General features: G+C 37.7%; 9 protein-coding genes and 2 long non-coding RNA genes across 19 annotated transcripts in view; 8 read left to right on the top strand and 3 right to left on the bottom strand.

Moving 5' to 3' along the window:
* The window catches only part of LOC130413703 (uncharacterized), a 24375-nt gene extending 19579 nt beyond the window's left edge, over positions 1–4796 (bottom strand). The window contains exon 1 of the long non-coding RNA XR_008905525.1: positions 4599–4796. This is a non-coding gene — a long non-coding RNA (uncharacterized LOC130413703). The remainder of the gene's footprint in view (positions 1–4598) is intronic.
* Positions 4797–56272: 51476 nt separating this feature from the next.
* Positions 56273–71058, top strand: snx7 (sorting nexin 7). 2 transcript variants are annotated; one of them, XM_056738543.1, is made up of 10 exons: positions 56273–56481; positions 58657–58842; positions 58934–59044; positions 59325–59489; positions 60411–60609; positions 60733–60932; positions 61233–61319; positions 62666–62767; positions 65913–66065; positions 70260–71058. In XM_056738543.1, exons 1-10 carry the CDS (start codon positions 56371–56373, stop codon positions 70335–70337), a joined length of 1392 nt encoding a protein of 463 aa, XP_056594521.1. In that variant the 5' UTR covers positions 56273–56370; the 3' UTR covers positions 70338–71058. The 2 variants fall into 2 exon arrangements, with proteins under 2 accessions (XP_056594521.1, XP_056594522.1); XM_056738544.1 differs by lacking the exon at positions 62666–62767.
* A 2037-nt stretch (positions 71059–73095) lies between these two features.
* On the top strand, positions 73096–80434 carry LOC130413249 (uncharacterized). Its single transcript, XM_056738321.1, has 4 exons — positions 73096–73143; positions 74923–74984; positions 76833–77689; positions 80294–80434. Exons 1-4 carry the CDS (start codon positions 73112–73114, stop codon positions 80432–80434), a joined length of 1092 nt encoding a protein of 363 aa, XP_056594299.1. The 5' UTR covers positions 73096–73111.
* A 2317-nt stretch (positions 80435–82751) lies between these two features.
* plppr5b (phospholipid phosphatase related 5b) lies at positions 82752–119403 on the bottom strand. 4 transcript variants are annotated; one of them, XM_056738323.1, is made up of 9 exons: positions 119263–119403; positions 118209–118276; positions 109808–109996; positions 100666–100798; positions 92540–92790; positions 88847–89023; positions 87357–87488; positions 87079–87209; positions 82752–83265 (listed from the first exon to the last, which is right to left on the bottom strand). In XM_056738323.1, exons 2-8 carry the CDS (start codon positions 118257–118259, stop codon positions 87081–87083), a joined length of 1062 nt encoding a protein of 353 aa, XP_056594301.1. In that variant the 5' UTR covers positions 118260–118276; positions 119263–119403; the 3' UTR covers positions 82752–83265; positions 87079–87080. The 4 variants fall into 4 exon arrangements, with proteins under 4 accessions (XP_056594301.1, XP_056594300.1, XP_056594302.1 ...); XM_056738322.1 differs by lacking the exon at positions 119263–119403 and having other exon boundaries at positions 118209–118303; XM_056738324.1 differs by lacking the exons at positions 118209–118276; positions 119263–119403 and adding an exon at positions 117598–117699.
* Positions 119404–120137: 734 nt separating this feature from the next.
* Positions 120138–135275, top strand: LOC130413248 (phospholipid phosphatase-related protein type 4). Its single transcript, XM_056738320.1, has 7 exons — positions 120138–120472; positions 123599–123784; positions 126544–126673; positions 127345–127540; positions 129999–130056; positions 130388–130561; positions 131334–135275. Exons 1-7 carry the CDS (start codon positions 120395–120397, stop codon positions 132690–132692), a joined length of 2181 nt encoding a protein of 726 aa, XP_056594298.1. The 5' UTR covers positions 120138–120394; the 3' UTR covers positions 132693–135275.
* A 12133-nt stretch (positions 135276–147408) lies between these two features.
* Positions 147409–170592, top strand: palmdb (palmdelphin b). 4 transcript variants are annotated; one of them, XM_056738346.1, is made up of 8 exons: positions 147409–147718; positions 154796–154847; positions 155414–155494; positions 155991–156121; positions 157329–157443; positions 166883–168932; positions 169262–169350; positions 169737–170592. In XM_056738346.1, the coding sequence occupies exons 2-8, from the start codon at positions 154803–154805 to the stop codon at positions 169818–169820; spliced, it is 2595 nt and encodes an 864-aa protein (XP_056594324.1). In that variant the 5' UTR covers positions 147409–147718; positions 154796–154802; the 3' UTR covers positions 169821–170592. The 4 variants fall into 4 exon arrangements, with proteins under 4 accessions (XP_056594324.1, XP_056594327.1, XP_056594326.1 ...); XM_056738349.1 differs by lacking the exons at positions 147409–147718; positions 154796–154847; positions 155414–155494; positions 155991–156121; positions 157329–157443 and adding exons at positions 159259–159598; positions 159873–159891; positions 160656–162163; XM_056738348.1 differs by lacking the exons at positions 147409–147718; positions 154796–154847; positions 155414–155494; positions 155991–156121; positions 157329–157443 and adding exons at positions 159259–159598; positions 160656–162163.
* Positions 170593–170722: 130 nt separating this feature from the next.
* Positions 170723–178890, bottom strand: frrs1b (ferric-chelate reductase 1b). Its single transcript, XM_056738345.1, has 16 exons — positions 178794–178890; positions 177319–177514; positions 177076–177227; positions 176878–176972; positions 176642–176795; positions 176364–176546; positions 176106–176204; positions 175864–176011; positions 175641–175754; positions 174432–174547; positions 174275–174361; positions 172758–172855; positions 172474–172532; positions 172064–172207; positions 171467–171567; positions 170723–171384 (listed from the first exon to the last, which is right to left on the bottom strand). Exons 1-16 carry the CDS (start codon positions 178797–178799, stop codon positions 171292–171294), a joined length of 1845 nt encoding a protein of 614 aa, XP_056594323.1. The 5' UTR covers positions 178800–178890; the 3' UTR covers positions 170723–171291.
* A 73-nt stretch (positions 178891–178963) lies between these two features.
* Positions 178964–199151, top strand: LOC130413673 (glycogen debranching enzyme-like). Of its 2 annotated transcripts, XM_056739056.1 has the most exons (34): positions 178964–178991; positions 180022–180200; positions 181008–181218; positions 181296–181465; positions 181640–181843; positions 182298–182479; positions 182563–182674; positions 183172–183298; positions 183599–183701; positions 184085–184182; positions 184288–184427; positions 184586–184773; positions 185852–185975; positions 186181–186344; positions 186746–186847; positions 187527–187682; positions 188351–188501; positions 188576–188700; positions 188869–188981; positions 189226–189360; positions 190504–190634; positions 190715–190851; positions 191059–191192; positions 191267–191442; positions 193250–193352; positions 193426–193651; positions 195826–195943; positions 196032–196167; positions 196348–196460; positions 197763–197974; positions 198073–198170; positions 198264–198351; positions 198435–198568; positions 198678–199151. In XM_056739056.1, exons 1-34 carry the CDS (start codon positions 178975–178977, stop codon positions 198793–198795), a joined length of 4725 nt encoding a protein of 1574 aa, XP_056595034.1. In that variant the 5' UTR covers positions 178964–178974; the 3' UTR covers positions 198796–199151. The 2 variants fall into 2 exon arrangements, with proteins under 2 accessions (XP_056595034.1, XP_056595035.1); XM_056739057.1 differs by lacking the exons at positions 178964–178991; positions 180022–180200 and having other exon boundaries at positions 181118–181214.
* A 947-nt stretch (positions 199152–200098) lies between these two features.
* Positions 200099–207242, top strand: zgc:163022 (putative ferric-chelate reductase 1). The gene is made up of 15 exons (XM_056738455.1): positions 200099–200445; positions 201512–201642; positions 201731–201828; positions 201933–202011; positions 202117–202311; positions 202546–202647; positions 202724–202868; positions 202945–203055; positions 203131–203246; positions 205057–205143; positions 205459–205550; positions 205624–205682; positions 205762–205902; positions 206043–206068; positions 206224–207242. Exons 1-15 carry the CDS (start codon positions 200262–200264, stop codon positions 206311–206313), a joined length of 1656 nt encoding a protein of 551 aa, XP_056594433.1. The 5' UTR covers positions 200099–200261; the 3' UTR covers positions 206314–207242.
* A 9123-nt stretch (positions 207243–216365) lies between these two features.
* LOC130413089 (guanine nucleotide exchange factor VAV3) lies at positions 216366–277727 on the top strand. Its single transcript, XM_056738043.1, has 27 exons — positions 216366–216777; positions 225687–225803; positions 244177–244235; positions 244354–244419; positions 245691–245799; positions 245901–245993; positions 246209–246277; positions 246370–246473; positions 246574–246673; positions 246917–247012; positions 250797–250865; positions 252105–252191; positions 252501–252586; positions 252688–252820; positions 253570–253679; positions 255169–255270; positions 255600–255694; positions 257703–257725; positions 258377–258410; positions 261472–261602; positions 264097–264162; positions 264597–264631; positions 265222–265338; positions 266421–266508; positions 266992–267094; positions 272464–272615; positions 274845–277727. The coding sequence occupies exons 1-27, from the start codon at positions 216574–216576 to the stop codon at positions 274887–274889; spliced, it is 2493 nt and encodes an 830-aa protein (XP_056594021.1). The 5' UTR covers positions 216366–216573; the 3' UTR covers positions 274890–277727.
* LOC130413090 (uncharacterized) lies at positions 221096–223721 on the top strand. Its single transcript, XR_008905444.1, has 3 exons — positions 221096–221496; positions 221928–222055; positions 222595–223721. It is a non-coding gene; the product is annotated as an uncharacterized LOC130413090 (long non-coding RNA).
* Positions 277728–288358: the final 10631 nt, after the last annotated feature.

Genomic DNA, 288358 nt, shown 5'->3' with positions numbered 1-288358 from the left:
GTTCTAACAACTGATTTTATCCTGGAACTTCCATTTCTTATGCCAGTACATCATATTAATCATTACTATAAATATTAATATCTGCGGTTTATTTTCCTAGTTGGTCCGGCTCCTGAAAATATGACACTGTTGCCTGTGAGATGTACAATCTCTGGCAATGTCTGCTGCAAATATTTATTGTTTATTTATGCCCTAGACTAGTGAAATGATTTCTGTTCATCATCAGATCTAAAATAAAAACAGCACAAACACCAGTCGCACACATCCAAGCTGACAAAATAATCAGGAAACTGATTTTAGGACTGATGTCTGCCCGCAGGCAACCTCACCTTTCCCAGCAGGGGCTCGGATGAAACCGCTTGCATGGCAAACGGCACAAATTGTGCTCAAAACATCCAACATTCATCCCAAAGCGAAATTTCCATCTACACCGTGCAGGGGGTAAACAGAGGGAAGATAAATATGAAACACTCTTCTGTTACAGTTTTAAGGGTTAAGAAGCCGAGGGCATGCGACCTATGAACGCGCGAGCTTTTGGACTTTTCCGACTATTTCCATAAAGTGCCATTTGCATTTTATTTTGGAGCTGTCCCCTGTGAGCATTCCAGACATCCGACGAGAGAGCGGGCTTGCCGAGAGTCGCACCTCTTTGTTTAAATGCTGCATTGCTGTGTGTGTGTTTTTATTTTATTTTAGCAGCAGTCCAGGAGGATGTTAATTAATCTACATGTCTGCACAAAAGGGCCCCACTTTTAGCGCTTTCAGAAGTGCGGATGGATATTTAAAAAAGACATTTGACAGAACTGCAGAAAAATGGAGGATTTAATTGCTCCAGAGATGGCAATTATTATGAGATTTAGAAAGCCATTTTAAAAGGCAGACAGGAGTCATTTAGTCCCAGTCTTAAGTGCAGCGAAGAGCCGAAGGTCACGTCAGTGTTGTCATTACGGCCTGAATAAAGATGCTAATGAAGGGCTTGACTTACTCTCCTCTGCTCTCCATAAAGGTTGCATTAGTGTCGCCCGGCATGGAGATCCGGCCATCTTTACTCATATTAACATGCGACGAGTCTCGCAATGAGAGCAAGTGCTAAACGTTTTCCACCTTGCGCGCTGAAACCAACACTATTACATTCACAACCAACCTGACTGTAGGTGTGAGGTACAACAGTTAAACGCTATGAGATTCAGAGATCGGGTCTGTAGTAAAGTATTTGCTCAGCCCCAGTTTTATCTCAAAATTGAAATGTAAACAATATTGATAACAAAATGATGGCAAACGAAATGTACAAAATCATTTCAACAACTTCAGTGGCACATCGAGTGGCTATTTTCTGATTAGTACTCATTAAACTGTGATTTGAAAAAGCAATCATACTTGTCATCTAATTCAAGTGCTCGAATGAACAATTCTGTGCAGCCGCATGACAAAACTCAAGGAAACCAAAGTTGACAAGTCGTCCACTGAATACTGAGATTTTGTTTTATTTATTTAATTTGTTTAAGTTACTGTAGACTACAAAGGCCTTATATTGAAAGAAACAAGGATTGTAGGATCCAGCTTTTCATCCATGCATATATCTACAGACCTACAAAATGGCAATAAAATGTGTCACATTAAAAAAAACGTTTAGCACTTGCTCACATCTTGTCGTATGTTAATATGAGTAAAGATGGCCGGATCTCCATGACACTAATGCAACCTTTAAGCACTCGGCCAGAGAAAATATGATTTCTCCAGCAAATCTTTGTAACATGGGAATAAGAATTTGATTCATGTCTGAAAGCACTCAATTACAAACTTTGAATTGAATTTAATGGAATTTAATAATATTAATCATTAAAATAATGATCTAATGATCTAATGATCTAATCATATTACTAAATCATTAATATCAAAGCAAGTCTGTATTATGAAGTAAATTATTTAAAAAACTGTCAATTTTGATTCAACAGTGCTACATCGAATGCGAGTGATACGACACAAAAAACGACTTTTTCTTAAAGTCGGCATGAAATAGTAACAATCATATTCTTTTCCATATGGTGACATAATCCGATTGAAATGGCTTCTGAAATGAGAGAAAATGTAGGGCGGGACTTGACTTCCGGAATCGAGAACTGTTTGTATTGTTCGATGATGGGCGTTGCTAACAAAATAAATACAGATTTGAATTCGAGTTTGCAGTCAATCTTAGCGGATTATTCCCCACAGGACTCAGCAAGCTCCGCCCTCACACCATCCCCATGACAGGAAGTGAGGAGAAGTCGTTTCGAGGGATGAAGGAAGTCAAGGTTTTTGATTAAAGATTATAAGGCCACATGAATAAAAAAGGTATGACTTATAAAACACAATTTCTAAGAAAAATATTGATTTCATCCCGTCTTTAATGTGCTCTATGTATTTTGTCACCTCGCTTACAGTGAGAGAGTCAACATCTTATGCCAAACATTTAAAGTATATCGTCTATAATTGTATGTCTGTAGCTCTGGTGGTCAGTAGACTCAATGCAACACATCGTCCTAGTTTTTCCGAAACCTCTGATCTCCAAATTCACATTTTTTCAGAAAATGTAAAACACGGTACTTTTTGAATGATTAAATACTGTGTTGTCAAAGTTAACAATATTATTTCAAACATAAAGGGTGACTAATAATAAAGATTGTATGGCAAAAAATTTAAGTCACGAAAATATGCTGATACAATGTTACAAAGGACAGCAACAATATGTATTGCATATCTACAGTACTTTGTATATCACTAAACAGTATACATTGAAGACACATAAGTCATTCAAGAATTACTGTAAGCCATTACAAAATATGACATGCAAATACTGATCAGAGTTTGTTATTATGTCTCAACACCTTAAGAGTTCGTCTCCAATGCTTGTGAATGAATCAAAAACAGACATATTTTCAGTTTCTAGTACATTTAAGTTTACACTCTCCTAGGTTTATTTAATGCAAATTTCATCCAATCAGGTTTAGGATTTGGGACTAGTCATTGAACTACTATTACCTGACACTTTAACCTTGACAACATCTCAAAATAACCTCATAACATTGACTCACAACCACATTATAAATCTGCTGATGTTTAAAATCAGAGGCTTGTTTACTCTAAAAGGAAATGCAACATTTCACTATTTATCATCACACATGCGCATGCTCCTGTTAAAACTGAGCAGGTACCTGTGCATTTCACCCCTGTGGATAAAAAAAAGGTAAACGGACATGTGATTCACACATGCTTACGAAACCGTTTTAACCACGTGGTCGTGAAATGCACCGCAGCATTGTAGTCTGAAACCCAGATCTAACTAACCGTATAATAACTGGAAAATTGGATTATCTGGACATGCTATTATGCTATTATTTCCTGTGTATTCACTGCTGGTTTGGATCACAACACTCTTCACAGGAGTGAGAGCTGAATGCCAAATCAGTGGAATTCTTATCCAGCAGTTACACAATCTACCGCACAACCCTTAAGGCGCAAATATATCACCGCAATACATGACAAAAGCTGTAAAAGGAAGTCGCTATGTACCAGCGCAACGATTGCAAACAATTTCATTTTGCTTCAACACTTTCCTTCTCCACACATCATTTATATTCAGCTAGTGGAACATGATGTATTTGCTGTGGCAGCGTTCCAAAAACATCTTCCTGATCTTAACAACCCCATGCAGTAGCATACTTGTACTACCATTTTCTCCGTCAGCAGTATTGTATGTTTTAATGCACATGCAGTATGATAATTTGCAGCGTGAAACACCCAAATGTGTAAAGGTCGTGCAACGTACAAGTGTTCCTGTGGCTCAATAGTAGAGCATTACATTAGTTCACGGGTTCGATCCCCAGAGAACACACGCACTGATAAAATGTAAGTGTATTGATTAGAAGCAATCAGTTTGCATAAAACACCTGCAAAATGCATAAATGTGCAACAGGGGACAGTGTGTCCCACAATGCAATGCACTTTATCCGGTGTGATAAACTGGAAGTGTCGATTTAAGACTACTTGATAAGCCAACCAAACGTGATGCAATGAGATGGCAGTGTAATGACGTCATACTACGACAGCAACCTAAAGTAGCCTACTTACGTTTACAGCCACGTAACTTTTAAAAAACTATTTAATAGCATGCAGTATGCAGTGAGCACTGTGCGTATTAGTGCAATGTAAACACAGCCACTCACACACACACACACACACACACACACACACACACACAATTAAGTCAACACCAAGACTGCTGATTGGATAACAACGTGTCAGGACAGACTGAGGCAAACATGCACCAACATTTGTTACCGGAATCAACTTTGACGCGACATTGTAACTGCTGACAGTTTTGTAAACTTTTAAACAATTCCCTCGCAATACGGACTCATTTCCTTTTAATGAACTAAACCCAACTTCCCTTACATTAAGATCAATTAAAAGTTGAGCATTATCAGATTTCTAACGTCTTCTCAACCCGAATACTGCGTCGATATTTATCACAGACTCACCTTTACGCACCATTGCATGGGAACGTAACAAACAAACAAACTCTTTCATGCACGTTAATAGAAACGACATGTTTATACCTCGACGTCTGGCAGCTCCGTTCTCACCGTACGAGCGAGGAATGTCTACTTTCTGGAGAAACAAAACGAAGGTAAAACAACTGAAACGCTTGCAGTCCGTCTGCTTTGATATCCCGCTGGTTTGCTGAATGCACATCATCCGCACTTCGGTAGAGAAATCCTCAACGGCGTTTATAGTCAGCTTGGAGGAAAATTGCCCATTGCGACACTGAAAACAGTTAAAGCAGCAGCACGAAATTTCTGGAGATCCGTGAGGGGCTGCTGAGCACCTGTAGAGCAGCTATCAACAGTCACACAAAGTTTGTTTGACGCTAACTTTTGCCAAAGGCTGTTGTATTGCACACGTGAGACAGGGCTTTATAGAAGAGTGATCTGTAAGCAAACACTGGGGAACTTTTATTCAGATTCTTGAATAATGCTGTTTAATGATTTTCATTAGCTTACAAATGAAGAGTTTGGTTCCAAAAGGAGATCACTCATTTACTCATTTAACAAAATTTGTAATGGTTTAAATAGTAAACATGGCTCATAATTGTATTTGAAGAGTTTGGTTCCAAAATGAGATACAAAAAATGAGTTTACAAAAATCATGTTTTATTATGTTTTCATTGTGTTAGTTTGCTGTATTTTTTTAGTTATTATGGCTTAGATCAAAACCATCCAACTGCAGTTTGGAACGCACAATATAAAAACATCATTTTTGCTTTTTTTAAACTCATTTTTTATCTCATTTTGGGACCAAGTTCAATTACGAGCCATGTTAACCATTTAAACCATTACACATTTTGTTTAGTGAGAGATTGCCTTTTCCCAGTGGGATTTAATGGTGTTCTATTATTTCCCATCTGCCAGATATACTGTAACACCCCACGAGTAGAACCCAACTAGTTTCCAGTAGAGACCCACATAGACCATTACTGTACTATAGTATAGCAAAAACAATTCCAAACATAACTATTAAATCCATTAGAAATTCTATGACAGTTTCTATTGTTTTTCAGCAGGGTCAATACATTTTACAAGTACAATACAAGTAAATATATTTTACATGATTGCATACAAGTTGAACTAGTTTGTACCTTTGCCATTATAAAAGCATTAGCCCTAATGAGTGATGCTCTTACATGTTTTAAACAAGATGTTTATGTTATCTTTATGGTAAATGTGTGTGGAATTTGTTGGGGAGTTTTGGGTGATTCTCAGGTTTTTGCCAAACAGTTGCAAAAGTGTGGTTGCTTGTATTGGTGGATTCAATTCCTTCAGGAAAGTTTGTATTAACAACTAAGGAATCAGGTGTGTCGTAGTCAGTTTGGCCATACGTTTCAATCTTCTGTATTTTATTATATGAAAAAATATTACCAGTGCCAATGCTGTAACTGTAACAAACCAAAATGTTGCTTTTAAATATGTTTTAAGTGTTCGCCAAACACAAAATGACTGAAATGAACTTCTTATATGAGTATACATTACAAGTTTAAGTTTTTAAATAATTATCCGTCAATTACAAATGTTGCATTCACCAACTTGTATTCACTGACACACCGCCAACTCAAAATCATTTTTGAGTTTCTCACTCGTATTTATAACTTTGTGTTCCCTTTCTGTCGGTCTCTCGACGTTGTGTCGAGAACGACAGATGGGGTTCGCCCTTGAGAACCAATCAACTCTGACTACTATAGAAAAGGCCAATGAAATTTGCCGAATGAAATTTGCATGCCGGTCTCCGCCCCGGATGTCCGGTATAAAAAGAAGTTTTACGAAGTTTTCGTGGTACTTGAATGTCGTTTCTTACCTTAAACCAACATAAAAAAGCTCACGGAAGCTCTGCATTCAGTAAAAATGAGCTAACGAAATATTTAAAATTCTCATTTTATGTAAAGTTTTTTTCTCATGTGGTAAGTAGCCGTGTAATAAGGGGGATAATGTACAAGCATCCGGCTGTCCGATGAGACCCTCTGATCACACTGTCGGGGTGCGATAACTTATTTGTGCGATAACAACCGGCTGCCTGTACATTATCCCTTCCATAAGAATCCCCCTCTCACAAACATAAAGAAAACACGAAGAACCCATAATCTCTCTTGCAAAATGTATGCAGGATTAGGTTATGGATATACTGTATGTCATACTGTAATGAAATTACAACCATAACCCTGTAGCGTTGTTTTATATAAATCTGTTTTACCTAAGAGCTCTTTTTTCATTATTTTAGAAAATTACAAACATGCGTATTGTCACAAATTCACACTTACTGTGTGTCATTGTGTTTGCTGTACGCAAATTACCATTACCTCCATTTTTCTAAGAAACCTGTAAAATAGAGATGACTCCTAGCTGCAGTGTTTGTTAGACCTAGCACAACACACACATCTTGTATTGATCACCTTGTGACAGAAGCGTCTACATGTTCGATAGCATTTCACTGGTGATGCAGCTCTTTTTAATGCGATCGCCGAAGGACGTTATCCTCCATTGCTACAGAGTCTCCATGTTTACAGAGAGAGGACTCGTTGAATATTGTATTCTTTGATACGTCTGCCCATTAAAGCATTTGCACTTGATTCTCTTGATCTGTCTTCTCATTAAAGTGACCTTTCTAGAGGTTGTGTTGACCAAAAAAGAAACACAAACTACACCGTGTCCTTTGGTAGATATCCGCTCTGCTTTCAGTGACAGCATCATCTGTTAGATTCTGCTAAACATGAATATCTTTACAAAGGTTATTTATATTAAACATCCCAAAAAAAATTGTTGTTGTCTGGGTATTTATTGTAACAATATGTCCACTTATAGCCAAATTGAATTTAGGACAGGCGGTTTTGAAAAGAGGCATATTTATTTCAATCAATACTCCTGCAGTGAGGTGGTTAACAGCCGGTCCAGTCCAGTGACTTGGCATTTTAAACAGGAAAGCCATGTTTGTCGTTTTGGCATTTTAAGTCAAGATTTCAGATGAAGAATTAATTCATGCAGCACTAAAATGTTTCTCTTTTATAGCTCAGGAGATTCAATTGAGTTTTCAGTTGTGTTTCTTTTACACATCTTTTTAATTTGTTTAGAAGAAATAGAAAACAAATGAGATTTGGGAAGTCATAATTATGACATCATTACGTTCAAGTCAATATATCGTAACTTATGTGAAAAATACCTATGAACAACGTTAATGCAGTGAAAAATCAAACCATTTGATTTACTGTATATACAGAAGCTGTTTAAACATCTACAAAACATTAAGAGATCGCTGAAGAAAGCTTCTTAAATGAGTTATTATTCATAATTTACATTTTCCATCAACTACAGACATTGCATTCACAGCATCTGACACGTTTATTCATTGACGCCCCCCAATTTATACACTATTGTACTTGGAAGACATTTTATAAAAATACACGAAGGTGTGAAATCAATGTAGATTATATAGGTAAAATAATCTGAGCTTTGTCCATATTGAAATATTTAATAATATTGGTTTTAAATTGCAGACTTGCAAATCTGAGTTTGGTTTTTGGAGACATTTGTGAGATTTCTGTCCAGTTTTATATCCATTTGCGCTTCATTTAAATCTCAAAGATGTCTAGGAGATACTGTATAATGTAGATATAAAAGAGATCACAACTGTGAGTTTTCTTATTGGCACCCACCAATAGACAGGGGTGTAAATACTCTAGTATTTTGTACTTATTTACCCTTTGAGGATTATTATACTTAAACTAGAATTCTGTATTACTTAAAGAATGATCATTCAGGCATCTTTTACATATCATCTTATCTCTGTTTATTTTTGCTTATTACTCATTTAACTTAAAGGGAAAGTTCACCCAAAAATGAAAATTCTGTCATCATCTTTTATTTACCCTCGAGTTTGATATAAATGTCTTTGTTCTGATGAACACAGCGTTTATTTTGGGGTGAACTGTTCCTTTAAGATACTTGACCCAATAAAGTCTTGACACCGTATACTACACTTTTACAGTATTATTATTCTTATAATGTCTGTCACTCTGAAGGTCAGATGAGGGGATGCGCTGGTGTACAGACTTCAGTGTTAAACTGATGATTATTCATAGCTCAGGGCTGTCTCTGGTCATGAGGTGAAAGACTGCTTCATCTGATAATATTATGATAATCTAGATGGCTCATAATGGGCCTCAGCAACATTTATTCTGAGTGTGCATAAAGATATTCCTCACTCCTCACACAGACGCAGAGACACAACTGCGGTGCTGTATAAAAGCTATCCATTATTCTGGAAATGAAAGAGCAGTCGCAATCAACTGAGTAATGCACAATCCTTTATTGTCTCGGCATAACATTATTCTGAATACAGTGCGTGAATACATTGTCATGTTCTGGCACGGAGCTGCGTTTAAAACGATTATCTTCAAATAGGATTCGCTCCATATATGACCATGTCAAATCCAATTCTCCAGTGACCCTTTCACATGTCAAGAACAATCCTCGGTTTAATGTGCTTGTTCTCGCTTTTGAATTCTCAGTTCTTGGAGATATTGGCATTCCCTGGACTTTTTTTTTTACTCTTTATTACTGTGAGCACTTTCTAATCAGGTTGTGAAAATGTAATGGTGTTCCACATTTATCAGCTTTTTTCTATAATTATGATGTTGGTGATTGTTGTAATTATCAAAATTGGGGTTTATTAGGATATTAAACCTTTGTTTTTCTATTTAGGTTAGAAAACCAAAGGAACTTTTGAATGTCAGGGGTTGCACAGGAGATTTTGTCAAATAAAATTAAAAGACACACAGTAGAAATCTAAAATGTTGATAGGATTGATCAGATTCCTTGGTTGTGAAAGTATTTGGTAAGAAATAAAAGTTAAATATGATTGCAGACTTTCATATCTTGAGATTTCATCATCTGAACACATGAGAATACTGGGAATACAATCGGAGCACACTTCAGCAAATGGATCCATCTTGTACCGTACCTTTCTGAAAGAAGTGTATTTGTGTGCAAAACCCCGAACACCAAAAAAACAATCAGGTACAGGTTAAACATAGCATTCAACGTCACACGTTTAATTTTCTCAGCATACTGTCAGCTTTAAAACTAACAAGACTGCAAAAAATGTATCCCATCAATAATGGATGATATTTACTGGCTGGTGTTGGGCTGAGAGGAGCCAGGAGACACGCTTTTCCCTTGACTTCATTTGGCTGTGTGACAGGATCCATAACCCACCCTGAGTCCTATCAAATGATGAGGTATGAAGTGTCATCTTCTCTCTGAGCGCTTCTTAGGAGTTTCATCTCTGCAGGGAACTGTCATCAAGTTCTCCTTCTTTTCTCTCTCCGCTTCGCATCATTTGGATGGGCTATCGGATACTGCGAATCAGAGAGCAGTTGTGATGGCCTGACTGAGGGTGATCAGAGGGTTATTTCGCCCCCCACCAGGGTCTTCTGTGCCACGAAACAATACACTTACACTTCATTGTATAGTAACCGAATATAGACTTCATAACTATATGGTTATTAACCACATATGTGTATCTATTATATAATTGTATTATATCAATTTGTATTCAGAATAACACTTACAGTAGAAGGCACGTGTAATTAACGGAATTCACAGGGATTGATGAAAAATCATAAAAAGATCAAATCAGGCTAAAAGACTTAATATTATGAAATGACAAACGACAGAAATATATTATAAAACCCATCAATGTACATAACTAACAACAAAAAATAAGAAAAAAATAACAAGAATCAAAAGGCTTTTGAAATACTGTACGATTTATAAAATGTAAATTTACAGTAACGCGTGTATTATCTTGTTAAACGTGTTTAACAAGTTTTCCAATCAACACAATCTGTGAGATCAACAAAATGACGTGTCTTTCTGCTTTTCAGAAACGGTTTTGTGTTATCCCAACAGAAAGGAAAGTCAAATTGTCCTCCAACATCGTTTTTAAGAAATCATAACATGTCTGTTGGGATATATATGTATGTTTTTTACAGTTCATTTTTTACATTTTTTTAAGGAATCTCTGTCAAATGGTTTACGATCATCACATCAAACTAACACATGCAAATATATGAAAAATTAGACATGAAAAAATTTGAAGACTGAAAGCGAGTAGGAACTTATTTTCTCTGCAGTATTTGAGGTCTGAAAAATACAGAGCATCATTTTCAGTTATTTTGACACGTTTTCCAGTTTACATTTTCTGCAAAAAAATGCTAATAGAAAAAATACTTTTATTTTAAATTTGGAGGAAATATTGTTAGCCCTTCACAAAATGAAACAAATACCATCATTTGACCTAAACACATACCTATTCAGGAAAACTGAAATAATTTTGAAATGATCCGTCCATATTTTCTGTGGCTTTATATTATGTTACATACATATATGCTGTATTTTAGTTCGATGTTTTGCATCATTTTGTCGTGCCCTCAAGGAAAATACATCCCATCACGCTTACAAATCCACATGCTCTGATGCTGTCATCCAGAGTCATAAATCTCTCCACACATAGCAACAATCTTGCAAAATCATTAATGTTTTCGTTCACTCTTATCAATTCCATTTTCTGGAGTAATTGTGCAGCGATGTAACTGGTCCGGTGACCCCTTGCACAATTAAACGTTATCACAGCGATCTGTCTGCAACTGGCAGAGAAGAGGTTTCTCTTCAGCGGAGTAATCCGTCATCGACCCCTGGCCTGAGCCAATCACAATTACCTTGATTTGTGAGGCACGGAGTGCAAGACCCCTTGTCCTAAGTCACTCAAAAACCACCGAATGGATCAATAACCTCCTATGTAGCCCCGCCCATCCCCTTTTGACCCATCAGCACCTTTGATGACGTTTTTTTTAAAACATCTTCAGTCTTGAGATGAATCAAGAGTTGTGTACCTGCTACAAAGCCCGACAAAAGTTGCGATCACTCACCGCATGAAAGGCGAATGGTCAAATCATTTCTGTGTGTCTATAAAATCCTGATGTGATGCAGTAAATTCAGAGGCTTTCTGTTCTGTACACTTTCAACAGCTGCATTCGCCGTTCAAAAAAATCAATGAAAGACCTTGAAAAAATGATGCTAGCTGATATGATGTAATCTTTCATTGTTGGCTGGATAATGCCCGGCCGTACGTGACTGAATCACTCGTTCCTCTTTTATTCTCCCTCCTTCTAGCTCTCTTTATCTCACTCCATGCCTGTGTATGGACTTCCTGGTACGCCTCAAACAACCGGGAGACACCCTCTGCCTCTTCTTTCTCCTCGGTTTCATCAGCAGTGCCCGGATAAAAGGCCTTAGACGCAGAATAATTAGATCAAACAATAGATTTAGTACTGGCTACATAATAAGAACATCCTCTGTGTTGAGGAAGAGTTTTAGCCTCGATCAGCAGCTACTTTGAGCTTCTTTCCTCCAAAAATACCCATTATGAGTTGGGCCAGAACGACCCGTTCCACGATTTTAGAGAAACTGAGGACAGCTGGAAGCCTTAAAGTCTTTAGAAAGCAGGCCTGAGATCTCCCTGAGCTGTTTGAGAGTCCAAGAAGAGCAAAATATTGCTTTGAAAGTAACATGTGAGCAATCCTGAAAGACAAGGCAGAGTTAGTGTCAAACAGAGGATTTAAAACATTTACGGTGGAATATGAATGCAAAACTAAATGTTAGCATGTGAAAACTGCAAATATTTCATTATGATGATTTAGCCAAAAAAATGTAATTCTTTACTATTTTTTATTCTTTTATTTAAAAAGTGTGCATCGGGATTTATTTTACATGTTCAAATTTAATGTAGAAATTTTGTAGTTTTTCTTATATCTGCTTTTACGAGAAAGCTCACACACTGATGAATCAAACAAGTGATAGTTCACACCAAAAATGTTAATTCTTTCAAGATTTACTGAAGCAGAATATCTACAGGGACGCTGGCGTGTGCTGTAAACAAACGTCTCATCAAATTAACAATGAACGCAGTGTTCTCTCTCCCTCACTATTTGATGTTTCACACATTCACGTTGTTATTGCACACCTAACTGCGAAAATATTTTACATTAACGCTGTATTTATGAACCTCTGTACTTCACACATCAGACTGAAACACAGACACGGTATGCAAACAACTGAACTCAAAACTAGATTGTACGTTTGCTTTTCTGTGTACACAAGGAGATATTTTGAGAAATGTCTTAGTGGTTTGTGTCCACACAATGGAGGTCAAGGGTGTGTGGTCAAAGTTGTTTGGTTCCAAACATTCTTCAAAATATCTTCTTTTGTGTTCCGCAGAAGAAACAAGGTCATACAGGTTTGAACTTGAGATTGAGTAAACGATGATCATTTGCGTGAACTATCCTTTTAAAATCAATGGATCCAAACGCTTATAATGCAGTATTAGTCATATACATCAACACAAACACAAATTATTATGTAATTACAATCTTCAAACCACCACAATAATTCAAACACAACTCTAGAGAATCAAGGCAGATTTCATAGAGTTCATTGTCCCGACACCATGATGAAACCTCATGGAAATAACCTGCAACATCTGCACCGCGGCCACTGCTGCACACAAAATGCATCTTCTCACTTATCTGCTCTCCCCCAGTGCATTCTGGGTGGTAAAAAGATTTGACGTTCTTACATCAACTGTGTCCCAAAACGCAGCGACCTGCCTACCTAGACAGCAAAACAGCAGATTACAAGTGTTATGATGTTGACAAAGAAGTCTTCTGGGAACCATACTGAGGAAAAAACAATGTACGATTTGCTTAACAGCTTTTCTCATCATCCACATTAACATTTAAAAACAAATGTTTATCATTAATTCTCCATATATTCACATCACACACCTGCGCCTTAGCATCACGTGAGCTGTGCTATTTGTGCAGCATGCCGAGTCGTTGTCTGTAAAGAGCATTTCTCACCGGTTACTTACAGGATTCACTTGGGATTCCTGTAGACAGCAGACAGCAAGGCAGCTTACTAGGTTTTGGAACAGAGCTATTGTGTTACATGTCTCAGATATGAAAATATGTCTGGGAGCTTCACAGGTACCTCGGGTTTCCACTTTAGGCCCACAATACCTCAGAGACCAAAGAAACTTTAATTACGAATCAAGCGGCCCGGGCTGCTGCCAATGAAATGGGCCGCGCACACACACACACACACACACACACAGGCTGAAGAAGTGTTATTGTTAATTGCAGGTCGGTGTAAAACTGATGCGTCAGCTGTAGTGACTGCTAATTAATTCTGCTCACAAACCAAGCCGGTGATAGTCTCCATCTGCTGCTGTTTAACCTGCGAGAGAGTGGCATGTCGGATTGTCACGCTCTCATTACGATCCAGTCCTTGTCTCAGAAAATGACTTTTAATGCAACATGCAAGACTGACTCATCATGTTTGCATTCGTTACATTGTTTACAAACACACACGCATACAAGTACACGTGTTTGTTTTAATACATCATGGGGACTTTCCGTGAACATTATGACTTTTTTACTGTACAAAATATAGCAGTAAAGACGGTTTCATTGGATGCATGCGCCTAGCGCGAAGTTAACTTCTGGTCTGCGCTTGGTTATCGGTCTGGCTAGTGGCTTATAATATAAGCATTTATATTTTGTTTCATTTATATTATTATTAATTTATAGGACTATTTTATTGTATAATAATTGTATTAAATAAAAAATGTGTTGGGTTGTGTAATTTTTATCACAACATTCTTCTACTTGTAACCCAAATAATAATACTAATCTTGCTAGCTAATGTAATTGACTTGTTATTTATTTTGCTTATTATCAATTTACAGGTACTCAGTTCTTTGCAGGTGTGTACTGGAGGTTAAAGGAACAATGTGGAAATTTTAGCGGCATCTAGCGGTGAGGTTTCGAATTGCAACCAATGGGTCACTCCACCTCTCCCCTCGAAACACTACGGCAACTGACAAAGGACAAACATGTCATGACGTTTTCACTTCTTTGCCAAAGGAGATAACTTATATTCTGTGGTTCTGCAACTACAAGCACTTTTGACTGTCCAAAAAAAAAATCAACCCCGGTGAATGCTGGGAATTTTAATCTTAATCATCTTTATTTTATGTTTGTGATTGAATATACAGGAAACCTTGTTCTGACCTGTTGCAGAAATGACATTTTTGCTAATATTGAAGGTAATTGGCAGCTAGTAAGGTCTACTACATTAGCTTTGACTATTAGCATCTTAAAATACATGCATTAAACAGCAATACACATTTAGTTTAAAATGTAGTTCAAAGTACAGAATAACTAAGCTGTATGGTAAGGACACACAATAAATACTGACACAGAAAAGATCATATATACCTTATATTTTTGGGATCTTGTGAGTGAGGTAGTAAAGCGTCCAAATCTGTCAGCAATGTGCCCATGGGGTCATTTCCGTTTCCATAGCAACTAAACTTGTTTGTCTTTGATAAAAAAGCCTTTTTCCATTGTTGCGGTTAGGACTCAAAAGTGTGGCACAGGCACATTTACTTCATAAAATTATAAAAATGATCAGAAAAATATACAAAAACATTTACGATGCTGTAAATTAATATGTATATTGAACAATTCCATTTGAAATAATGTCAAATTTTAATTCAATTATCTTATTTACCATATCTTAATATAGTGACCAGAGTTGTGGGACATGAACAAAAACAGTGTTTGGACCTATATATGCTACATCATTTTTTATTAAATCACATTAATCATTAATTATATATTTTTTCAAGGTGTGTGATGACACTGTAAATATATTTATAAAGCGCCATATGACAAATTTTGACAAAAATCAAAAATTTCACTACTGGGACAGTGCCCGCAGTGGCAGAAACCCCCATTTATGTAATCCGCTCTGTTGAGCAGTTTGGTTACATGGTTGCTACCTTCTTGGCCACTTCACTCTTTTAAAAAATATTTCTTAGATCTCAATGAGTTTTTAACCTAGTTAAATTAAGGAATTGAAAAAAGAAAGATTTCCTTTTGGATTTTTTAAATAAACACACAGTCTTTCAGAAGAGTGAAATCAGCCCCCATAATGCATCAGTGGGAGAAAACAGGCATCATCAATAATGAATTACTAAACAAGGCCGTCATTAAGTGCTTCCCACTGTTTTTGTCCAGCTCACTGATGGGGTGGGCAGACAGCATGACTCATGCACCAGCTTGAAGAGATGAGGCAGAGAAATCGAGGGAAATAGAGATAGATTTAGAGATAGAGAGAGGTCAGAGTGGAAGCAGAGAGAGGGAGAGTGGGATGTCATTAGAGTTCATTTGGAAGTTAAAAGTAACAATGACAGCATGTGCCCGGTCAAGTCCAACACATGACACTACACAATCATCTGTGCGACTGTGTGTGTGTGTGTCTAAATGATCACGATGGCTTGAAGTGACGTGACTTTAAGTGATGTTAAATGCATTCATTTAACATAAGTGCCGTGACTTAACCCAGGGCTTCAACCATTGGTTAGAAAAAAACACTCATTTATCTAGTGTGTTTTACATTAGCTCGGCATTTTTCATCATTTTCAACCTGATCTCTCGGGAATTCGTAACTATTTTACGAGGTGGCTTATTTGACGATAAAAAATAAAAGCAATACTGAACCCTGACCTTAAACCTAACGTCACTGGCACAAATCGTCCTGAAATGTACCAATGAGATCATATGAATTCATTCGAAGTAGTCAAAATTAGCCTCCTCATAAAACAGGTTTTGCTGCGAGATTAAGTTTTCATTTTATATTAATTTGAATTAAGGTCTGTTCACACCAAGGACCATAATGTTGAGCTAACGTTATTATTATGTTCCCGGAACTAATGACTAAACCGGAAGGTTTCAGCCATTGACTAGCTTTGATTCTTAAACCTCAACATGTTCTCTAATTATTTGAGTACCTTAAAAGACACTAGAGAACATACAGATTAAAGCTCTGATAAAAGGGACGAGAGATATCTCCCAGGGTCAGCCGGAGGACAGGCGTTCAGAATAACACCTCACGGCCAGGTGAAGATCATTCCTGCAGACAGCCGGATATCACAGTCAGTTTCTTATCGCAAGACCATGAAAATACTAAAGAAAAAAACCCAAACTCGTTCTCTTTCGCCTTCAAAGCAGGTCTAATGCGGCCTTGAAGAATACTTGCTATGTGCAGAGTCTAGACGCTTGTATTATTTACACATTCAGCCATCGTGTAGGAAAGGTTGTGTCTTGGGACTTAATAGATTAGTAAGTCTGGGGACAAGTGTCTGCTTTGCATGTGAATGACACAACAGCGTTTGTTGTTGGCTTTGGTTGTAGGAGGCGAGTGTGGAGGGAGAGAGTGGGACTGTGTAGAGATCATTCAAGAGCAATTGTATTTGCATTAAAAATGTATCAATGGAAAAATCAGGTTACAAGAAATTTGAAAGTTTCGAAGGATGACGTTACTAATTTCTTGAAAAATGTGTGTGAACAGAGAGCTTTGTGAGATCATGTAAATTTAAAATGATTTTTTTAATTTAAAGTATGCCTTAAACCTATCCATACATCTATCTATCTTGTTATTGAACTATAGTCCGTCTGTCTATCTGTCTATCTATCTGTCTAAGAAAAATTATGGATCTATCCATCCATCTATCACTCTATCACTCTATCTGTCTGCCTGTCTGTCTGCCTGTCTGTCTGTCTGTCTGTCTGTCTGTCTGTCTATCTATCTATCTATCTATCTATCTATCTATCTATCTATCTATCTATCTATCTGTCTATCTCTCTATCTGTCTATCTATCTGTCTAAGACAAATTATGGATCTATCCATCCATCTATCAGTCTATCTGTCTGTCTGTCTGCATGTCTGTCTGTCTGTCTGTCTGTCTGTCTGTCTGTCTGTCTGTCTGTCTGTCTGTCTGTCTGTCTGTCTGTCTGTCTATCTATCTATCTATCTATCTATCTATCTATCTATCTATCTATCTCTCTATCTGTCTATCTATCTGTTTTACTGTCTTTCTCTCTGTTTTGTCTCTGTCTGCCTGTGTGTCTAGGACTAGTTATAGAACTATAGTTATAGAACTATAGTTATAGATCTATCTGTCTATCTATCTATCTGTCTGTCTGTCTGTCTGTCTGTCTGTCTGTGTTTCTGTCTCTCTCTCTGTCTTTTTGTCTCTATCTCTCAGTCTGTCTGTCTGTGTGTCTAGGACTAGTTATAGAACTATAGTTATAGATCTATCTATCAATCTGTCTGTCTGTCTGTGTTTCTGTCTCTCTCTCTGTCTTTTTGTCTCTATCTCTCAGTCTGTCTGTCTGTGCGTCTAGGACTAGTTATAGAACTATAGTTATAGATCTATCAATCTATCTGTCTGTCTGTCTGTCTGTCTGTCTGTCTGTCTGTCTGTTTTTCTGTCTTTCTCTCTGTCTTTTTGTCTCTATCTGTCAGTCTGTCTAGGAATAGTTATAGAACTATAGTTATAGAACTATAGTTATAGATCTATCTGTCTATCTATCTATCTGTCTGTCTGTCTGTCTGTCTGTCTGTCTGTCTGTGTTTCTGTCTCTCTCTCTGTCTTTTTGTCTCTATCTCTCAGTTTGTCTGTCTGTGTGTCTAGGACTAGTTATAGAACTATAGTTATAGATCTATCTATCTATCTGTCTGTCTGTCTGTGTTTCTGTCTCTCTCTCTGTCTTTTTGTCTCTATCTCTCAGTCTGTCTGTCTGTGCGTCTAGGACTAGTTATAGAACTATAGTTATAGATCTATCTATCAATCTATCTGTCTGTCTGTCTGTCTGTCTGTCTGTCTGTTTTTCTGTCTTTCTCTCTGTCTTTTTGTCTCTATCTGTCAGTCTGTCTAGGAATAGTTATAGAACTATAGTTATAGATCTATCTGTATGTCTGCCTGTCTATACATATATATACATATATTTATAGAACTATAGTTATAGAGCTATCTGTTTGTCTGTCTATCTATCTACAGCATCTATCCATTATTTAGTTATAGAACCACAGTTATCTGTCTGTCTGTATGTCTATCTACTTTTATTACAGATCTGTCTGTCTGTCTGTATATCCATTATGGAACTATATTTATCGATCGACTGATCTGTCTGTCTGTATATCCATCTAATTATTGAACAATAGTTATAGGTCTGTCTGTCTATGTCTATTTATGCGTCTGTCTCTCTGTGAGTCTAAAAGCATACAAGAGTATAACCCATCTTTTCGTTTTTGCTTTAGGCAATTCCCAGAACAGCGTCTACCAAAACAAAATTAATTTAGCTTACCACGCAAATGTAGGAATGAGATTTTCTCATATGGTCATTTCAAATGCCACAAATAAGAATGACGACGTTTCCCTTTGTAAAATAAAAACAACCCACTTCTCTGCATTACAAAAGCAACCGAGGACAGATCTTGCAGACTGTTTTTAAAGACATCCGTTTAACATCGGACAAACATGAAAGGAAATATCCCCTTCTCAACCATACATGAGACAAAGCCCTTCTAACCCTAAAAACCATCGAGCGCAGGAAGCTGAGTGCACCTGGTATTTATACAGCGGCAAGCAGACGGTAGATGTTCTGCAGCAGTCTGCTTGGACCCGAAATGAAAGTGTGATTTTTCTCCCCCACCTCAGCTTTCCGTAAGATTGAACTCTCTGCGTTTATGGGAGGTGAGGGCCTAAGAGCTTCTCGCTGAAGGAGCCTCTCGGGGGGGGGGTGCCAGCATTTAGGGGATCTGATTAATCACGGTATCTCTCTCTGAGGTGATAGCTCAGAGGTAACAGAAGGTCTGGCTCTAGTTAAGAGGCCGAGCAACACCTCTTACAGACCGGGAGAGATGAATGGACGATGGGGCAAAATAATCAGTCACCGCTCGCTCTACGTCAGCAAAAGGCCGGATACAATCATAGCCCACAGACTTCCATTTAACTCAACAAACAGGCACCTGTAACTGTGAAGATTTTTTATTTAAACATGCTTCTCTATCTTATGTGTTTCTGCATGGCGCTTGCAACGGCAAGGTCGTGGTTTCCACTCCCAGTTAAAAAAAAAGTTTTTCTTAAAATAAAAGCTATTGCAAAAAGTGTAAATACAAACTTTGGAATTTGCAATCTTCGAACATTTAATTTCCTGCTGTTATTGAAAGCCCACAATCGTGTTTTCTAAGAAAGTCTAAAGACATTTTTCAGGCCAAAGAGGTATTCACAGAGCGCTCTTGGAGGAATATAAGTCGCAAGAGTTTGTGAAGAGAGGAGTGATAAAAAGGAAAAGATGAGCGAGAGAGAGAGCGATCGCGCCAGAAAAGGATGAGCGGTGTCCACTGAGAATTTGGAAGTGGAGGATCTCTCCCGCGTTCAATCTGCGCCAGCTCCAATGCTGTGGAAATAAATTGCTTTTTAAATAGATTGCTAAGCCTCTATCAGCGAGCTACTGATGTGGGTACATTTCATAGGCTGCTATTTAAACCAACTTAAAACCCCATCCACAGTATAACCTTATTGAAGATATCTGGGAGTTTGACTTCACTACCTCAGCGTGCCTCACCTACCGCCTGAAAATTAATCTCTGGAATGATACACGTGATAAACTGCCTCGCGCTGCATGGAGGAAAACAGAGCATTGTTGCAATTAATGAAAAACGGCTTAACTCTGAGTGAGTAGTAAAAGGAAGAAATGGGCATGTTGCGATTTAGATTGTGATAAAGACTTGGGAGTAGATTTTGGTTCTGAGGCAAAACATAAAAGTGCTTCATCGTGCCATAGAAGAACCATTTTTGCCTTAAAAGGTTCCACAATGAACCTCGGAAGAACCTTTCTGTTTCTAAAAAGAAATGCAATGAAAAAAGATTCCTTAGATGATAAAAGTGTTTTTCGGAGTATTGCAGATTGTAAAACTGTGAGTTGCCTCTGTTTTCCATATTTTAAAATAAAACAAAACCTTTAAAACACAACCGAATATTAGCTTCTGACTAAAACTGTCCTGTGCAACCTAACTACAGCTTTCCTGTAGCTCAGTGGTAAGAGCATTGCGTTAACAATGCAAGGTTGTGGGTTCGATCCCAGGGGATTGCAAATACCTATGTAAAATGTATAGGATAAAGCAATGTAAGTCGCTTTGGATAAAAGCGTCTGCCAAATGCCTAAATGTAAATGTAAATGTAACCATCTCAACTACCTCAGTTGCATTCTGGGATACTTTAAAAGAATCTTTGTTCTTTTAAAAGAAATATTCATCTTAAAAGAATATTTCCCATATATGCATTGCTCTTGTGGCTGCTATTCCTTCGCCATCCAGTCCAACTAATCCATTTATAAAACAACAAAACATTTTTTTTACATTTTAGTAAAGAAAGTCACACATAGGCACAATGTCTATAGAGCTCATTTGATGCATTTAAGCATTAGCCTTTAGATCAAAAGGTTTTTAAGGGCAATATCAATTCAGTCAAGTGTATCCAAACTTCTGACTGGAAGTGCAGCTTCCATTTCCTGCACTTCATGGCCCAGGGAAACGTATGCTAATGCAGCACATTTTCAATTGATTAATGCCACTAATCTTATTTGTGGAAAACCACATTACAGTCCTGGAGGAAGCCAACGGATGATAGAACATCATTACATCATACACAAGAAAATGGGGAAAATCCTGTAAAAGAGCTCACGTGAGGATGCCGATGTCATTAAAAATGTTGGGTCAAATACCAATTTACACAAGTGTGAAACTTTAACTACTGAAAACTCATTATTCAAAAAAAAAAACTATGAAAGCAGAGAACGAGTGTCTTCAACATGTGTTCACTTTAAAATGTCTGTTAGTCATACAATGTTCTAAAAATCTATTAAGCGTTTTAATGCACAGCTTCTTCAATTAGGTATTATATTCCTCTAACGCAGAGATCAACAAATTTATAATACATTTAAACAATGCAGTGAGTGAAGTATACAGTAGGCTGTACAAAGGCGGCACATGAAAATGGACAAATATGCCTAAATTTTAGTGCATATCTCACATTACTCAAAATTAATTCATGCTCCATTTGCTTTGGGAACAAAATATCACCCCGTGAAAATTTGGGGCCGTTATTTAAGACCTGTTGTGGATGAGTGAATCTGTCTGAGGCAGAGTAGCACAGAAAGAGCAATAAAGAGGAAGGTTAATTGTACAGCAGAATAATCTGAGAGAGAGAGAGAGAAAGAGAGAGAGAGATGAATGTCATGAATTATTATTTCTCAATATAATAATGACCAACGATATCTCATAGATACTTTTTTTTACAAAATAACTGAACTGGTAACTAAATGCAAAACGTTCAAAAGATTTTTTCAAAAGAATTGTCACAACAATTTTAGCCTTTACTGCTTTATTAAATGCGTAATAAACATATTATTTTTCAAGATCAATAAAAGCATCAGTATGTTACATATTTTAGCGTATATTGAAGGAATAATTAAATAAACTATTAAGTAAATTCTTTTTTATATATCCACATATTTAGAATTTGTATTTGTTTGCATATTTATTTTATTTTTCCAGTATAGCCTATATGTAAAAGTGTTTCTTCAACTGTAAAGGACAAAATATACAAATGCATCATAACTGAACTTGTGTCAAGCTTTATTAATGATATGAGAAGGAGTAACATTAGAAAACGTGCTGATAAAGATCATTTCAATAAAGAGCAAATAAAGATGAGCTGCAAAGGCCTGAATAATTTCATCACGTCATAAACTGATGGCAGATGGAAGTTAATCAGTGTGAAATCAGCCAAAGATATTTACTCAACACCATCAATACAAATTATATCAGAGAATAACTCTATCAATAGGTTTCTAAACATGAGAGCTATCAGAGTTTAGTGCTATCTAAAAAAATTCATTACAAAAATAAAGAATTATAATATAAAATAGTCTTAAATATTAATCTTAAAAATAATCTATTTAGTCTTTAAATATATGTATTTTTAATATACATTGAGAATAAATAAAATGGCACATAATCTAAGGGTACTCAAACCCTGAGAGCACAAAACCTGTAAATACAGTATATAAAAATATAACAATTCATTAACTAAACAGATATTTTAGTTTGGTTTATCAAAAACAATCTAAGAAGTTACGAAGACTGCACCAATCTGTTCTCAGTTGTCCCCTAGTGGTAAAAAATTACATTCATTCTCCTCTGCTCTCTATCTACACCTCCTTTCTCTCTATTCATTTAAACACATAGCCGAAAGAGCGATAATTACAGTGTGATCAGGGATAGCGCCTCCTGATTGTTGCTTTTAGTCTATCTGAAATGCTAATACATCACTTAAACGTGCAACATGATAATGGAGAACGAATTAAAATGTTTGCAGATGTACAAATGTTCCACGTCAATACATCAACATTCAGACCAAACGTAACTGATTTATCTATCACGTCACTTCTGAAAAAAATAAAGCAAACATTTTTGAAGATAAATAAAATGAATGTAAAAAAAATCTCATGTATATTTATGAGATGCGATATGTCTGATTGTACGCCTTCATAAGTCAAGTAGATCCTATTAGGTTCCATAAATGGAATTTCATGGACGTTAGAAAGGCGCATGATACGCACGGCGGATACATATTCATGATATGTGCGAGTCTACACAGCGAGCCACGCCGCAGTCAATCTAAGCCCGTGGTAACTGTTTATCTGCAGTGTGTTCCTTTACAATCCGTCTCCACACCAGCGCATAAATTAAGCTGTCACTGGCGTTGTGGACATTTCATTCAATTTTTTTCTCCAGGCCTCCCGGAGCTATGAACTTCCATATGGAAACCCTACGCGATAAATGTCATTTCAAAATCAATTTGCATTAAAAAGGTAGAGCGTGCGGTCCTGAGAAAAGAATATATGGCACAAACCAAACACATTTGCATCCGCAACCCCGCCCGGCCTGTTATGTATAGCACTTCCCTATGAGTGGGGAAAGCAAAGCGAATTGATGCACATTTTAAAATCAAAACTCAAAATCACAAACTTTGATCTACACACTACATGAATACAAATCCATTCGTCTGTCGTTCGGCTGGCGGCATACAGAGAAAACATGTTTTGTGGGAGAACAGCCGGAGCATCGACACCGCGCACGCAGACAGGAAGTGCAGCTCTGCTGACTCAAAGTGGATGTGGGCGTGACCCTCAGCGTTCACAAACGTGCGTGAGCTCAGGGCAGGTGGGCCTTCTACTCCAGTGCAGGCGCCGTTGGCATGACTCTCCTCGACTACGCGTATTCTTAAGCAATAACAACGAGAGCCGTATTATCCACCCAAGAATACCCGTCACCGAAGAGAGTCTTTAACAGAGAGAAACAACAGAACCGCCGGCATCGTCCGCGGCCGCTCGGAAAACGGCATGGCCTTTCAAAACAACCGATTGAAGATGCTTTGTAGCGCAAAGCAATGGCCCCTCAACGTCTCGTCTGCAAACAGAAATTAACATAGTGCATTTTTCTCAGTACACGCCTCAGAGGAAATATGTGGTAAGGTTTTTTTGGGGGGGGGTTATTGCCTCCCAGATATCTGAGCTCTCACGGGGCGACTCTGGAAAGGTGCATTTAATGAAGGGCCTCTTGGATCGAGGTGGCGGAAGGGCTTTATGGCTAATCCCACCCCCCCAACAGCTTACACTCACCTGGGATGCAAGGACCTCGGGGGTCCTTCCCTTGTGGAGGTCCTACGGTGAGCGTCCATGTTCTGACTCCCATTTCCACTGCGATCCTAGAGATGATAGTCCACTGTATCGGATTCACCTGTAAACACAGAGACCGACTGGATTAGAGAGAGTTTTAAGATTGAAATCTTTACTGAATGAGACGCATTTGTCTAAATGATATAGAAAGGGGAAAAATAGGCAAACAGTCCATTAGCACCATGAAGAGAATTCTATAAGGAGCGATGGACTCTAATGAAGCATGGCGGCCCCCCTCCAAACCCCACAGGGGGAGAGAAAAAAAGAGAGAACATAAAGATGGAAAGGGGTGGGGGCTTAATTGTGTGATTAGTCTTTAGAAGCCGCATTTTTCTTTAAAGAAAATGCAACTTATATTAATTGCATCCTGTTACAGAGAAACTAATCCGTGGCTTTGTAGAACATTTATGTATTGAATGTTTCAAATGCATAAACAGAGAAAATAAAGGCAGTTCTTCATATTTTAGAAAAATTGTTGCTTAGTTTTACGTTGATTACAAATATATATTTTTTTAAGAGGTAACATGAGAACAAATTGTACATTGCAGCTGAATTTCTTTAAAATCAATTTTCAGGCAAAAACCTGATTTTCGTACACAGGTCTTGGCTATCAAATTTTTATGCATAAATTGTAATGTTAAATTATTTCCTATATTTGATCTATTTTGTAGAGTTAATCAGATCACCTTTCATTAAAAAAAGCATAATTTTAATTGAAATTATATCCAAATTGCTCACAATTTAAAAAACAAATAATATTTATATTTAAAACGAACATTTACAATTTCGTCAGTTTTTGCTTTTTACAAATGTGAACTCAAAATCATGTATTTAATATATTTTTATATTCAAAAATTTAGCTTTAAAATTAAATATTATATGGAAAAAAATATTACCTATTCTGCACAGGCTTTTTACACCAATTAATTCTTCAACCGAAAAAACAAGGAATTATGGTGAAATCCACACATAAAACCAGAAGGGACTAAGCCAATAAGGATACAGACAGAATAAAGAAAAGGAAATTGGAGAAGACCCTAAGCGAGGCAGATGGAGGAATCGAGAGGGACAGAATGAGAGATGGAGAATCTGGACTCGAGCAGAACGCAACAAAAGCCACCATACAGCACACCGGCAGTGTGGCAGCCTGCTGCTTCCTCTACAGACCCCCAGCCTGCTAAACGATGAAACACACCTCACACACACACACACACAGCCACCCTGACGCAGGGCACACTCCCACAGCGCTATAGCCTCAGGGCTCGTGCTCTCTCTGTCCATTTCTGAGGCTACACACACACACACACATACAGTCAAACTCAGCACTGCAGCCAGAGACCAGACCCTCATCCAAACCCCCCTTCCAAAACTCCAGGAGTTAATCAATGGCCTTCATGCATGGATTCTGCTTTTTTGGTCTGTTGGTCTTTGGCAAAGTTCCTCTGGGTCCATCTCCCCCTCTCTGATGTTTTTTTGTCCACCAGTATTTTGTATTCTTCTCTACCAGTGGACCTTCTCGCTAGCTCTATTGATTGAGAGGGAAAAAAACACACGTTGTCGACTGTCTTTCATTTTTTACCGTACGGCGTACGCGATACGTGAACATATCTGTATTCTCTGCCTCTCTCCACGCCTCCATTTCTTCACGGAAAATTTGCGCTAGCCTATTCCACCCCACGCTGAAAACACACACACACACTTCAAGCAGGACCCTTTACTGATTGCTATTTAATTTAATGTAGTCTATGAATATGGTAATTTCATATAACACACTTGACACAAGCATCAAGAGGTGTAGCCTGGACTACACCAGAAAGGGAAAAAAATCAAAATCAAAAATAACCCAACGTCTGCAATCACACTGACTAAAATCAATATGTTTATTAATGAATCGCAGGGGTGTAGACGTTAAATACAACAATTACCCCAAAGTCCCTTTCTGCATTTTCTGCATTTTTTTTCTTTCAAAAAGAATACCAATAAAAACAGAATTAAAAAGTGTACACATGTGCAAAAGACTTACCCTGTCAAACCTGCAGCACCTCGTTCCGCCCAGCTCAAACGCCAGCAAGGTGGGATGCCTGATCGTGATAAACCCAGTTTGGAACGGCGACGGAGCTCCAGCTTCGCAGTGGCTTCCGAGGGGTTAGTTTGCCGGCGAGAGAGAGCGTGCCGAGCATCCAGTCCCGTGCTGTGCAGGTGGATGCAGTACGCCCTCGTCAGAGGGAACGGCTGACAAAAGGATCAAAACCCGCTGCCCACTTCCGAACCAGTTGTTGCTTGACACAGCAAATGAACTTACGGCTCGAGAGCGACTGAATCAGAGAGAGAGAGAGAGAGACAGACAGAGAGAGAGAGCAGAGGAGGAGAGAGAGTGTGTTTGCTGTGCGTGTGAGAGAGAGATGGAGAATGAGTGAGAGAGAGAAATAGGTGGGGGAAGAAGGGGCTTCTGAGCGAGCGGGCGAGCGAGAGAGAGAGAGAAATCACAGCATAACAAAACCTATAGCTGCGTGGCCGTGGGTGACCACTCTCTCTCTCTTTAGCTCTCTATATCTCTTCCCCCTCTATGGCTCAAAGGAAGGAAGAGAATAATTAGATTTGAGCCACACATGCCTTCCAAACCCACTGGCTCGTGGATCCCAGGCACCTAATGTTGGATTAATTGAGGGAGATCTGATGTGCTACATGCACTGTGAGCTCTAAGCTCTCACTCCCCAAAGGAGTGTGGACCCTGCCCCCCATTACCACCCCAAAAAACCTACCATCATCATATGACTTCTGTATGTGCTCCTCTTTCATGACATATGCTCACCGACATACAACTGTAGGAAAGGAAACACGCATTTTATTTTTATATGATTATGTACACCTACAAGCATAAATTAGACTTGTGGTCTTGTCTAGAAGTGACTTCTAATCACAAAGAAGTGTTGAAAATTTTTGTTTAAAAAAGAATGTTCCTAAAAATAAATCCATAAAAACAATAAATGCCTTCGATTTAAGGCATGTATAGGAATAATATGTGAACTGACATTTCTGATGGTAAAGGCTTGAAATTATTCATAAAATATTGTTTCTATGTTATTTGTTAGTCTTTCCTTCATCATATATGAGATGTTTGCCATCGGACTAGAGAGATGGATGCATAAACACAAATATTTTAACACAATTACTGACTGTGAGCTAAAATATTCCCTCCAACAAACCAAAAAATGGGTTTGGTCACTATTGTTGTCTGAACTGCAATAAGCCTGGGTGAGAAAAAAATATAGTTGATATTCACGAGTGTTTTATTGTATTGAAAGTCAAGCTAATAAAACATCTGATATAAATGGTTTTCATTTGCATTCAACACCGAGCACTGAAGTGTCCAGTACATGCTTTTTGATAAAACAAGCGCTACGACATTTCTGCTACTGCTCAGACACTCGAACTAACTCCCTTTGATAAAGATCACATCAATAATATTAATATGACACTCAATATTCAAGGTAAATGGAAAAAGAAAACAGCTCTATTTGACTACAGGCTTTTAACAGAAAGCAGACAAAGGAATCAGACATGCTGAATTTCACGCCAAAGAAAGCGATCTACTGCCCCCTGTTGACCGTTACGGAGGGAACAGGAAGGCCCTGGCCGCTCCAGACAGCTGGGCCATATTGCAACGGCACAAGCTGCAATTATTGCAGGAATAACAAATAATTCTTTATCACGCTGTAGTCGTTCAATGTGACAACCAACAACACATTAAACACCAAACAAAGCGAATCAAGGTTCCGCTCCCAAAACAGGTGGAATGCAGGAATGAGACGGGGGAGGAAGATAAAAAATGAAAAAGGCACTCTCTCCCTTTTTCAATATCTCTCATTCCTCTTTTCTCTCTCTCAAGGCGAGGTGAGAATTTCTTACAAAAGCCTGGCTGATACCGTTTGCACCCTTCAAGGCCAGCTGAGCTCGGCACAAAGCCGTGCACGTACAAAAAATCCATCCACCTTCCTCTTTTATTTAGTTTTCATCTTTATTTTTTTCTAAACAAAAAGTAGCAAATTAAGGTGAGAGTGTTTTGGCTGCATTATGCCCACGCTGAAGTAAATGTATATGGCGATACATTAATTGCCCCTAAAAGCCATTGAACGTCCACAAAGAAGTGCCAACATTCTCAGTACAATATTTTCAAAAGCTTAACTCCATTTCATGTCACAAACGAATAAACAAACTTTAAGGAAGCACAATATCATTTTGTGCAAGAAAGTTCTTCGTCGGTTCTTTAAGGACATGAAATGACCAGTTATTACCATCCCTGCATCGGCCAGCATGGACACATAACTAGCAGCTGTTTTACGGCTGTAAATATCTTTGGCTGTACGGATGAAAAAGTGATTTATTTAAATTTGATGCACAGAGTTTTTTTGCCTGGTGGCTCGTGCTAGCTGAAGAGATATTCACCTATCCTTGCAATAAACAACTCTCGCCTCTTATAAACACACGCACACACACTTTGGCGCACACGTGCACGCGGGCGTCCGGCAAATAGAATTCCTTCAAACGTACGTGGGTTGAAACGCACTCAAGGGACAGAGAGAGGCGAGATGCAGGGTGCAAAGGGCAGGCTTCCAGCTCCCTGTATCCAAATGGCATTACTCACTCTGAGATGTATTATTAAAGAAAGAGGTACCTCGGGCCATAGCTGACGGACCATGCAACAGTAAACAAGAACAAACATCAGAGTTTGACAGCTAAAACACAATGTTTTCATTTCACAGCGTTACGAACAACAGAGATGGGCTTACATGAGATGACATGCATACCTACTATCAGTTCGGCGCACTGTCATATGTAACATGTCAACTGTTACATAATATTAAGTAAACATTCAACTATTTAGGTTTAACTTGCTATAGCAAATCAGAGGCAGGTTGTATTAGTGAAAGTTATCACCATTGAAGAAAGCATTTTATAAGATCTGAATTGACTCCATATACTATAATATTATTTGGACAGCATAGTTTTCACGATTTTGTCTTGGAAGACCCTTTTTGGTCATTTTTTTCATAAGCAAGAAACTGTTCAGCTTGGCGTTTTAACATGTTCCACTAAACTTTGACAAATTCACTTAAATGCACGTTCAAAACGTGTTTATCTTTGTGTAAAATTGATCAAAATAATTGCATGCACTTTTTAGACAGAGGTATGTATATAATATTAAGACAATATATTTTGGGAAAGGTGAATTGACAGAGCACTAAACCCTAGATTGGCTACACCAATAGTGCAATCTCCTAAAAGCCCTTAAAACTACACCCAGCATTAAGATTGCCAATCTGAAAAGAGAAAAATAAGGGAAACCATTAGGGATGTACCAATATAAAAATCTCACCATACAATAATACCTCGGTATAAAGTCAACCGTACGGTATGTATTGAGTTATTTAACATGACAATTGATAACGTGACATAAACATTCTCTTTTCTTTACCCTCGAATCATAACTGTTGCTTGAGGCATGAGTTATAGTATGAGATGGGTCAAATGACCTAAAAATCCCATTTATAAAAGAAAATAATTGCACTAGATGAACCTTGCCAAAGGTAACATCTAATATTTTTCCTAACTTTCTATATGTTAGACAGGAAGACCTATCGTTTAATACAGTCATGTTACGAGGATAATATTTAGACAATTTGGCTCTTGCGATAATATGATCCATCCATCTTCTTCCGCTTATCCGGGGCCGGGTCGCGGGGGCAGCAGTCTAAGCAGGGATGCCCAGACTTCCCTCTCCCTAGACACTTACTCCACCTCTTCCGGAGAGACACAGAGGCGTTCCCAGGCCAGCAGGGAGACATAGTCCCTCCAGTGTGTCCTAGGTCTTCCCGGGGTTCTCCTCCCAGTGAGCATGCCTGGAACATCTTCCCGGGAAGGCGTCCAGGGGGCATCCGGAAAAGATGCCCGAGCCACCTCAGCTGGCCCCTTTCGATGTGGAGGAGCAGCGGATCTACTCTGAGCCCCTCCTGAGTGACCGAGCTTCTCACCCTATCTCTTAATAATCGCCCAGCCACCCTGTGGAGAAAAAGCTCATTTCGGCCGCCTGTATCCGGGATCTTGTCCTTTCGGTCATGACCCACAGCTCATGACCATAGGTGAGAGTAGGAACGTAGATTAACCGGTAAATCGAGAGCTGAGTCGCTTACCACGACAGACCGGTACAGCGACCGTATTACTGCAGAAGCTGCACCTATCCGTCTATCAATCTCCCGTTCCATCCTTCCATCACTTGTGAACAAGACCACCAGATACTTGAACTCCTCCACTTGAGGCAGGAACTCTCCACCAACCTGAAGTGGGCAGGCCACCCTTTTCCAACTGTTAAAACAGCAGAATAAACTATACAGTATATTAATTTTTCTGGTTGTCCAGATGCAGTGCTATGCGCAGGCGTCACAACATTTATCAATGACACTTATATCGTAACCTCTCGCTCCCGCAGCCCAGATGAAGCTACCCAGAGCGTGTGGACTTTAGAAGAGCGAGCGTCATGCTCTAAGTGAAAGTAATGAAAAGCAATTAGCAATAGCAATTAGCAGGACGCTAGTTATTTCTCTTTCATGAGGTGTTGCGCAGGTTGCGCAGACTGGTCTGCGTATGACATCAAAGTGACATGAGAGCAGAACTCCTTGTGATTTTGAAACTCTTCTGGTGGTACTCTGATGTCAGAGATTTGCTGATCGGTCTGCAGCATTTAAAAAAAATTGAACGTACCTATTGCAAAGTCATAAGAGGATTGGTACTAGAGAAACATACACTTTTTTAATTGTTATATGTTGGATATAACGAAGTTTTATTGAATGGAGGCCTTATGTAAACCTGTAAGTTGCTTATAAGTAATGGAAATCATTTTTTTTGAGCCCCAGATGTATGCACTGCTTCCTTTGTTGCAATAGCTCTATCGCAGATATTAATTAACCAAAACTGTAAAAATGGCTCTTCGGTTAAAAAAGGTTCCTGGCCCCTGGTATAGCCCAAGCTTAACTTTCAGTAGACCTCTGCAAAAACTTAAAAGTTTTAATTTAATATAATTAATAGACAATAAAATATTAATATTAATTAAATATAAAGCTGGAGCCAGCGCGTGCGAACGATGAAACCGTCTAAAGTTCTACATGTACATGCCTGCTTAACAGAATTAAGTGCTGAAATGCATTTGAGATAAAAAACTTAGATTTTTCTTTACTTACTTCATTGCATCTGTTAAAGCAAATGAATTTTAAAGTCACACTGAGTGTCACAAACCATTAGACACATATCAATAAGTGTATTCATAAGCAAATTAAACACTAGCTGTGACGGACTACATAAATATTTCAAGATAAACAGACTTCAACTTTTAAACGCTTGGTATTCCAGAAACATCAGAAATCAGCCACAAATTATATAGAAAAATATGCATTCATTAAATTCATTAGAAACCTAAATAAAGTCAAATAATACAGCTCTCACACAACTCCCAAGACGAGGCTATTTTTTTCCATTCTAACCTGTAATTTCATACGTTTACATTCGATTTAAAGTGATTCGACATTATATGGATTTAATGTTTGCTCCCGTAGATATAGGACGTGTCTAAATTATCACGGATAGCAACCCTACCTGAAATATTTGCCCGAGTGGAAAAAGCAAGGGTGTACATGGGTTAGCAACATCTAAACTCACGTATTATGCCACTGCAGGTCATGTGACTCAATTCACATGCCAAATACAATTATACAGAGGAAAAAAGACAAAATGTGAAGGAAAGAGAGAGAAGTAAAGCACGAGAGAACATCTACAGGCTACGGCTCTTGTAATACTATTATTTGCTATTCCAATAAAACTCAGTGAAACTTGAGAGAGAAGCAGATAGAAAGTGAGAACAAGTGAGAGAGAGAGAGAGAGAGAGAGAATTAAGTCTACAATCTATACTCCTCAAACTAAATCTGTTTTTAAATAACTCTCTCTCTCTCAAAAACACACACACACATTTACAGACACACATAAACACACTAAAGCAACTAGGTATGCAAATTGGATGCTCTCTCATGCAAATTATTTTCTGGTTATTAAAAACCAGCGAAGGTTGTTTGGAAAATCTGCCACTCCAGTGGGTTTCACTGTTTCGGTGAATGTACGCGAATATTTAAAGCTCTAGATGCGAACAGCACAAAATCTGATTGAAAAACAGGGTTTGTATTCACAATTACACAAAGCGTGACATACGGCGGAGACTAAAATAAATAATAAAACCTCGCTCTCTGCTGCTGTCACATATCAATTGTGAATGGTTCTCTGTCAAAGGACTCCACCAATCTCATCATGGTGTCAGTCCATCAGTGCTGACAAAGCAAAATTATTGCTTGTCACTGGATATTTATGTCCAGAAGGCTTTAACCAGACAGAGCACTTACTTATTATTTGTATCTTTTGTCCATAGATTGAGCTTTACCCTCTGCGTCACTATAAAAGAAAACGTTCTGATGGCATGACAGCTTTGGATGGGTAATATCCATAAATCAAGCGTCCGGTCAAAACGTCTTAACTAGAGATATGCAGTCATTTTATGGCAAGCTCACACTACTTGATTTTTGGCTGGATTAAGCAGTCGCCACAAGCCTCCGGATCGCTCCCATGGTTGGAAAAATTACTTTATCATTTCTTTTTGTTCTGTTGAAAACAAAAGAATACATTTTCAAGAACTTCTGGGGCACTTTTGACTACCACTGTTTTTTTTCAACTATGGTAGTAAATGGGTGTTGAGATCTGTTTGGCTATGAGCATTCTTCCAAATATCTTTCTCTGTGGTCATCAGAAAAAAAAACATTTATACACATTTGGAACAACTCGTAGGTGAGTAAATGATGACACAATTTTCATTTTTAGGTGAATTATCCATTTAATATTTGCAGTTTTACCATGTTTATGGTATCCTTGTCCTTCGCAAGAATAACGAAGTCAGTGTTACTTACATTGGGAAATGCGGTTACACAGACAATTCGGTACAGGTAATTGTGCGTTTCATACACAAAAAAATGCATCTTCCCACTAGTTGCCCGATCCAAAATGGCGTAGGCCTCTTTGCCTCAGTGGTCAATGCAGCCAGCGACTACGTACGTCTATGGTGACAGCCACCCAACTATAACAGAACTGACACTCTTATTCTCAACTAATAGTTTTTTGTCACGTCAACAAAGCAACAGCCACCGTGCGAGGAAAATTGACTTGTCTTGTGTCAATTATGCGTCTTAACTCACAGAAACGGATGTTGCATGAGCTCATCTTCCACGGGAGCAGTTTCGTAAGATGTCGCGCTGCACTCTTACACTCAGCTATAAAGACAACATACACATTATTCGTGAAATGATACTTTCTAATGTACTTGTGTTCTTTAGTTTGAGGCATGTAAAGTGTCTCACTCTCTTGAATAGGCGTTTTGGTTACTAGTTATGCTCCTCGTCGCCTTAAGCGGCGCTAGAGTACAGCGCGACTGTTGTGACATCAGATACCGCAAGAACTATCCGAGAGTACACGACTCTGTATACTGATATCACTCTCGTGGTACGTTGCTGTCATACGTTGAGCGGTCTGCGCATCGCGCATGTTCTAATTTTTTTTAGCTATAGGTAGGTGTTATTTACCTTATGTCTGGCTTTTCGCAGGGTATTTGTTAGAGTAAAACGTTTGCTGTTAACTGCGGGTCAATGCAAGAGTCACATGCGGTTGTCAATCCAAACAATGACTGCGTGAACTAAGACAATGAATGAATAAATACATTACATGTTTTGCTGCATGCATGGCCTTGCCCTGCCCTGTACTAGAAGCTGAGGCGGACAGAATGTGAATCTAAATTTAAAAGACCACTCTTTAGGACATGACAGATTATATATTTAGCCTAATATTTTAAAGTAAATTTCTGTGGGTCAGGATCATTAGACAGTTGTTTTGCATAAGTGCAGTTTTGTATGTCTGTGGTTATGCCAGGCCGACTATAGATAAAATTTGAAACAAAATCTCTGAAATGTCTTCAAAGCTGGACTGCCTTTGAAACTACATTAAAAGAACATCATGCATTATGGCAGATGTGTCAAATTTTCACATTTTTCTTTTTTCCATATGAAAAGGCCTGCATATGAGCAGCACATTTCTATGCAGCGTGCACTCCATTACAGGATCATATCATTGGACATGACGCCCATCTGAGTGTGTGAAACCGCCACAGTGCTGTGACATTTTTACTACATGAACAGAAATGAAGCCCTAAGCCTCTCTTCTGCGGTTCGGACTGACTGAAAGACTTCTTCCACATTACCATTTCAGCACGTGTTTACTTCAGGAAGCTGTCCGCGAGAACCAAACTCCAAACGTACTGGCTTTGATTCATCCCAAAAGAAGTTAATTAACTGTCAACATACACGTACTCTGTATTCTTCTTTTATCTTTTAATTTGTCTCATTCTTTCTGCTTGGTTTGCTGGCGTGTTATTATATTTGGCAAACGTTTAATGTTTACGCCCGAGTGATCCGATATTTACGCGATTGTGGAGAGTGAACTGAAGCTGCAGCGTTGCCAAATCGATGACACGTTTTCAGAATGTTCTGGCGGTTTCTGCAGCTCATGAAGCCGTAGGAGTGGAATCGCACACGCACGGCTCTCTTTTGAATACAGCCATCTGCTTGCAGCAGTACAGTGTCACCAAACTCATACATACTGTTCAGTGTTGCAATGTTTGGATGATGAAAACATCAACAATGCACCACATACTCCATCTTTTCATAAACAGGGATGTATTGATTGGTAATGTCGCTCGATATACCTTTGCCCTGGTTGTCCAGTTGTGTAACGCGCTTTTTTATATTATTAAAAATAATCTTATGCATCAACCAAGATTTTACTTTAAAAAGTCACGTTCTTAACCCATGTTTCGTTCTTGCTTCACTGTAAACTATCTAAACATCATTAAAGGGGTCATATGACACGGCTAAAACAAATATTATCATTTGTTTTAGATGAAATGCAATTTATTTACACAATTTAAGGTAAAAAATGCTGTATTTTACTCACACCATGCATGTTTGTATCTCCTCTTTGCTAGGTTTGGCCAGATAACCAGTGCGTAGTGATTGGTCGAATATTGCAAACGTGTGGCAGAAATGTAACGCCTCTTACCATATTTGGAACATCAGGTTCCAAAGCAATTGTGCTGACAGATACGCCCACCTTACTTGCATGTATATGTGGGGCGGTCTTAGTCAAATCATATCACAAGCTAGATTTGTGTGGGTGTGATTACACGAGGCGTTTCAGGCAGGTCTGGGTGAGCATTCGCTTTTAGATAGAATGCGTCCTTTGTTTCGACACTTTCATCTTTGCAAGTTTACGTGTCGCACACATGCATGGGCAACTTATAACACACCAAATACACAGAAAAACACGTATTCGCTCCATATGGCCAATTTAAAGCAAAATAAGCTAAATGGCTAAAGATATGATGCAGAATTTTTTCTGAAGAATTTGTTTTGAATTAAATGGACAGTTCACCCAAAAATAATCATTTCTGTTATCATTTCTTTACTCTCATGCCATTTAAAACCTGTTTATGACTCTTTCGTCTGTGGAACACAAGAGAAGATATTTTGAGGAATGTCTCAGTGGTTCAATGTCCATACTATAGAAGTCAATGGAAGCGATGTTGTTTGGTCGATGGCACATCGTTTTTTTATTTAAGCTAAATTTAGCAAGGTTTACGCGTAACATATAAGGAGGAAATCCATTTTTTGATAACGGATTTTTTTAAATAACATTGTTTATGTTAGACATTAATACTGGAAAGCAAGACCGAAATACTGCTTTAAAAATGTTGGCCGTGTTTGTTTCTGATTGGCCTTGACACACTAGGGAAAACTGAGAATTCCCATAGCCCCGACAGACGTCTTGGTTCTATCGCCTTCAGTAAGCATAAGACACCGCTGTGAAATATCGTAGCCTTTTTAAATGCACTTACTTGCATTTTCTTTTCACTCAGGCAGATTTTATGGCCATAATATTGGATTTTGAGGTGAAATTGAGGTGGTTTTGGGGTGAAATGTGAGGGAGTTCTTAATGGAAGCTGTGAGGAAGTACCGTAAGGGCTCTGTGACGGTCCTTACCAGAACTCAGTCGTGACTCACTCAGACAAGGGGTGACAGAAACATGGCACCCGGGAGACTAACACACACATCACCCTCCCTAACTGGAGCCCTGCTGACGTACCACAGTCGCCGCCTGCCCAGACCTGCTCTTTCTCTTTTCAATTTCATCTACTCCATATGTGTGTAGCTTTACAATTCAGCACCATTCCCTTAAAGATGTTATATCCAGGATCTGGGTAGCGATCACTAAAGCCGTCTATAGCCATAAAACTGGCTCATTTTAGTTTTTCAGGCTTTGCAGGGCATGCCAGTTGTTCTGAAGTCAAATAAAGAATATTTTTATAGGTTAGACATTGGTCTTTCACAGGATCAGTAGACGTTTTTTCTAGAAACAAATATTTAACAATTGTTGATATACAGTACATTAAGAGTATAGAACTATAAAATGAATGTGGATGGCACATCACACAATATACAAGCAGATCAATTGGTTCTGTAAGAAATTGAAGAGAAATATGCGTATTTAATTTTAAATTCAATAGATTGTAATAGGATGTGGTCTCTCCTTAAGACGTGATATTACCGGGGTCTTTTTCTTCAGGAGAAAAACCTCAGAAGCACTAGATCTCTATTTGCCCTCTATTTAATTTCTTTGCCGTCCAGAAGCAACAACTGAGAAATTAGAGAGATCCCATTTGCGATTTTCTTTTCTTATCAGTTGGCCATCCAGCCGTGCCGAAGACGAAGAAAAATATGTAAGTTAATCTCAAGCTCCATTGTTTACAGTAGTTTTTCAGTAAATATCTACAGCTGCGCTTTGATGCCTTATCTTCAGTTTCATTCCTCTGGACTCATTTTCGCCCGATGGCTTGCGGTACACAGCAGATGCCTCGTAGGGTTCTCATTGCTGTCAGTGATTGATCCCCTTGTTTTTATCTACCGTAATTAAACATTTAGAGCCGTGCGCTCCCTGTTGCTCAATGTAATTTCCTCTGAATTCAGAAGTCTCGCAGCCCGAGAAATCTTTATTATTGGCAATGAACCCAGCGCGATAATGAGCCCATAGGATGAAACACCCAGTTTAGCACACTCCGGTTACCTTAGCGTTTCTGGGGAGAGGAGGGGCCGCTCGATTTGTTCATGCCGCTATGGGGTCGCTTCTGAAAGAAACAGACATGTTTACATTAACGCTAACACTGCATGGGGGAAAAGTTATTTTGTTTGTTTGTTTGTTGCCTAAATCTCAGTTTGTTTGTCCCAAGTTAAATGATAAGTGACAACCGGGTATTTCTGAACAAATGAAACTGCGCTTCACATTGTGTTTGTTTACTATGAATTTAAAGAGGATTGCAGATATAGTTAAAATCCCAAATTTCCCACTTTCCCTTGATGTGCCTTTTGAGAAAGCGTGTCACGATGTTTAGACCTTTTCAGAATGCACTTAAGACATTAAGCTAAAGTTTAATTCCAGTTTTGCCAGGTTTTACTTTTGAAATGAATGAACCGTCCGTCACCCATCACTGTCACAGCTGATCTTTTCACAAAACTGGTAAAAGATAACATATAAATAAAAAAAATATTTTTGTTACACTGTCCGACTTGCACTAGTGAATGCCGACCCACGGCATAAACCTTATAATAAACACAGTAGTGTTTTAATGGCATATTTGTAAAGTTAACTGGAGTACTAAAGTATAGTTCACCATCAAAATGAAATTTCTGTCATCGATTACACGCCCTCTTATCATTTCAAACCTATATGAGACTTTTTTCTCCTCCAGAACACAAAGAAATTATTGTGAAAATGTTGTAAAAAGAAAACAGTTGGTCCCTATTGAATTGCAATTGTGTGTCCGTACAATAGAAGTCAATGGGGACCAACATTTTTCGGTACCGACATTTTTCAAAATATATTATTTTTGGTTCTGCAGTACAAAGAAAATCGCAAACTGGGTAAATGATGACAAAATTTTCATTTTGAAGGCGAACTATTTCTTTGATGCCACAAGAACGCAAACGACATCAAATGAAACTGTTTGCAATGCTTTGGCCAAGTATGGAAAGTTTACCCCCAATTTTTTTTTTTCATTTACTGAGTCTCATGTTATTTCAAACCTGTATGATATTCTTCAGCAGGACAAAAAAGAATATTTTATTTTAGAATGTTGGTAACCAAACCACATTGTCTCACGTTGACTTCCATTGTAAGGACACAAAATCACTTCTTGAGACATTTTTCAAAATATCTTCTTTTGTTTTCCAGTCATACACAGGTTTTGAACGACACAAGGGTAAACAAACGATGACATACTTTTTATTTTTGGGTGAACTATACCCCTTACTTCTTAATTTGTGTATTTGCAATGCATATGAAGACACAAATGTGTAGGCAGAGGTCTAGTTGGAAAAAAAAGGCCCTTAGATATCAACATGACGACGCTGAAATACAGTAAGTGTGGATATAATTCTCTCATATATTATTTAATCAATGAAGATGTCAGTTTTTCATTGTGCCAGTGTTGAGTGGGTCATTAGTTCCACTCTACAGCTGATAAAATCTTTGATGGTTTATAAAAATATGTCCGCTGTAATTCTGCATGTCCACATGTCCGCGTCCCACCCAAAAATGCCCGCCTCCGTTGCTTATGCATTAACAATATTAGGGCAAATCTGATGCCTGGGGTTCAGTGGAAGCATTACTCATTTAAGGAGTGCATGGCACTATCGGTCTCTATCTTTCTCAGTGTGAGGCCTAATGGCTCTGATTGAACTCCAAATTCAATTTAGGCAGGATGTTACTGTTACATGAGCTCTCCTCAACAATGCCATTTCCCTTGCTTACACAGTACATTACCCAGAGAAGCTTGAATGATCCTGCTAAAACAAAAGCAGAGAATGAGAGAAGGAAAAGAAAATGCATTGCTCTCTAATCCTCTTGCAACGCCGATGATGGGTGATTTCAAACTGTGTTTAATGGTTACGTAGTTTTGCTGGATCGTGTTGAAACTGTTTACATTGCCCTGCTTAGTGTAGCGTCGCCATCCATCTCTTCATTAAAAGAACACCTACCAAAACAGTGATTCGTCTGGTTCCACATGTTTTTCATTTTGACAGTTTAGGAATATTCTGCCACAAGAACGTCTAGATGACTTAAGAGGGTCAGAAAATAAGATGATAAAAGTTTGCTGATTTGTGGGTAGATCACAACACGTTTTCTTTATCAATTGGTGAATCTACCACGTCATTTGAGGGTCAGACTTTTTCGTACGATTAAATTAAAACCATGCAATGCTTAAGTTTTAATATTGATAATAAAATACAAACTATTTCTAGATTTTTAATACATGGGAAATTACAGTTTTTACCTGATTTTCTACAGAGGTTCAAATGCATGATGCTTTTGGCCTCAAAGGGACAGTGCACCAAAATTGAAAATTCTCTCATCATTTATTAACCCTCGTGTCTTTCCAAACCTGTTTAATTTTGTTGGATCTGTGGAACACAAAAGAAGATATTTTGAGACATTTCCTAGTGGTTTTGTGTCCATACAATGGAAGTCAATGGGGTCCATTGTTTTTAAAATATCTTCTGCACATCCAACAAAATCATATAATTTGGAATAACGTAAGGGTGTTTAAATGATGAAAGCTTGTCCTTATTTGTGTAAACTATTTAGTTATCATACTTGTAAGATTGCGAGACAAGCCAAATGGGATGTGCTTAAGGAAACATGCCAAATAAAAAACACTTAAAATCAATGCAAAGTGTACAATGTATCTCTCAATTATCTCTCTATTGCCAGCACAATTTAATTTGGCGTGTGTATTATTTCTCAGACCTGATCAAGCAGTTAAGTGCATCAGCACATGCTGGAATTTTGAAAATACTGCACCATCCATTAAAGGTTGTTTTTCAATATACAACCTTTAAAACTGAAAGTGACCTTTTAGTCAGATATGGTGACCCATACCCGAAATGTGACCTCTGCATTTAACCAATCCAGAGACTAGTGAACACACGTACACCCGGAGCACTGGGGCAGCTATCACTGTAGCACCCAGCACCTCAGACGCAACCAGCTGGCCATGAGAATTGAACCGGCAACCTTCTGGTCACGAGTCCGACTCTCTAGCCCAGCCACGACTGCCCATATATAACAGTAAGGTATAGTTAAAAAATCTCATTCCGTAGTGTACTAAATCTATTTGCATTACTCTCCTTTAAGGAAAGAGGTGAAAACGTATCATTAAATGAGGACACGAATTCCAGAATCCCTGATCATCACCTTCACACAGAGAGGAGCACAGCCACCTCTGATGACATCGTCACATTCTCCCCTGACAACTTGATATGAATCCACAGGTAAAGTAAAAAACGTGATGTGAAGTGACGCCAAGTTTGGTGTTTCATACTCGGAATTTGTGCTCTGCATTTAACCCATCCAAGTGCACACACACAGCAGTGAGTAACTCGCACAACGTGAACACAAACGTGACGGGGATGACGGTAATTGAGGAGAGGTGATATTTTTAAGCACGTGGGATCCCTGCCGTGTCTCATCAATGAGGCTCCGCCGGATCGTCGCGGCCCATTGTGTCGGCTGGACCCAGCGAGTTGCGGAGGCCGGCATGCCGCTGATTATTTTAACAAATAGCGTTCCTATTCAAGTCAACAGAAAGGTTTCCAATGACAGCTTGCATGACAAAAGGTCAGGGGCAGGCTGCTACCGTTAATTAAGTAAAATTGGTGAATGTCAGAACTACAAAGGTCAACGATAATCCGAGGTATTGTCTCGTAGCCTCAGGTTTCATCCGATGGGTGGGGGTATGCTTTGAGGGATATATAAAACAACTGAAGTTCATTCAGGACTACTTAAAGACGAATGCAGCTATGCTGGTCCAACCACGCAGTCAGCACAAGCTTATTGAAACATTCACATCAGAGACCGGCCACTGGCAGCGGGAGATGTTCAGGGGAAGACTGCCAAACTGACCTTTTCATTAGTCCTTCATTGTTCGTATTGATAATTTAAGCACTAGGTGTTTAGTACAGAAATACACCAGTATGGAATATATAGTAAATATTAAAGGGGTCAAATGGCTCGAATACGTGTTTTTCTGTGTCTCTTGTGTATTGTAAGTTGTCCATGCGTGTATTACACACGTAATATTGCAAAATTGAAAGTGTTGGAACAAAGATTCATTTTATCTAGAAGTGAATGCTCACCGTGTTAAATTGTCTTTAAACATCGCATTATATCTTAAACAAACGATAATATTAGTTTAAGCCGCCGTGACCCCTTTATTATTGGGGAACACTAAGATAATTACAAGCTTACAAAATATACTGTTTGTATTTGACTGTAGGTACATTTTTACCAGTGAGTAGTTTCAAATGATTGCCTTACCTTACAATTTTTCTAAACCCTCATGTTTCGTGTCGAACCCTGATCATGCACCCTTCAGTGCACAGCACTTTCATAGCACAGCACTAGTGAGAAGACAGAATAACCCGAAGAAACACACCAGGCTCTGGAGGTATAGCACCCCAATTTGAGGTGTACAGGCAGACTTGTGGTTGCTGTGAGGATGACCATCTGCTGTTTGATTGATTATTCTCTGGAGAGGCAGTGATTCTCTGCAGGCCTGTTAAGTTTATAATGAGCTATATTTCACTTCTATTTGTCCTTTATTGATCATTAGGCCCGTGTCCTGATTCTAATCGCTCTGTAAAATCCAACAGACTGAACTACATGTGTTAACCCAGATTGTTTATTTACAGGTATACATTGTTTGTGACATCTGGAAGTGTCCAGAGTTTAACTAGTTAAGATGACAGCATCCCATGGTAGAATATACAGCTGAAGATACAAAACAGATTTGCTTATGACCAGCAGTCAGGTTCTTTGAGTAGGGCTAAATAATTTTTTTATAGATTTTGTTTAGTTTTAGTTCATTTTAAGTTCTTAAATAGTTTTTATTTGGTTCATTTCAGTGTTTGACACATGGTGTCATCTGACTTTTTTCAGCAAATTTAACATGCAAACTGAGGCGGGCTAGCTTGGTTTTGCAAGAATTCGTCACTATTTTGCTAATTTATGGGATTTTGCACAATGTTATACAAAAAAGATTTTAGGAAGCCCCACCCCTAAAAATAAATGTCAAAGCAACGAGAACAGATCATACCAGCGTTGACAATAATTGTGATCATAAAAAACATGATTATCTGTATATATGCTAATATTGTAAATTACTTGATAATGGTTTCAAAGTTTCTCTCTGCCTCCCTGTATTCAATTTTTGTGTGTTACTTATTGGTCAGAAAAAGAGCAAACACAAAATAAAGAAAGTTAAATCTGAACTTGACGGAATTTATTCATTAGATAATGTGATAATACCGCTAATAATTTTGGCTACAAAAATCATGTCATAAAAATCTATATTGTGACAGCACTGATAGAAATAAGATCGTAGAAATCTAAAAATGTCATACCTGGTACCATAGTAATATATTGCCATTGCATTGTTTTTGGTTGGATGCTTTGAAAGTTATTCAAACAGCTGCTTCTTATATAAACAATCACGTCTCCGACTACAAACTGCAACGTGTTTGTTCGACACTCTGGACTGTTCCAGATCTCCTGTTGTGATGTTAGAGAACACTGATGTAATGAACAATACCTGCGGTTTCAACAGCTGTACGTGGGACTATAGGGTGTGTTATCAAATAGGATAGCGAACGAGAGAATAAAGTGTGGGTTTATTGCAGGTCGTGTCAAAAGCAGTGGTTACTGATATTGTGTATAACTGCGCGGTTCTAAACACGCCGTCATGCAGCTACAGCTGAAAGCAGCTGCTGTCTTTGAGTAGGCCGCGCATTAACTTGTCAGGAGATCTGACAATTGTACAATGGCATCGTACCAGCTGCCAGCAAGCACTCCGCTGGTCCTCGCGTGCGCAAATCTAATTTCCATTACAATTAAAGCCTCTTCGATGGATTGAAGATGATGTTTGCACTGCGGGGGTCTAATACGGCCTCTCTCGCAGTTTGATAATGTGACGATCCAGGTGGCTACATACACCCCCCGCCGCTGCGCGAGCACGCACACTCGAAACGCAAGCACACCGTGGGGCTTAGGTGGTTCTGGCCAAATGGTTTAACTTCCCCAGAAGGTGTGCCCGTGTTTGTGTTCTCCCATAGGTTGTGTGTTCGAGGCATTCATTAGAAATAGAGCTTGAAGGGTCGACGCGGTTTTAATGTTACGTTGAAAGTTGCTTCATACTGGGCATCACATGCCTGGATTAAAGGGATAGTTGTTTCAAAAGTAAAAATTGTATTTAGTCTCCCTCACATACAATAGAAGTCAATAGGAGCCAGTGTTGTTTGTCAGTTTATCTTCTTTTGTGTTCTGCAGGGAAAAAAGACATTCAGGTTTGCACACTTTTTGCACATCTGTTTAAATAGACAGTGTATGTATTGTTTCAGTTGCATAATTGCGTGTTTTTAGTTTGTTTAAACTGTTTTGGTTTGATGAGACATGTTGCGCTCAGCCCCCGATTTCAGGACCCCGATCCTATACGCCCTCTCTGATCCCTCATGTAGGTTCGCCCCAAGGCGATTTATGCTCCCGGAGATGAACCGACTCTTAGGAGACCTGCAAACAAGCTTCCGTATGACACCATCGATGACGGAGGTCGTCTCGGTAACACGCAAAAGCATTTCTGTGCTCGCGCTGGCGTAGCCAACATTAGGCATTAATTATTTATGCAGGTGCCTCAATGTATTTTTAATCATTAGACAAATTGAACACAGAACAGTGTTGCTTTCATTAATATCTGTCTTCTATGCGAGTGTTTCCTGTGCGCATTTTTACCCAAACTGTAATTGCTCATTTTCAGGAAATGATTGGAGTAAAAGGGGGCTGCATTATAGCAGCAATGTGAAAAGAAAATAATTAGCGGCGCAGCACAAATCTCATTTGGAGGCATACAGGAGCCTTTTAGTAGGAGGTCACGGCATGCATTACATTGTTGATTAGGCCTGATGCTCTGCCCGGGTGAAGCCGGCCTTCCCCTGCCAGTGATGATCAGGAGGACGGTGGAGTGAATGCAGGATGGTTTTCCCCCGATGGCCGCACCAGGATGAAATGAGCACGAGCCTGGATGTTCGGAATCGCCGCGGCCCCCTGAATGCTCCAGCGCACGGTCCGGCTCATCGAACACACTGGCCCAGAACAGAGAAGCTGGAAGGGAGCTGATAAAACTAGCAGAGCAGCAGAGAAAGAGGGAGAGAGACACCATATCAAAAAGTCCAACTTCCTGGGTCAGCTTCAATTTGTATTCATGCATTTAATTTTTTTGCCTCAGGCTGAGGAATCGGACTTGGTGGTAGTGGACCAAGTCCAGTATCCACTGATAGAGGATTAGAGAGAGAGAGAGCTGGATCACTGGGGTGGAATGAAATGAGTGATAGGACCTGTGATGCGGAGGAAAATATATACAGCTAATAAGACAGACTGTAAGTGCGAGAGACGGAGTTGAAGTCGAGAGTCTGGGGTCTCAGACACGGATATATTTAGCAGCGACTTGGGCATCAAGACTTTCAGTGATGCAGTCGATGCATTAATTATGATTTACAGATTATATGTCTCCATCTGACTTTGTGATGCTTATGTAATGTTGGTCTGTCTTGCTCTATCACCGTGAAAAGCAACTAGCGAGATTTACTTATTTTTTTTAAATTTTACTTTAAAAATCTGCCCGCAAAATTTGCACAAATTAACACACACACAAAAAAGTAAATACTGTAATTGTATTTTACAGTGTGGCATTAGAATATATGATGGCACTCAAATTTTGTTAGATCCATCGGAAGGAAATCACAAAATCTCAATTATCTCAATTAAAATTCAATTGTATTGAAGATTTTAAATTGAACTCAAACTTTTCTCATCACATTAGCCCAAATCCAGATTGTTTAATCTATATAATCTACATTCATTTTACACCTCCATACTCTAACAATTTTTTCATTTGTTTTTATTTTTGTTCCTCCTAAGCAATTTTAGACACTTCTGAGGCCGAGATGACTTAAATGAAACAGAACTGAGAACTCCATCAAATCTCATGAGCCATGAAAGACAAACCTTTAAAGGTGCGATGTGTTCTTTTGTGAAGGATATAGAAATGCAATATAATATACATAACTTTATCTCTTTTTGGCAAAGAAGCAAAAACATGACAACATCGTAGTTCTGTGTCAGCCACCGTAGTGCTTCGAAAGGGAGGGGTGAAGTGAGCCATTGGTTGAAATAGATCACCGCTAGATGCCGCTAATTTTTATACACTGGACCCTTTATACCATTTAATTTCTCTGCAGAATGGAACTTCACAGTATCTCAGTTTCTGCTGGAAAGTGATCAGAATTAATTCTTTAATTCTTTCTAAGACCAAATGATCTCAACGGTGATATTCACATTCATAATGTTAAAGCTCAGTCCTCTTAATGATTATAATTTGTCTGATTTGCGTCTTTTTTATTTTTCTAGGAAATTTCAATTTGAGAAGAGGCAACCTCTGACCAATCAGTTTTCCTCTTGGGCATTTTTTAAAACATTAAAAAGAGGGAAGCACAAAAGTAGTGTCGGAGATAGTGAAGTATATCATCTTACACCTAAATCAAAGAAAGACTTTATAGGTTTGTATGGGGAATAAGCTAGATTAAATGTGGTTCATTGCTAGTTAATTGTCTTTGTTATATTGGTTGCGCATTAATAAATCACATTTAATCAAGTAAACTTCACTGATCCCTGTGGGATAGGAAAGGTGGACTTCATTTATTAAAAACCTTCTGGACAAATCTGAATTTAGAAAAAATGCAATGAAAGCATTCTTCAGCCTGTTCAGTGTCTACCAACATCCACATTTGTCAATTTTACAGCTTCTGTCAGCTAAAGGGAATGACATCACAAATAGGACTCATCATGTGGAGAATCCCGATGTCCCACCGACCTGGGGATAATTCACCACGTAGAGAAGAACATTGAGTATTACTTCACACTAAATGCAATGCAATCCAGTAGACCTGTGCGCACCATCTGAGTCTCAAGGGAGCAGTTAAAGTGAATGGAGACATGGGATAGACATAACCTGAATCAGTGACAGACGTGATTGCATGATCTCATGTTCCATTGTACACGCAGTTAAAGGCCATTGTCTGGGTCGATTGCAGGCACAGTGCTGAGGTCTGTTGTCAGGCCGATGGTATTGCTTTTGCTGTCATTGCACACAGGAACATCTAAAGATCTGTGGGCTCTGAAGAGAAGAGAGATCATTCTGAATGGGGTTATAGCTGATGTCCTTAAAGGTACAGTATACCTAAAAATTCTAATTCAGTTGTTTGTTTCATTCCAAATCTTGTGAATCCTTTTTTCGGACTCTTCACACGTTTCCATGCAGATATGAGTTATCTGTAACAAAAACTAGATCCTGTAATTATGTGCTATACGTTAAGGGTATTTGAAACCATATGATAGCTGTATGTGACAAACTGCTAAAGGAACAGTTTACGCAAAAAAATTGTAATGGAAGTCATTGGGGCCCAGGTTGTTTGGTTACCAACATTTTTCGAAATATCTTCTTCTGTGTTCTGCTGAATACACGTCAACATAATACATGTTGACGTTAAGTTGAGTATTTTTGGGGGAACTGTCCCTTTAAATTCTTCTGAAAGCTGATCATTTATTTGTTTCAAACACGGCAGCATCTTTAGTAAAATATTTGAATGAAGAGCAAAGTTGGAGATTGCTTTGAATTGAATACCGTCACCCACGAAACGAGGGTGAGTAATGACATTTCATCAAAAAGAATCTGTTCCTTAAAAGCAGGCGATCAGCTCCGCCCGTCTAATACATTTTCATCTGCGACAGCTCGGGTGTTATCGAGTGCAGTGTTATCAAGTTAATGACTTAACTAATTGCAATAAAAAGCAGTGGAGTTAAGCGAGCAAAAGTAGAACGGCTCTAATTAGAGACCAGTGGTGACAAAGTTCAGGGAAAAAGGGACCTCTGATCATAGGTACATTGATCTAGTGCACTCTCCTAGCAGCAGATATATGGAGATCAGTCTGTTCCTGTCACCATACCACACACACATCAGTACAAGTGCATAAGCACACACACTCACTCTTCAGTGCCTTGATCCAGCTCACGTCCACACAGACACAGTAACTGAGACAGGACACGCAGGAGAGATTCACACACACACACCCTTGTGCACAAACAAATGCTCAGTAATGATGTTGAGTTCACTCTCATTGCTTTTTGATGAGAGTGGATTGAAAGAGCAGGCCGCTATGATGTGGTCTAACAATCCCGTTTCTTATTTGCATTAAGAGCAAGCAGGTAGCCCCAGTAATGGCTTTGTGGCGCTGCAGAAGATTCTTTGAAGCCGGAGAATCAATGCGCCTCTTCAAAACTTCATATCCTTTCCGCATGCGACTTCTCGAATCCACTCAGACGCTGCCACGAGACCAAAGCAAAACACTCTAGAAAAGACGAGCCAAAGGAAGGGCTGTGGCACTTTTTTGGAGGAGGAAACATGGCCATTGGGGCTTTCTGTTGGCTGCAGTGCATATTACAGTGCATGTATATCCAGATAGATGGAAATAAAGAGGGAATCGTGATGCTGATTCGCATTGTTCGACTGTAATCCAGCGTAAAGCTTGTGATACCCGAGATGATGAAAAAGCAGCACAAATCAATTTTAAACATCCAGAACGACACTCATTACTACAACATCCAAGATATCAGGGTTTTCCACAGTCCGCTAAGGCTGAAATGCCATTTGATGGGACAGCCTGAACCTTCTCCCATTGAATGTGACTGCACTGATAATTTGAAGGTGATGGTTGGTCATTACGGTCGTCAGCGAAGGTTCCAGAAAATGACTCCTGGCAGACCCGGCTCCTTCCCAGATGCAGCCTGTCAGACGGCAGCAAAGCGGAGGCTGAGCTGATTAAACAGGACCTTTTCCAGGGTGTTTGTTTAGGGGTTGTAAAAAACAACTCTGGACGTGATGGGACGGGGCGTGCCGGCTGACGCGTGGCTGGCTTAATTGGGATCCGGTCAAGCATCTTTTGCATCAAAGACCGTCCCAGCAGAAGCGTTAGGGTCACGCGAACGGGCCGGATTAACATAACAGAAACTACATGCCAACTCCGGGTCGTTCCAAAGGATGCTAATTACAGCGCCAGAGTTTAAATCAATACCTCCGAGAGAAAATGGCAACATGCACGTAAAAACACACACGCGCACACATCCAAATTACGCTTGGCCTTTTTTCCTCCCGCAAAGGCCTCATTAGGGAGCAGCCGCAGCATTATAGCCGGTTTTCCGCTGCTAGACTCCGTCTCTGTGTCTAATGCCACCCAATTCCCTCTGTTTATCAAAAAGCCTGTGCTGTTGCCTCATTCCTAATGTGCTGCTTGAAATTTTAATGCTCCGAGGTACGCGCCGCCAAAGCCTTCTGGGGCCCCATTGAGACGAGAGCAAAAAGCCAGATGCCCATCTCACCCCCAGAAGGATGTGGAAGTATAACATTAGACAGTAAATCCACACCAGCCTTGTTAATTATTTAGAAAAACAAAGTGCTGCATTCATACACGCTCTACTGTACAGCTGAGCAATGTTTAATCTGCATAATGTATCTGGAGGTAGAAGAAGCCCAGCGAGAGGGGGATGAAGAGAGACCTGAGGGTGAGGTGGGGAGGGTGTGATGCTACAGTAATAGAAAGAAACAGAATAGAAGATGAGAAACGCTAATGAGACAGTGTGGACAGGGCTGTGAAACCACAGCCGTCTCCATGCGCGGGAAGGTACGTGAAAGGAAGAGGAGAAGAAGAAAGTGACCAGAAGCTTTGATATAGAGGAGATCAGGGATCGTTTTGTTGGGGGAGTTATCAAAAGGGCCGTAGATCAGTAACTATTGGGTTTTTGGTCCAAATCCAATTACACAAATGATTGTTGTTTCTGTTTTTGGTCTTAGTTTGTCATTGTTGTACATTGAGATTTGTTGTTGTTGAATAACTATGAACTAAAAACACAGTGTTGAAAAAATTTAGATAAAGGCAAATCTGCAAATCTTATTTATTAATGTCTGTTGGAGCAGTTTTTTTTACAATTGTTTATATTTAATTAATAATTTTGTGTGTTTAATCGTTTCATTTATATTTTTGTTTGCATGTTCAATTTGTATATTATAGGCTTTAGACGCCAACACGGGTCAAAGGATGGTGCAAGATTTCCTGTTTCAGTTTTTTAACACTACACAGATGTTTAAACAAAATATCACCAATATAAAATTTAGAAACAAGATAACAAATATCTTTAAGATTTATTTATATGTGTGAGATTAAAAAAAACGAAAAAGTGAAATTGGAAGTGCTTCACAGTGTTTACATTCTGAGCAAACTGGGGCTTGTTGTATAATTTTTTGGCAAAAACGTGTGACACTTAGCGTCAGTCCCCCCCCCCCAATTTAATAAACAAATAATCTGAAGCTTTGACACAAAAAGTTCCGAAACCTGAACTTGAGAGAACAAAGTTGAGACAACTCAATTTTGTGATTCCTCAAATCCTCCACATTCTTAATCCCATTATTGTTTGAAACCCCCGACTCCTCGCTCCACTGAACAAAGACGTATAATTTACAAAGTACTAAGCGTAAATGTTTTTACGATTGCAACAAAAGAACATAATAGCAAAGCCATAATTCCCACGCATTTTTAAACTTCGTAGGCACGGTCACGAAGAAAAAAAGTCGTAAAAGTAACGCTTCCTGTTTAATTTTGTTGTTGTAATGTGATCAATTATGTATTCAGCGGAAGTGGAGAGGAACAGATTGGGTGTGTTTATCATTTATTATCATATACAGGAGCTGTGATGTTACCACTGGCAATGCATTTAAGGAGATCTCATCGAGGATGATCACCATGGGATTCAACATTATGGCAGAGGCAATGAAATAATGTGGCTGTTATTGATGAAACATATTGAGCTGGGGTCGGACTGGAATGAGAAGAACAGAATGTGGAGGTGTTGGCAGAGGGATGATGATGTTGCAGCTATAACCCTAATCATTAAAATCAGCTGAGTGCTGTGTGTCTGGTTATATATATATGCAGACCATCCCCCATCTGCTCGCTTCTGCTTTTCGCTCATCTCCAGAGCCCAGATTTCTGTTAGACGCTTAAACAAGAGCGAAAACTATTTCACTGTTTAAGTGAGAAATGCGTATTTCTGAAAGATATTATGTCCACAAATTAGCATTTTAATGATGTTATTTTAAGATCCAATGAAATCAAAATGAATCGTACCTATTTCCTAAAAGTTGACTAAATCAATTTAAACCAAAATTTTAAAACCTAATTTTGATGTGTGTACTATAAATGCATCTTTCTTTTTTTGCAGGAAAATTAGCCTGAAATATTATTTAATTCATACATTTTGTCCCTCTCAAAAACTTTATTTCTTTATTTTATGTAATCGTATAGGAGAAACATCTGAGACTAAAGTGAAACTTCAACGATAAACAACCGAGCACTTCAAATCTCCTGAGCTATGAAAGAGCAAACTCAAAATGTTCCTCTTATAATTACATTTCACAACAAAATACAAACAACATGTGATTAAAGTTGATTAAACAAAGCTAGATAATTCTTAATTGAATGAGGCTCTCGAACCAATTAAAGTATTTTAACTCTTAACAACTTTTGCATGCCCTCATATTGGAGGTCTCTTAAAACATTGCATTTTGCATTATAAAAAAATCAACATGAACAATGCATTCATTGAAAAGCATGCACACCTTTAGCTTGGCACTCGCTTACCGCTGCGATTTGGAATTGTACGGAATGCTTGTTTTTATGTCTCCTTATCTTCTGCTCTCAGCCCTGTATCTCTCGTACCCTCCTCTAATTTATCTGCTTTCTGGTTGATTGATTAGAAATGCCTTTTTTTGTTTGTTTGTGAAGGAGACTTAATTAGATTTCACAGGTTAGAGGTCCACATACCGAAAGTTCAAGATTATTATTATTATTATTTTAATTAGATTGTGCCATTAAAGTGGGACGTTTTGGAGAAGGGAAGGGCGGCATTGAGGCTCCAGCGACAGTCATTAAATCCATGATGGAGTTGTGCACGTGTTTAAGAGCTCTGCATGTGTGTGGCCAAACAAAGTCGGGAATGAGAAGTGAGCTGAAAGGAGAGAGTACATTTCTGTTTATTAAAATGCATTTTTATAGTGTCCACCTGTTGACTCAAAGAGAATTCTGGTCAATAAAAAAATAAAAATAAATCTCAGAAGGCGCATACGGTGAAAACATATCCGTAGTCTTAGCACTGAGATATCAAAGTAAAGGTCTTTGCACAAACAAACCGAAATTTTCGTATGAGTTTTTTTCATATTTGGCTCTCGTTTGTCTCTGAATTGTTAAAAAGGCCACTCAATATGTCGACGGATGCAAAAAACGCAGAAAATCGAACCCGGTCCGAATTTTTTGAAGTCGGACAAAATATCGGATGCAGTGTGTAAATTTGATTAGAACAACGAGAGGTTGTATTTATTTTTTAACGTGCAGAAATTTCGGAGCCAATTTCGGACTCAATGTGCAATGGGCTTAAGCCTTGTGTGTTTTTGTTGTGAAATGGTCTCCCATCTAATGCCATCTCCTAATATCTGGAGAAAGAGACACATAGACAAGCGCGCGCACACACACAGACACGCACACACAGTGAAAGCATTTAAGATAAAGGAGAAAGAATCACAGGTCAAATATTAAACAGACTATAAATTCCTTTATGCAATATTAATTTTGTAAGACTTTAAAATTTGAATTCTAAAGCAGCCCCCAGGCCAGGCAAATAGTGCAAAACAGAATGCAAATGGTGCTGAGGTACCCAAAACTCCAATTGAGAAAAAAGGCCCAACACAGGGATTCCAGTTCCCCTCTGGCAAAAGCTGCTGCCTTTGCACAAGCTTGACAGTGCTTGCACAACAAGGCTAAATAAAAATAAATAAACATACTAATAAGGTAAATGAAAGATTTAAGATTATCATTAATAAACTAATTATTTAATCTTATCATCAATTTTGTATTGAAGTCGTGTCAAGTTGCCGGGTCCTCCTTTATCCAGCTCTATCATCTCAGCTCTTGTCAGGTCGCCGCTTCCCATTCTCCGCTCTACCATCGGGTCTGGGCATGAACTGCATCCTGCTCGCTTTGATAACGTATCTCACATTATAAAAAAATAACTATAGCTCTATATAATGTATTTTTTATATTGTGCCACAATATATCGTTTTTTGCATATACATGAATGCTGAAGTGTATGTTGGTTTCGGTAAACGCATCTGCCAAATGAATAAATGTAAATTAGCAGCATCTAGTGGTAAGATTGCGAATTGCCACCAACGGCTCTCTCCACCCCTTTCACCTCCCTTTCGAAGCACTACAATGGCTGACACAGAACTAAGATGTTGTCACGTATACACTTATGTATGACATATTTATGAAACGGCTCTGTGGAGCAGTTTGTCAGTTTTGGGCTACTGTAGAAACAACATGGTGATTTATATAAGGGGACCCTCGGTGTAAGTACATAGAATAGCTTATTCTAAAGTCGATTTCTTGTAGCTCAGTGGTAAGAGCATTGCATTAACAACATCCAAAGTTGTGAAATGGCAAAACACCTACTACAATACGATGACATATTTGCTTTAGACTATTATTGCACCAGAAGCCACAGCTATTTATCAATGCTCATCAATAGCAATGCTTATTTGGGCCATGCTAACAAGTCACACCTTGACCACCTATCTGCTTGAAATCCTGCACATGAATCAAAAATTCTGGTCTCTTCTCTACCTGTTCACTGAACTGATGACCAGCAGATGGGTTCACTTATTTAAGGGGTCATATGACATGGCTGAAACAAATGTAATCGTTTGTTTTAGATGCAATGCAATGTGTCTACACAATGTAAGGCTCAAAAACGCTGTATGTTTGTATTTCCTCTTTGCCCCGCCTGTCTGAAACGCACAGATTTTTTATCAAAGCGCAACGCTCTGAAAAGCGATGTGTGCTTTGATTGGCCAGTTAACAATTGTGTTGTGATTGGTCAAATACTGCAAGCGTGTGACGGAAATGTAACGCCTCCTACCATATTTGGAACACCAGGATCCAAAAAAATTGTGCTGACAGATATACCCACCTTACTTGCGTAAACATTTGTGTGCGGTCTTAGTCAACTAAAAACAACGAACTGACATAGATTTGTGGGGGTGTGGTTACACGAGGCGTTTCAGGCAGGTCTGGGTGAGCATTCGCTTTTAGATAGAATGTATCTTTTTTTCCACCACTTTAATATTTGCAATTGTATGTGTCTTATACATGCATGGGCAACTTATAACACTCCAAAGACACAGAAAAAAACATATTCGGGCATATGAACCCTTTAAGAAACCTAGTTTACAGCAGCATGTAAGAGAGCTCCTGGATCTTCTGAGGGATTTTAGAACGACGCACCAAACGCCTTCAAATATAAAGTAGTAACCATCTGCTCGGTCCCCAAAAGAAGTATCTTAAAATGAATGACCTTTATAACGACATCTACTAGTTGCTAATGAGAGTGATCAACGGCGCAGTTGCTGGATTGGACACCTGGTAGGTATTGAACAGCAGTCACATTTAAAATGCATTTAGGAGTCTGATTATAACCATATGAAATAAGATATAATGGTCCTCGTCAGAATTCGCAATGTCTCAGACTGCGTGTAGAAAAAAGAGGGAATCTCGTAAAAACGATAATAACTATTGTGCCCGACTAGGGGGTAATAAATAAATAAATGTGTGCTTTGCGACTGTGCAACAGCCAGCGACGAGGGAGAGAGAGAGGATGTGTGCGGATTTAATTAGAAAGCAAAGCTTTTTTGACAGTAAATTGATTTTTAATTGTCTTCTTCTGCATTAGCTCCAGGTGGCTGAAGTCTTCTCTATTTGATGTTTTGTGTGCTTTATGTGAGGGTTTCTCCTCCTGCCAAAACACGGCACGCTGGAGATTAGCATGCATTCCTCAAATCAAGCCTATTCTACGGTTCAGGGACATCCAATGGTGCTTTTACGGAACCGGCTGAATCCTCTGCGGCACGGTCCAGCAAATGCACTCAGAAACAGCAGCAATAGGGATTTTTTTTAAAAGATGGTCTGGTCGACATTGCTAATGGGCCCAACAGGAAGGAAATGTAATTTGAAAGGAGCTGATCTATGTACGCCGTTGTTGTGGGGTAATGCTGATGTAATTATTATCTGCCAATGATGGAGGTTGGTACAGGATGGATGTGGGTGAGTGCCACCAATCGGTGCGGGATGCCAGGATGTCATTCATTCATAAGCTGTCACGCAGAATGCTACAGTAGCAGCATGTTTTAAAATAAAGCAGCTATGACAAGCAAAAGTCCAGAGGGGTGTGGTCAGTTCTGATCTATTGTGGCATGACTTATATTATGTAATTTGATCACAGGCGTACACGTGGGTATGCCCAAGATCTTTACGCCATCAAACTTTCCCAATGTTCTGACTTATAAATGACTTTGCAACAGGCTATTTATCACTTGTATTAAAAATAGCTACTGTACATTTTAATTAACAGTCTGCATTGAACATTCTTGCCGCGGTGGCAAAATAAATATTGTATTTCTCTGAACTCATACATCATACAGTACGATACTGTGACACGGTTATGAAACCCTTTGATCATTGCACATCAAAATAAGAAAAATTGATCTAGCATCAGATTTAAATTAGATTCAATTGAAGCCAAATGAAAGTGAGGTCATGTGATTTGGGTGGGGCGACCCGTTTCGCATTTCATTTGCCAAATCACTAAAATACAGGAATGTCATTTGTAATACAATATCCGCCATTTCCACTTACAAATTCAATTCAAATTTATGATAATAAAATTGATATGGAAAGAAATGTGATCAAATCCATGAATTATTACATCCAATCGGATGTTCCTTATTTGATTGAATAAATTAAGTAACAGACTAATGCGGAATTCTGCAGAATATATTTTATATTAACGATTAAAGTGTTCGCCTGATAAGTAGGCTACTGCCTACTAATATAGTCTGACTGGCACATTCCTAATTAAACAGTTTCTAATAACAACAACGTCTCATATTATAGATGCCTGATTTTGTCCCATAATAGGTTTTCACATAGATAGCAAAATACTTAACTGTATGCACGGATATATAGATTTGTAATTGCCATTGTCATGTGAAGTCTTAATTACGAGCTCTGCATTCATGTAATGGCCTATACAGCTTTAAATTGAGCAGCAGTGGCATCTGCCGGTTAGAAAGGGTATGACAGGAAGGCAGGTCCACGTTTACAACAGAAGTAAAGATTACAAAATCTCAAACAAATACAAAAAATTTAAGATTTACTTTGCATTTAATAGCGCTAAAATTGTGTACTTTCTTTTGAGAGAAACAAGGCAAAAATATGAGGAGCTCCTGGGTCATTTGGTCAGTCACGTCCAACAAAAACGATCTCAAACCCATAGTTATGCATATATCTTGACGAAAACCATGGCACATATACCTTTCTCATGCATATAATCTGTTTTCTCTTTTATAATCAAATGCATAACAGAAAGTAAAATACATGTATAAACCCTGCTGTAGCCTACTGTGTGTAGGCAGAGACCTGCACAACTCTTTCTTCGTTTGCGATTGTGCGCACGCGCAGTGGAAGCACATCCGCCTCAGTTACGCGTCTGTGAGAGAGTTGTGCGGAAAAACCGATGAAGTCCAGAAATTTGTTACAAAGTAGCGATTAGCACCACGATGAGCGGAACGGTCGTCGACAACAATGCGTCTTCTTTATCAATCCCGACAGACATCGCCGGACACATGTTAGATCTAGACGAAGACGATGACTTGGAAGTTTTCAGTAAGGTAATTCATAAACTTAGGAAGAGCTGATGTCAGCTGCAAACTGAGAGTTGTGCAGATGACGGGGAATTTAAAATCAAGCGTCAAGTTTTTACGCAAACTTTGTAACAGTGTGAACATTGAGACAAAACATTAACCATGTCCTCTCATTTGCTTAAATGTCTGTAACGATGTGACGTCACCCACGTTTGAGTGTCAGTAAAACAGACGCAATATTATAGCTGTGACGGAATCTTTTCATTATGAATCAAGTGAAAATCTCCGCGGCTCACTCGAGGTCTTTTGCTATGATCCGAAGTTTCAAAGGTCAGCGATCAGGCGCCTCACTTCTCAGAGATCTGTTTTCCTACCAAAGTAAACTCTCTTACGTCTGTTTGAAAGGGGATGACGAAATCAAGATGCCAAACAAGTGTATAAACAGACCATTAAAGAAATGTTGCCTTTCCTATCTTCCGTTTTGTAAAGTGTGTGTACTTCCCTTAACTTTTGGGCGGTGTTGCAGTTTGTGACAGTGAATGGAGATGAATGGGAGTGACGTGTTTTGCCTTTTATCTAGGTCGTAGTGTAAAGCAGGGCTGACGTTTTTGCTGACTGTGGGTCAGTTTGTTAAACAGGAAACAGACGCAGCTCAGATGATTTGGATGAGTCAGTGTTTGGACCAGCAATTTTAACAACAGTAGGGAAATCAGATGTTTTGCCTCTCACTGTGATCAAAACACAACACTTACAAAACAGGTTTTGGAAAGGATCATGTCCAGCGTTGACAGGTTCAGGCGCTACTTGTTTAAATCAGATTTGAAGCATTGTATTGTTTTAACCATGAATAACATAAGGTTGAAAGATACAATGATACATTGCGGTGAATGATAATTATATTCATATGGAAGCTGTAATGTTGTAGTCAAAGGTGCTTGAAAGAAAACAACAATGGTACTACGATTATTTGTAGACAACAAGTTATAATGTTACTTTTTGCAAAATAGTCAATGGTGAAAGCTCTGAATGATCAATGGCACTGAAAACTGATATTGTTTGTCTTAAAGGTGCTGTGTGTAATTTCTCTGCCACTTATTTACAGATTTGCAAGATACTGACATTTTCAAACTGTTGTCCCAAGCACTTCCCCATTCCATTGGCAGATAAAACAACAGACGACTGGCTTGTTTCTGCAATTGAAAGCTGCAAGCAATACACAACTTTCATTGATTTTAGATAAACAAAAATCAGTTGGGAGCAAGTGTTTCCTTCCTAACATTTGATCTGTTGGGTTTCCTTTTGTGGGAAATGTCAGTTCGGCATCATTTCACTTAAATCCAAGATTAAGTACATAAAGTAACCTGCGATTTTATGTTTCAAACAGAGAGGACGATAAAGAGGAAGTGATGGACAATGCATTGTAACACTACAGTTCCAACGTGTAATTTTTTTGAGGATCTACTGACAATATTGAACTATGTGTGCAGTAGTGTATAAAGACCTTACATGATTAAGCGTTATGTTTATACCTAAAGCCCATTGTACATCGAGTTCAAAATTTGCGTCCGAAATTTCTGCACGTTAAAAAAATAAATACAACCTCACGTTGTGTCAATCACATTTACACACTGCCTCCGATATTTTGAACGTCATAAAAAAAAAAATCAGACCGGTTTCGATTTTCTGCGTTTTTGCATCCATCAAGCGTTTTGAGTGGCCTTTTATAACAGTACAAACGAGAGCCAAAGATTTCAGACTGTATGTGGAAAGACCTTTAGAATTAACTACTTCTATCTACATACATCGCGGGTCCCCTTGCATGTAATTCACCATGTTGTTTCTACAGTGCCTTAAACGGACAAACAGCTGCGGAGTGCGTTTTGTAAATACGTTATCTCATTCAGCAAAGGAGCGAAAACATGGCGAGATTTTAGTCCTGCATCAGCCACGGTAGTATTTCGAAAGGGAAAGGTGGAGTTAGCCAATGGTTGCAATTCGCAACCTCACTGCTAGATGCCGCTAAATTTCATTTAGTTGACCTATAAAACATGATACGCATCACCCCCACATCCAGAAGTGCTGTTAAAGTTTTCAGCTTATTTGCAAAACATTTTTGCTTATGTGTCTCTCTAATGTAACCAGAACCACATATTTTTTTTAAATATTTTTTTTTAAATATTTTTTTATATTTGTATTTTGCAGAATACGACACAAGGGAGCTCTTTTAACCCCTCCATGCAGACATCCCCTGGTTCAATGATCAACCAATACAAGTTTGAGGAAGAAGAGGAAGAAATTGACACCAAAGACATTTTTGTCACGGTTGATGACCCTGAGAGTTATGTGACCGCTATAGAGACGTACATAACTTACAGGGTTGTGACCAAGGTACAACTGATCTAAGTACAAGTTCACTAGATTTGTGCTATTGAAAGAGAAATCATTCTCACTTTTTTTCCACTGTTCTCTCTCACATCAGACCACTCGGAGCGAGTTCGACTCGAGTGAGTTTGAGGTGCGAAGGCGATACCAGGACTTCCTGTGGTTAAAGGCACGTCTGGAAGAGGCTCATCCCACACTTATTGTTCATGTAGGTGAATTGTTCGTCTTTTTGTTCAACATGCTGTTGAAACGAACAGAAGTCTATGGGACAGTTTATTTCAGATGGTTTTAAAAGCCGAAATGGAAAGATTGTATTTTTATTACAGCACTTGTGTTAACTACCAATGCAAATGTATTATGTGACCTGAAAGTTAACAGAATTTAAAAATATTAGATATATGTTAACACGGACAGTGTTAGTAAGTGATTTTATCTACATAGGTTTAACTAATAGTTTACGTTGCTGTACTTTGTATCTGTTCCCTCAGCCACTACCTGAGAAGTTTGTGATGAAAGGAATGGTGGAGAGGTTTAATGAAAATTTCATTGAAACGAGGAGAAAAGCGCTGAACAGGTTTCTGAACAGAATAGCGGATCATCCGATTTTCTCCAGCACTGAGGATTTTAGGATCTTTCTCACAGCAGACATCGGGGTAAGTTACAAACACACATGACCAATATGTCTATGTGGACTACTCACAGTTAGTTCTTACAATGTAAAAGTTTTGTTAGAATCACTATATTATAGAGAATTTCTGGGGCACCAATGACTACCATTAGATAAATAATTATATAATAATTATGAATAATGTTTTTTGTTCTGTTGAACATAAAATTAAATATTGTGAAGAAATAAACTCTTCTGGGGCACAACCATTTTAACCAGTTGCTAACATTCTTCCAAATATCTTTCTTTCTGTTCAACCAATCAAAGAAATGTATACAGGTTTGGAACAACTTGACTAATTCATGAAATAATTTTTGTTTTGGGGTAAACTATCCCTTTAACCCATACATACCTATATATTGCTTAAGTTATGTAATAATTATTAAATAAAAGTTAAATTTTTTATTGTTGAAAAATGATGTAAGGCCATGCCACAACAAAAAAGTGGTGCAATTCTACAAGGTATTTTACAGTTTTTTTCCTCCTTGGGATATTTCTGAGAATTGGAAGAATGATATCAAAATCCAAACACACACACAGCTCTCCCTTACATACAACCAGTTGCGTTTTCTTTATATGTGATCTCAGTTTTGTCCCTTTAAGAGGATTATGTTGAATACAGATAATGGGACTGTATCTGTGTTTATACTCGGCTGAGTGACCTCTCAAGATAAGTACTTTATAAAGACGCCTTCTGCCAGTCATTATAGTGTTGTTATGGATATCTAAAGCTTTGTATGTTGCTATGATACGTTTACAATTTATCACCTTTTTACTCTGTTGGTGCCATTACTGGCTGACCACGAAATGTAACCACTCAGAGTATTTTGCTAACTAAAACACAGTAGAAACACGTTCTTTTTCACCATAAAGCTAAATCAAAGACTCGCTCTGATCCTCCGTACAGGCCTTGACGTCTCATAAGAAACAGGGTCCTGGGTTTCTCAGCAGAATGGGGGAATCTGTGAGAGGCCTCGCTGCCACGGTCCGAGGGGTCAGAAATCGGCCAGAAGAATTCACAGCCATGCAGGAGTACGTAGAAGCATTCGGACAGAATATCAGCTCGCTCGATAAAGTCACGCAAAGAATCGTCAGAGAGCAGAAAGGTCAGACTTATTTCACACCTTGTTTACTAGTCTGATTTAGGGGTCTGATAGTGAAAGGAAAGTGTTTGTATGAGTGTGGAATTATGGGAACTCATGGGCATAAATCTGCCGTCGCTGTCACAGAATACCTGGAGGATCTAAAGGAATGTGCGCCAACTTACACCCTGTGGTCAAACTCAGAGGAGGAGCTGGCAGAGCCCCTGAGGGGCATGGCAAGCTGTCTGGAGAGATGCTTCACAGAGACAGAGGAGCAGGTCAAAGAGCTCAATGATAACCTCAATCCAACCCTTCATGAATACGTCCTCTGTACGGAGACTCTCAAGGTAGGCCAATTTCCCATCTCTGTTTTCTCATCCTTAAATCTGAGTGGTTGTTTATTTGTTTTGGCCAAATTATATAAAGGTAGAATCCTATTTTGTTTCAGTCTACCTGCTGTAAAAATCACATTTGAATTGACGCGTTGTCCGCTGCATTCGTCCCATTTAGGCTGTTGTTTGTGACATTAACCTGTCCAACCAGCGCTTTTTTACAAAGCTAATTAAATGTCATCCAGCCTTAAATTTAATTAAAAGATAACGATTGACATTTTCATATTTTCATAAGTATCGATCATGGGTTTTTAGACGGTGCTCAGGAGGCGAGACATCATCCAGGCGGAGTTCGAGGCGAAGACCGAAGCCCTCCTCGCGAAGCATGCTGACAGGGAAACGGTAGGTCTATTATCGATTGTTGCCATTCTCTGCGTAATCCATTCGCTGCTCTATCGAAACTCTCTGAGATTATTTTTAATAAAACAGAGCTCTAGCTGTCATCTCTGCTTTCATTAAATATTCGTCGTAGGCTGTAAAAGGAATTTGGAGAGATTATATGAATATTTTAAGATTGGAGTAGGTGTCCTCAAAAGCCGCGTTGCACTTCAAGTTGGACGGTTTAAATATGACCGATATTGCCGGAGCCAATATTGTCAATTTTAAGTCCTTTCAGTTTGTTTTTATCTGTACTGTCAAATATCACGGCCACACAGATGAACACTTGGAAAGAGCATTATTGGACAAAGTACTGATGGTTTCCAGAGCAGCTTAGCAGCGAATCGGCTGTAGTGCCGATTTAATTACGAACTGTGATTGAGCGTTGCCCTCTTCTGACTTGACCAGTTTACTACAAAAGGCCATTTCTTAAATGTAAAATAATATCCAAGTTAGGCGAAGCACAGACTAAGTCTTAGGCCTGTTTTCAGAGATGAGGCTTAGTTTAAGCCACAACTATGCCTTCTTTAATTAGTTTATTTAAATTCCATTTAATATAAAAATCCATTGGAAAAACATGACTGGTGTGCCTTTTGAGACCAAACAATGGCACTGGCATATTTTAAGATATTTAACTACAAGCTGTTTCTAGTTTAGACAGCTTATTATTTTAAGTCTGGGACTAGCCTTAAGCCTTGTCTGTGAAACCGGGCATAGTTTGTTTATATAAAAGAGACTTGTATTATTCATACTTTATTTTATTTGGAATTTGTTTTAAAATTGCAATTTTTTATTTGACATAAAATATATTTTAAAAAGAAATTTGAGAAATAATAAAAGGGCACTTGTTCATTTCTAATTTGTCTCAACTCATTTTTGGGGGAAAATCGTGAAAAATCGTATTTACAGATCAATATCGTGAATAGTATCACAACACCTGCTGAGGGAATATAACATACCTAGTTAATTCCCAATAAACACACATTCTGAAGAAAAAAGCTATAATGTCGCTTAGGATAGATGTGTCTTCCAAATGCATAAACGTCAAGCTACTATTCATTCATAATCGACAATAATTTAACAGTTGAACAGAGCTCAAAATGATAAACCTTGAATAGAAAATGATGCAACATATTGCATGAAATTTTAGATAACAGACAAACAATTTAGGATAATAGCGTTTTGGCCATAGTGCTTAACTTTTTGCTGCATTTTCGCCCAAGCGCTGCTCAATTTCTGACCCTTTTTTTGGGGTAAACATATTGGGTGACTTCACTTCATTCTCACAATTGTTCATGTGTCCATTGAAGGATTCTAAGGTGCTGAGTTTAGCATGGGACAACTTGGTGGGACGCTCCCCTGAGGAAGTCAAACAGCAAAAACAGCAAAAACTTGAAGGGGAGATTAAGGAGGTAATATTTCCCGTGAAGGCTTGGGCTTGGACTGTCTTATTTTGACATAATCTGCTCAAAGGTTTGTTTGACATGGTTTTCAGGGAACTGGTTTTTAGAGGTCACCACGCCCTGACATGAGGGCGTGTTGTTGCCATTACTTTGTTTTATGTGTTTTTCTACCTCAGCCCTGGGTCGGGATGTGGCTTTTTACGCTTGAATGCTGTGGTGTTCTGCTGGTCTAGCAGTTTCTGTGCTTCTTGTAATGCTTTCTGTCATGCTGTGGCTACTTAGAGCGGACAACTGTCTTAGATCTCACTCTGCTGACCATGTAAGAGTGGTTTCCTTTTAGAGAATAGACGTGTGGTGCTCTTTTCTGTAAACCTGAAATGCTTTATCATCTGTAACAGTTGTACTAACTTAGAACTAATCCTGACATTGATGATAAGCAGAGGAATTTAAACCCTACAAGCCCATGATGTGTTCTTTATCCAGTAGAGGGCAGTAAAGATCATTGGAAAATCTTTTTTGTGCCAAAAGTGATTGATATTCGCAGGAATCTTTCCTCCATAAAGTATACATATTTTAGGCCATTAGTTCAGTCAACATTCACATCTCTGAAAAGCTTTATATGAATTATTAACAAAAGATGTTAAGCGGTTGCGAATGCTATTGCGGCATTAATTTTTACGATTAAAACATAACTTTTTAGTAAGAGATTTTTATATCATTTAAATGTATATAATATGGGAATATATTATGCTTAAAGATAGAAAATTGGGACATAACGCTTAAAAAATAATGTTAAGAGCAGTTTGTTCCATTACATATGGCTCAGATATGCTATTAGATCTGTGCTGAGGTCTAAAACCATTTGTTTACCAATTGCCACATACTTTAGATATGTAATGAAAGTGACTTTCAGACAAGTGTGGCTTTACTGTCTTAGCAATTAAAAACTCCTGTATGTGGTGTGTCCTCCAGTCGCACACATCCCTCAAAATTCATTCAGATTCCTTTCTAATGACGATGAGAATAGTCATTAGAGTCAGTTTGTTTGTCTGTGTGTGTTTTATTAACAGCGAGAGCTGATCAGCGTAACTAATGATCTGGCCAGGTTGTCAGTTGGGCGATGCGGCTCTAGACAGCTTCATGTCCCCGGAGCCCTGTCTCTGTTCACCAAACACAACTGCTGTTCCACATGACACAACACCACACATATTCACCCTCTACACACGGACATGAGTGTGTTTACTGTTCATCTCTTTCTAAATGTCATTATGTAGACACTGACACTGTTCGGTGTCATCTAAACTGCTCAGATTATTATAGAGAGCTGTTAATAAGTATCTTTGGGTCCAGTTAGAAGATGTGTAGTGACAGGACAGCAGCGAGGATGGTGAGTAAATATGCAAATATGCAAACCACATTTTTTGGATATAGTCTCTCCGCCATATATACAGACACACTGCACAATGGAGAATGGATTTGTCCCAAGACTTTGTTTACTGCCTGTGTATGCATTTAAATCGTTTACATTTAAGATACGGTAAAACTAACCAAAATTCCCAAAAAATTGCTATTAAGAGGGGCTGCGATCATATGAAACGCTGCCTTTTAAGTGAAGGTGATGTTAAATTCGACGACATCCGCCATGTTAATTAAGCAATGAATGAATGAATGAATGAATGAACGAATGATAGATATTCTCCCTGTTGTAATATCCACCCGTTGTAAGAAGAAAAGTGACATTTAGTGGATTGTAGTAGCAATAACATTAACTTTTATGAATGTTCGGTGCTTGTGGAAATACGAAAGAAAAAAAATCTATTCTCAAAAGTTGTGAATCGACCGCTTTAATAAAAAAAGTCCTAACAAGAATCTTACAAAAGTAAATAAAAATGACTTTAAAATTAAACATTAAAATGTGAACTGCATCTACAGTACAAGTGAACAGCCTAACAATATGTAAAATTATTATCACAAAACGGGCTGTAGTGTAGATTACTCTAACTTTTGTCTTTGGGGTACTTTGCTTCTCTTGATCTCCCCTACTTTTTACATCGCTTTGATTAAAAGCGTCTGCTAAATGACTAAGGTAAATGTACTTAAGAGTATTCCTGGCTCTTGTCAGATAAATTGCTTGTGACGGTCCTCATTTGTAAGTCGCTTTTTATAAAAACTTTTTCTGAAATACAACATATAAAGGGAAATTGACAGGTATGTAAGTGGATTTTAAATAGCTTCTGAATTTCAACGGGTTAATGGTCTTGGCAGCAATACTCCAGTGCACAAAATCCATGTTTGTTAACCAATGGTTGGATTAAAATATGGACAAACCCAGCCAGTTGGTTTAAATTATCCTAGAAAATGCTCATAATTGACCCGAACATGATTCAAAACAACCAATAAGCTTTTATAAGAGTGCACACATGTAGTCCCCGGATTGTGTATTTGTTTACCTAACAAAGTTCTGTTGTTAGTTTTATTTTTTATATTTTTATTATTCACTTTGTTCAATGATAAAATGTCATGCACTCTGTCCGTATTGCCATTTAGCATTATTTTGTCTGGCTGTTTGTAGGTTATTATTATACAACCAATGGCTTATAATTTAAAAAAAAATTCAGTGTGCTATTTTCAGAAGACAACTGTGGACTGCAAGCTCACTAGGTTTTGGAAAAGAGCCAATATAAACTAGATATCCGACAGTTATTGTCTGCGTCCTGGTTTGAAAATAAATTAAACGCTGTCAGATATGCTTCGCGTCATTCTGTTAAACAACTTGGACATTCTTTAAAGAACTTGCAGCGAGCCAAGAAGCATATTAACTTAATTACTGACAGATCCAGTTTATATGAGCGAACCAAATTTATCACAGCACGTTCAGCAGATTTTTACAAGAAGCTTTAAAATGCCTTATTTCAGCTCTCTATGGTGGAGGAGTTATTTTGTTGCTTCCATCGTAACTCAACATTTCAGTGCTTGCAACCTATGTTCTCTGGGGTCAGAGGTCAGGATGAGGGTTGGACCAAAACATCCAAAACTGTAATAAACTAATCAAACTCTCAAGTCAACTAATTGATTTATGGGCAACTTTACAACCCATCCTCGGTCCGGTTGATGTCTGGCGAAATAATATATTTGTATGTTTTTCTGTGTTCAGATTAGGGAAGACTTGTCCAAGATGGAGGACAGGCTGGAGTGGGCGAATAATGCATTAAAGAGCGACTGGACCCGCTGGAAGAAGGTCATGAGAACTGATCTCCAATCAGCCTTCATGGACACGGCAGAGAAGAATGTGAACTGCTATGAAAAGGTGAGATATTCGCTAACGTATGTTATTGTTCTCATGGTTTCGACATTATAAAGATGACTGTGCAAAATAGTTTATATCAATAGTTCATAGAGACTTAGCGCTGTGATCGTACGGTTATGTTTATCTTATCCAACTCTTTTATTTAAAACAGCAAGAGCAATCCTGGTTTCCATGATATGCCTCCTTTCAAGTAGAAATGTAATCGAGAGTATTTCAGAAGTAAGAGCGTTCAAAGCTCCAGGATGGAAAATATAGTCACTGTTAAAGACTTGGACAAACTGCTGACAAATTCTGAGAGAGGTGTATGTGGCCATCTGCCTGCACACATTTGCACTGCTGCCCTGGATATGTGCCAGCAGGGGGAGGTAGTATCTCATTTTTATCCCTACTGACAAGTAATTGCCTTCCAAATCTATAAATGTCAATACTTCAAGCTAACTCTAAATTGGATGCGTATACCAAAATACATTTCTTAATTTATCTCTTAAATTTCTAATTCTCAAACTGGGAAGCACAACGCAAAATAAGTCCTTATATACCCCTAGAGACCAACCCGTTGTTTGACAAAAAAAAGAGACAAATGCGTTTATAGTAAGTGGGAAATTTGACAAACTCTGATAAATCTCGCATCTATCCCCAGAGAGCTAGCAGGGGGAAAGCAGATTCATAAAATAAGGCTTGCATAGGGCGTTGAGCTACTTTGAGACTGTGCTTCTTTGGAGCTGATACCTGCCAAGCTACCCATCATTCAAAGTAGTTAAACTACCATTAAAGTATTTTATACAAATTTACTAAAGGTACTAAACAAAAAGTACCTTTAAGGTTGACTTGGGTTTATAAGCAATCACACCACCACACACATTGGGCCTCATTCATAAAACATTCGTAAATTTATGAGCATTCATAAATACTTCATAAACGTCAAATCTCATAGTTAAATGTGTGTATGTTAATTAATTCCAATCACTCGTAAACAGGCCAGGTATGCACACTCCTATGAATTACAACCGCATAAATAACGTATGGAATGCTGGAATCTCGACTTCATTCTCTGGTTTGGCAACATTATATTGCATAAATGCACAAGAGACTGATAGGCAATATGCCTACCAATAAATTAATCAATTAAACTGTCCACCAAAGCATTTCTTGCCAGCTAAAATAATAATACCTGGTGCTCTTTCGAAAACGACCAGCTGGTGGCGCCTGAGAACGCTTTGGAGACACTGTGTTATTCTAGAGACGTGTTATTTGCGGTGATAAAAGTAAAACATGATAAAAGACAGTGCAAAATAACTTGTTAAACTTCATTACTATATGGATAAACAGTGCATCAAAATGCAGTGTCATCAGTTTGTCTAAAAGAATACCGAACGTTACGTGCGTTTTTACAAACTATTTACACGTGGTATGGAGCAGGTGTACATTTCATTCTAACATTTTGAAAATACAAACATTTTTATGAATCTGAAAATTTATCTCAAAACGACTTTACGAACGATTTTCTGCTTGTGTTTCATGAATGAGGCCCATTTTCTTTAAAAAAATCTTGTTGTTAGTAAGTCTATGGTTATCTTTAAGTTTCATCTCTATGGGTTGGTACGCTATGCACAAAATCTGTGCAAATTTATGGAAAACAAGGAAGGATATTAATTGATTCGCAGCTGTACGGTTTTCTGAGGTCGCAGAGTTATTTTTTTGCATTCTGAGTCTATCATACAGATTATTCCTCACAATTGTTTCTTGTGTAACCTCGAAGCAAAGAACATGTTTATTTTATGTGGAAGGAAAGGCTAGACAGCATCAGACACTTGAGTGAACAAGGTGTGAAATGAGGTAATGAATAAGAAAAAGAGAAATTGTGTTGGGGAAGGGAAGGAGAGGTTCACCAGATTTACTCTGTTCGAGTTCATGTCAAAGTGGATTTGAAGTGAATGTAGATGCAGGTACAGGATGATCATGATGGTTTTGTTTTGCTCGACAGAAAATTACAATAACCAATCGCAATGGAAATTGAAAAATCTGTACATGTGCACAAAACTCATATGTGCAGTATATAATAGTTAAGACGCAATGTAGAAATATGTCTTGTTTGAACTACCCTCAATTTTCACAAAATAGACTGTCCATTATTTTATGAAAATAAAACAGTATTGACTTATTGTATAATTTTTTTGTTAACATCTATTCAGTTATGAACCACAATAGTTATTTAGTGTACTAAACATATTAATGTTTATACTTTATCTTTATTTTACATGAATATTGATAGATTTAAAAGATACTAACTATCAGCAAGTAGGTGGATGTTTAACATTTGCATGCTATTTGGTACAGACAACACAGCAGCCATGTACTGTAACATGGCAACATCAGACGATTACCATGGAGACGCCATAGCAACAAGGCCCTAGCTGAAAAGATGGCAAAGTCAAGAAACCGGTCACAAAATAATATAGTTCAAACAAAGCAAAGATTTCAGAGGATTTTCAAACAGACTGCAAAAAACATTTCTTACAAAGCAGAGTTAAAACAAAAAAGTGATGCAATGCTTTTAAAAATTCACATTTTGCGCTCTCTTTGAAGTCTTCTAGTCGAAACAATTAAATGCTTTTGGCAGTCTGATCTGCACGGATACATCTTATGTGTGTCTGTGTTCATGCATGTTATTTACATTAGCATCATGGACTGATAACAAAAAATGGCATAAACTCAGAGCTCATTATGGCTGAAACCATCAGTATCAATGTGCCACTTTAATCTACTCAAATAGGCATTGACATTTTCAAGCCTTGTCGACAAACTCTAGTCTAGTGTTTATAATCCAGTCATGTGATGTGCCATCACTAGGCTTGTTTGAGTTGATGCGGTGCCAGAAGATCCGACAGGCGGATGACATCAAAGTACCAGAAGAGCGATTTGAAATCATACATTTTATGGTTTTTAGAATCTCTCTCGCGGTACTTCGATGTCATCCGCCTATCAGATCTTGCGGCAGCGCATTAAGTAACACAAGCCTATTGTGTCATGATTTGACATCTTTGCAGCTGTTAGTATATAGTTCTGTAAAAATTTAAGGAAAAAAAAGCATTTTTGTTATTTATTCTAAGGTAAATTACATTATGTTTGAAGAACTTTACTTAGGGTTAGATTTGACAAGTCATTCTCTGAGATTAGAAAACACATTTTCAACCTCTGAATAAAACTGCAAAATTCTCCTTCTTATTTGACCGGCTAAAGGTAAGTACATTATCTCCTTTGGCAAAGAAGTGAAAATTTGATGACGTCTTAGTGCTGTGTCAGCCGTACTTTGAAAGAGAGCTGGAGTGAGCCATTGCTTGCAATTCGCAACCACATCACTAGATGTCGCTACATTTCTGGACCTTTAAATAAAACAAATAAAAGGGAATGAAACACTACAAATCCCTGTCCTCTCAATCAAGCCTTCATCTTTCTTTCCAATAAACAATATTCTATATTCACTCGATATTAATCCCTCTCATTAAGGGTAACATACCTTAACTTTAGGCTGAATTCTCTCCAGAGACAAATATAGCTGTGTCCTAATGTGATTCAGAAGGCCACCATGGTCTGTAAACCCCCTCACACGTGGCCTGTCTTAAGTCATTTACTGAGGTCATGTCACATTTTGTGGTTAAGGAACACATTGACAAACTGCTTTTGACAGCCGGGCGGTCACAACCGACGTGCCTTCAGAATATCTTCTATGACACACTCGCAAGTGGCATGTGGTTTGGGCTGTTGTGGGCGATGTGCTGAGGCTCTTTGGAGCGGAAGTTGATGAGTCCCATTCGGGACATTTATCAAAGGCTTATAGCAAGTGATACCTAAATGGCACGTGGTTCGAAGGGCGACCACAGCTTGTGACTGAAATTGAAAACTGAATGGGAGCCACTGGTCTGCCTATATGGTGTATGTTTTTACCGTTTGTCTACGTTACGGCAGTCAGAGAGTTTTTATGGATGAAAGAATATAAAACTCAATTATGTTTTGAACTTTTATCATGTTGCTGTCACTGTTATGTAAAAGCGGTCGAGTCTTGAATAATGAGTAACATCCATTGAGCTTCAGTAAATGAGTAGCACTACTTACTTTTTAAAATCTGTGTTTAACATAAACATATTTACTAAACAATAAATTTAATATGGTTAATATATTTGTCTTCTCTTTCAGTGTTTGGCTGTATGGGAGTCATTCTTGCTGTCTCAGAGAACAGATGCTGAAGGAACTCAAGTGTCGGACTCTTCCTAACTCCCATGGTGCTTTTAGCTAAACAGAGGACCACCAATAAGTCGCTTTTTCGGGCAGACAAACGGAGGAAAACACATACCAAGAAAGCAACCACAGGCCTCTGCAAACCTAGACCCAGAAAGAGATCTATAATAGAAATATAGTTTTCTCTCATCAATACGTTTGCCCCAAAGCACAGTTTTGTCCTCTCTAATGCTTTTTATAATGGGTTTAAAAAATAATATTGCCAAATGTTTTATATTGAGACATTTCTCAAGTTCAAATCTTGAGATTGGGTTTCAGGGCATGAGAATAATAATAATGCAATTCATGAAAAATGAGGATGCATGCATCCTAGCTTTATTGCTTCATCTGACCTTTATATCGTGGTTTCACTAAGGATTTATACTATATGATTTTTTTAGAATGATATGTCCTGCCCTTTTACAGATCAATGCAAATCTGTTTACTTTTTATCAGAGCTGCCTCAAACTTCCCTTAATGTAAATGCATGCTGAAGGGATGCATTCTTCAGGATGATCCAGAAATTATATTTTAAAGTATGACAAAATTGTTTACATTTTTAATTCAATAGAATTTAATTATCGCCAAAGAATATGAAGCAAATAAATCACTAATAGTATGATTTTAATGCTATGTACTAATGTCTGTAATTCAATTGCAAACTGACTTGCAAAAGTACTTGGTGAAATCTTTTGTATTAAATTAACTTTACAATGATGTATTTTGTTGGATAACTGTAAAAATGTCGAAAGGGTAAAAATATTTGTTTTGTTGTGGTTTTTATATTCTCTCTCATGGAAGACTGTGCAAACAGCTGCATGATGGATCCTAAAGTAGGTTATCGCAGCTTAAGTGTATTAAACGCAAAAAATACCATTTTGTTTTTAAATGCTTGCTTTAAATTAAAATTTGGAGGGAATCTAATTCATAAAAGAAGCAGAATTCTGTCAAACTGGCAACCATGTCACTACTTAAAACGCCAATGTATTTAAAACACATTTAAAATCATTGGCAGCTTTTGAACTACATCACATTTTATGTCCATGTCTTGTATCAAAGCCTGTTGTCTTGTATCATCCTTCAAAACCCTCTGGCTGAAACCCTTCGCACTTTGCTGAGCCAACATATTTTATGAACGAACCATTTTTCGAGTCCAAATCTGTCCATGTGAACAGACGCCTGTAATGGCACACTTAAGAGAATCACCCCCCAGATTTTTCAATATATTTTGCACTACAGCAAAAAAGCCTCCGGTTGTGCCCATGTTGTCTTGAACTGGAAAAAGCCATTAAGTATCTCTTGAGCAATCATTTTCTATCTTTGAATGGAAAATACATTGGAAAGTTTTGCTGGGAAGAGCTCCGCTTTGGATTTTCCTCGTGATGGAGAAGTGAAGTGACCACAGAGTCCAGTCCAGATGGATCAAACATCCACCGGGAAGCCCACAGTTTCTTTTCAGCTGTCATGGTTTTCTCTGTTATACATCATTTACCAACTCAAAGCTTTACATACATTTCAAAGTAGTCTAGGAAAAAGATTAAACACATTTCCAGAAGGTACAATTACGTAAAGTTCAAAAGTCATAATGGAAGTTGATTTTGTTTTAAACTATTACATTTGCCTCAGATATTTCTCCTCAATTTCTGTCAAGGAATAAAGTGCCAGTTGAGACAAAAAAGGCGGCAAAATTTTTGTGAATAGGTAGGCAGTAGGCCTACTATAGAATTTGAGGAGAAAGGTTTGTCGTCATGCTAATTAACGTCATTTGAGAGACGATAATACGTCTTTGTGTCCCAAGAGAACTTAGCTTGAGGCTACCTATTGCAAAGACTTTTAAACAAAACACTTACGTGTATCCCTGGGTTTATACCAAACGCGAATTAAACGTTTTGACGCGACTCGACAAAAGACATCGGAAACGCATTCGAACCCATTATTAATGTAGATTTTGTCCACACTGGATGCGGTTTAAACTATAATAATAACTCAAGTCTGTACTTACGTTTTGTCTTCGTGTCCTCCGATAGCACTCTGGTTATATCATTGAGGAATGTGCTTTCGCGCGCACACTGACAAACTTGAATGCTAACATTTGTGGCTACTTGAGTTTATGCTAATAATAAACATAATCTTAACCAAGATGAAGGGGCAACTAGTCATTTTTATTTATTAGGCAACGCCCATTTTTAATAATGGTGAACTTATCAAAACCATGTAACTCAAATTGTAACTTTAGGAATTATATCGTATATAATTATAATCGAATTATAATTTGTGTTAAAATAACAGGTCATATTTTAGTACCTTGAAAGTCGTCATTCTTCGCTTGAAATTTGTAAAAAATATACAGTATATATAATAAAATCTAGGCTATAAGAATTTGATCAAGTTTGAAACCATGTGTTTTGCAGTAAGGTGGGTTTTAGTGGGCTCTTATTGGCTGTTTTTTCTTCATTATTCTGTCCATTCATGTATTTCAGACATATTTTTCGTTTTTTTACATAATAAGTAGCCTAAGTGATGTCTATTGAAATATATTATGCGTTACATGGAACAAAAGATCAATAGTTTGCCACAAAGAAGTTCTATGCTTGTTCTTTTTAGAAGTGTGACGACCAGCTAAACATACAGTAGGTCACCATAGAAGTTAATGTAATGTATACAAGTTCCTGGTTACTGTTGTGTATCTTGTTCCTGTAATTATGGCACAAGGTGTGAACCAGACCATTTCAACCCACATAGAGGAACCGACAAGACAAACGTGTGCCAACATGCAGCTCACTGAAGACAAACGTATAAAAAGGTACTGTCCTAAGTTTGAATTGGTTATATTCATTTATTCTTATTGTTTCAGTTCTTAGGCACAGTGTCAATGTTGAATGATTTAAAGGAACAGCTTTCTCAAAAATAGCAATTCTTCATTTTCACATTTCATTCCAAATCTCTCATTTTCATCCGTAGAGGTTTTAAGGATGTGAGTTGTCCGTGCGTTTTGGTAACCAGTAAAAGTTTGGTCATTTCTTTATACAGGCGAGGGTATTATATGGTGTTTTTATTGTTTAGGACACATACGAATTTAGTATAGTTTGGTCTGAGTATTATTCGGAAGTGTGAAAGTTCCTGGTCATTCTTTTATTGTGTGGAAAAGTTTGAATCAACATGTAATGTAATTATTGTGACACACTATCTGTTTGTTCAGGGTTTTTTTTTTGTTGATTTTCTCATTATGGATCTGATGTATGGAATAATTGTCTATTGTTTGATGGAATGTTGGAAATGACTCCGTGGTTCTGTTGGCCCTAATCTCTCTCTGTGCAGCTGGGCACCAAAATAGAAAAACCACAACATCAAAACAGGCCATTTATATTGTATGCTGCAACAAGCACAGGACTGAAACAGAGAAAATTACTCCACTTCCAGATCTTGGAGGTGTTTTTGAAGAAGGACTGATAGGATATTGTGAATGTATGTAGTTGTAAGTAAAAAAACAACCTCAGGAAATAATAATACATTTTCTATCATTGGTCTTTGGTGTGTGATTCTTTCTTCGAGTGATTTGATAAGATTCACTCCCAACTTAAAATAACTGTTTGTATGCTTTATTTGACTGACTGTTTGGTGTGCCCATAGAGAATCTTGTTGTGGTTGTTTTGCTAGCGGGAAGTGATATTGTTATGCCTGTTGCATCACCTTATCAACAATTCAATAACAACTACATTCAATACAACAGTACTTCTGCTTTGTCTCCTTTCAGTAGTTGCATCTTTGATACAACTGTGCAAAATCAATAAAGCTTTGGAGTTCAAAATCTGCACTTGTTTTGTCTTCTCATATATTATATTATTGCTATTATATGAAAGTTTTCTCTTTCATATTTGTTACTAACAAACTTTGCTTTTTCAGGGATTTGGTTTACTTTGATGAGAAATACTTCAATTTACATTGAAATCTCTTAAAGGGGTCATATGACAGGCGGCTAAAACTAATATTATCATTTGTTTCAGATGTAATACAATGTGAATACACGATTTAAGCTTCAAAAAGCTGTATTTTCCACATACCATGCATGTTTGTATCTCTTTGACCCGCCTCTCTGAAATTCGCAGATTTCTTCATCGCTATGAAAAGCGAGGTGTGCTATGATTGACAGTTAACCAATGCGTAGTGATTGGTCGAATACGGCAAGCGTGTGAAAAAAATGTGACGCATCTTACCATATTTGGAACATGAGGTTCCAAAGCAATTGTACTGTTAGGTACGCTCACTTTACTTGCGTATACATTTGTGCAGTCTAAGTCAAATCATACCACAAACTGAAATAGATTTGTGGGGGTGTGGTTACACAAGGCGTTTCAGGCAGGTCTGTGTGAGCATTCACTTTTAGATAGAATGAATCTTTTTTTCCGACACTTACAGTTTTGCAATATCCCGTGTCTAATACATGCATGGGCAACTTATAACACACCAAAGACACAGAAAAACACGTGTTCGTGCCATATGACCCATTTAAATCTTGTTTGTCATTTGTAGAAATTGTGCCGAGTACATTTTGGTTGTTGATACATATTTTATTTTTTAACAGAAAGAGCGAGAAGAGAGATCAGTGCTGTCCTTGGGAAGTTTTGGAAGATAATGGAATGAACGGTAACCAATCAAACAAATTCATGTTTTAACAGAAGAAAAAGATGATTCATGTCTTAATGAATGAGATTTAAAAAAAAATATGCTTCCTGAAATGCCACATCAGAATCCGTTGACGTTTCTTTCCCCTTACGCTCGTAACCACATGAGCCTTTTTTTGTAATTACAGTTGCTTTCACTTGCTCTGAGACATTCCATGTGGGGTTCTGAAGGATCCTTTTATACATTATATTCATCTGAGTCTAGCTTGGATCCCAGCATGCCTCAGAATCACCTTGCAGTGTGCGTCGGGGTTGAAAGATGTGACTTTCACGTCATGGAGACGTTTCTTTTCACGTAGAGACAGGAGACCAGATGTTTAATTTGCAAATGTTTTCCGTTTGTTTGAGTTTGTATATTAATTTGGCAGTATGGTGAGAAAGAATGGTTTACTTTTCACAGCTGGGGCAGTTATTTCTCTGAACAGCTTTTGATTCTGATAAGCGGACAGAATATGCAAAATAACATTTGGTAATATTTAGTTACTGATAACATTTTTTAGTAAGTGAACTTTGTATACCTTTAATTAACTCTGTGTTTATTTCAGAGATAATAAGGCTTCTACATGTGTCATCTTCTTGGAATACTGTTTGACTGTTTGATGCAGAACAGAACCAGTCTAGCAGTCGAAAATAATATCAGAATGTGACCTATGAGAAAGAAAAATCTCAGATGAGATCTTTTTAATATCTCAATTTACCTAGACATCAATGAGATTAAATGGAGAGCAAATAGTATGCGTCTCAGATATTTCTCCTCGGAAAAAGAGCCAGAAGTCCTACAAGTGTCTCCATTGGAGTTTCAGAAGAGATCTCAACAGTGTCACAAACTAGACTCATACTTGTCAAGTCTGCGATCAAAAGTCAATCTCATTGAAGATTTAAGTAACTCCAACATTTCTCATCAACTTTAACTAAATCCAGATTATTTCACCTATACAACATGGTTCATATACAATCTGAGTTTCTACTTCGAAAAGAAATTGAGGACTTCATCAAATCTCCTATGATAGAGTAACTTCTAAGAAATAAAAATTAAGCCCGGTTCATGTGCAAATATATATATTTCATGTGGAAATAATAAAAAAAAATCAATTTTCAGTTAAACCTACAGTGTGATGTAAATTGGCCTGATGATTTAATAATAATGTAAAGTAAAGAATAGAAATAATGCTCAATAGAGAGACTTTCAATAGTGGTCTCAGACTTCTTGCCCCTATTGTTCTTCCACCCACTGCTACTGAAGGTTATACAATGAACATTTTCATTTAAACCCTCCACCATTAGTCTTCTTCTGTGTTAAAAACCAGTGAGTCATACAGAGTCCCTCAGAGCAGCATTCTGACAAAGAGCAATAGAGAGGGACATCGATCAGAGCCAGGCTATGCTGGACTTAGACATGACATATAAAATCCCCACCGTTGATTCATCATCAGACTAACTGGACTCAGACACCCGTGGTCTCAAGAGCAAGAAAGATGGAGGGTGTGAAGCCTTATCGATAGACATAACCTTGTTAAACAGAAATATTGCTGTTTTCACAAATGCCCTGAAAGGATATGAACCCGAATACGACATTAGGCATTTTAATTAATATATGATGGTATACAATTGTGCCAATAGAAAGACACCTGAAAGGATGGCGTCATTATTATTTCATTTGTGATACAGTTTTCTTAAAGGGTTAAAAGGATTGTAGGATTTTTATGTGCAATTAAAAAATGTGCAAATGTGTTGTTTAAATGTCTTTTTTTGATGACCCAGTCTGGCTCCAACACAATATTAAAGCTTTTTGTTTATCCGTCTTTTTTAGACGATGAATTTCAAGAATGCCAAATGGCCAAACAGAAAGTTCTGCATAAATGCCATTATTTGGATGAAAGGAACATCATTTTGTCACCCAATTTAATTGTCCAGTCGAGGTCTGACACGTCCGTAACAAATGATTCATCGGACGGAGCAAACACAAGATGGAAAGCATCTCAGATCAGCGTCCTTGCTAAACCTTCTGCCAGCCCAGGCTTGATTCTTACCAGAACTGTTGCACCGAACCACAGCATACCCATAAATCCGAGTGATTCCACTGACACAATGACCCAGAAACAAAATATTGTTCTTAGCGAGAACCCAACGGCTTTATGTTTTATAGGGGTGAGTGAAGCTCTGCCAATGATAGAGTGGATTCCAACATCATCTCATGTGCAACCAAGTGAAGAAACGACTGGGTGGCGCATTGAATCCCTCTCGGCGAACCTTGAAACAACAAGCCCTCAACCTTCGTGGAAAAGGGCATCTGTTCATAGACTGGAATGGATTCACGAGTGCCCGGCAAAGGTTGCCCACCTGGGTTCGTCATCATTGGCCGCCAATGGCCAGTACGCAGCCAGACCCAGGGTGATAAGGAGGGTCGCCCGGGTAAGTGGCGCTTATAGAGCCGCTCCGGTGCAGAGCGGTCACGTGGAAGAAAAACTGTGCCCTTACAGACTACCAGATCATCACAACGTCCTGCACAAAAGCTGTTATCAAACTGGCAAAGAAATATGTCTCTGTAGCTCTCTCCAACCAAGGGCAAGACACAGTCCAGAGGGGGACCAGAGAGAAGCTACACAGATCCTTCAAAAGATAGAGAAAGGACAGAAACAAGAGTTTTCACAGGTGATCAAAGTGATGGTAAGAGACCACCAATATCACAGAGCTTAATTTAAAGGTCTCACATCATTCAATATGACAGTTTTCTGCCACCTCATTCAATCAATGTCTTATGTTTTTTTTTTCAAGACACACCAACTCACAATAGAGTTGCTGTCTGTGTTGCTGTGAAGTCTTGATTGCAGATCAATTGCTCCATAAGGATATTGATGTGTTCCATGCTAGAGAAAAAATAATGATTTTTTTACACCAACAGCCTCAATTTGATTCCAGGGGCATGCTACTATTGTTAGATTGCTTGACGTTTACTGGAACAATTTAGACTCCAAAGGAGGCACTTGTTGTGTTGTCCTACAATGGACTTTATGGATTATGTAAGTAGATACTAAATTACGATGCTAGAAAGAAATTTGTGATCATGTCACTGGTAAGATTGGTTGCAAAGTATTTTAAATTTACAGTTTGTAACAACTCTTCAGTAAAATATCAAAAAAGCACTAGGTCAGTGTTATACATTTTGTTCAGCTGAGTACTTACAATAGCTCAAATGTTTCCAACTACTTATAAATCGTATGAAAATCACCATTCTAAACAGTGTCATGTCCTTGTTTCCCTTTGTCGCCGCCTTTCCTGAAGTAGAAACCACATGACAACAGTGTCATGAAAAAAGTGGAAGTGTCTAGCGTATAGCGAGTCACCTATTTATGGACCATTATTACCTTACCTCACCCGCTAACATGATTTCTTGTTCCCGTCTGATTGATGGCCATCAGCGGGGGAGTTGAAGCAACAGATCCCATGATTCCACGCTCCTTCACAAGCTACGGCATTGTTGTTGTTTTGATCATGCGCCCTCTAGCCCTCTTGTAGCTTTAAGGACACATTCTATTTCAAGACATGTTTAAGGGCTCATATGACACGGCTAAAACAAATTGTATTGTTTGTTTTAGATGTAATGCAATGTCTTTCACTAACCATGGATGTTTGTATCTCTTCTTTGCCCCGCCTATCTGAAACGCGCAGATTTTTAACAAAGCTCATGCTATGATTGGCCAGTTAACCAGTGCGTAGTGATTGGTCGAATACTGCAAGCGTGTGAAAGAAATGTAATGCCTCTTACCATATTTGGAACATCAGATTTCAAAGCAATTTGTCACGGTCCTGTCCTTCCAGCCCTGAGTATTCAGGCCTTGGGGACAGAGCCGTGACAATATCATGTCTTGTGTGTGTGCGTTTCGTCTTGTGTGGAGACACGTGGCGCTTTGTTTGGACATTTCGCCGCATGTCTTTGTGTAGCTCTGCCACCTCGTCTCTCTGTCTAGTGTCCCATTAGAGTTTCATCTCCCTCTCCTGTCTACGCCTCTTCCCACTAGTTGCACTCATCAAGTCTTGTCACCTGCCCGTCCTGATCCCTTTGTCATCGCTCCTCATTAGTTTCCCCTTATATAATGTCCCTGATTCCCTTGCTGTTTGTCGGTTCATTGTACTTACTAGTTACTCCGTGTTAATACTTTGTGTTTGTTATTACCTGTTGCTACTTCGTGTCTGGATTACCTTGTTCCTGCTTCCCTTGTGTTTGGACTTATTATTTAGATTATCCTGAACTTTGTTTTGCCCCCTCGTGGAAAGGTTTCTGTTTGTCAGTATTGTTTAGTTTCTTGTTTGCCCCATCGTGGATTTATTATTTTGTGCCTTAATAAATATTGTTTAACCCCTTCACTTCTGCCTGCGTCTGGGTTCTGTCTGACCGGACGTGACACAATTGTGCTGACAGGAACGACCACCTTACGTGCGTATACATTTGGCGGATCTTAGTCAAATCATACCACGAACTGACGTAGATTTGTGGGGGTGTGGTTACACGAGGCGTTTCAGTCAGGTCTGGGTGAGCATTTACTTTTAGATGGAGTGCATCTTTTGTTCTGACACTTTCATTTTTGCAATTTTGCGTGTGTAATACACACATATGCAATTTATAACACACCATATAAGTCACGGAAATACACTTATTTACATTATATTTACAAATACACGTGTGGCTCCTTTAACAGAGGCACGCATGTTCAACACTAGTGATGAACGTCATTCGTAGCCTATTTTATTTAGAGAATTCTCAATCATGTCATTCAAAACCTGTATATGAGCCTTTTTTTCTTTGAATCACCAAAGAAGATATTTTGAGAAACATCACATTGGTTTTGTGTCCATAGAACGGAAGTCAATGGGGGCCAATGCTGTTCGGATACCCTATGTTCTTATCTTCTTTTGTGTTGTTTAGAAGAAAGTCATGCAGGTTTGGAATAACACGAGAATGAGTATATGATGAACGAATTTTCTTTTTTGGGTGAACTGTCCCTTTAAATGACCAAAGCAAATGTTTCTTTTTAATGTGACTTTAACTTTAACTAATACAGTGCAACCTTAGAAGGAATAATGATGAAACAGCGTCTTTATTTAAAGTAACAAGGACCTTTTAAAAAAAACATCAAATGACTGAAGCTCAAAACAGAGAAGTAATCCATGCTGGGAGTAGAGTTTTCAGTGTCCCTGTTGAGTGAGCGTTATAAATGTGGGACGGCCGAATCGCTTCATCTTTTCTGATTGCTTGTTTGTGTTGTTCCTCAGGACACACAATGTCACTCAGGATGGCCGAGGACCATTGAAACCCCTCCTTCTCCACACCACGTCACCTTCTCTCATATTCTACAGGTCCTGCAGAGCAAACCAGCCAATTTTCCAAAGGTCAGGGGCCAGAGACGCCACTGAGCACTTTAAACGCCACTGAGAGCATTCAATATATGATGTCCTTCATTTTATAGTCTGTACACATTAGTGAAGTGACGCTTATGAATGTGCCACAGGGGACAGGAATATTTATTTTATTCCAACTTTATATTCATTCGTCTGGACAGTGCAAAAGGTCATGAATTCAAGAAAGCCCTGAAAGGACTCAGAGAGATGGATTCGCCTACAATGCATTCACTAGGAAATCCATCAACGGCAACCAAGTAAACCAACCATGGAAGAAGAAATATATGGGAATACAACAAAACATGTGCAAGCTATAAAATAGACCATGATCGAATCAAATAAATATAAACACTATTAAAAACACTTATTCAGTAAGTAATTCAGAGAGTAATACAGCTAAGATTTAAAGAATAAGAATGATGATAAATATAGTACAATATGTACTTACAGTATGCAATTACACACCCGTACACTATACAGCATAAACATAAGAAAATAAAAACAAATCATTTTCTGACAAAAAAATATATAATATGCATTTACACTGTAGACAACATAACTGTTTTTCATTTTAATACTGTTGCAGGAGCTTTGATCATTTTAACACTTATAGCAGGATCGAAAATTCCTGATAATCTTTTGTAAGTTCGATTTTTTTATTTGTTTGCATGTAAACATGCAGCTATGTCTGGTGTAGGGACGTGTGATAAGTGCTCTTGCAATAATACACTTTATTCTGCGTGACAAAAAATACATTTCGCTGCCGTCCCTCTGAAACCTAGTATCTCCATATTTGATGATTTTCATTTTTGGCAAAAATCATTATAATTAATCACTCTGTGTGTTTGCCACTGGGCAAATATCTAACCAATTAAAATATTAAAAAGTGCTTGTTAATTTTGACAACACAGTATTTAATCAGTGTTTTTACCATTTTCCGAAAAACATGGAGATCCAAGGTTTTGGAAGGACAGAGACGATATGATTTTAGGGGAGGCCAAACAGAAGAGTTTCTCATGAGATACAGACCATCAAATGTTATTGCTCTTTTAAGGATTGGTCACATGAATATATGAAACTGAGAACAATCATGTGTATAAAGCAACAGAAGACTTATGCCTTTAAAGAAATGTACAAGTTATTCCCAACTTAATTTAGGAATGCAAAGACAATCATTTTCGACTTCCCAGAGTCGGAACACCAAACAAAAATGTGATTACAGAAAAGCTTAGCAGGCAAATAAACCAGAACACATAAACCTTAATGGTGTTACTTACATACTATTTATTACAGTACTTTGCATATTATGTGAATATAAATACTGAATTTGATCTCCTAATTTGTGGATACAACAAAGCCAAACTGAATTTCATTTCCTTTTAGTTTTATAAACTGAGGGATGATTTGAAATGATCATCTGTGTTGAAAATAACCTGGAGTATTCTTTTAAAGTCACATGACTGAAATGTACAGGGCCAGAACTTCCTCATATAAAACAACAAAAATGCAAGTGACTTATTTTATACGACAGCTTTTTGTATTTTTCAGTACAAATGAGGTATCATGGCTTGTTTCAGAGAGCACAGCAGGACTCTTTCTGACTTGTTCCTTTAACATTTCGGACACCTACCCACTATTTTGTTGGCCATTGAAACAGTGGACGTCTATGTCGCGGAGGGTAAATGGACGGACCCATTGCTTTAGTGAAATGGCATGTGATTGTCTTTGCAGATGATTAATTCTTCACAGCGGGGTGAGCCAAGATCCTCAGGGTTCACACGTAGCTTTACTGGGCCCATTATGATGCCCATCGGCCTCTGTGTGAAATTGAGTCAAGGCTCATGAATGATCAAATGCTGTGTATATGCTGCGACTACAGTGAGTTGGCTGTACTCACGTTTATATAAGCTTTTTATACTTTTTATGTAAGCTTTCAATGTATATTTTAGTTGATTTAGACATACTGTGTATTTACAGATGCACTCATCTAATGCAAGCAATTAACAAGAAACATATTCATATAGGAATGAAAACACTTTCTGGTGTATTTGGATGATTCTTCAGGAAGAAAACAAAGAGTTTAAGTACTTAATTTAATCATGAATTACATTTTATAATCATCATCATCAGTAATAATTATAAAATTGAATATAATTTATATATATATATATATATATATATGCTATAATATATACAAATTTATGTATTTAAAATGTATATAATAATCTAATGTAATATTGTAAGTAATATATAATAATAATAATTATTATTATTACTAATGTTCTAATTCATTAATTACATTTATTTAAATGTAATCAATTAGAAGTCATTTTTTCACAATTGTTTGGTGATATTAAGTTGTTTTTGTTATGTTTATATTTAGTTATCATAAGCATTTCTCTGTCAATGCAAAGCAGGAATATGAGAATTCAAAACAGTTAACAGTGCCCTTAAATAAAGAATCATCCACATACATACACTATAATGAAGAAAAACACATCTCCACGACTTTAAGTTTAGTCCATTCTGAATTTCAAAGATGGATAAACACATACACATCCCCCAAGTGCTCCCAAGATACACGTAAGCAGTTATATTGTCTGCTTAAAAGCAAGCAGAACCAGTCATGGAAAAGTGTAGCTTCACTACAGTACAGTAGAAACAGTTATTTGTTCACGAGACCGACACTTCCACACACAAACGAGGGCAGAGCGAATCAAAACAACACCAGAAAGCATGTGATTCAGTCAGATTATCGGGATTGGACGGTAAACATCGTGGATGTCCAGTGTGTCTGCCACACCGGCGACTCAAGGTCACGTGATCTCAGCGAAGGTGATGTGATTCTGTTGAGAGAATGAAACACAGGAAATGAGTTACGACCAGCAAAAATGTGAGATCATTTGACGGTCTCTACACTTAAAGAGTGGACACGGCAAACCAAAACTCTTAGGGAGAAGAGGGAAATAAATCAGAAGGTTATTAAAATACAATACACAACCTGTAATTGTTTTCCTGTTATTATTCTTATAGATTTTCCTCATAAAATGAATTTTTTTTTTCAACAAAACAAGGGGGAAAGTGTAATTTTACAGGGAAAACCTGTTCTTTCTTGTATAAAATTTCGATTTTATACAAGATTTCTTCATTTACAGTTTATTTTTGAAAAATGGTCAAAAAGTATAAATTACCTTTAAGAACACCTTTACAAGAAAAACGGGGAAAATATATATTCTTGTATCCTATAATCTTACAGAAATTAAAATACGGTATATTTCTGTTTTTCCAGTTTACAGATAATTTCTGTTTTTTTAAGTTTTTTTTTTACAGTGTAGCCATACAATTTAGGTCCTAAATGAATTTGAGGAGTTGATATTGAAATTTTACATTTCTTTTTCAGGCAAAAGTCAGAGCTTTTTCTAAAATGAGACTTCCACTTGTAGAAATCCACATATACATATAAATAGGATCTGAAAGGAGTTGTTGTTGAATTTAGAAGGATTTAATGAAAATGCATAAATAAAACGGGTGGAAATTGAGGATGTTCATCAGGGATTCGGGAAACTGAGCGATCACAGAAAATCATTCCCCGGGTTATACCGCCGATTTATAAACTGTGACCTCGACTGGGCATGTGAGACAGCTTTCGCCAAAAACAAATTATCTTTTGCTTCCAGTGATATTTGCCGTGATCTCAAAGTCTCGCCGATGTAAAGAGACAAAAGCGAGATGTGAATTTTCTTCGCGGCTTTCAACTACATTATGGGATCTGACAACAATCTGTCCAGGGGATATTTCAGGAGAAAGCTAAATGAAATATATGTTTTTCATCCAAGTAGCTTCACTGTACATTACTGGATTCAAACTTCATCTACACGGACTTTGTCGCTATGAATAAACGTCACAAGAACATCTCGGATCGGCACCCTTGACTAAACAAGATGTTAGTGTTTGTATTGGTTGAAGAGCCGCTATATCAACACCTTTCATCTGAAGCATCAATAAACATCTCGTGCATCGGTGCAGTTGGATAAGCAAACAAGAACATTGAATCCCTCATCTAGACGCAAATCAACATCGATCTGATGTACAATCTTTTGCTTGTTTGTACACCTGTGAGATTATATAATACATTCTAGGGTTTGGAAATAAACAGGTTTTTCTACATGAAGATAGTCATTGGGAGTCTCTTCTATGATATTGAGGATATAACCACAACACGAGAGCTGAATGCTGACAGCGGTGCTTGAGAAACTGAGGATTTTCAAACGTGATTCTAGTCTCTGAGGGTTAAGTGTATTCGACTTCTATTCAAGGTACAGAATTGCTTTTAGAGTTTTTAGGTCACCCGACTCCAACACCAGATTTAAGTAAATGGATTCTGGAGCTGTGGCAGGAAATACAAGGCGTATATACGCAAGGAATTCTCATTACGTCACAAAAGCGATGCTATTTTAGGAGATGTAAAGACTGCCTGTTACGAGTGAGAGCAAAATAATTTTGGATAATAACCCTTATCAAAATTCCACTTTCTGTCATGTAATCCCTGTGAGTTATGGCTTCAATTCCTATTATTGTTAATTGCACCTCATGGCTTATGTTTAGCTTCTTCTCTGTCAGCGGCAAAGGTTTTACATGCGATAAGTGCAGGGAAATAGTTAGGCTGACTGAGAAGATGTGAGTCTTACATCCAATCCTTATTAGAGGATAGTAAGAGTGTAAGGACCGTAGAAAAGACTTTGGATACGAGCAACGTTAGCGCGCACACCTCGGTTCCGGCTGGGCAGCTGGGAAACTTCGTGACTGTGAGACGGCAGAGTTGCAGGACAAAACATCACTCAACTGTTACGATTACAGTCTCGAACAGGTTTGCCCCGCTCAGTGACGCACCGACTGAGAAACCTGCTGAAAGTGCCCTTAGATATCGGTGATTCTATTGTTTGGAATGTTAACATGAAGGCACCAGCCACCATAGTCAAATGTTTACCGGGAGCCAAAGTGCAATCTTGATACAGAGAACAAACCGACCAAAAAAGCCAACAAGTACTACGGTACGACCATGGTTATTTAGAATTTTTTGGTTTTACTTACTTTTGGAGTAGCACATTTATGGCATTAATCATACGTTTTATAGTGTATATTAAAATACTGTGGTATCTGATACCACCTCTGTACCAAAGTACATGCAAAATACTTTTTTTGTGGGCACATCACGATACAAAAGCATTAAATATGTTGCAGGAAGAAGTATAGAAGAAGATCAGATGCGACAATGAAAATGAAACTGCACAGGACCTGAGATCTTTCAGCCAAACATGCCAAAGCTCTGGGTAAAAGTTGCCTCTAACCTCACACTCCTGAGGTTGTTCTCGTTCAGGTAGAACCAAAAATATATTGATAAGTATCAGTGCGCTCAAATCCATTCCAAAAATGTTTGTGTTTATTTTATAGATGGTTTTAGTGGCAACAACATAAACAAACATTAGGTGCCCAAACTTAACTTTGAGGAGAAATCCGCAAAGAATCAATAACTTTTGAGTAGTTTTAACATAATTAAATACAATTACTATACAATAACATATTAATATTAATTCAAATTAATATTAATATTAATTACACATCAAATAAATTGTTACATTATAACCAAACACAGACTGGAAGTTAACTTTGGGCCAGGCAAGTACCTCCAATGAAACCATCTAAATAATATATGTGTGTGAGTCGAGTATATTTAAATGTACATAACAGAGTCACTATAGTTTTGATTTACATTTTTTCATATTTTTAAATGAGCTTTATTTTTGGATTTTTTTATGGTAATTTAAGTGAAAGTTTTGCAATTTTGGTATATACTTTTGTCATTTTATAATTTATTAGCTTATGTTTAATGTTGCAATATAAGATTAATACATTTTTTGTTTAGTTTTTGAGTATTATTATAATTTTTTATTACTTTTTCACATAGGGTCAGAAATGCTTGGATTGTTTTTTCCCTTAATAAATAAAACCATCATTTAAAAACTGCATTTTGTATTTACTCTGGTTTTCTTTGAGCGATATAAAAACTTGATGATCTGAATCATTTAAGCATGACAAATATGCAACAAAAATTTGGAAGGGGGCAAATCATTTTTCAAGGAAATAAACATATCAATACCGTGTCAATTCTACACATATGATAATTTTGTAGATAATTTTAGATATACTGCATACTAAATGCAGTAAAACGAATGGCAAAACGAATGTTTAAGACGTAAACAATGCTCTCAGTCAAATTCATTTTTCATTTCATTTTGATATTTGTATTCTCCCTTTTTGGGCAAAGAATTATTCTCAAAACAGTCAAACCCCAAAATATTCAAACACCAGAAATAACTTTTGATATCTTTTACTAGTCGGTGCAGGACATTGTAAGTTAATTTATGTAAGTGAGGATAGCAAAATACAGTCAACTGTGAGATGTTATACCCCAAAAGTCTTCATACAGTGGACTAGCGGTAAAATTTAGGCACTTTGACCCCCAATATGTATACACTCCACACGGCTAATGATGTAGCCAATTGGATTTTGTTGGGACGAAATGAACATAATTGGGTTTAAATGACCCTGTGGTTTACTCCAGAGGTTTGGCACCCTGGCTTCCTCACACAGGTGCATACGTTTATTGCCTTGTGCTCTGCAGGTGTCTGAAGCTTCTGTTTTTGCCGGCGATCCAGCTAAAGAAACTCAGGAGACGCTCTTTCAGTGTGCCAGACGACAACTCCTCATCATCCATTCTCAGTTCTGACACCTGAGGGACACACGAAGTGTTTGAAGCATCTTGTTGGCAAGAGCCCTCACTTAGACACCATAAGGACCCCCGAGAGCTGTATGCGCTCTATGTTGATGCATCTGACTGATTTTGTCACTATCGGTCGTGCTTATTTGTGTTGTGTACCTGTGAGGCGATGTACTTTTCCATCGGACTTTCGACTCTGGGTGAGCTGACCATGGGATTGCTCACGTGGTCCTGTGGAGGGTCTTCGCTTAGCAGCGGCCCGCCTTTAAAGTTATGGACCACGCACACCACCTGAATATGTGAGAAACATTATGCAACATCACTGTTTAGAGATGACATTTGTTCAGAGCTTATAGAGAAGTTATAATTACTTACGAAACAAAATAACGTTTACATACATTTATTAATTTGGTGTAAAACTTTTTAAATTGATTACAAGATTACATGCTTTTAAGAAAATGTGAAACCACTTCCCAAGTTGCTATGCTTTTGCTTAAACGATCAGTGTGGTTTATAGAGCGTTGCTGGGTCACCTGAACCACAATTTTCACTCTTAAGTCTCATATTCATCATCCACTAGGCAAAAATCCCAAATGCTACTATTTAAATCTAGTTACTAATAACGCTGAAAATAAAATACAACTTTTTTAATAACACTGTGGTTGAAAATTAGAGCTCATAAAACAAATATTTGATTATTATTATTATTTAGATAAAGGTTGATGAGAAAGTTTGATTTTACATTTTGTAAAATGCTGGTCCCTACGCAAATGCTGTAGGGACACAAATAAAACCTTATTATATTGTTTTGGATTTCTTAAATAAAAGGTCACTGTACCAGTAAACACTTTTTGCAGTTCACTTAGTTTAAAGCGGTCAAAAAAACGCACCCAGTTTTAGTGTTACCAGTAAAATGGTTCTAAATAAGCTTATTTAAGATTAAACGCATGTCGCATTTTTGCGCCTTCGTCTGGCGCCCCTCTAGTCATTTTGCGCCAATGGGCCAACCCTGCTCAAGAAATCTTGCTTTACAAAAGCATCCGCACTAAACCCCTTTCCAAATCGACACAGCGCTGAAACACAAATCAGCCCACCTCAGATAAAGGAACTGCTGAAGTCTATTAAAAAATCTTTAAAGAACTCAGCATGACAGTTCATTAGATCAGAGACCCAGTCTTTGAGGGACCACGCAGAAGAACATCTCTTTTATCTCGACAGCGACCCAAATCAAGCCTGACAAGCGTTACGCTGTCTCCGAACAGTTTAACTCATTTTCTGATCTTTAATGAAATCAGAAGGTGGAAATGTCTCGGCAGAGAATGTTATTCAGAGATTTGAGTTGTTTGCAAAGTCGTCACCTGAACCGACACTCCTCAAACAATTATGAGCTTTTTACTCAAATCTTTATTTAGAAAATGAATCTGCAGAATGCATCATTCAGATGTCTGTGAAAGCGTATCTCATCTAAATTAGATGAACAATTATGTACACACACATTATAAATCATAAACAGCCCAAAAATATCATTATAAAATATCATCAAAAATGCATTTGAAATAAATATTATGCCGTTAGTTGAATCTTGGCAAACAAACCTAACTTGAAAAAAATCCTCTACAACAAAGCTTTAACAAACGTGATGTACTCACTAGAAAGATTGCAATGGCCACACCGATGATGAACCCGGCGATGACGTCAGACCAGTGGTTGCGGTATTCAGCCACCCTGTTAATACCCGTGAGGAATGCCAGACACATCAGACCCAGAGACATGACAGGTTTAGCCAACCGAGTTCCTTTGGCTTTAACTGTAAATGTGATGTACATCTGAAAGTAAGGACACACAAAATAATACATGACTAAACTGTGCTTTAAAGGAACTACTACACAAAGTAAAACATATCTTCAGGACTTTGATTTTTGCTTGATCTATTTGCAGCCATGTGAAAATGTTTTTGGACTAGATAGATAGATAGATACATCGATACAATTAAAACAATCTATAATTTTTTTCCTGTAGAATAAACAGATTTTCACATGATGATTTCGACCCTGCTGTACGCAGTGTACAAACCACTTTTGAATGAATTTAGTTCTCACGGCAATGACAACATCCAACACTCTTTTCAATTTCTCCTACAGGAGCTTCTCCTTTAGACTTTGTCCTTTGTAGCAGTGTGACAAACACGTTGTATGTGACATTTCCGTCGACTCATTGTGCAAAGTTTGTGCGTACGCTGAAGGTCAAAAATGCTCCGTCATAGTTCCTGTGAAAACATCACGCAAGGATAGCAATTGATACCATGCTTGAATCTAGGGCCTGACAGCATCATCTCTCTGCATCGCTCTCTTTAGTTTCCTGCACTGTTTGTTTAAGAATTCAGAGGTCATTGTCACAATGTGACCCAATTTCTCCTTCCGCCGTAGGGAGTCAGAATGAGCAAACGTTTTTAGTGTTCTCAAAACAAATATGCATGAGTGTGAGTTTTTGGAGGAGGCACAGACTCTTAAAACATCAGCTCTTTTTTATTACTTATTTGCAATCTGTCACATTTCATGGCTTTGAATAGAAAACATGAATGCTAAAATGTATTATTGATTAACATTTTTGACATTCTCACTGTGTTTGGTGTGTAAAGGATTAGCCACGGCTAGCAGTGCATTGAAGGATTTTAATGCACGACGCAAAGTCCTCTAATGCATGGCTGGACAACTGCCAAGTTAAAGCTGTTATTGATGTTTACAGTGTAATTTTTGATCAGACAGGTGATAATGAGTTATCTTCATTAGTTATTTTCAATGTTGCCTGTGCATTAAACAGTTTTAATGCACACCTTCCAGCCAATCAGAATTCAAACTGACCATAATACTCAATATGACACGTGTGCATTATACTGTACGTACTGCATATTTCCATCTATCAAAAAATCATGTACTCTTCAGATATCTTTTGAACATTGTGTCTCGGGTCAAGAAAAAGGCTTCTGAACTGCTCAAGGGCTGCTGAGAGTAAGCTGTCAAAATATCAATTCTACACAATACTGTCAAATCTACCCTGAAGAGACACAATACTGTACGTCCTTCCTATCAGGTCATCGGTCATCGGCTGAGATATAATTCGATTTACAGTATCCCTTGGCAAAAACTGTCTTTTTACTTTTTATTTGTGACAGCCATTCTGCTTTACAACCGACAACGTCGCATAACATTTATTTAATCCCTTCATCAAACACGCTCAGTTTGTCAAAACACTTTTTGAAGAATGTAAATCTTATCTCATGGGAGTCTGGCAAAGTTTTGAAAGTTTACTCGACTCGAAATATCCTGCCAACTTCAGACTTAATTTATCGCCTCATTCTTCACAGGTGCAAAATGTGTCTATGGGCCACTGTTTCAAGGAGCGGGTGCAATAGACTCAGTGCCTCTGTGCTGTTTAATATTTTAGTGAATTCAACACATTTCGCTTGTTTATTCCAATGTCAAGGACCTTTATTTCATTCTTTAAGATGAATGCAAGTTTGCTAGAACAAATATGAACCAAAAGCCTAGACATTCTACATTTAATTCACAATATTAACCTGATACCAGTGGAGACCAACTTTACTAAATAAATTGAGTTTTGATTCTTTTGATATAAGCTAAAACAATGTCTGACCTTAATAAGTGACAAATATTTGATTTGAGAAGTAAGTTCACAGAGCACCTGGTTGGAAATCAGAAATTCAATGCCTCCTCTACACAATAAAGCAAATTCTGAATACACTAAGCAGATTTCTCACATTATCGTTCTTGTCAAATCTGTCAAAATGCTGTGACTCATCGGGACTCGACTTGACAAACTGCCCCCCGACAATATTCTGTCCCCGTGGAGCAGGATTTCCTCATGGGACCTGTGCACATCTGGAGCTCGTCGCTGATGAGAGGGAATATTAAACCAAGCCGCATGCTCATCGCTTGATTTTTAGATTCTGTGTGCGGTGTAAACCAGCGCAGGACTTCTCGCATCATAACCGGGTCATCGCAGTTAATTAAACGGCTTGTTGAAAATTAGAGAGGTGATTAAAATGTGCCAATGAATAAAATACTCAAACAAGAGCTCATGTGTTAGTCTTTGGCTTAGTTGACTCATAGTAGCTCTTGAGCTAAATTAAAGGGATATTTCACCCAAAAATAAACATTCTGTCATCGTTTATTTACTCTCATGACGTTCAAAGACTGTATATGACTAAATTTTCTGTGGAACACAAAAGAAGATATTTTGAGAAATGTCTAAGTATTGTGTTCATACAATGGAAGTCAATCGGGGCCAATGTTATTTGGTCACCCACGTTCTTCATAACATCCCATTTAACATCATTTACTCACCTTACAAACCTCTTTCGTCTGCAGAAAACAAAAGCATTCTCATTTTTGGGTCAACTGTCCATTTAATTTTAAAGGTTTAAGGTTGAATGCAAGCCTTAATGTTACAAGAACATCAATGCAATGTTGTCCTTTAAGCAGGACACTAACTGATGGAAAAAACTGATCGCAAGAAGGTCACTGGCCATGATTTTAGCCAATCCTCACTCTTATTTCTTTTCTCACCAGTGGCTTTATTGAGGGTGACCGCAGCATTCATTGTCAAAATGATCCTTGACTTTTTCCTCTGGTACCTGGTCTAGCAAAAAGCCCCTTGCCATGTTCACCCTCTCCTACCTATTGTGCCGTATCTGTGCGCTGTCAGGCTGAGGACAGAATCCAAATGAAGTTTTCGTGACTTAGCATCTACATTTGAAAAGCAGCCCTGCTTGGTGCCATCGCTCCAGGATGCTTAACCGTGTTTCTTGAAGATCACTCCAAGATGCTGAGATATACATTTCGATGACCCACGACGGCTATTAAACATGCAAACTTGCTGCATACAATTGAGGGTATGAGATGTGCTTATTTTGTGAAGAGCAGATTTCACTTTCATACACCCACTGAATGCAAACACAAGTAGATCAAAGCCGAAACCAGACTGATGGTTGCCACTCTCCATTAGCTTATTAAAAGGGATAGTTCGCAAAAAATGATGTACTCATTTCCAAACCTGTATGACTTTCATTCTTCTACAGAAAGCAAAAGAAGATATTTTGAAGAACATGGGGACCAAACAACACTGGCCCCCATAGACTTCCATTGTATGGATACAAAGCCCAGTGATGTCATCTATGTGATATTTGCATGGTGAAATATGATCCTTTTTTTTTTAAGAAATGAAAATCATTACTTCTCGTTACATCATGAACTGCATGGAGAGCAGACCTCAGATTTTCAAATGAGAAAGTAGGATCTATTAAGAATCGATGGATGACTTACAGCCAGATAGACTGCAGCGTACACGCTGAGCGCTGCTTCTTTGGAAGGGAAAGTCTTGCGAGCGCGGAGTATATCATCTTCGTTTCCATTGCAGGCCTCCTGATGGCTGATGTAGCGCAGCGCCTGCTGGCAGCCCAGGGCCGTGTAGTTTGGTTTACACACCGTGAGGAAATGAGGGGCCAGGTTGCCCGTAACCACCTGACCGGCGTTCACAAAGATGTCTGTGGTGAAGAGGCCAAACAGGTACACACCTGAAAGTGAAGAGACAGATTTTAGAGATTTTAACAGATATATGTAAACATGTGGTTGACAGATGTATCAGGCCAATCAAGTATAACTTGCCGTCAAGGTTATTTTAGTATACTTAAATTAAAACTTTTAAAACGTTTCTGGTTACTAAAATAAAATAAAATGTTGGCCTAAAAACGCCTCAGAAAGGTACTAAAATAATAATAAACAAAAACTAAAATAAAACTACATTAATCTTGTACAGCAACATATATAATAACAAATAATAAAATGACAATTTAAAAAGAAATGTTTATAAAACTAAATGCAAAACTATAACTTAATTTAATTGTGTTTTTTAAAGCTGCTATCTGTAAACTTTTGTTTCTATATCGTCATCAAATCTGATCAGCTTACTGTTGCGAATCTAAACAATTTTGATGTAGTTGCTCAATACCTGATTTTTGTTTATTTTAACCATGAAAAGTTATGTTATGCACCTTTAAATATTTAACATTTTATTGTATTTCATTAGAATTATAGACTCTATTAAGGAACAAATTTATGAGATGATTAATTAATTTATGAAATGATTCATCATTTTATTGAACGGCATAAAATGATGTAATTAATTTCATTCATAACATGTGCATAAGAGTTCCTGTTTAAACTGTAATTAATCTATCCACATTTTCTACATTTAAATTAGATTTTCTACTCTCAAAATGTATATATGTTAATTAAATAAACTTAATTCAATGGAAAACATTTCCACACAACAAAAAATGTATAAGTTATTTTAAAGAAAAAAATGTGTTGATCTTAATCATTTTAAATACTGTTTCTACATGACACATAAAAATACAGTGTCCGATTAAATTTTATATGTATTTTGAGTGATGGATATGGAACGCACTGCATGTTGCTTGCTTACTCTGATAAAAAGCTTGATGCGTGTAAGTCTAGTTGTCATAAAAATAAGGAACGATGCTTTAAACCACAGCTCTAGATCTGTAGTTCCAACCACGCAAGCTTGCGATGTTGCTTGATATTGATCTTTGGAACGATGCTTTTGGGAAGCGCACCCCTGAATAGTTAGATGTAGATTATGTACAATCCGATATTTTTTCTGGGGATTTACATACAAAGAATATAAACTGTATAATAAATAATGGACTTGAAAGTCTTTCTACACACTCCATTCGTCTGATGTTAAGATTCACACGAAAGAGATATAATCCCTTAAAGAGAGTTTATGAAGGTAGGATTTAAAACACACATTTGAGAAAATATGACCACAGGCGTGCTTGGGCTGTTTAAGTGGGGTCGGTTCGCACAAAGTGTCCCGAACCCAAAATTTCCTGCTTACACATTAGGGTGAGGCACACGACTAAGATGAGATGAGATGATCTCCACAGTGGCATTGATCCAGTCACTGAGCTGCAATGATGCATTACAGGAGCAAATGTTCAGAGCTGATGAGGTATAACCCAAACACACATAATTAAACAGTCTTTCTCATACTCGCTCTGTAAACCCGACCATAATACCACTGGGAAAAGAGCTAAAACCCTCAAATTACACTTGAGCCCTGCCAACCACTGGCTTCACACATTATTAGTGACCAAAATCATATGAATGCTTATGGGATGAGGCTAATTATAAAATAATTTATAAAGTGCTTCTTAATGTAATCTTAAGTTGAACTGCAGGACCACTTCCAGGACTTCAAAGACGTTTATAGAGTTATACACATTTAAAATTGAGTAAATTTTATTGAAAATTTACTTCCAGTAAATTTTCCAATATATTATATCTTTACTGTCACTGTTTTGAAAACAACCCATTTTTGTCACCCTCATGACATCCAGAAAACTTTTTCTTCAGTGGAACACAAAATAACATATTTTGAGAAATGTCTCTGGGGTTTTGTCCATACAATGGAAGTCAAAAGGGGGCCAATGTTGTTCGTTCACCAACAAACTTCAAAATGTCTTCTTTTGTGTTCTGCAGAAGAAGGAAAGTTGTACAGGTTTGGAATGAAATAAGGGCAAGCAAGTGATGAATAAAATGTAATTTTGGGAGTAAATTGTACCTTTACAAAATGGTTCGCACTTGTTATGTAAATCAATGTCAAATGTAAAATATCGGTCTTGAACCAACAGCAGTTAAAAAGCACTAGCTAGAGGAGCCAAGTCATGACAATAAACATCACACATTTTTTCATCAGATTTTTACATTGACAGATATTAGCCTAAGTACAGGAAGTCACCCCGGTTTCTTCGCTCTTCCAAAATGTCATGTTCTGCTTGTTTATCATCATCTTTTCAGCTCAACAGAATGACAGGCTTGACAAAGACATTATTATAGCCCTTGAAAGACTTGTCAACAACGAGTGATTTTACAACAGTTGGCAGAAGAATCCACTTAACGATAATCTAACAAAGCGTCGCATGCCATATTTTCTGGTGTGAAAGCAGTTCTTTGGAGGAACACACCTCGTTTACTTTTTGTGTGAAATATTCAATGCACAGAGGACTTGTACAATATTATAAATTTTTTAAAGAGTAAATATTTTGTGATTTTGAGGTCCATATAACAAGTATACGTACATACAAGGTGTAAAAACGCTTCCGTTTTCTAATAATAGGCAGTTATTATCACTTCTTGACTGACTCTCAAATGATAAGATGGCAGTTTATCTGTCTTATCCCCTCCTTTCTGTCAGCCTAATTTGATCTGATTGGTCAGATCAAGGGTCGGCAACACTTGGCTCTCGAGCCGCATGTGGCTCTTCTGCCGCCCCGCTGCAGCTCCCTGCAGTCTTTATAAGGCCTGTCATGTTTATGCCTGGCTGTGTTGGGTAAGTTACTCTGAAAAAGTAATTAATTACTAATTACTAATTACATATTCAATAGTTTAATTAGATGTGTACACATTACTCTCTCCAAAAAGTTTTTAATTACTTACTACTAATTACTTTCTATACCCTATATCGACCTTGATGAGTTAAGTCATTCAAGGATAGACACGAAACGACTCTAAATTCATTCAAATAAATAACAAAAAGCTACATAAAGTACTCTTATTAAGTGACTTAAGAATAACAAATGTGAAAAAGTTACATTCATACGTGCATTTCAAAGTTAGACTTTAAATTTTTATGTCAATTCCACTATTGTATACATTACAAAGTATTTAGTTCAATTACAACCAAAGTAACTGTAATGAAATAATGTAAAAAATAAAGAGTAATCCCTTTTTTAAAAGGAAAAGTAATTAAATTACAGTTACTATTAACAACCAACACTGATGCCTGGTATTAAGATGCGTTTCGGTCGATCGGATCACAAGTGGATGGAAGAGGCACATACCCGTTTACACCTGCTCCTGTAATCCATCTATTTTGTTCACTTTTGACCCCTTCTGTCCTGATTTCTTCAAGAAAAGCATTCACATTTACCCAGCCATACACCCTGGTTTGGTAAATATACTGTATTTGCTTTTTCAGTTATTTCATTCGAATAGACGAAAGAAGTGCATACAATGTACATATGAGCGCGACCAGAGATGACACAGAGAGCAGCGGTTTTATTTCTGCTTTGACAGAAGTGAGACTGCGCCTAACACTGTATGCGTTTATAAGAAATGGAATGGTGAGAAAACATTCTGCTTGGTAGGTTTTTCGTCTTTAAACCAAACTTTTAGGCCTTTAGCCGGCATAGTTTAAATCATGTCTGGCTAGCTTGCTTCTCATAAGCTTTACGCATCATGTCCATATGCGGAGTGTAGACAGTCTCTTGTGACTGTTCATCAAACGGCGCAAAAAACAAAGGTCAAAGCAAAAGTTCACCAAAAAAAGCTGAAGTCTAACTAAAGCAGCGCACGCAAAAACGTGACGCTACTCTCCTATTGCAACACTCCAACTTCTTGCCAGGGAGAAAAATGATTCAGAGTCGACTCCTTTATTCTTCAACCAATATCTTCGTTAATTGTTCACTTTCGGCTTTACAACTTGACAGACTGCCTACATTCACACACAGCAACATTCCAATATGCATGCAATGTCATTTTAAGGACATGGTAATAGTTACTGTTGGTAATAGTTACATGGTTACTCTTTAAAGAAATAGTTCACCCCGTGAAATTATAATTCTGTCACCCTCTTGTCATCTCAAACCTGCATGACTTTCTTTCTTCTGCAGAACACAAAAGAAGATATTTTGAAGAATGCTGATAACAGAATCTGGTGGTACCTATTCACTTTTATTGTATAGACACAAAATCAATGCAAGTCAATGGGATAGCCGTTGTTCAGTTACTGACATTCTTCAAACTATCTTGTGAATGATGACAATTTTATTTTTGGGTGAACTATCCCTTATATAAGTTTAAGAAGCTTTATACATATTGCCATTGCACATATACAGTAAATCCCTATTCAAATATAAAAGAAGAATACTTTACAGTGCAATACAATGCTCGACATACCGAGCTCAATAACAAAAATCATTTTAATCATTTAAATCCCATAATTCAACAATCAAATGGCTACAAATAAAAATAAAATAAATAACATATTGAACAACCCATTTCTATTAGCATCCTAACAGACATATTTTTGGACAGTCTCCTATTTAATTCATGTGGATTCGTCTACATGAAATGAGATTTCATTGCAGACGCAGATGAGAGCGGGATGGCAGCTTCTCCAAGCTGAACGCGAGTTTACCATGACCCACAGCCATTTTCTAAATATAATCTCTCATGAACTGCGCCGCGTGAGTCATTATGCAAATAACACAAGCCAATGACTCCAGGTTATGAAGCAACTGGTCTCATTTGAAGTCTTTCTCTGGAGATTTGCCATCAACCCTAAAATGAATCTAGAGAATCATCATTCTTCAAAATGTTTTCATGTCAAGCAGCATGGCTGGAAATAAACACAACATTTTCTAAACCCATTATTTCCTAGTGAGATTTAAAAGAATTTACCAAAAATAAAAACAGATATTAACAAGCCTGGATGCAACATGCATTACAGATGTTACTTAGATACATCAAGACATCATATATATGTATGAAATGTATGATGCATCATATATTTGTGCAATACAACAGATTAAGGCTTCCTGTACCTTATTTAATTTAACTTCAACTTTATTTCCTTTCAAACTCATGTGCCTTTTTCTAACATGGTGCATTTCAATTGGTTACAAAATACAAACCATGGTGAAAAGTGACTTAAAAGTCAATCTCTTTCTTACTAAAAGGCATGTGGCTTTGGAAGTCATTGAATATAGCCCACGAGTCATATAGACTAGTTTTAAAGCGCTGATTGGCCCAATTATAACTCCATTTTAAAAGAAGGGATCAATGTTAACATTCTTTAAAATACCATGTGTTCCACAGGAGAAGGTCAAAAGGGTGACTTGAGGGTAAATGAGTAAATTTTGAGCGAAAGGTCTCCAAACATAAAAAAGGACACCTTCTTAGCCAAACCCTCCAAAGAGCCCTTGTGATGAATCAGAGGTTTGGGCCCGTATGTATAAAACTTCTAAAACTTTGACTTAAGTGTCAAAAAATTCTTAGTAAAGCCACAAATAAATTAATGACAACAATTTAAACACTAAATGGCCGCCCTTGACCTCTGAATCAGCCAATAGGGAGCCTGGAAGACTGAAGTCAGAGCAGCAGGGCACCATTTATTCAAGACTGAATTAAGACAGTACTTAAATCAGACATTACATTAATATATTTTTTCATAAATTTATATATATATATATACAGCTGTAATCCCTAACTTATTTGGATAAAATAAAACAAATTGTAGTTTTGGGCAAGTACATAAAAATCAGTGTTGAAAACGGTCTGCTACCTTCCCCTGATTTACAATGGTCAGATTGTAATAGATAAATTGAGCTGTACATTTTTGCGGGAAATTTAAAGGGGTCATTTGACGCGACTAAGACGAATATTATTGTTTGCTTTAGATGTAATGTAATGTGTATACACGATTTATGGTTAAAAAAAATTCCACGTACCGTGCATGTTTGTATCTCCTCTTTGCTCCGCCTCTGTGAAACGCGCTGTTATTTTACAAAGCTCATCGCTCTGCAAAGCGAGATGTGCTATGATTGGCCAGGCCACTAGTGCGTAAAAATACTGCACGGAAACGTAACGCCTCTTACCATATTTGGAACATCAGGTTTAAAAGCATTTGTACTGACAGGTACGCCCACCTTACTTGCGTTTAGATTTGGGCGGTCTTAGTCAAATCGTGTTGCGAACTGACGTAGATTCGTAGTTTCAGGCAGGTCTGGGTGGTCTGCATTCGCTTCTAGATAAAATACATATTTTGTTCTGACACTTAAATTTTAGCAATTTTACATGTCTAATACATGCATGGGCAACTTATAACACACCAAAGACAAAGAAAAACACGTATTTCCGGCGAATCACCCCTTTAACATCAGTTGACTTCAACCCATATGACGATAAATACATAAAGAAACCTGCAATTTCACTTTTCGAAAAGAGATGGCGACACAGTTTTCAAAATGTATTTTGAAAACTTGCGCAAAAATATTACTACTTTGTATCGATTTTGGCTTGGTTTCATACACTTTAAATTAAGCTGCTGAATCACACCCTATTATACACTCACAGTGGTACAGTATATAAAGAAAATACCAAATCCTAAAAAAAAAGATTCTTTATTACTATACTATTTCATCAACTCCCTGTCATCATATCATTCCAACACATTGTTTCTTTGCTGTAAAGTCCATGGTCTCTGCCTCTGTTACTCTTAACTAGGTTAGGAGACTAAATAATTTATGAGATGAGACCTCGTCATAAATCTTTATGAATCACACTTATTCTTAAGTCTAGGAATAAGAGTAAAAGACGTCATTCTTAGTACATTTTTACTCTAAGATGCTTTATACATACGGCCCTGATCTCCTCCCGGCCACTTTGACTGCTGTTGAAGGTTAACAGATGCTGTCAGGTGACATGAGGTGATCTCTGCACCCCGCAGGAGGCTTACGGACAATTCCGCTTATCTGATTTGTTTGTTAAGACCGCTAATGCATACAATCCAGCAGCTTGACGTTGCATGCTTTCAAACCCGAAGTAAATTCTGACTAAAAATGAAATCGTTCTTGTTAAATAGCAGCATGTATAATGAGCTAATGCTTAAATGAATAGGAGATTGAAGTGGATTTCCTCTGGCTAATAATCCATAACGGTGCTTTCTCCTTATCTCCCTAAAACACTAAGGCACTTGTGAGAGAAAATTAGCGAGAAAGAGAAAAATAAAGACACAGAGAGAATGGAAGTGAGATACAGCACAAAATCTGCTCTTTAATCTGTTAAACTGCTTTAAGAACATGTGACTCGGTTGGAGGAGCTTTGCCATGATGCTGTAGGACACGTGAGGTTACACAGGTCACACAAAATACCTGTAACTCATATAAAAGCCACTTCTTATTCAACAAACTCAGTGTGGGTTGAACTTAAGCCTCAGGAACCTGATTCTAACCTAAATCTAAAGGTTTCAACCACAATAATTTATGCTCTCTCTGTGGACAGGGACAAACCACTTCCACATTTACATTACATTTACATTTAGGCATTTGGCAGATGCTTTTATCCAAAGCGACTTACATTGCTTTTATCCTATACATTTTACATAGGTATTTGCAATCCCCTGGGATCAAACCCACAACCTTGCGTTGTTAATGCAATGCTCTTACCACTGAGCTACAGGAAAGCTATTACAGGAAAGAATTACACTTCCATGTAATTCCCACGGTTTAACTGTAAATTGAATGTCAGGGCTGAAAGCACAGAGTTCCATAAAAAGATCCATAAAACTTAGGGAAATGACATACCGAGGAAACGGAAAGTTCTCCTGACTAAGGGGTTCAGGTAGCAGCAGTCTCCCGTCACGATGGTCTTCTCCCGAGTGTCAAGGTCTTTCGACGTGTACTGTATCAAGAACAGTGCTGTTTCTGTCACAGTTATCTGGAACAGAACACAAAATGAGGCTATTAAGTCTAAAATAATGTTAGCAAAAAACAATTTTCACACTTTCTTAAAGTCCCCCTGTGGTCGATAATTTTATCCCTTAAGTAATCGTTGACCATCAAAATGACATATTTAAACATCCGTATTCGTCATCTTTGTATATTTATGCCTCAAAGTGCTGATCCACAGGGGTCGAATGTGATTGGTAGCAGGTTTATGGACATCATTAACTGGAGCAGTTTCAAACCGCATTTTTGTAAACTGCATAAACTTAAGTTAAGAATATGCCTTAAAAACTAGTCTCACTGACTAGCAATAATTTAGGAATAATCAGTCTTACTATTCATATTTCAGTTAGCCCAGTCTACCTTTTCATGTAACTGATTAAAAGAAGTTATGACCAGTCTTGAAGAATAAAATTAGATGATTAACTTCCAAGACCAGTCTAAGCAGTTTATGCAACCAGCCCCAATTTTATGCAGAAAATACTCAGCAATGGTTTAAAGAGGTGCTGCAACGATGTGTCTTGAATTCTGACTTCTTTACAATGTTAAACGTGCTGTCTTATGCTTAACATGGTCAACTTGTCAAAAAACGAATTGGGTGTATTACGTAGTATTTCTGTGCTCGATACACTCCCCCAGCGATCGTACATGTTTCGGAAAAGTTTTTTTGGAACGTTTCATTCAATTTTTGTTTAGATCCTTATTGGACAATTTATCGGACATGAACCACATGCGGTGAGTGAAACTGATATCTGTGTTTTGTTGGCAATGTGCTTTAGTTCAGCCTACCCCTCCCCCCGCACGCGCCATATTATTTCGGAAATAATCGTACAGCTGTGTCTCCCTTTTTAAATGTGATCAAACTAAATACTCTTCGAAGATACAAAGTATGCAATACAACTCTTTAAAATTATTTATGGCCGCTTTAAAATGATACATTTGCACATGGCATATTTGCATATTTGCACATGGCATACACTTAAAGCATATTAAAAACACCACGTTAATATATAAAAAACTAAAAGATTCACCAGGGGGTAAGTGGTAAGCTATGTGGTAAGCATCTATGGTGTTGTCCCCTGTTTTTTAATGTATAACTAAAAGAAAGAAAGTCTTCATTTAGTCATTCAAAACCTGTATGCATAAGAATATGTTTTGAGAAATGTCTCAGTGGTTTTGTTTCCATGCAATGGACAACAGGTCAATGTTATTTGGTCACCAACGTTCTTCTTTTGTGTTCTGCTGAAGAATATCATTGAAATTTGGAATAGCATGAAGGTGAGTAAATAAAGAGCACTTTTTGTATTTTTGGGTGAACTACCCGTTTAACAGTGTGAGAACAAGCATCCAGCTATAGCCGGCTAGTGAAAGATCAGTGGGGTTTACACAGCGAGTTCACATTGCTGACACACAACACAGGTGTTAGGTGTTTGCAGGTATAGAATAAAGAAGCTGTCTTAGATTTTCTGTGGCTTTAGAGTTTTGCTAAGAACGCAGCAGGATGCTTTTTCTGTCTCAAGCTGGGATGCATCTAGGGTGGATGTTAACAGACCGAAAGTTAAGACGGACAGATGATGTTGATACAGAATGTGGTGTAAGGTGGGATTTTAGACAGGCGGGATGTTACACAAAGAAAGCCTTCCTGCTGCGCGCCAAATCGAAAAAGGTACCGGTTCATGAAAAGCTATAAATGAGACCTAATTTTTAGTTGCCAATGGAAACGAGGGAGAAACAGAACATACTACTGAAAGGAAAGAGTTTAGAAAATAGCAAGAATGAAAAAGAGACCCTACATCTCTCACAATGACTGTTACATTTAGTTTGGAGTTGTGTTGAGCTGACGCTCATTATGGAAAAGATTATTTCTATCCCATAAATCCAGACTCGATTGTTTTCTGCCCTTATTAGCAGCGATTAGCAAAACAAGTTGAAAGTTCCTGTTGCTAACTTGGTAGAGCGTTGTGTTTGCCGCGGAAGGTCACAGGGTCGATGCTCAGGGAATACACATATTGATAATATGTAAATGTACGGATTTAATTGCAGTGTAAAGTGCTCACTAAAAATGAATGCAACATTTTTCTCACATAATAAAGCTGCAATCTCAATCTTTACATTATGTTAAAATGATTTTATGTAGAAAACAGTAAATCACAAAAGAATGATTTCAGCTGGATTTGCACACACCCTCACAATTGGTCACACTCTGACCAATCATAACAGCTATATTATGTGCCCTCGTGACTGGCCGCCATTTTGTCCGACAAACAAGCCAGTCCAACAAACCTGCCGTGGTAGAGTTTTGAGGATTTATATGAAAAATAGCTTCTCGTAATAGTAAACAGAGAGATATATAACCAGCTTTAATGGACGTTCACACTATAATGATAAACAATAACCAAGTAACTTTTAAAATCATTTTTATCACATCACAACTAAACCGATACAGATACAAGACACAATAATGTTGTGGAAGCGTTCGGAAAACGGTGTTTCATGGAGAAAATAATACTTCTTGAGCTGGCAAGATTTGCTTTGCGTCCCTGTGATGTGATGAGCGCACCTTCAGCCTTCAAAGAGGCGCATTTGGGGTGACATTTCAAAGGGAAGACGTTTTTAGCAATGAAGTCGTAAAGCAACAGCTGTAATGCGTTTGTTGTATTTAACACAAATAAAGATTAAGACCAGGGGGGCGGGTTTTGCGAAGGCTTAATTAGAAATATAAAATGTAGTTTTAAAAAACACGATCCTCTACCACCAAAAGCCGAGAGACTTAATCGCACATTCTCATACACACAGCACACAAAAATTAGTATGAGGAAGAGCACAGAAGTTTAGAGGCTCTCTCTGCCCTCCATCCTCACTTCAAAACAGGCGAACAACTGCCCAAGGCCTCACAAATATACACACACCACAGAGGAATCTAGGTTATGAGCATCCAACTGCAGAATAAAACATAATAGGATGAGAAAGGAGACCACAAATGGAAACAACATATCCACTTTTCTATTTTAATAAGTCATGACCATCAGGAAATCACTTTAAAATCAACCTGACGCTACATTTATATTTTAACGGTTGCAAATGTTTTGTTTATAAAACAAAGAAATTTGGATTTTGAAGAAAGAAGGTAACCAAACACCGGCGGTGTTGGAGACCAGCGATTTAGAAATCCCAGAAAACACCTAGGCACTTAATACAAGAAGAAGTAAGAGGAGCAAGATAGTCCAAATCAATACTTCTGCTCCATGAATTATCGCTATAGGGCCAAAGACTATAGCCTCGGTCTTTGATTCATTCAGAAATATAAAATTATGAGAAAACAATGCTTTCACTTCATCTAGGCGTGCAAAAAGAGATCCCAGAGCAGCACGTTTATCTCCTTTCAAAGGCAGATCAATTTGGCTATCATCTGCATAGCAGTGAAACGACACACCGTGCTTGCTGAAAATAGAGCCCAAAATATATTCTTTTGTGTTCCACAGAGTCATATAGAGGTTTTGAATGATACATGAGTGCATAAATGAAAGAATATGTATTTTTGAGTGAACGATCCATTTACCTAAATGCAGTTTTAAACAATGGGAGTCTCCAGCTGGATACTAAGCATTAAAACTAGACTGGTTAAGATGACCTTTAAACAATCCGAAACTCGTACCTTCAACACTGAAGGGCTCAAACAGTAAAGACGCAGTTTAAACACAAAGCACTAATCTGGATAAGGATAAAGGCATTAAATGCTTGAGGTTAAGCTCCAAGCAAAAGAGAGACCTCGCCGCTCCAGAAAAACATTTACATTACCTTATATGTGAAAAACTTAGATCCGTTATTCTACAATTATAATCACGATTCAATTATACTGTATAGGTATAATTACTGTATAATTATATAAATTATATCTTATCTATGTTTTGATATTGCAGGCACTCCTGAAACTAGAACTTCAGGGCCATAATCTCGGTTTGACAATGTAGATGTTTGTTTGTACACTATTCATACTTCTCATGGCCCATTTTCTCTTACAGAATGTATTTTGCTTGAGTTCTGATGAAGATATGCAAATTCTAAAATAGTAGGAGATTCTAATCTTTTGAAACTGAACTCCATGGGGTCAGATCCTCTTCGCTCCTGGCGATGTTCCTCATAATGTTTTCAGGAGAAAATGCACAATTATATTTCCGAAACCCTTTAGACCATCGAAGATGTTCAGAGAAATCTGATTTGCATGAAGTCATAAATATATAAAAACCACTGAGACAGAAATGTGACAGCAATCAAATCTCAGGATAGAGTGTGTGCGGCATAATCCCTAAAACATGGAATTCTCCTAATGCTGGGTTCACACCAAACGCGTTCCACGCTCTTTATCACTCACGGGAAAAGTTTCTTATTTTCGTGTGAGTGACGCAATCTGACAAAAAAATTCTTCACTGAAGACTAGATGCGTGCGCTACAATCACGCGGCCAATTCGTGTCATTCGAACCGCCTGACGCGATTCCGCATTTATACGCATCTATTCGCGTCTTTGCATTGACTTTGTATGTAATTTACTTGCGCCAAACACTTAATTCACGTTTGGTGCAACCCAGTGTGAGAGGAACAACATTTTAATTCCCCAGAAATAATGTGTTAATTTCTCAAAATCACTTTATATTATATAATCAAACGAAACATTAGTTATGCCACTATTAAAATATATTGTACAACTGTGTAAGTACACCATTATACATAATGCTTTTAAACAAACATTACTTTTGAAAAGCTTACTACTTTACTACTTTTCTGCAATATCCACTAGGTATACTAAACTAAGGTTTTAAACTATTAAATTAAAGTAGTATTACATTTCATTAATAAATCACTTTCATCACATTTAAGTTTTAACAAGTTTCAGCCCAACTGAATTTCAGGCAAAAATCAAGAGCACAAATCGAATGTTTATAGAAACTGGCTGTTTGTTACCAATAGTTTGGGCCAATACATTGATTAACAAATTATGATTAATGATAAATGAGCAAATAAACAAGCTCTGGAATAAAGCCATAAAATTATACTTAATCAGACAGAAAATTGTGAACTTAAAAAAGTACCTTAAATATTAAACGTTTACATTTTATGAAACTGTGTTTTGCATTTCTTGTACTTAATAAATTCATCATTAAATCCTTATCACAATGAAATTATTCATTGTTACGAGCTCACATGCAGTGTGAGATCACAAAATGAATTTGAAATTGAATCAGTGACCTTCCAATTACATGTGACTTCTGAATCCATACGTTTTCTATATAAACAGACTACCGAGACGTGTTTGAAGGTTATAATGTTAAAGTGTAAACCAAAATTTACAGAAAGATATTCAAAGACTATGTTGAACATCAACCGAGGTTGATCTGTCACATGACTACATGTAAAAGCACACGGCTGTTACTGTTGTCTATATTTTACAATATATGCGTGTGAGAGTGTAAGGAATAAATTAAACTCGTCACAATCAAATTAAGATCCAAAATTTATTTTCTGGCACATCAATGTTAATCTAACAACCTCATGTCAAAACTATTGGCATAATGTTTACGGCACCATGAAAATCATTAAATATCTTTTTAAAATGATATTACACAATTTCTTTCATTATAATCTTTGATGAAGTACAAGGCTTGTTTGGTTTAGGCACCGATCAACAAAATGTAGTCATTATCCCAAGATTTATCTGTATTAAAAAGGATTTCAAGTTGTAATCCTTTACAAATGAAGATGTGATGGGCACACAAGCCTTGTTATCAGTACTCCGATTGATATCAAAAAACTGTCTCCTAATCTCTCATTTATTTCTCCAATCATATATTTTGCATATTAATCGCATCTCAACACATCCGTGTCCATTCTGCGAATACCATCTCAACTCAATATTTCTGGATCTTTTCTGCAAGGCTTTCAGACATCCAAGATTATTTTCAGTAGAGTTTATTTGCGGTGCTTTGTGGAGATAGAGTTCATCTCTCTTTTCGAAAGCGTTAACAGGGGTCAGAGTGTTTCTATGTGCCGGCTAGATTGTCTAGAAAAAAAGATCCAATATCAGTCTCCTCCACTCTGCTCGGAAAGGTTTAATGGAAAAATAACAACCTAGCTGTCGTGTAGCAACACGTAGGGTATACTCCTGTCAGTATTTTATATGAGAAACACATCATCTATTAGAGTCTGGTATCACTACAGTTTGTTTAAATAAACTAGAAGTTACAATTGTGATAAAAGACCATTCCAGCGCTAAAAAAAAAAGGTAAAGGCAAAAAATCTGGTCCATATGCAACACCTTCTGGCCAAGAAGCAGCCATTTAGTTGGCAAAGAACTACACAACTAAATGACTTGGGGACGTTTAATCAAAATCTGGTTTAGTTGTTGCTTTGTTACGAACAAAACTTTTGAATATTTTTTACTAAATCCTATGAAGGACTTTGTTTCTTCTACAGATCAGAATAATTCTCTACATTGTGAAGCTTATTGAGAAGGATCCTGTACTATACCATTTAGACACCAAAACATCTGGCAGTGTTGCTAAAATGGCTAAAGAATATGAAAGAATCTTAGATTAGGATTTAAATCCCTGCAAACCAGAAGTTGCGCTCGTTTTTACTTCCGTATTTGAAATGGAAACAAATAGTGGGCGTGGCTTGCGTCTTTGGCTTTCAATTTGATTGGATGTATTAAACCAGCGGTTGCATTTTGAAAAGGAACTGGCAGCAGATTGGAAATATAATATATTAAAGATAAACTGTAATATTTCATGGAAAAATAGGCATTGTAATTTTTTATTTTACTGGGACTTTAAAAGCTACTTACATTGCATTATACTATACAGTTGTATCAGAGTACAAAGCCATGGGAACAAAGCCATGCTCTAACCACTGAGGTACAGGAGATCGAATCAATAGCTCCTATGTCTTGGGCCAATAGGTAACCATCTAACAACCATCTATCATCATTCTAGAAACCTAAAAGCACCCTAACCACATAGCAATAACCACATAGCAATGCTCGACAAATATCTCAGAACACTTTATCAACGCTATGGCAACCACAGAGATCACCTTAGCAACGCCATGGCAACCATATAGAACACCCTAGCATGGCAACGCTATGCGCAAGGACCACTCACATTGTGACTCACATTTACTTTGTCTCTCTTATTACCTATCATATCAAAACACTTAAAGGCATAGCTGTATGATTTTCTCTCGTCTTCAGATCGGAAAAGAAGATATTTTGAAGAACGTTCGTATCCAAACAACACTGACCCCCATTGACTTCCGCTACATATGAAAAATTTCTTAAAATATCTTCTTTTGTGTTCCACATAAGAGTCATATACAGGTTTGGAAGGACATTAGAATAAATAAATGATGACAGAATTTACATTTTTAGGTAGACGATCCCATCAAATAAAATTGGAGATCTACAGCTTCCATTCAAAACGCATCCTCATATCTGTTTCCATTCATTTGTCAAACAATGTAGGGTTGATACTGATCCAAACACATGACTGAGAGAGCTGCAGAGGTCCAGCGTGGCGGTCCTTCAGACTGAGTCACCCGCCTGTGATGAGATAATGTGGCTGGAGAACATCAAACTACAGGTTTATACTCAGTTTGTTATCCTCCCTCATGAAGCCCTAGGTTTCCAATAAACAAGCTTTATTCAACAGCTATGAAGTTAGCAGTGAATAGTCAAGCCAATATATCTAGTGTTGAGTGGAATCTGCCGTGATCCAACATCAAAGGCACGTTTTGAAACGGATACGGAGAGAGAGAGGGGGTTTTCATAATAAACAGGATTAATGTATGCATGCATAGAAAATGAATCTCATTACACTTAGAGAAGAACAAACACATGCAAAAAACATATTTAGACAGTCATGCGTGCATAGGAATGAGAGGGATTCCGACTACAGTCAATGGGCGGGTTCGAGAAATCTTAAAATTACAGAGAAACAAAATAATAGTTGGTATGTATTTGTGTGCGATATGATTTGGTTCTACTATCCACAAAGATGTGCAAATGTAAGTGAACGATGTGTTGGCTAAAGGGAGTTATGACTCACACACAGCCTGCCATCAACACTAAACTGTTGCACATATTACTGTAGCTATTACTGATCTACTTTATGCAGTTACTTAACAATTTAAGCCATCCCAACATATATTTTTTAAATTTGTATATATTTTTAAAAATTAATAGTGTTTTTGTGAAAAATCTTTCTGATGCATCTCTATTGTTGATGCAATCATTCATTATGTAATGAATTCAATAACTTAAAATTTACAAAAAATATGAATATTAATAAATCAAGTCATGTTTTATAAACATTACGATCCTTGTCAAGTAAAATTTCAAAATAAATATTACTTTATGAATCAATTCATGGTGTTGATCACTTATCAATGATAACATAGTTGAGAAATAATCAAATAAAACACACAATTTTTATGAACCACCTAATGCATCAACATTCTTATCTGACAATCATTTGTTTAAATTTACATTCATGCATTTGGAAGACACTTTTATTCAAAGCGACATACATTGCATCATATTATACATTTGTTTCTGGCAATGTGCAATCCCCTGGGATTGAACCCATGACCTTGGCATTTCCAGGGCCATGTTCCAACCACTGAACCACACAAAAGCTTATTTATTAATAAGTAACAACTTGAAAGGCATTCAGATATCAATTCATGCCAAAAAGATATCAATCAAGTGATGTTAAAGTCTTAATCTTTACATTTGTAACTTTTACCCATTATCTTCAAAACTGGCTTACTCTCTTACCATGTGATCAATTCATTTATCGATCATTGTTTGCATATGTTAATCAGTAAATCAATATAAAACCACATATCATTGATAACCAATATCAAATATCACTTATTAATACTATTCAATCACTTATTAATGATCAACGATTAATATCAATGATCTCTGTTCATAGCTCAGTAACTCACCACCAGTGTGGGGACTCCGGCGACTAGCGCGTAAAGCAGCGCCGGCGGGATCGCGCTCGCGTCCTCTGGTCCGAGGTAGGGTTTCGTGTAGGCGGTCTCGTAGCAGAAGAACCCCTGCACGTGCACGTTGAAGGTGTCCGTGTATTCGAAGTAATATGCCAGCATGACCGTGCCCGCCATGATCACCAGCTGGAAATAAAGCATGGTCGTCAGAGATCGGGGCAGGAACATCTGCTTTCGACAAAGTCCGGTGCCCGTTACGGTTCCCGCATCTCGCCCAGATCGTACGCGAGGTTGGCACGCGTAGACGCACGCGCTCGCATGGCACTGCGCTCGAGCCGGACTGAGAGAGAGCGCGAGCGGCGGAGCGCGATGTGTGCCCGTCTGTGAGGCGCGCTTCCGCGTCTTATCATCATCTGTTCGTAGGATTAAAGCTTCACGGAGAGAGAGAGTATGACAGAGAGAGAGAGTGCATTTGAGAGAGAGAGAGATACGCCTGGCCCTAAATTACCTAACATCACATCTGTTCTTTTAACTCTATAAGACGCAGAGTTGACTGAGAGAGAGTGAGATCCCGACGACTTTCTTGGCCATTCCGACACCATTTAATTTACACATATTTTATCACCATCTCTAAAGTTTTGACACTTGGCCTTTCCAGAGCTTAAAATTTGTCTTTAATAAACCACCTCATTTATTAAACTATCAGACAGCTGCGATAAAGCCTTATGGGAATTCATTCTTTATCTTCCCCAAAAACATTAATAAAACTCAAGCGAGATCTTCGGAGAAAACCATCCCTGCTGAAACCCCCTCAGATGTTCGCATTAACCTTGCGGAGAATCAATTACTGTATGTTCGACATGGTGGTGGAGCTGTGCATCTGTTATAAACTCTCAGAGAATGAATTGTGATAATTAGACAGCTGTTATTTACATTAGCGTGACAGTGAGGATATATATGGGTACAACAGAAGAGAGATGGCACATGTTGAGTCAGAGTGTGAGTTCTCAATCAGAACAGCAGTGAAACCCTATTGTTTTTGTGTCACTACACAACTCTGATCACACTGGGATAACAAGAATCACAGCCCATGATTTGGAAATGCTGTAATTGAAATCTTGAATTGAATTTTCCCATTTTATATATTTTGTTCAAATGAATTGCAGAGACATGATCCAGAAATCTATAAACAAGTTACATGTTTGATGTATTACCATGATACAGTTATTATTTTCGTTACTGTTCGGAAATAAATTAGGAGCAAAAGGACCTACATTGACTTACCACAAGTCATTTATATACTCTATGCAGACGCTTGCAGTATTAAAAAGATATAATAAAATATTAGAAAGAAATAAAAAAAACATTTAATAACTAAACTTATTAAAAAGCTAAACAACAACCAATTTCAAAGCAACTTGTACGCAGTGATTCATAAGAAAGTCTCCAGAGTGTAACAAGCAGTGCTCGAATTGAAGGGGGACTGGGGGATTCCAGGACCTCCCCATAAGGCATTTGGGACCCCCATAAGATGTAAAAATAGACTTTGGGGGGTCCCTCAGATATTTCTCATTGATTATTTACAATAATTTATATTAAGTTTGTTTATGGGCTAGATGTCTCTTTAAATTTGAAACGCCCCGCCCCACGTCTAAAGACAGCTAAGCGCAGGACAGTGAAAGAAGCCTGTCCCTTTTGTAAGCCAGTTTTAAATAAATAGTATATAGTTTTGCATGTTATAATCAAAGATATTGTGTATTTTGTATAAATTGAACATTGCGAGACTAACCCCCACCAAAAAAAGTCTTATGGTAGACCTCTTCAATCCGGTTAAAGGAGTTCTGAAGGGACTCTCTAGGTTGTTTTTAGTTGAAACATATTGAAATAAATATCATGATTTGTTAAATAATAAAAAAGCCTTTCTACTGCAGGTGTGGGATTTGAAATTCCACTTTAGGCAATTGTGAAAAGGTTTGGTATTGTTTGGGTACTGATAGATCAGTTTTGTTGAATTAAATGAAAAGTATACAGTTCTTATCATTTATTCACCCTCATGTCATGCCAAACATGACTTTATTTCTTATGGGGAACACAAATGAAGATATTTTGAAGAATGTTGGTAATCAAACAACAATGGAGGCCCATTGACTTTGTATGGACACAAAACCACTGAGACATTTCTCCAAAATATCTATCAGGTTTGGAATGACATGACGGGGAATAAATGAAGAGAGAATTTTTGTTTGGGTGAACTATCCGTGTTAAGACCATCTGTGCAGCTTCACAAATATCACTAATAAAATTTATGACTACAAGGTCTGGGCAGTTTCTGAAAGCAGGCCGGCGGGTTGTTTAGATAATATCTGTAATTCATGCTGAGAGATTTGATCCCTGTCGAATAATGAAAAAATTATTACAAAGTATATCAAACTCATCAAGTCTCCCCAAATTCGCTATCATTTTAATTAAAAATATGTGCAAATTAAAGGATTTTTGTGTCACATTGCAATGGTGAATGTGAGCGACCATCCGAGGATGATCTAATACGAAAAGGCAATTAAATAGTTTTATCGCATATTTAATTTTGTTTAATTATGTACCCTGTGTCAGGAAAAGATTGTCCTTTAACTAAGAGTGTCCATCAAACATCCAATATAAAACCGAGGGAACATGATAAAATAATAAACTTGTTCGGTTGGACATTGAACGATTATGTTTAGGAGTATACACCCTTATAAAAAGTTTTCTTAAAGTGTACAATCAGCCTTTGATATTTGTGAAATAGATCCATAAAAAATCTGTTAACAAAACTATAAATTCTTTCATCATTTCTTCCCCCGCATGTACTTCCAAAAGTCTTTCTTCTGTAGAACACAAAAGAAGATATTTTGAGGAACGTTGGTAACCAAAAAACATTGGCCCCCATAAACTTCCATTATATGGAACCAAAAACATTTCTCAAAATATCTCAAAAGTCAAAATTTGAAATAATATGTTACTGAGTAAATGATGATTGTTCCAGACAGATTTAACTAAACCCAGCATCAAATCCACAACGTTAAATGAACGTTTTGTGTATAACCAAAAAGAACCCTCTCTTTCCCTCTACCAGACAGAGGAGTCCACTTATTTATCCATCTCATGATTTTTTTAAATGGATTTAAGACAGATACTTCACAGTGCACTTTAATCATCCATTTCTTCCATATAAAAGGCACGGTTGTAATGAAGCATTAAACTCAATATTAATGGGATCATTCAGGAAATAAGGAAGAGAAGACCCGAAGGCATTGCATTTTACTCTACTGTATCTCTTTCTCTCCGCCATCAGTGTTCCTTCAAGTATTAACTCCATTTATGAATGTTACCGAGAATATTGCCACCTAACAAAGTCCCATTGCCTGAGAGAAGGAGCTGCCTTTAAGATTAAATTTGACTAGTCTTTTGTTAAGACAGTGGGACTTTTATTACGCCATTCCTTTCGGTTCACACAAAGACATTTGATAGAGAGAAAATTATAATTAAAAAGGCCATTGGTTATGTCAACAGGTGATTTTAAGCATCAATTTCATGTGCGTGTCAAAGTGTCTAATTATATCACAGTCTATTCAATGGCTCTTGGAATATGTGATTTTTATTATAAAAGATTATTTGTAACACTTTGTGTTAAAATGTTTTGTATATGAATCACTAAATAGTATAATAGATTGAACTGTGTTCATTGCTGCTAGTTTTAAAGGTCCAGTGTGTAATTTTTTGGAGGGTCTATCAACATTAATGCAATATATTACACATAAATGTCTTTAGAGATGTATAAAAACCTTACATAAGCATTATCTTTTTATTACCGTAGAATGGGCTGTTTCTATCTACATAAACCGTGGGTATCCTTGTTTGGAATTCGCCATGTTGTTTCTACAGTAGCCCTTAACGCACAAACTGCTCTAGAGCGCATTGAGTAAATATGTTTTCTCCGTTGGCAAAGAAGCAAAAACATGACGACAGTTAAGTGTCAGCCGCCGAAGTGCTTCGAATGGGAGGGGTGGAGGGATCCGCTGGTTGCAATTCGCAACCTTACCACCAGATGTCCCTTAAATCTCCACATTGTTCTTTAATCACAGCATGACTCTTGTATCACACTGCCATCTCTTTCTTCTCCAAAAATAATAAATTCAACCTAAATCAACATTTGAAGTCTATTTATTCTTTCAGTAGATAGCCATTTAACAATAATGTACAATCATTCAGCACAGTATGTACGATGACCAGTAGTATGTACTACACCAGAAAAACAGATTTTTAGGGAATCAAATCTTTCAAGAATTATAAAAAGTCAATGTTGAGATCTTCTGACATGTTTTTTAAGTTTGTAAAAAATCTACGAAAACAATTAATTAGCCAAAGTGATACTGCTTGGCAGCCTAACTGTGATCTACAGCCAAACATACTTTTTTAAATCGAAGTCATTTTACAATGGTTTAAAAACTCATATCAAAGATTATATGCAAGGAAAAACCTAGATCAAACACCTGGCGGGAAAATCAGTTCCCATTTCTTTCAAATGAGCCTTCAATGAACTCACAATCCCACAATTACATTCTTACAGCGCATAATATAAGAGAGGTTGATATAGTCTGCTCATCAGTTACGCTTCAGAGTTGAAACTGCATGCTGTTGCTCGAGTGATATAAAAATATAAAGATACACTAAAACTATATTCGAATAACACTTAATTTCGCAGCACTATGAATCAGGTTAAATAACCTTTTTCTTGACAGGTAACCTAAAAAATTTGCTGACATCTAAATAAACCTAAATAAAATCAGGTTGACTGATTGTTACACCAAAAAGCATTAGTTTTATGAGTAAAATTATTTACATTACATTTATGCCTTTGGCAGACGCTTTTATCGAAAGCCAGTTGCGGTCCATTCAATCAATACGTTTTATTCACAGAATCTGTCCCTCTGGGGATCAAAGCCATGACCTTTGAGTTGCTCACACTGCTATGTGTAACTCAATGGAGCTACAGGAACAAAGAAAATCAATTAAAATAGGTCGCTAAGGTAACAATTTAACTTTTATAGTGTAGGATTTTGCACTGAAGATGGAAATATAGACACAATCTTTTTTCTTTATTAGGGTATTTGGAAAAATTATAGTATCCCATTGGGTGTAAGGAGATATCTCTAAAATGTTGAAAGAGGCCTTTAGTTCATTTCGATTTCTATTAAAAGGAACTTAAATGATGCACAATTCTGCTTCATGGCTGATGGTGTTGCGCCATCTAGTGCTGCACCAAAAAAATAAAAAAATTGTGCCAACTACAACATGACTAAAATATGAACCTCTGAACAAATTTGTGCACATTATTTACTTATATATATATATATATATATATATATATATATATACACGTGTGCGAAAAACTATTAATTTGAATTCATTATAAAAGGCAACATCTGTTTAACAGTTTTATGAAGCACAACTCTAATCTACAGTGCATTAATAATCTTTTATGTGACGTAACGCCTGTTCATGCATCACAAACCACAATTATGCAGAAAATCTACATTTTGCTCAAAGCTGAAAGAACCCAGAACAGAATGCCTGTCAAGAATCTCTTCCCTCTTAGAATTGATATTTCAATCCAAAACTCACAAACCATATCTTTAGAAAGATCTCCACAAAGAATTTCAAGCCACTTGCAAATATTCAAGACGGGTCTGCCGATGATTGCCGTGGCACAGCAAACAGCGGTTTCTTTCCAACGGCCCGGTGCCAGCCTCGGCCCTTCAGATTAATGAGGATGGGTCCGTGGGGAGAGCTGACCAAGCATTTCATTACAAGCTAACAATAAAAGCTAATTCAGCGCAGTACCTCGTAACTTTGATCCCTCCGGACAGCGGTAACTAATCGGGAAGGGACATAAGAACTTTGCAGCACTTTTTGCATGACAACAACTTCTTAGGAGGAGGCCATGGACAAGCCTGCGTGCATGTTAAATGTTTCTTTGCAAACCCCTGCCACCCAAAAAGCAATTTAGAGTCTATAAATATATTTATTGACGAGGGTTTGCTAAAATGTAGAATAATCTGCCAGAGACAGACATTTGGGAATGCTGGAAAATCGAATAAAAACCGAATAGCCATATATTTCATTCAGTAACTGTATATCTGCACATCAGCGTTTTTTGTATATGCAGTAGAACATATGACTTTTAAAAATGTAACAAACACAAAGAGCCAAATGAATGCACTACATCGTCCTCATTTAGGTCAATGAGAGCTTCTGACGGTCTATTATACTGCATTATTTGGCAATACATCAACAAATGATTTTGCTAAGAAGAGTTTCTGCCCCATTAGGTCTGAGTGAGTAGTGCTATAACTCTGGGTGTTAAAAGCGTGATTTAGACCTCTGTGAAGGCACTGGGACCTCAGCGAATGTAAGTCCTGCCCACACAGAAAACTGCAGAACATTAAACACATCCCTCTGCAGCTGGGCTCAGCCGAGTAGGCGAGTCGCTTCCTCAACCCACTCCAGAAAATGTATTGATGTAAAAGCTGTTATTTATTATGCAGGTAATGCCACAGTAATGAGCATGGATTTCAAATCTCTTAAACATAGGTAATAATTCTGTATAGTTTGTAAGGAATATTAAAAAAGACTAGGCTATAAATTATTATAAAATATTTTAAAAATATACTGCATAATGTAGGAATCAATACACAAACAATATCTATTATTATAAAATGTAGTATCAACAAATAAAAACTCAAATTTAATCCCAAAAGTGTACGCCCTTTTCAAAACAAAGTAGTACTTAGATTTATTTTGGATCTGTAATCTGGCAGATGTTGCCTCCAGAATAAAAAACAGTCTGGAACAGGAGCGGGCAAACGTTTTACTCCGAGGGCCACATCAAGTTTTCGAATCCTTGTTAATGGCCGCATAATATTCGCACATTAAATTAAATCTTGTTTTATTTATTCCAAACGGAAATTTGATAAATACTGTAGTGTACATGCATGCAATTCCTTCAACCCTGTGTTTTATTAACACTTTTGTATTGAAGAAAAAGCAAACATTTGCACACAGTCATAAAACACATTATTATTATAATTTACAATATACATCATTTTATTCTGGTCATTTTTTCAGATATTCCTCTAACTCAGGGCTGTGCAATTAATCCCAAGCGGCCGCATGAGAAATTGGACTGTTAATTCTAAATTCTGATCAATATTGAATTTATGGCTTTTAAAATGCAGTAAATATCTGATCTGATCTAACTATCTTATATTTAAAAAAGAAAAACCACCGCCGCTATTACTTATTCTGCACCTCTACGCTTTGTGCATATCACGGGTTATATATCAGATTTGCAATATTCAGTTTTAAAAATAAAACATTGTAATATCACAATATTACAATCTCAATTTAATGTATACTGTATCCATTATGAGCCATATTTACATTTATTCTGCTTCTCGAATCTGATTGGCTGAGAGCCATGACAAATTTTATCTGTATCACTACGGGAACTACATATATGATGGGAACCCTTTCACAATTCGGATTAATAAGAAGTGAATGTAAAAGCAATATATATAATAGCATTTCACAGCGATAGTGACCGAATGCAGAAAAGCAGATACGTCACAGCCGTATCTCTTTCTCAAGTGTCTCGATACGCGCTTTTGATAACAGAAATTGCCACGTCATGCTAAAGTAGTTTATACAGCGTTTAACACGTCTCCCTCTCTTTTTTAACTTTTACTCACGTATGCTGCATTGCAGAATTGTTTGTCACGGGCCGTAGTTTGCCCACCTCTGGAATGTGATGTTGTTCAAACTCATGCGTCGCAGACCGATCCGCGTATGACGTCCAAGTACCGCGAGAGCCATTCTGCTCGTTATGCTTTCGACTAGTTCTCGCGGTACTTGGACGTTATAGGCTGATCGGGCTGCACAGCGCCGCACAGAATACTGGGAAACAAAGTTTCATAGTTTATAAGTTGCTACTTGATGCTGCGCTTTCTTGAGCGATGCAAAATAACTATTATTATATAGATATTCGTGGTGATATAGGTCTTGATTAAATAGCGTTAATTGCTTTGAGATTTCAGTCAAAAATCTCGCCTTTGTAGGCTATCAGCACAAATATAGGTTCGCGTCCTCCTCCACTTTCTTTTTATTTTCTATATCAAGTCCAAAAACTTCTTCAGGGATTGCAGTTCAAAATGTGCACTTAACTAACTCACACGTAAGTCAATGTTGCTCTCGTTTGAGTTTACTCTGTGCCAGCTGTCGTAAACTTCAAGGTCATTTAAAAACTACATTTGTTTTAATTAGTATGCAGATCATTATGTTTGACGTGTATTTGGCAGCTTACCTCCACAGTCAGATATTTGTAGAATTCTTTGCGACTTCTGAGATCAGTCATTGTCGTACTTTTGATGCCTGAAATTCAAAATACATGGACATTACAGGCCTACATGTTTGAAAAGAAGGAACAGTTTTAGTAAGGCACCACTGGATGGCGCCATTGATCATCTTTTGAAGTTTGCACCAGCTCTTGTTCAGGCAGGGTAAAGCCTATACATTTCCAAGTTCCAGTGATTGAACTATAATATTTCTGACTCAAATCCCATTTATTTATAACTATAAATTTAAGTACAGTTATATTCTATGTACAAATGCACCAAATACTTATTATTATTTCTTAACAATAATAAACCATTATTACTCATAGAGATTAACAGAAAGGGCCTGCGTTCATGGCCAAATTCTAACATAGTTCATCTCATCATATTTTGGTTATCAGACTTGATGTACAGTATATACTTGGTTTGTGAAGATACAGTACATGATCCCTATTGGTGTGTCAAGTAAAAGAAGGGCATATCTGATTTGAGAATAAAAACAATACAATGTGAATCATGTTGTAGTCTTGCTGTAGGCCTTTTCATGTTTTTTCCACATGATATTCATAGCCATGTTTATTTCTCTCTTCTACTGTGCACATATAAACAATTTAATTTGCCATATGCACTTTGTAGATTATTTTTACACTGTACAAATGGAAAACACAAACTTCTAACCTCTTCAGTCAAAACAAAGTCGATATCTGTGATTCAGTGATTCCCTACAGAAATTAACTCAAAAGTTTCACAACTGAGGAACGAGTCTCTTTAACACAAATTACACGTAATATTATATGTATTCTCACAAAAAAAACCTTATCCAATGTACATCATACAAAATAGTGTTCCTGTAAACACTCCATTAGATATTTCACTGCATAATTACACCATCCTGACCAGTGTTTACAGATATGCAAATTGATATACAGTACACATTGGCAAGGGGCGACTGCGCAGTTGCCATGGCCTTAAAGGCATAAAGTGCGTGTGTAGGTTGAGATGCAGTGAAATATAGAGTCCTACCTTTGCCAGTGGGACGTTCTTGGCATCAGCAAGGACCCTGGTGATCGTCGATCGCATGCAATCTCGGGGTGTCAATGCGTATGCTTAATAGATAACTTTTTCAAGCCGGATTTTATCTATAGGCTATTGAACCCAGCGGTTAATAACACCTCATGCACTGTGGTGCTGTGACTGCTTCTGCGCAGGCGCAGTTTCGTGCGCACTTCGCATGGAAGCGTCTTCGCCTTCGTATCCTTTACCTCCCTTTGGCAGGTGTCTCCCAGGACACGCGCACATTTTGGGTTGTGTTTCTTCACGATTCTGGGTAGAGACATACGAAACCCGGATGATGTCATGGTCTTATCTGGGATGTTTTTTTTCAGAGTTGCCCAGAAAGTCTTTTAATAGTTTTTTAAACAGTAAATGATATATCCCTGCTAGAAACAAAAGAAACCACCACATAAATTCTAACAGATGTAATTAGTTTTAAAGGGTCTCTACTTGTGATGCATTGGGTTCCATTAAATCTTACTTTATCTATCTATATCAATTCAATATAGTAGATTATTAAAAAAAAGTTGGAAATGATTGTATTGCATTTATAGTATTGTATCGTGAGTTGTAACACATTTAGGAAATGAACGCACATTAAACACTCATATGGAATCATACCCACAAAATGAATTTGGTCATATGATGGTCTTTTACGTCACCCAACTTCCATTTAAATATTTATTTACATATGTAATTCATTATGCATTAAGAAACAACAGACTGTACTGTCTTACAACACTGTTACTGTCCTATATTTCTAATATTGTTGATAACACAATAACTACAGGAATGTGCGACGTGTGCGCATGCGCGTCAGCACACAAGCCCGTCTGCCTCAAAAAGCCCATCTGATGTCATCTTGCCGGCATTCTTTTCGTCTCTGTCTGTTTATTTCATTGCAATCACTTTCAGTTGCAACACAAACAGATGTCCACTTGCATATCGCGAGAGGTTTAAATCGCATATGGGTCATTCATCTCTCCCCACCATGCGTTTGTTGTGGAGTGTGGAGCAGCTGATCTAGACGTCTCGTTTGGCCGGATCAAGGTGGACGTTTAACACAACAGGTTATTGGGGTTTCGGTAAACGATAGTCGGTCATGTCTGCGCGAGAAAGGCTTAAAGAGAGGATGGTTAAAGAAAGCGTGACATTGCTGCCTTGCTTTTATTTCGTGGAGGTAAGAGGACGCGCGTTTGCCTGTGAGATCAAAATGCAATTGCATTATAATTCTCCAGTGACTGCATGAAAGGATCGATGAATGTAACATTCAAATATTGCATTGTTGCATTAATTACAAATGATTTTCATTGAATGCATCGTTGTGCTGTGGAACAGTAGTTGAAAAGAAATTGCTCATTCATTGCTTTGAGGGCTAATGGGACTTTATGGAGTTCTCAGTGGTGTTACAAAGTATCAAGTTTGTTTTGTGCTCCATTTATTTAAGAGATACATAAATATACACACGAGATATTTTGTAAGAGAATTCATGTTTTAATCTTAGGCGATAGTCCTACATCTCATTGTTGCTTATAATAATTAAAATAAGAATTCAATATTTATTGCATACAATAAGTTTGCCGAGCAAAACCCCGTCTGGATCATTTGAAATCAGTTCGTAAAGTTAAAATTAAAGACTTTTATTTCATTAAACGGATCTGAGCACTCTCTCTCTCTCTCTCTCTCTCTCTCTCTCTCTCTCTCTCTCTCTCTCTCTCTCAATTTTTTAAGTCAACATCATTCTCTGCAGTGAATAGCATCTCATATGTTCATCATAAAAGACCATGCTGTGATTTCTCTTTCTTGCATGGTCTCTCCATCAGATGCTTTAAGCTCCATGTTTGGTGGGTAGTGGAATATGTAGGTCAGTTTGACATGAAGAATTGAGGCAGCACAGCTTCTACACGGCATACAGACACATGTGGTCTGGTGCACGAGAGAAAGATCTAAGCGTGCACTCACATACATTATGCAGGATTGTGCCGAACGCTTTCATTCAGTTATTATTAATTCCTCCATTTGCCTTGTTTTATTCAGGTTGGTAATATCGCTGGTCAAATAACACAAACTGAATGAAAATTAGATTTTCTGGATTTTTGGAGAAGTTAAGATAATGTTATATGTTGCATGTGAAGTCTCTCACCTAAGAACATCTCAGCAATGAGATGAAGCGCCGTTTGGGTGCTCTCAACGTAATGGGTTCTTTACCAACAGGACACCATCTGTACCTGCTGTGAAGGTGCCAGGCCCACATCTTAAAATAGCTACCAAGCTATCTCTGCCATTTATATCCATCAATTATTCAGAATTCAGCATCACCTCTTCATTTAATTGTGGATCTTTTTAAAGAAAACTTGAAGTGGCATTTGCAACCCATTTCTTCTGTTCTCGGGCTGTTCAGCGGATCCAGAAAAAAAGTTTGTGTTTACATAATGTCTGTGCACCGTGCATATTAATTTTGTATTTATAAACACATACACTTACATGTTTATATTTAAGAAAAATATGAAAATGAATAAATATTTATATATATAGACATGTACTGTATTATGTTAACACAAACTTTTATTCTGGAGGTGATTAATTGAACCGTTAATTGAACAGTCTCTTCTAACTGGATATTCAGCAAGAAAAAAGACTTGATTTTGTTGAGTTGTGAAAAAGTGGATAAAGCAAAATAAAGGCAGACCACAATGCAAGTTTCTAGTTTATTTTGGAGGACTATTTCCCTCATGAAATGATCTGGCCATTGTAAAGTACATTTTATTGTATTTACCTTATTTAAATAACAAGCATTAAAGGGGTTATATGACGCGGCTTAAACAAATATCACGGTTTGTTTTAGATCTAAAGCAATGTGTAAACACGACTTAAGGTTAAAAAACGCTGTATTTTCCACATACCGTGCATATTTGTATCTCCTCTTTGCCCCGCCTCTCTGAAACGTGCAGACTTTTTACAAAGCGAGGTGTGCTATGATTGGCCAGTTAACCAGTGCGTAGTGATTGGTCCAAAACTTTAAGCGTGTGACAGAAATGTAACGCATCTTACCATATTTGGAACATCAGGTTCCAAAGCAATTGTACTGACATGTACCGACTTGAGTATACATTTGAGCGGTCTAAGTCAACCTATACCACGAACGTAGATTTGTGGGGGTGTGGTTACACGAGGCGTTTCAGGCAGGTCTTGATGAGCATTCGCTTTTAGATAGAGTGCATTTTGTGTTCCCACATTTTTCCCCACATTTTAACATGTCTTATACATGCATGAACAACTTAAAACACACCAAAGACACGTAAACACGCGTTCGCACCATATGACCCCTTTAATGAATTGTGCAAAATATTTCGAACAATGTGTTTTATTAAAGTAAATGGGTTCCATTTATCTTTCCTGTTGAAAGTCTCACCCAAGAATAATGTGTTTTCACCCCATGTTTGTGTTCTTTGTTGTTCTTGTTAACTGTTGATTTAAGCGTTTGGATCACAGCCAACTCTTGCCAGTGTTTGTTAGGTTTCCTGCTTTTAATCACACAGCACCATGAAATGACCCTCATTATACGCCACATATAACAGTCTGTATGTATTTAAACCCTCGTGACGGTCCAATCCCCTTTGATGCATTTGCAATATTAAGCCCGGCAAGCCGGTAATTATGACACCGGGTTGAAGTTTATTACAGTAAAGTGAGGGGGTCAGTTCACAGGCGTTTGATATGCAGATGGTTACAGCAGGCGGCTGCACTTCTTTGCTGATTCTGCAGAGTTGTGCCGTGCCTGAGCTGATACAACTGACCCATATTTGCTTCCCGTGTGATGACTCTTGAGGGAAACTGCAGGCGATTTACAAAGAGTCTCTGCGAAAAGCACATCATTAAAACAGTGGTTAGTCTTAAAAGCCTGTTTGCTGTATTTATAACAGCAGATGTTTTAACTGCTTACCAGACGATTCTTGGAAATCATTCTGGTTGTCTGTATTGCTTTCTCCAAGGCTTTAAGGATATTACCACACAAGCCGGGGTTTATTATATAGAACCATTTTCGTAACCGTGTTTGCTTGATGTCCACCTTACTCTGCAGTGTTCTCGCATAATGTAATACTTTAACCTCTCATCAATATTTCATGTCAATTTATTTGGTGCATTGCTGGCCTGTCCAGATTTATTTTGCTGTAATGACCATATTGATGTGCAATTATTGCTCTCGTAAGCCTCTCCAGGGATGTCATGTGGACAATGTAATTCTTTGTGGGGAAAAGCGTGATCGTTTCTGAAGAGTTATGTGCAATGTTTTCTTATCCGACAGCTTCCTCTCCTTGTCTCATCTATGGTCAGCCTGTATTTCCTGGAGTGGACGGACGTTTTCAAACCGGTCCGCTGGGGTTTCAGCTGTCATGACCGCAGTTTGAGTCTTCCTTACATCGAACCAACACACGAGGTCATTCCGTTCCTCATGCTTCTCAGCTTGGCCTTTGCTGCACCTGCAATTGCGGTCAGTTCAACCATTCACCTCTACACACAAATACACACGTACTGCAAGACGTGCTTCTTATTTGAAAATTTGAGAGAGTGATTTTAGTGAGTTATTGGTCTCTTTATTATGTTGGCTGTGTTTCCTTAGGAAACCTAGGATGTCCAAATAAATGATTTATGCTCCAATTCTCAATCACAGCATTTTTTAACCTTAAATCGTGTATAAACCGTGCATTACAAATAAGACAAACGATAATATTTGTTTTAGCCGTGTCATATGACCCATTTAAATATAGGTTCACACACCAGCTGGCGTCCCCTTCACTTCCTCAGGGTGAGCGATCTTGATCTGTGTCTAAACCTCTGTGGAGAAGAAAATTTGCACACGAATGCTCACAGCCCCAGCGAGTTCCTCGCCCCGCTTCACGAACAGCGAGCTGCCAAGTGCCATTTTTCTCTCCTCGACTATATGACAGCTCGAGTACATCACAACACTAGCAGAACGTCTGCCAGCCCTCTGAGAAGCTTTATGACACATCAAATTTATTATTTCTTGCTTCTCGTACCTGGTAAGGTGTCCTCGGGTTAACTGTACGTCCCGGAGCAGATGAGTGCAGGCTTTACCAGAGATTTACGGCAGTTGGGGGGTTGTGGAGCTGGAGGGTCAGTCGTGCGGAAACCCGTGATTATTTCACACTTGAATTCACGTTGAGTTCTTGGGGCACATTACTGCGTCATGTTAGAAACGAAAAGATGGCTAAATGGTTCTGAATGCTTATGTGCAGTAATGAATTGTTTGTGGTTTTCTTGTTTCTTCCTCTGCATTTATTTTTTGATGTTTACTTATAGTTAGTAGCCAAGTGAGGAAATAAACATATTGTATACTCATATGCTCATATTTACATTAAGAATTATCAAACCACACCGGGCATAAGTGATTTTTTTTCTCATAAAATGGGCAATTTTTGCTCAATATGCAAATGTTGTCATAATATCATTAAGTATTCATGATATGTCACAGATGTTCCTTTTAAAAATCCTTGAAGATCACCTCATTCCAAACCTGTAGGACTTTCTCTCTTATGCAGAACACAAAAGATATTTGGAAGAACACTGGACACCAATGACTTCCATTTTATGGACACAAAACCACAGAGACATTTCTCATAATATCTTCTTTTGTGTTTCACAGAAAGCGTCATATACAGGTTTGAACAACATGAGGGTGAATATGTCAGAATTTCTATTCAGCAAGACTCTCCATTTAAAAAAAAAAATATATATATTCAGTACAAAAATTTAGAGAAGCAGGAGACTTAAAGGAAAGTCTCCATTTCCTCTCTATTTATTTATATATTCTCAATGCCGTATCAGAGAAACTGTCAAGATATTACAGAAATCTAATTCTTCTTTCCTATGGGTAAGAGAAGATGAAGGCGCTGCTTGAACATAATAAAATAAACAGAGACAGCCACTCTATTTCAGGTAATTCAATAATTTAGTATGAATTGCAGACGTAAAGAGCTCTGACCGCACTTACATCTTATCCCAACAAGTTCAGCTGCATAAAAAGTGCAAGGCAAAGCAGGCGACTAAAAGTCATTTTGGCTGTGAGATGATGACAACAGGTCAAAATTCACTCATTGTTTTTCCTTCAGCACCTTTTTGCTCTACAGTCTGTTTACCTACACAGGGCAGATTTAGCATCAGGGCAGGAAGTGACTACAGCCATCGAGTAACTCCTGTGGCTTTACCAGGTGTCAGGACAATATCTGTGTCTGAGGGTCTTGAGTTGGTCAGATGGGATGGGATGGTGCGATCTGCGTGCTTTCTGGGATCCAATTCAGGTCACGGTGAGGCACGTAACGATGCCAGTGTTTATATTGTATCCTTAGCACCTCCCCTACCAGGCGTGAGCGTGAAGCACAGCTGACATCTATCCCATCATCCCACTGGGATTTTTAAATCCTCACCTGGTGACCAACACAATGTAGAGCTGAAGATTGCCGGCTGTTGAGTCTGAATGGACACTGAAATTGTTTCATCTTGGCAATTTTTTGGATGATTTGTTTTAAATTCCCCTGAACCTGAAGGTTTAACTTCCGTATTCTGACACATTTCCGAGTGATAATGAATTTCAATGGGGAAATTAGTGGGCGTGGCTTGCGTTTTTCAATGTGAGTTGATTTGATGAACAGCTGTCGCATTGACTCTGAAAGGAAACTGGCAGCAGACTGTCAGGTGAAGGGGCGGAGTTAACGGATGCTCCGGCAAAGCCGTCTAATTTATGTCATTTGAGATGGATAGTCATTTCAGGGCGGAAGTGCATTTTCAGATTTTAACTAAAGATAATGAGGTTACATGGATTTAAAAAAAAAAGACCCACATTGATACGTTTTTGAATATAAACGCTGCAATATTTCTTGAAAAAATAAGAATTGTTATTTTTAATTTCACTGGGACTTTAAAAGATTTGATGGTGATGTTTATCGCAAGAGCTGTTCTTTGATCCATGCCTTTTTTAATTTTTTGAGCATTTCGATAAACATTATTTGCATTGTGTAAAACTGGTTTATGCTGCAAAAACATGTGTGTTAGAAAAAATATGATGGCTTTACTATTTAAACCCATCTGTAGATGTGTTGATGGACTTTATCCTGCTGTGGATTTGGTGTCACTGTTAGAGAGGACTTCTCAAAGTTAATAGGAGACAGTTGAGTGCAATGTGAGAAGAGAGATAACCGTGTGGAACATCTGATCTCCACTTCTGACTTTCAGATCATGATCGGAGAGGGGATTCTGTTCTGCTGTCTGTCCCGAACGCAGTGTGGAGGCGGGGCCGAAGCCGATATCAACGCCGCCGGCTGCAACTTTAACTCTTTCGTCCGGCGAGGTGTCAGGTTTGTGGGTAAGTTACATTTCTGGTTTCTTTTTCTTTCTTTCGTTTCCAGCACCTGTGATTAGGTCAGCGTGGAATCTTTACGCTTCTTCCGGTTGACTGTCGAAGAAATAAGATTCTGTCATGATTCCCTTAACCTTGTTGTTTTAAACCAATATCATCATTTTGGGGGTATATTATTACCTTAAAAGTAATAGTTCGGTAAAAAATAAAAATGATGTCAAATGATGTCTACTTCCGCAGAACAAAATAATAAGATATTTTAAAGAAAGTTGGTAAACGAACAGCACTGGACCCCATTCACTTCTATTGTACGGACACAAAACCAATGCAAGTGAATGAGGTCCAGTTAACAGCGTTTTTCAAAATATCGTCTTTTGTGGAAGAAACAAAGTCATACAGGTCTGAAATGACAAGAGGGTGAGAAAATTATGACATCACTTTTATTTTTTGGTGAACTATCACTATATAAAAACAATCTTTGAAGATTCCAGTGAGCTGTTCCATGTAACGTGCACGATACAATAAAATATTTAAGTAACATTTTATAAACAACACTCAAAATAGTATTTACACATTGGGGCGGTTTCCCGGGAATATGATTAGTTTAAACCAGGATTAGGCCTTAGTTAAATTAGAAAATTTAAGTTTGATCAAATATAATATTCTTATGCTCTCAGGTATCCATGTGTTTGGACTATGTGTCACAGCTTTGATTACTGACATCATCCAGCTGTCGACCGGTTACCCCACCCCCTACTTCCTGACTGTCTGCAGACCAAACTACACCCACCTCAACACTTCCTGTGATGAAAGTTTCTTCATCCTGGAGGACATCTGCTCAGGATCAGATGGCGCTGTCATAAACGCCGGCAGGTGCGGCTCACATTTTAAATCTGGATTTCTTGAAAACCGTCATCTTTGGATCAGCAGTCATAGCAAAATAATTCAACAGTCAAGTTAAATATAAATTAAAGGGGTCAAATGGCCCGAATACGTCTTTGGTGTGTTATAAGTTGCCCATGCATGTATTAGACACGTAAAATTGCAAAAATTCGGAACAAAAAGATGGATTCTATCTAAAAGCAAATGCTCACCCAGAACTGCCTGAAACGCCTCGTGTAACCACACCAAATACTTCATTTCGTAACATGCCTTGACTGAGACCACCAAAATCTAAACAAAAGTAAGGTGGGCGTACTTGTAAATTCCATTGCAACTTCACCGCTGCAGCCATGTCGTGGTTATGTCATTGCTAAAAGAAAGCCACTTAGTTTGCCCTGCCAAAAGACAGCTACAAAACGAATGGTAAAATTTTATTTACAACACTGTTCCAGAAAAGTACAATGCAAATGTTCAAGTTTGTTTAGTGCATTTCACAGACGATTGCTTGACAAACCTGGTCGAGAGATTAAGACCGACTATCCGCGAAAGCTTTGGTTAAAAAGTGGGGCCTTTTCCAACCATTAAAACTTCGCTGGCGCTTCCGATTCGTGCATAAGTATATCTTCATTGAAAAAGACTTTGTAACGGACTAACGCGAGTTGAGTTTGTCGTGTGTTTGTGATCTGCAAATGCAGACATGCGTGCAACATGAAAAAACAATAACATAGTAATGTAATAATAATCAGTAATAATATTCCAACTACAGGCAACAAAGGTCGTGTTTATAATGTCTTTTTATTTAGTATTAATTTTGTGTTTATTGTCTTTGTTGAGTCGCAACGAGACGAGGCGTAACACTGGTTGATCTAGATGAGCAAAGGCGCTCTGTATGATGTATATGGTTGTTTGTTTATCGTCTTTATAACGTCGTATATAAAAGGTTAAACAGTTAGCTATAGTTTTTAACCATTACATTTTTTAAATAAAACCTTACCAATCCTTTACACCCTTCTTAAGTCACGCTGGCAAAATTGCTGTATCAGCTTGATCAACTATTTTCCGTATCAGATTCAGGCTCGAATTGATATAAGGAGGTACTGATGATATTTTATCACCAGTCCGTACAATTGCTCCGGAACCTGTTCCAAATATTGATAGAGGCGTTATATTTCCCTCACACTCTTGCAGTATTCGACCTATCACTACACACTGGTTAACTGGCCAATCATAGCACACCTTGCTTTTCAGAGCAATGAGCTTTGTAAAAAATCAGTGCGTTTCAGAGAGCAAAGAAGAGATACAAACATGCACGGTATGAGGAAAATACAGTGTTCATGAACCTTAAATTGTGTATACACATTACATTACATCTAAAACAAACCATAATATTAGTTTTAGTCTTGTCATTTGACCCCTTTAAAGGTTCACAGTTTTGGGTTAACTTTACCTTTAAAACCTAGTGAGCATTTTTCCTCTATTGTGTAAAGGCACACACAAACTTAGTTTACCCATAATTCATCGCTGAATTTGTCTTTTGCATGGCTTGTTGTGATGACTCAGGAACTACTACGATATATGAATAAGTTGGATGCATTGTAGACCATTATACATCTCATGAATCAGGTTTTATTGGATCTTTCCACAAAGTCTTGTATTTGACACAGCTTTGTTTGTAGAGATATTTTTGGGGTTTTTTTCTGCATATTATGGGGTTGCTGAATCAGCCGTGGAGTTTTATTTATTCTCTTAACAGACGGAGAGGATCTACATCATTATATTCAACTGACAGATTGAACCCAGCTGAAAAATCTCCCTATGTTCTGTAGCTGTGGGGATAAACAGTGTCTCTTTCTCTTGTTTCCATCGCGGTGACGGTAGTAATCGCTCTAGATGATACGCACGAAAAAAAGATTGAACAAATTAATTGTTTTTTCGTTCTTATATTGATATTATAGCATTATTTTTATTTAAATGAATTTGATTGCTGTCAGGATGAGATTTGTGGGGGTGTGGGTACACGAGGCGTTTCAGGCTGGTCTGGGTTAGCACTTTCGCTTTTAGATATATGCGTCTTTTGTCCCACACTTTAATTTGTGCAATTTTACATGTCTAATACATTCATCGGCAACTAATAACACACCAAAGACACAGAAAAACATGTATTTGCACCATATGACCCCTTTAACTTACAATTTCATCAAAACTTTGTGTCATTTACAAATTCCATGTTTCTCGCTTTCTCTTTGTTCTGTTTCTATGTTTTGGTCTATAACTTCGAATTTTACTTGCTGTTCTTTTGCTGCCCTACATAAACTTTCATGACATTAGCACATTTAGTTATTCTAGTATCTTTGTAAAATAATTACACATGAGCTGAAAAGGAATTTCATACTTTATTCAATGCTGTTGTGATGCCAGGACTGATCAGGAATGCTTTTCTTTGTTCCAGAAAGTCCTTCCCGTCACAGCACGCCACACTTGCGTCTTTTGCTGCAGTGTACATCTCGGTGAGTAACAAATCTAAATAGTAAATAACAAAATCTGCGTCAGTCACGTTTTGCATAAACTATGCCAATAATACACATCACAACACTGATATCAACACCATCACAAAAAAACATGCTTTACATACAGTTCAGTGGTGCATTGTTAACATGTTTTCTATTGGTAATTTTTAAAGGAAAAATGTAGAATCCTTTTATTATTTATTATTTTAGAGTGTTAAAATGATAACAATAATAACTTTGTTCCACAAATATGAACTTTTTAGATGTTTTGTGATGTTAAAACGTTCTAGTTCTAGTGCCATGCCTATCATCAGAATCTCTTTTTGCGCAGATGTACTTCAACAGCACGCTGACGGATTCATCCAAACTGCTTAAACCTCTGCTGGTGTTCTTCTTCATTATTTGTGCCATCATCTGTGGTCTTACCCGACTCATTCAGCATAAGAACCACGCTGCTGATGTTTACCTGGGCTTCCTGCTTGGTGGCTGCATCGCTATTTACCTGGTGAGTTTATCATTTAAAAAATGATTTGTTAATAGGAATGTTGTTCCAAGAACGTGTCTTGTTTGGTTTAATGTCTGGTCTTCCAAATTTAGGTTTCGCACATGGTTAAAAGTTACCAAACACCTCAAATCTAACTTTTATAATTATAAGTATATTTTAATAATATTTTCATATTCACATTTATTTTAAAGCTAAAGTTAAATCCGAGGAATATATTTTTGATCCATAACATTTTTTTCATAAATATTTCTGATTTCTAAGGGATTTAATGTGATACTTGGCCAGTAACTATGGTCTATTATTATGTTGACTGTAATATTATTATGATATATTTCCTATTCACATTCACAAATTTAACTCATGAATTCAGCATAATATATTTTTAGTCTTTAATATTTTTCTATTAAGGTTTAAGATTTTTGGGGGATGTTTTGGTTTTATGTAATATTTATGCAGTAATTATGATACATTTTTCTATTGATTTTAGAATTATTTTGAAAAAATAAGATTTCTTTTAATTTCCAGGTCATTTTTTACCAAAGACCACAAAGTATGGCAATTGTTTAAGAATCTTTTATATTTTTGTGTCACATCTGTATGGTTTTCTTACATGGCCGGTGCCATATAAGTAAAAAAGTTTCATACCATTTCCATGAAGTAAAAAAAAAACTTTTCTAAAGACCAACATGCTAGACAAACTCTTACTATTTGTGTGTTAGAAAAAAACAACAAAATGTCCATAACATTTGTTAATGCTGTTTTGTCTATCCAGGGGCTGTTTGCTGTAGGGAATTTCCAACCCAACGAGAAACGTACAAGTTATGTTCGAGATTCTCACCGAACTATGACCGACCTCTGCCAGCAGGGTCACCACCTCCCCACCAAAAGCTGCAGTGATGGTCTCTCGTCTTCCCGCTCCGAGGGCATCCTCCACCGCAACACACGGCACCACCAAGCCGGATCTGTCAGTCTCAAGAGACCCGGCGGAGACGTGGAGGTCATCAGCCCCCGCAATCCCCCGCTCAAGGAGAACATGGTGACCTTCAGCAACACCCTGCCCAGAGTGCACACACCCGCCATGGATGATTCCGCCTTCCGCAATGCCACCATCCACATAAGCTCGGTGGATTCGAGTCGATCCAAGCAGTTGCTGTCCCAATGGAAGAGCAAGAACGAACATCGTAAACATGCAGTGGAATGCGGGGTAGGTCAGTCTCCTCCCAACAGCATGGATGCCCGCTGCAACTCTGAGCCGGCTGTGGGTTTTAACGGTGAACACCAGGGACCCGGAACGCCATATGTAAAACTGGCCACTGGAAGTACGACGTTATCCAGCAACCCCAGTGGAATCGCTGGCGGCACTCGGATGCATGTGCAGTCCCGTCCTGGTTCTTCGCAGTTGGTGCACATCCCAGAGGAGATGCAAGAGGGCGGCAGCAGCATTCGGGACAAATGGCTGAAGAGCATAGAGAGGAGCGCGGAGAAGGCCGAGATACCGGTGGTCAGGACTAACTCTAACGGACAACCGCGCATAATGCAGGTCATTGCGATGTCAAAGCAGCAGGGCCTGATGCAGGGAAGCTCTCCCAGTTCTGAAAGCAGCAGTCACACCAGCTCCACGGCACCGTTGCAGCGCTACAAGAGCCTGACGGAGGAATCTGCAGGTCAGGCCAGCTCAGGGACCATCATTAGGGTGGAGGCCCATCCAGAAAACGGTCGGCCGTTGGTGCATGCTCACTCCACAGATGGCAGTGGCTCTTGGACGTGGAAGTCCCAAAGCAGCTTTAGACAGTCGATTGAGGTTAATGATTTGAATCGCGACTCGGAGAGTTCGGAATCCGTACGGGATGGAAACGGCTCTACGGACCGAAAGAGAAATGGTGTTCCCAAAGTCGTTGCCGTGCCAACCGTCCCCACTGTCTCCACAGCGGGTGGGGACCAACACCCCAACCAAACGATTTCTACCATTCGGGTCACTCCCATGGAAATGACAGAGTCAGGACCGGCGAGCCGCGACGCAAGCTTACGCAGAAAAACAAGGATCCTGATCCCCGAAAGAGGAAACAGTCCAGATAACACCAGAAACATTTTCTACAAGGGAACGTCAAGCACCCCTGCAGTGAAAGAGTAGTCATTACAACTAAATCAATGGACGAATGAAATAAAAGTAGATGTTGGGTGTTTTCATAGACACATTTGTTGCTCTGCAAAGAATTCATTTCTTCGTTTTTTTGTCTTGTCTGCAGTTCAAATAAAAAAAATTATAAATCAACATACATTTACTTGACAAACAAAATGACATAATAGGTAGGTCAAACGAAAAGGACAAACAAATAAACAAGCACAAATATCTGTCATTGGGATAATAAGAAAGTTTTTAAATTAAATTCAAGTTTTGGCTTAATTCAATAAATTTAATTCAAGTAAATTTTTTCACCCTAATCTCAGATGTTTTTGCTCGTTTTATTTATTTTTTTATTTTATTTTGGGGTGAGAATGACACAACTTAATCCAAAAAATCTTATTATCCCCCCAAAACGAAAAAAATAATAAAAATAAATATACACTGTATATATACAATATACATGTATGTATGTATACAATGTTTTTAAGAAAAGAAGACTAAACATATCTTTTTCTCAAGTAAATGGGTATTGATTTAACAAGATTTAAGAACAAAAATGTATTAATTACCAAATTTTTGGCAGTGTATGTTTTTTCTATTGGGGGGGTCACAATGGTCAAGTAGGCGTTCAATAACCAGCTAGTGAACCTGTTTATATAGATCTTTTGTAGATTTGATATTATTAGCAGCGATGCTTTAAATGGTGTGCTTACAGCATGCTGTGCTTTAGCTGTTGGACAGTTTGCACATAAAAAAATCAAATAATAATTTTTCCCTTATGGCCATTTGTGATAGTTCCACTACAAGTTTTTTTAAGATTCTGTGTTGGGTTAAAAATAGTCTAACTTTTAAAAGCGTGTCAAGTTATACTCCACTGCTCCATCTTGCCTTTTTTTGTTGTTGCAAGAAACACATGTAAATGCCAACTGATTGACCTTTGTCCGTTTTACTTTGTATCTCTGATGGCATCACATGTTTTGCATGAGATGATTCACTGAATTCTAAGCACAAAACCCAGGTTGACATTATTATGTTAACTTATGTGATAATGTGACTACCGAATTGTGGCGTGGCGGTATACCAAACTTGTTTTACCCTCTGATACACTGTGAAGCTGGAACCGTGTCAATATATCAATATCTATGATTTTTCATTAAGCATTAATGCGTCCTACACTTGTTAAACAACTATGCTAGCTGATACTCTTATTTTTGTATTATAAATACCTTTCAAACATGGTGCTGCCGTATTTTGAGAATGAAAAGTAAGAAAAGCTGGATCTTAAAAGAATAGTAAAACATCTGCACTCGTATGAAGTTTCATGTGAGCTTTCTAATGACCATAAGTGCTTCGATTATTCTCTTTTGCAAAGGAGATTTCGCAATTCGGTTTCAACATGACATGCACTTCATGTTAACTAATCGCAATACAATTGTTTCTTTCCTTCTATGAACATGACTGTATGTCCTACCAGGGTGTGACACAACACCTTTCTATCAATAACTACTGTATAATACAGTGACAGCCAATCAGAACATGCGTTTATGTTTAGACCGATGAGATGTCTTGCACTGTGACATGAAAAGCATGAAATGCTTGTATTGGTTATCACTTTCTTATATCACTCCTGGATAGGACATTTCTTTAAAAATCGCCATGATCAGCTCTCAAAACTCTTCTCAAATGTACATAATCATTTCCACAGTAAATCCTACAAATGATTCTGAGGTTTGCACATCAATTATTTTCGTGGATGGATTGGTTATTGTTGACACATAAGTTATCCAGCCAAATTTAATTTTTTGCATTAGTTTGTGTGGTTGTACCCAATGTTTTTAAGACAAAAAAATCACATTACATCTTTTTTATACTTAGTCCAGAATTATGGATTATGGTTCACAAATAGATCTGTGAACCTAAAATGAAAAAAACTCATTAAGCAAATACACTGAATTGTATATTTCCTGTAACTTTACTGTGTATACCTTTTTAAAAACTGTAAATGAATGTGCCAAAGGGTATTTTAAAGGGAAAACAATCCGTTTTGAAACATTTCTATAGAGTTCTGTAGCTATTCTTATAATCTGAACCACAAACTGTGTGCCAATGCATGTTAGTTGAATATTTCACATGATTTTTCTTCTCTTTTTTTGTAAATGATCTGATGATGTAGCAGTGTGATTATTTATATAGAATATTAACTACGTGTTGACAATCTTTATAGATGCGGTTGTTTTGAGTCACACGAAAATAACGTATGTAACACGTCAGAGATTGTTTGGATACCATGTTAATGTGTGCTGATGATGTTAGAGATGCATTAAGCATGCCGGTAGCAATGTGTGTTTCCCGAGGAACATTTTCGTAGCACTTTGTGTAACTGTCATGGACACGGGGATGTGAGATTCGAATATGAACGAATCCGGTCAAACCTGTCACAGCGATGTCACTGTACGTGACCTGATACTGGAGCGAAAGTGTTAAGCGATGTTTAATGTACTGAGAATAGACGTTTGTTTACAATGTTACATGTGTCTGTTTGACATAGGTAAAACGGTAGATGAAAAAACTGTGCCGTATCAGTGTTGGAATAAACATTTGCAACTTAAATGCAGAGTCTCTTTTTAATTGTAAATTGGCTGCTCATTTTTTTACTTTTGTTAGGGCTGTCAAACGATTAATCACGATTAATAGAACTAGCGTCCAGAATAAAAATGTGTGTTTACATTATATACTGTATGTCTGTGTACTGTGCATATCAATTTTGTATTAATAAACACAAACAAACACACATGTAATCATACATATTTACCAGTAATTTAAATTATATAAAATGTTTATGAATATTTATATTTTCGTAAATAAATGCATGTGTATGTAAATACAAACTTTTATTCTGGATCCGATTAGTTTTGAATAGTTGTATATACACTGTGGAAGTTGTTTTTATTTTTAAGTATATACACTAGCTACTTGGTGTACAAATATTGTTTTCTATTGATAAATATAAAGAAAAAAGTTAAATAATTTAGCTATTGTTCTTTTATGCATTCTAAAGTGCAATCAGAAGTATCATCACATTAAAAAATGAACTCCTTTCCCTGGACCAGTGAAGGTCTCTCGAACTGCAGAGACACATTTTATCCGTCGCTATGCATTTAATGAGGATGTTTTAAAACCAGATCAAGAACGTCAGACAGCACACAAACACACACACAAAGCCTTTTCGGTATCAGGAAACGCTGGTCTTTTTAAGACTGCCATGTACAGTATAATTATCATCATTGAGTAGCCTATAAAGTAGGTCAGTGATTTGACCTAAATTGAATATGTGCGTTGCCAGACACTGCTCCTCTCAAAGGAGCCAGAATACAAATAAATCCACGCAACATCGCATGCAGCATGTATATTTCGTATTGTTGAAGGGATATTTCACCCATATGATAAACCCAATACGCAATTCCTCTAGAACTTTGGGTGATGATTGATAAACTGCTAAGGTAGGCCGCTGCCCCTTTCTCCCCACAGATCCAAGGAGAGGAGAATATGCAACCACTGAGACTCCGCCCCCTGGACCAAACCCCCACCACACCCCCTCTTATTTGGATGTTTTCTTCAGTTAGTGCGTTTGAACATTTGTTTAAGTTAATGTCACACACGTTTTGTCTTTCCTTACCCCACCGCAGAATAAAAAGGGAGGGTTTACGTTTTCAAAGCCATTCAAAATTTGACCAAAAGTCAGGTTGATCACTGAAAACACAGGGAATCGTAAAGCTTTAAAATCACAGGGACTTAATCTAAGCATCTATTGCCATTTGAATTATATGCATTCCCTTGTGTCTGAGGAGTAATTCAGTATTTGGATAGGTATCTCTAAATAATGTATTGTAAATCAATTAATAATAAATGTGGAGCATTTGACATCCAAACTGTACAAAAACTGTTTTAAAGTTCTCTAAGTGATAAATGAATAATTGATAAAGAGAAATATGTACAGGCTCTTCAGGTAGAGGCAGAATTATTGATATCTGTTAGACATGTTAGAAATGTTGGAAAAGATTAGTCTCAAATTCCTTAACACGATAGAATCAGAGGGCGAGAAAATCATATTGTCATGTGGTCACCTAAACGGTCTAAAGTTCACCAAAATAAAAAAAATGATTTACCCAGTCATCATGTCATTACAGTTTTCTGCTAACAAAAGAAGATATTTTGAAGAATGTTGGTAACCAAACAACATTGGACCCCATTACAATACATTGTATGGACACTAAAAGAAGACATTTCTCAAAATGTCTTCTTTTGTTTTTCACAGAAGAAAGAATCATACACAGGTTGATTGACATAAGGTTGTATAAATGATGACAAAACAAATATTTTTAAATGAACTGTAACTTTAAACAGTTCTCTGATTGCTGCTGGTACAAATAATACATCTAACATGCGTAAATCCTTCTGTAACATGGCACAAGAATTTGACCAAAGAGATGTCTTGGTAGTACTAAAGCTTTAACCTTCAAATGCCATTGGACATTGAAATGTTAATTAATTCTCTTCAAGTGTAGCAGTGAACTGTTTGTCAGCTTGTCATTCATATATCACTGATCTCATATTCACCTCATAAGATGATCACTGAAAGGTCAAAATGTTGAGTTATGTTGTATAAAAGCAGAATACGGCAAGCAATGACACAAGGCCAATAAAAAAAACAGGGCACTGAATGGGAGTGTTAGCAATCAAATCTATTTTGTAGTAGTAGAGGATAAAGCAAGGCAGTTTCCAAATGAGATGTATGGGTCAGTACGGAAATCTTCATGACAATCTTAAATCAATCTTGTAGATTTTTAATACACTCAAGATAATCCAAACAAAGACCCCGTAGTCTGAAGAAACCAAACACTAAAGATAATAACAGAAAAATGGTGAAGACGTTGGATCACGAATTACGTTTGTCCAAACTGGAAGTTATCTTAAAACTTTTTCATAAATCAGATCAACTTTCAAGGCCAAATAAAATGTGCCAATGTTCGAAAATACTTCGGAATCATTGCTTTGGCAACATTAAAATGAGATATATTTAACATATTTGAAATTTATAAAACGAACAGAGCCATAATGAAAATCAGTGGTCTTTTCTCAAATTTTGGGTGCGGTGCACACTAGCAATAACTCTGAAAGCTCTTGTCCCTGGTGCAAACAAAAAAAAGCCTGAATTCCAGTACAAAGGCTTCGTGTGGTTTTCATTTGCAGTTTCTAATCCCTAAACACCGCATGCAGTTCTCCTTCTAGTTGGACTTTAATTAGTATGCAAGATAGTATGAATCGCTTGTCACTTTCATCCTAGGGAAGTCTAACTTTTATGAGCTGCACTCCCAACAACAAACAAATTCAGAATCATTGAGAAAGATAACGTTTTATTCATAGACCCTGTGCAGACAGATTTTTACCTCCAAACAGTTCTCTTTTGTTGATATGCAGTTGCCCCACAACATATGGATGCTTGGAATCACTCTAAAAATATACAAATGTCTGTCATGATTTCTGAAATATATTCATAGAAAATGTGCTGATCCATACTGATTTTTAGAAAAGAATAAGAAAAATCTGTATATATGTTTACCCATATATCATACAGACAGTTTGCAGCCACATAGCAACACCCTGGCAACCAATTCTTGATTTTTTTTATCAATCAGACATTACTGATTATTGAATGTTAACTCTTTTTCAAATGTTAACCAGTGACCGCTAGCACATTCATGGAATTTGTGTCATGCGTCATGTCATAAGCGCCTTTACATTTTTCATGAACGGCCCCTGATGTGCCACAGGCGAGCTGCAATTTTTATTAATAAAATGTTCAGTGTGTTGATGCGGTGAAAGAGGCTACGGGGACATAAACCGTCAAGCAGAGTTTTCAGATGTAAGCCAATGGCTAGAATTCCTTTCTATGAAATCTGACTTAGGCAAATCTAGGAGGTAAAGATGACTGGCATTTAACTTTCATAATTTCCCCCTGCAATGCACCAACAGCACAAACCAGAGTGAAATATTTCCCAGTAAAAGAAGATATTCAGTGATACTAAATGTAGGCCAAGACTTGATATTTTTTTAGTTGGAAAAAAAGTTTTTTCATATGACAGATGGTTAAAGGGGAGGGGTACTGTAGGTACACTATTAAAATAGCACTTTTTTATGTTTTGGATTGTTTTGTTTTTAAATTGTTGTGTGAAATAATAAGCCTATTTTGTTGTTGTCTAAAAGCAACCTTGAGTTGACTCTGAACTTCATCAATTATGCAATTCGTTATAATTATGCAAATTATTTTTTGGCACATTTTCTGTAAACTCTGAAGATGGATTTACAGTAGCTGAATAAATTCGGTGTGTCTAATCCTGTCAAAATCAATAATCTGTTTCTGACACTGATCTCTGGACAGTTTTTCCTCACCTATTTTTGTAATCTTTTATCTTTCTCATTAAACTCTTTTTTTTAAAGGTATCATTAATGTTTCGAACAGTGCTGTGCTAAAGCCAAAGTGTTTAATAAAATGAGCATTAAGATGAAATCAAACATTTATAATCAAATTCTTTTAAAAAAAATATACCAATGCAGTACTTTCACTGTTTGCTCAACCATAATCTAAATTTTGATTTCTTCTATTTAATTTAAGGAAAACCATCTAATACTCAAATGAAACGGTAAATTAATATGTAATGAATAAATGAACTAAAATGTAAATTAATTACTGTGTTCAGTGTCCTGAGCAACCTCTCAACAATACACTCACAAATCTCCTGGGACTCCTGTGTATGGGACGTCAAATAAAAAGGTTTTTCTAAAACTGTCAGGATTAGTTACTCATGAGGTCACATTTAATATTTGGCCTAGGAAACTGATAATCTCATGATTTACACCTTTACATGTACTGCACATAACCACAAATACACATACATCACAAAGCCTTCAAAAGACTCCACTTTTGACAGATGACACATGGCACTTTTTACACGATTAGCAGTGCAGTGAGTCGTGAAGCTATTCCCACAATGGTGTTCTCTCAACCACCACACTGACATTTAGAAAAGGACATGAGACATATATTTTCTTCTAGTTAATATGATTTTATTATATGGACTATGACTACAAGCAATCTATAACAGAGTTATGTAGTATTAAATGACTCAAAAATGAATTGAAGCAAGTGTTTAAAGATTAGAGAAATAATGATCAAAAGAGAGAGATACTTAAAATTGTATTAGAGTTTAGAATGAGGATTGGGCATCATAGAAGACCATTTTTTTTATCAGATCACAGCTACGTTATGCATGTAAATAGGTTATTTGTTCATTTGTAATTCATGTTTCTACTTTATTCTTATTCTTTTGACAGCAGACACAGAGGAAAGAAATCTTGTCTCAGAGGGGACACTGCCCTCTTCTGGTATTAATAAATATTCTCCATCGAAACATAAAGTTAAAAACATAAAGTCACGTTGATGACCGCCAGGGAGGAGATAATGGCATCTTTTGACTCAAGGATGCGTTCTAACATATAAAATGTCAAGTTCCACCGTATAGCACACTCCTGTTTGGGCCTTAGCTCTGGCATCCACAGCTGCCGTTGTGTCGATTTCAGCTTCTCTGTGGCAACAGTGCTTTTGTGGAAAACTACAATAGCCTTCAACGTGTGCACAGTTGGTTTCACCACCTTCAGTGCATCTTTAATCATCAAGTTTATTGTGCGCGCAAGACATGGTTGATGGGTCCACGGCAAAAATTGTATGGCTTTTGTTATGTTTGCTGCATTATCAGTAACACAGCTCACCACTTTATCGTCTACTTGCCACTCTTTTGCCACTCTTAGTAGCTCCTCTGCCAGGTTTTCTGCAGTATGTCTCTCAGCAAACTCAAAACAGTCAAGAAGGCGAGATGTCTTCTTAAAGTTTTCAATAAAGTGACAAGTGACAGACATGTATGAGCATGTTTTTTCTGGATGTCCAGAAGTCAGTTGTCAGGCAAGCTGCTGAAGCCATTTTGACCCTGTTTTGCCACAAAGCACACTCTGTGTCATTACAGTCATGGAATAATTGTTTGGGACAAGGTTTTTCTACTGGGGAGAACATACATGGGGTGTAATGCACAGACAAAAGTTGAGCAGAAGCATTTGGGTCGGGGTCAGTGGATGGCAAGCTCGCTTGCTCTGTCTCCTCCTCCTCGGTTTATGTGTTTGTGGTGTATGGTGTTGTGAATACATGCTAAGTGTTCTTGCTAACCCTGTCCATTCTGAATCACAGTTTCCCCCTCACCCCACTTCTAGAACGAACACGCACCGTTTCACAAAGTTCAGAATGTGACCCCGGATCACAAAACCAGACTTAAGTAGCACGAGAACGTTTTTGGTTAAAGCCAAAAAATACATTGTGTGGGTCTAAATTATCGATTTATATTTTATGCCAAAAATCATTGTAATATAAGGTTAAGATTATTTTCCATATAGATATTTTGTAAATTTCCTGCTCTAAATATATGTAAACTTTATTTTTGAGAGTGAATGGCCTGCTACAGTGCCTCCGATAAACAACTTTAAAGGCAATTTTCTCAATATTTAGATTTTTTTGCAACCTCAGATTCCAGAGGTTCAAAACCATTGCCTCTCCGGCATGTATTGTCCTATCGTAACAAAACATATATCAATAAAAAACTTAATTATTCAGCTTTCAGATGATGTAAAAATCTCAATTTACCCATAAGACTGTTTTTGTTGTCCAGTGTCACAGATTCATTTATATTGGTTTCTTGATCATTAAGTTTGTTATACTTAAATTACCTCCACCAGATTCTAGGAAAGCACATTTGGGATGTGGTGAAATGGAAGAATGACATCATGTTCTCTGTTATTTTAGTGTTACTTTGAATTCAGGGGGAGCTGAAGATCGCCTGTGTTTTTCTGCCATCTGCTGGTGGCTGAATCTCACTACAATGACCACACAGTAAGATACAAGCCAGGCCATCAGAATTTGTGAATGTTATTAACACAATACCAGACCAAAATGTCCTGTAGATATGCCTTCTTACTGTAACAGACTTCCTTTTAGTTATTTACTATGTTAGCAATATCAGTAAAAAAAGAAAGTACATTCGCTTTCAACATTTTCTTTATCGTTCTGCAATAGCCCATCTTTAAAATGACATGTAACAAAATATTTTCTGTAACACTTTGCTTTCTAGAGCCCATTGTGTTCAGCACACAGCCGGCCTGATGATTTCACACAGGAAGAATGCTCCCCTCATATCAGGCTGGAGGAATGTACTAGAACCCCTGCCAGGGACTAAATTCTCTCCACAAACCTTTGATCCCTCCATTACATGTGCAGAATTCAGGCCTTCGGCTCCCAAATCCTGCCACAGACACAGGCAGGCATCATTAAAGCCAAGACTCCATTCCAGCACAGGTGGGAGATCATACATTCATTTCCTGTTGGCAAACATATATTTAATTTTAAAAACATTGTGTAGGTAAATGATTATTGGTGCTTATAGTTGTTAAAGCCAGCAAACTGTTACTAAACTGTTACTATGGTTGGGTAATAGATTTCGACAAACCTTTTAAGTGATTCACATCACAGTTTTTCTGGCTGCGAATAGACTGTGGGTGGACTGTGGCAGTGTTATCTAAGGCTGACAAACCTGTTATTCCTGTGTATTAAACCTCACTGTATTACTCGTCCCAAACTATATGCGCTACAGACCCCAATGATGCCTCATCCAGTAATATCACCTTTGGCCGGATCAACTCAAAACGCATCAGCACCATAGCAGCAACTTGCTTAAAAGCACATTAGCAACTGGAAAGCATCGCCCTGGCAACCTCGACAAACCACCACATTCCAAAAGTGTCGGAAGGAAAAGGACATTCCTGTTCTGACCGCCTCGCTGAAGGGTCTTTTAGGCTGCCATGGCAACAGAGACAGCACCTGTAGCAGGAACCAGGTTGCAGTTGACAGATGAATCTCTGTAGGGTGTCGTAATTGTAAAATCGTCTGAACTCTAAAGAATAGATGTCAAACTTAATCAATTGGCGGTGAGTCAGAGGTTTCTGCGTGATTCATATGCTCCTGAAGCTCTGAGATGTTTGTCAGCAGAATGCTTTTACCACCTGTACAAAGACGCATTGTGAACAACGGTTCTGAAATAATAAACACACAGAAACAAAAATGGAAACTCTGAACTAGCAATTGAATATTTTTGCAATGATTCTAGCGCATTGGCATGCAGTTGCGGAGTTGTTTTCTAAAGTGTCTCCAGTTGCTAGGGGTTGTGGATGTTTCCAATAGCATTACTAGGTGATTTATGGATCATTTTTATATTTCTCATAGTACGCAGAAGAGACGGTTATTATTTAATTGCCCAGGTCAAAAGAAACCTTTATTATATATTTATTATGTTTATACTCCTTTTTCACTTATTTTATCATACAGCGGTCTTAAAACATACATTTTAATGACTTAGGAGAACATGTATGATGATGTCACTGTACATGTCAACTAGCTGTAGGATTTGTGATTATTTATCTCAGTAGCAAAAAGAAAGCTAAAGAATTATTATGCAAATGCCTACGTCCCTATAACCTTTAATGTAAGTGTTAAAGATGGTGATTTTTGTCTTAGACACTATAATAATAATAATCTGTATGTATTAATATTATTATATTGTATAATATAAGTCTGCGATGGGTTGGCACTCCACCCAGGGTTTATCCTGCCTTGATGCCCGATGACTCCTGAGATAGGCACAGGCTCCCCGTGACCCGAGGTAGTTCGGATAAGCGGTAGAAAATGGAATGGAATGGAATAATATAAGTCGTATAATTAAATTTGTCTCTCTCCCACACTTGTACTGCTGCTTGTACTCCAAACAATATTATATTTGCAGATCTGACCACACTAGATCAATAAGAGTAATGGTGTGTAGACGTTTACATATATTGAAGGTAATTTATTTGGGTGGATTATAATAAAATTGGTGAAAATTAATTTAGGTTTTCGTCTGTATGCTTGTTTACAGATGCAGTGTCCGAAATTAACTTTTCTGTTTCATTTGCTATATTATGTGAAGTTTTGGATCGCAATGGATAAAGTTCCTGTTTTAATGAAGATCAATCTTTTTACTGTGACATTCCACCTTTGAATTGCAGGATTTCACATGCAGAATTTATATAAACATACATATTTTTTACTTATTCATATGTGTGCATATATTGGTATATACTGTGTGTGTATATATAATTATTGTACACAGTACATACACAGATTCTCTTAATATGACTAGGTGTTATAATCCCACTATTTCAGCACAGTTTGCCCAATAAAACATTTCCCACAATCAATGCATGACAAGGGGAGCAGTCACGAATATGATGTAGGAAAGGAGGTCCAAGATTTCAATGGGTTTGTCGGGTAGGCATAGAAATTGTTAGGGCTGGGTATCAATTCTGATGTTCTGATTCAAAAGCTCTCGATTTGATTGTCGAGTTGTTCAGAGGTTGCGGAAATATGAAAGATTGAATCGATCGCATTTCAAAAGATGATTAACCATTGGCTAAACATATTTTACATTAAAAATATATATTTTGCCTTCGATTAGTCATGACTAATCGTTGTACAGCCCTAAGAAGTACTTAATAAAATGTGCATGTTCTTTGTATTTTACCTTTATGCATTACTCATTACGCTTTTATCCGACATTGAATTTTATCAAACATTTTGTTTCTGACCATGTGCAATCCCCAGGAATTGAATTGCCTTTGCATTGCTAGTGCCATGCTCTAACCACTAAGCCTGTATTGTTTTATTTAACTATATTTTAAAATATGAATAAATTAAACCATTTTAATGTTCCCGTTTAAAAAACTTTATGTTTGAGTCCAATTAAATTGATTAATTGTTTCTTCATTACATTTTTAAGTGGCATTCTGTAATAAGACACCATAAACAATACAAAACAAGTAACATGGCAAAAAATGTTGATAACAATGTTATCGCGATATCTATTTAAGTAAAAAATAAAATGCATAAGTCAATTCATCTGTAATTTATTTTATTTTGTGTTTTCTCTTTTCTTTGTAGATGTTCGGAGAAACATAGATAAAGAGAGTGTTTGTAAACATTCAAACAGATGCTGAATTATCTTTCATATTATCGTATGTGTAAAACGAACACACTATCGATTAATCATGATTATTGTAAACTCAACAGTTTACAGTATTTGGACACCCCTACCTGCAGTCAAATGTACTACTGATATTAGAGCCTGTGTGTGATTGACAGCCCAGTGAGATCAGAAGAGCATTATTGGATGTTTGAGTTTGCGTGGGTAGGAGATCAGAGTCAATCCAGCGTTCCGACAACCTCTTATTCTCGCTGATGAGAGAACGACATTCTAAAGGATCACAGGAGTCCAGTATCTGTCTGTCTTGCGCTCTGTCTGATTCACTTTTAGACTTGACTGATCTCTTTCCTCTCTAACGCTCTCCCGCAGGGTTGTGAAAGAGAGGCTGTGTGTCTAAAAGCCAACAAACAAACATTGACTGGTGCTTCAAAGACATCGACCTGACATTCAGACGCTCCAACAGAATTGAAGCCTCAACACCTGAATGTGAAGCAAAACAGTTTGTCTCACACAGGTGTTCAAGGTACATTTTTCTTTCATTTTGCTCTCTTCCTGTCCTCTGCGTCCATCTTATTTTTTCCCTGTATGACAGACTGTGTGTAGGCAGCTTGGCTGAGTGTTCATCATTGCCAGGCTGCTCAGAAGTGGGACAGTGTTCTGGTGGCAGATCCGCCCTGAGTTTCCGTTCATTAAGGACCAGCGGGAACGTGGCAGGCGGCGATGCTGTTGTACAAGGCGTAGCCTGCAGTATTGTCCCACATTTGTGTGTTCACCCTGCATGCTGTCCCGTGTGTGTAGGTGGCTACTTTCTGCAATTATTGTAAAAAATACACATTTTGCTAATCAGTAAACAGCATATTACAGTACCATAGTATTTCCATCATACCATTAGTGTACCATGGTATCACGCAGTACAGAGTTTCCAGCATTCTGTGTGGCTCTATCTTTAGCCCACTCGAACCAAATAACTTGGCATGGGTTCAGCCCGTTGCAATGGCTACTTTTGTACATGCTCGAGGCTGCTGATTCGTCAACGTGAAGTGTAACCTCGTGAAATTTGTGACTGTTTCTTCAAATCTGCATGGCAGGACAAGTGATACATTAGATATAGTTCAATTTATTTAGTGGCATTGAAGATATGAGTGAGATGAGTGATTTGATTAATCAGAGTTATAATGAGGAAAGGGACTCTTGCCGGAGGGCAGAATAATATGGGAATAATGAGTTCTGAGCTCATCATGTTTGTTCATTAAAGTGGCAAAGGGATTAGACTGGGCTACAACATTATTATTTACATGTTTTCATTTTGAAGACGCTTTTATTCGTAGCGAGGTTGAGCAAAACTTTGTTGTGATGCTGTAATGTATTAATCGGGCGTTGCTAGAGCAAAGGGACAGTTCGCCCCAAAATAAACATTCTGTCATTATTTACCCACCCTCGAGTTGTTCCAAATTAGGAGGAAGAATGCTTGTTACCAGTTCTCGGCCACCATAGACTACCATAGTAGGAAAAATAACAATTTTAGTCGTGCCCCTGAACTGATTGCTTTTTTACATTCTTCAAAATATCTTTTGTGTTGAACCGAACAAAGAAGCTTATAAAGCATTTTTTCCTACTATGGTAGTCAATGGTGGTTAGAACTGGGTCATTATGGGTGGTTACGTGGTCGTTCTATCAAAAGGGTTTTAGGGGGAAAAAATATGATATGGTTCAATAAAATATAAACTCTAAATAAGAATGTATTTAAGACTTGACAAAAAAGTTACAATCATAATGCTGGAATTGCTCGGCACACCTCTACTCAGCAAGACGGAGATGACAATCATATATGTAGTAGAAACTTCATAAGGGATAGATCACCCAAAAATGAAAATTCTTTCATCATCTACTCACCCTCATTTCATTCCAAACCTGTATGACTTTCTTTCTTCTGCAGAACACAACCGAATATATTTTAAGAACCTTGATAACCAAACAACGTTGGACCCCGTTGACTTTCATTGTATGGACATTTCTCAAAATATCTTCTTTTGTGTTTTACAGAAGAGAAGCCTTTACACATTTTGAATGATCTGAAGGAAAAAAACTGATGACAGATGTTATATTTTTTGGTGAACTGTCCCTTAGCTTAGGTATGGGCAACAAAAATATTGATGCTTACCTTAAACCTGTACTCTCCATCGGTCTCATATTTTATAACAAATTTAACAGCAGCCTTGGGGTAATTCTGTGTTTGCTTATCCCTATTGTAACATAAATGTGAGAGAGATACAGAGAAATGAAATATGAGTGTCTTAGCAGGGGATGGTACGCTATAATACACACATGCACGCACACACACACCCTTCATAAAGCCCTTTATAAAACATTGGTGTTTTTATGAACACTTTCTTCTGCAGTTCTCTCCTCTTAAACACATTTTGGACATTCATTTAGCAAATTGCTTGTCAGCGAAGATGACTGCACATGTTGGTCCGAGGGGAACAACAGCTGATATATGTGTGTGTAGGCACATCGTGTGGCAGTTGGACGTGGGCTAACACATGGTGGAGCAGCCCAGCTCTGACAGACTGAGAGCAGAGAGAAAGAGAGAAAGGGAAAGATACAGCGAGAGCATAAGAGAGGAAAGGGGAGCAAGTGAAAGAGAGAGAGAGGCAGCCTGCCAGTGAATGGTAAAACAGGATCAACCCTCAACCTACGGTACCTGGACGGCAGGGCAAACACACACACACACACACACACACACACACACAAACACACTTACTCGAGCACATACACACATGCAGACATGATGGAATGAACATACAGAACTCTGTTTTTTCGCTTTCTCATCTAAAACCTTAAACTGGCATCAAGAAAGTGGTGAGTATCTCTCCATTCTTCCATTTTAAACTTGTTTCTATATTAATATGTGTGATTTTTTTATATATTACTTGTTTTGAGATTCATATGATGGGCATGATTTTTGCTTCTCTTCCCTTTATAAATGAATTGTACTCTGTGGACTTCATCTTCGCCTGTGCGCATTTGTTTTAAAGTGTAACCGAGGGAAAGTAGTTGTATGTTTTCGTGTCACTCGGTCTAAAAATGGTCAATGGGTCATTGAGTCAGTAAGCTTTTAATTCCTTTAAGTCCGCTGCTTTTTGCTGGCCGTCCAGTCTTGGCAGCAGGACGTCCGCAAAGCATTCGTCAACAGATTTAATGGGTTCTGACTCTTTGACCGCCACAGTTTGCTGTTGTCTGTCAAGGGACTTGTGACATCACAGATAGCATCACCCTCGCCGGGGACACCCCCTTTTATTCACTTCTGATGTCACCTAGATAAAGCGATAAAATGTGTGCTAAAGGCTCACACCTGGTGATGGTGTAGCCTACATGGAAACTGCAAGAGGAAAGAGAGAGGGGAGGGAGATTTCTTTTGAAAAGATCTTTCCACCCACATATCTGAATCAGACTGCACATGAATTTTGTGTAGGAGCACACTGTGCAAATGTACCGAATATATTATTTTTTAAATCTGTAACGGTTAAATATATTAAGGTAGTTCACGCAGTACAATGCATCTCAAACTTGATATTGTTCAATTCTTGATTCTGATTGGCTGACAGACATATTGACGGTGACTAAAGGTGCTGTGTGTAATTGTTTGGAGGATCTATTGAAAGAAATCGAACATATATACATAACTATGTCTTCAGAGGTGAATTAAGACCTTATATTACAAAGAGTTATATTTTTTATTGCCTTAGAGTGAGGTTTTTCTATAGTGACTGCATCTTAGTCCTGTGTCAGCCACCGTAGTGCTTCGAAAGGGAGGGGAGAGTGAGCTGTTGATTGCAATTCACAACCTCACCTCTAGATGTCGCAAAATGTCATACACTGGACCTTTAAGGGAGGGATTCTGTTCAGTCAGCTTTACAGGTCTTGGTGTATTGTCGCTGAGGGAGGGTCTCATTTCATCTGTGTTATGCACCTGTTATCCACCGTAAAGACGCTGATCTGTGATCCAACTGTCTGCAGCCGAGAGGCTATTTTCTGTGATCAGGACATTTTTTTGTTATTTTGTTGGATCATGAAAGTTATAAGTATTGTGCCGGTGTTATGGTTTATTGATGGTTTAAGAAAGTACTGATTGTTTACCATATTCATATGCAACAACATTTAAATAGTATTTAAGGTATTGATAATAATAATGCGTCTAATATAATCTTTCATTTACTCACCCTCATGTTATTCCAAACCTGTATGATTTACTTTCTTCTGCAGAAACAAAATTAAATATTTTGAAGAACGTTGGTAACCAAACAACATTGGACCCCATTGACTTCCATTGTATGAACACAAAGCCAAAGAGACATTTCTCAAAATAAGAACGTGTCACACAGGTTTTGAATGACCTTCAAAAAAAACAAATTAATTACTTTTAGAAATGAATGGAAAGGTCATGGAAATTCACTGGTTAAGAAGTGTAGAAACTCCGTACCGTATGTATCAAAGTACCATCACTTTACCATGATACTGCCACTACTTTTATAAGGTACAAGCTATTCTTGATTGTTGTTGGCAGAAAGAAAGAAAGAAAGAAAGCAGATGACATGGATCTCAGACGTCAGGAGAGGTCGTGGACTAATGTTCACTGTTCCCTCTATCAAAGTTAAACCTGTGCTGACAGTCCAGCTGTGAGATGGTAACTATTTTCTGCCTGGCATTGAGAAGGATCGTGGGCAGGACTAACTAACATGACCTTCTGTCTGTTTCCACACCGGGCGTCTTAATTCCGGTATTGAACCCTGCCAGGCCGCTGTCATCTGAGCTGACTGAGTCACAGTGGAATGATAATGCTTCAGATTCAGGAACCAGAATCCCAGTTTTCTGGATCCCTTTGAATCACTAGGCTCAGGCTTTCATTTAGAAGCTCGTGTGTGGGTGTATAATTTCCTTTTCACTCTCAAACTCCTTTTTGGCTGGGGCGTAATACATTCAGATTTTATGCATAAATTTGTTAAATGTGTGAGAGTTTACTTCGCTCTAGGGCTGTTGTGGTTTAGTGATGATATCAGATGGTTATGCTGTGGTACTGTATGCTTACCACATTCATATATCATATAGTTTTTGCTTTGTGCTTGTAATGGCAGGTGTGATTATTTTTAGAGAGGTTCTGTAAAGCAGAACAGATAAAGAGGTCAGATAAAATGCAGATAGCACTTCTGGTCTTCTTGTGAAGATCTGAGCCGTCCTAAATAAGTGAAAATATCTAACCTGTAGCAGTTTATTTGACTCTAATGGGTGTATCCTAGTTTTGATGCATCATTTCGCTTGATCTTAGTGTAGACTGTGTTTTTCCTGGTTATATTGGTAATATTAGGGGCATTTCTGTCTAAACGCAAGACGTACTGCTCTGGCTTTAAAAAGAATTTAAAGAATTTAGATTTGAGGGTCTCGAGACTTGCTTTTGATAACAGAAATTACCATGCCAACTTGCTACTGTAAACAAAAGCTTGCAACCCTTGCCCCGCCCTCAGGGTCTTCTGATTGGTCCACTGCTGTGGAGCTGACATTGATGAGCTGCGCTACTCGTGAAAGTTGAAATTCTTTTAAAGGAGCTGTGGGGACTTTTTTGAAGGATCTATTGATAGTATTGATGTCTTCAGAGGTGTATAAAGATCTTAATACATAATGAAGCGTTATGTTTTTATTACCTTAGAATGAGCTGTTTCTATCTACATACACCGCAGGTCCGCTTGCATGGAATTCGCCATTTTGTTTCTACAGTGGCCCTAAATGGACAAACTGCTCTACAGAACGCGTTTCTTAAAGGCGGGGTAACCGATTTCCGAATTACGCTTTAGACCAGCGGTTCTCAATCCTGGTCCTCACGCCCCCCGCTCTGCATATTTTGTATGCTTCTCCTACCGCTTCGGAGGTTTGTCCACTACGCCCGCAAGAGCCCTGCGAAGTAAACATCACTAGATATTCTGCCATAATTCCAGTTCGAAATGGGCAAAATGTTGCGCAAATCTCAAGATTAAATAACCCTTCAATCTTCCGTAGTAGGTTTTGTCTGTGTGAAGACGCTGCAGGCAGTAGTGCTGCGCAAATTCGTTTTCTTAAAATAACGTCAGGCGATTTCCTGTGTGCAGGGATTAGAGAGCAATGAACAAAGTTCAGGGAACACGTCAATCGGAACGCGGTTCATTCATTGAGCTCTCTTCTAGTGAGCTAGAGATTTAAATCAGGTGTGTTAAACAAGAGAGATACAAAAAACATGCAGAGCGGGGGGGCGCGAGGACCAGGGTCGAGCCCCCCGCTGGTTTAAACAAATGAGTAGGGCCGAGTACCAAATAAACCTTGTAGCCAATCAGCAGTAATATGCACAGTGCACAGGATGGACATTAGCCGAGCCGAGCGCCGACGAAAGCGAAAGATGGGGGCAGGGGTGTGTTTGTTTTGGAGAGAAATCGGACACCCTGCCTTTAAATACATTATATCCTTCGGCAAAGAAGCGGAAACGTAACAACATCTTTTTTTGTGTTAGCCGCCATAGTGCTTCGAAAGGGGGGAGGGGTGGATTGAGCCGTTGGTTGCAGTTCGCAACCTTAGCGCTAGATGGCGCTAAATTTCATAGAGTGCACCTTTAACTTGACACTGTTTATGTGCGAGACGCTGTGAAACACATCTGTTTATGTTTATTTTCTGGAATCGTATGAGTTTTAGTATAAGCTAAAGGCTCTTGCTTGAACGCTTGAAATATGTTTTGTAGACATGGCTGTTTTTTAATTTAAGGAATGTCATATCTCATTATTTTCGGTCAAATGAAATTAATCCAGAATACCATGCCATAAAAATGATCTATATTTAGCCAGCAATTCATCAACGCATGTACTAACTAGATGATTGGTTAATGGTCCTGTTTTCTCTCAGTTTAATGTTCGAGGTGACGAATATATTTGGCCAACCTAGTGAATATAATTGCAAATTTTTTTGACCTGATTGCACTAATTGATCATAATGTTTCTCCGAATACGAAGTACAAAGGATCATGTGAGCACCCACACATTTTTTGTATACAACTGCAAATGTTTGCAAATTACCTAAACTGTGCCTGTGTTAGTGAGGAACTTGCCAATTGGTGAGACATTTGAAGCTTCGATGGGTTGCTATCACCGCAAATGCTAGTCATTAGCAGAAATGTCATCTGCACTTGAGATTGTCTTCTTCCTCTGAGGATCCTCAGGTAAAAGAAGGCAGACATACATGTTAAGGTCATTGACGCATCTCTTGTTGTAGATCTGTAGTGTGTTAGATGGCATCGAGCGACTGGAGCACAGGGGTGTAATATGAGTGGAGGTAAACAGGTGCGGTGGTGTACACAGCTGTTATATTGACCCTGCATGACTTGTGTCCTCAAGAAGCATTTGTCTTGAAGAAAGGAACAACCTGATATTATAAACCAAAAGAGAATGGGAGAACGCTTAGTACAGACCCAGTTACTGTTAAAGTGTCTGTTTGGAGTCTTTACGTTTTGATGGATCTTACAGTTGTTTTCACTGTATTTTACATTTTTCACTGCATTAAATTGCATTTTAGCATTTATGAAATTGTTCGTTAAATAAGGAAATATACTATTCTGCCAGTACTTGATCTGTTTTTTAAGGGATTTTTTTTACTGTGCAGTGTTGTAAATTTCATTCAACCTTGCTGAAAAGGAGTACAAAACTAAATTTGTGTTGTATGTATTAATACAAAATAATATTAATAATAAAAAATATAAATGTTGTAGCCCTGCGATGGGTTGGCACTCCATCCAGGGTGTATCGTGCCTTGATGCCCGATGACTCCTGAGATAGGCGCAGGCTCCCCGTGACCCGAGGTAGTTCGGATAAGCGGTAGAAAATGGAATGGAATGGAATAAATGTTGTATATTACACTACATTATATTTTAATTTAACATATTTGATTATTTCTACTTTTTTTATTTATATATTTATTTTATTTACAACAATATTGGGTGTTGAAGGTACAGTTCATCCAAAAATGAAAAATCTGTCATCGTTTACTCACCCAAAGATATTTGGAAGTATGTTAACAATTTTCAATTCTGGGACATCAGTATACCAAAATAGGACGAAAATATTGTATTTTTTTATTTCCCGTTGAACACACAATGAGATATTTTTAAGAATTTAGGCAATCAAAGATTTCTCGAGCACCTTTGACTACCATTTAATTCTTCCTATGGAAGTCAATAATGACCCGGAACTGAAAAAATTACTAACATTCTTCCAAATATCTTTCTCTGTGTTCATTGGAACAAAGTAATTTATACAGGAATGAAATTAAATAAGGGTAAATGATGACAGCATTTTCATTTTTGGGTGAACCTAGACTGAGATGCAAACCAAAGGCTTTACTTACCCGAAAGCCTTACTTTCTATATTTTTTCGACAGATTCCCATTTTAAAAGGACACATTGTTCCACATCACACCTGCATTTTTGGAGCAGATCATTGGCAGTTCATTTGTCATATTGTGTTCTTGACCTCCGCACACATCACCAGGGAGCTCATTCATACACGTGTGTTTCATAACCTCATCTCATTATCTACAGTAAATGCTTTGTGACCCTGCAGTCCACCTGTGACCGCTCACTGCTCATATGTTTATTTCTGTACAGACATGAGATGAGGTCAGTCTTCAGTGGGCTATTCTTAATCCAACAACATTGCCTCAGACAGCCCAAACATCCAAAAAATGACCTTGAATTGGTTTTGGGGTTTATGAAGTCATACCCTAGGGGAGAGATTTACAGCATGCATGTACAGAACACTCAGTGGAAATATTTGTCTGTTTATAAATAAATTCAGTTGATTTCTATGCGGCACAGATTCTTTTATGCTAAAAGAAGTTCACAAGACAACAATATCTTGGATTAGTAAACAGCCAATCAGAACATAATAGGACATTTAAAAGTCCTATGTGTCTTTTTTTAGATGATCTATTTACAGAAATAAAATATAATATACATAACTATTGCTTCAGAGGTGTATCATTTTTTCTAATTTTTATTACTTTAGAATGAGCTATTTCTATCTTCATACACCCCGGGGCCCCTAAATTGTTATTCGCTGTTGTTTCTACAGTAGCCCTAAATGGACAAACTGCTCTACGGAACGCGTTTCGTAAAACATTATCTCCTTCGACGAAGAAGCGTAAACTTGGCGAGCCAGGAGGGGTGGAGTGAGACCGTTGGTTGCAATGCGCAACCTCACTGCTAGATGGCGCTAAATTTTTATACATTTATAATATAATTTTTACCTTTAAGATTTAAAACAGTTTTATCGAAAGCAATTTGAAGTGCATTCATGGTATATTTTTTACATTTATCCGAATGCAATGCTCTACTAAATGAGCTACAGAAACATTCAGTGCATTTTGCATCAGCAAATTTATTTTTGCATTTCCATTTTGTGTCACTAAACCCTTTATAACATTTCCTTTTCAACTCGTATTATCAAAATAATTTTGACAGTCTTCCATCAAACGTTTCAGTCACCTATAAGTCACCTGTTCTGCAACACCCAAATGTCCCGAGCTTGTTCTGTCTGTTTAACAGCGCAATGGTGTCACTCTTTATTTATTGATGAGAGATGCTCTTTCACATGAACTGTGACACACCAGCTACAGTTACGGTTTGCACATGGACACTGGTTCACTTGCGCAAATACAGTCTTTTGTAGACCCCGCATATATTCCCTTCCAACACGTTTCTTCACCCCCTACTGAAGATTTCCCATGTGCCAACATGGATGTGCCAATCACAGAATGTTTCCAACCTGTCTTCAGTCTTACAGATCAGTCTTCAGATCGACATTGATGGTGGTCTGTTTGTGAGAATCGGCTGTTTATATCTCGCTGTCTCTTTCTTTCCTTTTCTGTCAGGATCATAATGGAAGAAGAAGCTCTGTTGAGAGAGAGACTACAAGCTATTACGGTGAGTATCAGACTGGATCTTTGCTGTTATTTGTTTTATGTAACAGAGAATTGAGGTTTTGAAATGGCAGGTGTGATATTAGCATTTTTGGTATAGTAAAAAAACAAGGTTTGAAACTGAGATACAGTAAAACTGATGTATTTTGCTCTTGTAATAGCTGTGACAGGGTAGAGATTTAATTGCATTCTTTAAATAAATGTTTTAGAAATTCAGCAGACGTTTATTTTGTCACCAGTCTCAAATGAACGAGTAGTTTTAACACTTTTTCAACCTCGTAGACATTTCAGTCATTACTAGCCGCATTAATCAGAGAAATGAATCCCCTTCATGTCTTCTGAACGTTTTATTTCTGTCCAGAGACTTTGAGCTGTTAATTTCTTACATGAAGTCATCGTTTATTAGAGAGTTAAAAATAATGTCGCAAAGCCTCTCTCTTAAAAGAGCTCCCGTTGCTCGCATGCTTGCGTTATAGCAAGACATCAAATGCCACGAATAGAAAAAGAAGCAGTTGGTGTCGAGGTAAACCTTAAGTGATTTATTTTCTTTTACTTTCTTTCTACCATCAGGACAAAAGACGAATTCGAGAGGAGATAGAAAAGAAAAGAAGACACGCTGAAGAAGAGAAATCAAAACTTCAGTATCTGAAGGTACGGTTTTCTCCATAAACCGGTTTGTTTCCTGTTAAACAGGAAGTTAGTTCGGAGCATATCAGGGTTGCCTATTTTTTAAATAGTTAATAGCTTTTGGTTTTTGTCAAAGCTGTGATTCAGTGTGGTATACAACGTTTTTTTTATAAAGGAACATTTTTGTTTTCTTTCTAGGATGCATTTTTTATTCATAAAATGTATCCGTTTAAAGTCCATTTTGTTCACAAAAGGCTACACTAATATATAGGCACTATGTGTGGTTTGTAATAGCTAATTTATAATATTAGTGATGATGATGCTATTTTACAGTATTGTCTTTTTTAACTGTTCATTTAAAAATTAAATTGAATAAAAATCATTGAGGTGAATAACAAAGTAAAGGTGTGATGTCATCATGAAATTAGTGTTTCATCATCAGATAATTTGAACAATGTGAAGTGTTATACAGTTAACAAACAATTTCTCTTGTTCATTTTTTTATTCTTTGCACAAATAGAAGAAAACCCTGCGAGAACAATGGCTGATGGATGGAATAAACACGCTGAGCGAAGAGGAACAAGAATCTGCCAAAGCCCAAACTGAGGACAACCAACAGCAGACTGAACTTCTGCAGAGCAATATTGAACAGTACGTGTCACTTCCTGTTTGTGTGATGAGAGGCTGGTGATTGGATTATTCTTGTTTAGTGTCTACGATGAGCTTTGCAGACACACACAACTCACTCACAGCTTTACATATCGTCCATTTACCACAAACTCAGTCTGGATAGCAGGCTGTTTACGCAGGAGGTCATACAGTATTCCCGAAGAAAATACTGTTCAGGTAGAATGACAGTTTTAGCTGTCTGGTCTCACAATTTGAAGCTTTATTTAGTTGGAATTGGCGCTATCTTTTCCAGCATTATTAAGTGTGATGGAAAGGCTTCATAGGAACCAAAGAGCTCTTACTTGGTAAATCGTTTAAACTGGGTGGATTAAGATGTGAAAAGCCATCACAGAAAATCCCCCCACATTGCAGAACTGATGTGATTCGGCATCTCCTGTAAATCATCTTGACATGGAGGTTTAGAGTCTTGACCTCCAGCCAGAAAGAAAATGAGAGTGATTTTGCCGTTTCTCTCTACGAAACAACGTTTTCCTTATCATCGGCTTTCTGTACTTGCCAAAGGGATCCCGAAGATGCAAATGTCAGATATAGATATTGCAAAACATTTATATGCATAAATATATTTCTGCATAAATTAGTTTGCCAGTAATTTACTGTAGATTTACATTTACGAAATTTACAGGCAACAGTTTGTTCAAAGATAAATGAACAATAAACATTAACAAGTCTTTATCCGAAAAAACAACAATACAGTCTCATGCAAAGCATTCTGGGAACTCAAATAAAATAAAAAACAAAAAAGTTGATGAAGATTTCTGGTTTTCAGAATACTTTGCATGAGGCTGTTATTTTTTCTCTAAAGATAAAGACTTGTTCATGTTAAATGTTCATTTTGAACAAACTGTTGTAAGATAAATATAAATCTACAGTAAGTCACTGGCAACTTGCTGCATAACTATAGCCATTTTTATAACAGTGTAGTTTAAAGGACCGTTTAAAAACGTCAACATGTGCCCAACTTGAGTCTCCAAAATTTATCTAAAGCTATCAAAAATACATGGTCAACTATTGTGCTTCAGACAAAAAAACTAATATATATATATTTATTTATTTGTGCGCCAAAAAAGTATTGTTGGATGTTGAAAAGCAGTTTTAATCCCAATTGTTGAGTAGTTAAATTAACATTCGGTGTGTTCTAATATACTGATATTTGTCTGTGGCTGTTTAGAATAAAGATGGAGATTGCGGCGTTGGAGACAAAGGAACTGGAGATTTCAGCCAAGGAGGAAATTATTCTCAAACAATTAAAGGAGGTGGAAAAAACTGCAGAGGACATCATAAAGGTATTGCTTGTGTTTTCACTTTAATAAGCTTGGAGACTCCTTATCGCTTATTACAACGCAGGGAGCTTTTGCGTCGTGAACAATGGTAATCACGGCAATTTATTGTGCTGTGAAGATCTCCCTCGGTATTAAATTCACATCAGGATGAAATTGATTGTTGTTGGTGCTGTGAGGAGTGCGTCTGCTTTGTGATTTGTTTCCTGGAGATTTTTGTATGAAACATGGCTTTGTTTTATATCTTGTTTCTTCAACAAATCCCGTGTTGGTACTGGGTGAAATACTGTATTTCCACATAGGAAGTACACGCAAATATCCATCCAGGTAAAGAAACATTCCTTGATTGTTTATCCTGTTTGTATATTTTTCACATATTGAAATCTGTACAGCACTGTTTATGAGACCCTCATCAGAAGATTAAGATCTCTGTTTTAACAGAGCCAATTCAATACATCTATACCGCCATACCTGACGTCCCAAAATCCTACACCCCCAACACTAAACGGAGAATCTTGATGCCAGGAAAATGCAAAGATGATGAAGAACAGGAAAAACAGGGTATGACACACACACACATATAATTAGCGCTTGAAATACTGAATAGCATAAATATGTTGAAAGACTGTCAGGAATGTTTTGCAAACAGAGACGGGTATCATCAGACTGTCCACTCCTATAATTATAGCAATTCAGGGGACATAGGAGGCAGTTTTTCTCGTTTAATAAAGAATGCAAATGTGAAATAAGGCTGCAATTATGAGCATGACATGAGATTATATAGAAGAACCCAATCATCAAAACATTGCAAACTTTCCGGTGAAGAGAAAACTAGCTTTACATTTTAAATTTTTTTTAGTTGTTTTTAGTTTGTTACGTTATACGACTAAAGTATTTAATAATCATACACAAAAAAAATGTTGGGTTATTTTAACCCAGCATTGGGTCAAAAATGGACCAAGTGAACTGTTGGGGTTAAATAAACCTGAAAATGTTTATAATTGATCCAACAATGGCTTGAAACAACCCACGGTTGGGTTTATCCATTTTTGAACCAACGCTGGGTTGAATAACCCACCATTTGTTTAATCTGCTTAATTTCCTAATTTATTGCTATTGTAACATACATTTAACATTGGATACATCTGACGTGAAGTAGCTTGTGTCTAATGCTCCTGTTTCCCTTTCAGCCACTCACACCATGAAGATCAGCGTTGAGAAAGATCTCCGCACTGGCGAAAGTCACATACTTTCCACAGCCACCATCTCACCTCAGGATCTACAGCAAGGTATCAAAGTCTACGATGATGGGCGTAAGTCTGTCTATGCCATGCCATCTGACGGACGTGAGTCACAGAAAGACATGGAGGAAATGAGTCCTCTTGAGGTGGAGGAACTTCTGATGAAAGCCTCGGAGAAGAAAGCCCCAGCTGATTTGGAATACCACGAACCGGTGTTTTCCAGTCCATTTAGTCGACCCACAACGCCACAGATAACAGAGAGAGGTTACGTAAGCCTTCCTAGCCTTCATACGGCCAGCAAGACCCAGAGTCCTTTTCGTGATTCGAGTTCCACCAATCAAGAAGCTCAGAGTCTGGATGGCGACCAATCACCAACTCCCGCTTTAACATTCAAAATGAACAGAACAGATTATGATGTCACCAACGAACCCTTCATCGACGATTTTGGTGGTGAATATAGAAGCACCAGCGTAACATCATCTTCTATCCAGGAGTGTGAGGATCAGGAGCCTCCGATAACACCGACGGCAGACTCGGCCTGGGATTTGGACGGTGTTCTCCTTTAAATCCAAGGGATGAATCGAGTCTTAACTTTGTGAGTTTTCTCCCTCCTGAGGTGGAGTGTGGGGAGCCTGTTACTATGATCTTCATGGGTTATCAGAATGCCGAATCTGACGAGGAAGATGAGGGAATCCAGGCCGAACTGGTTGTGATTGCTGACGATGATGAGGATTTCGATGATGGTGCTGATGGAGACTCAGAAGATGCCCATTTGTCTTATCACCCAGTGGGATATCGCAGCAAGATCTTTAAGCCCAACAGTACTGTGTACCGCTCCGAGATCAGACCAGCTGTCATCAGAACCTTTCATTCCGGAGGACGGACTTTTGGGAAGGAATTGGGGAGCCCAGTTGCAGCAGGTATCATTCGGAGAGCGAGAAGGCATCTAAATTCATACTAACTATAATGACATGTTCTACTGCTTTACTCCCACCTAGTGGTCCAAACCTTCATACAAACCTGCTAAAGGTTAAAGGGATATTTCACCCAAAAATTACAATTGTCATCCTTTATTCACTCTCATGTTGTTTAAAACCTGCTTAGACTCTTTATACCATGAAACACAAAAGATATTTTGAGAAATGTCTATGGTACACCACCTTTCTTTAAAATATCTTCTTTTGTGTTCTGCAGAAGAATGGAAGTCAAACAGGTTCGAGATAACACGAGGAAGAGAAAATATTTTTGACAGCATGTAAACAAATCTTTCTAAATCATAACCCAGCAGCATGCCATGCATGACATTTACATTGCTTGTATTTTAACTACTTGTGTTTTTAGTACAAAAAAATATAATAAAGGTCTACTTTGTATAAGTGCCTTAGTTTTGTTTTCTTTCAGTCCTTTCCAGGATTGTTATAGGCATACAAAACATTATGCCCAACAGAATTCTCAGACAAACTTAAAGACGAAAATGGATTAAAGAAAAAAAAATGTTTTTTATACTCAAAACAGTGTCTTTAGACACTATAGGGAACCATATTTAGAATGTTGTGCACAAAGGTCTTTATTGTGTTTCTTTATAAAAAGGTCTTTGCCTGACAGCGAACGTGTTATTCAGAGGCGAGTTGTTTTTTTCAGCAGAGAAATGCGTCGCTCCAATCCATCAGCCGTAATTGAACACTTTGTCCTTGCTTTTAAGATGCTGTGGCTGCTCAAGAGGGCTTTCGTAACATCTGCTAAAGAGAATGTTATGTAATAACCCATGGCTTGCGTTACATAAGGTGCAAAATGAATACTAAAATCCACAAAACTTTGCATACTCGTTCATCTACTAATTTTGAGCGCATGCTAAATGTGTTAACTGAAATCCCATCGTCCTCAACAAACTGTAAATCAGATAAAGGATTGATTGGTTGGATTGGACTGGAATGGAGGTGTGTTGGAACTGAAACTGTGTTATTGTCCTTTTCACAGCATTGCCAATGAAACGGATAGGAAAGTACGTGTAACATCCACAGATCAAGATTCCAGTGTCAGCGGCATGTGTTTTATGACGAAGAGGATTTTAAAAGGGCTGAGAGACGGAAAAAAACTGATTATGACATAATTCATATTCGAGTGCCAATGCAGGATTTGTTTGTGTTGTACATAATGAATTTTTGAATTTCAGACAGTTTTGTAATTTAGTTTATTTTTCTTTTTTAATATAGAAGAACTTTTTCTCATTTTCTTATTCGTTTTTTTCAGCTTTCTTGCTTTCTAGTTCAAAAATCTTAACATCTTTAAAATGATGAAATTTATAAAACAATATCTTGTTTATTTTTCTGAGCCCTTTGGCAAACACTTTTTCTGTTCTTGCTCTAAGCAACCATTTATAAAAACTTTCAAAGTTTATGCTTAAAACAAGAAAGAAATGGTTGCAAATGGTATAAGAAACAAACACGTTTGTGTTGTTTTGAAGATGTTTAGTTTCTTACCCCTTTTTCAATGTATTTATTATTATTGATTTAAGCAGCATCTTAATCACATTGAGTATAAATGTGTATAGTGTTTTGAAGACATAAGTTTTATTAAAACAAACATAAATGCTGGTTATGAAAATATATTTTGCAGTGTATTGAATGTGGAAACAAATAAGAGACCATTTCAAAAACATATTTTTTTTTCTGTATAAGCCTTTCATAAGAGCGTGTTAAGGTAAAATTATATTTTTTGTTTCATTCTGTGAACTACTAACAACATATCTCCCCCATTAAAAAAAAACATTGTTTCTATTTGCAGAAAAAGAAAACTAGAGAAACAGAATAACAGAACAGATGCTCTGTAATTTTTTCATATTCACTTTAAAGTAATACAACCGTTATTTTTGTACATGTGTTTAGGAAAAGTTCAACATTTTTATACGATGACCTTGATTTGTATCACAGTTTTCATGTGTCTTGTAATGCTGTCAGTCTTTCCCATTACTATTGGATGACTTCATGTCACTCTTGAGGTTTGATTTTGTTGAAATTCAACAGAAACTGGCCTAGAATGTCCATATCTTGTAAATGAAAACTTGAAACGGTCTCTTATTTTTATCCATGTCTGTATTTGCCATGAACACAAACTCAAAATGTGTCTGACAGACTGCAGTAGTTGAGTGACATTTCTGATGCCTGAAACTTTGCGTCTGTAACATTGCCCCAGGCCAGTTTTAAAGAGGCGGCACTGAAAAGAATTCAGATTATGAGAAGGATTAAAAGTTTATTACCTGGAGCCTTGAAAATCTGATAGACTGATAGAAGTCTTTCAAGACAGTTCTTATGAGATATTTCTTGTGCGTGTGTCGGAACCGGCAGAGGCTGCTCAGCTATTGGCTGTTTCTGGCACATTGAGTGTAAGTCACAGTCTCTGTGGTTACAGAGAAGCAGAGCATCAGCTCAGACAGAATCACAGAACACGCACCTTCTCTCCTCGCTCATCTCCTGTCACAACATAAGGTAGGACCATCACAACAGCCTCAGAGTTTTGAGTAATTCTCTGAGTGCAACTTAGTTTTAAATAAATGTTTTTAGTATTTAGTTCATGTTCTCAAAAATAATTGTATATTTTGGACTTCAACTGCTGATGCGGTCTATAACGTCTTTGATTTTGTGCGTGGAAGGTGCAACGTGTCAAAAGGTTTCAATCCGCAGACAGTTTATTTCTGTAGCTATTAAATGAGAACTTAACATCTGCTTTGAGTGTAGATATGACGTGTCTTGCTAAGAGATTGAATCATTTATCCTTACTTCATTTCTAGTTTAAATGTTATGTAGTTGCATCATATCTGTATAAAACGTTAGATGTTTGTGTCCTGGCTCCTTAGTTAAACCTCTTAATAGTTCATTCAATAAAACTCCTTTTGGGTTTTAACATCCTCTTTTTAACGCTGCATGAGGCAGAGGTGTGAAGATGTGCCGTCGGTGTGGATCAACCCGAGAAGCAGTCAGCCCAGAATGTGTGAAAGTTTAATTAATCCCAATGCTGCTTGTAGAAACACACCAGAAAGCGCGAGATTCAAGATGTTGACAATGAATATCGCTGCGGTGCGAGGTGAATGTGTGGGTGTGCGGTTTAGAGTAAATTAGAAGTGCTTGCGTGGGTGAGTGGAGGCGTTTGTGTGTGTGCCTGGGGTAAATGTAAATCATTTCACATGAGAATGTCCGGCCGGTATTCGGTAATGCAGTGGAAGAGAGAAAAGTAATGTGCGGGCTTACGTGTTGGCATGTGTAGAATGATATATCTGCATTTATGGCATGTACATTATGCTTTTATCCAAAGTAACATGCAGTGCTTTACATGTGTTCGCTGTGATTTGAACCCATGATCGTTGCATTGTTAGTGTTAGAAACAGTAATTATGAACAAATCTGTAAAACTGAATTTTCAGTTTATTTGACAGTGTCTGTTAAACATATACTTTACTATAATGACTATAATTATGTCAATATTAAAGGTATAGTTCACCCAAAAATTCTTTCATCCTTTACTCACCCTCATGTCATTCCAAACCTGACTTTCTTTCTTCTGCAAAACACAAAAAATACATTTTGAAGAGTGTTGGTAACAAAAGGAGATTGGCCTCCATTGACTTCCATTGTATGGACACAAAACCACGGAGACATTTCTCAAAATATCTTTTGTGTTCCACGTAAGAAAGAGTCGCATACAGGTTTAGAATGTCAAAAAAAGTTTATTTTTATTGACGATTACTTTCGTATTTTCAAGTAACTTACAGTGATATAAAGAATAACCAGTCTTTATTATTAATTTTATTTATCCATTCAGAGATCCATGCTGTCACACCACACAGTGATGTTTTTCTTAACTGGGAACATCATTCTCGTTCTGATAAGTCTCAATAGTCACAAGCGTCAGTGGCTTTCGATATGAATGGCCACCCACGCTCTGTCCGCCCCACCACCCACTGCAGTGAGACCTACTCATGATTCACAGGTTATTATTTTCTATCTGAACAGAGCGTCCTTGAAGCTACGACGCAGTTATCTTTTATTTTAATCAGTACTTGCTGATGTAAAGATTGTGTCTATGTTGTTATTAAATAGGGTGGGACAGATGGCTCTGTCCAACAATGACACATGACATCACTTCCTGAAAGAGTCATTTGAGGAAAACCATCAGATGCTCTGACACATGATGCTCATTGACCAGTGGGCCAAAATCGAACATGAGGGCAGATGTTGAATACAATGGCCAATCAGAGTTGAGCATTTGACAGATGCCCTGAGGTCATCAGTGTATGCCAACATCAGACCAACTCACAGTGGCATTTCTGCCAATAGTTTTCTTGTTAAACAAAAGTTCGCTTTTGATCAAGAGCGCTTATACCCAAAGCCCAGTGATGATCTCCTTCTGGCTGATTTTCCTGAAGCTCACGGTAGGTACTGGACACACTGGTACCTCCGTCTGCCTCCGATGCAAATGATATTTTCGCTGAATAATTTATGGAGTACAGATCGTCTTGACACAATTGCTGAGCTGGAGAGCATGCGTGCAAGTTTAAGTTTTCTCGCCAGCTGAGCTGTTCTGGCAGCTAAAGTGGGGTGGAAGGGTGGGCTGTGTTGCCATGGCAGTCCACACTTGCGGCTTGTCATTTTCACAAGGCATTGTGCGTTTTTCTAATGCTTGATTGGGGTGAAATGGGCAGGCGCTGAAGTGGATGGTACTTTCATGTCATTCGGAATGTTTTTAGTATTTGCATTAGCATGCCGGCCGGGTTTCCGATGATTGTAGAGGCTTTTGTGCCGTGGTTGTAATTATACTAAACAGACATCAAGAAATACTTAAACTGGTTGACGGCAAAAGCGTTTCACGTTTAAGCAACGTAAACTACTTTTGTGGATACCACCTCTGTCTGTACATTATCCACATTTACAGGTATGCACATGTTATGTTGTGTGTCGCATTGGGGTTTTGATGTATTAAAGGAGTAGTTCACCATCGAAATGGTCTGTCATCATTTGCTCACCCAGACCCTGTATAACTTTCGTTCTTCTGCAGAATACAAAAGAAGATATTTTGAAGAATGTTGTTAACAGGCCCCATTCACTTGCATTTGTTACAATAGAAGTGAATGGGGGGGGGGCTATGCTGTTCTGTTACCAACATTTTTCCAAATATCGTCTTTTGTGTTCTGCAGAAGAGAGAAAGTCCTAGAGGATTGTAATGACAAGAGCGTGTGTATATAAATGTAGACATCATTTTCATTTTGAAGGGGAACTACTCCTTTAAAAGGATAGTTCACTCAAAAATCCAAATTATTTGATCATTTATTCACCCTCATGACTTTCTTTCATCAGCAGAACACAACTTTGGTAACCAAACAACATTGTCCTCCATTGATCTCCATTGTATGAACACAAAACCACATTTCTCAAAATATCTTGTGTTGTGTTCCACATTTTTGAACATCATGACAGTGAATAAATGATGGCATCATTTTTATTTGGGGAGTTCTGTCCCTTTAAGGACTGATATCTGTGTATGTAATCCCCATTCTTGTTAGAAAGATTTGGATTAGATCGCGCATCACTTTGCCACTTGGCAGTAGGTGTGAATGAGATCAGAGAAATTCAGCGCTAAACAAACAGCGCTGCCATGATCAAACCTGTCCTGTCACATCAACAAGAAAAAATGAATGCAATGTGTGATGATTTTTATCATATATAATAATTTGTGAATTTGCAGAAGTATGAGAAACAAAATGTGGTCAGTCAAGGCAACTCTAATGTTGGACTAAAGGACCATTCTTCATTCTAGTTGTAATGAGTAAAGAAGGTTAAGGTGATTACAAAGTGACAAATTTATTGTCATTTCCTCCCCTCGACATTCCAAACTCGAATGACTTTCAAGAAATCACGTTTAAAGGACAATGTTTTCTTTTCATGTAATGAATGTAAATGGGGATTGACTGGCCATCAGTTAATATTGTTCTGTCGACTTTTATATTTTATATCGCTTTGGATAAAAGCGTCTGCTAAATGACTAAATGTAAATGTAAAGGAAACACAATTTTTTGTGTTTTAGCAGACGCTTTTATCCAAAGCGACTAACAGAGGTTCAGGGAGCAATAAAGCATCATAAATCGTCAAATGTCATCGAGGAGCAATAATACAATATGTGCTAATTCAAAGATTCTATTTTCAACAAAAGCTACACCACTACCTATTGAGAGAAAGAGAGGGTTAGTTTTCTCATTTCACAAAGAAAAAAAGAAACATATAGGTGCTACACAAGCTTGTTCACCCCGCTGCTGTTCTTCAAAGAACCATAATTGTCAAAGCTTCTTAAAAGATACATTTCTGTCTTACACATCCATAAAGAACCCTTTTCCATCACAAAGAAGCTTTTGTAAAACAGAATGTTGTGTACTGTTGTGTGTCCGATGTTAACAGTTCTTTATGAAACCATACAGCCAAAAATGGTCCTTCTATGGCATGGTGTAGCACATTTAATTTTAAAGGAATAGTAGACCCCAAAATAAAAATGCTGTCCTCATTTACTCACATTCTTATCATTTTAAACAGAATTTCTTTTTTCTCCAGAACACAAAAGAAGATTTTTTTTTTAAATCATCACATATCCCATCATCCATTCCCTCTGCTTTTTGCTTCAGAAAGAAAAGTTTGCCGTACACAACAAAGAGAGCCAGTTCTGCAGTCTTACATAATGAATCTATTTAATTCTGCCCACTGTCTGCTTCTATAACCTACTTTAGTGAAAGGATTCCCTGCAAAAGTAAACAATCCCTTGTGTCTTTAACACAAGCTGTTTCTACTGTATAAAGCAAATGAAGGTGCTGCATATTTATGTCTATAAAGAAACAAAGGTGAATTTCATCTCCCCGCTTACAAATCAAACTTTTATCTTTCAAACTGGAAAATGTGTATTGAACAGATGTGTGAAGTTGCGAGTCGAAAGGTAAGAACTTAAATGGCATAAAAAAACTAACGCTTGTGACTAATATGGTTTTTTGAGGTGCTTTGCAATTATAACATCACTGATGCCTGTCAACACTTCAGAACACAAACTTTCTCAGAAATCTTACATAAGCTTTGGGCTAAAGCTGAGTGGGTGCTAATAAGCTTTGATATGCTGCTGTTTTGGTGATTAGGGAAATGAGATTTCTGACATTTTTCTTCATTTTTTCCTTTGCAGGAAGCCACGACTGAGTTTGTAGAGGTGGATCGACTGGAAGAGAGTCATACTGGTTGTCCTCATCTTCCGAATTCAGAACATACAGAACCGAAGCCCTCTGAGGCGGTTACCATGGAGACAAGTGAACACTCCGACACGGCCAACATAATTGACTGTGAAATGGAGGTCCTGGAGCCTAAGATACCTGAGAGCGAGGACGTCGAAAGCAAAGACGAACAAGACAGTGATGTTTTAGAGTCGATAAGTACGAAAGTAGTGGCGGACATCTTAGCAAGTCTGCCTCCCTCCGAGAACGAGACGGAGGAGCCTGGAGATGTTCACAGTCCTAAAGAGGCGCTTGTTTTGGATGACACCCGGGAGGAACTTTACCGGAACGAGTCGATCACCTCTTCGATGTCTGACACTCCTTCGAGTGCTGGGAGTGTGTATGAGAATGATGTTTTGAATAGGAGACAAGATTCAGTCTGGCAAGAACTGTCAGACAACATTGTGCCCCAACCGGAAGACGTTGACGATATGTTGGACCCGTTGAGAACCGACACATACGAACCCAACTTGGAAGACTACGGATGTGACGATCAAGACGAAACCATCCTGGAGCACTACATCCGAGAGGAAGTTCTCTCTGACGTCTCCACTGAATCCTGTCACGACCCTGACGAACCGGACGAGTGTCTGCAGGTTGAAATAGCCGCTGCGTCACCGGACGGCGAAACAAATGAGAAATGGTGGAACGTCTTCTCATCGTCCATCAATAGGGAAGATGACGATTCCTACATTGACAGTCTCGAGTTAAGTGCACAGGAACTCTTTATTCAAAAACCTCAAAATTCGAATGACGATGAACATTCAAAGGAAAATGAAGAGCCGGGGATCCCTGTGGGAGAGGAAGTGCTAGAACAACCAGAGACCGAGCCGATTCAGCAAGCACAAGAGATATCTTACAACGCTTCCACGCTGTTTCACGAACTCTCCAAGATCTCCGAAGATGACGAGGAGCTTGGACGAGGCACAGCGACGCACAAAAGCAATTCCTTTGATTCTGTTAAATCTGATTCCACCAAAAAAATGCCGAAAGACTATTGCGTGATTCAGGAAATGATAAGCGAGAATGTCAGCACCGAACATGTGGATTTCAAAGTCGCCCGTCAGCAGTGGTTGGAGATAGAGGAGCAAACGAAAAACCTGACGCACCCTCCGAGCACGCCAACGCCAAGATCCGGATCCTGCCAGGGAAGTCACAATTCCATGTACACGCCGGTTCGCAACATCGACCGGCCAAAAAGAGACCTCGAAAGTCTAATGCTTATGGAAGATTACGCTCACACGCAGTTCAGTCCCTGCTCGGAGGACTCAGGGCTCGATGACTCCAGTTACAGATCACCTTTTGAAGACCCCGAGACTCCCATCGAGAAGGAGATGCGCATGACCATCGAACGAGAAGAATCGTTGAGGCGTGAGAGGGGAATGTCCAAATCCTACTCCAGTGACTGTGTACAGATGAGGGCGAGATCCGTCAGTTTAAACCCTGGAAGCCTGTGTCAGGAAGTCGATGAGAAAAGAAAGATGTTTGAACATCAGGAGGATGGAAGAACACCCAAATCTCCCACCAACAACACACCTTCTTTCATCATAACCTCCTCACCGACCAAAGGCTCGCAGAAGCAGGAGGCCAACAACATCATCATCTTCGAACCGGAAGTTTTCCCTCCGAGCCCGCGGCATGGAAAGATGGTGTCCTCCAAATCTGCTGACTGGAGATCTGAGGATTGTCCCAATGTCATCATTCTGGAAACGCCGAATCTGATCATTCGCAGTGCGTCTGAGTTTAACTTGAATTCTGTTTCGGAGGAAACCCAGGAGAAGATGTTCCTCGACAACCCATTTTTTAAACTGCGCTCCAGGAGCACGATATCTCTGGTGGATGAGGATATTAAAATGGTAAAACAGCGAGAAGAGGAACTCAAGCGTCAACGAGCCAATGTTTACTCAAAAGATCATTTCCTCATGTCTCCAAATCGCTTGGATGGTTTGCTGTTTAATAATTCAGGTATACAAAGATACAGCGAATACACATCATAATGTAGAAAAAAATTAATGTTGTGTTATTTTTAACTTTTAATGATATCTTACATTTTACTGTCAGCAGTTTTCAGAGTTTTAACTCAATGTCCTTGTCGGTAATTCGATTCAGGAAATGTAGAAAAAGTGCAAAGGATGCAAGTTGTAATTTTGCAACCACAGGCAAGAAATCATCTTCAGCAAGTGTTGAGATTTAGGGGGTTAAGATCATTTGCTTTGAGGCTGAGAAACATTAAATATGATGGAATGTTGTCAGGGAAGAGAAAATGAGAAATCTATTATCTTATGTCATTTCAGATGACGTGCCAATGAAATGCAAATCATCCCCTTCATCGCCAATGAAAACATGCAGAATGGATCGTTCAGCTTTGTCATGTGACCATCGAGTAAGTCCACTAAAAAAATATATATATATAGTTATATATATATATATATATATATATATATAACTATATATATATAACTATATATATATAACTTTGTAATATTGGTGTGTGTATCTTAATCAAATGATTACTCGTGATTAATCATGTCCAGAACAAAAGTTTACATACTATTTGTCTGTGTAGTGTGCATATTAATTTTGTTTTTATAAAAACACACATACATGCATATATTTAAAAACAAGACACAACATATAAATAATAAACATTTATATTTAATTTGAATTATTGACACAATGTATAATATATGTTCTGAATATGTATATGTGTTGCAAATGAACTATATTATTTGAAATAATGAATCATTTCATTGTTAATGTCTCATCTAGTTTCCTGAGCCCTATACGGGGGGCAGACGTAAAAGTGCCATGGCTTTGCGCTGGGAGGCGGGGGAGTTCGCAAACAACGAGTAAAGAAAGCAAGATGGAAACTGTTGGTCAATTTACAGCTGTTTTATGTAAGAGATTTTCAACGCTCAAACTCATGTTTGTTTCTCGTGACTGCATAAACACACTCGCTACTGCTGCTTGTGTCGCTCTGTTGTTGATCCAGAATAATCCTGTATAAAGCAAGATGCCTAAATGTTCTTTGAATGTAACGTTTCATATATTCGTGATTCCTCTTTGATGAGGTGTCTTGAGATTTGTAAACCACCTTTTAGTGTTTTGTCTTCACAGGTGAGGAGAACGTATTGTATTTTATTGTAAAGCAATGTTTGTACATGCCTAAATTATAGGAGATTTTAAAGCAGTATTACAGGGTGTTTAAGAAAAATGTACACGCGATGAATCTATTTTGTTGAATTGCACAGAATCAATTTGGAATATTTTGTAATGAAACAGCTCTGGGTAATTTCTTTTTTTTATGAAACAGTTGGCTATGATTCTCATAGGAATGAATGAAATGAAGATTTAACATAACATTTAATTTAGAGTATGAAAAGCTTAAGAATGATGATGGTGTACCATATTTAATAACATATTACCAAGAATCTAATACTCTGTCATTGGTTTCTCCCCTTCATATAAAGTGTATATTATCGTCATACCGCCATGCTTATAAACATGACTATTGCTTGCTAATGTTGGAATCCTTGTGAGTCTGTCTCAAGAAAAATATTTGCTTGCCAACCATCCAGAGTGATCAAAATACAATGCACAAATAAAATGTCAATTTAAAGTTTAACATCCGTTTCTACGAAATCATTTACAGTAAAGACACTTCACCAGCTTGTCTCCATATTACAAAAATGCTTCACATGTAATGGCAAGATATACATTTAAATGAAAAGTCCACAGCACAACTAATGTTTTCATTTTAGCACCATTTATTATTTTAAATTCTTATTACAGCGCAAAAAGCTGGTCCACTTGATCTGAACTAGATACTGACACATTTCTCTGTTGTTTTGCATGTTTATCTGAGGTTGTGTATGTTTATCTGAGGTCACTGTGGTCAAATACAAAAACATGGGACACATTCCTCCAGACATCAAGGATATTATGTAAAACTTTGGAAAAAGGTGACACCAGCTACACAGATTACAACTCAACAATCAGTAAACATTACTGTTGTCAAATAAAAAGACTATACGTCTGATTTTACAAATGTTAAAAAGCCAATCAGTAGTATTTATCAAAAACATTTCTCTACAATATACATAATATAAAGTCATTGCTAAACATACAAAAACGAATCAAAATCCATAACAAATAACGAAATGATGTTTTCTTTTTAGATTTATGCACGAATCATGAAACTTAATTTCAAATAGATGACTGTGATTGGCTACCTCAAATCGTACGACATCATTAAGGCTTAATTTAATTGGTACAATAGCTAAAAATGTCAGAGCTTTCAGAGATTAAACTACAGCTGACAGTGTCATACTGAAATGATGGTCCAAAGCAAAACCGTCAGAAATCCCAGATTTCCACAGAGATACACAGCCAGAATAATGTTTTTAAAACAGGAATTCTGTAAACACACAAAAGCACAACGGTAATGCGACTGTACAACTTTTTTGACATAGATTTAGATGAGTACAAACACGACTTACCGTACGTAAACTCTCATTCTCATCCTGAACAAACATTATTTCCTCTTTGTCCTCAGAATTTATGTGTTCTGTGTAGATTTTAACGTTTTGGAAATATTTCCCTGAAAAACATACAACATACAAGCTTTTATATTGAGATATTGCAGATATGTTCACCAAACAATTTTGTAAAACCAACAAGTATTTTTACAACTCTGAAAAAGAACAGCTAATACAGTGGCTGTCTGGTTTTCCAGCACCAGGTAAAACTAGCTGAACACCAGCTTGGCCTTCCTGGGAGAACCAGCTAAAACCGTTCCAACCATCTAAGACTGATTTTGTTTTTTGAGGTTAGACATACGAAAGCAATAACAGATAACATAACTTTCCTCCGTATTGCTGTTCATTTAAAAAATAGTTTTTGCCCTCAAAGGTTGTGGCATTTAAAACTGATTTAATGATCAGCTACTAATGTATTCATTCATTCAAAGAACAACTAGCAATTTAATGGATTTCTACCGAACAACTTATTTCCTGCAAAAATCAGTGCCATAGAAAAACAATTATTCTGAGAGCACGTGTACAGCATCTGTGTCCCGAGAACATAACGTCACTGACCTATCGGTAAAAAGCCTCTTCTGTGGACCTCCAGAACTAAATCTGCCAGCACAAACCAGACTACAATGAACCCCAGGAGTCCTGTGGACCAGGGAGCGGGTAGAAGCAGAGCTTGCTGATGGATGCCAAGAAAGACGGTGATAACTAAACCAGGAAACACACACACATCAGTTACGTCAATTAGATGAGATATGATTTTTACGATTATTAAAATATTTCAGTCAAGCGTTTCACTTTGACTGGTTTTGTGAATCATTTGAATACTGAAAGCCAATAAGCTATAAGCACATACAAACCATTTTGATAATAATAAAAACGATATATTTTTTTCAAAATATACTGACATTATCTTTAATAAGCCACAGTGTTTTTTGTCTATATTAATTGTTGATTATTCACAACTTTCTTACCAGACACGATTTGTGCTAATGTGCCCGTTCCAAAGTGCATCCAGTTGAAGATGTATCTCCTGAGGGTAGGTTTCAATACAAACCATCAGAAAAGAAAGTATTGAAAATAAAGACATAATATCGCAATAAATTATATATAATTATAACAATTGTAATTAGCAATTCTTTTTATCAAATCAAAATGATTTAACTAAAACAACCTTTTATATAAATTGTTTCACATGCCATTTTAAATCAGTGTACACTAAACAGTATTTAAGTATTCCATTCCGAACACATTTTACCTCGAGGCTTCTGGCGCGGGTCTGAAAAGTGCCATAACGGGTTGGATAACTGCGAGCGACATGACAACACAGCCAAGATAGGGATGTAAACCTGCCCGCTGTTGACAATACAAAAACACAAATCAGAGTCAACTGAATATATAACCCTGCTGAAAAACAATAGACATTTTAATAGTTTATCACAAATACCATTTTGAGCTATTTATATTAAAACCATTACAAATTCCTTATCTAGTGGGTTTGGGGTTTTATTCAAGTAATATTTAATGGTGTTTTGTTGGTTCTCATTTATCATTCAACATATCCCACCAACAGAACCCAACACAAAACCAGTAGAGACCCACCGAGACCACAGTTTCCATTGAATCCAATATAATTCCCATTATAATCATTATAGTAGGATTTAATGGTGTTCTGTTGGTTCTCATCTATCATTCAACATATCCCACCAACAGAACCCAACACAAAACCAGTATAGACCCACCGAGACCACAGTTTCCATTGAATCCAATATAATTCCCATTATAATCATTATAGTAGGATTTAATAGTGTTCTGTTGGTTCTACATTTACATTAAGTCATTTGGCAGACGCTTTTATCCAAAGCGACTTACAGTGCACTTATTACAGGGACAATCCCCCTGGAGCAACATGGAGTAAAGTGTCTTGCTCAAGAACACACTGGTGGTGGCTGCTGGGATCGAACCAGCAACCTTTGATTTACCAGTTCAGTGGTTTAACCCACTAGACCACCATTCTCACATCTCATCTACCAGTTAACATATCCCACCAACAGAAACCAACACAAAGCCAGTAGAGACCCATTGAGACACTTTCCATTGAATTCATTATAATTCCCATTATAGTCATAATATACTTTATATTCCTGTTAAAAAAAACGATATAAAACAGAATTTCTAAAGATTTTCAAACTTGGGTAAAAACAAAGAAAACAGCAAACAGTCTTCAAGCATTCCAAGGCTCCTTAGGTACGAAGTTGTATACAGTAGGTGGGTTTGATGACACACTGTTGCCATGGAAGGGGCGACATCTGCCGGTTATACAAAAATAATGGCAGACGTTCTCTGACAAAAACTTGGCAAGAGAAATACCACAGATGCCCCTGGCGAGTCATAAAAGCGCCCCTCATGCTCACGAATGGATACATGTGTCCATAATTCTAGCACAAATAAGTCGGATCTTGCAAATTTGATAAGACACATTAATTAATCCCCGGGGAAAAGGGGCATGTTTTTCAAAGATGGACCAAAATGACACCACATGGTGGATGGCTTCTAATGAATACTGCTTCTAGCCAGACCGAATAAATACAGCGACATTTCCTCTCTCTTCCTCTATTTTTTTAGTCTTTCTGAATAAGCGGCATGTGGTTCTGACTCATTTGGCAGTGCTGTTAAACAGTCAGAGGTGCGTGATGAGGGCGAAAATAAGACAGATGCAGTGTTAAAAGATGAGAATTACTCACACATAGGCCTGCATGTGTGCGTGTGTCTTACCTTGCTCCATCCTCCTCTGTACATAAAAGGCAAAACAAAACCAACAAGGGTGAGCAGAAGAGTAAGGGTCATCAGTCCTCTGTGTAACTGTGGAAACAAAGAAAATCGTTCATGTTTTAAAACATACAAATCCTCATTTAAGCGAACAAGCTCATACCTGAAACCAGACTTTCTGCCCCAAAATATTACTTTCTGGCCAATCGGGTTTGAAATAACGTGCAATGATGACGCCAGCGCTGACCGTTGACATCCAAGCGATCAACATGAAGGCACCTATAGACAAATACAGAGTGACAATATGCACTTTGATAAAAAAAACGAAACAAGTGACCCACTTGATGTGGATGAGGTTTAATTTGTATATTTCAAACTAGATTTCACTGAGGATAGAAGATGGATTGCCATTTTTGCGGCACTACTTTTTTTCTTTTGCAGTCACCTATTTGTTTGTGCACCTTTGTATTTTGTGAAAGTATTACATGCTTACTGTAGATAATCTTCAGTGAGAAAATGTTCTCCGAATCAAAATCCCATTATTAGTTTTTAATATTGTGATGCACAATATATGATTGGCCATATCGATATCATCGGATAAATGCTCATTTTAAATATCATCTGTGGTGAGGAAGGCGGGACGGGAGCCCTGAGGCGGGGCCGGTGGCGTGAGTGATAGTTGGAATCAGCTGTACGCAACCCGGTCCCGCATATCTCACGGAGGAAATCAGGAACAAAAGAGGACGAGCGACGGGACTGATGAAGAGAGAGGACCGGGCCCGGAAATATGTTTACGCTTGCATTTATGATCTTGTGGCCGGCAGTCGACTGTCAGGTGGCTGCCGGCCTTTTACTTCCGTATTATTGTTTATTTATTTTGATTAAAGTTATTTAAATGTTCGCCGGCTCCCGCCTCCTCCCTTCCTTTTATTGAACCTTGTTACATCAGCCTATCGGCCTGATAATAGAATCAGGTCAATATATTAAAGCAGATATATTATGAATAATTTCAATTTCCTTATAAAACGTATACCAGAAAAGCTGAAGAATCCTTAACTAGTGTAAAGTAGGCTGGGTATTTGATTTTCAGAAAATAAAGAGAACTAAATATTACCTTGTATTCTACAGTCAATGTTTTTAAATAAAAGCAGTTGTCCATTTTCTCAGAAAATGTCATATTTAATTTTTAGATACGTCTTACTGTAAATTCTACACAGAGCTTTCTGCATGTTTTAAAGTACAGAAACAACACAATTACAAATTAGATTTTTTACAAATTAATTGTTCATTTGCAAAAGCAGATAACACAAAAATCATTAATACTGAAACTCTTCAAATATTATTAGGATTTAAACTAATGCTGTATCTGTACCGTGGTATTTGAGGAGTAGAGGCGAACGAGAACCAGTCAGATCCTCTGGTTCTCCCGTAAGATCTTTCTGATTGGATGAAATTAAGGGTTGACGGTCGTGACGATGGGTTTGGCCTAGACAAAGAGAGAGAGACTTCATATAATCAGTAACACTAAAATATAAACATAATAAAATATGTAAATAATTTTTATTTTAACTAAACAAATAAAAACACACACTAACCATCTTCGGCTCGACCGTGTGCCATGAAAAGGTAGTAGCGCTGGTCAAGAGGGAAGCGTTTTTGATTGTCAGATGGGATTATGTCTCTCCGGAAGCTACACTGAATCACTCCATCTGACAGTCTCCACGCTGTATCTTTGAGAGCGTTCTAGAAGGGAATCGGAGCATTAAGGTTACATGCTGTAGCTAGTAAGCGTTTCTTTTTGGAAAACAAAAGATCTGGGATTCAAAATGTTGTATACCTCCGAAGAGATTTCTGGATGTGTTCGTCCAGAAACAAACGCAGCCTTGACGTCAACCCGGTTTGTGTCTCTCATACACAGATACACATCATCGTTCCCCTAAAATACACATTTGTTGCTATAAGTCGTTCTACAGGAAAATATTAAATCAATTAAATAAATGAATCAGAGTTTAAAATGTCAGTTTGGCTTTAAGCAGTCACATGAATGAATGAATCGACGATCACACAAAATATAAAGATACATAATGCGAATTACCATCCATTTGTCCAGAGATAAGGCGAAAGACACGTATCCCTCTGCGGGTCCACTGAGTTCAAACACGATGCTAGTTTCCTCTTTCCTGAAGGATAGGAAGTGACACGATGTGAGATTTTGTGGGTTACAGCCATCTGGATCTCTCAGACAGGACTTGCTGCTTCCACATCCCTCAGATGTGAACTAAAGAAAGGTGAAAATATATTTCAAACAATGCTTTTAATTTTGTTATTTCTACTTAAAGTCAACACATAACTGTAAATGGAACACAAGATTACCGAATGGGACAGCATGGATGAAGCTGTGGTAGTTTTGGCATCACTGGAACCCCCGACGGTAGTTTCCGCTGGGGGTGGATCTACACCATACTGAGTCACCACCGGACCAGGAATCTTCACCCAATACTCACTGTACTTGTGAAGGACAGTTACCCTAAAACCAGACAAACCCCAATTGATAAACTTGATTGCCATCAAGCATGTGCATAATAAGGGAAATGTACTGGGAAACGTACAGAAACCGCACACTGGAGGGAGGGTCTTGTGGGGCAATCCAGACCACCTGCACTTCTGTCTTTTTATCTTTATGGGTGTGACTCACTGCAGAACCCTTTGAATACAGAAAATAGAATCAATGGACTACGGTGCGAAGAAAAGTAGTCTTTCATTTAACATACATGGTTCCAAATAACAGGACAAACACGATTACTAACATCCTTATCATTGCACCGAAGAAGCTGAGATATGGTGGGATCAACTAATTGAAACGATCCCACTGCTTCGTTGAGATTTCCAGCATTCCTCGCTTCTATGAGAAATCCTTTGAAGTATGCTTTGGACCCTGAAGAATCTGCGCGTAATGTCACTGTAAATGTAAAAATACGCATACCCATCAAATACTGCATGTATATTTTAAAACTGTAACAGGTCACAAAAAGCCTCTGATAACTTCCTACCTTGGATTTCATCTCCAGTGCTGAATCGGGATTTGTCTGCTGTGATGGTGTATGGTGGATCTGAGGTACTGGGATCATGACCGTGGAGTGGCGTCATGTCCTTGCAAGACTTCGTCACTTTTCCATCGGGGTAACCAGCGACTGTCTTTATACACACAGCAGTCAGCACCAGTACAATCCTGGCCTTCATGAGAACCTAAAATGAATAGAAAAATGACAGACGCTTTACTATATAAAGCAAATGGAAATGATGAAAATATTGACTGTATTTATGGTTTCAAGGCGTTTCATATCTCGGACATACAGTCACAATTCTAATGGTCGCCGCAATACAAATACCATTATGAACCATTGACTGTTTACAATTAAAACCATTACAGAATTCCCTTGTAGTGTGTTTTGGGAAATTATTCCAGTACGATTTAACATCCAACCAATACAATCCATCACATACCAGTAGAAAGTTTCCATAAAAACCAGTACAAATCCTTTTAAAACCATTATAACCATCATAACTTCTTTATTGTTTAATTGGTTGCTTTCCTGTAGCTTTATTGCTTTCCTGTAGCTCAGAGGTAAGAGCATTGCGTTAACAACGCTGTGGGTTCGATCCCAGGGGATTGCAAATACCTGTGTTAAATGTATAGGATAAAGCAATGTAAGTCGCTTTGGATAAAAGCGTCTGCCAAATGCCTAAATGTAAATGGTTTCGTCATCTATTGTTTTTTTTCAGCAGGGGTGTTTTGTGCCTACTATGTTATATTGGTTACCAGATCAACATCCCCGCCAACACATTACCAGTAGAGACCCACAAAGATCCATTTAAACCAGTACAATTCCGAACACAAACATAACATTTCTTTTATGGTTTAAATAGTTTTTTCAGCAACTTTTTTGTCAGTGCTATTTCATGGGCTAAACCTTAACCTCATGAAAAACACATTTGTTCAACTACAAGAACTGATGTCTTTTTTCTCAGTTGTCTAATCGGTCTACGCACAGAAGCCTGGATTTAAAGATAAGAAGGGAGACTGTACTGACTCCAATAGTTGTTTGCTAGGATTGAACACCCAATGAAGTCATACTGCACTTTGATGCAGTTATTTATAGTTGTCAATGAATAAGCAATACATGCAGAAATTCAAGTGCATGCCTTGTTGACACATTCAGTTGCGAAATGTGAACTAACGTTATATTGGTCAAGGTCATTTTCTTAAACGCTTAATCTCATTCGTTAGACTAATAAGTACAGATTTATATTAAAGGTGCAAGACACAGAAGGTAAAAAAATCAACGTTTATCAGATCTATCATATGTATTCGTCTTTAAAAGCATAGCGGCATTAACTACTTCCTGGTTGAGCATGTCTGCGCATGGGAAGTGTTGTAGAAATACAAGTAAATAAAAACAGGACAAACGGACAGGCACCCAAAATAAACTGCTGACGGAATCATAAAATAAGTGCAAACGCTTACCTCCATTCATCAAAAATAAATTAACAGCACATAAAAAGGCACAATGGTGCATGCATTCTTTGTGCAAGCGTGGAGTTGTGGGCAGTCCTTATTCAGGGAGGAGTGTGATTGGATACATTTATGTGTCACGTCATGCTTTGAGACATGCCCACTATATTGGAAGAGACGAGCGTCAGTAAAAATGACCAAACATAATAGGTAATGTTTTGCTAGTTATTTAGCTTTTACTGCCAAACAAAATGACATGTTTTATGGTGAGAACACTTAAAATAAAAGAACAAATGCATGTTTATTTTCACTCTCACAGATCAAAACGTAAAAATATGAAATCATTTCAAATAAGAAGAAAATGTATTTAAAATGTATTAGTATCAGTTGACTAACTAGGGGGAGGCCAGACTGCTCTTAAAGATGCAAGCTGTCAGTGCCAGGTTGTGCCAGGGGGCCTGCAAACCTTAACACTCAAGGTCTAGCATATAAAAACTGAAGTGACACAAAAGGTGTCATTGTAAACAATATATATACAGTCTTGTTGCATGGATGAAACTTGTTCCCATGGTTTTCCCAGTCTTGAAATGAGCTGGTGCTGGCTATATTTAGGGTCACTGAAAGGTCATGTCACCCCATATGCGTGACCTTATTAGACACGTAAGGTCTGCTCTGCGGTCAATATAGGGGGACACTTCAGGGTGAGGAGGCCATCAAATGCTGCTGGTAATGAAACTTTAATTCCATATTAATTTTATAAAAATATAAATGAAAGTACTTGTACTATCATATTTAAACATTGAGATGCCTCATTTGTCAGTCAGCCTTTGTAGGGTTTCCTTCAATACGTCTTAGTATATTGTGTCTATAAATTATTTATTTTGATAATTACAGTGTGTTTTCTGTAATTTACTGTATTTATGATGCAATGCATTACGTTTGAGATTCAAATATTAAATTAAATTAGGAGTAAATGTACTCATTAAATAATCATACTTTTTAACGCTTGCAAATGTGTACGATAGTGTGCAACAAAGAATAAAGGGTTAACAAACAATTTGATTATGTTTTTTTTTTACCACAAATGCATATTTCTTCTTAAATGCTTAGTTTTTGCAATTTTGCTTTTTTATATATCGGTTATTTCCATAGGCCTCGCTTTAGGTTAGGTCACTAGGTCAGATCTATATGCAAACGTGTGAATAGCGGTGTAGTCTATAAACGTGTGTCCTGCCAACAGATTGTTCACGTTGTTCGGTATTTTGGCAGCCCGCGCTCTAGTGGATCCAGAGGCAACCTCCGTGTTTAAAGGGCATCCCAAAAAAAGGAACGCTAATATGTTAGATGTCAAACAGACCAGAGTGCTACTCCTCAATGACATGGAGCGACTGGAGCGCACTTTGTTCCGCCTGGAGCAGGGTAGGTCTTAGCATAAAATTTCATTCTAGTGATCAGCTGTGTATTGCAATGCTGTTTTTACTGCACTTACAGTAATCATTGCTGAATTCATAATCATACTTAAATTGTATAGTTTTCTACCTCTGATTTATCCAAGTCTTTTTGTTTTTGAGAGAATAACATTACTGCTAACATACTCAAGACTTTGTATCTGCAATGACATCCGTTTTTACTGTATATATAGCGCACAAGTGTTTTTACAGGATTTACAATACAGCCTAGATATAAATATACACGTTATTGTATCTGAAGGTCAGATTGCGGCTATATTTAAAACTGGGCAATAGACCGCATTGCATTCTGCCTTGTTTTTATAAATAGATTTTTGAATAAGTACTGTAACATTTGATGTCAAATGACAAGCGCTCTGTCACATGACCTTAATGTAATTTAGAAACGGCGAGCAATGTAAGTTGCTCTTTTAAAATATTTTTTTCATTATTTGACGAGACAGCCACTTGTTTCACATACAATTTTCAATAAATTGACTGTATAGATTGTAAACCGCTGAATGTTTATTTTCATGTCATGCCCGGTCCAATATGGCGGCGACGTCGTCGTCGTATCGCAGGGAATGTTGCGTGGATGTTTAACTGTGGTTGATATAGTTGAAAACAACTGTTTTTAGTATCTATAGTATTCATGATATTTATTACTTAAATCTAATTGTTTTTGTTGCACCAAGGACACTACCCAAAATTTAAGCATTATTTTAATATTAATGTCCTCCTTTAATTTTTAATGTGTCTTATGTTTCAATACACCTAGGCTATGAGCTTCAGTTTCGTTTGGGCCCAACTTTGCAGGGGAAGAATGTGCATGTCCACACCAACTACCCAGCGAAAGGGAAGAAGTTCAACAGCTCCAGCTTCCGTCTGCTGGAGTGGATTAACCCCAGTGGAAGAGAAGATGACTCAGACAAGTATTGCAAACTGGACATGGAGATAGCGGGATCTTATCAGTATTATTTTGGGTGTGGGTGAGCAGCCTTTATTGTAATGAAACGTTACTTCTCTATCTCATTGCTTTAGAATGAGACATAATTCTGTTGTGCAGGAATCAAGAAAGGACCGGAAGTGGCTACATTGTAGTGGAACCAGTGTTGCGGATTGGCCATGAGAGGAACATCCTGCCTCTGGATTGCATCACAGTTCAGACCTACCTGGCCAAGTGTCTGGGCCCGCTGGACGAATGGCTGGATAGACTCAGAGTTGCCAAGGAAACTGGTCTGAATCTTTCAATCTCAATGTTCAAATAGCATGCACAAGGGAGGATATTTTTAATTAACAAGCACAACATTTAACCAGTCAATGATATCCTTTTTATTGAGACATGATTTTTCTTATGAATAATTAGCTGGTAGTGATCTGTTTATTCTAAATTGACTTTATTATATGCAGGTTACAATATGATCCACTTCACGCCACTGCAGAAACTCGGCGTATCCCGATCCTGCTACTCCATAGCCGATCAACTAGAACTGAACCCAGATTTCTCTCCACCTGGCAAGAACTACACCTGGACGGACGTGGGCAACCTGACCGAGAAACTCAAGAAGGAGTGGAACTTGATCTGCATCACAGATGTGGTATACAACCACACAGGTACATACTCAACAAGCACAAGGCACGACTAAATAAAGTCATGATTTCGGTGGCTACAAATGTGTCTTAAAGTGGTAAGTTAAAGCTCTGTCAGTATCACCTCTGGTACACTGAGCTCAAGAAGACCAATGAACAAGCGGCTATTTATATATCGATAGCTGTGATCGGAGTGAGCTGGTCACATCTTTTGGACAATGGTTGAGATGTTTGACCTTTTAATGCGACTGCGCAGAGATTAGTGTGACTTACTAATGTTTCACATTGCCCTCTGTTGTGTGTTCTGGATGTCATTGGAACAATCTATCAACCAAAATAACTATTTTGACCTTATAGGCACCATCTGCAATAGCATCCATTCACAGTATCATTAGGGTGTCAAAGTGAAAATTGTTTTGGTGTGCAACGGATACAAATTCTCTGTCGATACCGAAAAACTACTTGTTTTCTTGGGTAGCTGTTAACAGTAAGTGGATCAGGCTTCATCCGGAGTGCGGTTATAACCTGGTCAACTCTCCTCATCTGAAGCCAGCCTGGTTTCTGGACAGGGCCCTGTGGCACTTCAGCTGTGCCGTAGCGGATGAAAAATATAGCGACAGCTGTGTACCAGCTCTTATCGAGAATGAGAAGCACGTTACAGTGAGTTTACATAGTCTGAAACTAAAGACTGGTGGTCACAAACCTTTGAAACTATTGACTGTGTACTTTGGCTTGGCCTTCAGATGCTTCAAGGACTCTTATGGACGGAGGTTTTCACCCAGCTGAAACTGTGGGAGTTTTTACAGGTGAATGTTGAGAAAACCGTGGAGCGGTTTAGAAAGATTCTTCAGTCTGGTGAGTGATCTGCAGGCGTCTCAATATGAAAAAAATAAGAGACCATTCCAAATGGTCATTTAGTCAGCATTTCTAGATGTATTTTGGCCATTCTTGTTTGGTGTCTGTGGAATTTCGACGAAATCAAACCTCAGGAGTGATCCAACAGTCATCCAACAGCAATGTGAAAGACTGATAACTTGAGGTCATCCCTTATTTTTTTTTTGAACTTTTCCTAAATACATGTAGGCCTACAAATATTACTGTTGTATTACATCAAAGTGATTATGAACTTGTTTTCTTTGCCGTATTCCATGTCTGTAAAAATACAGAGCATCTTTTCTGTCATTTTGACCTGTTTTTCTTTTTCTTCAAATGCAAATAGAAACGATATTTTTATTTGAAATTTGGGAGAAATATTGTCAGTCAACGTCACCTAAACAGAGGTCTCTTTTTTTCAGTGGCTGTATGTACTGTTTTCGTGTCAGATCTAAGTTTTGCTCTGGTGTGTTTGGCAGGTGACAAACCACTGGGGCCCGAATTGGAAAAAAAGCCAAAATTAAAAATCGAACAAGGTTTCCAGAACAGACGCTTTAGCAGCACCATAGACATGCAAATCGCCCTGGAGATTTATGGAAGACACACGTGAGTGAACAGTTCACCCAAAAATGAAAAATCCTGTCATCATTTACTCTCCCTCTTTGTTCTTATTTGGAAGAATATTTGTTGATAGTTGGAAAAATTCTTGTAACCAAACAGTTCTTGGACACCATTGACTACCACAGTAGGAAGAATTGCTTAATAACGGTCATTGTTCTGTTGAACACAAAAGAAGATATTTTGAAGAATGCAGTAAAGCAAACAGTTCTGGGGCACTCAATGACTATTTAATGATGGATCGTAATAATTTGTTTAATAGTGGAACTGTGTTGACAAACCCAACAGTAATGGCCCTTCATCCATCCAAGAGAGTTGTGATTGGTTTAAAATGAGTCTAGAAGAACTGAATGTGGAGTGCTATAAAGAAATCCACAGCCATCAAGAAAAGGTTGGTACATAAAGTTCTCACTTCACAAGGATGATCCAATTAATTTTCCATGATAGGTGAGTGACAGGTTTGTGGAAGGAATTATGGGATTAGATTTGCCCGATGCAGAGTATGGTTCCAAAATGATATAACTCTCACTTGAATAATTTCAAAAATCATGTTTTTTATTGTGCAGTCCAATTAATATCAATCAAACTGCATTTGGTTTGTTTTGATTTAAGCCATAAAACTCAGAAATAAAGCTAACTAACACAACAAAAAACATGATAACATAATGAAAAACATGATTTGTTTTCCTCATTTTGGAACCATTCTCTTAATTTAGAGTATAACATTGTCGTATCTGTCTTATTTTATATCTCTTTAAACTTGTTTCCCTGCAGGCTATAAATTGCATAGTAGAAACAGTTCGCTATGACCGTCTTGCCGCCCACGGTCTGCAACTTGGACCCGTCACCAGAGCAAACCCTTTGGTGACAAGGTCAGAATTATGACATCACTCGGTTTACTGTTGTTTTTAAGTACATTGTTTAATGCTCTGATGAAGTTTACCGATCGCTCTTGTTTCATTATTTTAATCATTCAGGTATTTTACCTTCCCATTTGAAGACATGTCCATGGAGCAGGAAAAACAGCTACTGGAAAATCCTAATGAAGCTTGTCATTTGATGGCTCATAATGGATGGGTCATGGGAGACAACCCCCTCAAGAACTTTGCAGAGCCAGGTGAGGTCATCACCTTGACCGGTGTGAATTTTTGCATTTGTCCAGATGGATGTATGCTGATCTGAAACAGCTTAACACCAACATTCAACATTTTGGTCTTTGTAGCAGAAGCACATCAATGCATCAGGTTTTTTGTTAATGATGGATTTATCTGTAAGGGTCTAACGTGTATATCAGAAGAGAACTTGTTTGCTGGGGTGACAGCGTTAAACTTCGCTATGGTGACAAACCCGAGGACTGTCCGTACTTGTGGGCTCACATGAAGAAATACACAGAGATCACAGCCAAACATTTCTCCGGTGTGCGTCTGGATAATTGCCACTCCACACCCATTCATGTGGCTGAGGTACGCTGTTACACTCCACTGCAAGATTGTATTTAAATTGCATTATATAGGTTTTTAAATGATGTCATTTTAAATGCACACATTTTGGGGATAGTTGTCACACTGTAATTTATAGTTCTATGTTTTTCAGGGTAGATATATCAACGTATTGGCTGCAAAAATCTATGGAACATTTTTGTCGTTTTTTTCCCAATATAGAAATAGTTTTCAAAACATGCAAAAATCTTCCCTTTATATAGTTAACCCTTGGATTTATTTACAATTTTAATTCAATTAATATATACTATTAATATGATTTAATATTAAGATAAATATAATCTAAAATAAATAATCCTCTAACCAAACACAGACTGGAGGTTAACTTTAGGCCAGATGAAACCGTCCATACTTCATAACCTTGAGACACCTTCCCTTGCTTTTGTGTCCTGTTGGATGTGGTATGTTGTGTCTATAGGCCATGTTAGCTGCAGCTAGGGCGATCAGACCCAATCTGTATGTGACAGCAGAACTCTTTACAGGAAGTGAGCAGCTTGATAATGTGTTTGTTAATCGACTGGGGATAAGCAGTCTCATAAGAGGTACTACAGGAGATACATGTCTGTTCTTCACACTAAATTTGTTTCTCTATCTCTCTCCCTCTCTCTCTCTTTCCTTGCTTTTCATAAAACCCTTTATTTTTCTCACCTGCCTATCATATCCACACACATAACACTATTACTTCATTACTGAAAACCTGCTCTATTCATATAACGGCTCACTTGTATGTCAACCTTCGTTCTGAATGGGGCTTATCTGTCTGTCTGTCTAACTTTTTTAACTCTCTATGCCTGTCTGTCTGTTGAATTGTCCGTCTATTTAACTTTATAACTATCTTTGTTTATTTATTACTTTCTATTTCTCTCTCTCTCTCTCTCTCTCTCTCTCTCTCCATCCATCTATCCGTCCATGGTCCATCTATTAAACTTTCTGTCTGTATGTCACTCTCTTTCCGGCTCTTTTTCTGTCTCTCTCTCTGTGTGTCTGCCTCTCTTTATCCATCTGTCTGTCTGTGTGCTATGTGCTGGGTTCTGGCTGGCAGTATATGTTGGCTGTTGCTCGTGAACACAGGCCTGATCTGTATGTTGTGGCCGAGCTCTTCACGGGCAGCGAGGAGCTGGACAATGTCTTTGTCACTAAGCTTGGCATTACCTCCCTTATCCGAGGTAAGATGCGTAAGAGAGGTAACGAAACTGTACAAATTGATAAAAGTTTTGCGAAGTCTAACAAATTGTAGAATTAAAGGATTGGTTTAAAATTTGGTCAAACATTTGGTCATGAGAAAGAAAATTTGACGCTTGTAATATTTATTTAAGCTTTATGATGATTCTTTTGTAGGATGAGGCTGATTATTTGTTCTCTCATTGTCAGAGGCCATGAGTGCCGGTGACAGCCATGAGGAGGGGCGGCTGGTGTTTCGCTTCGGAGGTGAACCTGTGGGGTCTTTTGTACAGCCAAACCTCAGACCTTTGATCCCGTCTGTCGCTCACGCCATGTTTCTGGATGTTACCCATGACAATGAATGTCCCATACAGGTCTGCAAAAAAGGATAGAATCTACCAAACAAATCCTTTCCAAACAAGCATTTATTTTGTGAATTGTAACTACATATTTTCAATGTACAGTATGAGGATCTTAGACATTGTGTTAGTTATTTATTATCATTGGAGTTATTTATTATATTATTATATTATAAAATTATAGAGTTAATATAGAAAGAAGTACTGTGGCTCAGTGGTTGGAGCATGGCAGTAGCGGTGACGAGGTCATAGGTTCGATCCCAGGGGAGTTCAAATAGCAGTAACAAATATATAATACATTGCAATGTAAATCGCTTTGGATAAAAGCGTCTGCCAAATGCATAAATGTAAATGAATGAGTCATCAGTTGTTTTAATGAAAGTCTTTAGTTTTGGTTAAACCCTTGTGTCTTTTAGGTACGTTCGGTACATGATGCTTTACCCAGTTCTGCTATCGTCTCTATGGCCTGCTGTGCCACAGGCAGCACTAGAGGATACGATGAGCTCGTACCTCATCAGGTATGAAAAATGTGTGTAATAACTAAGCAACCAAGGGTTTTGTATTAAAGTTCTTGTTAAGAAAAAAGTGTTTGTTTTCAAAACAGTTTTGCAAGACAGATTATTTAAGCACAAAGGACCTTTGTGCATTCAACACATCTATTATTACACATCCCTTACAAAACATCTTTCTAGTATTACTCATCCAGAGCCCTGCCTCAGATTATTTGCCACTGTTTGTGTATAAACAAAAGTTTCGCCCAAGGAGTTCTAACATACATGGAGAACGCTAATCTACTCACCCTCTAGCAATTTTAAACATGTACTTTCTTTAGTTCTTTCTTTCTTCTGCAGTACAAAAAATAAGATATTTTGAAGAATGTTGGTAACCAAATAAAAAGCGGTACCCATTGACGTTCTTCATAAAAAAAAGTGAATGGGTACCAACGTTCTTCATTAAAATAATGTTGTGTGTTCTGCGGAAGAAAGACAGTCATACGGTTTGAGATGATAAGAGGTTAAATAAATGTTGACAGAATATTCATATAAAGATAGATGATGGAAATGTTACAAGAAAGTCCAAATGCATTGCAAATTGGAATTTTTGAAGCTTTTAGCAGCGACAAAGGGATGTAGTTTCAATATCCACCTGCAGAGACTGCTAACTAGTCAAACCTGAAACTGATTCTCTTTTTTTCAGATTTCAGTAGTAAAAGAGGAGCGTTTTTACCCCAAGTGGAACCCTAATCTGTCATCCTCCTCTGTTGGTGAGGTGAACCTGCAAACCGGTATTATAGCTGGAAAATTGGCACTCAACAAACTTCATCAAGATCTGGCAGAGAAGAGCTTCACTCAGGTCAGAATATTGTCTATCTCTTCATAAACTGTCAGAAAAAATTGCTATTTTTTTTACCTTTAGGGGTACACTGGCTTGTCACTGGGGGAATACCCTCAAAGGTACAAATATTGTACCCTTTCAACATTTTTTCAACATTAATTACGGGTGCAAAAGTGATATTGATTCAATGCACTTATCATTGACAAATCAATTATTTTTTAACATTGACTATATGGTTGCTTGCTGTGTTGATAGGGTACAATATTTGTACCTTTGAGGGCACTGCCCCAGTGACAAGCCATTATACCTCTAAAGGTACAAATTTAGCAACATTTTTTCTGACAGTGCAACATACCCCAGATGAACATCACTATCTTCAACAGCAGGACTTTTTTGAGAATATTCAAATACAGATGAACTGCAATTAAGTTATTTAGAAGAGATGTTTATCCAATGTGATGTCACAACTTCCCGGGATTAAAAAAAGCTGTGCCACATAGCATGGCATGCTATTGGTGACAAAAATAAAATACTTTTGAATTCATATAACAAGAACAAATTATGTTTGTGTTATGAACAGTTTAATGGTCAAGGTTTAACGGGCAACAACCCAAAATATCAACAATGTCGGTTTAACTAAATGTGCTTGCATTTGTGTGTTTTTGTGTTGATTTTGTATGTAACAGGTTTATGTAGATCAACTAGATGAAGACACGGTTGCAATAACCCGGCACTGCCCGAGCACACATCAGTCTGTCGTGTGTGTGTCTCGTACGGCCTTTAAAAACCCTGAAACACACCAGTACAGAGAACAGCTGCCCCCCCTGTACATTCCAGGTACAGACACAACAGTTCAGAGCTCTTGTTCGCTCTTCACATCAAACTCTCATGTCACGTTTCCTGTCGCCCAGGTAAAATCGAGGAGGTGGTTTTAGAGGCGAGAACAGTGGAGAGAAACGCTGAGTCATTTGTGGAAGATGAGAAGTTCATCAATGGCATGCAGAAGTACACGGTTGAAATCTGTCAACACCTACAGGTAACACGATACTACAACTAGTAGCAGCACTACACCCATTCTGAGCTGAAGGACGGGGCGGGATATTTGTTTTCTGTACGGAGAAAACTGGTTGTGTGAGAATTGTGCATAATTGTTGGAGTGCTGAGAATTTGATAGCTTTAGATGTTGCGTTTGTTTACCTTATAGGTAAAGGATAGCGAAATCGTCAGATGCGGAACGGCTACCACAAAGGACCGCAACGAGTTTGTCGAAGAGATTTTGTTCGAAAAGCTCACCCCCGGTAGTGTTATTGTATTCAGGTGAAAAGCCCTTACACAATGTACACACACACCCCCCCAGTGAAATCTATATATGACATTTGATACAGCTGTATATAAAAGCTACTGAGCTGTAGTTAGCTGTCTTTTTTAGATGCTCACACATTTTCTAGATTTGTCAGCATAGTGGATCATTTTAAGGCCCTATCAATAATAAAAAGTACTTCCGAGACTGTATTGAATATATAAAAATATATTCATAAAGGACATATGCTTGGTCCCACAGAGTGAGTCTCGATCCAAACTCTCAGAACATGGTCGGCTTCCTGCGGACTCAGCTGTCACAGTTTAACCGGATCTATAAATCCCGAAGTTTGACTGACAGGAATGTTCCAGGCATCTTAAAAATCGCACTTGAGTTGTGAGTCATCTTTCAATTTGAACATTCCACACTTTTAAGAACGTGTCTATAATGAGTGCTGCTTACACCTGGGGCGACCATTAGCCAGGTGAGAGTTATTTCTGGTCATTAATTGATGCTTTTGAGGGAAAATATTTCATTTACATTGATGTTAGATGTCAAGTTCTATTGAACTGTAGGGTCCCGGATATTTTTTTTGATTTTGGTCACTATTTTCATGGAAACAATTACAGGTGGAAAAAAATGTCTGGCACAATTACATTTAGTACGTATTTGCTGGATAACAACTGACCCACATTTGGAAGACACCAAAACACAAGTTTGTTAAGAACCAGAATCTTAAACAATGTGAGGGGTGTCCCGATATCTGGTTTTCACTGCATGGTTATCTTGGCAAAATTGGCAATAACGATATTATCTATTAAATGAAATGATTAAAATGCTTTTCAAAAATTTAATTAATTGATACTATCAGTTAAATTCTTCATTTGTTTATTTTTATTTGGTAAATGAATCACACTGAAAATACAAAGATGTTTTAAACATTGAGGCTATCAAGGTGCTGAATTGTTTACAATATTGTGGATTGTGTATAATTAACACAATAACCAAAAATCATGTTTTTTTATATGACTGTATTGTCAATGCTGCCATATTGTGACACTATACATATTTAGGTATCTTTAATACTTTTTGAGTTACAGGCATTTCGATTTTGGGTAAAGAACACAAAAAGGGTCACTATTGGCATTTAATGCAACAATGATTTTGAGAGTCGACATACGGTATAATTCTCATAAATGTACCAATCTCGGTGTAAAAACTAAATAATTATGTCATTTTTCACCCCCTATAATTAGGTTTCAAATTTGTGTATTTCACACTGTGATTTTGACCCTCAATTCATCCATGACTTATATTTTATAATAAAAGTTTTTCCTTCTCTAGAAAAAGTTTGAGAAAAACAAACATTTGAAGCCAGAGAAGACGTCGGGGTGTAACCTCATACTGATAAAGCAAAAGAATTGCAAAAGCATTAAGTTCTTGCTCTAGTTATCAATTACCTCAAATTTAGCTGAAGTGTAAACGGGGTCATAATGTGTCGGTTCAGTTACTAAGGCCTGATTAAATTTTTTGTGACAGTTTAATGTCCAAGCTGACTTTGGCCGAGCTGAACGTGTTATTGTTCCGCTGTGAGGCTGAGGAACAGGAAGATGGAAGTGGCTGCTACAATATCCCATCCTGGATGCCTCTGAAGTACGGTGGCCTACAAGGTATAAAATAACTCCATCACTCAAATCACATAGGTAAATGTGAGTCACTGGTCATGCGATCGTGTGTTCGTTTCTCACAGGTCTAGTGTCTGTGTTGTCTGAGATTCGTCCCAAAAATGACCTGGGACATCCTTTCTGTGAAAATCTCAGACAAGGTGATTGGATGATCGATTATGTGAGCACTCGATTGTTGAAAAGAAGCGGAGCTCTGCGGGAGGTAAAGACTTAAATACTAATATATGTCGTTTTTTTTAATTGTGCTGGCCAAGGTAATTGTCATATTATTATTCTTCATTTTTATCATATTATTATCATATTTATACCGTTTGTTTAAATCTCGATCATGTTCTCTGTTGCACTATATTTGAAAAAGTCCCCAAATAATTTGTCTATTCCTTTTAATTTCCTTTACTGATTTTAAAAGGTGGGAAAATGGTTCAGCTCCATCTTTACATACCTCAAGCATATTCCACGATATCTAGTGCCACGATATTTCGATGCCATCATCATTGGGGCCTATGCCACAGCTATAGACGCTGTATTCAAGCAGATGTCCAGGTTTGATCTTTTTTAACAGTGAGATAAAATCTGGTGTTTGAGGGAAGCATTGATCAAATTGTCTTTAACTGCAGCTTTGTTCAGAATGGCTCGACTCTGGTCAAGCTGTTGGCTCTGGGTTCGGTTCAGATGTGCGGGGTGGGTCGCGTGCCAACACTGCCCTCCCTGTCCCCTGAACTTGAAGACGTCCCGGTTCGTCTAAATGCTGTCGCCAATAAAGAGGAGCAGTGTTGTGTTTCTATTGCTGCAGGTCAGACACACGCATGCATGCATGCACACACACACACACACACACATTCATCCTAAGAATGTCCCTGCTGTCCTTTTGTAACCTTGTATCTCTATATTTTGTGATTTTTATTTTTTGTAATAAATCATCATTATTAGTCACCTTTTATGCTTGTCTCTGGGTTTAGCAAATATCTAACCAAGTAACAAAACGTGCTTTTCAACTTTGACAACACATTTAGAAAGTACAGGGTTTTGTCCGTCTCCTGAAAAACACTTATTTGGAAAGGTTTTGGAAGGACAGCAAAGATATATTTTTTTGCACTGTTTTCTTATTGGATTTGATGTAAGGTTTATTGCATTTCGCATGTAGTGTGTACCTTAACTATGGACAATTCTTTTATATAGATTAAATATATAATTATTTTTAATTGATGAATTGAAAATGAAACCTACATTCTTAAAAGGCCGGGATTGTTGGGTAAAATATTGAGAATCCCAACTATTGATTTGAATGAACCTGTAAAATGTCTATATTGACACTGTCATGGATTAAAACAACCCAGCATTTGTGAAATGTGTATTGTCCTGCACACAATAAACCTAACTTTTAAATTTAAGAAATTAAAACCAGCACTGCCAGAATTCTGTTAAATGTCCTAATAAACATCAATTTACTTCAGATGTCAACATTTTAAGACATGTTCTCAAGGACTAATTCTTCAGTTCCGTTCAGTTATTTTTCTTGCCCAATTGATGTTTTGTCTTGTGTTTATTTGAAAAAAGGGAAAAACCTGTTTGTCTATCATATTTAACCTCATGTATGTGCTTTAAAAATACGTTTTACAAAAAATATTTTTTCAGTGGAATTGATCTTGTTTGTAGACAATTTTGTGGAAAACAAAAAGAAAATAACGATTGAAACTTAACTGGGCACTAAAGTTGAAGTAGAAGTGCAACTTTTGTTTTCTATTTCAGCTAAACTGCATATACTACACATGTTCTGTCCACTTTTACAATTTGAGATATTACGTTGCAGGAGCTTGTTATGGTTATGAAGTTGCGCCCAAATTTAGATTAGGATTTCTTATAAACGATTATTATTTAGAGGTGATTTTTATAGAGGCTTCGTCTTCATTTAGGTGATGATTTCACAGTCATGTGAATGACATAGAATGGCATGAATTGAATGTCAGACAGAAATATTTGCTGTGTCATTGCTTACGACAATTTTAACCCTGAGGTGAACACCACAGATTCATCGCAGTTTAAATCTATTTGTCGTTACCATATTTGGAGAAAAGCCTGACAGATGATCACTCATTCAGATATTAAAGATGATTCATACAGTTGTTTCAAACCTGCATTAATGTCTTTTTTTCCGATGAACACAAGGGGAGATATTTGGAAGAATGTTAGCAACTGACATTTCTGGGGCACCGTTGACCACCATAGTAGGAACATTTGTTGTTTCTATTTTTTTTGTTTGGTTGAACATAAAATGAGATATTTGGAAGAATTTTGGAAACCAAACAGAATAATTCATGAATAACTATTAATGCATTTTTAGTTTTGGTTGGAGTATCCCTTTAACAGTAATAGTTCTAACTATTTACGTCGTCATTATAGGACCTCATAGCAATGATAAAATAAATACATTTATAAATGTATATAAATAAACTTTAAATCACAAGTCAAACACTAAAGATCAAAACTGAAATCATTAAACATTTCTCACAAACTGATATGATCAGACTTCAGTTTCTTATAGAGAGGACCAAGAATGTTCATTTGTATTTACTTTACAAGTGTTTTCTTTTCACATGTAGGTCTGCCTCATTTCTCCACGGGTATCTTCCGCTGCTGGGGCCGAGACACTTTTATAGCTCTTCGTGGTCTCATGCTCTTAACAGGGAGATATGTTGAGGCCAGGTGAGCAGCTGGTTTTATAATACATTGGGTTCTGTTCACACTGATATCTACATAATCTGCTATGTTTTGACAGAAACATCATCCTGGCCTTTGCGGGCGCGATGCGCCACGGTCTGATCCCCAACCTGCTTGGTCAGGGCGTGGCAGCACGGTATAATTGCCGTGATGCGGTATGGTGGTGGCTTCAGTGTATTCAGGACTACTGCAGCATGGTGCCAGATGGTAAAGACATTCTAACGTGCCCTGTGTCACGTATATTTCCCACAGATGATTGTGAGCCACACCCACCTGGGACAGTGGTGAGGAAAAAAACATGATCACGTGGTTACAGCATGATACTTATACTGTACAATACAGTTCACCGTTACTGTACACATCATACATGGTTCTATCTAAAGAGCCTAGAGAAGTAGGCGATGTTTTCTTTATGTAAAGATTTTCCTTACAACAATATTTTCCAAAGTTTATAATTTAAGACCCCAAAGATTTATGGTGTACTCAACCGACAAAATATTAGTTACTTCATGCTTGTAATATGGGTTTTAGAGTTATTGATTCATGGTTGGAGGTGGTATCAACTAATGCATATACACACTGTAAGTACAGCACGCATATGCAGAATAGGACTCATCAATGGCATGCAGAAGTACACGGTTGAGATCCGCCAACAACTACACGATACTAAAACTAGTAGCTGTTCTACACCCATACTGAGCTGAAGGACGGGGCGGGATAATGCATTATATTTATATAAAATGCTTCCGATTGTTCAGTCAGATGCTTTTTAGAAAGAAAAATGTCCTCCTCCTTATACAATATTCCTCCAGCTGTTCAATATTTTTTAAAGTTAGAAAATGTAAGCATAAATAACAATTCGACAGGGTCATTAAACAACATTATAAAATTAAATAAAACATAAAACATCACAGGTAGTTATATCTGATTCCATGCCATTCCATGTCAGTCATGTGAATGACATGGAATGGCATGAATTGAATGTGAGACAGAAATATTTGCTATGTCACTGTTTACGACAGTTTTTAGCCTGAAGGAGGACACTGTAGGTTCATCGTTTAATTGTCTTTACCATACTAATAGTAAAGTATAATAGATTGTTTATACGGCGCTTTTGAATTCCCATTTTTTCCCATGTTGAGTACCAGCTCTTGGAGTTTTTTTCACGCTCAGCGTATCATAGTAAGCAAAACGCATCTGCCTGAAAAGTCTGCCCCTGCAGTTTTCAGCTGCGTAAAAATGTCTGGATGTTTTCGTAGCTTAACAGTGCAAACACTGCATTGTTTCAATAATTTATCACATTTTTATCAAAATTTACAAGCTTTATTGGTTAAATATTTGCAAAACCTACCGACAAACATAGCGACAATATTCAAGAAGTCGTGAACGTTTATTAAATTAATCCCTAATTTGCTTTTAAGATGTACGCAATTTATATTCTCCAGGACTATATCTTCAGTTCCATTCAGTTATTTTTCTTGCCCAATTGGCATTGTTTTGTCTTGTGTTTTTTGTTGTTGTTGCTTAAAACAAGGGAAAAGGCTGTTAAAACCATATTTAACCTCATGCATGTGATTTTAAAATAGGTTTTACAAAAATGTTCCTTTTCAGTGGAATTGATCTTGATTGTAGATATTATGTGGAAAACAAAAATAACCGTTAAAACTTAAGTGTGCCCTAAACTTGAAGTAGAAGTGCGATCTTTGTTTTTAATTTCAGATACTGTGTAGCTACTATATATATTCTGTCCACTTTTAGAATGTGAGATATTATGCTGGAGGTTGTTATAGAGGTTATGAAGTAGTGGCAAAATTTAGATAAGGATTTCTTAATAATTACTATCATTTAGAGTTGATTTTTTTAGAGGCAATGTCTTCATTTAGTTGATGATTGCACAGTCATGTGAATGACATGGAATGGCATGAATTGAATGTGAGACAGAAATATTTGCTATGTCATTGTTTACGATACTTTTTAGCCTGAAGGAGGACACCACAGGTTCATCGCAGTTTAATTGTCTTCACCATACTAATAGAAAAAATTATGATAAATTGTTTATTCATCGCTTTTGAATTGCCATTTTTCCTATGTTGATCAACAGCTCTTAAGAGTTTTCCATCTGCGGTTTTCAGACCCATAAAAACGTCTCAATGTTTTCGCAGCTTAACACTGCAAACACTGCTTTGTTTCAATAATTTAACACACAATTTACACCTCTTTTCAATACTTTTAATTGATTAAATACTTGCAAAACCCACCGACAAACATGAAGGGTGACTAGTAATGTAAAATCAATGGAGATAGCAAAAATAAGCAAGAACGCGTGGACGTTTATTAAGATGATCCCTAGTTTGCATTTTGTAAGTGATCATGCAATAAAAAGTGGTTGTTACAATAAAAAACATCCTTTTTGTCAAAACTGCCTTTAAACTTTTGAACTATTTTAAAATGTTTTCAGGACCATGACCTGCCATTGTATGTGGTCATTCAAGAAGCAATGCAGCGACATGCACAGGGAATAGAGTTCAGAGAGAGCAACGCCGGGCCACAGATCGACCAAAACATGAGAGATGAAGGTGAGATAGTATGGATCATTAGGAGCTCAGTCCCTTTTTGTGTTGCAAAATATTCCCTCTCAAGCCCTACCATCATCCAATCCAATAGGATTTAACGTGGAGGCCAAAGTAAATCCAGAGACGGGTTTTGTTTACGGTGGAAATCGCTTCAACTGTGGGACGTGGATGGACAAAATGGGAGAGAGTGACAAAGCACACAATAAAGGTGTCCCGGCCACACCCAGGTGCTATTCTCACTAACATATCTGCCCTGTAAAACCACTTTACAATAATAGTGCTGATCTATATTTAGGACAAAAGAATGCTTTGTTAAGGGTATGGAAGAATCGTGTTGAGTCTGGACAAACCAGTCCTGGAGACGTCAGTCAACTGCACTGACTATGGTATTGTTTGTTTATGTGCAGGGACGGATCTGCGGTTGAGATTGTGGGTCTTAGTAAGTCAGCAGTGCGCTGGCTTATGATGATGAATGAGAACGGTTATTTCCCATACTCCTCTGTTACCATACACAGAGATGGTATGTCCTGGATTTTTAAACATGTTTTTACTTTCATTTCATTTTTTGATTGACTTATTATCATTTATTTTATATATTTGTGTTTTTTATCACTTTCCACAACTCACTGTTCATATGTTCTTTATATTGAAAGTTGTGAAATCTAGGCAAATCTAATTTTCAGATGAGCTTCCAAGTTTTACTTCAACTATTAATTTAAAATTATTTAACTATAATTTACAAAACAATTACATTAATGCATTTGGCAGACGCTTTTATCCAAAGGGACTTTGTGCATTCAGGATATACATTTTTTTTATCAGTATGTGTTCCCTGGGTATTGAACCCACAAGCTTTTGCGCTGCTAACGCAATGCTTTTACCACTGAGCACCAATCTTTGACACGGTCTTAATCAGTCAATTTTAAAGAAATTATATTTTTACAGAATGTTCCTTACATTATATGGGATGGTTTTATCTTGAAAACAGTAAACCACAAAGACATTACGTTTCACAAGTGGTTCAAGACTTCCAGCATTTGCTATCAGCCCCACATAGATTTAATCACAAAACACATCATGCATTGTCAGTCAAACATGCATAGCATGACCAAAACATGTGATAACATCTAAAAAGGGCTTGGTGTTTGTGAAGACCAATCACCACTTTGGGGAATCAATTTTTTTTGCATTGTCATCTCAATCAGGAGACATTAAAACGTGACACTTCCTTGGTTAGCTATATAGTTCATCCTAAAATGAAAATTCTGTCATGATTTACTCACCCTCACAAAACTGTAAAAATTGTTTGATCTGCTGAACACAAAATAAGATATTTTAAAGAATGTGGGAAACTAAACAGTTCTGAGGCACCATTGACTACCAAAGTAGTTTTTCCCTACTCTTAGTTCTTCACAACATTCTTCAAAACATTTTTCTTTGTGTTCGGCTTACCAACGAAACAACTTAAGGTTGGGTTAATAATGTGCGATTTTTTTTTTCAGATTTACTGCATGTAGTTACTTCTACATAAAGTCATCCTAAACAACTTCAAGAACATTCTATGAAAATATAACATTGGTATATTTGATATTGACTAAGGCCAGGTCAAAGATTGAAATCCTAGTGAAATTAAGGCTTGATGCAAACATAAATCGCGTCGTTAAATTATGAGACTGATACAAGATTTATACACAACAAAGTGCTATGCATTCATTCATTCATTCATGAGAATGATCATATCTGAATCAGCATCACTGTCATGATTTATTAAAACGATGAAGCTTCAAGGATCAAGAATGACCTCTACAATGTGTTTTTTTAGGTGTAGAACAGGCATTGTCTTATAAAGAGTGGAACCAAAAGATCCAGGAGAATTTTGAAAATATGTTTTACATATCCGATGACCCTGCGGACCCGAATGAGAGTCACCCCGACCTGGTCCACAAAAGAAACATTTACAAAGACAGTTACGGTGCCTCCAGCCCCTGGTGTGATTACCAGCTCAGGCCCAACTTCACCATCGCCATGGTTGTGGTGAGTTCAGACTGACACTTGACAATATTACAGGTTGCACATCAGTTTCTTTCCTGTTGAGGGTTTCGGGTCTCTCATGCATAACTGGGTTTAACCAGGCACCGGAGTTGTTTACGGTGGAGAAAGCTTGGGCGGCTTTGAAGATCGCAGAAAAGAAGCTGTTGGGTCCATTGGGGATGAAAACACTTGACCCAGAGTAAGTGATCCTGAGTGGATATTTACACTGTGTAAGGAATGCTGCTGCCCATACAAAGTTTGTAATGTTGGGATTTTGACATTTGTTTGACAGTGATATGGTGTACTGCGGTTTCTATGACAACGCCTTGGATAATGACAACTACTACTGTGCAAAAGGATACAATTATCACCTAGGACCTGTATGTTTTCACTTCATCTCTTTACAAATTGTCTAGGACGTGAGAGTTTGCTTGAGGACAATTTTAATTTTTTCCATTTTTAGGAATGGATTTGGCCGGTCGGATACTTCTTACGAGCGAAACTTTATTTTGCTAAAAAAATTGGCCCAGAAATGTACAACCAAACCGTGTGCCTGGTGAAGAACGTTCTGTCGAGACTTAATGCCCATCTCGAAAGGTGTTGTAAAGCTTATTAGTACACATAAAAAAGTTATTTGCATTTCTTGCAGATTGCATTGATTCATCTACAAGTGTTTCATTAATTTTAATATTTTTCTTTGATGTAGATCACCTTGGAAAGGTTTACCAGAGCTGACCAATGAAAATGGAGAGTACTGCCATTTTAGCTGTAAAACGCAGGCCTGGTCTATTGCCACTGTTCTTGATGCCCTGTATGATCTATGATGTCATACAATGTAAATCCTGGCGATTTCTTGCCATCAGCAGAGATGTTTTGGTGTTTCATCGAAACAAAAACATGTTTTGTGTGCATGAACAAACTTTTGGAGAGGTTTAGAAACAGTTTTATGGTTTGTAACATTTGTTAACCTTTTACATAAAATAATATATTCCTGGCAATTGAATACAATTTTCTGATATTTATTCTGTATTCTTTAGATTCATAAAATGAAAACTTCTATTAAAAAAATTAAAAGTTTGTCATATTTTTAAACTACAAGATACCAGTGTCTCCTTTTTGCAAAGTCATGGTTGTTAACATTCCTAAGTGCAACAAAAGCGCATTGTATAGCCTTCACGGAAGTATTTACACTACACATGGCATGTTGACCTTTAAATGGTACAAATCACAAAAATCACTTCCAAGTTGTATATCAGATATCCATTTAAGATTGTGTTTCTCTTGATGAGATTATGATACGTTGTATCTTTCGGACATTTTTGTATGTATGTTTTATCAAACATCTGTGCAACATGACGTTCCTTCTTTTAGTGTCCTATCTATGTTTATAAACATATGGGTAGTTGACCAATAAACTTTACCACCACTCCTTTACCAAGTATTCCATTACACCCAGGCTTAAATAGCCTATCAAACATTCACTACTAATACTGTGAAATTATGTGGCAAACCAAGTTTGTTTCCCTTGTTATGACAGACTGTCGTTATATGATTTCTTTTTTCTCTGAGACATCTTACATGCATTAAGACACGATATGCACGTGCAAAATACATACATCGCGTGATCCAGCTGTTTTACACAGCATCAGTGACGAAACTATAAGACATATCTTTAAAATCGCCCGCTGAAGTCAAAGTAAAACGACGTAATTTTGAACAATCATCATACCTGATTTCAAGTGTACAATGAATTATGTATATTAATCTCATATGGCGCTAAAATCTATTCGGTCGTTAGTGGTGACGCAAGGATAACATGTTTCGGCTCCAAGCATCTATTTATTTCAAGCTGTTTATGAGCACTGTTTACTTATATTGCATATTTAAGCGAAACACAAGTATTAACTCACTACACTCACCTCCGACATCAACATTTGAACAAATGTGAAAAATAAATCGGTGAGGGATTTAGATATCAAGATAAAGGTTTGGCTCAGCATCGTTTTGAGCGTTTGCACCCGGAAATGTAGATGACGTCAGGCTTAACAAGCCCCTTTTAAGATCATACACCTGTGCAGGTAAAGCCGCGCCCCCCATGACGTAACACACTCTCGAGACATTCTCAAGCATAACGGACTACGCGCGCAGTCCAAGTCAAACAACCCGACAACAAATTCACTCACTTTCATCAAGTTTTACTTGCAAGAGATTGTTTCGTCGCTCCTTCCTTTTTTTTGCATCGTATTTTATTGATCTTGCCGTATAGTTTTGTTACTTCTCCTGCTGTAAGATGTTGCTGTGTATCGTGCTCTCCGTATGTGTTGGGATCGCGCAGTCGTATAAAGATGGACAAGTCAGCGGTGTTTGCGACACAATGAAACCGAATCACGCACCAAACACCACTCAAACCAGCGCTCCTCCATACAACATCACGACGGACAAGAACAGCTTCAAAGAGGGCGAAGAAATCACAGGTGCGCGGTTTCTTTTCAGAGAGCGCAAAGCTGAAGTCAAAATCATTTTGATTTATTATCTAGTGTTCACAACACAGAATGTCATACTTTGATTTATATGATGTTTTATAGGTTATTTGATTTAAGTACTATTGGAATATATGGAAAATAGACATAGTGAAGAATCAACAGGTAACTTTAGACATAGGCTAAATGGTCTACAAATACGCATTATAAAACTATGCAGAACACCACTACATACTATATATCATATATATAATTATAAATAGTAAGTAAAAAATTAAGAGACCATTCCAAAGTTTCATTTTTTAAGCATTTCTTGTATTGTGGCCATTACACTCCATGGATTTCAACAAAATCAAGCCTGTGACATTAAACTTATCCAACAGCAATGTATAAGACTGACTGCAATAGTGCGAAAATCAAGGTTATATCATAGAAAAATATTTTACAACTTTTTCTAAATACATGTACAAATCTTACTGTTGTATTGCTTAAGTGTGAATCTGTAATTGTTATCTTTGCAGTTTTTGACATCTGAAAACATCTTTTCTGTTTCTCCGGTTTTCATTTTCTGCAAATAAATGAGAATTTAAACAAATCTTTTATTTCAAATTTGGGAGAAATGTTGTTTTGTTTGTTAGTAGTAGTCTTCTCAAAACAATCATTTTACACAAACACATACCTATAAATAGTAAATTCTTTTGAAAAGGTCTCTTAATTTTTCCATGGCTTTATGTACCGTATGTGTGTATGTATTTATATATATATGTATAGAGAGAGAGACATGCTACATAGTCTACTAAACATAATGTTGGTTCTTTTAGAAACATTTTCTATATACTATAGCACACTAATGAATATTATACTTTGCTATAGGCCTACAATACTGTACTCTCCTGTAGCCCTTCTATAAGATTTAATGAGTCGCTTTCCATTTTCAAATATTGTCTCAGTGTCACTAATCTAATAAGTATACAAACGGTCCTCACTCGCAGCCATATGTCTCTCAGTTCATGTATGTTTCGTATGGATTTTCACAGACCTGTGTTTTCTTTATTCTCAGTGACACTGAGCACTGAGTCTCTCTATTTCGAAGGGTTTATGTTACAAGCACGTATAGTCGGAACGCAAAGTGCCATCGGTTCTTTTAATGTCACAGACAATAAGACCCAAACCCTCAACTGCAACGGAGCGGTGAGTTTATACACATTATTACAGTGTTTGGTGTACATTCAACAGAGTAAAAACCTTCTTGAATAATATTATTTGATTTTACATTCAGAATAGTGCTGTTTCTCACACATCAGAATTTAAGAAAACTCTCATTCAAGCGAAATGGAAGGCCCCTGCATCTGGACAGCTTGGCAATATACAGTTCTGGTATACATTTGCCTGTCATGTTTGTTTCATTTTTACAGTTTACACTTTAATGTGTTTTTATACAGTGCATTTTGTAATAACATATTTTGGGTTTGTCGTTGCAGTGTAACGTTTGTCAAAGGTTTCAAAACCTTTTGGGTGGGTGTGAAGAGCTCTGTGATAACATATAACGGCACGCAGACAGTAAGCTCTACTCAAACAAACACCAATAGGAAATACATCTAAAGTCTGGTTCTCCATTTTTTGATGTTGTTGTTTACTCAGCTAAAATTATTTTGTACATTTTAGGTACCTTCAAGTAATACCGAGTGTGGGAAAAGCAAAGTCTGTTTCAGTCAACCAAGCAACTGTGACCCGACCATCGACACTACTTGTTACTTTATGTCGATTCAGACGTCGTCTAGCCAATCAGAAATGAAGATGGAAATTGTCGGCCCGGGTAAAGGATACGTCGCCATTGGATTCTCTGATGACAGAGAGATGGTATATTTACTGCATGATATACACATTTCCAATTTTATGTTGTATATTTCTCATGAAATGTGAGATCCATATCTGCTGAAGTCTCATCCTGGAAACTTTCTTTGTCAGCATTGAGTCGTTTTATTAAATATCTGACATTAGTGTACCGTGCGGCTTTCTTGATCTTATTCATTCTTTGATTGATGAGTCATATCATATTCAGTTGTATTCAAAGCCTTTAATGTTTAATTCAAGGGCAATGATGACATCTACATATGTGGTCAAGACAACAGCGGCCTTCTCCAAGTGCAACATGCCTTTTCAAATGGAAAAAACACTCCAAATATTCTGACGCTGGTAATACTCACTTCCACTCTTTTGCTTGACAACTTCTCTTATATCATCGTCCAAATATTTTCTACTTTATTTACAGGGGAATGTGTCTGATATCAAGACAGCGATGACGAATGGAGTTCTAAATTGCTCATTTACGTCTCGTAATCCCATCAGTACAGGAAGTAGAGCGACATCTGTTATGGAATACTTCCTCATGATCGCTTCCGGACCCTCCAGTCAAGGTTTGGGCATGGATAAGAGTCAAGTGTTTCATTTTGGGTCAATTATTGCTTTAACCGAGTGTGTTCTCACTTGCAGGTAGCATCAATCGCCACACCAAAACATTTGTTACCCAAAGCAAAGCTAATTTACTGAATCCAACGGTAGTGAGCGCCGCTGAGAAATATCCAGCGATTATTAAAGCTCATGGTGAGTATATCATGACAGACTGACTTTATGTTACATCATCATAATTGTGGTCCTGATGGTGCTGCTCTCATCCAGGTGCCCTGATGCTGATCGCCTGGATGACCACTGGTAGTGTGGGTATGCTCATAGCACGCTATTTAAAGGCAGCCGGCAAGGGGAAAGGCTGTTGTGGGAAAGATTTCTGGTTTTTGGTGAGTTTTTGTTCTTTCATTTTATTCAGGCCCAGGGCCAATTCTTGAGTATAGACAGAGACTACCTTTTAAATACAGTAATGCATGTTACATATTGAGAGTGTCCGGCCTAAAGTAGAGTTTAAAGGTTGTATTTGTTAACATTTGTAAATGCATCATCTAACATAGACTATATAATAATGGACTAAATTATGTATGTTAGCTTTTATTATATTTTTTGTTTGTGCTAGTTTATTGTGCATTTAATTTTGCCCTTTTAAATGTATTAATAAATGCTCAAATTAATACGAAGAACAAGATTCATTTCAAGATTAAAATGTCTTAAAACGTTTCCCTTATCTGTAACGTTAACGTTACGTATCTGTAACGTCTATCTTTTGGTTTTTAACGTTAGTTACAATTCTATATTTTTTGAGGTTGAAGATTAAACTATAATTTGTAGACACCTTCACTTCCAAAAAGCCCACTAGGGGTCGCAACTGCCTTTCATTACAGCAGTGGTTCTCAACCTTATTTGAGTACTAGTACCCATCATATCTGAAACCATCCTCATGGATCCCCAAACCCCGCGCTCACACGCCATCCCAATTAAATATCAGTAAAGTCACAAATGTTATATTTCTTAAGTCAATATTATGTAAGCCTAACTTATACTTCAACGTGACCTTTTAATGGTTTTCAGTTGTATTAAAATTACACAATTATGTCGCCGAAACATTCTCATTTCAGTATCTCCAACAGTATAAAAACGCTTTACTGCAGTTTTTTCTTTTGACATTAATTTGTCAACAAGGACTTACACCAACCATAACTTATCAGTTAACGTTATAATTAACCATTATATACTGTTTAATATGTGAAGAAAATGGTTAAAAATAAGAAAAGAATAACAGATATACTAACGTGATATACAGGTTATCCATTGTTCAATAAAAATAAAAGTTTTAAACTTCTATCAGGGGTGGACTTTGAACTCTGGTGTGCGGTACCTGTGAGTGTGCGATACCAGTGACCTGACGCATTCCTAACAACCGATCTGACGAGAAACCAGGCCAGAGGCCAATGCCAATCGGTCATGTGTTGGAAACAGATGAGTGATCCAACAAAGATTGCATGTTTGCACATGCACACTTTTACACACTAGAAGGCCTCCGTCACACTTCTGAGTTCTGATCGATCTAAATGACGCCGCATAAGATGAGTGCGTTTGAGTCACAAATGCGATTAGGTTATATTAACTATGATTTGGTTTAAATGAACCTTCCATGCAAAGTGAATGAACATAATTTATGAACACAAGTAACCAGTCAATTTGGCTATTCAATTTACTGCAATATCCTACTCGGTTGCTTTTTATCTGCTCCTGGTGGGTGTTAATTTCAAACCCTGAATGTAAGATAATTACTCAATATTTTTTTAAAGGGTTCTACGGACCCCCTGCAATTACGCCACGAACCACTAGGGTTCCGCGTACCCCCGGTTGAGAAACACTGCATTACAGCATGTTACATGACTGAGTTAATGAGTTAAGATAAGCAGGATGAGATAAGAGCCAATTTATGGTAGCTTAACTTTCGTAACTTTCATTTAACAAGCATTATTAACTTACATTATGTAGTGCTTAACGGATATTTAGTCAAAGTACAACCAGATTAGATATGTTACAAAACCTGGCATTTTGTACAAATACATAAACTACAAATCTAGTTTTATTTAAAGTTGCTGGTCATTTGTTGCTAAACGTTATGAAGGGTTAGCTTTGTAAATAGTGTGACAAACAAATTTAAAGTTGTTTTTTCTTGCCCCACAGGCTCATGTCACTTTGATGTCCCTCTCGATTATTGCCACAGCGATTGCATTTATTCTGGTGTTTTCTTATGCCAGGGATTGGACTGGGGTAAACAGAATACGTTTTTCTTCCACTTTGTAGTCATAGGATTTGCAAAGAATTGGTCATATTAATATCATTATTTGAAATTATGAAAAAAAGTAAAATAAAAGTCCTTCCTCTCAATATTTTTCTATTATTAACATACATTTTTAATAATAATAATTGTATACTTTTTCTTGTTGCAGAGCAATTGTTGTCCATTATATCATATTTTTTATATTATAATATATTTTACTCCTGTAAAAACAATAAGACATTGACTTTTTGAGGTCTCTTTGTCAGAGGTTTGACCTTCAGTAATTCAGTGTCGTGTGTGTTTAGGGAGCTCATCCAGTCCTGGGCTGTTTGGTGATGATTCTCACTTTAATTCAGCCTGTGGTCGCTGCTTTACGCTGTGATCCGCAACACGAAATGTAAGAACATTCTCTTCTTTTCAAATGAGGGAAGGAAAGTTTACATGTTTCATTGTGTTAATCCTCTTTGCAGGAGATTTGTCTTCAACTGGGCTCATTCATTCATCGCTCTGGCCATCAAAGGTCTTGCAGGTATGTTATCATATGCAACATCAATTTCATCAGTAAGGAAAACAAAAACAAATCTGATCTCTCTTTTCGAACTCGATAGTGGCCGCAATCTTTACTGGTCTGGCACTGATCGGAAAATCTGAGGATGAGGAATGGACGCTGAAGGTTATGGGAGGTTTTGTTGCCTGGGAGGCTCTCATTTATGTTCTTCAAGATTTGCACAAGCGCTCCAAGGAAAAAGGTAAATGCGCAGCTACTGCTGATGTTTACTTAGCAAAACTTCACGTTGAGAAGCGTGAAGAAATACAAATATAGTAAATGATGCAAGATGAAGGATTGTGAAGTTATATGTTTCTAAAGAAAATGTGAATTCTGTTTCAGATGCAGAGATTTGCTCTCTTGGTCCGGTAAGTTCAAAAGTGACAAAAAGGTTCTCTTGTATTTTTTAAATATTCACTTTTAAGATTTTATACCGTATATAATTTGGTAGAATACATATATACAGAGAGTGTAATATCTCGTGGTCTTAAGTAATATTTTTCTATATTTTTGTTCTGTACAGATGAGGACTGAAGTTGTTTTGCTTTTCGTGTTTTTATTGGGAAACCTGGCCTTCTTGGTAGCACTTCTTGTTGGAATAGGCCAAGCTTAAGACAGTTCAACATGCCACAAATGACCTCACTGGATATGAAACTTTTATTTGTCTCCGTTTCATTGTGTTACTTTATATCTGATATATATTTTAATCTGAAAATATATCTGAATTGTGAAGGCACTCATTTAGTTTAATTTGTATATGCCCTTGTATTACATTTTCTTTCATCTTGTGCTTTCAAGGAAGTAAATCAGGTTCATGGTTCTATCCCCGTAATAATTGCACCGCAAAGAAGCATATTGAAGTGAAGAACAATAGTCAGCAAAAATAATTTCCCCTTAATTTGATTCCGTTTAAAATAAATAAGTATAACTAAATTAGCAAGCAGTTAAGTAATAACTAATAATTGTATTTATGTAATAATTAAAAGAATAATACTTTTTTTAAATCCTTATTTATGTGATGGGTGCTTTATGTGGACTTAAATAGATGCAATCATTTTTCTACTGTACAAACTGTATATTCGAGTCCCTAACACTACCTCAAAACTTAACCATCACAGAAAACATTAATTTAGTATGATTTAAACAATGTTTTCCTCACGGGTCAAAAAAATGTCTTTACAAGGTCAAGCAATTACTGGGATTACTATCTTTGTGTTCACACACACTGTAAGGTTTACCTGGACCACTCACACACATATGTTATGTGTAGATAGTTGTGTAAATGTTGCCAATATTCCTAGTCAAATGAAAAACATTTTGTCAATTTAACAAGTTTGTAAACCATTTATGTAAAGATCTATCACTAGAGGGCAGTGTTACTGTTTTTCAGATTTACAAAGCAAATGTGGAACATAACTACATGTACAAGGAATTCTTAAACTGAAGTTTATAATAACATGCCATGAACCAATACACTTAATTATTTTATTTAATAACTGAATTAATAAATAATATTGATTAAAGATCATCTGAAAAATGGGATACATTTTGTACGTGACTTTATTGTTTTTTAAAAGCGTACGAAACACTGTAAAATTATAAAGTTATAAGTGTTACAGTAACATAAAACAGGATTCACACCCACTTCTCTAATGGAATGAGATATTTAACGAGAAAAACCTGGCCAGGATTTAATGAGAAATAGGTTGGATTGTAAAAAATGGCTGTTTGAAATTTAATTGAGGGCTTAGGTTTTCTGACACATTTAAGACAAAGTTTTGAGTGGAATAATGTGCAACCATTAATCAAACGCAATAAGAACAAGAACCATTATATTTTTACATTTACTTAAAGTCACCATGAAATCAAACAGGAAAATTTGAAGTATTTTACTTTTATTAGAAATGATTTATACGTGCCCACGACTATTTGTTCAAAATTCATTTGCACTTGAAATCCTTAATCAAAAACATTAAGCTCCTCTCCCCCTCTCAACAACAACTCTTCACCACATGACGTCAAAAAAGTGGTACTATACTTGCTGTCTAATAGCCAGGCATTTTTTGTCCTCCCCTCCAGGCCCAACTCACAACAAACCAATCAAAAACGGTAAAGAAATCAATCGCAACTTCCGTTTCATGGTGACTAAAGAAAATAATATTGAACTGAAAGTTCACAAAAAAATTACAATTCATCGTTTTCTCACCCTCATGATATTCCAAACCTGCATGACTTTCGTTCATCTTCAGACCACAAATGAAGATATCTGGAAGAATGATGGTAGCCAAACACCATTGGACCCCATTGACTTCCATTAGACACAAAACCACCTAGACATTTTCTAAATATCTTATTTTGTGTTCCACAAAAGAAAGAGTCATATACAGGTATCGAATGATATAATGATGCCATCATTTTAATTTCTGGTTGAACTATCCTTTAACAGAAGCTGTATTGTGAAAAGTTAATGTCAGCATCTAGCGTTAGGAACACTTCTGACAACAGCTTCAGTTTAAACAAACAGACCGCTGTGCTGCTCTGGTGTTGATTTAGCAGCATGTGTGAAGTCAGCTTGGCTTTCATCTTTACAGTCTTGTGCCATGTTGTTTTGCTGGTTCAGCACAGGTCTCCTGATGTTCTGCTGGTAAACCTGGAGCTGAAACAGACAAATATAGACCCTTCAAGTGCAAAACACTGTATGAAATATATAGCCTACTACTGAAACGCTAGCCAACATTTCATTTGACCTGTTTCCATTTACTTGCTATTCTGACAATGTTACAACTGTCTGACACACAATGCAACTCAATGCAACTTTACCATTGGACTATACTCAAATTCAATATGTACGGAAACAAGTCACCCCAATGTAATATCCATCACTTGGTATTTTGTTATAAAATACATCCCTTGTTTACCAGATTTTTGCATTTGTAGTCATGATATTGGCTCTGTTTGGAGAGGGAAAGTTACAACTTTACATAAGAACATGAGAATTGGTCTAAATAAGATCTTAAAGGGGCTGTATGTATTTAACAGAAATGAAATATAATATTTATAACTATGTCTTCAGAGATGTATAAAGACCTTACATAATGAAGTGTTATGTTTTATGAACTTAGAATCAGCTATTTCAATCTACATACACCTTGGGTCCGTGTTGTTTCCATAGTGGCCCTAAACAGACAAACTGCTTCACAGAGCGCGTCTCATAAATATGTTATCAGGAAAGAAGAGAAAACGTGACGACATCTTAGTCCTGTGTCAGCAACAGAGTGCTTCAAAAGGAAGTGGGAAACGTGGCATGTGCCATTGGTTGCAATTCGCAACCTCACCACTAGATGCCGGTAAATGTCTTTAAGATCTAAACTGACTATTGGAATAATATTGTATACCCTCCAGATACTGTTGGATTAAATCCATTCTGGCTGGTCAGAGAATCCACACTCAGAATTTAGACGGATTACATGATCTTTTCCAGATCAGGTTTAACGTGTACATATTCAATAAACAGTAGCAGGCACGCTGGAACAGCAGTGGCTTTAGGGGGAACAGGCCTGGCCAAGAGTAAGTGGGCCATTTGAAACATTGCACCCCATCCTACTGTAAAATGAACAGCCCTTGCAATGACAGAACAAGCTATGAGTTCAAGTCTGGCAAAGGCGCACAGAACGGGATCTCTTCTGAAGATCACATATCTTACATTTGATCTTTTTTGCTGGTTAGTTTTCAACCTGATGATGAAAGATTGCGACATGAACCATGGGAGATGGTCTGACTAATGCTCAGGGCCAGCAATCCAGAAACAGCCCTAACAAAACTCCCGCAGGGGCCCCCAGACCTCAATAGACACAGGATTTCATTGGCTATGCCAATTTTTTATTTCCAATGTTTTACTTTACTGAAGTCCTGTTGAAAAACAGAAAGACTCAATTCGGTTGCTAAATGTAGTTCCTTAAGTGGGGGATGTGTTTAGATTGTTTTGGTAGATTATTCACTTACTGGTGTTTTTTTCACAAATGCAACAACTGAACACGATGCATACATTTTATCTACATTTCTGATAAATATAAATTAGTTGGTATTTAGGAAACTGATACTTGCTCCTCTGATTCATCCACTTTTGACTTTTAGATGTTTATCAGAAAAATAATCTTAACCTTATAGAGACCACAGAAAATTCTCTTTTCTCTACATGTCTCAACACTATATTTGCAAACGAAACCTTATGTTTAATTTATCCTCAAACAAACATGAAAAGGCAGTACAGTACACAACTTTCCGCCTCTCTAATGCTTTTTAAAACATCTAAATGATTCAAATATTTAGACTGCAAATGGATGCACAACCAAACATATAATTGTTAGAGTGCTTTTGTATTCCTTAGCTTTCAGCTCAGATAGATATTCTACCAAATTCATATCTTACATTTATTTTTTGCATTCAATTTAATGTTTTCAGACACAATTGCAAATCTGAAGCTTGTTCTTTGTGCTTATTGAAAACCTCTTTTATATTATTGAAACTGTTTTCATCCTTTGGCTTTTTATCTCAATTATTTTGACTCGGAGTTGCAGCATAAAGAGTCTTTCTCTGTGCGGTGAGAAAATTACATCTGATGTAATGTCTGTAACATCGGGTGTGCTTAACCATAAGTTCTGATAAATCAAGACATGAGCGACACTGTGAGACAAACCCTCCTTTCTGTTCTTTCATGAATAGTTAAACAACCTTTGAGAGAAACAAATTAATCCTTAAGAGTCAGCTTCAGCTCAACTCAAGATTCAAGATATTTTAGACTTTGTGTGTCCCATAAAAACACATTTGTTTTGATGCTATTGGCAACTCAAATGAGATGAATGTTGAAACTTCCTCATAAGTTTCTGTTCCTTTAACATAGATACTATCTCTGCGTGTTCGCCTGCCGAGCAGAAGTTATTTCAATTCACAACGAGAATCCCTAAAACTCACAGTACAGTCCAAAGTTGCCTCTATAAATGAGTATGATGTTCTCAAAACAATGTGCAGGAAACTTTTTTGATTTAAATTTATTTTTCTGTATTCACTGTATCAATTTTCAGCCTTAAAAAAAAAACTAAGTAATAATGTTCAGTAGACCTTTACAATTCTGCCGTCATCTTTTGTCTCTGAACCTTTGGGGACCCTTAGAACCGTCTGAAGGCCCCCCGGGGGTCAAAGGAAAACAATTGTACTAACGGGATGCTCTGCAGTAATAGACATGGAAAACAAATCTGGTCTTTAATCGGTCTGAGAGTTTGATTTAAAAGGAAAATGAAGCTTTTGGATGGTTCAGATGTTTTTTTGCCAACTCAAGCAATAAGGAATACCTGAAGATTCTGCTCTTCCAGGACTCTGGGATTCCCTGCATGCAGTCCCATCAGAGAGAGAGAGAGAGAGAGAGAGAGAGGGTATGAGCCATTGAAATTCAGTGAAGTAGAACTCCGCAAAAAACTTCTTCATAAGATTTTGATCTGAGCAACTGGGCCAAATACAAAGAAAGTCAAAGTAACCTATTGTTTTATATAATGTGTAACAAATAAACATTCATTTATAAATATTCATTCATACAAATCAAGATGCCTATTTTCATTTGTGCAATTCTGATACTGTTTGAAATTGGTTAACCGTACTCTTAATATCATAAATGCCTGTGTTGTGCATAAACAAGCCTTATTTAACACATAGTTATATATTTCCAATGTTTGTATACAATGTACAGCATGGGCATGCGGGAATAATTAAGTAAATCTACCATTAACATTGTAGGGTTCTTCCAACATCTGTAGGGTTCTTCAGGGCTGGATTGTAAAAGTGATAGTTCAACCAAAAATGATACTTCTTTGATCTTTTACTCACCCTCATGTGATTTCAAACCTTCACTTAGACATTTCTCAAAATGTCGTCTTTTGTGTTTCACAGAAGAAGTCATACAGATTTTAAATAACACGAGGGTGAATAAATGAGTAGTTCCAAATGAAGTGCTCTCACATCCTTTCGGATAATAAAAGACAATGTAGTTTTTGCATGTCAAGTATAAAAGTACACTTTGCATTTTTGTTAATAATTTCCCCAATGGATCAATGAATGTAGGAGTGATGGTCACACCTGAATTCAGCTCTAAAAGTCCACCTTCCATTCAACATGTATACTCTGATTTTCTTTGTTGTTCTAAGGCAAGGCAGGGCCAATAATATTGGAGCTGAATCCTTGAGGCTAAAAACAATCTGCATTCCAACTCAAATCAAATAGCCACACAGCATCACCTTAAAACCATGACTCCCTGGTGGTGGAAACATCACACATGAAGCCAGACTGAAAGGTAGTGTTTTCACACTAGCTGTGGTTCCGCCAAGAAAATTAAATTATCTCTGGGTACATACATCAGTTTTTTCCTTTAAAGGTCATACATTCTGTGTTACAGCTTGGGAAGCTATTATCTATCAATATGGTCGTAGCAATGTTTCATAACCTCATTCATAAGATACATTCAGACGCATGATTCATAAGCATGAATAAAACAATGTTAGTCACACATTGCATTAGTGTATTTGAAAGCATTGAAATTGTACATCACTGTGGTCTCTTACAGACACTTACAATGTTTCACTCTCGATCTTTGGCTGTTTCACTAGTTACTCTAAAATACTGTTTGTAAATATGACGTTATGTCATGTTAACACAATCCCCTCAAACTATTTAATTATTATTTGTGTCCTGAAGAAGAAATATAGGTTTGGAACGACATGAGGGTGATTAAACAATAAAAAAAAACATTTTTTAGTTTAGTATACCTTTAAGCTTCATACAGCAGGTGCAGCTCTGTTGTGTTATTTGCCTTGCGGCCCATGAATACAGATCTGTGACCCCTGTGACTTTTTCTGTCTCTGTAATGCGTTCCTCTGTTGATCTTCTTGCAGTCTCTTCCTGTCCTTGCACAGATGACAGGCCCTGAAACCATGTGAAATGTTTGGCTCCAGTCCTCCTGGGGTCTCCTTTATTGATTTCTGCAATGGCTCTGTGTATGCGGATCAATACCTGTACATAAACTTAAATGATTTTGTCTAGATATTAGCGAAGGACCATTAATTTTTCACTCAAACTATGAGTCTAGCTTTATATTGATGCTGTTAAATTGCCCTGTCCTGACTTGTTTACTGTATTTTGGGTGTTGACTTTTGTGAAAAATATGCAGAACAGATACGGGGGTGACAAAAAAAAAACACTCCCAAAGATACTGTGATAATATAGCCATTGTTTCTTTTATTGGCCACGATAGTTGTTTAGTGAAAGTTTGATATTGTGACTGGCTTAAAGGGAAACTTCAACCAAATATGAAAATTCTGGCATCATTTACTCACCAACCAGTTGTTCCAAATCTGTATAAATGTCTATGTCTGATGAACACAGAGAAAGAAATTTGGAAGAATGCTAACAACCAAACAGATTTTGCCTCCCATTGATTACCTTAGTAAAACAACGGTAGTCAAAAGTGCCCCAGAATTGTTGGCTGTCCTACATTGTCTTCTTTTGTGTTCAACAAAAATAATAATTTTTTTCCTATATGGGAGTCAATTCGGGGAATAATCTGGTTATAAGCATTCTTCCAAATATCCTTCTGTGTGTTCATCAGAACAAAGAAATTTACACCGATTTGGAAGAACTCAAAGGTAAGAAATGATGAGAGAATTTTCATTTTTGGGTGAAGTATCCCTTTAAGATCTTGTTTACTTGTTAAATATATAAAGGATGCATGTGGACATAATGCACACTGTAATACAGAAATTGATCCTGAAATTTCACCAGGGGCCTCATTTATCAAATGTGTGCGTAGTGAGTCCGTAAGAACGGTTTCACGCAAAGTCTGGGATCTACCATTTATACGCAGAATTGTGTGTAAATATAAGCACACCTCTGAGCATGCTCAAGCAGAAAATGTAGCGGTAGAACAGTGATACTACAAAAAGAAAGTCCCACCGTGCATTTCCTGTGTCCTTTATTTCCAAATAATCTATTAGTAAATTCATAGTTCAAGCCAGACATTTTGGTGCGAGAAGCTACAAAAGACAGATGGGAAATCATTTGAAATGCAATTATACTGTCATGGCTGATCTCACTTTGCTGGATGATTTAGCAAACCTTCTTTTGTTTAAAGCACAATTAATGTAAAACACACACTTAACAGAACAATTTATGAAAAAATAAAGAAAAGAAAAAATCATTCAAACAAACTAAAAAAGAACAAAAAGATGTTGCATATTAATAATTATTACAAAAATGATATAAACAACATACTTTTTGCTATTACTACATCGCTTTACCAAATCATAATCACATTGCAAATTCACCAAAAAAGAACTGCAAATTTGTTTTCTTTCTGAACATTTTAATTTATGCAAAATAAATCTCCTATAAATAATTATGAAACTAACAATAAAAAACAAATTGAACAAAAAATGTATTGCGCAAAGAATGCGTTTTCAAATACCGCTGTGATCTGTTTCGTGAGAGCAGTATATTCACGTGATTCATAAAGAGAGGTTTCGTCACCATGGTTCATTGGGTTTGTTTCCTAATGCAAATGACCATTAACGTGAATGAGCAGGATGCTAAAGAAGATGTGGGATTTATCAAGAATAATTACACAACGTTTGAGAAATACATGTATTTTTGTATTTAGACACATTCTAAATTTCAGTCGTGGGACAAAACGTGGAACCCTTTTCTACGCACTGTTAATAAAGGAGGCCCCAGATGAGTAGCACACTGGGTCTGAATATAAATTACCAACATAATGCAGGTCATGACAAGGATGCCAATTATTGGAATGGCAGCAATGTGGCAATCCTCGAGTCTCTCTAAGCATTTGGCTTGTGTGTGGCGCTTTGATCATCTGTCAGCTCAGAGGGGTCGAGTGACTTGTGCCAAGTCTCTAACATTGTGAAGGAAGGAAAAGAGAGATAGTTATTGGCTCCAAACATCCTGCGCCCTCCACTTCCTTCCGGCGCTTGCCCACATTTTCAGACTTCCTCTTTCTCTTCTCTAGCCAATCACGAAAGGGGAGTTTAGAAGGGGGGACTACTTTGCAGTTAAACCCCTCCCACTGTGCGAAATGTATGGGTTAGGCTAATGCCATCTGATCGTCTCTCTAGGGATTCATTTGTGATTGATGATGTTCGCCCACTGCTTCCATACCAGTGTTACAAAGGATAGAAACAGAACCCAGGTGATGACTGAAGCGGTGTGGAAATAGTTCTTGTCATGTGAATCTGCTGCATCCTGGAAACTCTTGTGTCCCGGCAGCCAAGTTATCCTCAAACAACCCTTTAAACAGAAGGAGAATAAATAAAGGATTGAGCACACAGATAATTAGGCTCCTAACGTTCTCTGGTTATGACAGACAGATGGTTTAATTTATCCTAACGACATGCTCAAGACCCCCTGGTCCATGATCGTATACACACATCGGCCTTATATTAAAACTATCCGACCTCGTGCTTGCTAGATATGGAGGGAACACGTTTCTTAATAAATGCACAATACAATAACAATGTCTGGCAAATGAAATGTTACGTGATCACAAAAATAGAGTTTTGCAAATTAAAAGAAATAAAAATAGACCTCAATTTTAGTTTTGTGCTATTGGTTGTGAAATGTTACGTGATCACAAAAATAGAGTTTTGCAAATTAAAAGAAATAAAAATAGACCTAAATTTGAGTTTTGTGCTATTGGTTGACCATGCATTTACATACAGTATAGTACATTTAATGCTGTACATAATAGTTGGTCAATGAGTAAAAATGCAGACATTCTGACAGCGATGATATAAACCTCCTGAAGTCTTTATGACATGGGCAGATAGACAGAAACAGGATATCTATGACAATGCATGTTATACTTGCTGCTTAAGAGGAAAATGCTATCTTCAGTCAACTGTCTCCCTTTCTCCGTCTCTCTCTATACTACATTTTAAAAACAGCCAAAAACACACTCCAGATGAGGGGAATAAAAAGGCCATTGGTTTATGTTTTTTGAACCTATCAAAATGTGTTGGAAATATTAAACAAGTATATAAAAGTGTTGTCACAATGGTCAAAGCTTTCTATAATAAAGCTAACAATGCAATTAATAAATTGCAATAAAAAAACAAAATCACAAGTTAAAAAAGAAGAAGAAGATTACGATGTCAGCACGGATGTTCAAAATAAAAACAAGCTATATTTACGTAAAATTGCTCTTATTATGATGTTTGACTGAAAGTCCACTTTTGTGTGAACTTGGAACTTGATAGGAACTATTTTCCTATGATCACTAAAAAAAAACTTTTGCTTGTTGCAAGTGACCATTTAGTGTACAAATTCCCTTGGCTTTCATTTTAATGTAATAAAATGTGTGCTTTTTTACATTTTGGTCCATTGCATAATCATCAGTCTACAGGGTGTTCCGGGTGTCAAGCTCGCCGGCTACACTCTGACGCGCAAACTCACACAAGCTTGAAGAGCGAGCGCAGCGCAATACGCTGAACATCGGAAGCAGGAAGACTCAAGCGCACACGAGTGACTGAGAGAGAGAGAGAGAGAGAGAGAGAGAGAGAGAGAGAGAGCGGGGAGGGGATAGCGAAAATAAGAGGTGAAAGGGAACGAAGAGAGCAGCAGTACTGGGATCAGTCACTCTCGGCTGGTCCTCCGACCTAGCCAACAACATCCAGTGATCAGATCGCCCGTTATTCTGATATGCGCATCGGACGCGGAGACGCCGCTTGCTCTTTGGTTTAACAGATCTCTTTAAAGCGGAGTTTGACATTCATGCCCAGCGGATTTGTGTTCAATCTTTCATTGTGTATCACCGGACGCGATGGAGCATTGGAAACAGTGCGCGTTATGGCTGATCAATTGTAAGGTGCTCCCGGCGAACCATCGGGTGACATGGGAGTCCGCCCAGGTGTTCGATCTGGCGCAGACCCTGCGCGATGGGGTCCTCCTGTGCCAGCTTCTCAACAACCTGAGACCCCAGTCCATCAACCTGAGGGAAATCAACCTGAGACCTCAAATGTCACAGGTATGTGAATGTTGATTTGGATGACTGTTGACATAATAAAGTGAAACAATATAACAATTCTTGCGTTGCAGCTTTTTATATAGAAAAAGTGAAAAACTAAGGTACATCTAGTTATTCATCACATAGCGTACTTGTAATGCCAAGTTGATATTTCAACACATGCGGTACCGTTATTTTTGTACTAAGTTCTGCCCCCTATCGGTAAATATCAGCAATGCAGAAACACAGAAATTTGAAAGAGGGACATCTTTAAAAGATTTGACCTCCAGTTTTGTATTTTAGCATCTGTAAAGAAAAAGCCCTGTCAGGCTAACAATAAGCACAGCATGATAGTTTATATAAACATAAAAAACTAACTTTCAAACGACTAACAAATAACTTTTGCACATTTTCACGTACAGTTATTTGTTGTCAGGGGAATGAGGGTCAGATAAAAAGCGCTTTTAGTTCGGTCACGTTCTATCATGTACCCTGTCAGGTAAGAGCAGGATTAGTTTTTCTGTCTGTGGAAAGAGCTTTATTGTGGACTGCCTTTGATATCCGTCTCCGCTATATGTTGTTAAACACCATCTGTTCAAAGCCTGGACCTGATTATGTCCCTCACACAGTTCTGACACATCGACATTTCATATCATATCCTCAGTAACCTCAATTTAAAACTGACTGGTATAAACACGGATACACAATAGACACACAGTCTAGACACATACACAAGCAATTGATAAAAGCAAACCGTTATGCATAAAATTTGTCCTTGTGCTGTGTCACAGTGGGTCAATAGATTCCAAGAAGCATTTAACAAAAGTCAATGACTAGTTTTCGAGACTGAGGTGTTGGTTTATTGAAGGATTTATGGTTGAAAATCAGATAAAACAGAAAATAAACATATACTAAATATATATATATATATATTGGAAAATATTTCATATAATTCAGTTTTATAATTGACTATTTCTAATAAAAAACTATATTTATAGAAAATATTAAAAATAATAATCATCATATGGTTTAATTTATAAAGTCATTAATATTTATGTTTTGGATCTGACAACATTACATTACAATGCTGTTTTCATGTGTAAGTGTCTCCATTCAGCAAAACACTCTATCAATAATGAATGTAGGTAGGAAAAGAGACCAAAAAATGTCCGTTTTTTTAGCATGAAGGTGAAATTTCCATCTGAGGGCAACATCTGAATCACAGCATGAATTATTCATGAGGTTTTTGTCAGCTTTTTTATCATAGACTCATTATAGCACATGGGACACAGGCACAGCCGACCCATGGGACCACCACAGACAAAAGCAGAAGAAACCAAACACAAAGCTCAGTCTTTACCTCATCAGAGCAACTCCAGGGGCCCAATGGGCCCTTTGGGTTTCCCTTCACCCCACCGATAGGCGTATAATTAAAATATAATGCACAATTCCCCCCCTGAAATTTCTACATTAATACTGGGGGCGATAGGAACCAGCCCATGGTTTTGTGTGTGTGTTTGTGTGTGGAAGGGCGTTAAACTGTTTTACAGGCCTTAGTTCAAGCCTGTGTGAACTGAAGAACTAAGAACGGAGAGGTTTCTGGGCCGGTTTGAAACATGCAAAAGGTGGAAGTGTAAGATTGAGGAAGCCACAAATGCAAGTGCCTTTCTCACGCGCTGCATTGATCATACGGTGACTCGCTTGAAGCTTTCTTCCGTTTAACGTACTGGCTTGTAAGGATAGGAAGGAAATGGCGACAGGTGTTTGGCAGGGTTTCAAAACTTTATTTAGATATGAACATAAGCCAGCGCAAGTAAAGATTGCGAGATTTGTGAAAAGATTTTTGGTTGCACGACATGGGCTTTCTCTTTGCAGCTAGTTTTATCTTTATCTTTTCTTAACTGGTGAAATCACCACCGAGCGGTTTGTTGCACATTGTCAATGTCATGCCGTATAATCACTGGCTCATCTTTAGGTCGAAGGGGGAAACACAAGGGCTGACGCCCACTCAGATACTGTAGTTTCCGAGCAGTGATGCCCTTAGGGGAAATGAGGAAATGGGATGAAGGAAGGAAATGAAACGAAACTAAACATCCTCTAAAGACCCTCCATTGCGTTGAGGTACAATTTAAAAAGCTAGCAGTTGGGGACATGTATTTTCCCGAATTGGTAACCGAGTACTTTGGGTGGACCTGGGGATTTAACGTTTACTTCATTTCTCGTGGGTTTTTCAGCTGAACTTAAGATCCCCTTGAAGTTCAAATAATTATTTTAACAAAATGTAACATCTTGCATAATAACACAAAAGGGGTCATATGGCGCGAATACATGTTTTTATGTGTCTTTGGAGTGTTTATAAGTTGCTGTAACACAATTCAAAGTAGGGAAGGAAGGAGGCGGGAACCGTTGAACATTCAAACAAAGTTTAATCAAAGTTAATGAACAATAACACGGAAGTAAAAGACCGGCACCCACCTCACGTGTGACTGCCGGCCACAAGAACATAAATACAAACTTAACATATGTCAGGGCCCGGTCCTCTCTCGTCGTACACTCTGCCGCTCGTCCTTTTATGCTTCCGATCTCCTCCGTGAGAGATGCAGAGCCGGTTCAACACGCAGCTCATTGTCACTCGTGTCACTGGCCCCACATCACTTCCTCACGGCTCTCGTCCCGCCTTGCTTGTCACATTTGCCCATTCATATATTACACACAAAAAATTGCAAAAATAAGAACGAATCGAAACAAAAGATGCATTCTATCTAAAAACAAATGCTCTGCCAGACGTGCTTGAAACGCCTCGTGTAGCCACACCACCTCAAATCTACATCAGTTTGTGGTATGATGTAAATAAGACCGCCCAAATGTATTAAGTATGTTGGGCGTACCTGTCAGTACAATTGCCTCGGAACCTGATGTTCCAAATATGGTACGAGACGTTACATTTCCGTCACATGCTTGCAGTATTCGACCAATACGCACTGGTAACCTGGCCAATCATAGCACACCTCGCTTTTCAGAATGATGAGCTCTGTAAAAATCTGTGCATTTCAGGGAGGCGTGGCAAAGAGGAACTGCATGTGGAAAATACAGCGTTTTTGAGATAATAAATTATGTATACGCATTTCATTACATCTAATACAAACGATACATTTTTTTTAGCTGTGTCATATGACCCCATTAAGATGCACAAATCCTTGCAATATATATCTTGTTCAGTCCAACTGCTCTCTCCCTCTATCTCTCTCTCTCTCTCTCTCTCTCTCTCTAATAGAGACTGACCTTTCCTCTGTCACCAAGGTAACAGCCTCTACTGTAAATGGCTGAGGATCAGAGAGAAAAGATGCTCCCCAAAGACAATGTGATCACACATTTACAGTTCAGATTTTGAATTGCCTCTTTGAATAGCCTTGATGTTTTCTGCACCAATAATGTATGAACTAGGCTAGACACTGGACAAACTTAGTTACATTAGGAATTTTAGACGAAGGCAGACATTTCCGTTTTCAAGCAAAGCTCTTTTGTTTCAAAAAATCCATGATTATTATATTTGGGAAACCTACCCAGCTCATCTTATGACATTTGAATTGTATTCTGAACGTTGAAAAAGCATTTACCGTACATGCTGATGCCATTAAAGCGAGCAGAGATGGTCATTAATGACAAGATTTAATTGCCCTTCAGATTTGGGATCTGATTATGGAACCTTTTTAAATGGCCGATTAAGAAATAAGTGAAATCCTATTCCATGCTTACGATGCAAAATTAGCTTATGCTTTTTGCTGACGGTTACTGTTTAACTGCTTAGAAGATGATCGGTCACTACACACATGCACACAAGAACTACTGTGTGGAAGCAACCTTTACTTTAGACATTCAATGACATCACAATGCACAATGTAATGGGTATCATCCAGTCTCAGCGTTAAAAATAGACCATAACAGAAGCACTAAAGTGTTACAGCACTGGAAGAATTTCACCTGGATGACAGAGAAACCAATATATCAAATATCGTTCCAAAAAGCTAACGCTGCGCATCTGTAAAGAAATCTCTGTGGTAAAATTTGAGAATTGACATTTTGAGTGCAGTTAAACTAAAATAGCATCCAAAACAATTTTATTTATTTCGTACGATCATAAAAGTGCACTACTACACACAGCACAACGGCAGATCCGGCGTTTAATAAAATGATAATTTAAAATAAACCAATCAACACAACATGATTTAATACAGCGCTGCGCAGGACAAACGCAGCATGACATCAAGTTCCGCGAGAGCTGACTCCTCTTTATGACACCGAGCTGCTCTCGCGATACTTTGTGCGTTGATCTGTCGAGGCAGCGCTAACAAATGGAATCGACCGTACACACAAACAAACGTGCATCACACGCTCAGCTCTTACAAATAATTGCATTTATTTTATATTCCTTGTTTTTCTGGAGTGAACAGCGTTCAGCTGCAGCGAAATAATGCCCGTGCATCGCCGCATACAGTGCGCAATTGTGTTTGCTCACCTCAGATCAAGACGCGCTAGCAATGACGGGTATTGAAGTTTCTACAAGCGGTACATGGTGCGAAAACTACACTGACATGGCAAGTCGCACTATAAAGACATTACTGCCTTTTGTGACTACTTACAACTATGAAAGTGGATTTTTAGCGTTTAGAATCAAATGCTTGAAAGTAAATGCAGACATATAACGATGTGAAGAAACCGACTTAAGACTCCAATACAAAGGTATACAATCTCTTCACGCACATCCTTCTTAATGTTTGGTGAAATGACCTGTGATGTAAGTAAGGGTGTTATTTTTTACAAAGTTTAACGAGTAAGTCTACATGTGGGGGGGAGAGGCTGTGCATTAAGGATATACATATCAATTAATGTGATACGTACGCTAAATTGTGTCACGTGACCTAATATGATTTCAGAAAGAACATGGCTTATTTTACATTACTCATCTAGGTTTGTGAAAAATATATAATGGTTTGGTAAAGTCCATATTTTAAAGACCATAACCATCATAAATGCACGATGCATTGCATCGTAGGAGACAGTATCCCTGCCCAGTTTGGCATATGTAGTCTTCTGTGAATAGGGCCTAATCTGCAGTAGTGTGTGTGGAAGTATGCTATTTCAAACATTTCATTCCCTTGTGTTTGTGGTAGGACCTGTAATGTGGCAGTTAACGGATGATTTAATACTGACCATAAGAGAATCTCACACCTTGCCTGGGTGACGTTCATCGTGCAGTAACTCGTGTGCCATGTGAGGGCTGTTCACCATGGATTTACAAGTAATGGCAGTTTAGTGAACAGCCAGTCTGCATCCCTTTCATTTGTTTCACACACCATGTAACAATGCAAAACCATGTGTCGTAGCATGCAGCTGTACTTAAAAAGAGTGGCTTTGCAATTATGTTTAGATGATCAATAGGATACATCTATCAAAGGTCAACATAGATTTTTCGTGGGATTAAAAAACTATTGCTTTGTTCACCACCAAACAATGATGATTGAAATGATATGTTGCATGTAAAGTATATAGACTGTTTTTTCACATTACGAGCTAAACGTTGCCCTCTTTTATGTATATTAGGGCTGCTAAAAAATTGCCAAATAATACAAAGTGCAATACTAATACTTTACTAATACTTTACCAACTTTATAGTTGGTAAAATCTTAGCCCTCTTTAAAACCGACTATACAACTTTATTATTTTAAGTTTGAAAACCTTTCAATAACTAAAAAAGTTAAGATACAATTTTTGATCATTTCAATATATCTTGCAACCCTAAATAATATCAGTTCATGCTGTTTCACCGTTTTTTTACAGGATGCTTTTCCTTCGGTGTGCGACTGGTAAATCGCCTCACTCTAAAGATCTTTGGTGATCGTTCACATCCTTCAAACCTTCATGCTTTCAGCTACTGCCTCAGATCTGTAACCACACCATTGTTAGCATTGAGAGTGCTAAATGGATAGATTTCATCAGACTGCCCTTAAGTGGCTTTGGAGATCATTTGTGGACTCATTCAGAAAACCATTTCGATCCATATAACAGATGTCAGACAAATGGAGCTCATAATATATATTGAACAAAGTATATTTATGAAGAATGGTTTAATGCGTTCATGTCCCATTAAGATGACCCACAGTATTCTGCCCAGACTGTGGAAGCATGCTAACTGTATCGCATACATTGTTTTGACAAGACTAGTTTACAGTATATAAAAGTATACTCTGTTGAACTGGGGTAAAAACAGCTCACAGCTGGTGCCCTCCGCGCATTGCAAATGCGCCTTAAACTGTTGATTTTTAAACACCATTGACTGAATATGATTTTTTAAACCATTACATTTAAGGGGTTCTCCAGACCTACACTTCCAAGACTTTCACAGAATAAGTTTGCATGATTTATTATATAAGGCTTTTGTGTCCGTGATCGGATTGTGCACCTTGAAAGATCTTTGAGCTACTCGGTGTACAAAGCTTCATGCTCTTCTTGAAGCAAACGCGTGATTTGACAGTAACCCGATTGTACAGTTTCTTTGCATTATAGAACCCAAAGTGGATTGCACCAGAAGAGTTCCAGTTGAGTTTTAAATTAGGATGCTAAGAATTAAAAGGAAATTTTTGATTTATCTTAAAGAACCAATATGTAAATAATCTCTACTGTGATTGGCTAACCTCTTCGCTTAAAACGTAGTTCATGTATAATTTACTGCAGTATGCCAAGTAGCTTAATACTAATGAGGTATTGATATGTAAATGTGACTCATAGGTTAGGATTTTTTAATGAATCCTTCATATCGCGGATGTCCTTCTTTTACTTCCATATTTTGTGATTTTTATTTTTTGTCAAAAATCATTATTATTGTTTATTGTTTATATTGTTTATTAGTCACCCTATTGTTTTTCTATGGGTTTAAAAAAATATTAAAAAGTACATGACAACTTTGACCATACAGTATTTAATCATTTAAAAAGTCCAATGTTTACAGTCATTGCTTGAAACACTATGAATTTTTGCATCTGAGGTTTCGGAATGACAGCGTCAATATTAGGCTTTTGCAAAATCATCTCTGCAACATTCCGAAGCAAACTATATTATCCTTTGATTATGAATGCTCAATAAAACATTACTTTTATTTTTTATTACCAGCACAGTAGGGGTGTAACGTCATAGATTAGAAACAGAGTTCGGCCGAGCAGCGTTTCTCTCCAATAAACCCTAATGCATCTTGAACGACAGCAATGCAGAAAGCAACACGGCTACAGCCCCATTTAACAGCCACATCAAACGAACATGGCCTCTGTCTAAATCTCTCGCTCGCTCAGTTCTATCTAGCTTTTTTCCGACCCAACGGGACTTCTCGAGACTCCAAGACATCTGAAAGATGTGCCTTTCCGATAATATGCAGAAACCAAACAAGTGTAAACAGTCAAGCAGATTTAATCTGTGCATAAGTCTGGCCCTAGGCCTCTAATGAAGTCGTCTGTGGGTTGGGGGGATTTTGGGATTTGAGAAGCGGCATGTGTGTCATTTCTCATCTGAAAGTTTTTACTAGATATAACAGTTATTAGTTAATTTGCATGAAAATGCTTTTTGCTCGTCATACGCCGGAAGATGAATCTAGGGTGCCCTTGCTCTCACGAAGGGTACAGTCACGAACTATTATACACGGTTTTCGAGAAATCACAGGTGCAGCTGCAGTGCGAAGCACACTTTCATAGATTCACTTCCTTTTGTTGCTTAAGATAGAAACATGGCTTTACAGCAGCCGTGAAATTCTTTGTGTGGCAAGAGTTTACCACGCATTGAATGACTGCCGACAGATGGTGTTGTGCTAAAATGACTATTAGAAAAGGACACATTCTTGTGAACATGCCCGTTGAAAGGGGAAGGGTGTATATCTATGGGTTATTACAGGACATCCATTAAGATTATAATCATGTTTTTCGAGATAATAAATTGCTACACCGTTGATGTTAATTTGCTCTGTCTTTAGTCACTTAGCAACCCTTCTCGTGCAGTGAAAAGAAATTATAGATATGAACTTTAACAAAACTGTAAACAAACAAAATTCAAAGGGAAATGTGAAATATACCTACAGTGCGTATTGACATTTTGATAACGGTACAGAACATATTAATGTTAACACTAACATCTCCTTATTGGATAACAAAATTTAAATGAAAACCATATTTTGATTTATTTATATTATTTTTGTGTTAATTCTGTTTTGTTGATTTTTAATAGTTTGTTGTGGCATGATTTTTGATTGGATTTGTGGGACGTATCATACAATAGTTTTTTCTCTGTACAATGAATGCACCATGGTTACACATTTCTGTCATTATAACTGATTATAAGGAGGATAATGTTAAAAAAAACCTTCCTTCATAAGACCAAAGGGTCTCGAAAAACTTGATTCAGTCATGTGTATTTTTGTTATCGATACTTTCTCACAGCTAGCAGTTAATGTGTTTTTTTTATATTATATCTGAGAATCAAAACAGGTGTCTGATTAGTACGAAAGCTTGGCAACTCACTTGAACACAACTTAATGTGTTTACATGTTTGTTTTTAGTGGTTTATTTTATGTTTATGTTTCATGAAATAAGTATAAAAGTAAAAAAAATTTTTTTTGCTTGTCTTTGGTTGGTCGTGCTCTTTAATTTTTTTGTAATTTGAGTTCATGTAGAATGTCTAATAAAGTAGTGCTAATAAAGTATAAATAAAGTATTTTTTTACAAAAGAAACTAAAATGTTATTTGTTTTAAATAAAACAATTTTGGTTGACTCTCCTAAACATTATGAACCCCCATGATAAAACTCCTAATATTATAATATAAATATTTTTCATATAAACGATGTACTGTAATAATATTGTGAACACATTTACACCTCTTCTTTCCGTCTAGTTTCTCTGCTTGAAGAACATCAGGACCTTTTCACAGTCCTGCTCGGAGATCTTTGGCATGAAGAAAAGCGAACTGTTTGAGGCCTTTGATTTGTTTGACGTTCGAGATTTCGGAAAGGTAAGATGCTGATTAATTTTAGTCTCTTGCTAGAAAGAGTTTGTGGTATAATGTATATTTTTGTAAGGGATGGTCATTTTTCTCCGAGTGGTTGATTTAAATATCAGATTTGTGATGGAAATGTTTGTTATTCAGAAAAATAAAGGATTCTCCTTGGACAATGTACAGTATACACTGTTGAACACTGTTAAAAGGCATATTAAATAAACCTTTGAGAGCGTGAAGTTTTTTAGAAAACTGTTCATGTTCTAAAAGCGTAGAAGGTTACATTTATTCACTGTTAAACAGTTACAGTAGATATTCAATAATCCACTTAACTCACTTCTTGTAATTCTAACATCGTTTTGTTATTACTTGTGTCAAAAGCATCCCTCACGGCTTATAGTGTAACAGCCTAAGGCACTTTAAGATATGTGGTAGGACTGTGTTTATGTTTCCTAGCATTAAAAGAGCCAAACCCTGCGAGCTGGCTGGCTATATTTTTTGTGGCATTGTGTCTCGCTTGGTCACGTCCTGAGATGATGAGTTCTTTGTGGGCTGTCTGCCGCAATAAAGTCTCAGCGTCTGCATTTTATCCTGCTGGTAATTTAATCCAATCTTCAGTGTGTTTAATTAAAGATCAGTGATGGGCGGCAGGGTGTACAGCCGCCCTCTGAGGGTGTGGCACAATTGTACTGATGTGTCGAGTTTTGCGTGCAACCTTTGGATGGATTGCATGTCTTTCCCGAAAGTGAAAGCATATGTTTTGAATTTAAAAGTGTGTCATTTTTAAGCATATTGACCTCTAAACCCAAGCAGATGTTTAGCCCCAGGACTGAGTAGTACCACACTGATCAATATTGCCAGGAACACTTAAGACCCGACGGACCCCCGATGCAAACTCAGCGACCTGTCAGATGTTTCTCACCTGCTGTGTAATGTGAGAGGCAGATAGTAAATAAGTAATGGCTGTTGTGTCGGGGTTGCGAGATATCCTGTAATAATTCTCCTTGGGAGGTAAACATGTCACTCTTTCAAATACGAAGTGTCTGAATTACAGTTAACTGAGGAAATGAGAAGTATTCCTATTAAACATCTTAAATGTGTATAGGGAATATTCAAAAAATTTGCTATGTTTTAATAATGTAGTAAAGACTGGCAGACATTATAGAGTTCTAAAAGTTCAGATTTTCTGGGGATTTCACACTCTGTGTTCGGTTATTTGATCTGTTCTCAGATATTTATCAACTTTTTGCATTGGGACTGGGGATTTTTTGATTCACCATCATGTTAGTTTAAACCTGTATGACTTTCTTCTGCAGAACACAAAATAAGATATTTTGAAGAACGTTGACTAAACAAATTTGACCCCAACTTTGAACACAAAATCTCAAACGGTTCTCAAAATATCTTCCTTTGTGTTTCACAGAAGAAAGGTGCATATATGTTTTAAATAGCACGAATGTGAATGATTGTGATTGTGCTGTGGTTTCACCACCCCTGCCTGCCTGCAGCAGCTCGTCTTTTTCCCAGAAATAAGCGTACAGCTGTATCTCTTTTTTATAAATTTGATCAAACTAAATACTCTACGAATATTCAACCTATGGAATTCTACTGTAAAGGTACTTTATTAGATTAATAAGATTAATATGAGATTCCCGGAAACTGTGTTCATACCTGATCTTTAAACGAAACACCCACCGTCATGTTTTTATTTTTATAGTAATAAATCTTTAGTTAGCGGCTGCTGTATTCAGCATAAGCGGAACAAGCGCCACAGAAAAGATCAGCAGCAAGAGTCAGATTTTATTAATCTTCTGAGGAGAGTGAATTGCTGACTGACAAGATGATAGCCGAGGCTTTTCTTGCAAAGCACTGTTATCAAGAACTGGTCAAGTTAAAATTTTCTTTTGTTCTAAATTTCATAAACGTAAATGTTGTTTATTTTTTGCTTGATGTGTGCTGTGTTCATTCGTTTTGTAAGGTCTATGTTTAATATAAGCAAGTGTCATTGTACTTTTTTATAGTTTTGTGTGTTTTTATTAAGAAAGGCATTGAACCCACCATTAATTCAAGCAATTGCCGTTCCCAAATTGCTTTTTTAAAATTGAAAGTAAAATACGTCATGTGCAGGCCGCATCTTCGAACAACCCACAGCAAACACCCCACCCCCGGTGTCACTTGTACAACCAGTGTTTTTGCACGTCGATTAAAGGGTGGAAAATTTTGATCACCTTAACATCCCTACTGTATGACTTCCTTTCTTCTATAGAACACAAAAGAAGATATTTTGAAGAATAATGGTAATCAAACAACTTTGGATCCCAGTGACTTCCATTGTATGGACACAAAGCCACTGAGACGTTTCTCAAAATATATTTTTTGTGTGTTCCACGGTATACAGGTCTTGAATGACGTAAAGGTGAATAAATTATGATATTTCTTTTATCTCGTAGAGTGTGTATGTATTCAATACCAAGAAGCATGCACACACACACACACGGAGTACACACGAGCCTTCGTTCCTCTGTGGAACGTTCAGGGAAGACATCACCAATTTTTTCCACATGGATGAAAAAACATCTGTCTCATTCGTCTGACACTCGCTTTGGGCAACTCTGCCAACACCTGTTTATCACAAGGGGAGAACAAATGTTCTGGAAGCAGTTTTAATGGGAAGTTTGGGATATCATGGATATCGCATGCTCCATGCCAGCCATTTCTAAAATATTTAAACTTGTACAAATGTAGAAAACTAGATATAAACAGATATGAAATTAATTTTACATGACTTCCTTCATTAGGTGTAAATGAGGTTAAATTCAGTTTTTTAGTGAAGTTCTTGGATATTTTCATTTGTTTCTTTTTGTATTCATGTGGGGGTTGCTTCGTGTGATGACATGAGCTCTCATTGGCTGCCTGATCGTAATACATTTCTTCTCAGTAATAGGCTGCGAGCTGAACACCCGTTGGCTTGACCGATGTGTCTCTCACAGCCACAGTGACAGATCAAGTAAATCAATCCATTCACACACCTCCAGCTCTCTCTTTCTATCCATCCATCTTTTGTCTCACTTCCTGTCTCATTCATTCGATGCTGATTCTCCTGCCATAGCAGAATGACTCAATTAACTGCTAAATGGCTGATTCAAATCGGAAATGTGGATTTGTAATGAGTCAAGCACCATTTAGCAGGTGTGTTTCGTATGAAGCAACTTAGATTGCATTAATTGCAGATGCTTTTCCCATAAACAAAGCATTGTGGGTATTTAATTGCAGTTTTACACGGCACAATGGTTGTGGAGATAGCAGTAATTCTCCACCTCCTGGGACAGCCCTGTCTAGGATAAAATCCACAATCCACAGTGTTAGCGACACATATTTTCAAGTAATATGCTAACGGTTCTAATTTCATCCGAAAATCCAGCTTAGACCTGCATTAACTTGTTCTGGGGGGTTCGTGATCAGGCAGTAAGGTCTTTCTGGTTAAGATTGTTTGCAAAAAATGTTTTTTAAATTTGCGTACTTACCCCTTGCTAAGATCATACAGATAGGTTTTAACTGAAATTTTGCTTACAACTGTAGCCTGATATATCCCATGATTCTGTTCACTTCCGATATCAGTCATATGGTCGACGTGCATCATACATCAGAGCTTTTGTTCTATTCTGAGCCACATGCTGAGGATAAATTAATGAAAATAAGTTCAGATGTGAAAGGTTTGATATTTACTTCTGCATTTGTGGTGGATAAACTGACTTCAAGTGAAAAATAATTGCATTCAGGGAACTTAATTTCAAGTCTCTCGAATGTGTCACAGAGTCATCACATGGTTTCTTGAGAACCACGATGAAAATCGAAAGCTTGTCCTACCTATATATAAGTATGGGTTGTCAGTGTTGTAGAGGTGGGTGTGTATGTAATATAGCAGAGTATAATTTTGTACTTGTCAGGTTGCTGGTGGGCTCTGGAGGGGAGATTGGAAGACCCACTCCCACATCTGTTGTGCTATTGAATTTCCATATAGTTCAATATATTGCTGCAACTGAGGCAGAAAACAATAATCAATACCAGCCCTTTCTCTTCGGTTTGTCTCTTTTTTACTCTTTCTGTCTCGCTTTATTTTCAACGTAGTGTTCATGTGGACATTGAATGCATGTTTGGGCCTATAAATATATAGATGCACAGCATGCATTCATCTCTCGCTCTCGCACTCACTGTCTCGTGCTCTCTCTCTCTCTCTCGTACATCATCCTTCTAAGGTTCTAGGTTGAAGTGCCCTTCAAGGCTCTTGTTCCTGGGCGGATGTGGGGTTTATTGAGTATCAAGTGACAAGGTTTTTCTGTAATGGATGCTGGAGGGGATGTGGTTAGGGGGGTATGGGGTGCTACTGCAAGTCCTGATAACACACAGCAGCTCTGCTCCTGAACCTAGAGAGTTTCTCCCTTCAACAGACAGCATTTTCAGATATAGTCCTGACAAATAATATACACGGATGCAGTATTTCCCACAGTATTATTCGTAACATTTGTGTGTCTTAGTGTTAGCACATGATATCTGTTACCTTCTACTCTCTGATCTGTCACTTATACTGTATTTTATAAAAAGAATTTCACCAGCAGTCAATTGAACTGCTGCTAAAATCCTGCTTTATAAACGCAACATCATTGGACAAAATCACAATACAGTACATCTACATATGCTGTTACCTGACAATGTGTTGCTATTATGACCGCTTCTTTGATTTTAAATGCAAGAGACAGTTAAATACATTACATGGAGATAACTACATGCGCGGAAGAGAGGCCGAGGGCTCGCACACAAATGGAGCTCATCAATCGTGGATAGGACAATCCCAGAAAGCATTGTGATGAGATGTGTGAAAACCAATGATAGAGGAGGAGTTGGAATAAAGGAGTGTTTACTCATGTTATCATGATAAAGAGTGTATACTTACTGTGTACCGTATTTCGTTGAATAAATAGTTAAAATTAAACAGAGTTCATAGGTAAAGGGGGTTATATAATGACTGAGTTATCAACTTGTCAGCATCTTTCAGATAAAGAGTTCATGTTGTTATGAAAACATATTGTGCATTTCAGAAATTTTTTTGCAGTATTCAAAAAATGAGTTCATGTTATTATGAAAACTTTTCAGAACGTAAAACCTTTTATATTTACAGTTAAAAAAATGTACAGTAAAAGGATCAAAATTATAAATTTAAGGGAAAAATTTCAAACATTAAACATTTGAAAATAAGCCCTTTTAGTTTTTGAATGTGTTTTTTGTGTGTTAGATTAATGTCTAAATCAAGCAACATGCCCCTCACTATATTTGAAACGGAGCTGTATGTGTGATGTAACACAGCTATCTGTGGTGATGCCTGATAACAACATTTTATTTAAAGCATTGATATTAATGCAAACAACATCCATGAATTCGTGCAGTTTCACAATAGCATTGTAGAAATACTGAGTGAAATTAACCAGGAATCATTGTTTAGTTGAATGCTAGTAACATAACAGGCCCGAGGGATTACAATGGCGTAATGTGTGTCAGAGTTTTTTAGGAGGAACTACGACATCTGCTATTAGTCAATTGTGTGAAGTGTTAGGGCTCTTAGAATGAGCACACATAGCACACACACTCACCGTACGAATAAGGAAGTGAGTGTCAAGTGCTCCGACTGTCCTCAAGGGCCCATAGAAACGAAGGTTTTTGATGATCTCCACTCTCTCGTTGATCTTTGCCTGCAGAGTGGCGAATGCTAGCAGAATGGCCTTTTCAAATGCTCCGGTTATGTAATTGTCACCATACTGGATTTATAAAGACAAAAGTTACAGATGCAGAAACAAAACCAAGAAACGACTCTGAAAGCAAGGAACTGAGGAAATTAAAGGAGTAGTTCACCCGAAAACTGAAAGTTGTCAAAATTGATTTACCTTTGTGTTGTTTAAAACCTGTTTTTTGACTGTTTATGCTGTGTAACACAAAATAAGATATTTTGAAAAATGTCATAGTGGTTTTGTGTCCATGTAATGGAAGTAAATGGGGTCTATGTGGTGTGCTTTCCAACGTTTTTCAAAATATCTTCTTTTTAGTTGTGCAGAAAATAAAAGGCACAGAGCAAATAATGAAACATTTTTAATTTTTTCTTTAAAAATTTTCTTTAACTCTTTAAATCATTGTTAGTCAGTGATAAATTACATAGTTGGAAGGGAAAAGAGGAGGTCTGTAACATAATCTCAAACACAATTGTGAAGGACGGATTTACAGTTAATCTCCGTCATTGACAGACTTTTTTTTACCAGTGACAGAAAAATCTGAAGACCGTCAGTCATTTTGATGGATTACAATGCGATTTGTAACTCCCCGTTTTGTAATTTCCCTTCATTGTAGCGTGATCATAGGCGACTACCCTTGCTTGCGTAGAGACGTGTGTTTCCTATTCATTATCTTACTTACAATGCCTGCCTGGTCTGTATTTGGAAAACGCGCGGTCAGCGGAGACCTGCGGTGCAGATGCATCTGTCACTCAGCCCCTGCGTGACATACGCGCATACACACATAGGTTGCAATGGTGCGGTGTTAACAGAGTTCTTTCCTTCAGAAAAGCAACTAGCATACGAAATCTGACATTGGCGTCTTCTCTGTTCAGTGAGCGGCAGAAGCATCACATTCATGACCATACCACAGCTAACTTGTGACAATAGAAACATAAAAAATATAAATGAATATAAACAACAATGGCTTTATTGGGCATTCATTTGTATTCAGCAAATTCTGAGAGTAAACGCAAGTCCAGCGTGATGATGTCACGGACATGCTAATAACCACATTACACCACCTTGCACCAAAGTGACGGGTAATAATAAATTATAAAGTTTTTTAACAAGCCTAAAAAATGTCTAGCTAACCTCTGCTTAAATTTATAGGAATATTACTTGACACATCATAACTACTTATTGTCGTCTTGTCAGTCTGTCCATCTGCGTTCAGGTTTGCAGAGCACTTCTCTAACCCGGTCACTGAGTCACATGCCCTCGAGCAGAAGGCTGTAAACTGCTGGAAAGCATTCACACTTCCTCTTTCCTGAAGCTGCGACCTCATTACTACGTGGCGTTCCCTGTAGGTTGAGTTGTGAGCTTACTCATGCTTCCTGTTGTAGGCTCCTCCACTGTGTGTTGGGGGGTCTCTGTGTACACACGATATGCGTGTGTAGACTTACACTAACACTGAGCAGCTGATCTCCTCATGAGACGCATCTAATGTGTGAGGAAGAGACTAAAGATCACTGTAAACGGTGCCTTTGTAGATTAACAGACTTTTAAGTCCGTAAACGATAGAGCTGTGAATCTTCACCTGCCTCACGATTCGATTCAGATGGTCACGATTCAATAAATGTTGTCTGCCATTTTTGTTATTAAAAATATACAAAAAATATACAGACAATTAAACCTCTTTCTCTTACAATTTCTTTTATTTAGCAGCTTTTGAAACAAAATGATGTCACATTACATGACAACTTGTCTGTAACAGCATGTAAGCAGGAAACCACTTTATAGTGCAAAGTAAATATATTATCAAATGGTTTCCACCTAATGAACATCAAATTCTGTAGCAGCTTTAACTCTAATTCACTTAGAGTAAGGTTAATTCAAATATTAAATAACTTAACAGGGTGCTTTTTTCCTGAAAACAATTGCATTAACTGGAAGAACATGACGTTTTAGTTTTCTTTGCCCGTTCGGAGGTAAAGAAGTCTCTATTGCTTGCTTTATTGTTGGCTGCACAGCTCTGTTTTGCTGGGTTGCCAATAGCTCTGAGTGAAAACGGGAGATGCGTTTCCTCATATTTGTTGTTGTGTTTCAAACATATTTAATCCTGGTTAGACATTTCTTGCACATTCCATACCTTTTATCGAGTAACCCTTTCTCGTCTTCGTAAAATCTGAAATGTGTCCAAATGTCAGCTTTTAAAACGGCGGGCGCATTTTTTTAGCACCGGTCGCTGCACACCCCGACACGTCTCCTACTGTGTATACTCACATCCGACATATGTGCCGTTTACATCCTAAGGTTAAATGCCATTTTTATTAATATTTTCAAAATACTTTATAATTAAAGAAAAAACAATGTGTGGTGTAATATTTTATTTACATTTTTAAGAATCAATTATATCATTATATGCATCGATGCAGAATCGTTTTACGTCCGCATCGCGATGCATTGTGAAAACAATTATTTTCCACAGGTCAAATAAATGACAGGAACTACTTTAGAAACATAGTCCAAGTATAACAACGATTCCTAACAAGGGGTTCTTGTAGTCTATAGATTATTTAACTTTAAATTTTTGAATTTTCTCATGCTTGCTTGCCTTTCCAAATCTGGACTTTCTTAAAAATATCTTCTTTTGTTTTCTGCAGAAGAAAGAAAGTCGGTTACCAAACAACACGGAACATTTCTCAAAATATCTTCTTTTGTGTTCCACAATAGAAAGAACTGTTTTGAAATAATTTGAAATAGCAGAAGTGCCACAAATGCTTTAGCGTTTCTCATAGAGAAGTTGTTGCAGGTGTGTGTTTGTGTTTTCAGTTTCTTGCTGTGGTCAGCGCCGTCACAGATGGGTTATTTAACACTCAAGACTGCTGAGGGTCCCGTGTAGACTTCTGCAAACATCAATCGCTCTGCGCACCACCTCAGTGTCCTATTTATTCTCTTCAAAGGGCTGAAAAAAAAAACAGTTTTTTTTTCAGCTGGTAGTGGGCGCTTAGAAAGATTCACAAAAGCTAAATCACACTCGAAGCTGTAAGATCCATAGAATCGAAGTATTGCGTGACTTTATACTGGAGGTGTCGTTTTTGAGGCCCATTAGAGCTTTTCTTTCTGAGATTTAAATTTCAATTGCAGTGTCCCCCGAGTCATCCATTTGGATCCCATCAGCTTCGCTGAAGCTCAAAGCTGTGTGGTTTATAAAAAGATGTTCTCTCAGGGCGTTTTTAAAAATCCTCCAGTAAAACTTTCATAAGGCACTCGACTGAAGCCAGGAGCAGATTTTAAGGGACTGTTTGAATATAAAAATATGTTGAGGATGTGCGTACAGCAGAGGTCTGTGTGCAGGACCTATATTATATATTTATGATATTGTATTATTTTTTTAAGTCGAGGGATAAATCAATGACAGACTTCAAATGATATAATTATCATTATTAGGGATGCACCGATATGTAAAGTTTGGCCAATAACAGATAATTCTTGAACATTGGAAATCGATAACCAATATATTATATAAGGCTCAAAACGCCGTATTTTCCACATACCATGCATGTTTGTATCTTCTTTTTGCTCCGCCTCTCTTAAATGCGCAGATATTTAACAAAGCTCATCGCTCTGAAGAGCGAGGTGTGCTATGATTGGTCAGTTAACCAGTGCGTAGTGATTGGTCGAATACTGCAAGCGTGTGATGGAAATGTGACACCTTTTATCAGGTTCCAAAGCAATTGTACTGACAGGTACCCCCACCTTACTTGCATATACATTTGTGCGGTCTTAGTCATCTCATACCAGGAACTGAAATAGATTTGTGGGGGTGTGGTTACACGAGGCGTTTCAGGCAGGTCTGGGTAAGCATTCGCTTTTAGATAGAGTGCATCTTTTGTTCCGACACTTTAATTTTTGCAATTTAAGGTGTCTAAGACATGTGTGGGCAACTTATAGCACACCAAAGACACAGAAAAACACGTAGTCGCACCATATGACCCATTGAAAAATGACCAATATGGGCAATAATTTAATGTATAGCCCTAATCATTATTCATATTTTAAAGACTCTTTCAACCTAGTAATTCAATTTTTATTTCAGTTCTACAGTCTCTGACCTCAAATATTGTTAAACAGTGACACAGACATATTCTGAGCATCTGACCAATAATTGTCATCATTCTGGCTTGTTTGTGATTGAAGACTTTTAGTGCATTACAGTACAGTTACAAAAGCATCGACCCAGTCCTGCTAATTATAGAAGTGACATCTTTGTCTAGGGGTGACAATAGACCAGCGAATATTGTCATGTATAAATTGACAATCGATCTAAAAGTAGGTCTCACGCTGGCTACAGTCATGATCAGAATGAACATGTGATATTCACTGACCGCGGCCAATGATGTCTAGTGATGTAATGTAAACAGGAACAAGCGAAAGATTGTTATCGATTCTCTCACATTCAGTTCAATTTCAACTTTGCCCTGCATATGTTAAATAAAGTTCCTTTTTTTATGGAAAAAGAGAGCACGGGTGTTAATCCATTTGGTTGTGTGGGCAGCATGAGCGTGTGGGAGAAGCTCTTTGGTTCCTCCATGGAGGAGGAAACAGAAAGGAGTTTCATACGTAGAGAAGAAATCGCTTCATGTGATCATGTTCATTCTGTAATGCTGTGATGAGATTATTGGCAAATGCTTTAAAGGGATATTTCACCCATAAAATTCTGTCATCATTTACTCACCTTCGAGTTGTTCTAAATCTGTTCACATTTCTTAGTTCTGATGAACACCGAGAAAGATATTTGGAAGAATGCTTGTAAACAAACAAGTTTTTTTTTCTTTTTTTAACACAAAAGAAGATCTTTTGAAGACTGTAGGACAGCAAATAGCTCTTCTTTTGACTACCATTGTATTTTCACCCACTATTGTAGTCAATAGGGGGGGAAATCTGTCTGGTTATTAGCATTCTTCCAAATATCTTCTCTGTTTTCATCAGAACAAGGAAATTTATACAGATTTGGAACAACTCGAAGGTGAGTAAATGATGACAGAATTTTCATTTTTAGGTTAGGGTTAGGGTTCACACAGCCCACTGATCCCGGAAAATTGCAAAAAAATTGCCAGACTGCCTTCTGTGTAAATGCAAAAGCATCCCGGATAGATCAGAAAAATAATTCCGGAAAGGGGACCTTATAACATTAACGGGATCAGTCCCGGAAAGCCCCCTGTGCAAACAAAAGGCAGGAGCGATGCTGTAAGGGGTGTAACTATCTTGCGACTGTTTGAGCGGGGTTTAAAAACCAGAAAGCACTTTGATATGCAAATTTTGCACATCAACATCTAACGTCCGATCAGCTGCCATGTTGTTCAATTCAATATATAACATTTCCGCTGTTGTAGCAGGTCACTACCGCTTTCTTTTCCAACGCGCATATTATACATCACGTCAAGATCGTGTTACGGGTCTTTACGGGATCTTTACGGGATGTGTGTGAACGCACAGATTCCAGAAAATCACGGGCAGTGTGAATGAACAAAATCTAACGATCCCGGGAGAAATTACAGAACTCATTTTCCGTGTATTTTCCAGGGCCTCTGTGTGAAAAGGGCTTAAGTGACTTGTTTTTGAATTCCTGTATTTACAGAGATGCATTGTTAACATTCATAACATGCTATTTTATATCAGGGTGATATACAGTACTTGAAAATGATACCTTTAGTATTATTTCAAAGTTAAGAGCAACACACTGCAGGAACAAGAGTTGAGATCTTTCGAGACCACAGCAGCGTGGTCATTATGTAGGTCATTCAAAGCAGCTGTTTCCTCCCGGGTCTCGTCCACCTGGCTGCGATCTGCATTGGAGTCGGCTCTGGGTTTCTGCACAATCTTGCTCTGGCCTTGCTGGGGATGCTGCTTACTCTCCACACACTCTTCTTATTGTGTGTGTGTGGGTGTGTGTGATTTGTTGTTTTCAGCGTCGAGAATATTGGCGTTGAGTTTAAGACGAACAGGCCAGACATGGTGAAATTGCAAACACAGTTGTAAATAATGGAAAGTAAATTCTTTCCTATTGTGTTTGACATGTTTATATGTCTTTTGTCCTGTTTAGGAATTATGTGCAGATGTTTTGGTGAACTCATGTATGAGTATCAGAATGAAGTCAAGCGCTGACAGACAACATGAAATCATAATAGACCCTTCTTAATTTCCTGAGCATTTATGGAAAAATCATTTATTGTGCAAGATGTTTTAGTTCTTAAGACAAAAACGTTTGTGCTAACTCTTGACAGTAAGGTCATATAAGTTAACTCCATACAATTTAATAACTAGCTGCAATAAGCAATAATTTTACAGTATAATTTCTACATAAATTAAAGGCATTTTGTACATTTAACTTGTGTAAATATGCATTTATGTATTGATTATAAGGCTTGTCATGATAGAAAATTTGTAATGAATGCATTAACTAATGTTAACAACTTTATTGTAAATGTTACTGATAGTCTCTTATTAAAGTCTCTCAAGCAGCATTTAATTTCTTATGTTGTAAGAAAGGGTGAAAGATAGTATTTCACAAGCCAATCATATCGAGCCTCTTATTTCCTGCTAAATATTGTTTCACTTTGAAATATGTCACATTGCGTTATGCTTCCCATTTCATATCGTTTTTATATTCGAAAAGAGGAAAAAACAGTATGTGTAAATTAATCCGAGATCAAGACAAAAAAGTATTTTGAATTTTGTAGTAGAGGTTTTAAATCTTAGTGTTTGTACAGATGTTGACATATCTCACTCTGCTGCTGGTATTGTTATAACATGATTTGAAATTATATGTTACATTTATTCAATTTTGAGTTATACTGTACATGAAATGGGACACATATAAGAGATAACAGATGTTTTTATTGATTAGATATTATTTATGAAGCCAGGATTGTACTGTATCTCAGCTCAGATTTAATTATGGTACATCCATGAAAGCACAGATGAGTCGCATGAATAATGAATAAGCATAAAAATGGAAACATTAACCAGATTAAAAATTCATTTCATAGCCATGTTATGCATCACCCTGAAAGTCAAGAGGCCCATTAAACAGCTTGCGTTTCAATTTCAGTTAGATGTCCTCTGAGTTGTGGGTAAACTTGTATTTATCTACAGTCCTAATCACTGATCTGGGGTCAAGAATGAAAGTGTACAATTACAGTAGAGTAGTGTTGTAGATCAACGGAAGAGTATTTGTAAGGGCCTTTACATCACCTTCACCATTTTTTTTAACGGGTCTGTGGTTTATATGAAAAGTTCAAATAGATCGTAAAAAATAAGTAGATCGTTTAAATAAAAAAAAATTATAAACAGAATTTCTGTAGTGAATTCTGCAGGGCTGTTTCTACTGTCAGCTCTGTGTTATCTAGTTAAATAGGTTTGTGTCTGTCAGAATTGCACATGCTAGAGTTGATGCACGCATGTTTAAGAATCAAAAGTTTCACATTTGTTTTTATTATTATGTTTAGTGTTTTTTTACGGAAGATTTGTTTATCTACCGCCTTTCATTCCATTCCTCCTGATGTCTTTGTTCTCTTGTACTAATGAATTGGAAGAAAACAGATGTGAAGCAACCAAATTTCCCTCCCACTGCCTGTGCTGAGCATTCATATGCCCACACGCAGATGCTTCCCACCATTTATATAATCAAAGGTATAGTCTTACTCCTGATTGGATATTTATTGACCATGAAATGTGTGTGTACATCCATGTTGGTTGTCTGAACTGAGGCTGGCGATGACCTTGCTGATACCCAACAAGGACTATCTAATTCGTTTATCGATGCTCTATATATGATGCTCTATATATGTTGTATGTTTGTGCACTTTGCTGGAGACAATAAATGGCAGGACGGTGAGCACTTTAGGGGAAATAAAATAGTTTGATAGATCAGAAAATAAATAAACAAACATATCCATGGGTGGCATTCGACATGAAAATGAAAAAGTTAGATTTTTTTTAAATTGTTTTGATCTGGGAACTGTTAGGGATTTTAAAGTATGAATACGCTAAGTTTGCAAAGCTTTTACCCATTTTTACATGTATACATATTTAAGAAAATATGTATTTACAGTGCGTCAATTTTTTTGTTTTTATTGTTTAGACTAACTTTATCCAAAAATGTTGGTAACATGATTGCAAAAACCTCAAACCTTATATTATCCAGTGAGTAAAAATTAGAAACAGATATTTTAAGTTATTTCAGTTTTCGGAGGTTGATGATTTCATATTTTCTGAATGTTAGTCACTTACTTTCACTGGTATAGAATTTTCATACCCTTATATCTTGCTATGTCATTCTATAAATGCCATCACTATTATTTTAATTCTGTAAATTATTTTATATCTTTTCATTCGTTTATTTCTGAAATAGTTGAGTTCTCTAATTTTCAACTATTACGCTTATAATCTGAATTAAAAAAAGATGCCTAAAACGTTATCTGAAAATTGTTTTTCACACATCAAGTGAACTTTAAATAGAAGCCCTGCATTTTCCTTTTAGAGTACGAAACTGGAGTCTAGCAGACTCACTGAACACTTTTACAGTCATACCGAAATCCCAGTGCTGTCATTTCAGTCGATCTGCATTCACAAACCAATCTAAAACTTTCATCTTTGCACCTATTTATAAGAAATAAAGAAAACGTTATTGGAATCCACAGAAAACAGACTTATCATGAATACCTTTTTTAGGTATAGCAAATGTAAAACGGACTCTTTACACTATGTTGTATTTGAAGTGTGGCACCTGTTAAAGTGAGTTTAGACGTCTCTTCTTCACCCTGTTATGCAAGCACTGGAGAATTCATTTAGATTCTGGAGATAAAGGAGTTTTTCTCTCAGTATCTTGGAGATCTTTGTCCAGTTTTTCCATAGTGATGTCTGTCTGTGTTCAGGATATCTTCCGTTTTCTAAATATAGCAACATCAGGCAACCAGTACCCCATCGCACGCAGAAAGGTTTTTATGCCATTTGCTGTTTTAACGCATGCTATTTTTGCAATGTCAAGAAACTCCCTAATGTTCGGTTACATCTAAAAGTGAAAGTAATAAGTGCCTTACTTCAAAACCATATTTGGTCTTCCTGTTCCACGTTTTGCAGGTTTTAATGCTAAATAAATGATTGAATAGTTCTTATGTTCATACAGAATGAAAACGGATGCCTTTAAGATGTCACTTGGAGTAGTTTGTACAGGAAGCCAGACAACCCATTCATATCTTTTAAGTGTAACATCATTTCCGGTGTGTGTGTGTTGGTGGGTGTGTGTGTGTGTGTGTTTTGTCAGAAATGATTTCCCTGTATCCAGTACCTCACCCACTCCCACTCTTAAACATATCTGATCTAAGCTGTTGGGTGCTATACCTGGTGGAACATTACTGAAACAAGACTTCGAGAATTGAAAGCTTTCCGTTTTATGTGTAAACGTTACAGTAGTGATGCGCACAGTTGTGTAGGTGGAGAGGTGGAAATCCCAGTAGAGATTGCCCAAATGCAACATATGAATCAAACAGATACACAAACAACTTTATATTCAGTGAGTGTATATTTTGACAGTTGTCTTCGCTTTTTAATACTTCTGTTTTATAATTTTTTTTACACATTAAAAAACATTATTATTATTATTTGATTATTGCACATGACTAGTGGTCCAGCCTAATATATTCAAGGTTAATTGGATAATGCAGATTATGATACTTGAATAAAACGAAAAGAAAAAGATTTAAGTGTTGAAGATAAAGCTAGCGCAAAGATTGCAAATCTGTCACTGACTGACTGATCTGCTCCACCTACAACCATAAGGATAATTGATGTACCTCCACCAAGTTCAATTTAATTTAGTTGAATGCAAGATGTTGTCACAACTGTACCAAAACAGACATTTGAAGACAATAATTTTTTTTTCGTCATTTTATTCAGTTGTTGTTATTTGGTTTTACAACCTTTTCTATTTTATATAATATAGGTATGACATTTTGTGACACAGATATTACCTCAAACTCTCACGTCCTCCTTACTTGCCTTCGTTGATTTTTATTTGCCAGACTTGATAATTATGTTGATATATAATTATATCAGTATCATAGGAAACGTGAACTATGATTGCCCATCCCATATTTTAAATTATTTTCAGCACATACAATTAAAATTTGCAACTAGCTTACAACAAATTTGTTCTGGTTTCACCTCTCTCCTGTCTAAACTAAATGATTTTATAGCTAATTTACGACACATTGTCATAAATAAACTGTAAATATGGATTATAATCTTGCTAACCAGTAACCACTCTTGCTAAATGGCCTAAGCAGACTTACGTTCTGGGGTGTTTTGAGTAACTAATTTGATGGATTCATACAGTGAGATTTGTGAGTTCTGTGTTTGACATACCGTTCATTAAAATGAATCGGTTTAAAGGAGTCATTAGAATGCCAATTGGACATTAGCAGATGTGCTGTGTATTAATCCCAGATGTGGAAACTATCCGAAGTTCTACTCATTTGAAATCTATGAAAAATGTATCTCTGTATTCACCCTTTGTGTCTTCTTAAGATGTAATTTTAATACTGTTTTTTGTTAACCCTGGCAAGTTGTTTTTATTGTTTTATTTTTCATTGTAGTTTATTGCGGCATGTTCTGTTCATTCGGCACTGCGCAGACCGATCGGAATATGACATCAAACTTCTGCGAGAACGTTTAAAAGCATACTCAGCCTGCGCAACACAGAATGAAGTTGAACACAGAGAGAGTGCACGGGCTTCATTCTTTTCTGCAGTTATCACAATCGCAGCAGTCATCTACATTGCTCATAAATCACATTCAAAGATCAAATAAATCTTTGGCGGGGCAACAATTTGTTTTGGCGGCCAGCAGAAAAATTTCAATGTAGGAAAAACCCTGCATGGTTTCAAGCTTGACTTTGTTTTTGCTCTATATTCATAATGCAATGCGGTCGTTGTACACACAGCAGAGTTCATCCGCGCGGGTGTGATCACAATTGATTTGCGAATACATCTTCCCCGGGCACAATGTGTTCAAATGCTCATCACATAATATGGAAATCTCAACAGATACTACTGATAATAAGCAACATGTTTCAGTATTTATGTGTATTATTGCTTTTGATTGACAACAAGCATGCATGTGTGACAATTTGTTTGATGCTTGTGCTTGTCTGTATTTAAATGCACAACATGTAAAGAAGACCTGTGCATTCATCTGTCTGTATCATGAAACTTGCTCTTGTTGAATCGAATACTTTGCCGAGATGCTTAATAACTGTATGTTTCCCATTCTGGATGAGCAACTTCACTAGAGATCAGGGGGTTGGCCTGTCTTGGTCATAGTACAGAATATAAATGATAATTCTATCAGAGGTTGATTGACAAAGCAAAGCTCAACAGCATTGAAATGATGGTTGCATGATAAATTATCATTCATATCGGTGTCGGCTGTAAAATGGTTATTTTTTATATCATCGTATCAGCTGATCATAAAATTTAGGCCGATCAATAGCTAAATTCTTCGGCTCACAGTTAAAATACAGTATCTTTCTGTCGTGATCATTCACTTACTGCCATTAGCTAAACTTCGTTGATGTAGGTACAGTATGTAGATACAGTATTTATGAATGTGTAAATTATAGGGTAAAGGAAACTGTTTGAATCAGACTGCTGTCTGAATACTTTCTGTCTTGATACCTGTCAGAAATGTGGCTATTAAGAACATTTTTCTGGGTTGCTCTGGAAGAACATCCATAATATGTTTATCAAATAAAAAATATACCAGAAAAGATTAAAGGTTAAAGAATCATTAACTAGTGTGAGATAGACTACATGCTTTTCAGGGGAAAAAAGAGAACTAATGGTTACCTTGTGTTCTGCAGTCAATGTTTTCAAATAAAAGCAGTTGTCCATTTTTGCCTTTTGATTCAGTCTTAGGGAGTTTTATGTTAATAGTTAGATACGGCATTTTGGCCAATATATCTGTTATCGGCTTCCAATGTTAAAGAATTATGTATGGGTCATCGAGCAAAATGTACATATCGGCGCATCCCTCATTGAAGTATACTGCTTTTGTTGAAGCACACTGACCCCTGCTGGTAAAAACTGGTCTGCATCACTGTTACGTTAAAGAGGAATTAGATTTGAAAGTAACACTGCTGATTTCCATTTTATAGGATTTGTACATTTTGTTTGTGGATATCAAGTAGTTATTTTCATATTTCAAGATCATGATCAATTATTTGCATCAAATAATTCTGTATTAAAATAATAGTTCATCCAAAATAGTCTTTTGTCCTACCATGGGAGTCAATGGTGACCCAAAACGGCTTAGTTACAAACTTTCATTAAAATCTTTCTTCGTACATAATATTAAAACGTTAACTCAAATCAATATCTCAAAATCTTCACATTGGTACTTAGATTTGCTTCAGAGTTATCAGGGCTTATATTGTGGTATTGAATGTCTACGAATACATTACATTATACAAAACTCAAATAATACGTTTTTTTCTGATGTCAATAATAATGGTTAATAATAATGTTAATAATTGTCTGATATTAACAATACATTTTTTTCCCTTTCAGGTTATGGACACATTGTCCAAGCTCTCACATACGCATATTGCACAACAAACTGGAATAAGGTATGTTAATTATTAATAGTAGATATAATTCTATGTAAGTCTTTATAAATCCATTCGGATAACAGAGACGATGAACCTATTCTTAATTTCTCTCTCTCTCCCCCTTTCTCTCTCTCAGGCCGTTTCCAACAGAAGAGAGTGTTGAAGACGAGGACATTTATAACCATCTTGAGGATCTGATAGAGTGAGTCTTTTTTTATACCAACAGTATATTTTCTCGCCCAGAAACAAAAAAATATTTTCAGCTCTGCTCAGAGCTTCTGTTTAAAGACATAGAGGAGCTGTTACGCAGGTTGACATTAACCTATTCTGTCATGGCATTATCTGCGCCATACATATTCTGTCCACACACACGCGCAGACGGGGGTCATTCTGCTAGCACACTGGTCCAGCACAACCAACAACTTGTCAGATTTTGCCTTTGGCTCGCGTTCTCAGTACTTCCACGTGTAAGGTCTCACGCTCCAGTGGACAACAAAGAACAAACACGCCTATAAAAAAGCATGTATTACAGAACCACGGGGAGCCCAGCAGTACTGTTTTGATGTAACTTTGTCACACCCCGCAGAAACAGTCCGAAAGTGTTAGTTTTTGTTGTACAACAGAGTGTGTACTATGTACACTACTGCCGTTTCACTACCGCTGTGCATGCTTGCTTGACCGTAAGTGTCTATGAGTGTTGGTGAACTGTGGCTGAATCATACTGCCATGTGTTATCACTGTTGCAACAAAACGGGTAACTTGCTTGAATGTAGGAACACACACCCATAGGAAAGCCGGTCTCCATAGGAAAGTCTGACTTCTCTCCTGTTATTATCTTAGTCATCTCACGTCTTCTCTAGAATCTCAAATCCCAATGTATAGATTTCAAAATCTTCTCTTTCACAAATGGGACACTGGATCATTTTCCATGTGATGGTTTTGCTCATGAAACATGTCTCTAGAGAATGCTCCGCTGTCAGAAAGTGAATTTGAAACCGTTTTGCTTTAGATTCAAACTACAGACATAGTTAGGCAAAGAGATCAACGCAATCTTTCTTTCTGTCGTCTTTTGCTCTCTACACCCATATGGAGGATATATCTCTGTGACTTTTAGTCCTGACTCAGCAGCAATGACAGTCCTTTGGCTCTTGGTTTTACTGCGACCGAATCATTTCACCATGTGTTTAATTTAGTCAAGGGAAACATTATCTGTTTAAACTCCCATGGAGCCATTTCGAGAAGAGGTCTCGTTCTCCAGTATATCAGACCTGCTTGAGTGTTTTAACACATCACGCTGTCTTCTCTTCTCATGGGTCTTTCTGCCCTATCTTCCGTTATGCTTGCTGTCTGCTGTCATGCATCTGGCTTTAGTCAGATGTGAATTACAATAAACAAGTGTATACCCGAATAAAAACCTCCCTATACATTTTATGGCACGATCTTGGGTTTTGAGTGTTAGCATGTGTTTCTCAGTGAAAATGGCGTCGAAGATGAGGAGGATCTATACGACTGTGTGTACGACGATGATGAAGGTGGAGAGGTGTATGAAGACTTGATGAAGGTTGAGCTGGTTCAGCCACAGGTGTGTATAGGTTTACAGATGTGATCTTTACACTTATGAGAGACATTTGGTTACGGGGTATACACATGGGAACTGAGACTGAGAATGTGTGGAAATTGCAGAAACAGGTAGAAACAGACGTCAGGAGCTGCTGCCTAATGGAAATCAAACAGACGGAGGAGAAATATACAGAGACTTTGGACTCGATAGAGAAAGTGAGATTTTCTTTTATAATTCACAGCCCATACAGTCAGACCCACTATAACATTCTAGCCATATCTATAATGTATTTATATAATACAACTTTCATACTGGGGCCAATGTAAGTTAAACCAAGGAACTGTTTATCATGAAACATTGTGCGCCTTATTAGGTTTACATGAATATCACGATTTGGCTTTCTGAAAGTGTCTGTATGTAATACCCACAGTTTTTTATGAAGCCTTTGGGACAGTCGCTTTCCAGCCTGGAGATCGCAAAAGTATTCATCAATATTCCAGTGAGTCACAAAGCTGTATCCAACACGCATCTGTTTTTGCACAAATCTGTTTTTCAGTGTACTGACGCTTTGCTTTTTCACATCTGTAACAGGACCTTGTAAAAGTGCACATGAGCCTTCTGAAGGAGGTCCAGGATTCTGTTGTTCATCATAACGCCAGTAACCTGCACCAGATCTTTATCAAATACAAAGAGAGGTGATAGACACATTTATAGACCTCAGGGGGGACGGCTTTCACCTATTTTCTGTTTCCTTGCTTCACTTTTCTCACATGCATCTGTTTTCTTCTGTGATAGATTAGTCCTGTATGGGAAATACTGCAGTCAAGTAGAATCGTCCATTGCGTGTTTGGACGAGATCTGTAAGAACAGGGAGGATGTCAGGCAGATGTTAGAAGTAAGATGCTCCGAATATGTGTTCTTGAAACATGAGTTTAAACACTATTTTGAAATAAGAGCCATGTTCCTCTCTAGTGAATTGAGCTTTGGAAGCAGATCTTGTCTGTTTATGTGTTGTAAGACACCGCCACCTGGTGGTTGCGAACAGTACAGAACACATTCATTTAATTTACAATAAGCTTTTTGTAATGCCAGCCCTGTGACAAGTGACATGTATTGTTTTGTTTTTCATTTATTTTAGTTATGCTCCAAGCGTGCCAACAATGGAAAGTTTACACTGCGAGATCTACTGGTTGTTCCAATGCAGAGAGTTCTTAAATATCATCTGCTTCTACAGGTTTGCTAATTATTCTTGTTTTATATGCTTTTACTTTTAACTTTAGGCTAAATTAATTGTTTAAAACATAATTTGTATAAGATGTAATATTTTTCATTTGATTGGATTATTAAACGGTAAAAGAGATTTTGATACAATAGTACTGGTAAGTATCCTTTCCAGCTAATAAAGCATTTGTTATGTTTTCTTTTCAAAGGTCATTAAAATGTAATTAAATATAATAAAAAGAAAACTATTAGAAAACATGCACTTACTGAGAGACAAATTCCTCAAATATAAATGAAAATTGGGTTGACGAATACATTGACGAAAGTGTCTTTTGATGTGATATTGGACATATGATAAGTTAATATTAAATTGTTTTGGATTATTAATATTTATCATATAGAATAGCATAAGTGATAACAGAGACGAGTGCAACTACATTTTTGCCATCACAACATAGCCCAAATATGCATATTGGTACCCAGATGCATTTTAAATGGTTAAATAAAACATTAAATAATTAAATGCATAAAACATCAAATTAATGCCTTCATTTATTTTGGACATTTAATATACAATTTTGGAAATGTTCAAATATGGAATCTACAGGGAAAAATAAATTCATAGATACACGAATTACAAAACAAATGAAAGGATAAAATATAAAGTTAAAAATACAGAAAAAAAGTCAACGAAGGAAAATTGTATTAGAGAAATAAATTGGAGACAAAATTTTATATAAAATGTGTTAGTATTTGTTTACTCAAATCATTTTGTCTTTTATTATTTTTCATATTTCACATATTTATATGCATTTAATTATTACATTATGTATAAAATGATTTCTTTACATTTTTAAACATTTTTATTGATTTAATTTAATGATTTAATTTGACTGTCCATACTAATAAGTCATTAACAATAATACCTAAAACACCTATTTAAAAAGTAAAAAGTCTATTTTGAAATCATATTGTCTTGAAATGACATGATTTGTCCACTAGGAGCAGTAGAAACCATATCTTACTTCTATAAGTCATTCTATAAATGCACCAGTAAGGGCAGTATAATCAGCTCTGCAGCGAAGCTCCAGGTCCAGTCGTGTATATTAAAGCAGCCCTTATCCAAAAACATCTCACGCAGCCTGCCATGAATATTTCATAATGCGTCTCTGTCCATCACACGTTCGGTCTACTGCATGACCCAGCTATGAGGGGATTTAGAAATAAAAATGAAGGGAGATAGGCAGAGAGCGATGTGAACAGCATGAGGAGGCTGGAGCCACCCCAGTCTGCCTTGCTTTTCTAGGGACCTTTTGGCTCCCGGTGGTCAGAGAAGTAAAGGTGCATGTGTGCGCACGTCTGTCTGCTTAGCATTGCACGGTTGTCCGCAGCTTAGCTCACCTCCCTGACCATCTGGCCAGCTGTGGGTTTAGGGAGCGCGAGAGTGTGTGCGTGTGAAGCAGGCAGTGCAGAGGACGCGTCCGTCTGTCTTTCGCACCTCTGGAGAGCAGCCTGGCGTGTGACAGACCGTCTCTCTTTGCTTTGCTGGATGAGGCTTTGGCCAGAGAGAAAAAGGAAAAGCGTGTAAGCAGACGGCTTTAAATACAATAACATTTGGATGAAAGACAGGAATGAGGAAAAAATGTTGTAGAAGAGGTTGGATAGTGCTGGTGTTTTGTATCAGACTTGTAAAAGGAAGTAGGAAGTTATTATGATGATTATTAGGAAGAAGACTTTAAAAGTTATGATGGAGACAAGTTGTTCCAAATAGGTCAATAAAATCAGTAATAACGTTTTATGGGATGTTCATATTGATAGGTATTTGCAGTGACGAAGTTGGTGATAATAGTAACAAGAATTTTATCTTTACTTTTATGAATGAGCATCAAAGTGATGTGCACTACATTTAAATTTTATTTGAACATTATGTGATTTAGGACCACTTCTGAATACTATATTATATTATATATTATACAATATATATTATATATATATAGTATACTATATACTATTTAGATTTAGATGGACTAAAATAGAAATACAGTCAATAAATGAATAGCAATACAAAATACAGTACATACAGCAAATAATATAGAGCCAAATACAGTACAGATGAAACTACGAATGCTCAGACAGACCCTGTGCTTTTGTGTGATGTAGGGATGTCACAGTATACGTTAGTTCAAATAACCTAGATATTAAAAACCACGATTCTTGATATCGGATGGATTCTACACATACAATAATATCAGAAATACTACAGCACCTGACTAAAGTTTTAACTTAAAGGGACAGTTCACCCAAAAATAAAAATTCTGTCGTCATTTACTTTCGCTCGAGTCGTTCCAAATCTGTATAAATATCTTTGTTCTAATGAGCACAGAGAAAGATATTTGGAAGAATGCGTGTAACCGTTCTTGGCCACCATTGACTACTATAGTAGAAACAAATACAATGGTAGTTGAAAGTGCCCCAGAACGGTTTCATTTCCTACATTCTTCAAAATATCTTCTTTTGTGTTTAACAATGTGTCTTGTTTGAGACACATTTGAGCAAGTAAACTAGATATTGACAGGACGATTCTTTGTTTTTGTCTCTATAAGATGGACAGCCGTTATGATCACTAAGTCCACACGCTTATCAAATATTTGTTTCCGCCCCAAATAGCTTAAGTCTGTCTACACTGGAAGCGTCAAAGCGTCAGTGTAAAGTTTGGGGAATATACTGTAATGAATGCCTCGGAATGACGTTCTCCAGAAATGTAGAACGCGTTTAGATAAGAGCTCGTATGTATTTTCTATCGTCAATAATCCCAATGTTAGTGTCATACCTCCATTCTCTCTCTCTTTCCGTGTGTGTGTGAGGGCAGAAGGATGTGAAAATGAAAAATAAGGTGATGTCCGTTTTGCTCCTGATAATAATGCGAAGGTTCAGCTTGACTGACGCGGGGGATTTAGCTTGTGCTGGATGGCAATATATCTCTTAGGCCAAAAGGAAGCCATTTATCAGACCCGAGTAAAGGACATTCACAGCACCCTCCCTTATCCTACTGACTGCTCCAGATGTCTTGTTTACTTCATTCCGGAGCTGGAATGCAATTTCAACCCCACAAAAACCTTTTGCTTCTCATTTCAATTCTTGAACCCGCAGTGCAGGTTGGGATATTATTTCAGTTTATGTGTGTGCAGGGAAAAGGAGAATGTAAAAATGAGAGAAATGTCACGGCGTGTGTGTGTTTATTGTCCTTCTGCACTTCTGTATTTTGTCGAGTAACAAGTGAAACACATGTTTAAATGATTAAATTCACACGTGATATTTGATTTCATTTATTTGCAGCTACATCTATATGCTTGTTTACAGTGTTATTTTTGAGGAAAACACGCATTGTGAGAGTCGTCTGGGAATTTGTGAACATGAATTTTGTGTTTCTAGAGAATGTGTCCGTGTGAGATTCACCTTTTCAAACCTTCAAACCGCTGCTTGTAAAGGAGAACGAATCAGAGCTTTAGTGGAATTTCTTTGTTTTAGTGCAGCTGTGGGATTTGATCAGACTGCCACAAACTTCTTTCTTTTTTTAAAAGTATGGAAGTAAGTTCATATAACACAAATGCGCTCTGCGTCATTGCTAAAAAAAGATGATGATCGAGACTGCGAGCGTGACAGATGTCCTCGGGCACAGCATCTCTCTCCTGTACGCCTGACTGTCGGCTGGGTTTATAATCATCATCTGGTGATAATCAGATGCTGAGAGTCAGCAAAGATCTAATCCATCTAATATCTCACCATCTTATTCGCAGGAACTGGTAAAACACACCCATGATGCCACAGACAAGACTAATTTACGTGAAGCTCTGGACGCCATGAAGGTTAGTTGAGATCATGATGAAGCCTGAAGACCAGCGTATGTTTTGTGTGGGATGCGATGCTGGTTTTCTGATGTCCAAGACTAGCTTTCGATGGAGGACTAGAAGCAAACCAGCATTTTAAACCAGTTATAAAACAGCATGGTTCCATGCTGGTCTATGTTTTTTTTTTAGGGATGTTTAAAGATTATTCGAGATAAAAGGTAGTGTTTACATTATATATGTCTGTGTGCTGTGCATATAAATTTTGTATTTATAAATACAAAAACATACACACACACACATATATATATTTAGGGAAATATTTTATTTATATTTAGGGAAATATTTTATTTATATTTACCATTATTCAAATCTATACAAACTTTTACATTTTGTTTTTCTTCAATATATGCATTTGTTTGTATGTGTTTATTAATACAAAACTAATGTACACAGTATACAGACATACAGTATATTATGTTAACACAAACTTTTATTTTGAATGTAAATATTTTTGTTTGCGGTAAAATGAATGGCCTGCACCAAATTTTGTGCCCTTTTGTCCCTGTGGTACACCCTGTTATCTGCTCTCAAACGCATTATCCAACATTACATAATTGGCACAAATAGTCTTTTTATATCCATATTGCAGAGATCCTACAGGCCCTGTTTAATTAGAACAGCTGAAAATGTCATGATCATTTTGCTGTTTTTTTGCTGCTTTAAGGGCAACGCTTTCTAATCTTCTTTCTAAAGAGAAGCAAATCAGCGCAGCCCTCTTGACTCGCAGATGATCAAGATGGCGGTGTATGCATCTTGACAGGTAACCGTCCGCTAATTGAAGCGAATCAAGCTGAGAAGATTGTGCAGATTGCACAGTGGGCTGTGATGATTTCATTTGGATAAATTAGCCACTTAGCATTGATTGGGGTATCGTGCTAACGCGGTTAACCTCCTCAAGCGCTCCCCAAATGATCCCCCCACTCTCTGATTTTTCTAGATACGTAATGATGAATGGGTCCCTAAACTACACTCGCGGGAATGTGTTCGGAATGAGATTTATCAAATAACTATTCCCTTTTGGATGGGAAATCTTATTTTACGTTTTTGGTCGCTCAAAAACATCACATGGGATGACTGTCAATAAGGAAGCTGGGGAATATTTTTTACGCCTTTGAAGAAAGATTTCCTTGTTTACACTTGGCTGGAAGTCTTTTTTGTGCAGAATGTTTAGGTGTTTTTGTTTTGTGACTTTTGCAGGACCTGGCCCAGTATGTCAATGAGGTCAAGAGAGACATCGAAACTCAGCGGGATATCGACCAGTATCAGAAATCTATAGAAAACCTTGTGAGCTAAATCACACGCTACACACATAATCTAGAATTATTTTATTATGTCTAGTTACGCTACAGTGTACTAGCAGAGTGTCAATTATTGAGGCCTGTTAATATATTGTAAATTTTTATTATTATATATTTTATATATATTATATTTAATATTTGAGGATTGTTTATACGTAAAGATAGTGATCTCAATAAGGTTTATAGTAGCAAACTGGAATGCCTGCATTTCTAAATAAAACATGGAAGTACTAATTTACCGAAATCCATGCATCTGTCGTCTTTTTTAAGTTTGCACCTTCTTTGTTTTCTGCAGAATCAGTCTCTCCGTATCTACGGGCGACCGAAAGGTGACAGCGAAGTGCGAATAGCTACAGTCGACAAGCGAGCCAAACAGGACAGGTGAGATGATTTCCATCAGACTGTTTTCTGTATTAAAGCCTGAGGGTTTTTAAGGTGTCACCCTTAAGCATTCCGTGATCTTTACTTTCCGTCTTCCGCAGGCACATCTTTCTATTTGACGCCGCAGTCATCGTATGCAAACGCAAGGGGGACAACTATGAAATGAAGGAGGTCATCGATCTCCACTTATTCAAGATCACCAACAACCCGACCTCAGACAGAGAGAATCGAAAGGTCAGCTGACGCTCATCCTAATTGCCGCAAAAGAGTGAAGCCGAGGGCAGCGAACGTGCTGTTATGCCTCGGCGTCGTAACCGGTTATCGCAGTAGAGCGGCTTGCTTTCAAACAGATGGTGTTTTCTATTAAAAACAGTCTAGCGGCTGCTAAGGAACGCAGCAGACACCAGCACAGCTGAATGAGAAAACACCACGATGCTTGTGATAATACATTAGATGGTGCCGTGCCAATTATTTGCGGGATAATGCTGTTTATATTCTCTGTGAATGAAAAAAGCACGAGTTTGTAGAGAAATTATCTTGTAGATTTAAACATGCAGGTTTTAGTGGTTTTGGGGCTTTGACAATAAGGGCAACACCCAAAACATAACCCACGTGGTATTGGTTGGTTTTACACAATCAAAAAGTTCCTTTCTTGAAGAAACTGGGCACCCCAAAATCAAGCAAGCTTTTGGAGGTAATGCAAGATTATAAGTGTGTAATGAATTAAATCTCAGTCCGTTCCTCTCACAAAACTTTGTACAACAGATGTTGCCATGTACAACAGATGTGACCTGATAGCTGTGCAATAATAGGATGTCCATCATGGTTTAGGAATGATGGTGTTGCAAAAACAGCAGCGTCCCCCCTCACATCAGTAGGTCTACAAGGCGCCTTTGACGTCTTATTATCAGCCAGCGTTTGACTGTTTAATGCGTGTATGAGTTGTGCGTGTGTAACATGAAAAATCCCTTCTTGTGTTTCAGTGGTCTCATGGATTCTACCTCACACACAACCAGGGGCAAACCGGGTTTGAGTTCTTCTTCAAAACCAAAGAGGTCAAGAAAAAATGGTTGGAACAGTTTGGCATGGCACTGTGAGTGTTTCTATCCGTGTGTGTTTGTTAAAGTATGACCAGCAAAAGGTGCGCACCGTCTTGTTTTTCAGGTTGGTTAAGGGATCACGTTAAGCAGTCCGAGGTCTCTCTTGACAGCAGCAAAAAGAAATGATCTAGTTCTGATGGTATCTCATGGCACCGATTCAAGACTAAAGAAGTACAAGTGTATTTTGGCTACAGAGTTAACAGTCATGAGGACAGACTTGCTTAGTCAAGCATTTTTGGAGTTGCGCAACACACAGTGACGTGACTGGAGATTTCATTCCCTTCGAAAAGTGGTCGGTTCAGTTCTGCAGAATGATAGAACGTTCCATCTCTAGTTGTTTTTCTTTTCTTTTTGGTGGTTTGTTTTGTTGGGGAAACATTTTGCACCTTCGTGGCATTTTATTTTATAAGTTCACGTGAGCTTTTTTAGTTCAGTTTTACGTGACTTTTTGACCCTTAGAAATGTACAGATTAGGGGCCTGATGTATAGAGTTACATATGCACAAAACGGACATTGAAATGTGCATAGACGTTTCTCCATGCACATTGGGAGATAAGAAACTGCATAAATATGTGCACGCCATGCAGACACTTGAAATCCACGCAAAGTTTTCATATGAGGTCCAGGTTCCTTAACTGTTTGAGATGCAAGAAATCGACAAACAATAAAAGCTTCCTCCTTTTTATTGCATCAATGTTTTTGCTGCCAGTAAATGTGTTGAAATGATGTGCATTAATATAGTAAAACGCAATCATTTGGCTAATTAAGCGGGAATTTTCCTTTTCCATGGAAAATTTAAAGTTTGTCACCTTTAATTTGTACTTCATTTTGACACTTTACTTAGAGGATCAAATTCAAGTAAATCTTTGTGTTATGCAATACTGAGTCAGAGAAGAATATGTTTATATTTCCTGGATGACAAGGGCAATTGCTAAACTGCTGTGAGTTTGATGTTAATTTGACAAGTGACCTAATAACATTCAGATGTCCCGCATTACTGTTTTCAAAAATGAAATAAGCATAACAAATCAATTGAATGAGGAGGATGAAAAATGTGTAATCCACAAAAGACAAAAACAGGGCGCAGATTCATTAGAATTATTTTATGGGCTCATTTATTCAGGAGAACTGCTCGATGTCATGTGTCATTACATCAGTCTGGAGCTGAAAGCCGGTTGGATAACGGTGCGCTTACACGTTATGAGTCCAAAGAACTCGAGCTCTCTCATCCGTCCATCATTTGTTAATGCCTTTATTATCAAGCAGCTCGCTGCTTATCGTATGAACGATCATTTTGAGAGTGAGATGGCTACAGACGACATCATGATTCGTGTCTCGGTAATCCAGTAATTCGTAGTGCTTACTATGTGAATTTGCGTGAACACCAACCACTAAGTGTTATAATATTAAGGTACAGAATAAAATAAATAATAAGCAGTTTGTATTGTATGGCAGTCTTATTTTCACTCTCTCTCTTCGCAGATCGAACATTTGTCCAGAGAGTGGGAAAAGTAATTTCCATGAGTTCCGCATGCACACCTTCGAGACGACCACATCCTGCAGCTCGTGTAAAATGCTGTTGAGGTGAGCTCACGCTACACGCTGGGTCAAATGACACGGTTTACCCACAATGGACCTTAATGAGATCGATATCCCATCTTGGGAAGTTGAGAGAGAGGGAACAAGAGAGCAGCAGACGTGGAGGGAAATATGGGTAACCTGGAATGATTTGGTGGACATTGCTATAGGCCATTTAGTTCAGCTACACACATGTGGGCGGGGCTTAATAAACACAACAGTGCGTCCAAATGAAATGTTCTAGATTGAGCAGAAAACAGCGGCTGCTTTTTTACATTTCACAAGGCAAAGAAAGTGATGATCTCTATTTCTGTCTTTCTGTCTCTCTTTCTCAGAGGGGTCTTTTATCAAGGGTACCGCTGCTCCAAATGTGGCGTCGGCGCCCACAAGGAGTGTCTCGGCAGAGTGGATGTCTGCGTCAAAAGCACTGGTGAGCTTCCCATCCAATGCACTTGGTTCCCTCTTTCAAGCAATTTCTGTTTACATAATGTACGTTTATAAAGGCGCATTGGAGTGCTGGGAGGTGCCCGGCTCTTTTTTAGCATTATGTGATGTCTTACCTCGCTGTACGCTAATGATTGACTACATAGTCCTGTATCAGACAGGCCAATAAAACAATTCACAGGTTCCTCATAACAACCTCGCCACATAGATAAGCGTGACGGCAGACAAACAGGCTTGGCTGTCTCCCGGAGCCTATGATATAAACAGTATGTGTACGTGTGCATGACTGGCAGCAGTGACAGTTCTTATTGTTCTGGACATTATTCAGGGTAGCAGTAGAATTTTCTTGTTCCTGTTATTACACACAGCTGTGCTTTCTTTGAACACAAACTGTTATGAGACACACACAGTGTTATGCAGATTTCCGTAGAACATAAAAGGCAGTTATTCACCTGCATCCTGCGGACCTTGCTCCTTTGTTTATTAAATGTTTGGCTTTTTTAAATTAGATTTTGCTTGTAGGTATTAGTAAGAGCGTTGTACTCGAAGCTTTGTTTAACTCGTTTTTATCATACTAGAAAGGACGATGTGAGATTCGCTAACACTTCAATAAGGTCACATTTGTTTAGATTAGTTAGCTAAAGTGAACTAACGATTAACAATATTCGCACAATTTTTGTTCACTTCAGTATTTCCTATTACAATATATTAATTTAAATGTACAGTGATCTAAACTGAACAAGGTTATTGGTGTTAACTGACATAACAATGTGATCTCATGAGAATTCATATGTATTTTACTCAAAATGTGGTTCTCAAAAACATACATTTTCTTACGTTTGCACAAACACAAAACAGATTATTTAGTAAAATGGGTAATATTGGTTAAAAATCGTTTAATAAAGTTATTGAAAAGCACTGTGATGCAAATTGGGATAAAAGGTTTGTAAAAATTTCAAAAATAAATACAAATTACGCAGGAATTTGTACGTATTACACGTTGTAATATTTTCCAAATAGTATGCTTCAGCATCAATAAAACAGACAAAAATGTAGGTTTTGTGCTTGAAAATGTACTTATACCTACATCTAAACAATGAGACCAGTCTGAACATAAACAATTACTAATTAATGCTAAAAACGCTTTTGCTCAGATTTAGTTCTTGTTAGCTGATGCCTTTAACAATTGTTAACAAATACAACTTGCAAACTGTTTAAATGTTGAAATTAACATAAACTAAAATGAATAAATGCGGTGGAAGTATTGTTAATTGTTTGTTCATAGCTAATATATTAACTCATGTTAATATATACAACCTTATTGTAAAGTGTTACGTAATACTCTGTATTAGATTTGGTATCTACACTTTCTGTAGAAGTCTGTACTTTGTATACTATAGGTACGTAATTCTTGTTAAAAATGATCAGCTTTAGTGCTTTAGAGCTTTTTTCACTGAACAAAAAATGTTAAAGCTTCAGAAGAACATAATCCCTTGATAATCCCTCACGATACACATGACAACGTTGATTTATTTTCACTGGTTATTGACAGAAACTGAAATAGAAACTGTTGTGAAAAGATAGATGGTCTAGCGGGCGTTTCTCAAGTCTAGTCATAGTTGTTTTGTACAGAGGGTTCCTGTCTGCGTGTCTGTGCGCACACCTGCATATACGTCTGTGTTGTTTGTGCGTTAGCCGTTGAGCTGCACGCTTGTGCGACAGGACAAAGTTCACGGTGTACACACCAAGTACAGGCTCAGCCTCTCCCTCGGGAGCCAATGAGGCCAGCTCCGTGTGCATAGTTCTGTTTAGTCCAGCCTCTCGAGTCAATTTCGCTCAGGCAGCTGTCAGGTACCTGCAGCGTAGCAAAACAAATCGTAAAAGTGTATAGAACAAGGTGTTCCACACACACTCTAATGACAGCGTTTGCACAGTGTGTTTGTCCAAAAGTGTCAGATTTACTCTAACCATGCCTTTCTTCAACATCCTTGCAGATTCCGGCTCCTTTGGACAACAGGTGAGTTTTTGTTTTCAATTTTATATATATATATATATATATTTTTTTTAAGACTTCAGTAAATCTGTGATTGTTGTTTTCCTGACAGTCCCTGGCAGACACTTACTGTATTTACTTATTAACATTTCAACACATTTACATGTTTATTTGAGGATTTCTGTTACAAAGCGCATTTTATTTTTAAATTGCTGCAGATTTATTCATGGAAGTTTGCATTTTGTTTGCAGTTGTTGGTCAAAGTTTTGGAGTTTTTTTATTGAATGCACGATACATGCATTATGCATCACATGCTTATTTAGTTGCACAACATTTTTGTTCCTTTTAATTCACTTGCAACACAACTGCACAGTAAAAACAAGCCAAAGTAAATCATTCAGCTTTTTATAAAGATATAGATATGCACTTTTATAGATTCTTGCTGTTGGAGTGAATGGGAAAAATTAATCTTTATGCACGCATGTTTCAGGAGGAGCGTATGTTTTTATGCAATGGTGTGACAAGCACCATTTAAAACAAGATGCTTATTATTCAAACAATAAATTGCTTTAGCACAAAGTTTTACTTAAATTTCCACTCAATTGTACATAATGTGAACACATTGCAATGTTTGGTGCCATTATGAATCTCGTCATTCGTTTACTTTCATTACAGGCTGGTAAAGCTGCCAAATGTGGAGGAGATGCAGGTAAATAGCCAACACACACACAAACGTCTAAGAAGCTGTATAAGTCATATAGACACACTTGCTAAACCCGACCCTCAACCATTATTACATTTGAAAATAATTTGAACCTGATTTATGATCATTTTACATAATTAGGACCTCTTCAGCTGTCTGCACAAGTTTTGTAAATGTTCATAAAGTTTGTATGTAAATATGTTGCCCTCGTGATGCACAGTCGCTACAGTTTTCTTAATTCACAATCTCTGACATTTGCGTCATTATAATCTGTTATTTTATCATCGCTGTGGAAAAGGGGTTTTATAAGTGGTCAATTGTTTTGAAACATGCATGTGCCGTCATGTGCATCCAATAGCTCTTCAAACCAGGGCACAACTCTTTGCCAAGATTCATTAAGTCGTAGCGTTTGATGGTAAGGCAAGCTCCTGCACGTAAGAAGGGCTTAATGTCAGATCTAAATCAGATAAGAGCTGAAAAATACAGCGTAGACATTCAACCCGTGAAGCTCTATTGTTTGTATTTGTTTATATTTTATACACTTTTATTAGAGAATCCAGTAGATCTCGCTTAACCCCAAGGTGCGAAAAACGTAAGCTTTTCCCAGAGCGTTTTCACTTGGGTGTCTTACGATTCTTGACCTGAAAATCTTCCACAACAGCCACGCAAACAGTGTCAAGCAAACGCAAGTTTAAATCACTCGAGTTTAACAGCATTGCTCATCATTCGGTGGTAAAGAGCGACACTTTATCTGTAATGATGTTTTCACAGCGCCGTTGATAGGTCGATCAATACACAAGAGGTGATAAAGGTCCACCTTGGGAACTGGTTCAGAGATCGCAGTGATGGAACGTCTGCATGCTGATGGAGCAATGCGCCACCCTCGTTGCTGCTTTTAATAGTTTCATGAATATTTAAAATAAATGTGCCGTTTTTTCACCCCATCCCAATATATTCAGTCAGGCTCACCTGAGTTCATTATGTCTCTATTAAGTTGACCTGTCTGCGTGGAGCCGCGAGAGAGTCCCCCTGATCCCGCGCAATATTGGGGTCAGTAGATTCATTAAAGTTATGGCGAGAGAAGGTCTCTGTGTAGTGTTTGCTGCCAAGGGACCGTCGCTGCTCGAATTAAAGTTCTTCCTACCTGCCTGTTCTTCACCAAAAGATTTGTCTTCATCAGAAACCGCCATTCTAGAAAAGATAAACGTTCACATCCGTCAGCTAAAATGTTTTATTAGTTGTTGTTCTAAGGACGTGAACGTTGTTTCAAATAGTGCCGTAGTTGAGTTTCCTTGTTAATTTTACAAGTAGTCAGACTTAATTCTCATTTAGCCGGCTCACACTGTACCTTTGGCACAGAACACCCTAGCAATACCAGGCAACCACCGAGAACACTAGCAATACCCTAACAACCACCTAGGATACACTATAATTACCTTAGCAACTATCCAGAACACCCAGACAATATGACAGCAACCACCCAGGACACCCTATTCAAGCCCTGCATCCACCCAGGACACCCTAGCAATAACTAGCAACCATCCAGACCACCGTATCAATACTTTGCAAGCAACCAGACCACCCTAGCTATACGTAACAACCATCCTAGCACGTAGTAGCAACCACCCAGTACACATTTTCATTACCTTAGCAACAACCCAGTAACATCCAGCAATTTAACCCTAGCAACCACCCATGACCTAGCCACTAACCAGAGACCCTTGAGATCCACAACACCTATACCTTGCAACCATCACAATTTGAGTACACCCCGGCAACCACCCAGAACCCCCTAGCAACAATCTACGTTCTCGTGCAGTTGTGCTTAGCTTTTTAACATTGTAGAAACGAGGGCTTGCTGTTCTAAGCTATCTGTTGTCTATTAGCACTCTCAGCTTCCATTTTCTGGTAAAGAAAAACCTTGTTGTGCTTATTGGTGCTGACTCCTTGCCCTTGCACACAAAGGTTTTCATGATAAGCTGTGAGAGAGAATCTTCCCAACAGAGAGACTCATGCTAACACCGCTTTTAAAGCATCTTCAAAGGCGGCCAGCTGTGTTAGTCTGCCCAGGGTCCGGGTGATCCGCTGGGCTGGAAGGCTTTAGCCACAGCTGGTAGCGTTAAGAGAGCCTACACTCGCCTCTCATCATCAGAACAGCAGAATATATAGAGCTGCAGAAACCAGCCGAGACCGTCGCTATTGACCCTTCAGCAAATCAGCCCTACAGTACCCCTGTACACAGAGACATGCTCAGTCATAGCTCACTGGAGCGTGTCAACAGCGGTCCGCACAACATAGTTCACCCTGTAGCGTAAGACCTTTACGTCCAATTATTTGAATGAAAAAATGTTTTTAACTGGGGTAAGAGCTGAAGACAATAAACACAATGAGGGTTTTAATAATAGAGAAAAGAAAGAGGCAAAACTAATTTGATAGATAAAGCAATAACAATGATTTATAAGTGCTGTGATTTGAATTAAATCACCTATGTGACCTTGGATCACAAAACCAGTCTTAGGCAGCACGGGAAAGGACAAAAATACATTTTATGGGTCAAAATTATAGATTTTTCTTTTATGCCAAAAATCATTAGGATATTAATGAAAGATCATGTTCCATTAAGATATTTTGTTCATTTCCTACCTTAAATATATAAAAACTAGATTTTTGTGAGTTGATGGCCTGCCACAGTGCCTCTGATTCACAACTTTAAAGGCCATTTTCTCAATATTTTGATTTTCTTGTACTCCCTGAGTTTTAAACGGTTGTATCTCAGCTCTATATTGTCCTATTTTAACAACTCATTACAAAATAGAAATCTTATTTATTCAGTTTACAGATTATGTAAAAAAAAAATTCTAAGGAAAATTGTTTGTTGCTTATTTACAACCTGTGGCATAATCCAGGTAGAAACTGATACAGTCTTTTCTGAATGGTTGCCAGAGTGTTGCCGTATGGTTGCTAAAGCGTTCTGAGTGTTTTAAAGTGGCTTCTAGGGCGACAAACCTTTTTCAGAAAGCACGCACACACTTAGCATTATTTTGATAGTCGTTTTTTTATCCCTCAGGTTTGCCCAAGATGTTGGTTATTCGGAATTATTATGGAGTCCCCAGCCCCCTGTGCGGCCCACCCCTCAACATCCAAGTTGGTGATGTCATCGAACTGGTCGAAGCGAACATCCGGAGCAGCTGGTGGAAGGTGAGACCTTTTTCCCATTCACGCCATCCCACTGCAAGCACTACGGCTGCTAATTACATGCCTCCAGTGTTTGTGTCAAGGGCCGAGCGTCTGTTTTGTTATGCTTTGCGGAGCGTGACTGGCTGTGAAATGCTAACTAATCCAGCCCTTTGTCAACACAGAAAGCTGCTGATGCGAGTTGGGCGAATAAAGTTTTGTGCCCATGAAAGAACAATTTAGACCGACGCAACGCCTAGAGAACGACACGCGCTTGACAACAGGTTTTCTTTTTTAAGCCTTTGAAAGGAGGTGTCAGGTTATATATAGTTTATTGACACAAAAGAAAAAGACAAAGAGATTTAGATTACTGATAGTCTCCTGCGTGCGGTAACGTGTAATTTTTTGCACAGCTAGCATTACCAAACTGAATATTACATCTGTCAGGGAAACTAGTACAATTGTCCTGGCATATTAAGCTAGAAGAAAACAAGCGAAAGTATTGCAACACGTCACCTTTTAATGAAACAACTGAGAGCTCTGTTATATTTCTCGAGCTATGAAGGAGCAACCGTCGAGCAATAAAACGTTCCTCTGAGAAAGCACACAAAAGCCCAAGCAGTCCATCTCGACAACCGCTCCTCCGGCTCGGGCTATTTATGCACCGAGGCAATAAGGAAACCAGCCAATGGCTGTCCAGAGAGGCAGAGATCTGGCAGAGCCTGGCGAGCAGTGACTTGTCCCCACGTCCCCCTCCATCAGAGAGGGCCAGCTGTCCAGAACGCTTCCACACAGCTCTGTTTGAGCGTTAATCTTGTTCGTAAGATCGCCGTCGATCGCCGCGGCTGTTCCGAGCACCCTGAAGTTGTTTGATTTATCTCATTCGAATTCGTGCAAAAGTGCACCGCCCGTGTCACCTGAGACCTCCTAATATCCAGCGTCCCGGACGGAGCAGGGCTCGCGTAGCCGCGGTAACCCGGAGACAATTATCGGCGCTCCGGTGCCTAGACAAACGAAATCACTCACTTTAATTTCATTTGGGCCTTTGGCTGCCATCTGTTTGATCTAACAGGGTTATAAGTTTAATCATTATTAGGCCCTTATCTGAGCAACAACCAATAGCGGAGCGACGTGCGAGAAGCTGATAAAATGTCAATACACTAAATGCATTGGGGGAGGGAGGGCCGCTTAAGGATCCACTTACAAATCAGATTTGTTCAAGGAAGAGGCGGATGAAATGCACTTTCTTCATCTCCAGATGGATGGGAGGAAGAGGCAGAAATAGATGGGAGGGCATGTTGTTACAGCAGATCTGATTGTTTTATTTGCTATTGGGATAACGCCTCTATGAGAATATAGCGCCTTTTTTAATTTGTGTAGTTTACACGGACATTGTACATGAATAAACAGACCAGAATTAGCGGAAGCCATTTTTCATTTGTTGTCCCCGCTGGACAGAATGTTACATGTCACCCTAAAAGTAGTGTATAGGTAAAAACAACAACATATTAGTAGAAACAATTAAAAACAAGATGCATAGGAACTAACAGTTGAAATTTGGGAGGAAATAAAACAAAACCAGATAACATTAATGTTAAATGAATGTGGTGTGTTTCATTTAAAGGAATGGTGTATCCAAAAAATAAAAATAGTTGGGGTTTAACAAAGCAAAAACATGAAAAAAATGTATCGTAAGGCTATTAGGATATGTATCTTAAAGTTATGCCAATACATTTTAAAATGAAATATGTTTTTTATATTTTTATGTTAAAATTCAGTTTCATTTTTCAGTGATAGACATTTTTCAGTTTTATTAGTTTACATAAAAGTGGTTGAACAACCTTGAATGTTATTTTTTTGGTGAAAGTTTGTCATTTGTCGAGGTTCACATTTTTTTAATTTTCACAATTATTGTGATGCAAACGTAAACCCAGATGTTTTTCCTTCACACAAACAAAACAAATGATTTTTTATAAAAATGCTGTCATGTTACTGATTCGCGGCTCAACACGGCGACGCTTTAAATAGCACAATACATCCATCTTTAAAGTAATCCAAATGACTCGGTTTATACTAAAAATGTCATTATGAGAGAAGAATCTTAATATTGTGAAATTATTTTACGGTTAGTATGTCATGTATCTACGTAAACAAACTCGCATCTTAAAATAAAAGAAACTCATGTGATAATACATACTTATAACGTGAGAGCATTTAGGACTTGAATCACTTTTCCTTTTGTTTTCTTTTGCGTTTGTTTTTCAACAAACTAAAACATTTGGCACCTTTAACAAAAGGAGTAAACATTGCATAAGTAGTGTGCTAACTATGTTGTTATCTCTCCAACAACAGGTTTTCCTCATTCTGCAAATATCTCTGTATTCTCACAATACTTTTTCAGCTCTGATAAACTCCTGCTGTAAATTTGTGCGGCGTGTTGTTAAGTACTAATTGTTACTGAATTATTAAGGGGGAGTTGCCCAGCTGAAAGTAATGTAATTATCTGCCATGGTTTCAGGGTAAAGTCCTGGCAACTAAGGAGATTGGCTTCTTTCCAAGCGACGCAGTGAAGCCTTGCCCATGTGTGAGTACACAATCCAGATTATATTGTAATGCAAAAATGATTCTATACGCTCTGACAAACATGACAAATATGATCAAGGCAAGGTTAGAATCGTCCAAGCGGGTCAGATTTTTCTGGTCTGTAGTGCTGATTTGTTGTGCGAGTAGCTTGTTATGTCATTAACTGGAAAATGATTGACAAATATAATTATGATTATGTGATACTGGGGAGAAAATATGTTGTGTTATCTTAACGAGTGCTATAAAACGATTTGTAGTTGTAAAATAATATGGAAGCTAAGGCAGATTTTGCAGCTTGATGAGCTTCATTGTCCCAGTCTTGCCGTTGAATAAATGGAAATCAGGTTAAAGAAAGGACTTTGTGTGTGCACGCTCTAATTTTTCTCTTTCATTCACTTTATCTCAACTGACTTTATCCCGTACATCTTTTTATAGGTTCCCAAACCGGTCGATTACTCTTCACAGCCATGGTACAATCTTTATTATCACTACCAGAATAATGTTCATGAAATAGTATTATCAGCATCTGTGATATTTTTCTTCTCAAAGTTGTTGGAAAGATACCTTATTGTTTAAGAAATCAATATAATAAATAAGATGCATACACATACTAACGGTAAATCTTGTCTAGGAAATATTTCACCTTAAAATCAAAACCAAAGAAAAACAATACATATTTTCCATAAAAAGATATCATTTTCCATACACTTTTCCCCAACATAACGCATGAAACGTTTCAATGTCATTCCTGTAATGCAGTGAATTTTTTTCTTTCTTTAAAGTTATAAAACTTTTTTTTTTATCAGATCACTCTTTAAAATGCTATTTAAAGCAAAATGATGGTATTAACAACAGCATTTCAGTTATCATATCTTTGCTCTGTCTCATCCACCAGCACTTTGATATTGACATTGATTTCTTGTGACTTTTCCGGGGTGTTAAGTGTTGACCTGTACAACCGCAGGCACAGGTCACCACCTTTCAAACCCCTGCATTATTAGCTCGTTAACCTTGTTTGTTGCCTGCCGCCTTCACCTCCGACCTCTGACCTTTCATTCAGGTTTGCCGGACCTATGGAGAGGCTGCAGGCGGAGGCTACGCTGCTTAACAGGATAAGCAGCACATATCTGGTCCGTCACAGGAGCAGAGAGTTGAATGAATACGCCATCAGCATCAAGTGAGTCTGAATGAGGATGCTAAAATATTGAACGCATATTTTTCACATATTCTCATTTTCACCCAAAACAAACAAACAAATATGAAGATTCATTGACATTTATGCATTTGGCGGATGCGTTTATTGTGACTCTCAGTGCATTTTAAACTACATATAATGATTTTTTTTACATTACAGTTTATTAGCGAGTTCACTCAGAATCAAACCCCACTAGTATGACTTACTTCTTTCCATAGAACACAATTTGTTTTATGATTGACTGGATGCTTACATCCATACAGGTAGAACGAATGGTAGCTGGAGCTTTTAAACAAAAAAAAGCACTTTATGAAAAATATCATGCAAGTGGATTGAACAGATAAATATAGTAGTCTTCAGCTTAACAATGAAATGAATAATAACATAAATGACCTTTTCCTTACACAAAGCTTTTGCTTAACATACTGGATGACTTGCTGTGCTTAAAAGCTCAAGTCATTTCTTGTAAATGCATGAAAATGAACAATGACTATATATCCATTTTTTGTTCTCTGAAGAAAGTAAGTCGTACTTTTGGAGTGACAGGAGGGTGGGTAAATGGGTCTGTTCATTGTGATCGGAAAGGTCTTCAATGTCATAGCATGGTGTTAGCAATGCCATTGTCAAATGTTCGACCTCCATAAAACATATTTAATATGATGCTTGACTGCACTGTAAGTCCTTTTTATTAAAAGCATCTGCTAAAATAAATCTGGTAATTTTAAAGTCAAGTCCACTTTCATTAGATTTGTTTTTTAAGCTCCCGCCTGTCTAAATAGCGCGCACACATGCAATTCCCTACGACGGCAAATAAATCGGCCATTCTTCTGAAAAGTCCCCTTGATTTTAGACAGTCCTGCACAGTTTGTGTCTAAAAAATGTGAGCCTTGAACTTTTAATCCAAGGACTAATGGAGACGCCCCACCCCTCGCTATCGACCCCTTTTCCTGCTTGAAAAGCTCTTTGCCCCATGCATTACTATGGCAGTTCCCCACAGGGGATAGGCTGCATCGATCGCAGTGATCACCAGAAAATTACTCTCATCATTTATTCATGGCCCACAGGTACAACAACGACGTGAAACACATCAAGATCTTAGCAAAGGAGGGATGCTTCCACATTACCGAAAACAGGAAGTTCAGAAGCATTTTAGTGAGTGCTGATTTTAATGACTCTTATACAGATGTAAAGAATTATTTTATAATGTATTCAATAAGGATTCCATTAATAGTATAAAGATCTGTTCATCATTTAAAGCGGAACAGTAAATAAAGTATAATTATTACAGTAAAGATAAATGTTTGCATTATGCAGGCATATTAGATTTGAAATCTCTTCTACAAGATGTCTTCTACAAGATGGCTTTTATTTTGTCATCTGTTTACCTTCTAAAGGACATTATAAAATCATCCTACTTTATGTCTCTGTTGTGTAGAAAAATCATGTCTTTTGTCGGCTTCCATTCAAAAACGCTTTTAGATTTGATTTTGCAAATGCCACTTAAATAACATTATTGGATTTCAAATGTTGAAGTCATATTGAATCTCTTATTATTTAATTTTTTTAATGGCTGTGGATTTTCAAATGACATCATGACGAGCATCTTTGAGTGTAACTGGCGTGTGTTCAATGCAGGAGCTGATCGAGTATTACAAACATCATTCTCTGCGGGAGGGATTCAGGACACTCGATACCACGCTGCAGTTCGCCTACCGAGAGCCGGAGAACGGAGCCAACAGTATGTACAGCTTCTAACAAGCACAGATTCTGATACAATTATCAAAGAACACACTTATACTCCATTACACAAATAACATTTCTCACTTCGAGTATAAACAGTGATTCATAATGTCACTAATGATGTTTTGAAACATAGCTGTAGACATGACATTGTTTTGATGTAGCTATGGTCGCCGGGGTCGTTGCTATAGCAGCAGTGTTTCTTCTTTGAAAGTGTTTTGAGCCGTTGCATGCTCTATTTGAGACCTCAAAGCATCGGTTTCGAGAGTTCACGCTTGTTCTTATGGTGTCGCATTTCTTGTTGTGATCGACAAAGAGCGTTTTTCACGCTCCTATTTGTTGTATTATTATCGTATGCTTCTGGATTTTACACGCTGTTGCATTCAGAAATGCATCGGAATGCATTTCATAATGCAGCGTTGAGTGTGCATGTTGTATTCACTTTGCTGATAGGGATGTTTTCGATGGTCGGTTTTCCACCGCAGGTAAACTTATGACTTGGTTGCACAACAATTTGAAGGAAATCTCGCTAAAGTTATTTAAAAAAATAAAATTGGCAAATTTTTATTGCTAGATGGCTGGTTTAATAGCATAGACATTTGAAGATAACGGGCTCGAGTACGAAGTACTTGTTACAGTTACAACAACCGTTAAGTTTGTACAACGTGATATCGCAGGGGAGCACGATTTATCATGTATTTTAGCGTGCTAAAGATTTCTGCCTTCCACTATTATTTAAGCATAAACGTTGCAATATTAATGGTTCAACCGCATTCACAAAACATATCATTATATCTTTTTCATGTTTGTAATCAATTGTATGGATGATGAGGCACCTTGTAAAACAGTGTCGCATAAATTCAGCAGCAGCAGATTATAACAGGCATCGGTTGGCTGTAAAGCGTTATAACTATGCTAAAATAAAATAATAATACGGTGTACAATCTTGTATAGACAAAATATTGAGCAAAATGTAATCAACAAAATGACAGAGTAATCGCGATTATTATCCCCGATGAAATTCTGATCAAAAGTGCGAAAACCAAAATGTCAGAATTATCGTGATTATTAACCGTGATGAAATTCCGATCAAAAGTGCGAAAACCAAAATGTCAAAATTATCGTGATTTTTAACCGTGATGAAATTCCGATCAAAATCGTGAATACCAGAATGTCAGAATTATCGTGATTATTAACCGCGATGAAATTCCGATCAAAATTGCGAATACCAAAATATCAGAATTATTGTGATTTTTAACCGCGATGAATTCCGATCAAAATTGAGAATACCAAAATGTCAGAATTATTGTGATTTTTAACCGTGATGAAATTCCGATCAAAATTGCGAATACCAAAATGTCAGAATTATTGTGATTTTTAACCGTGATGAAATTTCGATCAAAATTGCGAATACCATAATATCAGAATTATTGTGATTTTTAACCGCGATGAATTCCGATCAAAATTGAGAATACCAAAATGTCAGAATTATTGTGATTTTTAACCGTGATGAAATTTCGATCAAAATTGCGAATACCATAATATCAGAATTATTGTGATTTTTAACCGCGATGAATTCCGATCAAAATTGAGAATACCAAAATGTCAGAATTATTGTGATTTTTAACCGTGATGAAATTCCGATCAAAATTGAGAATACCAAAATGTCAGAATTATTGTGATTTTTAACCGTGATGAAATTCCGATCAAAATCGTGAATACCAGAATATCAGAATTATCGTGATTATTAACCGCGATGAAATTCCCATCAAAATTGCGAATACCAAAATATCAGAATTATCGTGATTATTAACCGCGATGAAATTCCCATCAAAATTGCGAATACCAAAATGTCAAAATTATTGTGATTTTTAACCGTGATGAAATTCCGATCAAAATCGTGAATACCAGAATATCAGAATTATCGTGATTATTAACCGCGATGAAATTCCCATCAAAATTGCGAATACCAAAATGTCAAAATTATCGTGATTATTAACCGTGATGAAATTCCGATCAAAATTGCGACTACCCAAATGAATTATCGTGATTTTTAACCGTGACGAAAAATGTGAGCAAAATTGTCATTAGCAAAATGTCAATATAATCGTGATTATCCTTTTATTATATCAAATATATCATTTCCATGTGATGGAAATTATGAGCAAAACTGCGGTTATCAAAGTGAAAAAATACTTGTGATCATTAATTGTGATTCAAATTTTTATCTTTATTATTTTACCCAGTATCCTGCCGCCCTATAATATCTAGCTTGCCAGGCATCGGCAAACATGTGCGTCAGCATGCGTACTTGAGTAGACAGCATCTGTCTGTTTCTGGCTTTGTGGATCATGAAAACCTTCTAGTAAGCTGACTGAGTGGTAATTTCCCAAGTGTAGAGAGAAAGAGTTACCATTTTTCTGCAGTGTCTGTTTGTTAACTTATGAGCTGTACTCACAGCCTGATCAGAGAGTTCGACGCATCACAGTTGACTCTCAGATGTGATTTTATTGTGGCTCTATATGACGATCTGATGCTCGGCTAGAGTCTCGTCAGTATTGAGAAGCGTTGACAGATTGCATGGCTGTTATCTGCTCTTGGGGAGATGTCACTCAAATAGATCACTGTTTAGACAAACAAAGACGACCAATGCTGTTTAACAATACTGACCGAGGAACCGATCTCCCAGCATGCATCGCTGCCTTATTTTTCCTTTATACCCTCATCCCTGAAGTCTATTTCAATTCATCACAGCTTCTTTCTCTCTTTAGATATGTTTTTTATCTCTGCTGTTGTTTGTGTGCCAATAAATGCAAATCACATGCTGTTGTTTTTGTCATGCCTGTCGGAGGTGCGCCAGTATTTCATAAACCTCTGTACGAGACCTTTTAACAGTTTCACACTCCTCATATTATTTTCTGTTATTTGTGTTTGCACGTAAAACTTTAATATATACAAATAAACAAGGATGCATGCCACACTCATGCCCTGTTCATATATGTTATTGACCTTATTAATAAACCAAATAATATAGCGAAATGTTTAGTTTGTGTTTTCTATGCTAACTTTCTTTGCAATTTTACTTACATCTAGTGTAGGACGTATTTGTGTAGAAAGCTTAAAGCTAGAAAAATCTGCATAGCAGAAATGAAGCATCTTCAGTTTGATTTGACCTCCGTTGTTTAAATAGGGAGTCAAGTCTGTACAAATTGCGACTGTTGGATACAGAAGTGATCACAGGCGGATGTTTGAGTGTCAGCTAAATTGCACGATGGCTTCCTCATCCACCTTCATATATTGTTTATATCCCCGAAGCGTTAAAGATGCTGTCAGTTTTGCAACAAATTCCCACGGAGGTAAATTGAGCCGTGCGGTTCGGATGACAAATATATAACCCTGAATATTTACGCCACGGGTAACTTCGCTGTGTTTAGGACGGGAGGAGTGAAGCTGTTGGAGAGTTTGCAGAATGGTGGGTGGACGGGGGTTCGGCTTTCCCGAGCGTTACCGGAGTGACGTGGGTGGAATTTAAAGACGGTGCCTGATGCCAGCGGCTCGGACATCACAGGCTGGATGGTGGTCAGAGACGAGGTCTTTCGGAGACACAGCATGTGCTCATGAATAAATTCATGGGATCGGTTCGCCTCAGCTCGGGCCGTCCCTTTAAAACTTTGAACAGATGTTTAAGAAAGACACAGCGAGAGAAGAGGCTTCTGAACCCGGTCAGAGTTGAACCGCTTGCCAGACAGCAAGAGTTAGAGAGAAAAATCATAAAAGGGGATTGCATGTCGGGTAACTCTGCATTTAACACATCAGTGTCCAGTGAAGAGATCTCACAGTTTAAAACCAGATGTTGTTGTTTTTCCCAACAATCTCTCTACAACCGTAATTGTGAGTTCGTTTAGTGTTCATCGAGGTGTTGTTAGTCACACCGACCGCCGTATTGCAACATATTGTGTTGCTGACACGCTAGGGGTCCGTGGCGCTCTGCGTCATGCTGGTCAGATGGAGCATCAGATGGCGATGGCGAGAACAGACGCTGGATGAGTTTTACTAGTAAACACAAACCCCACCGCCGGTTCTCTGTGGAACAACACATGAATAGATACACTCAAGCTCTGGCACCCTGCCACTGGTATTCCCATCCTTCTGCGTAAAACCGGTGGGAGGTTTTCCGAGCGAAAAAGCGAGTGATGACGCAGAGAACAGGGCTTTTTTAGAGTGTTTACAATCTGCTTGGGCTGCTAATGTTATGCTTCTATTAAACATGCTTTGTCTTTGCTTCTCTTCTGTCTCCTGTTGCCCCACCCCGATCCTCCCATGCCTCCGCCCTCCTCAGCTCCGTTGCTCTGCAGGCTTTCTTTTCTGACTACCGCCGGCCACAGCTTTGTCCCTCCCTCTGCAGCTCCATTCTGGTCAGGTACAGGTACATGTTTTCTCCTCCATTCATCCAATTTCGTTGAGGTCGGATCAAAGGCGCCACCTTTCTCCGTTCTCCCGCCAACCCCATTGAATTGCACCTGGGCGCTCATTTCATCCTGTGTTTTCGTTTGTGTCTGTTTGGAGATCGTTCATTGCAGTTTTTCTTTTTTGTAGCCGCACGCACCATATGTCCTTTGTCAGCCGCACGACTTTGACTGACATCCAGTGTGACTCATCATATCTCATTTCAGGCAGTTAGCTTATTAGATCCGTTATTACGGGCTTTTCCGTCAAGGGAGCCGTGATGAAAAGGAAGTCGGTCTAACTTTCTGACATCTTTCTTCCTCTTCGACAAACTTCTCACTTTGAGCTGGAAGACGGCTAACTGGCAGTCTGTACAAGTCTGCTTTTTCTAGAAGAGTTGAGGAAAGTCGTCCTGGCACACGGCTGGCGGAAGGCCGAGCTTCTCTGGCTGCCGTTCGCACGCTGTCATGAGCCTCTGAAGTCCGATAAAACAAAGGCTTGTTTGATCCTGCACCCGGCATGTCCCCCGGCTCGCCACAGTAGGACAACGGGTGTAACGTTGTCCATAGTGCTCCGGTAGTCAGTTAGCAGATAGAATGCACATGCTTAGTTTTTTATGAAGTAAAATCTTCCCAAATGTAATTAACCCAGCGGATTACGCTGTTGACAGATCTCGAGACGTGAGCAAAACAGCCACTTCAGCTGTGATTGGACCCGTCCCAGATTCACTGAGATCATTTATTTGGAGTGCATGTGCAAACACGTGAAGCAGCGCAGTGATTACAAGAGTCTCCTGAGAGACTCTACAGTCAGACTCGGAGGATTCGCTACACATATTCTCTCTCTTTCTCTTTTTTTCTGTTTTCGTTTCGTCTGATTCTTTTCGTTTTGTCGCTTAATGTCTGTTTTTTGCATCTACAGTGTTCACTCCTAAGGTGATGGGTGTTGCAATAGCCCGTTACGACTTCAGCTCCAGGGACACTCGAGAGCTGTCGCTGCAGGAGGGCGATGTGGTTAAGATCTACAGCAAAACAGCAGCCAACGGCTGGTGGAGAGGAGAAGTCAATGGGCGGGTAAGTGTGAAATACAAGCTTCTTATACACTTTCCACTGTTCTTTAAAAAAAGTATGTTAGAAACATCATCCAGCCATACGCAACCCAGTTTAAGGCTAGCAGGCAAACAGAACGATACATGTTAAACAGACAGACAGACAGATAAGCAGACATATTCATGGTAGAAAGACAGACAATTAAATAGATAGGCATACAGATACATGGTAGACAGAAAGATAGATAATAGACAGACAGACAGACAGACAGACAGACAGACAGACAGACAGACAGACAGACAGATAGATAGATAGATAGATACATGGTAGACAGACAGATAGGCAGACAGAAACGTGGTAGACAGATTGACTGAAGTATAGATAGATAGATGGGCAGACAGATACATGGTAGACAGAAAGATAGATAGCAGACAGACAGACAGACAGACAGACAGACAGACAGACAGACAGACAGACAGACAGACAGACAGACAGACAGACAGACAGATAGATAGATAGATAGATAGATAGATAGATAGATAGATAGATAGATAGATAGATAGATAGATAGATAGATAGATAGATAGATAGATAGATAGATAGATAGATAGATAGATTGTAGACAGATAGACAGGCAGACAGACAGATACATGGTAGACAGATAGACAGGCAGACAGACAGATACATGGTAGACAGATAGACAGACCTATGGATAGGCAGGCATACAGACAGATGGGCAGACAGATACATGGTAGACAGATAGACAGACACATAGACAGGCAGACAGACAGATACGTGGTAGACAGATAGACAGACAGATACGTGGTAGACAGATAGACAGACAGATAGATGAGCAGACAGATACATGGTAGACAGATAGACAGACACATGGTAGACTGATAGACAGACACTTAGACAGGCAGACAGACAGATACGTGGTAGACAGATTGACTGACGTATAGATAGACAGGCAGACAGATACATGGTAAAGTAGATCTGTCTGTCTATCTGTCTACCACGTATCTGTCTGTGGTAGGTGGAGATGGTGGTCTAGTGGGTTAAACCACTGAACTGTTAATCAAAAGGGTGCTGGTTCGATCCCAGCAGCCACCACCAGTGTGTCCTTGAGCAAGACACTTTATTCCATGTTCATGGGGATTGTCCCTGTAATAAGTGCACTGTAAGTCGCTTTGGATAAAAGCGTCTGCCAAATGACTAAATGTAATGTAAAATGTAAATGTAAAGAGATAGATGGACGTGTAGATAGGCAGGGAGGCAGACAGACATATCGACGTAAAGATAGGCAGACAGACAGACAAACAGATACATGGAAGACATATAGACAGACGTGTAGATAGGCAGACAGGCAGACAGATAGACAGACATATAGTTAGGCAGGCATACAGACAGGCAGACAGATACGAATAGATGGGCAGGGAGGCAGACAGACGTATAGATGGCAGGGAGGCAGGCAGACAGACAGATAGATACATGGTAGACAGACAGACAGATGATAATCAGACTGATAATCAGATAGACAGAGACAGAAGGACAAGAAACCACACTGAAAATGCATGATCATCGATTTAAGCCGCATTCTTTCATTCTGAGCTCAAAAGCTTGTTTGTACTTAAAGCACATTGAACAGTCAAATGTTTTCTAAACCTCTTGAGCTGTACAATAATGATTTCATCAGGGACACTGTCAGTGTTTTTAGTCAACAAAACTTTCAGGGCTGTTTCATAAATGTTAGAATTAGATTTTAGCATCAGTGCTTTGAGAGCTTTTCACTGTCTCCTCTTTTCTGTCTATGTTTGTGAGACACCATGTCATATACCAGCATCTCAAAGTATCTCATCCGTCCACAATCCTGCTCCATATATCTGTATCGTGACTCAACATCGCGGCTCTGATTGGCTGTCAATTGTCACTATAAATTGGAAAAAGTCACACAGCTAGGCCTCAGTTTGACGGAGGTTATGGTTACTTTCTGGTTAGTCACATCTAGAATTGAGAGCCTGTCTTGTGAATAAACTGCACTCTCTCTTTCCATTGGCCGATCAAAGAAAAACTGCTCTGTCATACTATCATGTTGAATATTATTGCTCAGACTCGTGGGAAGTGCTAAGCATCCAAACCACTTCCAGATGACACATCCTCAAGGTTATCCAGGCATAGTGACGCAAATCCTCTGTTATACCCCCCACACCGCTCTCATCTAATCACTCATTCCCTCTGTTCTCTCATCCACAGGTGGGCTTGTTCCCTTCCACCTACGTAGAAGAAGGAGAGGAATGAAGGTGTGAACGGAAGAGAAAGGAAATGGATCACTAAGAAGGCAGAAATACGCGGCTTTTGATCGGCCGTCTCTCTCTGTTTCTCATCCTGAAGTGCCTCAGAGGGTGTGCTCGGGGTGCGATGGATGACGGACTGTCTCTCAGACAACAGATTATCAAACACAACCCCGGTGCACACGTGGACCGGACTGCATTTACAACCGCCCGGGGTGCTGGATGAATTCAGACCTGTGCGTCCTGTTTCCGGCGACACGGAACGGATGGAATGGCACTGAGATGACGCCATGAGCTATTTTTGTGTGTCTGTTGGCGCTAACCTTGCCGGAGTCCTGCTTACCTAAACTCCGCCCAGAGGTGCTTTTTTTACACGCGCATACCACCTCCCTCTCCCACCCATTCATTCATCTCAGATTAAGATCACAGACGTGTCATGTCGGCGCTCGAACGTAATTGATCGCTGTATTTCTTAAGTAATCTCTCATTTTCAGAGTTCTGCTTTTGTACGTCGCCCCGTTTGTGCGCTTATCTTGGCAGATGCATTGTGGGGTTGTCGCGGCCCGTTTATCTGATTCGTGTGTTACGGCATCGCCGGGGAAACGTTCAACGAGTTGGCACCAGCCAGGCAGTTGACGGCAAACAAAAGGCTTCGCAGTGACAGGCCTGTAAACAGCTTTTTTCGGCGCTGGAAACATCGAGTCTCTTCATGCAGAAAGGATCCTGTTAGATACCACAGGCACCGCTTCTCACTCAAATAATGAGAGGGATTTACACACATTTGCAGGAATAATTGACACTTTGGAGAAAAACTAACCAGATAATTCGGCTTTATATCCACCCAGAGGACCAAAGCATTGCACGTCTCTCAGAATGTGTCTCGTAACGAGACCGATACGGGTTGTGGAAATCTGATGTTGATCATCTCAAAGTTGTAATCTTGTCTGGATCAATAGGATCCGGAGAATGATCTGTAAATGTAAAGATGTCAGTTGTCTGTGCTGACGGGTTGATGGATGTGTCGGCATTGTTTCACATCCTCCATCACTGAAATCCTCTCAGATGTAGCTACGGGATTCATTCTCACAAGGGTTTCCAGAGCTGTTATGAACTCGGTAGATTCTTCACCTGCCTCCAGCTAAACATAGATGTGCGAGCTTAAAACTGTTAAAACGCGATGAAACAAAAGCCAGTTGAAGCGACCGTGTTTAAAAGGGAAAAGGTCATGTCAGGAAACGCTCCAAACCGCTAGATTTTCGTCAATGGTTAGATAAAAGCGCTCTTACAAAGAACATTTGTTTATTTGTGATCGGAAAAGAGAGCTTGACAGGAAAACGCATTCACAGAACTGAGGAAGGCAGAACAAACGTGAGCTACAGCCATAAAGAGCTGGCAAACAAAAGAAACTTAAACATGCCTGTAGTCCAGACCGATACTTAATACACCTAATACTTAATCTCCTTTTTGTTTGTTGCTTTCTTTTAGATTTCCAAAGATATACTAAATGTATAGTTGTCATCTGATACCGAGCGAGAATAGATTTTTTTATTGATGAACTATGCGAAGACACGTCAAGTGTTATTTCTTTTGCACTTATGCTTTTTGTTGTTCTTATGTTGTTTCAATTGCCTCCATTGTTTCCCACATCTCTAAGTCACTTTGGATAAAAGCGTTTGCTAAATGTAAATGAGTAAAAATTGTTTAATATTTATTTAAATATCTGTTTTATGTTTGAATTGGACAAATGTATAAAAATCAGTGTTGTTGTTTTTGGATTTATAATGTGAATAATGTATTGTTGAGTCTTGATCCGTTTCGCTGCCCTTCTGACACATTGTAGTGCAAAGTAACACCACCAGGGGGCAGCAGCACAACCAGGTGCGTCACTCCCATCCTTCTCTACAGTCTTAATCTTTCTTTTTTTCATAGTCATTATAATCGCATCTACCATCGGTTTACAGCACAGTCCAGATCAGGGCTAACCCTCCTTTATGTTCAAAGGTTAAAGGTCAGTTTCAGTATCGCTGTTTTTCTTCTTTTTGGGCATTAACTGAAAGAGGATTTTTGGTGGGGCACTGAAATCTGGAGTAAGATCCGTGCCCAAGGCAGATTATAGTCTCCTCCTGGGTGCACTGTTCCCTACACTCAAACTGCGAGCAGTAGAATTGGTTTTCTAAGCTTTCTCACCGGTAATCTGTTCCCACTCCGCTCTCCCCAGAGATGAACCCTGACAGGACGGATTTAACAGGCTTCCACACATCCTTATATATTTATATACAGCAGAGTCTGTGGGCCACTAATCACCCAGCGATCTCTAACCTCGACGGAACAGGATTTCTGCCTCTCTCTCTCTCCCACACACGCAATATCTTCCTCTATGTTCTTTATCTCACACCTTTATAATCCTATCTTATTCTGCTCTCCTGTGGATGTCTTTCATAATCTTGGGGTGCTGAAGCTGGGCTGTCCCATCATGCCTTTGCGAAAAAATAAGGCGTACTTGTCTCATGTGTTGTGTTGTCGTGTTCTTTGATTATTTTTGGAAATATTGTATAAATATTGTAAGTGACTTGTGGCAATTCCTTGGGGCTGTTGAACTAGCAAAAAAGCCTTATTTATGTAACGCAACGGCGGTATACTAACGGTACACTGAGTATCTCATGGATCGGTTGACCACTGAAGCCAAAGACGTAGCACGTTTGATGCCTAGCCTAGTCACCATGGAAACCGCCGGTGTGGCCTAACCCGTAGCTGTGCAATTTTGAGTGTCCTACAGCGGCACATGCTGTATCACACCTGTACTGTACATATGTAAAGTCACAATAAAAATGTATATAGCTTCTTTTTCAAATCGTCTTGTGTTTTGTGTCATTTTTAAGGATAAATTATCTTGTGTGTGTATGGCTTAATGATGAACATTAAATCGATGCACTTATTAACTCAAACTGCAGAATAGATACATACAGTTATGATCTGTTTATACCTGCGGGTGTATGACTTGACTGCTTTAAAGCTTTTTTTTATGGACAGCTTGACAGCAGATTTTCTCAATATATATATTTTACGCACTCTCAGATTTCACATTTTCAAATAGTTGTTTCTCTCCCAAATGTTGCCATATCCTAAGAAACCATACATGATTGGAAAGCTTTTTTTATTCAGTTTTTAGATTATGTATAAATCTCAACTTTGGAAAGTATGACTGGTCTGGTCCAGGGTCACATATATCCTGTCAATCAAATTAGGATATATGCAATGAATTTGTGATCCGTATTTAGAAAATATTAAGAAACATCACCAGTTTAATGTTGAATATACGTAGTCATTATATTAATTGATAACATTTAGAAAGTTAATAAATTGAATCTTCAGAATTGGTGTATCACTTCATCTTTAAAACTGAAGCAAATCTGTTGGGTGTGAACACACCCTAAATCATTTTTATAAAGTATTACCACTACTAGTGTAGAGAAATATGCACCCTCCCAAACCAAATCAATACTTTGACTTGTTTCGCACTTTTAGTTTTTTACTGCCAGTGCAGAACTGCAGAAAGTAAAAGTTTAAGCACAACAGGATCTTATGAGACCTTTCTTTTAGTTAGCTCACAAACATGCGTCAGTTCTCCGGGTTGAAGTTCAAGATAACTACTTCGCCATCAACTTCATGAAAGCGTGCGAGAGAGACGTGTCAATCTCCATCTGCTGTAGCTGATATGGAGAATGCGTTCTGAGGACGACAACGGGTCATTGATGATGAGATGCTGGAAGTGTTTCCTGAAAGTCAATCCCACCAGCCAAAGACCTGAGTGGATGAAGATTGATTTACAGAAGAGTTTCTCCTCCGCTCACGGCTCCTACGGTAGACATTCGCTTCTGATGCAAACTTTAAGAAATAAGACACCTGGAACTAAAGATGCCTTAAACCACATCAAAAGTGACATCCATCCACAAAACAAACTGCTTTTTGTATACCTGCCTCCATCAAGATGAAACCGTCTTTGACATTTAACAAATGCAGCCGGTTTTGTGTTTGTCTCTTATAGATTGAACCTGTACCTCTGCCCTTCTTGGTATTACATCGCAGTCTGTGGAGGATATTGTTTTTTAATATTGGAGCTATGCTAAACACGTTTTGAGAGGCAGTAGAAAGCTGGTAGTATTTGCTGTCTGGGAGCAGCGGCTGCTTGACGTCTCCACAAGGCCTTGTGTTGGCAGCGATTGGCTGTTCGACGCAGTCCCGCTAGCCATCTGGGAGCCGTCATTGGAAAAGACATCAGCCGATGTAAATATCACATCCTGTTCCCCACTTCCATACGCCATCCCCTGATGCACTAACAGCAACTACACATTTAGTTTCACAGAAATAAACACGCCATTGCAGAATTGATGACTTTTTTGTATGACACTATACTATAATGGTAGGGTGAGGTACGATACTTAAAAGTTTCTCTTTTGTAATCGTACAACTTCTTTTAAGAATTCCATTTGCTTACACAAGTGAAAACACTTAATTTGTTGATTTTACTGAAAAACTTTATTTTGTTTTGTTTTTGCAAAAATGAAACGAGTTCTGTTGGTTCAGAGAAATAAATATGCCATTGCTGTTTCCAGAGTTTCTCTCTTGTAATCGTATGCAACTCTCAAAGAATAGCATTTAGTCGCCTACACTGTGAATTTATTGACTTTTATTGAAAAAGGTTTTTTTACTTAGTTTTTTTTTTGTGTTGTTTCGCAGTATATAAAACGAAATCAAAGAAAGTCATACTATATACAATAAAGTCAAATTTATTGATTTTTATTTATTTATTTGTTTGAAAATTATGAAAACAAAACATTTTTCACAAATAAAATCTACTTTCTTAAGATTATGCTTTAAACTGAAATTATACATTTTCCTCTGTAGTAAGCAATTAAAACTGTTTTTTCTTACCCCAATTTTGAGATAAACACATTTTTTATATACATACATTTATATACATTTTCTTTTTTGTGTGTTCAACAGGGATGGCTGCAATGTGTAGTAAATTTATAACCATCCCTTGACCAATGAGAATTCCAGATGTCCTTTTGAAAGCACAATTTGCTGTATTCCCGCTTGATGTAAAACTGACCCTGGCTATTTCCACCCCCCGAAATCAATCTTATGCGATTCTATCCGTCAAATGCTCTCCTGGAGCTTCCTTTAGTGTGTAGACACCCTTAATGCTTCATGGTTTAGCGCTCAGTATTTCAAAGTGACCTGTGAACCAGTAACTGAGGTACTGTAATAAACCCAAAGGTCCCCAGGAAACATTAAACAGCACTTCCTCTGAACTGAGCCACACACACAGACTTGCAAACCGATGGAATCCATCAACAGATCTCTGCCATCAGTCGGAGTGTATCTTGCACCGAGCGAGTCTCGTGTCTATCCGCCACTTGAACCCGATAAGATAAGACCATCTCGGTGGTTTTTGTGAAAAGGAATCTGCTGTCTGCAAGCGAACAGAATCTCACCACCGATCTGCTGATGCTCTCGCTGGAAGGAAGTGCAGCTCTCACTTTGCTTTCAGGGTGGGCTAGTTTTCACCTATCAACGTGCGGGACGAGGAATGCTTTTACTCTTATCTGCATCCTGATCTGTGTTTGAAAAAATGTCTTAATCTTTCATGGAAACATAGGATCATGGTCTCAAACAACAATGTACAGGTTATTGTTGGCCGATACAATTTTTTGTACCTGTTGTAGGTAAAGCACCCTTTCTATAATATTCCTCCTTAATCCCCTCTAAACTCACATTCAGGTTTGGTTTTGCTGCAGTAAGGAATTTTCAACAAGTGTAGCGTTACTTCTGGCAGGTCATGTGAGGTCAGCTTGCATCAGATGGTCACATCAGGTGCAGCTAATCAACGTTAACCAATAGTCATACAACACACACTAGACTGCGTCCTAGTTAAGTTCCTTTCTTTACTCCTTATCAGCTGCTTAATCGTGTTGCACCTTAAACCCACCTCCATCCCCATCTCCACCTTATCTGCCTGTTTCTTCTGATCTTTCAATTTAATCCTGTTACGCATCAGGAACTGTTCAGGTTCCCCAGACGGGGGGACATGTATTTCTGCGCTTCTGCTATGTCCATGCAAGGCTGCATGGACGGGCAAAGAGTTTGTACAGAACAGTTTCAATCCGCCAAACTAAATATATGCTTTCGTTAAATAATTGACGACAGTGGTCCTGACAGAAATGATACGGTGTATAATAAAATACTAATAATTAGATCTATGCAATCCCACAGTTTCTTCACAATATAATTTTACATATATTAGATTATAGACTATATTTCTATATGATTGCCCATTAAATGGTATGAAAGTACAATAGTGAAATTATTGCTCGTTCAGAAATGTTCGTTGTTTTGCATTGTTGATGCACGTTTATCTGTTTGGCTCATGAAGAGCGAGTGATTCCTAAACCGAAGCGTTCCGGCTGTGTCAAATCCCTTGCGCTCTCCTGGAATGCCTGCAGGTGTATTCCACTTTTATTTGTCATCCACAAATGTGATGGCCTCAGCTATTCTCTCCCTCTCCAAAGATTGGGCATTACGGATGAACTCGCTGTGGTCTGGGTAAGCAGACTATTTACTTCTAAAATACATTACGCAATTAACATTAATATACATTAATAAGACTGCAACAAAAGAGGTGTTCTTTTTTTTTATATTAAGCATTCGAGTTGCAGTAACTGCAGTGACACTTGAATTTTACTTAAAGGAGCGACTGAAGCGACTGGAATGTATAATCTGTCCAGACTGCACCACTCCCCTTTTCTCTATTTATCTCTGTTTATGAACGTTATATAGTGTGTATACTGTATACAATACCGACTGTAAAATCTTTTGGGGATTTTTTTGACATGTACTCCAAAATAATATTAATTCAGTTGGTTTATCGCTATTATTACGAGTTGCGTCTTGTTCTTATTCTCTGTGCACTGGAAGCCTCTGTCACCAAATCAAATTCCTTACGTTTGTGTAATGTATGTGACCAAATAAAGTTCATTCCTATTGAGAACAAAAACTGCAATCTTCCCTATTTCTTGTCGCGTTTGAACATCTTTCTGTGTGTACAAAGCAGAATCCTTTGAGAAGATCTGCACAGTCGGGAGTGTTGGCTGTCAGATACGTTTCTGTGTGTGAAGCACATGAGACAACAGTTCAGTATTTGTATTCCCCACGGCTTGCTTTCAATGCAAGAGCTATTTTGTTAGCTAACAACCGTATGCTGCCAGTAAAGTAACTGAAGCATGATTCTACATTCTCTCTGCTTTATTTTAAGTTCGAAAGTCTTGTGCAAATTAAAGTTAAGTGTTCTATTTGCTCTAATGGTAGCAGACAATTATTTATTCTTATCATCCAGCCCTAACAAGAGTAACGGTGAACAAATTTGGCACAATGTTCTAGAAGGAGCTCGGCCCCAAGACATAGTGTTGGCCCAGATCCGGCCTGCATCTGGCCCGATTGGAATCCACACGTACCAGATGTGGGACGAATCTGAGCCAAACTATGTTGCTGTGTGGGTGGTTGCATAGATTAATATGGACCTTACATCTAAATGTTCTCTTCAAACCAGTGTTTGTCGGTCTTAAATCCGTCTCATTAAGAACCAAAAATAAGATTCCCTTTGGCTTACTTTTCATTGCAATCCATACTTCCATGGTGACTAATAAACTGTCAACAACTCTAGATTGACAACAGGCTAATGGATATGACGCTGAACTCCTTTAAGAACAACAATAAAGGATTAAAAAAAGGGACAAAAATATCTAAGCCACACTCAACAGTGGAATAAAGGTGTTTTTATATACGCTTTGAAGAATGATCAGGCTCCTTCTGAACTAACATTTGAACATCTTTCAATTAATAATGCAATATTAGTTTAAGAATTTAAGAACCACACAAACCAGAAGAAATGAAAATCCCTACGTAAACCAGCACAGTAATGACAGAATGACATTTAGAAAAGAACATTGGGTGAGACCTTAATATTTGATCTAATACAAATTAGATTTATTTCCCAGAGAAAGAGACCCATTAACGGTAAGGTACGCTTAAGGTTTCCTTTAAATTTTTATTTTTATTGTTTCAAACTGCACTCTTATTATCAATATTAACATTGACCCAAAACAAAAAGATCAGAGCTACACCATCCTTTACTTAATAGCTCTGTATGCTTACTGCATGTTAACAATCGTCTTGTGTTTTTCTATTTTCACTTCTAAGCATTTTTATGAGACATCTGAAACAAAGTTGAATCTCCAATATGATCGAAACTGATATTTGTGTTTTAAAGTGGGTGAGTGCCATTGTTTCACTTTATAGTTCGTTCAGATGAATGTGGGCTAGAGGTACTTTTACAGGTCTGTACTTTTAGTTCCATCTCTGACCGTCTCCGCTAGAATCGTTTCCCCAGAGATACCAGAGAGAATAAAGAACCGCATTAGCCTAATAACGAACATCTGGTGGCCATTCATTAACTTGACCATCTTTAAAGTCCTCGACCTGCAATGTCATTTTACACTCGTTGAGATCCAACTTTGGTCAAATCAACAAAGAGTTTGTGTAGAAAAGCTTTAAAGGCAGGAGAGAGGGACGGCTCAAAGACTCTCATTAGTTGATTGAACGCTCGCAGTGGGATGTTTTGGAGCGGATGATCAGAGGAACGGATCGACAGAGGGGCGAGAGACTCGGATCTCTGTGACCTCTGATTAAAACAGCTTTCACAATACAGGAACTTTTACAATTTGATGTTGTGCTGCTGAGATAGTGCAGCTTTGTAAATTCATTTAATCGCAGTGGAAATCCAGACAACAAAAAATTCAGCAGATGGGAAATTGGGGGCTATTTTTATGTAATTATTTATTTTTATATTGATACTGCTCTCCTCTAACCCTGCTTACTGAGTGGTTACCACTACCAGGACCTCACAATAGTTTAATTTTTCATAGAATTTTGTTTTTTTGATATTTGATATTATATATATATATCATATTTTATATATTTTATAAATAATAAATCCTATATTTTTATAGACGTATTTTATTTTTTCATAGTAACACAGGGCTGACAAATACTTTGAAAAAGGAGAAACCTTTCAAAGATCGTAACATTTCATTCATCTTATATATCAACAGTCTAAAAACATTTAGATAAAAGAAAGATATCAATGACTATTATTTTTGTCATCAGCAGAGCCAGACCGTATAAAAAACATAAATCATTCCAACTATGAAGAGCATTTCATGTGCTTTTTATACAATAAACACACTTTTTGAACATAAATCACGTAACTTTAAAATACAGATGCAAAATTGTGTAAAAATAGCGATTCATTGCCAACTGCACGAAATACGGCGTACCGTTCTACTCCAAAACTCATTGCATGAAATGTTGTTATTCAAAACCATCAGTGTATGGGGTGGGTGTCTGGTGTTCACACCTCTTGCTTATCTGGCGGTGTAAAGGGCATGCCGTGGGTCTAAATAATGCATTACATCTTTAGTTTATATTGGCCATGTTGCAAAAGAAGTCTATTTCCTCACTGCCAGAGAAAATATGCTTGCAGTGTTGCTGAGCTGTGTGTGAAAGAGAGAGAGCGCAATATGCTTCTTGTATATTTGGATCTCTGTGACTCAGTTTTGTATTCTGGAGAGGTGTGAAAACTAACTGGGAAAATGGCAAGAATAATCTTCAGTCATACACCTGCCTCTGCCCCGGGGACGAGGCTGTGCCGGAGAATATTTTTATTTTTATTTGTATGCATTTGTCACATGACGCTCGTGGCTTAATGAATTTGCGGTGAGTAATCTGGGCTATAGGCTATATCAGCTTATTAAAGCCATGAAACGTGTTTCAAAGTGTTTCGCCTGCAATTGTTCTGAGCAATTTAAGAGGTATTAAAGGACTTTCGTGTTTAAAACGACGTACACGACAATGAGATATCATTAAGGCATCAGGAATAAAATAGCAATAAATATCAACTATGGCATGTTTCCTGAAGTTGGGCTGAACGTAAGTCATGTTTGATCACAGAAGACATAACAAATGCAACTGAATAGGTTTTCCCACAATTTGTAACCAAACCTTTGCTTTTGCATGATGTTCCATTCATTCCAACAGAATGACCACTGTTGTATTTGCCATTGAAACAAAAAAGTGCACATTTTGTGTCAAAAAAAATCAATATATTATTATTCATATTCTGCACATTAATTTGGTCGCCAGGAATTCTTAGACTTTCAGTAAATGTTTCAAATATCTTTCCATCTGTTGAATATTTAGATCTATAGTATATGTTTGATACTGCCACATATTCTTATTTTGTTTTTCATTTCTTATTTTCCTAATGTTTAATGCCATGCAAAGACCTTTTACATTTCCACAATAGCTTGACCTTCAAAGCTGTACAATTCATACAGTATGTGATATGCATTTTCTGAGAGCTGTATACATTCACTTTTTCATAAACCCATGTGACTAGTTTTGCAGAAAGAGCATGTGCTTTTTTTTAAGCAGGGTCTGAGCTTCTCTATTCCATCAAACTTGTCAAACGCTTGTGCAGGAAAATATCAAACCCAGTGTTTTCTGTCTTTTAATAGCACATGTGTTTTTACAGAGAGATACTGATTAATAGCTGAAGAAATACATATTCATCATCATTTCTCTTGGAGGAGGAGGATTTAGTTCCAATGCCACAAAAGGAATGTGTCAAGGAAAGACAATAAAGAATACTGGTAAACTTTTTACGTACTTACTGCAAAGACATATGTATGCAAAAGTATTTTTTTTCTGCACAAACTAGTTTCAAATGTTAAGACACTTGCTTTCAGATTTGTTTTTAAGATCATAAAAAACCTTTGTCAAGGGAGTCAACTTTGTAACCATGGGGTATATGATACAATGTGAGATAAGTAATGCATACAATTATGTTTTTCTAGTATTATTGTAACACCTGTACTATATAGTAAATCACAAATCAAATGCAATATGAATTTCAATCCAATTTATCCACAGGAATGAAAGCTATAATGAATAAAGGTATTCTGAAGCTGAACTTACAAATGACAAAAGGTGAAGGAATTACAGGAAGACATATGTTGACACTTTGCTTTAAAATAAAACAAAAGGAAAAAATGTGATAAAATATGCAGAAATGAAAAAAAATATTTGCAAGGATTTCTTTAGAAAGAAAATCTGTGATATGAGCTGAAGTGAAGAACACTGATAAAGGTGTGGAGTCAAATATAATTAAAAAAAAAAGCTAGTGAAAGGATCTTTCATGTAAAAGCTAAACACAATTATCTGTAGCTCTTATTACAAATTCTCAGGTAAAGTTTACATGAAAATTTCAAGTAAACTTCACACTTCATTTCTAATCCAGATTGTAAGAAACCACCATCAAAAACACCATTATTGGTGGATAATACAGTGTTTCATTTAGTTTTAACGTCAAGTTTTCTTTGACTACTAAAGGAAAATATAAAAGTGCACTTGCTTTGTCAAAGAAAACAAAAAATGGATGGTAACAAGACATTTTTGGTGTGTTTAAAAGGTGATACCATCGTTTTGAATTACTTAAGTCACAATGAGTGTGATGGTATAGTATACAGTATATATATATTTTAAAGAAAATAGGCTAAAATTTAGAAACCATGAGCAAACTAGACATACAAAGACATCAGGAATCCATGTATGAATCCCAAAAATATATTCTTATTTTCCAAATGTTTAACGCTACTTAACGACCTTTTACATTTCCACAATATTTTTTGAAGATATTCATGCTGCAATGCCCTTCCTGGGTATTATCAGTACAAAACTCATTCATGACTCCGAGCATGCATTGCAGTTGATCTGTTTATCTGAGTTAGTTTGATGATTGTCACCATTGTTGAGGTTTGTATGATGAGTGTTGATATTTCAGTGTGTCAGAAAAGAAATATTTTCTGAAGTATTTTAACACTTTCACTTTTCATTGAATTCTTAACCTCATTTTTATATATATACACCTCCAGTAATTTATTTTCATTGGGGGGTTCCAAGAATAAAAATAACTTTTATTTAAGCATCTTATTTTACACTGAAAAAGGTTGTGAGTAAAACTTTACTTTAAGTACAGAAAGAGGAGAATTATCTTAAAGAAACTTATGAGTCAAGAGCCATTTGAAACACTCATCACAATAATGGTGTTTTTTGATGGTGTTTGCTTAATATCTGGGTTACAAATGAAGAGCAAGTAAAGTTTACTTGAAATTTTTATGTAAACTTTTTTTAAGTCAGAAAAAGTTAACAGTAGTCAGAATTATGTCACCTGATTAGCAAACAAAATGTACATAGTATATCACTATTTGAACTTTAAAAAATGTAATTAAAAATATATTTACCAAAAAAATTGAACGTTTGGAAAAAAAATCAAATATCTAAAAGGAAAATCTAAAATATTCCTTTACTTTGTGGAATAATAAAAAGAATTAAAACAAAAATGAAAACATTACATAATTGCTTAAAAGCAAACAAGCAAACAAACAAACATGGAAACAGCATCATTTCTTACTATTCATCTTACCTTTATACAAATGAAATATGTCACAGTGCGATTGTGGGGCCATACCAGCTGTAACCTTTCATCGACAGCACATCCAAAGAGATTATAAGCTTGAAACAGGGTAACATGATCATTCCGCAGGGCCCGGAAGATTCCTCCGTGCTGCCGCAGAGATAACAGGGTAAGGGGCTTGGATAAATTTCAAATTGGGGGTCAACAATTAAGATCTTTAAGATTTCTCTAAGATGCCATGAATTGTTTTGCGGGATGGAAACATTTTCATTTTTTTACAGCCTCTGATGAATGTGAACTACATACAGGGGACTTGGACTCTGGGCCATTTGCAGTAACAAAGAAAGACAAAGCTTTTTTTTGGATCCTATGACCAATGTCCGTAACTTTTAGACAATTCCACGTCAAATTATTTAAAACAACCTAATGACTTTGAATTGTTTACATACTATAATTTTTAAAGCGGCATTTTAATTTACAGCAAAATGCATCGAAACAGATTATGCATTATATTAATGCCCAGTTTTCAAACGCATTATTACAAAGAATTCTCATTCATTATCATGAGTTAATGCATTAGCTTACATGAACTAACAATGAGCATTTTATTTGACAGCATTAGAAATGTGCAGTTGACAAACATAAAGTAACTATATGAGTCCAATGGTGTGATAGCCAACATTTTGAAAACAAACGGTTAATTATGTATTATTTTATTATTCATATTTATTCATTTTATTTTTGCTGTCACACCATATGATACATTTGTGGTTTATTTTGTCAGCCAAATAGTTCACTGTTCATTAATCAATCCTTGTGCATTAACTAGTGCATAAAAGAAATGTTAAAACTTTAGAAGTGTTGTTCCCTATCAGTAAAGTTTA

The sequence above is a fragment of the Triplophysa dalaica genome, chromosome 23 (assembly GCF_015846415.1).
Source record: "Triplophysa dalaica isolate WHDGS20190420 chromosome 23, ASM1584641v1, whole genome shotgun sequence".
NCBI classification, from domain to species: Eukaryota; Metazoa; Chordata; class Actinopteri; order Cypriniformes; family Nemacheilidae; genus Triplophysa; species Triplophysa dalaica.
Note: the sequence above shows the minus strand (reverse complement) of the source record. Positions and strands in the feature narration are given on the sequence as shown.

Bases quoted from the DNA above. Each gene is read 5' to 3' on its own strand.
- zgc:163022 (XM_056738455.1), top strand. From the start codon at position 200,262: ATGTTGCTGTGTATCGTGCTCTCCGTATGTGTTGGGATCGCGCAGTCG. The intron at 203,247-205,056 runs GTGAGTTTTTGT...CTTGCCCCACAG, and splicing joins GGAAAGATTTCTGGTTTTTG to GCTCATGTCACTTTGATGTC. The intron at 205,551-205,623 runs GTAAGAACATTC...TCCTCTTTGCAG, and splicing joins TGTGATCCGCAACACGAAAT to GAGATTTGTCTTCAACTGGG.
- LOC130413673 (XM_056739056.1), top strand. The intron at 182,480-182,562 runs GTGAGTTTACAT...CTTGGCCTTCAG, and splicing joins AGAATGAGAAGCACGTTACA to ATGCTTCAAGGACTCTTATG. The intron at 190,852-191,058 runs GTAAAGACTTAA...TGATTTTAAAAG, and splicing joins GAAGCGGAGCTCTGCGGGAG to GTGGGAAAATGGTTCAGCTC.
- LOC130413249 (XM_056738321.1), top strand. From the start codon at position 73,112: ATGCAGCTCACTGAAGACAAACGTATAAAAAG. The intron at 74,985-76,832 runs GTAACCAATCAA...CGTCTTTTTTAG, and splicing joins GGAAGATAATGGAATGAACG to ACGATGAATTTCAAGAATGC. The intron at 77,690-80,293 runs GTAAGAGACCAC...GTTGTTCCTCAG, and splicing joins CACAGGTGATCAAAGTGATG to GACACACAATGTCACTCAGG.
- plppr5b (XM_056738323.1), bottom strand. From the start codon at position 118,259: ATGACTGATCTCAGAAGTCGCAAAGAATTCTACAAATATCTGACTGTG. The intron at 100,799-109,807 runs GTGAGTTACTGA...GTTCTGTTCCAG, and splicing joins CCGGAGTCCCCACACTGGTG to ATAACTGTGACAGAAACAGC. The intron at 89,024-92,539 runs GTAAGTCATCCA...CCTTACTTTCAG, and splicing joins ACGCTGCAGTCTATCTGGCT to ATGTACATCACATTTACAGT.
- palmdb (XM_056738346.1), top strand. From the start codon at position 154,803: ATGGAAGAAGAAGCTCTGTTGAGAGAGAGACTACAAGCTATTACG. The intron at 154,848-155,413 runs GTGAGTATCAGA...TTCTACCATCAG, and splicing joins AGAGACTACAAGCTATTACG to GACAAAAGACGAATTCGAGA. The intron at 156,122-157,328 runs GTACGTGTCACT...GTGGCTGTTTAG, and splicing joins CTGCAGAGCAATATTGAACA to AATAAAGATGGAGATTGCGG.
- LOC130413089 (XM_056738043.1), top strand. From the start codon at position 216,574: ATGGAGCATTGGAAACAGTGCGCGTTATGGCTGATCAATTGTAAGGTG. The intron at 246,474-246,573 runs GTGATAGACACA...CTTCTGTGATAG, and splicing joins TTTATCAAATACAAAGAGAG to ATTAGTCCTGTATGGGAAAT. The intron at 265,339-266,420 runs GTGAGTCTGAAT...CATGGCCCACAG, and splicing joins GAATACGCCATCAGCATCAA to GTACAACAACGACGTGAAAC.
- snx7 (XM_056738543.1), top strand. From the start codon at position 56,371: ATGAGCGGAACGGTCGTCGACAACAATGCGTCTTCTTTATCAATCCCG. The intron at 59,490-60,410 runs GTAAGTTACAAA...TCCTCCGTACAG, and splicing joins TTCTCACAGCAGACATCGGG to GCCTTGACGTCTCATAAGAA. The intron at 60,610-60,732 runs GTCAGACTTATT...TCGCTGTCACAG, and splicing joins AATCGTCAGAGAGCAGAAAG to AATACCTGGAGGATCTAAAG.
- LOC130413248 (XM_056738320.1), top strand. From the start codon at position 120,395: ATGTCTGCGCGAGAAAGGCTTAAAGAGAGGATGGTTAAAGAAAGCGTG. The intron at 126,674-127,344 runs GTAAGTTACATT...TTATGCTCTCAG, and splicing joins GCGAGGTGTCAGGTTTGTGG to GTATCCATGTGTTTGGACTA. The intron at 127,541-129,998 runs GTGCGGCTCACA...TCTTTGTTCCAG, and splicing joins GCTGTCATAAACGCCGGCAG to AAAGTCCTTCCCGTCACAGC.
- frrs1b (XM_056738345.1), bottom strand. The intron at 175,755-175,863 runs GTTAGTGTGTGT...CTCTTTGTCTAG, and splicing joins ACACGGTCGAGCCGAAGATG to GCCAAACCCATCGTCACGAC. The intron at 172,856-174,274 runs GTAAGACACACG...TATTGTCAACAG, and splicing joins ACAGAGGAGGATGGAGCAAG to CGGGCAGGTTTACATCCCTA.